General features: G+C 36.9%; 1 protein-coding gene across 7 annotated transcripts; it reads right to left on the reverse strand.

Annotated features, from left to right (window-relative positions):
* Positions 1 to 54,907: 54,907 nt before the first annotated feature.
* Positions 54,908 to 218,015, reverse strand: EPHA7 (EPH receptor A7). 7 transcript variants are annotated; one of them, XM_058835176.1, is made up of 17 exons: positions 217,700 to 218,015; positions 213,635 to 213,699; positions 208,732 to 209,401; positions 163,580 to 163,735; positions 162,379 to 162,714; positions 99,050 to 99,174; positions 95,320 to 95,488; positions 87,272 to 87,380; positions 86,520 to 86,575; positions 82,536 to 82,661; positions 78,196 to 78,381; positions 77,575 to 77,636; positions 76,320 to 76,529; positions 75,096 to 75,245; positions 70,446 to 70,639; positions 69,191 to 69,346; positions 54,908 to 55,771 (listed from the first exon to the last, which is right to left on the reverse strand). In XM_058835176.1, exons 1-17 carry the CDS (start codon positions 217,794 to 217,796, stop codon positions 55,576 to 55,578), a joined length of 3,063 nt encoding a protein of 1,020 aa, XP_058691159.1. In that variant the 5' UTR covers positions 217,797 to 218,015; the 3' UTR covers positions 54,908 to 55,575. The 7 variants fall into 7 exon arrangements, with proteins under 7 accessions (XP_058691159.1, XP_058691153.1, XP_058691152.1 ...); XM_058835170.1 differs by lacking the exon at positions 54,908 to 55,771 and adding an exon at positions 65,895 to 68,020 and having other exon boundaries at positions 82,536 to 82,649; XM_058835169.1 differs by lacking the exon at positions 54,908 to 55,771 and adding an exon at positions 65,895 to 68,020.
* Between the last annotated feature and the right edge of the window lie 70,343 nt (positions 218,016 to 288,358).

The raw sequence follows: 288,358 nt of genomic DNA on the forward strand, positions 1-288,358 counted from the left end.
AACAGTTACTTGACTCCATGTAACCATTGCTTCATTTCAGCACAACACAAAGAGCCGGGAGTTTTGTGCTGCCTCATTGCCAAGTGTCAATCATTGTATGTTTTAATCAGTGCTTTGTACACACTAGCACCAGTTGTAATAAACAGTCTCAGTCACCTATCTGAATATCTGTCTTTCAGAAACCACAAATCAGAATGCCATCTTCGCAGAGCCTTCATATGGTAAAATACTCATATACGTGTATCTGCACATACAGATATGCATGTGCAATTTTGAAAGCTCTATTTCCATATCTCTGAAGTATGGAAAAATGGAGAAGGTCTAAAGGAAACTTCCATGCTGGGGAGGAGAGAAACAGTAGAAAGTGGAAAAAAGAAGTAAAAGTGTATGGTGAAAAGATAACTATCAAGTGATCAGAACAGGAAAGGATAAAGAGATAAGTCACAGTATGTATGATTTACTAGGTTATCACCAGTCCTGAAGCCAGGCTTTCACTTCAATCAGCCTGTGCAACTGAGGTAATCAATTCAGACTGATAGCTTTTATTCAGACCAAACTTGTTCAAAATCTTAGACTCAGTGAAATATCTGTCTGGCATCCACATTATTGTTCATAAGGAGCATTTTGTTGGAAAGCAGTAGTGGTTTACTAAAAGATATACTCTTTTCCCTTAGAATTTTCTGAAGACACTTTACATTCTTTCTTTCAACAGGCTTCAATACGGAGACCTAGTAGAGAAGGATTATCATAGTTTAACATTCTGAAAAACTAATTGAATCATTAACTGACCATTCAGATTCAAATGTCCCCTTCTCACTTGCACTTGTGTTTATACTTCTGCTTTACTCCTGCCCATCTCTCTTTAGTTTGCCTTGTTTGTAAAACTCCTTAGTTTGTAGCTCTGTGCTGAAGAGGTCATGTGAAAATGAATATCAAAATTCTAGTGAAAGTCAAGGATTTCTATTTATTTATTTATTTATCTATTTATATTTTCTTTTTTTTTTTCAGTGAGACTTTTGTTCTTAATGATTAAAAACATACAAAAAAAAGTGCTTGAGATTTTATAGCTCTAATAATTTCTACAACTTTTTTAATACAGTTCTCAACTTCCCTATGAATAATAGACATCATTAAACATAATGTATGATGCATGATTAAATGTATGATTAAACACAATATTCCTAAGTACCAAGCAAATAATGATTATTATTTGCAAATTAAAAATGTTTCCTTTCACTGTAAATTAAATTCTTGTGTATCAGCTACCTTGGTTGTAGTGACAAATTGAAGAACAATTTTGTCCTTTTATTCCAAATCATTCCTTAACAACAGTAATAAAAATTTAAAAAATTATGTATATGACTAAGGAATCTTAGTGATGAAGTTCTAACATGTTTCTGCAAAGAGCTGCCTGAATTTAAGTGTCTGAAAACAATTTTTGTTTCAAATGTCAGCTCTCTTGCCTGAATATTCTGTTAAATCTCACCCTTTAAATCTCACTGTGGTCAAGGGATATTTTAGATTTCAAAGTAAAAATAAACTGGTTCTTTAATGTGACCATGGCTGAATGAATTAGCAGATGGTCAAACTTCATGGAAACTATTAACTCTAATTTTATTAATTGTAATAACATAGTTATGAGCCATAGGACATTTACCAGCTTAGGGTTAGCAGCAAACATTAGTGTAAGGTGGATGTTTGTTTGAGCATACTCACAAAGGCAGAAATTATGGTGCAGCTCCTCTCAGAAATGCAGTGTGATTTTCCTCCAGGAGTTATCAACATTACTAGGAGAACCAAACATTGATTGCATTTTTGTATTCGTCTGTATACAGAATGCATGTGTATATATATTTAAAATTTTTCTTTCCTGTTATTCCTGTGTGAAAGAAACAAAAACTATAGACATAAGATCAATGCCAGAACAGCATACCAGTTCCCACACAGAGATTCATATTTTAATCATGTTGACTCATTTTTATTTTTTTTTGTAACCTTTCTGGAATACCAAAGGCAAGCTGTAAGCATACAGGCTAAAATGTACCATACACTCAAACTTCACTTAGGAAAAAACCAAGCAAACAAAATTCAGACATATTTAAGTAAACCTTCAGTCTTTTTTTTCTTCCTTTTTTTGTAATAAGATCAACTCTCTACAAAAATGCTCTTTAAAAAATTCAAAAAAGAGCCCAGAAATCCAAGAAATTAATTAGAAGTGTGAGAAGAGGGAAAATCACAACCGCAGTATACATCTACTGCATATACTGAGTCTACTGCAGCCCCCCGAAAATTCACTCCCCCTTTGCTGAAGCCACCAATATCTCTTCAACTCTCCTTGTAAACCTGTCTAAAGAGTAACCAGCTTCACACAGATTACACATGATTTCTTGCTGCTGCTCCCACATACCCTTAGCCTCCTCTGACGCACTGACCACCCTCAGTACTTTAAAAGTCCTGCTGTTGTACTGTAATTTTGTATTACAGGAACCAGTACAGAACGGTAAAAAATACTTTAACTTAGCCAAAATGAAGTTTCATTAAAGGTGAAGGGCAGTTTGGTCACTCTTTCAAGTGTGATAATCTCCCTTTGACATAGAACAGGCCAACGAGAAGTGCCACAAGTGCCACTCAAGCAGATGAGGACAGTTTGGCTGAGCTGTCCCTACTCATTCCCAGCATGATGGGGGTGCCAGCTGTGACATTCGTATCTGCAGATCAAAGTCTTGTTGTTGACATCAAGGCTATGCTGGAATAGGTAGTTTTGCTGGGTAAAATCATTAATTATTCCTGATGGGACAGCAAAGAATGGCTCCCTTGCCACATCACTTCCCGTTTTCCTCCCTCACAGGAAATGTACCATCTGTGTGCAAAGTGCACACACACACTGGTGTACAAGCACAGTCTCTCTCTCTTACACTCCCCATGTGGACTCCATTTTCCCCAACCACACTTTGAACTTGTTGGCTCAGCACTAGGCTGGGTCAATGTAACAGCCACATGAAAAGCCAATGCCAAAACCTATCCTCTTGTAAGAATTTGGTTCTCACTGTCGACACCATGTCCATGGACATTTTGCCACACTGCACATATGTTCCAGCTACTGCTCATTACTGTAGTGAGGTAATAATAGATACAATCATGGGGATTTTTAGAGATCAATATATTAAAAGTTCAGGCAGCAAATTTGTATGGAAAATCTGTATCTACCCATTCCATCTATCTATCCATCCACCTCTCCATCATAAATTTCAGGTTTTAAGAACAAAAGAACAGGTATGAGAGCTGAAATTTTTACTTTCAGAGATTATTTTTTATACTTTTCATTTGATATTTTTTAAGCTCAAGATTTCTTAAAAAATATCAATGAGATTTAAAAAATCTCATTTTTAAACTCATGATTTTTTTAAATGAATCATGACAGATAAGAAATAAAAAGTAAGGTTTTATTTCATGAACTAATGAATATGATGTGAATGGCAGTTAAAAGGCTCTTATCAACTAATTATACAGGAGTTCCAAATTTCTTAAAAAATTAATTGGTATCAGAAGTAGGCAGCTCCTCTAACATGAGAAAAATGTCCTTTTTGCCAGTGAAAAATTAATCCTAAAATAAAATGAAAAGTTTGTGAAGTCTGAAAGAGCTTATTCATAATGCTGTTTAAAACTTTAAAAGTCTTTGTCACTTGATAACCTACAAGGTTTAAGTTTGCTGTATGGTTTTAAAATGCAGTCCTTCTGGCATTTACATATTGTTGATTTTTAATCCTCATGTACCATGTGGAGTGGGAAAACAAATTTTAAAAGGGAAATAATCTACATGTTAATTTGATACAGCAAAACAAGTGGGAACTATGACAGGACCAAAATAAGAAGTTACATGAAAACTGTAAGTTACTTGTCCTCCCTTTTCTTCAGGAGTGCTTTCAGGGCAATATTTAACTCTGCCTGAATTGATTCTCATTCACTACGTTTTGTGCTTGAGGAAGGGTAAGGACAGAAAATTTAGGAAGGAGATGAAAGAAACAGTCCAGTTCTTCCAAGTTTTATTTCCTTGCAGTTACTTCCACAATTGCAGTTAAAAACATCACAATTGCAGTTAAAAACATACAGGTTTAAAGAAACTAAATGAAGTAAAAATTTTCCAGAAAATCAAAATATTTATTCTTCAAGATGTCCTTAAGTCAAAACTCACCTTTTCATTACAGACCATCCTAAAAGAATAAAATCATCATAATATAAAAGGTCATCCTAACTGGCAAATTTGTTTTAAACCGACATAATCAATGTTTTAAGCTTCTCTTTAACTCACAGATTCATAGAATAGCTCAGACTGGAAGCTGTCTTCCAACCTAACAGCCATGCTCAAGATCACCTAGCTCCAACCTCCTTGCCATAGGCAGGGACACATTCCACCACACCAGATTGCTCAATGTCCCATCCAGCCTGGCCTTGAACACTTTCGGGAATAGGGCTTCCACAGCTTCTTTGGTCAACCTGCTCCAAAGCCTCACAACCCTCACAGTAAAGAATTTCTTCCCTATACCTAATCCAAACCTACTCTCTTTCTGTTTAAAACTATTCCATTCATTCTATCATTAAATGTTCTTTTAAAAAATCTCTCTCTCCATCTTTCCTATAGTTCCCTTCAGGTACATTGGGAAGCTGAAATTAGGTTACCCTGCAGCCTTCTCCAGGCTGAACAATCCCAATTCTCTTGCCCTTTCCTCATAGAAGTGGTAATCCCTCCTAATCAGTTCAATGTCATCCTCTGGACTCACTCCAATAAATCAATGTCCTTCCTATATTGTGGACCCCAGAGCTGGATGCAGGGTTCCAGATGGGGTCTCACAGAGCAGAGCAGAGGGGCAGAACCCCCTCCCCTTCCCTGCTGTCCACGCTGCTTTGGATGCAGCGCTGGACATGTTTGGCTTTCTGGGCTGAGAGCACGTTGCCAAGTCATGCTCAGACACTCATCCACCAGCACCACCAAATCCTTCTCAGCAGAGCTACTCTGATCTGTTCATCCCCCAGCCTGTGATGGTACTGGGCACCACCCTGACCCAGGTGCAGCAGTTTGTGCTTGGTCTTGTTAAATCATGTAAGAATCCCATGGACCCATCTCTTTGAGCTTCTCCTGATCCCTCGGGATGGCATCCTGTCCTTCAGGTATGTCAGTTGCACCACTGGTGCCATCTGCATACTTGCTGAGGGTGCACTCAACCCTTCATCTACATCATTACTGAAGATAGGAAATAACACTGGTTCCAACACAGAGCCCCGAGAGACACATTTAGCAGAAAAGAAAAAAATAATTTATTTCATTGTATCATCTGAGTAAACATCTGTTGCTCAGGCTCTGAAGTCAAAGAATTTTAAATGTTTTATTTGTGTACTAAATTTTCCTTTTTTCTAGAAAGTCCATGAACTTGAAAAGATCAGAAAAAAATATTTTAAAAGAAATGTTTTTCAAATAAATTTTTCCTAAAATAAATGCATCCTTAGTCATGTTACCACACCGATATTAAAATGACCGTCTGAATTTTTCCTGCAAACTGTTCTGAGTGGGGAAAAAAAAGTTATTTAGATCATTCTTACTACCATCATCTAAACCACAATAACACTTTGAATAAGCATCAAACCATTCTTCCTAACTGCATACAAACAAATAACAAGGAAATTCTCCCCACCACAAAGAACTTGCAATCTCATTATAAGACGATAGACACCAGATGGATGCAACAAACAGATGGAGGAAGAATAAGGTAGCAATGAGATGATTATAATCAGCATGATAAGCAGTGATGCATAGCAGCAAACCGGCTGCCTAGCTATTATCTGCGTGTGTGCGCACGCACGTAAAATTTACATAAATACCATTTACGTGATATTAACTAATTCAGAACGTCTGATATTGTCAGTTTATAACAACAAGAGATGCAGGCTCTGTCAGTGAGAGCTTGATACCCTCAGGTAACACTGGGAAAAAGTATTATACATGCCTGATGGTATTAACTAACGAAAGGGTGGACTGACTTTCAGTCAGCAACTGGTTTGCTGAACTTTATCAAAATGATCATTTCCATGTTACTGGGAATTATAAGGTAAGGAAGGGATTTCAGGTCAGGAAGATTCATTCTTCAAGGTTTTCTTTCCAAACCAAGGCAGAGACAATGTGTACTAGAGAGAAATGTGGTTTGGATAGGAAATGTGCTGCGTGAGGAAGCACAGTCTGGAAGGCTTTATTGATAAACATCTGAGGCCATTTTGTTCAATGTTAGAACGGAGTTTGAAACAGAATATTCTACTCATAATAGCAGAATTACTTTAGAAGACAGTCTAAGATCCCTGGTAAGTATGTGGTCAATATTTTCTCTTAGAAAAAGAAAAATTTTTTAAACTTCTTCCAATGCTTATGACCTATATTTCCACCAATATTTAGACTGCAAATACTAATGGAAGAATATGGTTGTATCTAATTCTCTTTTTTGCAAAGGAAGGTGTCTACAGGTGAAAATATAAATTTAAATGTAAATGTATATTTAAATGCAAAAGTATATGAAGCAGATAATTCTGCATACTCATTTGTTTTCTGTGTGTTACACAAATAACTGTGGAGAATATTGAGCTGCAGCCACCTCTGGCCTCATGGCAGCTTTTTTATCACAGGATGGCTGAGCTTGAAGGAACGTTATGAAAATGACAAAAGTTCTGCAAACTGCAGCACATATTTTTGTAATCAATTAAACAGTGAAAAACTACATCTAAAGTTCACTGCAGAAATTGTTTGCAAAAGATGTCCCATGCCCAAGTAAACCTCACCAGGTAAACACTTCCCAGTGTGGCATTCAAGAAATAACCTGAAGGGTGTTACTTTTACCTTTTTTTTTAAATACCTATACAAACACGAACAATATGCAGTAATGTGAATTGGAAACAGATCTTCAGGTGATGACAGTATTGCATTTGCATTTCCAAGAGGGATTGCAATGAATAGAGAAAAGTCTACTTTAAATTTTTCATGTAATTTTGGTTCTGACTGCTTAAACAAGTATATATTTCTCCTGGGTACTTCAGGACTCTGAGTGTTAATGCTGTTAAAATTCATTCTGTTTCTGAAATTAATTCAGGGTTTTTATTTAAAAAAATAATATGAGGAAATGGATTTCTAATCCATTGCAAACAAATTTAAAGCAAACTATTCAAACAGATTGTTATTAATATTCTGTTATTAATATCATTTATTGTTGAAAATATTGTACTTTTTCTTAAGAGACATTATTCAAAAATATTTTTTTTCACATAATCTTTTTTACTTATGTGTAGATTTAGGCATATTTGAGGTTTTAAATGCTGTAACTATAAAGAAATTATGACCTTCAAACAGAGACTCTTTAAAGATACATCACTTTATACTAAAGTCTTCACAGATTAACACGATGAGGACATGTGAACACCCACTAAAAGTACTTATGTATTAAGAAATTTTTCTTTTAAAAGGAAGTATCTATAGTAACTTTTTTTTCCATACACCTGACAGTTACTCAGTCATTCTGCCACTTTATTTGATTTCATTGAATTAAACAGATAATTGTCTTACCCTAGTAGCCAATAATCTGAAGGATGGCAAGCTGGAAATTGCAAAAGGTAGCCCATATTTACCTTAATGCTTTGAATGGTTCTTTGCCTACGGCAGAACTGTATCCATTGGAGTCTTTAAAAATGTCCATAGCACTTCTGTGGAGGAGTAGGTTAATTAGTGAGGAGCAGTTTCTTTAGTGATGCTCTCAGTTTCTTGTCTGATTCATTTACTAGATTATTATGTTAGTTGGCTTTCGATCCAAATGTTAGTCATAATTCAGGTAATGTTAAAAGATCATTAAGAAAATATTAAAAGTTAAGAAGGTATTAACAACAAAATTTTGTATTGTTCATGCAATTTCAATAAAATTAAAATTGCCTTATTTCTTTGATTTAGTGTATCCAGAATAATGGACTATATTAATAAACAGCATCTTGGATTCTATTTGAAAAATTAAAAAACTCCTACTGCTTCTTTGCTTTTAAATTTTACTTTCTTTCCATATGTCCTTTATAATGGTAAATATTATTATGTAAATGTCTCTTCCACCCTAAACTCAGAGAGAACAAACTAAGCACTAATAAAATAATAATAATAATAAAAAAAAACAGATAAAGATAAATAATGAAGAAATATAAACAGGAGAAGAAAGCAGAAAAATGAACAACAGTATGGACAAAAAAAAAAATACACTGGAATGACGGGGACAGAAATATTCCTGCACATTCGATTTTATAGAAATAATTTATAGCAGACTATTGTTATTTGCAGGTTTTTAATTCCAGCTGCTGTTAGGATTTGAATAGCATTTCTGACACAGGTGATTGTCTTCTCTGTGAAGGGAATACCATGCCATAAATCTTTCCACCATTCTCTGATTATGTTGAAGTAGGAAAGATATTCCTAGTTGAAGCAACACATCTTTCTACTCTTCAGGCTGTTGTAGGAAGTTGTGAGTTTTTCACCCTTCTCCGCCTATCTAGTTTGTGCCACCAGGTGAAATAAATCCAAAATAGTTCCAGTACAAGGAACTGAAGCAGTAAAGAGGCCTCTGTTCACAAGGTCGCTGGCATATCTTTATGGATGAAGACCTCAAGTTCATTTCTTTGGTACTTTGATGATAGATAGAGTAGAATCATCAGTGGCCTTTAGGATACCCACATAATTGCTGAGAGTATTCAGTTATAAATCCTCCATAGCTTTGCCTGTCAGATATTTCTTATGCTAAATTCAATAAATTAATCAAAATATTTCATTTATTCATAAAAGGCTGGTGTCAGTCGAAATTAATTCAAACTTTACTTTCAAATATCTTGTAGAATTTTCATCTTTTGTGTATCTGAAAAAAGATAGAAGAACATGAGACAATTGTCACGATTTTCTCACATTTCTCTTTCATGTTTTTAAACTTATTTTACAAATTACTGACATTTTTAAAATTCACCAGCTTTAACCAATACAAATTAACTCAACTGGAAATATTTGGTAGCTTACTGTTTTGCTGTCTACCTTTCTTATATGTCCAGTCTCTGACTGAAAAAAATCTGATAAAACTAGATCACCTAAAGTGTCTGTTAATTACCATGGCTAACATAGTGCAAAGATGAAAAAGTACTAAATGAAAGGGAGCAGTTGCAGGTATTCACGCATCAATGAAAAATGTCTCTCAATATTCAGCCAGGGCTACAGGGATTTAGTTTCCAAAGATAGAACTAAGACTGCTGTAAATTGTTAGTCTAATGCTGAACATCTGTTTTAGTGCAATAAACCACATTTATCGTAGAATTAGGATCCTAAGACAGTAAACCTTTTAATGGACACCTAGAATGGAATCTATAAACCCAGTTTCGATTCCTGTTTATTTAACTATGTTTTCCCTTTTTGTTTTTGTATTGTTCCTAATGACATACTCACAGTCTATGGTGTTCCATGGTGATTTTCCTTTCTATTTTTTAAATTTGAGAGTATTTTGCTTATTCTAGAATATTTTGAAATATCAGTCAAATTTGCCCATAAGAAAGTAGCACCATGAGTTTTCTTTTGCTCTTGTCTGTCAACAGTAAATGTCTGACTGCAATAAAAATGGAAGAACAGTTACCCAAACATCAAAATATAACCCGTCTGTTGTCAGGTCTGAATACTGACAGTCCAAAAATTGTTGGACATATAACAATTAAAAGCTTCAAATTATGAGCACTGATTTAGGGTTTCAAGCTGCCTATATGCCAGGTACCTGAGAGTGAAACATGCAGCTGATTAAGCAGGAAAAGGAACAAGTGAGACAAAAAAACCGCATCTATAACTGTCTTTTCTGGACTCTTCTGTAGCTGTAGCCTTCAATAAGACACCATTGGGAAACTGAAAAACCCTTCTGAAAATGCAGGTCTCGTCTCAGCTCAGACATTTAAATCATGCCCCTGAGCAGAATCGGCCAACACGTACTTCTTATGGAAAAACAGTATGAGAAAAGAAGGAGTGGCTGACTGACAACTACTGTCTTATAGGGAAATATAGAAAAAACTCTCAGTGAAAGCAGGGAGTTGCAATATTCCATGCTGCTTAGCCTGAGGATATGAAACCAGCTGCAGAAGGATAATTTAGCATATTCTACCTAGTTTGCCATACCCTGCACACTGCCAACTAAACTGTCCATTCAATGAAGGAGGGGTCACAGGAGAGAGCCAGGAGGACACAACTCTACATCCCATAACCAGGACTTTTACAATAGAGATGGGGAAACTCAGATTTGACAGAAGTATTGCTTCACCAATAAAGCCGGAGTGGAAAAAGCCATGTCTTATCTGTGCATGCGCTGTGCTGCAGGTATGGCAAGGCAAAGATACTAATGGGGCTGTCCCTTCCCACCCCATCTCGGGCTGGCCCACCTTACCCATGACCCAGGAGCCCATTCAGCCAGCCCTGGCCCTGAAATGTTGCAGCAGGACTGGTCTCTAGCTCCCCACAGCCTTGCCCTGCCCAGCCACAGGCCCTGCTGAGCCAGTCCCATCTTCAGTCCCTCAGCCCAGGCCATTCTCGACCCACCCTGACCTCAGGTAAATGGCTGGTGACCATGGCTGTGGCTGTTCAGGTGCCATCAGCTTCCTTGCTCTGGCTGGAGTGGTGGGGCAGGCTCTGGTTGGTGTTCCCTGGGGAGTGCCCAGGCTCTACATGCCCTGATGCACATCTGGACTACTTTAAAGGAAACATCTGTCAAACACAAGCTGGGCTTGGAATGTCTATAAAATTGGATATTGGTAACTCTTTTTAATGTCATTTTTACACTGTTTTGAGAGTGAAAGTTGAGAATTTGTAACCCCATGTGCCAAGGAAGGATCTGAATTATTCTTGCATTCCAGAGGATCACGTCAGACATATACCTAGACAGGTATACAGAATTCATACGCTGACAACAACTTCCTCCTGTGGGCTGGTCTTTTTTGCTGAAATTGACCATTGCAGCTGCATCTTGTATGTCTGGAGTGTGTTGGTTCTGCTAGGCTGAAGAACTTGTAGATCTTAGGCAGCTTAAGCAGCTAGTGAACACCTATGTACTCACATCAGATAAGAGGCAAATGCTTCAGGGTCTGATTTGTAGCAGAATCTTAATGCCTGAATACTTTGTGAGGCAAAAATACACCCCTGAACAGGATAAGTGTTGGTTTAACAGACTTAGAAATCTAAATCTTATTTTGAAACTTGCCTTCCATTCATACCTTTAAAACATTAAGAGGTCTGTATCCAGGATAGCTATTCTTCAAGAGCCACATCACTCCTGACAGCTATAATCCTCATGTCCTGAAAAAATCTCCAAAGAGAAAACTCTCCTCTCCTAGAGAGACATGACTTTAACAAAGCTGGCCATGTTAATCACTGTAATTATTCTTCAAAAAGAGTTTACTAGAACAACTTCCCATGAGAAAGAAAAACTTCTCCTTCAATCTTCTCTATCTTAACATAAATAATCAGAGTGATAATATACTTACTAAACAGGAAATGTGTTCCTACATATTTTTGTTTTGAGAGGCAAATAGTGAAACAATTTTTAACTGTGCTGTTAGAGAAGTTTCTCGGTTTTTGAACTAAGTCTGTATAGCTGCCTAGATAGGTTGCAAATATAAAAATTAATCCACACAGTGCAGTGTGATCTGATTCAAACGTATCTGGCAAATATATTTGCACATAGCCAAGTACAGGGATGTATAAGAATAGCTCTCTGGATTGGTCTGGCAGATTGGTGGAGTTAGGATCACAAGAGGATACTGGGTAATCTTTCTGAAAGTTAATTGTTTCAGCAGCTATTGAATCCTGAGAACACTTTTGGAAAATTTGTAGGTCTTAGATAATTTCATGTTTGAATAAGAGGATGAGACTTAGTCCACTCCATGTGGCAGTCAAAGAGAAACCTGTCAAAGCAATGTATAAGTCATGGAAACACAGAGAATGGAGCAGAGGAAGGAAATAGATCTCTACAGGATTTGTTTTTTTTGGAGTAAGATCCAAACTGTTATACAAAATGAAACTTCAAGCCTTTTAATACTTATTCATTGTTGTTATTGGTGACAGGATAGAGAGGCATGGAAGGAAAAGAGGAATCAGTAAAGGGAAACATTGTTAGCTGAAAAATTTGATTTAAAGATATGAAGATATGTCTAAATAAGAATTCTTTTTCATGTACACTCCACATAGTTTATATTTTTGCTAAAGATGAAAGATTTTCTTCAAGTAATCTTTCCTTAGTCATAACCATGCCTTATTTTTTAGAGACAATGTCAGCAAAAGAAAAGTTTTTGTCTGAAGCTCTTATAATTTTCTTTTTTCTTATTAAAACAAATAAGAAAATAACAAAACCTCCACCCACAAACCAAAAAAAGCCATTAGGAGCTGGAATTCTTAAAAACAATACAGAAGGATTTTGTTATAGTAATAACCTTCTGTAAATGTAGACTTGTGTGCAAGAAAACCCATTTAGAGGCTGAGTGTTTAGAAGATTTGTGATCAACTCCATTTACTTTTGAAGGATAGATGATCCTCCACAGAATACATTGGCCCCTTCTAGGCTCCAGAAGCTCATTCAGTGGTCTTATGTCTGTTTGGAAGTTCCTTCCCACCAATATAACTTAGGGGCTGAGGGGGAAAAGGCAAGGCATCTTTTTCTAAGGCTTCGATGCTCTTGGACTTACCACAATTATTTTCCTATTTAGTTTGTTCAGTTGTTAGATAGCTCAGTATGTAAAGCCATGGATTAAAAAGCAAGAAAGAAAATGAGACGTGGTCTGAGATAGGCTGAGCTGTAATCTAAACAAGGAGAGAGTGACTGTGCATTATCTTCATGTGAATGGAGATTCCTGGGATAATGCTTGTGGCTCTTTACTGCAAGAAAAAGACTTTACCAATAGCCACCCATTGTCCTGCTTTTGTCAAGACTGAAATAAGAGAAGACAGGCTTTTCAGGTCCAGTCTGTGAGGATGGCAGGGTGGAATGCAGTTGGATTCCAGCTGAGTGTTTGATGTCTTCATTTTTGAGGCCTCTTCTGAGAAAGAGCTGGCAGGAAAGTGTGGCCTTACATAGAAAAAGGGCAAGTCCTGGAGCAAGTCGCTTCCCTAGTAATGAGTAGACATCCAATTCTATTATAATAATGTTCTTTCATTGCCACAGTGGAGCTAATAGAGTTGTGGTGACTTCACACCTGCTGCAGCCTAGAAAAAAAGTCACCATGAAATCTCCCAGAAGGCTACTGCTGTCTACAGGCAAGAGTGCAAGTGACAGATAAAGTGTCTGACAATGACATATTGCTTTAGGACTGCCATGAAATTACTAGAATGCTGCTGTATAATTTCCAAATTCCCTGCCTCTGAATAATATGAGAAAGGCAAAGAAATTACATACAATTAAATGTTACCATCTCTTTTCCTGAATATCTGTGGAAGCACCAGTATTCCATCTGAGAAGTCTGAGATTTAAGCTCCCCAAGACCACATATGCCTATTCAATTCCATACTGCTTTTATTACTGTTAGAAAAGAACAGTTACCATCTTACTGTTTACATTCACTTTCAAACAACAACTTGTTTTAAAAAATGTCAAGATCAATGGAAATGTTTCCAATGGCACAGGACTGTGTTATTGCTTTTCTCCAGATTCCACTGATAAACACAAGCTTGGTTTTCTTAAACAGCAAGATGCCATCTTTTTGACAGATACAGTATGTAGTTATGTCACAGCATTATGATAAACCTTATAGGGAAGACACAGCAGGGTCAGAGAGTTTCTACATTCCCAGCACAGTTTCCATGAAAGGAATGTTTACATGACCTACAGCGCAAGGTTTAAATAGATGCAGCAGTTTTGCTGTTAACTCCCTGAACTCACTTGCTGAGCAGCCTGTGACCAGCAAAATTCTACCGGACTTGTTACAGTCTTAGTGTTAACATGTTCCTGTCTTCTCAGCTGTTTTGGACATCTGCTGTGCTCTATAAAATGACTGCAGAAGGGTGGTTGGGGGGTTTTGTTTGGTCTGTTTGATCCTCTGAGGAACGTAAATATTAGTCTGTCCTTTTGTTTATATTGGTTGAGAACAGATGAGAGAAGAGAAGGAAATCTTGGATATCAAGCCAATGAAAATGAGTAAGATTCTTGCTTGACAAGTGCTGTATTTGCTGTATTTGCTTTTTGTGACTCCTTTTCAAAGCTGCTTCATGTACATAGAGAAAGCACAGGCTACATATGACCTCATGTTTTTTTAACATGTTTTTTACAGGACTGATTCAGAACTCATTGTAATCATATAGGGTTTTCACATTTTTTTTGTTAATATATTTTGTCTGAGATGGGATTACTTTATACATGGGACACATTCTATACACTGGAGAAATTAAACTGTCTAAAATGCCTTGAATACTTAAAGAGCACTTTATGTTACTCTCAACAAGGCCTAATTAAAGCAAAAAGATCAGATAGGGTGCAAAAAAGTGACTGGTTGAAATTTGTGCACAGAACATAGGCTAGTTGTGTCCCTTGTGCTACAAAATATTATTTTCCCCTCAGTTGTTCTGAGAATATTCTGTCATAGTTTATACCCATAACATTTAAAGCAATTTTACAGCAGCTACAGTTGGTTCTAGACTAGAAAGTCATGGAGATTCATGGAGAAAAGCAGTTATTTCTCAAATCCCAGTGGTAGACCAAAGAGAATAATTCAAGACTAGATCTGAAGTGTTAGCCAATGTTACCGCTAGTAAGATCAAGTCCATATTCACTTACAAGTTTAAAACTGGTTAAAGCATTAGATGAGTGTGAGCTTGAGAACTGCCCGTAAATCATGACTGTAAGCTCACGATAAATTCTTTAATGCCATGGTTAAACTGCTAGACATGCCAGCCCTACCCTGTTTAAAGCTAACTTGATTATGCTTATAACATAATACCCTTGCTTTTTGTGACTGACATTCCAATTACTATCCACAAAAGAATGCTGCTTGCTTAGGAACTCTAATTAGTTTGCAAGTTTTGAAGGACTTTCTGAACAAAACTCAAAACTCTGGGGAACTGCTCATCACAGCCCTTGTTTTGTGTCATTGTTCAAAACTTTCAAAAGTTCTTTAAAAGAAAGACTGATTAAGATTGCAAATAGCTAACAGTGCATACTTGAAGATTAAAACATTATGGCTTTGATTTATTAGAAGTTACTCAGTTGAAGCATTTGACCTTGCTTAGAGGTTTTTTCTGGGTTTTTTTTTTTACTTATTGGCCTGCAGTTAAGTCCAAGTATGCTCCTTGCCTTTGCAAAGAATGATGTGATCAGTGTTGTATTCATAATGTGATGTCTAGTGTCTTAGATATATTAAAGAAGTGTTACCTCTTTAAAATATTTTGTTTTCAAATGTGAAGTAAATTCTTCTATTTATTTTTCCCTTGCATGAGCATATGTGACAACTATCTCAAATAAGACAGGCTACATGTATTTTTTCCCCTTTTGCAATGACTGTAATTGAAATGTCTTCAGTAGTTGCAAAGAAACTTCAAGTCAGCTATACAAACAAACTGTGTTGATCTTTCTCTCCAAATACACATTTAACTAGCATTGTATCTTTAGTTATTGGAAACTGTCTCTTTCATATTATTACTTCTTTGCAGACTTGAGATCTTCAACTACTTAAAAAAATTGTTCTATGGCTCACTTTTTAAAGCTTTCTGCAATAAATCAACCATATCTGAAGACAGGAAAATTAAACAAATATTTTTCCATCTGAATGTAAATTCTTAATGAATGTCAATGTACACTTTCTTCCCCACAGTAAGAATTCTAAGATAGCAACTCAGTCAAGCTGAGATATTGACAAATGGCTGAATGCTCAGGAGTCAGATATGAGGGTAAGGAGGCAAAAGATAAGTCTTAGTCTTAACTGTCCTGCCTGAATTTGCTTAGCAACAGTAGGGAGAGACTGGGTATGCTTTATGACAAAAATATCAGAGATGGTCAAAGGAATGCTGCCAAGGAGCATTCCTACGGATGGCGCAGCACAACAGCAGTGACACCGAGACAACTGCCTGGCCAGTTGTTAAAGGTGAATGGAAAGCACTACAGGAAAATTAACATATTTGACACTCACTTTTGAGAGAAAAGCATAAATATTCCTCTTGCCCTGCAATATTTCATGCCATACGCCTATCTCAGACCTGCCAAATTACCTGGATTCAACCTGTGCTCACTTAGATTTGTTCATTTAAATCTCTGGTGCTTCAGGGACTGTTAATCCTGGAAACTCACAAGGAAGCTCAGGTTTTGATCTCTCCACCCTTTCAGCATGTCCCACAGATGGATATGACAGCTGTTTGCATCTGACAGATTAAATCTGGTAAGTGAACTTGCTGTGTGTGCACTCAGCCAGTCCTTGAACTAGAACCCTGGGGATGTATAGAAAGCAGGTTTACCAAGGGAGTCAAAAGGGAGCCTGCCACTAATAGCTGTGCTAAGCTTCTCTCAGTTTGAAGTCAGTTATTTTCAAGTCTTACAGCAGTTCTTTAGCAGGGGAGATTTTTTTCCTGTGATGAAACAAGAAAAAGAGCTGATGCTAATAAGAAGAGAGATGCTATACGTTGCCACACTGAAATGATGTGTGTGGTTTATTGCAGCAGGCTCTTGGCTGTGAATTATGTCATTAGTGCCTCACCATAGATTTGTAACAAGACTTGAGAGGGAGAGAAGACGTTGAAGAGTTTCTTTTTTTCCTTCTATTTATTAAATGGACTCAGTCCTTATAGAATTTTAAAACATGACAAAGAGCGTCTTTGTCACCTGATAAAATCTGGCCAGGGCTGCATGAAGCCCAAACTATTGGTTACAGAGGTGAATCTATGTACCTTGATAGTAGAAACACTACGATTTAATAGTTTTTAAAAATAGATCCTAATGTTAATTTTCTGAAATTGTCCCTTCAATCAGGTTTCAACATCTCTGTCAGAGCATCAAAGGAAAATGTTTCCTCTGACCTTAGAAAAAATGTCAATGTTTTGTTCTAAAACCCTCAGTCATGAAATCTGTTGGGTTATCCATCCTATTCTCACATTTTAGGTACACTGAAAAGCATCTAAAAGATGACTGTGTTGCTTAAATTATTCCAAGAAAAATATATACTCAATTCCTGTTAAAGCCAAGTTCCCTTTTTTTTTTAAATCGTTGTACTCACCTCTCTGACTGGGAGGCCACATTTTTGAGAAAAATAGGGAACTTAACCCAAAAGATTTCTCCATTTTTGTTCTTCTGGCAGCTACTGCAAACTCAGAGCAGGCATATCTGAACCAGGCAGCTGTAGCAGTCATGGAGTCATGAGCCTCTCCTCTCCTTAAAGGACTTGCTCTGCCTCACAAAATCTGCAAGAACTAAACTTCTTCTAAACAGATTTCTGGCAAATAATAACTTTTGTAACTATTTCGATGTTTTCTACTTATCTGCTGAGGAAAATTTCATAGGGGTTTGAATTTTGTGTTGCATAAGGCCAAAACACTAAACTGGTGAATGGACAAGTATTTTTTAGAGGATTCTCTTTACTGATATAAAAAGTTGAAATAGAAAATGCAGCTCCCTATGGGTCAATAGCCACATTCAACTTTGGTAAGGCTGGTATTAGAAAAATGTGCAAAGTTTCAGTATTCACAATCTTGAAAGGGGGTTAAGAGTTGGAGATGAGATAGCTAAATCCATAGAAATTATTTGTTGGCTAGAAAAAATATCTTAGAGTGAGAGACATAAAGGTTTTCATGTGTTAACTTTTTCTTTTTAAATGGCTTTAAGCTTATCATTGTCATCATAGATGAAAGATAAAGGGTACTGAGGATTTTAAAATCTGGTAAAGAAAGCCATAACAAGATTTATAGCTGTAAAAAGAAGCCAGATTTCAGATTAGCAATAGAGCACTTTCTTAAAACAAGTGGGCCTGATTAATGAATGGAAAAGTCCAGCAAAAAATTAATTCTCTGTCTCTCAACATCTTCAAATCAAGACAGGATGCTTTTCTGAAAGCTCTGCTTTTCCTAAATACAAGGCCAATTTTAGTCAAACAAGGACTGTTGACCTCAGTACTTGGTGAAATTTTATGTCCTATAAATGAATAAGACTAGATAATCCAGTGTTCCCTCTAGCCTAGTTTTTATTCATCTCTTATTCACTTAAATATGTGTTCAACAAAAAGAAAATCTAAAGACTTACATCTGCATATGAAAATAATTCAATTCTTTCTTCTATTGTATCATCTTGGACTAGATGAACATATTTTTCTTGGGTCTTTTGAAAATATTCATGTGTACTTTATTTCAGTAGATTGAACAGAATAAAACTCAGTTTTTATTTCCTCAAACCAAAAAAAAATTCAGAAAATCCTTCAACTCTTTGCTGACACATACTGTCTTCATATGAAATTTATGGACATTTATTTTCTGTAACAATAAAGGAAAAAAAAAAAAAAAACACAAAAAAAACCAAAACAAGGCTGGGGGAATTTCTGTATTTAGTGAAATGTTGGGTGCTTGCTCTCTTTACTATTGCGCTAGTCTTCTAGTGCAGATGTGCATTCAATATCAGATTGTGGTCTGAGCTGACTTTCCTGTGCTGGTTTGAACCAGCAGGGGAAAATTAACTCCACACAAATACCTTGTGAGAGGTTTCAAGTTGGAGTTACAATAAGACAGGAAAATTACAATGAAGGCAATAGTAGAGAAACATTGGCTTAAGCTGACAGTCAGAGCACGACCTGGACCCTGTTGGTCAGGGATGAGGGTCACAGAGTGGTTGCAGTGCTTGTTGAAGTGGTGGTTGGGGCCTTGTTGAAAGTGGTGGTTCTGTGGAAGATGAGGTTCATCCCTGGATGTCCACTGGTGGTGGCTGTCCAAGTCCCCAAACCCCCAGAATACGTACCCCCAAAGTCCAGGCAAGAATGTTCGGTACCTCCCCCAGGGTGGGGAGTTTCAGGATGGAATGATGCCATCCTATGAGTCATAGGATATTCTAGGATAGTCATAGGGAGTCCTTGATGGCCCATTGTCAGAGATGACCCCTTTGGGCTGGGTGTAGCTGTCAGGTGAAGACCAAGAGAACAGTACACAGCTGTTACAAATGACCCACTGTTAACAGTTCATCAGAAATAATGTAGATGAGTGTGAAGCACATAGTTTGGCCACACCCATACTCGTACCTTTTCTTCCTATAACCACATCACTTGCCATGTCATTAGGTTTGCACAATCATGCAGAGGATTTAAAAATACGAAGGCATGATGGCCCGTTTCTTTTTTTTGAATTGCGTTTTGACATTGGCCTAAGCGTGGTTTGTTGGAAACCAATTAAAGTTGTGCTCTTCATTTCACAGGCAGTATCTTCAGGCTGATGTTGAATGTTTGTAATAATAATCTTAAACTGTAACTCTGCAGTATCCTTCTAATTTTTGAACTGTAGAGTATTAAATGACAACAAAGTATTAGAGGGAAACTATGAATAGTTGTAAATGAGAACATTTATTGGAAGGAACTAGAGACTACTGATATGTTGGCAAGCACATACGTAAACCTGTAACTCCACATTGTCTCTCTGAGCCTGAGACCTTATTTCAGAAGAGTCTAGAAGAGTGCTTCCCTTTCAACTGAGTTTTAAGTGGAGGGAGACTGAGAAATTAACATCATTAATTAAAAACTCCTTACTTTTTTCTTTCCTCTCTTTTGTTCTAATATGCAGTGAACAGGAGAGATAATAACATGGAAACGTCACCATGACAAGAAATCCAAATGCTTTTAGACAGTCAATACAAGTCAAGAGATGAACATCGTCCCATTCTTCTCAACTAGGTTAGAGATAACTTTTATTAGAAATTTACTATATCACACAGCTCTGGCTTTCACCTGTTTTCTAGGACAGACATTTTTCCTGTCCTCCTCTATTAATTTTATTATGTCCCAGTAAAATTCAGTTGATTCATCAGTCTTGCCAAATTTAAGAAGAAGCAATTATTAGCAATGGTAAAATTTGTTCTGTGTTGTGAGCATGCTTTTTGCTGCCCTCATTTTTCTAAATAAATGTTTCCCTTTTATGTCAGTTCTAATCCCAAGTAACACTGATGAGGACTGTGATATAAAAGTGAGAAATTTAAGAAGAAAATATATCTAAGACCTGTATCAACAACAGAAAAAATGCAACAACAAGAAGCAAAAAAAAAAAAAAAAAAAAAAAAAAAATTGAGCTACTCATATCTGTTTTTAAAGGGTAATGAAGGGTGAAATTTTAATGTTTTAATGTTTTACAGTTCACTTACACAAGTGGAGATATTCTGATCAACTATGGTTCAATAGGGCATAAAAGCATAAAAAGAAATTAGCCTGCAGAGAAATAGATAATATGCAATCTATTTAGGAAGAGAAATTAGTTGGGTAAGGTCTTGATCATTGGTTATGATTCAGCTAAAATCTAATTTCAGTATTTCATTTAAAGGCCAAAATTTTTTCTCTCAAGACTTTTCTGTGAAATAAAATTTTTAGAAATGCCCAAATCACCTATGAGCCTAAATCTCTTTGTGATGTTACTAAACAACCTCCAGGACTCTGAAAATATTATCCAGGGATATCCAGAGCCTTTTCTGTATTTGTTGTGCATTTCAATTCAGCTATATTTTCTTTACTATGTCCATGCTGACAGCCAAGTACTGGATTCTATAAGCCTTTTGTGATTGTCAGAGCAAATATAAGAGACATTTAATAGTACTTGGAAATAAAGTTTTTATAAATATGTGGCAGTATAAGAGACCTTTATTTTTTTTTCCCAGAAAAGACATATTTAAAATAAGAAGGAAATAATAAGAATATAGTATAATAAAATGTCTGGAAGGAAAGAGCTTTTCTTTTGAACAGTGTTTAGATGAGACTGAGCTCTGAATCACAAATAAAAATATCTGAATTGTTATTCTGTGTTCCTTTTTCACTGGAATCATGGGAAGATTTAAATATTTCAATCTCTTGTCAGCACTTCAGCTCAACACTTCTCTTGCATCTGCAAACAGAAAAGATAATAATCATTTGCTTACATGCCCTATCAAGAGAAAAAATATCAAACATTTCCCTGCATCTGGAGTAAGGGACACAAGGGAGCTATGTATGCTACTTTCTGTGATGTTGGGCTGGGATTAATGATAAATGATTAATGAACAGATTAGGTGAGCACCCATCGGGAATGGGGTAAATACATTTGGAGCAGAAAGATAGTGTAGGTGACTCCTCAAGGTTCTTTCCAGATCTGTCTTCTATTGTTCTGTGATAACACCTAAGCCCATCCTCTCTTGTTTCAGGCTTTTCTCTATGGGGATGTCTCTATTCAAGGTCACTTATTTAGTCTGATTTGTCCCATAATTAATTGCTCCAAAATAGTGCTAAGGTGGCTAAATGTGAAAATATGCAGGCAAAAATTTCTACTTCTAAGTAAAGTGCTTCTGGTCACTACTCCAGAGCTGTTACAGCTCACAGAAGATGAGTACATGGCTCCTTTCTTCAGCTTTCACCTTCAAAATTCAGTGAGCTCATTCTCAATATTTAAAGTACCATTGTGGATGAATTCCAACACTGGAAGCACATTTGAACTGGCAAACAGTAAATGGCTGCCATCAGGCATAAATACTTGTTATATCAAAGCTCTGGCACATTATTTATGGAAGACTTATTCTAATGAGTTCCATCCACACCTACCAGATGTGCAATCCAGGATTATGCCAGCTGTTTACCAGAATGCTTGGTGTCCAATAATGTCATGAGTATAACTTGACATTCAATTTTAATGTTGCTGAATAAGGAAACCTTGTCTTAAGAGCTTTGCTGAAAATGAATAAGCAATGTTCCCACATATCCTGATTCAAAATGTTGGTGGTCCAGCCCCTATGAAAACATGGGCACTTCTGTGCAAGTGGACAACCCCAACTGAATCTGCACAAGGCTCTCCAGTGTTCATAACAAATTAACCTCATACATAAAATCTGTGGAACAATAAAATAAACAATGAACACTGAAGGAATCTAAATAGGTAAATAGCACTCACCATTGTCTAAAAAGCACTATTTCTAATAATACTCTATCAGAAATCTCACTAAAATTACTTTGACAAATTCAGGTTTTAGCAAACATATATGAGGTCAGAAGTTAGTTCTGTTTTTTATTATGTTAGACTTACAGAAATATAATTGAAATGGTATTCCATCATGGAACATTGAAATAGTTTAATATTAATCATTCCACTTCTTGGGTAGGAGCATTTAATCTTCAGATTTATAACTTGTAATAAATACATTGTCTTTATGGTAATTGTATTTAAAAATACAATAATTTAACAGTCTAAAGAATAACTCATACTTTTAAGCAAGGAAGGCAACAAAGATTTCTTAACAACATTAGGCTTTCCAGGATGATTAATGTTTGTGATAACCTGCTTGGTTTTATAACCCATACCTCCCACCATAGGCTCACAACCTCCTCTCAAACATCCGCCATGCTCCAGCATGAATCTGTTCCACAGGCTGCAGGTGAACCTCTGCATCCCTGTGGCTCTCCTTGGGCTGCAGGGGTACAGCTGCCTCACCATGGTCTTTACCATGGGCTGCAGGGGAATCTCAGCTTCAGAACCTGTAGCACCTCCTCCCCCTCCTCCACTGACCTTGGTGTCTGCAGGATGGTTCCTCTCACTTGTTCTCACTCTGCTCTTCTCTGCTTGCAGTTAGATCTGCATAACAGGTATTTTTTTTAGCTTCTTCTGAAGTATGATGTCAGAGAAGCATTACCACAGTTTCTAAATGGCCAAACCTTGACCAGCAGTGGGTCCATCCTGTAGCCTTGGCTCTGCTGGACTTGGGGAAGCTTCTGGCAGCTTCTCACAGAAGCCACCCCTGAAGCTGCCCCCTGCTACCAAAACCTGTCCATGAAAACCCAATACACTACATAAGCCACTGACATATCAAATTAGGAAGAAATACAATGTGCTGATAGCAACACAAATGCACACAAATGTTAAAAATACACAACTTTTTTTTAAAAAAAGTTGTTTATAGATCTTTATCTAGATAATGAGAACTACAAACAGTTCACAAAATAACTGTTTCCACAGGAAAAAATAAGTGTGGCACTAGTTTAATGTACCTCTTTTATAAAAGAGATTTTATTTTTAAGCAACTATGAGGTCAGCCTTCTAAAACTTCTTTTTCCTTCAAATTACTCATCAAATTAGGACTTACTAGGTCTTGATCTTAGAAAATCATCACACAATTCTTTTTTTTTTTTCCTTTGGTCAAATAGTGCTATATGTGCAAACATTTCCTACACAGGTCTTTGATTTGTTAATTTACCTACTCTTCTGTACACATATTTCTAATCAGAAAGAGTTACTCTGCTGCTGATGTGACTGCATTAAAAAATCTTGTTTCTGACATCCCAGCTTGCTATTCCTACAATTAAAGCACCACAAAATGATGTAACAACATAGCCACATGCTGGGGATATGTGTACTGTGGTTGTTCAAAGATAGGGCATGAAGACAGTTATAAAATATCACTTTGTTTATCTTTTCCTGTAGAATAGTGGTATTACTTGTAATCTATTTTTCAAGTCTTCTTTATTTCCCTGTGGGCCTGATTCTATATCAAACCCATAGGTTGGTATATTGAAAACAACTTCAGATTAACATTTCCATGTTGTAATACACCATTCCTAGGCTTTTATCTCTAAAAGCACTGTTAGAATTCCTGCATTTCAATGGTGTTTGATAGATGGACAATACTTGAGAATGTGTATAAGCATCTTTTATTCTTCTGGTTGCAAATTTATGTAGGAAAAAAGTGAGAGATCTTGGCATGAAAAATATCTTTCACTGTTAGAACAGAATTTCCTCACCCAGTTCTGAATGAGCTTTATTCACTGGTCTTCTCCCATTGTTTCATTGACATCTCTGGCCTAAAACTAAAGTCACTAGGTTTTGAAATGATTCTTCATGTTCCAAAGTCATGGATATATTTTTTATTTTTGAATCTCATGAGAAAATGAATATTGTATGTTAAAATATACTTTAAACAGAACAAAAAAATTGGAGGTAAATGTAAAATCAGAAAATTTAGTTAAATCGTACTTAATGCTTCATTCTTCTCTGTTATCTACCTGGAAAAAGTAGTCAATTATATCACATTTTGTCAGTCAAGATTAAATAATAAAATCACAGAATGTTTGGGGGTGGAAGGAGCCTCTGGAGAACATCTGGTGCTATGCTCATGCTCAAGCAGGTTCACCCAGAGCAGGTTGCACCAGATTGTGTCCAGGAGTATTTTGAATATCTCCTGAGAGAGGCAGCCTTTTCCAGTGCTCAATTGCTCTTACACTAAAATCCTTTCTCATAATCAGCCTGAACTTGCTCTGTTCCCATTTCTGCCTGCTGCCTCTTTTCCTGTTGCTTGGCACAACCAAAAAGAGCCTGGCTCTATCCTCTTCAGATATTTGTAGACAGTGATAAAGTCTTCACTCAGTATTTTTTTCTCGATGCTGAGCAGTCCCAATTCATTAACCTCCCCTCCTAAGAGAGATGCTCCAGTCCCTTAATCAACTTTGCAGCCCTTTGCACTGGACTCACTGCTGGAGCTTCATGTCTCTCCTGTACTAGATATCCCAGAACTGGACACAGCACCCCATACATGGCCTCACTAGGGCTGAGTAGAGGAGTATGATCATTTCCCTTGATCTGCTGGCAGTGCTCTTCCTGATGCATATTTGGGTACCATTGGCCCTCTTGGTCACAAGGACACGCTGGCTCATGAACAGCTTGTTGTCTACCAGGACTCCCAGGTCCTTCTCTGCAGAGATTCTTTCCAGCAGGTCAGCCCCCAGCCTGGTACTTGGGATTATTCTTTGCTGAACTACATAAAGTTATTCTCTGTTCAATTCTCCAGTCAGTTCAGATCTCCACAAATGGCAGCACAGCTTTCATGGCAGCCACTCCTCCCCATTTTTTATCCTCAGCAAACTTGCTGAGGATACACTCTGTGTCTTCACCCAGGTCATTGGTGAACAAGCTGAACAAGACTTGGCCCAGACCTGATCCATGGGGAACACTACTGTCTGAAATTCACCAACAAGACTCTGTACCACTGATTACAATCACCCTTTCCTCATCTAACCCAAAATTCCTGACTTTACCTATGAGGATATTATGGGAGACAGTGCCAAAACTACTACAGTGCCAAAAGCCTTGCAGATTTCAAGACAGATGAAGGAGACAACATCCACTGCTCTTCTCTCATCTCTATGAGATAAGAGAACTAACTCAGCCAGTTACTTCATTGCAGAAGGCTATTGCACTGATGAAGCATGATTTCTGCTTGCTTAAGTCAGTGTTGACTACTCCTGGTAACCTACTTTTCTTTTACACGCTTGGTGATGACCTCCAGAATGATCTTACCAGGGATGAAGGTATGAATGATCTTACCAAGGATGAAGCTGACTGGCCAGTAGTTTCTTGGGCCCTACTTCTTGCACTTTTTGAAGACTGGAATGACACTTTCCCCCAATTCCTAGGCATCTCTCCTGTTCTACATGACCTTTCAAATATGACATCAAACCTTTCAGGCTATTGGAGCATTTTGATTGTTTGGTTTTCGGTTAACATAATTGGCCTTTTAAGAATAAGGTGAGGCCCAGGATAATTAAAATCTGAATAAAATCATGGGGAGAGGTTGCAAATCATCTTCCTGGTAGATTTGGAGAATAGAAAATGAATGAATGAATGAATGAATGAATGAATGAATGAATGAATGAATGAATGAATGAATTCACAGAGATGATAGCAGGGTTGGAGCAACTCTCCTGTGAAGATGAGCTAAAAGAGTTGGGACTGTTCAGCCAGGAGAAAAGAACACTCCAGGGAAACCTAATTGCAGTCTTTCAGTGCCGAAAGGCAGCCTAAAAGCAAACCAGAGAAGGCTCACAGCGATAGGACATGATGGAATGGCTTTAAACTGGAAGAGGGTAGGCTTAGATTAGATATTAGGAGGAAATTATTTTCTAGAAGGACAATGAGGCACTGGAACAGGTTTCCCAGACAAATTGTGGATGCCCCACCCTTGAAGTGTGGTCAAGATCTGGCTGGAAGGGGCTTTGAGCAACCTGGTCTGTTGAAGGGGAATGGAAACTAGATGATCTTAAAGGTCCCCTCCTGCCCAAATTATGCTATGATTCTGTAATTCTAATGACAGTTAGGGGGAATAGGCAGAGGGGAAGAGAATCTGGTTTGCAAGGTATTTCCTATTGCTATTACTAGTGTACTCTTCTGATGAGTTCCTGGTTGTCTCTATCCATTTCAGCATTTTGCCTGGAGAAAACTTCATCCATCCAAAAGATCTATATAGGATCTGTGTCCAAACACAAAAGCCTTAAACTCACTTCAAACTTTCCAGGAATGCTGGCAGACAGTCCTTTTTCACTAATCGTACCATATGTAGGTAAAAAGGTGCCAAGAGTCAGACCAGACCAGAAACATGTCCATTCAATTATTTGCTTGCACATAACTTTTAGAAGCCAAATTTTAATAAACAAATTATTTAGCCATTGGTCCCCATCATCTTTGCTCAGTCTTAACAATGCAAAAGCTATCCCTTTCCTAAAGCCTCTCTTTGGACACGTGTCCAAACCTATGATGCTTAATGGCAACTCATTACTCATTCTTGTTTCATTGGCAAGTACACCTGCTGACAACAGCCAGGCAAAACTGGAGCTTCCTGTACTCATAAACTTTCCAAGAGTCTCCTAGAAAGACAGTATACTCTCCCTCACTGAGATATTACAAATCATATCCAAGAACATGATAAAAAATACTTAGCATAACAACAAAAAAAAAGAAAGTGTTGAACATTATGTGACCACACTTAAAAATTGGTTTTCTTTCTTTTTGAAGGGGAATGCAATTTCATAGATTTGGAAATATTTTTTTTTGGTCACTTCATGGTGAAGACAAAGTTGACTTAATCAGGGAGGTGTATCATAGTGCATTCAACCTGACACAAAGTTGTTGTGATCAATAGAAATTCATCTACCCTTTTGACAGTAAGATACATAGTGTGGATATAAATTTAATGCACTTGAAATGTGAAAGCAGGCTCACGGTTTTATGGCACATCTATATGGATACAGGCAGTGCTTCTAGGAATTGTTACTAGTACCCTGTTTATACATACTTGTATCTTGCTTTTATCTTATATTTATAACATCTTTATCTTTGTATATACATGGATGTGTGTGGTATGTGTAGAGAGAGGAAGAGAGAAACAACATACTGTAAGGTTACAGTTACAGTGAATTCTCATAATCTTTTATTAATATTATGTGCATCTTTCACAAATATAGTTGTGTGCAAGATAAAACAGCACCAAAAAATGAAGCAAGCAGACACACTGTGACAAATTTAGAAAAACTTAGAGAAGAATTTATCTTCCATAAAAATGAAACAATAATTTTATAGAAAATGTGCATCTGTTGACACTGAACATTCCCAGGGAAGTATTTATTGTACAGTCTCTGGGAAAAAAACCCCTTCATTTGTATATTCATTTGCTCTGCTATGAAAGTGAGTTGAAGTTTACTGTAGAAAAGAAACATTGTCTAGCTGTTTATATAGATTGTATTATGCCTCCTTTGTATGAAATGTCACATAAATATCATAATGCTACAGTTAAAGTGTTGCCAATAATTATGGGTTGTGTCACTTCTAATGAAGAAGGTTAATCTTTCTTAGAAGAAGGAATGTACTCAGCCCTCCATGACAACAATTTTAAACACAATAAGCAAAGTAATATACTGAAAGTAGACTCCCAAGCATGGCAGTGGAACAGGACTAAGATGGTGCTCTTTCTAGACTTGACCAACACCCACTTACAAGTGGGATACATGTGGTCAAAAATTTAACATAGCATCCTCTTTACCATTTCTTTCCTTTTTTATTCACACGGAGGGAAAGAGTTATACACAATTTGTTCTGGTTTTTAAGTTCACAGCTGAGGAGGATTGCAGATTTTTTACTGCCATCTAAACTCTCATTACAATTCTCACCTCTTTCATTAAATGTGCAGCTGATTAGAGAAATGTGCAACTGATTTAGGAATGCATCAATAAGAAAATATTTATCTATTTTTTATTTTTGCTGTTGCCAGAGACAAAGTTTTGAAAAGAGAATCCTAAAAGAGATTCAAAAAGAAAAGTATTTCTCTTGTGTGATGAAATTTTAAGCTGTAAAAAATGTCCTTTATCATGCAGGTTGACACTCAGACTGCCTAATTCTCTCTAACCTGATACTCAGATAGAATTTAAATCATTTATGTCTCACACTGATCCTTTTCACCTGAGACGGTGGCATGAAAATCTGGACACCTTTGGTTTGGAAGATAAAGTTTGTAATATGCTTAAATCTAAGCTGTAACATATGTTTGAAAGTAGCACCTGGTTCCCACCTAAACCACTTTATGATTCACAGATGGGATGGGAAGCAACAACTCATTTGGAATTCCCAATATGTAAAATATGATCTTAACAAGACAATGCACTCAGACAGTCTAGAATTTTAATTAAAATCTACAGCCAGATGAAGAATCTTACCGCAGTTAATTCTGATAATTCAAATGCTTACACTGAGGGATGTGGATGCAGACACTAAAGCTTCAGCCCTGTAAGAGTTGTCAGAGATATGCATCCTGCAGCCAGGAGGGGAATTTAAGCACCAAATAACAAGCTGGACAAGAGCAGCTTGAGCTCCTCTGGGTTGAATTGGTGATTCAGAGAGCAAGAAAAAGTATGGCTGAACTCTCTCTAAACCTTAAGGTGATTTTTCCAGGTTAGGGATACCTGGTCATTTCTAAAGAACATTTATTTATTTTAAAGAATGAGCCATAATGCAAGAAAATAATGATTCCTTAAGTAATTATTTCTTTAAATTCCTTAAATTTTAGTCCTAATTTTCCTTCCTTATCCCACTAAAGTGGCCCCTTTAATGCTTTCACAGTCATGTCCAGATTTATACCTTGTCTACAGTGTAGATAAAGTTATTGCAAAAATGTTACCTCCTTGGTTTTCTCCTCCTGTGGCTGGGCTTTTGAAGGAAATGACAGCCACTTCTGTGGTCTCTGTAGTGCTGGTTGTCTAATATAAGTATACAGTGAACTAAATTGGAGTAAAAATTACTTTCTAGATTTTGATTGGGAGATTTAAAGCTGCTCTGGTGCATAAAAACAGAAGCTATACTGGGAATGCAGAGCCACCAGAGGAATGTTCATTTCAAGTGCTAACAAGTCTATATGGTTTGGCAATGCTACAATCAGGTATCAGTTAGATATGTATTTTCAGGGTCATAAATTTGAACCTAGACCCACAATTCCCACTTTATAGCCCTTTGTCTTACCTTGTGAAAATGTTGCCCACAGCTGAAAGGAAAGAATATGTATCTTCCTTTACATTTATATCAACGTATTATTAGGAATGTAGATTAAAGTGGGTTTTTTTTGGTTTGTACTTTAAACTCTTTCTTTTAATTAATTAAACACATTTACCTTTTTTATTTCAAGTTATATAATTGGTTTTTTCCTAGATAAATAGTATGCTGTCTTACATATTTATTTACAAAAAGATATTGTTGACCATCTCTGGTTTTGTTATTGAATGTTGTTATGTAGTTAAATCCACAAATAGTTGAATTACTTCAAACAAGTAGTCCAATTTTGTGTTTAATATCACATTGTGTTTAATTTCACTGCTGTGAAAATGTCTTTGATGAAAAGCATTTTGCTTTCTGAAAGAAAAATGCATAATCCCAAATCTTCAATCACTGAAAAATGCTACAATTCCATTTAATGCACTTAGTTTCAAAGATGAAAAAAATTAAAGAGATTCCTTTTGACACATTCTATTCTAAGTTAAAAGACTTATTCCAGTTTAGAAAACATGAGCATACCTTCAGAAGGAAAAAAAGAATTCATAGAAAAAGCCCAACATATGCTAGGCACCATTGTCTTAATACCATCAAAATAACACCAGAAGCCACTTGAGGATTCTCTGCTGAGCTGCAGAGGCTTGTTCACCAATCACTAGACATTCAAATGGAAGTAAGAAATCCCCTGTAAGACCAGCTAAAAGGCTGTGAATTATTCCTCCTTTCATCTGACAGATTTGTCTTGGCCATAGAATGCAGAAACTGATCTGCAAAATAACGAAAAGCTGCACCCTAGCTTCGAAAGTTACATATATACCCCCAGATATTATGTGTGTATGTATATGTGTATAGTGTATAGAGTTATATATATGGAACCTGGGTCAGGTATCACACTGAACTGCCCCTCTGCCTGCCTCACCTTAGCTGCTGAGTTAGAATAGATTTTGGTGAACTCCAATAGTGCTAAAGACTTGCTTAAAGATCTTGTTTGTGCAAATACAGAGAGAAAAGGATTTTTCAAAAATGTGATCTGAAAGCACACTGGTACTTTCACTGCAGACAAAACTTGGTCTCTGCTGCCAACCAGGTGAGAAGATTTGAAGCCAATATTTCAAGCAAATCAGTCAGCACACAGTGCCTCCCTCATCAGCCCACATGCCATCATTCTGCCCTTGGCTTTGTTTACCAGAGGGTGGGGGTTAGAGAAGCTGGAGATCTATAGCTTCTGCTTTCCAACCTGGAAGCAGTCAAATGGGGGTAAGTCTGTGGGGAAAAGTGCCATGGTTTCTCATTTCACTGGAAGACATGGTACAGCTATGCTGGACTTAAATTGTGTCACATGCATTTGTAAGGATCCCTTCACAACCCACTTGTCAAGTTAAAAGCTGCCTGACGCCCGTATATGGGGAGCCCTTTCTTCATTATTTGTGCCACTGGCCTTAATCCAGTTCCCTGCTGCTGACTTTCTTTTCCCTTCCTGCCTGTTGGACAGATATTTTCAGATAATGTCTTCTGATAACATACCATACCAGCTCTTGCAGTTCATTGTAAAGGCTGAGCTTATGAACCCCTGACCATACAAGCAGTAAAAACTGTGATAAGGGCAGAGAGTAGATACAGAACGTGGAAATACTTATGTTTACAATGCTACCTGATTGTTTTTGTGTTATGAAATTGCTTTTTACATTTTTTTTCCCCCCAGTAATTCTCTGGTGAACTTATAATGGAATAATATTCTTAAGTCCCTTCAGACTTGCAAATATTTGTCATCTGGAAGTTTTTTTAATGAAATTTAACCAGTCTAAAACTCTATGTTACTTGTTGAGATTTTTTTTCCCCCACAATCACATGTTTATGGGAGCTAAAACTTAGGAGCTGTGATAGAGAAAGCTTTTATTTTTTATGATAAGGGGAAGAAATGAATAAATTGATTGAATTAGCCTCGCAAACAGATCTCTGATTACAGTTGTTGCTCTGGGACTATAACTAGTGTTACAACCAATAAACAATTTGCTAATACTAAGCCAAGTTCTAATTCTCCAGCTGCTAATTTTAGGTAGAAAAATTGTTTTCATTCTTAATATGCTTTTATTTCACTTATGTATTTTTCATATCCTTTGCTGAATGAAGAGATAAAATTGTGCTCCATTTAAGTCTAAATAGGTAGTTTTATTGTATTTTTTCATACCTCACTAAGTATTTAGTGCCTAATTTTCACCTTAATTATCTTTTTCTCATATTTGAATAAGAGAAGAAGTGAGAAAAATCTCACATTAAGGCTTGAGTTGCCTTATATGATCCCAAAGGAAAAGGTTTTTTTTAGATCTCACATTTTTTTTACTATGTGTCCACCTGCTTTTTGACTGGAGGTTGATATTTTTTATTTTTATAATATATTTCAGTTAGTTGGATTTGTACTTTGGGGAAAAAAGACAAAAATAAGCACATTAACAACAGTCTTCCAATTTTTCTTCTTCAATTTTTCAATGCTTCTCATGAAATCTAAGTTATTTTTCAACATGTTGAGCTTCCCACTAACAAAGAAGCAAGTTTATAAATCTTTGCTGTGTTTCACCTTTAAAAAAATAGGAATAATGATATGAAAATTTAAAATAACCAAAAAAGAAAAGGTTCACTTGCAGTAACTAGAAAGTGTTGTTTATATTTAGAATAAGAAATACCCTTGTACTTAGGTTGTAAACTTCTCAATTATATCTCCACAGGGGTTTCAGGAAGGATGGTTAGCCGATAGGTGTAAAGCTCTGTGCAGTTGTAAGTTATTTAATTATTCCTAGTCATATAAATGAATTACTTGTTTTAAAAAAGTACAAAAGATTTATTAATGAGTCAGCTATCTATTCTAGCAGAGAGACTGGAAAGTAGACCTGTAGAAGAATGATGATCTGACATATTTTATATGGACTTGGAAGAACGACATATCTCTAAAAGGAAATGTGTAACCAGGAAAGGGGTTGTGGTGGAAAAAGAAAAGACAAAATCACAGAAGCTGTTTCTCATTACGTTGCCTCCATCAGCCTGCACTGCTTCCCCTCTTTGTGGGAACATCATTGTGCATGGTGACAGCTGCAAAATTAGAAAATGCAACAAGAGCCCACGATGCTTTCCTGCAGACAATCATCCAGAACCATTAGGCAATTCATATTTTTGCTTCTACCTGGCTTCCATTCATTGATGCAGGAATGCACATCTTCCATAGATCCTGTGTTGGTTCTGTCAGCTTATGTAAATGTCTCAGTTTTCAGAAAGTAACAGTGTACTACTCATCGAATGCATTTGCATCTGCTGGCAATTGTGTCATGAGACCTGTGGATTATCATCTACCTAGATGGATATTAGGTGTTCCAGCACTCCTAAAAGTGCCTCTGGACACCTGTGTTTAAATCATACCTAGAAATTTTATCTAAACTTAGAAGAACCATTCATCTCCACCTAGAGTACTGACAAGATGTGCAACGAGTGTCTACTAGTGATAGAGAGACCTTAAGATAGACACCCCAACTTAGGTGCCTTGGTCTCAAACTGAATCCCACCCAAGGCCGTTTTTTCTTGACTAAATAGTGGCACTGCACACCCAGCACACAGTACTCACAGGGATACAGATTGTTTGTCTTGTCTTCATTGTTGAATTGTGATAAAAGGAAAAGTGTTATTAATAGAGCTCCCCTATGCAGCTTTCCCTGCTGGCTGCTGGCAGAGCTGTCCTGCACAGCATTTTCTGTTTAGCTGACCACCTAAGGTTTCTGTGCAATCTCCAGATTTGCTGGGTAATAGAATTCTTGGCTGCCCTGTGTGAATATTTTCTTGGTTGTACACCAGGACACACATGAATTCAAGGGATCTCACAATGGGTTCCTGGGCACATGCCATGATAGCTTTATGGCTCAACATATTATTACTATTTTTCTAAATATTGTGTGAAAAATTATCAGTCGTGGCAACCTTTAGCAATAGTCAAATTGCTCTCAAAAATGCTGTTCATATTCTTATAGTATTTTTATAAATATTAAAAGTATTTCCAGAGGTTCCATTTATTTCCTGTTTTTTCCTGTTATTTCATAACATCTTACCTTGTGTATTGGGGCTGCTTTCAAGCTACTTTTATGATTCCAATACTCAGATAATATTTTATAGAAGTCTAGCTTCTAATTATTCTCAAGACATGCCAGAGCATGATGGCAATCTGGCTAATTCTAAAATTATATATCTAAAACTACTTGGGAGAATGCAGCTGACAGAATGTATAAGTCCTATATTATTCACTCGTGTCACATATTATAAGGGACTTTTTTGGCCACCCTCTGTCTGTTGCAAGAAAGAAAACTGGATATACAAGGCCTAAGTATGTTCTAAGCATGTCTTCAGAGACAAACAATCTGATCCTTCAGGAAAGTTTTCATGACTGTTCCCATAATGTGGAGATCAATGAAAATCTCAAATCCACCAGAAGGGCACAGAATAGTTATCTCTAATTGTTCAGATTTGCTGTGGAACATCACTTAAGTAATACTAACCTCTTCATGTCTCCAAGTTCAATTCAGAAATAGAGATAACAGCAAAAGCTTTCTCTTAGCTTCATGTTTTCTCTGTACTTTAACTGTTAGTATAAGGTTTTTGTGTTCAGAATAGTGTGTAGGTATATGTGGGTTTACATGTGCATGCATAGAGATAAAGAATGCTGCAGTAGACATTTTTAGAAACAGAACTAGAGAGAAATATTTGATATCAAAAGAAACAAATAATTTTTATCCAGTTGTATAAAATGCTTATGTACGGGCTGTTGCTACTCTGGCTACATTAGCTAGATCCATGTTAACAAGCTGAACAGGGCAGACATGAGTGCAGTGGTGCTCAATCATGCATATAGATTTCTAAAAGGCCTTGTAAAGGTTCATCTTTGCATGTTTGTAGAACCATATACTCTTCTAATGGTGCTCATCTTTGCTTTAGACAAAAACAGTAGAAAAAATATATCTTTTGAAGATTCTTTATTGTCGTTTGTTTTCTAAAGCATTTTTCCATACAACCATCACACTTAAAAATAATAAATTCCTGTATTCATACCACCTTCTAGACGTGTCAGACATAAGCATCACAGATACTTTTGCACCCCAGGTCAAATTGAGAATAAGAATTTTGGATCATCTTGGCTAATATTTGCATACCTGGCCAGTTCTACTGTCAGTGAAAAGAAAAACACTCAAAACCTAAGTTACACAAACAGCAAATAGCTTACTTTAGGACTCTAAATAACTTAAATACCACACTTGTTCTTTCTGTTGACTCCAAAGTCAGTAGATAAGCCAAGCTGAAAGATTTTATTTTCCTGGAAATCTATCATCATGATGCTTAACTGGAATACCTCTGGAAGACTAAATACCACCTATGACAATTTTTCTTCCTGCATAAGGTCTTTTTGAGTTTTGTTTGGACTTATCCTCACAGACAAAGCACCAATATGCACAAGAAATAACAGTACATTAGTTTTTTAATTTTTAGTAAAGCAAAAAATTTTATTCAATACAGCATAATTTGCATTTAACTAGACATGTTTAAAAATATGTAAATGCCACCAACATCTCTCTTCTTTTTTTTTTATGTAAAATCTCATTTTTAGCAGAATCATATAGTTCTTATGCCCTATTTTTTTAGAGTACACAATACTATTTGCTACTAAAAAAATTGTAACCTAAAAAAAGGTTGAATGTTTGATCCAGCTGTTAAATCATGTCTACAGTGTACATTAAACAGCCAAAAGATATAAAGCAAGAATTTAATTGACCAATACTTGGGTAGTGTGTGACATTATGTACCCGTTTTAGCTGGCTTTGTAACATCACACAAATCTATAACTTCATACTTCATGAGTCAGAATCAATAAACCTGCCATTACAGACTCCAAAATCAATCTTGCCTTACATGCTTCCCCGCCTTTACTTCTTCCTATTTTCCTTCTACTACCCAGCAAAACAAAACAAACTGCTCTGAGAATTTATAATCTTTTGAGCTAAGTAAAACAGATGAATCAGGATCATGGATTCTATGGGAAAAATCACTTACCATGCTCTTCAGGGTTGAGTGCACCCAAGGTGGTATTCCAATGTAGTCCCTTGCTCCTCTGCCATTATTTTAGATTATTGTGATTTAAATTTAACATAATCAGCCTTACAAAAATTAAGATCTTCAGTTAAATTGAGAATTAAAGCTCTAATTTATTCTTTAATGTCTGCAATTCCTCTATTGTTCTTTCTGAGAACTTGATTTACAGTCTTGATTTCCAATATTGTGATGATACCTTTTCCACCCTACTGTACTTTTTGCCTCCCGAGATGAGGACACCAGCACTGTAGGTGCTAAACTTCATCCACTTGTATACACTTAACCACACATTCAGATGTCTTAAAGCCTCCACCATACAAATATCATGGATCTCCCAGAAATTTCATAAGCTTAGTTATTGGAAAAGCAATGTAGCACACTCTCATCACTCTAAAAATTTTTCTGCAGCAATTGTGTCACAAGATTAATTTATATAATGACACTTTGACCTTTTAATACATGCTGGATCATTTGAAATCTTTATTCTGTCAAGGTGGAGGAACAAGATCCTTTAGATATCCTAGAGAGAAAGAGGATGTTCATGGAAGGAGTATCCCTATTTTTGAAAGTCCAAGAAATCACTTACCTTCATTTTAAGGTTACTATTATTTATCAGAGAAAAAGGGAAAGAAAATGAATGGGAATATTATTAACATTTGAATGACCAAAATAATTGCAGAAGCTGCCCCTACATTTCTTTTCTAAAGGGTTTTGTTGTTTATTCAGTAATATATATATTTATTCTGATGATAAAGTCTTGTCCTGATACATAAATTTCTGGACGACTCATTTCCAAAGCAGCATATGAATCATATATGGAAACATTTCAATAGGTTTAAGTACAGTAACACAAAAAAATTAACCTGCTTAGATAGGCTTGGCCAAAATCTTTAAAAGCAGACAAGAAGTGATATTATCTTTGATTTGGTTCATTTTTGTCCACCAAGGCAAGTCTGCTAACACATCTAAGATTTTATCTTACAAAAATGAGTATTCAAATACTATGTTTTGTATAGCATATACTCCTAGCAGTAATTGAACTCCAACAATCTGAATACTAATCTCTTCTGAGCACAGATTTCCTGTATTTTCCTCATTATTTATTTATATTTCCAAATAGCCCAGACACTGTTCAGGATGTGGTTTAATAACCCTGGCTCATACTGTTGAGCTATTAGTGCTCTTGTATAGAGAAGCTTTTGGCATGAATTTTGCTGTGTCAACCCACTGGAGCACTTAACAAAGGCTGGTAAATGAGAAGTTTGAGAAGGGAAGAACAGTTAGCAGGTGTCATGCATTTGCTTGCAGAACTGCACTTGTTACACTGAACATGTAATCTGGAAAAGATACTGTCTTGAAACGGCAGAGAAAATGGAAACAAAAAAAAAAAAAGAAAATATGTATTGCACAATTATTTTTCCTTATTATTTTTTTCATAGGTTCTGTCCTTCTGGCGCAAATTTTGCCCATTTATAGGAAGGGCAGTGCAGTTCCTCTAGACAAGATGCCATGTCATACTTAATTAGCTTCTCTGATCTTTCTGAAAAGGGGACATGGATTCTTTCCAAGATTAATAACTGTGCATCTGTTAGTATAACAGTGAGGCAGATTTGTGATCAATAGACCTACACATGTATCTGAAGAGATCAGTGGCTCTGAATGAATCTAATCGTGTAATTACAAAAATTAGGCCATTCTACAAGTCATCTGTGTCTCTTTATTTTGATGGTATCTGATTCTGCTATGATATTTTAAATTATTGAAGTATGAGCCTTCCCTTCCCGAAGAATGACGCTAGTCAGATTTAATTAAAAATCCCTAATTAATTGCAATAGAACATGGAGGAGAATTTTGACCAATCAGTACTCAGTAGACCAAGACCACATTCTCCTTTAACCTCTTAAGATGGTGTTCAAATTATAAAACTTTTTGGTACAGACCAAGTTTATTCTATTTTTGGTTGCACCATCAAATACTGGTAATACAAAAACAGAAATGGAAGAAAGAGTGTAAAAGTGTTTCTACATTTAAATGGCAGCATATGCACCAACACTAACTTTCAAAACTGACAAGAATGTTTGTTCTGCTATATATGATGCTATGGTCTCTGTGTGGATCAAATTGCCACTGAAGTACATGGCTTGAGAAAAAATTTCAGTGGAACCTCACAGCCAACTCACACCATATAGTATGAATCATTCCTTTCCTGCAGAGGAGAAGAAAGTGCTCTCAATAAAATATAATAAAATGTTCATTCCTAATTCTATAGGAATTAACTACTTGTTTCATTTGGAGAAGAAAATACAGAAGCTTGTTTATTTCAGTATTTATGCTTCACTACAATGTACAAACCATCATCAGTTATTATCAGCAAATTTCAGAAATTTTAAATTTTTTTCCTACTTCATTAGGAATCTGAAAGCAATTCTTCAACCTTGCATACATGTAGAAAAAGCAATGAACCAACACAGGCAACCAATAGGTATTTAATTTCTGAGAGGTTTTGTAAAAAATTATCATCCCCTCCTTTTACACAGAGGTAATTATGTTTTTCAGTCAATGAATGCAAGATAAACTGCATATGGATATGAATTCTGATGTTCCTTGTGAGTTATTTTGGCCATGGAAAAGTGTAAATTTTGGCTCAAATGAATGTGCTATGTCACTAACTGACTTATCTGCTTGCATAAAACAGTAGTTATTCAAAGGAGGTAAAGAACAAATCTAGCTAGGGTTTCTGAAGCTGTTATCACTAATTAAATAATTGAGCTTGAGAAATTTGTCAAATTAGAAAAAAACAGACAGACAACCAATAAAAATAGATATGAGATGACTAAAGTTGAATTACAAGGGAGTTGTTTGGGTTTTGCCACAGGACTGCACAGGGAGTCTTCACAGTAAAGTCTAATCTTTATAATCTTTTCACAACAGGAGAAATTTTTGTTTTTATGCCAACTCTACTGATACCTTGTGCCTTGATAAAGCTGTAACTACTTTCAGTAACAGCAAGTGTTTGGCCTCTGCACATTGGTTTTTTGACCTTTGTGGTGGCCTGCTTTTAATTTATAACCACGGTTCTTCAAAGCAACATATCAGCTCTCCTGTGTTTGGGGAAGAATCTTGATGAGAGTGAAGTTCCATCACGTCTCCCTGAGGATCTGGCTTCTTTTCCAAAATGTAAACTCTAACACTTCACATGCTGTCCCTGGCAGGACCTTTTCCAAGCAAAATGTGAAGATTTGCAATATGAAAACTATTTCCTACGTATTGAAATTGCAGTGGGGAAGACACAAAATTATTTCAGTTGTCACAGAAATCATATAGAGAGATTCTCTTTGCCAGTGGTAGATTCAGATTTGTAAGCAGAGGAGCAACTGCTGCTGACTTTTTCCAGTCTGCTCTAGCACTACAGGTCAGCATGGGTTTATGTGCTACATGATACAACTGACACCTACCATGGTAACTATAGCATCTTATTTTTCTACTTAATACTTACAACTTGCAGTTTCCATCTTCTTTTCTGTGTTTTTTTTTTTTTTTTTCCCCAAAACAGCATCCCTGAACAATGTTATCAATAGAGGAATAATCTCTCTGATTCTTATCTGGGAGGAGTTAATTTTTTTGCTCTTCCCCCCCATCATTTTTTCAATGAGCCATTAAAATGACATGCAAGAGCTTGAAGTTAGAAGTGCTCTAAATTATGTATTTCTAGTGCAGCACAGCTGCCTGGGAGATATGAGCTTGATTTCACATCCAAATCTCATATTCCTGCACATTTAAACAGAAAACCCATGAATAGTAACTGGTAATTAATAACCCTCTCCAAACTGTCATCTCCCTCAGTCCCTGAGAGTGATACTGCCTCCCCCATCAGCACAATAGAAAATGCAAGGAAATAGCAGTAGAGATGTGGATGGCACTGTTTTTTGTGTCATGTTCCTTAACAGCAAGTTACTGCTTGAAGTCCAAGAAATAGCTCTGATCATAAAATGAGCTAATATGTCTACCCCCTCACCTTGTTAGGACCCCCACTGTGTCTGAAGAATGATTACAGAACTCCAGATATTTTTCCCCAAGTAAGCAGCTTTTACAGACCATATATAAGAAGAAGAGACCAAGCCTTGATCTCACTGATCTGTCACTTAAGTTCTTAAGTTTCAGTATTGGTATTAATTAGCTCCAGTGGCTGTGGTATTCTGCAACCATGCAATTAGGTTATCATGGGAGAAACTGTATCCTAGAATTCAAAACAGGCCTGGAATAGACCCAACACTTCCCATCCCTCCAGAATGGAAAGACCAAAAACTGAACATATGTCGATGCCTGTCTTGCTTTTCTGAAGACAAAAAAATCCAAAGGAAATCTCAAATTGGTATTTCTAGTTCACTACCAAACCCTTTGTTATGTTGAATAATTATTCTTCCTAAATAGATATATTTGCACATTGAAATCTAACTATTTCTTTTGTTTTAAGGAAAATAAAAACTTTCTTTTACATAGAGAGGTTGTTAAATGTATTGGTTTTTAATACATAAGCATTAATTCTTGAGAATATAGGTCACAGGATGATGGTTTATGTTATTATCAGGATCATTCTTACTGTATTGTCCCCTAGCATCCAAATTTTGAATATATTTTTCTGCTGAACACTTTAAGCCATATACTGCTGGGTTTCTATATGTATACAGCAGTATACCATTGCACATGGAATTGCAGATTTTGGAATTTAATTAGGGCATAATGAAATTACAGGAAATATTAAATTAAAAACTAGTCTTTTCAGAGCTGTAACGTGCCCGATATATTTTATATTTTTAGGAGGAAAATGGTGATTTGCGTATGAAAATACAAAATGGTGTTATGTCTTTAAGAATTCTGACTGTGAAAAGAATATGAATAAAACAGATAATACTAAATTTAGCAATAACACAGATTTTTTGGCAAAAAACTGGAGCAAAGAAAGCAATAGTACCCTTAAGAATATTTATCACTTCTCTCTTATTTTTCATTACAAGGTCTCAAAGAGCTTTATAAACATCAATTAAATCGCACTTGTCTCCTCATCTACTTCAAATGGGTAAACGAGTAAACTGAAGTTCAGGGAGATTAAAGGGCTTCTCTATTATAAAATAGTAAATCAGTGGAAGAGCTGAAAACAGAATTTGAGGCTTGGATGAGACAACCATATTATGCAAAACATAATACAATAAAAAATCTTAAATATCATGGAGATCGTTAGAGAGCTATAACTGGATCTAACGTAGTGAAAACTACATTTATATTCTGGTGGAAACAAAATTTAGCTTTGTGACGGAAGTATTCAAATCACAATTGGGACTGTTTTCCAGTAAAAACATGCCTGTTTGTGAGTGAAAATAGATTTTTGAAAATTGTTTGTACATCAAAGAATGAGTGAGAATTTATGGTTTTATAGACCAGTATCTATGTATATGTATACAAATATGTTTAATTTAATATATACATATAGCAAATAAAATCATGCTATTAAAGCTACAAATGCAGGAAGAACAGTGGGACTGAATATGTTACCAGACCATGATAATTTTTAATGCAAAACTACACAAAATAAAACAGATTTAATCCGGTTGTAATCATAACCATGAACATAGAGACAGAAACCAATGTTACATTATTAACAGAAAACTTATTTCTGTTTTCAGATACATGAGAAATTTTTTAGTAATGTCTACGATTTCTTTTTTAGAATAAGCATTATTTCTGCAAGTAATGGCAAGTAACGGCCAAAGTTAAGACAATGAGATATATTTAGGATATTTATTGTTTCTATACTGACAACAGTAAGATCCACTGAAACCTTTGGTGAACTTAAAACAAAGTTTTCAGCTCTTCAAAAGTTCTATGATGGTTTTGTTCTTGGAGATTTATTTGATTATATTGTATCTGGCACTAGCTGGTGAACAACTAACAACATAACACAGTGGTGACTGCATGATGCTGTCTCTGTTCTCACTGTGATCTGGGCAAGGATTCCTATTTTATATACCCTTAACAATTTGTTCTAGTGGTGGAAAAAAAAAAATCTTCTGAACTTGTCACATACTGGCAACAACAAAAGTAGCATTCATCCAGGAATGTTTCTGTCTTGTTAGTTTTGGAAAGTTATCTGTGAAGTTGGATGTGTAAAGCACATGTCTCAGTGACTGCATGGGTTTATCTCATCGAGGCCTCCCAGAGCCAGCTCAGCACCCAAGTGTCACTGGCCTTAGCTGCAGATACTGGGGAAGGATTTCGGTGTGTTATATTGCAATCTCCCTTACACCTTGTCATTTCTATCTTTCACACATTTTGCTTGTTTCATAGCTCAGTAAAATTCCAGCTTCCCAGGCAACTGCCAGCTGCAGCTGCAATGTGGCTGGCACCTTCTCTCTGATCCCACTGCAGTCAGTGAAAAGTTTCTCACAGATTTCATCAAGAACTGGACGAAGAGTTTTGTGTGGAGAAAAGCTCCTTCGAGATTATAGTCTGTAATACTCCAAGTAAATTCCTTCCCCGTACTCTTGGCCAGATAGCATGCTTAAAATCCAATTCCTGCTTGCCAAACCCAAACATCTGAATAGGCCATTTCTGATCCACCTGCAAAACTCAGCAAAAGTCAGTAAAATTGCATTATTAGTAGAGGACAACTAACAGATGTGTTGTTTTTTCATTTTGTTTTTCTTTTCAGTTGGCTGCAAGTCTTTGCCTATTTAATCAGTATTATTATAGGTTATTTGATAATATCCAGAGGAAAAGATTGGTTTATTTAGGATTCTCAGGTGAGCCTTTTTCTACACGAGGCAGAAAATATGTTTATATACACACATATATAATACTTCTATGACAGTTCTTCCATTTGCAAAGAACAGGGAGGTAACTTCATAAGAATGTATTGGAAAACCTCATGGTTAAATTTCCTATTTATTTCGTTCATGTGGGTACAGTCTCATCTAAACCAAAACCAGCTGCAAGCTTAGCCATGCCACCTGGAGTTTATCTACAGCCAGGAGAAAGAACAGCAATTAATCTCATTCTAAAACAAGCAAGTCAGGTAAGAGGAATGACTCACTTTCTAATGAACCTTGTCTCTCTGCATTAATTATAGTATCTAAATAATTAATTTAGGTTAGCCATATATATTCTTTGTCCCACTATTAATTTTTTCCTCAGAAGTTAAATAAGACCTATTTTAAAGATAAACTCTAAGCAATCTGTGAATGCATAAATTTATGCATATGACTAAAATGTACATAACATGATATGCATAATACAAAATTACATATATAGATGTGCAAATTCACATAAATTTTCATATGGATAGATTTATACAGATATTACTGCCATGACTCTTGCCTCTATATACATATGATCAGGTTCCTCAGATGTCTTTCTAAAGTCAGTCATTTTTTTCTCTTAAATATCACTTCATAACCTAGTCACATCTTCCTGTGGCCTCCAAGGTGTTTCATTATAAAAATTACATCACTAATTAAGAAATAGTGTGACCAATCTGAATATCTTTCTTTTTTCCTTGATCTTTCTTAAAAAAAAGAAAACCAAAACAACCCAAACTACCACATTTAACACATTTGTTTGCCTGCCACTGCACTGTATTAAAAAATAAATTTTAGAAAGATCTCCTTTCAAATATCCATATTCAGTACATTTAAAAAATAATTAGTTGCATCTTTAATAGTGATTTTAATAGCTAAAATGTCATTTTTATGGCACCTGTGTTTTAAAACAGCCATAATGTTTTAAAATTCATCTTTTGTTGAAAAAAATCTCATGAGACTGGAAGAAACAGCTTAATAGTAGGAAGACAGAAGGACAGTAAATTCACTGAAAGATTGAAGTCATCTTTATTTTCAAATTTATGTTAATTTTGCACCAGAGAAATATGATTCAATTGAAAATTATTTTATTCAGTTATGTATTTGAGTTAGATTTGAATCTGACAAACCAAGGAGATGATGAGACACTACAGTTAAAATCTCCTATAAATGTATTTAGATTCAAAGTCTTATATCCTTTTTGGCTTGCACTTCTCCTCCAGATAAACGCTAACCTTTTAAGAGATTGTTATCATTACCAGTAATTGTTAACAATAATATTGTTAATACTAATTAGCAAAAATGCTGCTACACACAGAGAAAAAATAGGCATAGATAAAAATACAGAGGAGGTGCTTGTTAGGAAACTGATCAAACAAGCTTAATTATGACCCCCAGATAAAGGAACTGCCATTAAGCCATTAAATTATCACAGATAAGACAGACACTCAGGCACTGTCTGATGATAAATCACAGCTAAAAACAGCAAGAAAATCAGAGCTTGAACTGCTAATCCTTCTGAGGTTTGAGATGAGCACCAGTTCCCCTACTGTTTTGCATCTATTTATATTGCACTTCGAACCCCCAAATGGCCTCTGCTTATCTGCAGCTCTAGATAATTTATGCCTATTGGTGTGTCACCTCACAGCAGAGGCTGTTATCAGGAAAGACGAGTTTAGGAAATCTGATCCCTTGAAATGCTAATCCTCTGGAGATTACTGCACATAAACGAGTTTTCTGCCGTGATTTACTTTTGTTTATTAGTAACAGAGATTAGCACTTTAGGCTTGCCATTTCAGACTACTGCTTAGTTTGGGAATGAAGTGATCACTCAATGTGCAGGATTTTCACATATGAAGTTGTCCTGACTTTAGCAGTCAAAGACAAGATAGTAATTTTTCTTTATATGTCATCTCTTAAAAAGATTTGTAAATATTTTTTAGCACATGAAAGGCTGATCTTAAATGCCTCATTCCTTAGACCCTGATCCAGAAAAGCACCTACCTACAATTCTGTGCACTTATAAGCTTGCGAGTCATCACGTAGTAACTTTGTTGGGATATTCTTGTCCTTATATTCTAGCTGTACTTAAGCACTTTGCTGGATCACATCCCAGCAATGAGATAGTTCCATTCAGCTACAATGGGTACACTCTGTGCTGAAATGGTTAATGATAAGAAGGGATATGTGAGTAGGAATTTTATTTAAATGCTTTTTCCCTATCTTAATGCTGTTGAACTGCTAAGAAATCTTATCTTTCAGCATTTGATGGGGCTAATTTGGTTGGTAGTTAAATGCCATGGTCTTTAGTGCTACAGACTATTCCTATATGAATAACTCCCAAACCCATCAAATCCAAACATGTCCATTAGCGTAGTATAATGAAAGCTTGAACTGCAGGCATATAATGCTGCTGAAAATATGTGGACTAAACACATAGCTGCTAAGAGTTTTCAATTTCCTTTTTTGTTGTTGCACTCAGGTTCAATAGTGAGACTGGATGAGATCACACCAAGTGACATGACTGATTACCAATTAGCCAAGCACACTGATGGTAGCTGTTGGTGGCAGCTACTGAGATACAGTACTATGTGTCAAAGAGATAAGGAGATGCAGGAAATTAAGTTGACCTTGAGATTTCATTACATTTAATGTCACCTAATGGCACTTGATATTTTTAAATCCTGGTTGCATTCACCTCACCAACTCCATTCCATCTTGGTAATTATATCTATATATATATATATATTAAAAAAAAAAAAAAAAAGTTTCAGAACTTGTGCATTGTTTTTTCCCAGGGGAATACCTGACTACAAAATGCATGTGAGAGAAGTCTGGAGGGAATGAAGTGGTGAAACTAGTGCCTGCTATTTTCAAGGGTGACAGAGGGACTATTTCATTACTTAAGAGCACACATTGTATAATTTTGAGGTTACTTCTTAAGTCCCTTGTAGGAATGCAGTTAGTCAGCAGTTGCATTAACCTTCTCCAAAAGCATGGAAGTGAAGAGGTGGAAAATAAAGCCATCACCAAATTAAAAGCAAAGTATGGACACAAAAAACCAAGTAAGAATGCAGATTACATCTCTCAGTGTTTGTTTTTGTTGGATTTTCATAAAATTACATCTTTATACACAGGAAGGTTTCTGCGAAATTTTGATTCAGATATTGCTAAAAGGCAAAGGTTTGCTTAAATTATTTTATTCTTAACATATTCTCTAGTTTCTGAGACAGGAAATAAAGATAAGACCTTTTGACAGTCTTCTCTACATCTATTTGTGAATGTGTGCTTGAATATCTGTGTGTACCTGTGTGTAGACAGATAAAATTTCTGGTAAACTTAGAGGCAAAGCTTTTAGGCCTTTGCCCAAGAATTTTGCCTGGCTGTGCACAAGGAATTATGCCCAGCTGTGGTGATAATTAAAATGTGATTACATAAATATCCAAATCCATCATTTTCTATTCACCATCAAAATGAATGTACAGTTTTCATAACTGTACAGCTAAAATATAATTCTGAATGGAACAATGTGACAATTTCTACATTTTTATTTGGCTGAGATGAATAATATTATGTCTAACGAACTTTAAACTTAATTTTAGTCATCTACAAAAGCCTGTGCTTATCATTTTCAGTGAGCCTTGACTACTTTTTCTATATATTTTAGAAGCCAAAGCTATAAGTTGAGTTTTTAACATACATAAGAAAACATTAAAGCATGAAGTTTTCAGCAAGATCGTGTTCCATATATTTTTACCTATAAATTGACAAATTATTCACAATGTAAATAATGATAAATTTATAATAAGAAAACTCTATATCTTGAACTGCCTAAAGAAATTTATGCTGGATCTAGCAACCAAGACCTACAACAGTAGTGTTTGAAATATTCTTGTCCAAATTGGTATTAATTATGGTTGACAACAATGCATTTTCTAAGTTTCACTTAACTGAAATATTTAATGAAGCATATAACCAACTCCTTGTATTTATTAGAAAACCTGCCTCAAAACTGACCATCTCAATTTGTTTTCCTTGATACTTCAGCTTTGATTAGACTTGCTGTCCACTGGTTAAAAGTTGTAATATTAAAGCTGAGAGACTTCCCTGGCTATTCATCTACACCAATGCATGTAGCATGAGCAACAAACAGGAGCTGGAAGTCCTGGTGCAGCAGGAAAAATATGACATAGTTGCCATTGCAGAAATATGGTGGGGAGACCCACACAACTGGAGTGCTGAAATGGATGGCAAAAATCTCTTCAGGAGGGGTAGTAGACAAGGATTGGAGTATTTTGATCACCTAGAATTCAATGACAGTGATGTTAGGGTTGAGTGTTTACGAGTAAGGATTGGAAGAAAGGCCAACAAGGAATATGTCATGGGAATCTCTTAGAAACCACCCAGCCAGGATGAAGAGGTGGAAGAAGTAATTTGCAAGCAGCTAGAAGTCTCACATGGCTTTTGTTCTCATGAGGTACTTCAACTTACCAGATGTCTGCTGGAAATACACAAGAGAGAAGATGGTCTATGAGGTTACTGGAGTGTGTGGAAGGTTCTTTCCTGACACAACTTCTGAAGGACCCCAAAAGGGTCCTGTTGGACCTGTTTTTTGTGAACAGAGAAGAGCTTTAGGATGAAGAGATGGTCAGAGGGCTTCTTGGGCACAGCCATCATGATATATTAGAGTCTGCAATTCTTGCAGAAGTAAGGAGTGGGATCAGCAGACCTTGGCTTTCTGGAGGGCAGACTTTGGCCTTTTTAGGAGCCTAGCTGACAAAGTCCCTTGGGAGGCAGTCCTGAAGGAGAAAGAAATCCAGGAAGGTTGGATGCGCATTAAGAGGGAAATCTTAAAAGTACAGGAGCAGGCTGCTGCCACCTGCCACTTTTTTGAGGTGAGGGAGAAGATCACCCTTGATTAACAGAGAGCTTTGAGTGGAAGTCAGGGAAGAAAGAGAATTTATGTCCTTTAGAAAAAGGGGCAGGCCATTCAGGAAGACTACAAGGATGTCATGAGATTATGCAGGAGGACAACTTACAGGGCTGAAGCCCAACTAGAACTTTATCTGGCCACTGCTGTAAAAGATAATATAAAATGCTTCCATAAACACATCAGCAACAAAAAGGAGGCTGTGGAGAATTTCCATCCTTTAATGGACGCAAGTGGGAATATAGTAACAAAGGATGAGGAAAAGTCAGAGGCAGTGCCTCAGTCTTTAATAATAATAGTAGTTGTTAAGACACTGGGGGGTAAACAGCCCTCTGAGCTGAAAGAAAGGGATGGGGAGCAGAATGAAGCCCCCATAATAAATGGGGAATTTTTCAGTGACCTGCTACACCACTTGGTGAACACAAGTGTCACAGGGCCTGGATGGGATCCACCTGAGGGCACCAAGGGAGCTGCGATAAGGGTTCACTAAGCCATTTTCCATTATTTTCTAACAATCCTGGCTCACCAGGGGAATCCCCAATGACTGCAGATTAACAAATGGGACACCTGTCTACAAGAAGGGCTGACCTTAGTGCTGGGGAAGGTGTTGGAGCAGATCAACTTGAGTGAGATCATACAGCATGTGCAAAACAACCAATGGATCAGGCCCAGCCAGCAGGGGTTTAGGAAAGGCAGGTCTAGCTTGACCGAGCTGATTGCCTTCTATGATAGGGGTGGCCAGTTTAGTGGGTGAGGGAAAGGCTGTGGATGGTATCTACTGGGACTTTAGCAAAGCCTTTGGCAAAATTTCCCACAGGATTCTCTTGGGGCAACTGGCTGCTCATGGTGTGGATGGTGTATGCAGAGTAAAAATCGACTGGATGGCAGGCCCAGAAAGTGGTGGTGAATGGAGATAAATTCCATTGGCAGACAGTTACTGGTGACATTCCCTGGGGGCCAGAGTTGGGGCCAGTTCTGTTTAATCTTTATCAATGATCTCAATGAGGAAATTGAATGCACAATCAGTCACTTTGAAAAGCACACAAAGCTGGGCAGGATTGTTGATCAACTGGAGGGTAGAAAGGCTCTACCGAAGGATCTGGACAGAGTGGATCAATTGGCCAAAGCCAAATGCGTGAGGTTCAACAAGGCAAAGTGCTGCATTTCAGTCACAAAGCCATGCAGTGCTACAGGCTGGGGCAGAGTATCAGGTAAGGTGCCCAGCAGAAAAAGACAGGACGGTTTTGGTCAGTAGCCAGCTGGTCATGAACCAGCTGTGTGCCCAGGTGACCAAGAAGGCCAATGTCATCCTGGCTTTTATCAAACTAGTGTGGCCAGCAAGACTGCGGCAGTGATCGTCCCCCAGCACCTGTCACTTGTGAGGTGACACCTTGAGTACTTTGTCCAGCTCTGGGTGACTCAGCACAAGTACATGGAGGAGCTAAAGTGGATCCAGAGAAAGGCTGGTGAGGAGTTGACACAATTGAGCACAATTCTAATGAGGAGCAGCTGAGGGAGCTGGGGTTGCTTAGCCTGGGGAAAAGGAGGCTGAGGAGGACCTTATTTCTCTTTACAACTACCTGGAAAAACGTAGTGACAAGAGGCTGGTCTCTTCGAGGTAACGAATGGTAGGACAAGATTAAATGGTTTCTAGTTGTGCCAGAGGAGATTTATGTTGGGTACTGGGAAAGAATTTCTTGATGGAAAAGGTTCTCAAGCGTTTGAAAAGACTTCCTCAGGGAAGTGGTAGAGTCATCATCTCTGGAGGTATTAAAAGTTGTGTTGATGTGGTTCTTAAGGACATAATCTAGTGGTGGATGTGGCAGAACAAGGTTAAGGGTTGGACTCAATCTAACTCTTCTCCAATCTAGCTCATTCTCATTCTCATTCTATGATTCTTTTCTGTGAAAGTGTAAACATATGTGTATGTATTTATAAGAAAGAGAAAACTTGAGCATAAAATAAATCAAGGTCCTAAAATGTCAAAGAAAATTCACTAAGGCTTTTCCTTTTATTTTTAAAGATGCCTTTTTGTATTTCTTTAGTTTGTAATAAATTAAGAATTCTGGTATTTTAGAGGTTTGGAAATCAGTACTTTCAAAAAAGCTAGAGTCCCATAAATGGCTTCAAACTGAGATCCCAAACTTTTGGAAACCTTAGGTATGTTACAGGAAGTGTTTTTCTTCAGGAGAATTAGTAGAGGTTTATTTTTTATTTTTTTTTCCCCTGAAGAATCAGTCAGTCATTTATCACTTCCTAAATCTGGGTTTTGGAATAGGAAAAAAGATTGAAACTGGTCTTTCAATAATGTAGGTATAGTTTACAGTCAAAACACAGCTAAAAGGACATTTTTTCATGAGTAAGCCTGCAACCAACAACCAATGAAGTCTTCAATAGTGTACTACATGGAAGAAAAAGAGCTAGAAAGGCTGGTGACACGGGCTGTGAACAAGGAAGGGGAATTTTTCCAGGATCTGGTGTGAACACACAATGTCAGAACTGGCAAAAATTATCACTTAGATGTTTTTGGATAAGTTCGAAAACAGAACCTTCTACAATTTCCTTCATGTCTCTAAGTATATGAGGCCTAGAAAGAGATTTAGTGTTTTTTGGTGTCTGCATAAAAATCCACTTTGCCATTTTGGTATTATCTACAAAAAGCATTGTGCCTGCCCAGTACACACTAGAAAGGACAGGCTGACCTGGGATTTGTTATTAATTTTTCCTTAATCCAAATTTTCTGTTCACTGTCTTTTATTTTATTGATACCTGACATTCTTACTCAATTAATAACTATCAATTAAAACATAGAACACATTAATGTTAATAACAGCAAAACAAAAAATGCTGAAGCACTGGAGAGACTGTGCCAACATATAAATCTAACAAACTGAGAAAGTAAGAAAATAACTACAAATGTGTGAACTAGCCTGTATTAATATAGATACATAGATATAGATGACAGAGATAAAGATAGCAGTCATTCAGAGCTTGTCCTTTTTTAAAAAAATGCACAGATTGATTTGATAGTTTGCAGAGTCTCTTAATTTTTGGCTTATTAGTTCTCAAAGTTGTACTGATTCAGAGAAAGATTTACAGGCACCTGAGATGTAACAGAACAGATGGAAATTCGTCATCCCAAACGTCCTCTGACAGCTGGTTCACTTTTGTCACTGGCCAGATTGGTATAGTTATATATTTTATATAATTACTTTTATAACTACAGAAAAATAAGTACAGTATATAACTGTGGTGCGTTTTTTTGTTTGTTTGGTGTTTTGTGTTTTTTTTGGTAAGATCTTTTGTTTGTTTGTGTTTTTTGTTGACTTTTTGTTGTTGTTTGGGTTTTTTAGTTTTTTTATTTAATATGGGCAAGTGAAGATGATTTTAAAACATAAATAAATATATAAATATGGTCTCAGTTCTTTGTCTCAAATGTTCACCATGCAACTCAGCTTGAGAAACACTAAATGTCAGTCATGGTTCACTTATTTTGCTCACTCCTTTTCCCCACTATGTAAGATGGATGTTTGGTATGTACTGACTTATAACTCATAGGGTCTACTCACCTGTCTACATTTACATACCGTCAGTATTCACATGGCACAACACTTGTGTAGACTGAGTATAGATTTTGGAGAATTGCAAGAATACCATTTGAGTGAAGGTAAGTTATGGGTTATCTAGAGTGTGTCCTATCTACACAAGCAAATTTAACTGGTCTGCAAAGCTGGGATTTAAATTATTCACTGCTTTCTCTGCTGTTAGTTCTTAGAACTTAGACCCCAGCTTAGACTTGAACTAAGATAGAAGTGGCTAAACACAGCTTTGAGCGCTCATGCTGACAGGGTCAAGCATGAAAGTCCAAAGTCCACTCAGTTGTTGCCTAACCCTGAAAGTTCAACATCCACTGGGCTAGAGAGGAAGAGGGATTGTGACCTCAGGATTGTAGTTTGGTTCTAGAGCTCACTGCAGGAAATGGTGGGATCAACAAGAGAAACAGATGCTGTGGGAGAGACACTGCAAGTCTTACCTAACAGCACTTTACAGTCCCATGAGTAATGCAGTGTTGAAAATATACCAGTATCAGTACATCACTCCCTGGTTTAATTTACCCCATCTGGATGTTTCTTCTGATCACTCAGACTTGTTCCCTGCTCAGTATGAAAGAGTTGGTGGAGGTTGTTGCTTAACTTGCAGATTTTCTCTTTTAGTGTAGAGGGATATGACTAATATGGGTTTACAGCTTTTGCAAGGAGACAGGACATCTAACAGGCTAAAGGCATTCCAAGACGCAGTTTATAGATCTAGCCCTTAGCAATTTTTCACTCTGAAAGTTGTATAACCACTCTGTCAGAACCAGAAGGCAATAAGAAGGTCTAAAATCTACTTTTAAGGTTTCCAGTTAATAAAATATAAATGACAATAGTTTGAAGTCTTCCCTCCCCCAACCTTAAAAACATAGAAGTGAATTACAGTAATTGGGCACTTAAGTGTATGCAAAGATTCCTGGACTGAAGCATGAAATAAAACAAAGGATTTAAGCAAAAGTACTTTTATTAGTATTAAAGGGAAATGTGATATCTAAGAACTGTCAGATGAGAAAGTTTGATACAAAATGTTTTTATAAGTTAAATCAGTAAGGAACTGCCAGGAAAGAACTGCAAAATGATTTCACAATTTTCAATGCCCTTGGCCATGAAGGAGTGATGAAATCTGATAAAACAGAAAGAACTGAACAAGGGGTAAATAAGTCTAACTATACACACAGGCAGGGACTACAAATTAACTATTGCTTGAGAAGAAAAAAGTAAGGAATTAACATCAGACATCTCTCTGAAAACATCAAGTCAAGCACCCAGTATCAAGTAAAAATGTGAAACAGGATATTTGGATGATTAAGAAATAAATTGTAAACAAAATAGAAAACATATATATATATATATATCACTGTATAAATACACTGTATCGCTATATCACTGTATAAATACATCATACACTCTTATGTTGAATAATTCATGCGGCCCTGGTCATTCTACTTCAGGAGAAAGAAGGGCAAGACAGGGAGAGAAGATCAACAGAAGAAGGAAGTAAATTCACAGAATATAGGACAAATTCAGACTACTCATCATAGTGCACCGCCCTGATCTGGGAAGCATTTGAACTGTACATATTGGATGTAGCGCCCTGAAGATGTCTGGAAGTCAACAGCTGAAGGTGTCCCTAATCTGTAGGGATCAGTGGAGGCCTTAAAACAGGACTGTACTCCTAGCAAGGCACACAGCCAGCTACACACGGCTATGTGGGCGTCTGTGCAGCTACTCTTACTTTATGCACAACCAGGTGTCTTGTTGAAAAAGCTGACAGACAACATCAGGGAAGGATTGTGAGAAGTGTAGGCAAGGTTAGAAATTAATACATAGGCAAAATAACCATGCTGTCCTTCAGTCTCAGAATACATTATAATAGTTTGGGTTTTTTTCAATCTTTTTTCCTGTAACACCTTGTGGCTACTGAGGTAGCTGGTAGTAAATCCCTTCCCAAATCATGCATCCAGTTCAGTGTCTGAATGCAGAAGGTAGGTTAAACTTCATTTCCCAGAGGTTATGCCACTTTTCCCAGTGGAAATTTTATTAGTTTTTTGGTAGCAGAGGGTGGTAAGGTGCCACACAGCTGAATCCTCTCAGCACCATAAGGTAGGTATGGATAGCCTGCATATCTGCTATCATTCCAGAAGCAGTGGCAAAATTATGCAGAATATGGAGCTTGGCTGAATAAAATTACAAGAAGTATTACCTATGTTTTGATATTGCTTTATGCTGTGTCTCTTATTGCAAAAAGTTGTATGCAACTGAGTTAATGGATTTCTTTCAAATATGTAAAAATGATATGTAAAAACTCTGTATTGTGGGGTGATACTATGACACTACTTTGCAGTCCCATTTTTTAATGATAGGTGGATTATTATAAAACTTTGAACTACATTTAATTGAAGAATAATTTAGGCAGGGAAGATTTTGGTAAATTGACTCCATGGCTATGGGATTTAAACCCAGTATTATTTCAATAACAATGGAGAGAAATTACTGAGGTGGGAATCATTCTTCAAGCACTGCTGAGCATTGAGTTTACTGTCTATACTTTTTATGTTCTTTAGCAGCTGAAGTTTTTACATTGACAGAGAAAGTCTTGTAAACCTCATTGCTAAAATACTACCCTGAGATGACAAAGGCTTAATTAACTTAAGCAAAGTTCAAATTGAAGAAAATTAAAAGAAAGTGCTTGGCCATTGCTGGCATTTGAGAACCCAATAAGCCACCATTTACCAAAATCTTCAAGCAACTGACAGACAAATCCAACCAATTAGGGATTTTTGGTAATATCTCAGCTACGACTTTCAGTTGCCTCCTTCTCACTCAGACAAATTATTAGAATCTTATCCAGAGTCACCAGAGTCACCAAGATATTCTTAAACGAGGCCATTGTCTCCATGAGACAATATTTAAATCATTCGACTGCTACAAGAAATTAAAAATGGACGTCATATTGATAAAGTGTCACAACATCCAACTCGAAATCACTCTGGTGTACATTCAAGATGAATGAGCCATGAAAAGCTGTGTTACCCTGAAGGAGAAGAAAAATTTACCCAGTTCTGTCCTCTAAAACTTACAAAAAAATTATAATGCGCAAGTACTTATAATAGCCTAAACATCAACACTTTGCAGTCAGAAGTACCAAGTGAGAAGTGTCTATATATGCCAAGGTAATAGAATACTTCATTAACAGCAGTAGTCTCTCAAACTGTCATACCAGTACATCTGCTAAGCTATAACTATGTTCAGAAACAGTTTCACTGGAGACGGAAAGATCTGAGCCTTTCCAGCATGCTTTCTGATAAACCTTTCCAGGCAAAACGGAAGAGCTTTGAGGAGGATTTGAGTGGAGACATAGTCGGCAGCGAAAATGCGACTTCCTGTAAATAGATGCAGTTAAAAATTCTTAAAGTAGTTGGCAAAATGCCTTTTCTCAGGGAGACATAGAAACTGGCTTTGCTCTTTGAAGACTAATCATTAGACATGTCTGATCACAGAAGCAGAGGAGAAGGAAGTGAGGAAGAGATTAGACTGGCCACTTTTCAGCTTTCTTACTCCTGAAGAATTCTTACCTTGGAAATCAGGGTATTTTAAAACGTCTGACAGACCGAACATGGCAATTTTTCTGTTTCCTTTTAAAAATACTCATTTTCTAAAAAAAAAAACAAAACAAAACAAAAAAAAAACAACAGAAAAAACAGTCCTATGTAATTAAAATATTTCCCAATTTTATCAGAAATTTCATGAAAAGCTATAAAATGTATCTTTTTTACAATGAGTAAAATCCCCCTTACATTTTTCTGTAATACTGAAATTATTATTTTCAGCATTAAAAAAAAAAACTGTTAAAATATTCTTCTTTCCTGTTTCCATTTCACTGTGGGTGATATAATTTCTGCTTCTTTCTGTTCTGGAATGAAAGGACATTTTAAAATGTCCCAGATTGGCTGGAGTATTATGATTTTGCTGAGTATTTCTCAACATGGTCTATTTGTAGGCAGAGGCAAAGACTCACATACATTCATCTGCAGGAGTATGACTAACAGAATGCTCTCTGCCTCTTGCTACCACGAGCAGTATCATTAGGAGTAAATCTGTATCATCCCAGCTTAAACTTCTTCCCCAGCACGATCTTTGAAAAGTTTGTTTAGCTTCTCCTTCTCCTTTGCTCTTCTATATACATATTTTATGTATAAGAGGGGAGCTAGAAAGAAGATGGGGAAGCAGGGTTATATTAGCGTGAGGAGCTTCCAGGGCAGGCTTCCAGGGCAGCTTTGCTGGCTCTTCTCTCCCTAGCAGCATCGCCATGTCCTGCTTCGCCATCCTCCTGAAATCATCATGCTCTTCAGATGTGGTCTTTCATTCTTGTCATTAGTCATAATCCTCAGTTTGTCAGATGTGTGTTCTGGCCTCTCCCATACACCTCTGTTTACTCTTCCTCCTGTTGCCAGTCTGTTCCTCCCTTCTTCTCCATTCCTTTCCATGCTTCTTTTCTACATTTCCATTCTCTAATCCCAACTACAGTCCTTATGGGCTTTAAAAAAATGCCTCATAGCGTTCACTGTGCCTCCAAACCAATCTCATGATCTTATGGTTATAACTCTTGTTTTGCTTCCCCTTTCTGCTTCCTTTGTCTCCTGCCATTATGCCATTTCTATTCAGGCTGTCATCTCTTCTGGAAAGGGATTTTTCTTGTTCTCTGTTTTGCAAAGCACCTGGCATGTTTTTGATTCTGTCAAACAAATAATAACAACAGATATGAAATTTGCAGTGCAGCAGAATCCTGATATCAGGAAGTAATAGAGGCAAATTACACTATCATTTTCATTGCCATGTATACACCACTATTTGACAAAAATGCTCATTGACCAGCTAGGTAAACACCAATAAAATCAAAAATTCCCAAGCAAACACCTCTAATATGAAGGAAATGTAGTTGTGTTTCACGTTGGATCTCAATGAGCCACAGGGTTATACTTGACAATTTCAGTACTGGAAACAAAGGAAATGAATGAGGTGCAGTTTTTCAGATGGGGATTAGGGTATAAAATTAAGTACTGGGAGAAGATGTAAATAAGTGTTTAAAACAGAGAAGCAGGACAAGGGTGGAATGGGTGTGTTCAATTTAACTCTGCTTAATTAAAAAAGCGTACACAAGGTAGATAGATTCTAGGACATAAGCTAATGAAAGTAGACTCTCCCTTAACCCAATATTATCAGAAGCTCTCAGTATGGCTGAAGAATCTTATGAAACATTTTAACTGACTCATGTCAGTCATTATACGATATTAGGCACCTGAAGACAATATTTATGTTACTTGTGCTGCTAAAAAAGCCCCAACAAAACAAACCCAGAGCTTAGAAAAGGCAAGAATAAGATGTGGATTTTACTGTACATTTAGTGACAGACTAGTCATATGAAATCTCTGAACAATATAGCTTTAGCACTGATGGACATAGGCCAGGACTGAAGGGAAATTATTTTACATATGGCTAGAAATCTCTTAACTAAATTATCTGAAAATTCCTGGGAGAAAAGCAATTTGTTATAGACATTGAGATAAGCCAATGCAAGACTAATACTAAAGAAAAACAAACCAGCAGAGGAATGTCCCCCTGCTATACCAACCAATATTCTTACAGCTGATTCCAAAGTAGTATCTGTCATTACAGCACATGGAATAGATTATTTAACAGTGTGAATCAAAGGGAAGAGACTCATTCAAGAGACGTGCGATATTAACACATCATTGCATGCCATACATCTCTGTCACCAAACTGGAAAAAATGGGAGCAGATGTTTTATGATAAACTGAGAAGAGAATCTGATATTATTAATAGCCATAATATCTGAGGCTTACCAAACAAAAAGAAGAGCTAGAGGAAGCAATCTGATGGAATGGCAGAAAGCTTTCCTCTGTCTCTAGTAAAGTGTCCTAGGGACTAAATTTACATGAAGGGAAGGTATTAACTAAGCTAAATCTCATTTCTATTAGGCTTTTTTGCACCTGCCCTTTGAAGCCCTAGTAATGCATGGAATGCATGAGAAAGGAATTCATCAAAAAGGCACTCTGAGGACAGATCATTTCAAAAAGGAAGAACTTTTTTACTCTGGTAGGTCCTTTTAGTATTTTGAAGACAAGCCTTTGAATTAGTAAAAATGATTGACATGTGAATTTATTCAAAGCTAAAGGAAAATGGTAGTCAAAAATGGCACTTTGATGCATAGGTATTTAAAACCTCAAGTTATACTTGAATTGGCTCTCTCTCCTGATATTTTTTTGGTTAGCACCAGAACGAAGGTCTGCAGATAGAGATTCATGAGATAGGGTACAGGGCCACCCTGGACTGTGGCACAGCTTTACTCTTGGCTGCCACTAGTTCTCACTGCCCAGCTTCACCAGAGCAGAGCCCAGGAGCAAGCTAGCAAGTGGGAAACATCAACAAATGGGAGATGAAGATCCCTGTGCAACTCATGGCAATTCAGTGAGAAAATTTCCTTATCATAATGGTTCTTTTCTAGCTGCCATGCTGCCCCATCTCATTCCAGATTTGAATTAGACAGTCTATCTCCCTGGACAAAGATGGAAACTCAAAATGGTTTGGAGAAACTGAAGGTCAGTCAAAGACAGTAGATAAAGCCTCTGAAGTAAGGATCACTTCAGCTTTTGGTTGCTACATCTGTATGGTTGGCTTTAGTACTTATTTATCCAGTCTCTGGTACATGCCAAGGCCATTATCTGAAATCAATAATGAGAGCAAGAATGCAAAAGTTACTACCCACATTGTAACTTCCACATAAAGGAAACTCCATTGAGAGCTAGCTCTCCAAGTGTCCTGGGTAAGCCATCATGTATCCCAACAGTAAATCAGGATGTGTCAGGGATTCACAGACCCTAAACTTCTCTGAATTAGATGCCTAAATTCATCCTTTCAACAGGAGATACACGTAAAGAAGGATCAAACAGATCACATGCACTTCATCTAATAGCTGAGCAGAGTCAGAACGATATGGAAAAGTGTGCTGCCTACAGACTGAGACACTAGCTCTTCTGGGAAAAGAAGGCCACTCAATGTCTTCCAAGAAAAATCTCCATTTAACTCAGAACAACAGTCTCCTCATTCCCACAGAAGTGCCATAAACAAGATTTTCAGAGGGAGAAGGAAGGGATTTCTGACAAGGAAAGGTGCATCAGGAAGGGAAGGGATTGTACAGTGCAGGAAGTAATTTAAGAAGTAGTTTTGGACAAGGCTTACCCTAACCAGCCTTTACCCAGGCAAGCAGCTGCAGCTCAAAGTGTCTGGCAACATCTGAATACCAATATACGAGTCTCTCCTTTCCTACACAGAGGTTGAAAATATCATGTTGGCCTTTTTGTAACACCTTCCCACAGCCCAGTACTGTAGAGTCAGTCTTTCTATGCCTTTCTCACCCAAGAGATATATAACATTTCCAGAAGTTCCAGAAAAGTAGGCCTTTCATGAAATCACAAAAAAAGTAAGGTGAGCCATGTGCATAAGGATGCCAGACAGGTATTACATGTCCATCCATCAGCATCCTGAACCATGGATAGCCATGATTCAGCTATCAATAAGCATGAGTGGAGTCAGTCTGTTGTCTTGTTCTGGCATTTATACTGAAAATAGGAGAGAGAGTGAGCCAAGTAACAGCTGGATGTAACCTCTGTGAGATATCTCCCTACTTGCAGCAAATGGCTTCTACCAATTTACATCATATTCATCTGCTTACTAATGCTCCTTGACCTTAGCCAACAAGGATTCCACCACCAAAAGGCTTTAAATTAAAGACAATAGCAACAACACAACAGAACTTATGGTCTAAGCAATGCCAAATATAATATATTGTTTTGCAAAAGTATGCCGCAATGGCTCAGTGACACATTTGCAGATATGTAAGTCTTTGCTAAGGTATCTGGCTTCTGTTTCTGTGGTAGCCAAAGCAAAGGTCTCGTAACTTATACTTGAAAATTCAACCTTAAATATCATGCAACCACTTCAGAAAACATTATATATATATATATATATATATATTTAAATAACTTGACAGCATCTGATGTAAAAAAAAAAAAAATAAATTCAGCTTTGTGAAAGCCTATTAGAAATATACAAATGTAAAAATGGTATTAGCTACTTAAAGGCTTAATTTATACAGATTTTTCTTCCCTTTTCAATAATTATTAAGATACTTTGCTATACAGGAAGCAGGTAATATTTCTAAGGTATATCTTATTGCTTTTTCAGCAAATAATGCAGAAGCAGATGACACAGGTCAAGCATTAGTTTGCATATGATTTTCAACAATACAGCTATATTAATGTCAAAAAATCCATAAGAAATGTTTATAACAGTTCAAATGAATGTGAAGAGACCTTCCCCCCATTCATTATAAGGAGTGTAAAATCACAAAAAGTAACTCTTTTCTTCTGCTTCCCTGACATAATTCCTTCACCAGGTGGGTTTTGGTTTTTTTTCTGACATTCAGCTCCTTCTTAAGATTGCATTGCCAACAGAAAAATTTTAACATTATATAAAATATACTCCTTCAGCTTGTAACACTGGTGTTAACTGGGCAGTCCATGTAAGCCTGACATTCTGCTCTTCCGTATTCAACAACTCCCCCCACTGTAAATGCATATCTTTTTCTTGTTTTCATTTGTTTTGACCAACACTAACGACTTCTGCACTGAAGAGTGGTCTCCCTGACTCGTAGTTTGTTGATTGTAGATAGACATTGCTTTTGTTGTTGCTGGCATAGTAAATATTCCTTCCTCACAATCATCTTCTGCTTACCCTGTAGGGAAGCATGGGTGCTGCTGGGTAAGTATTAATGACTGATGCCAGCTGGGGAGAAACTGAAGTAGAGCATAGTGCTGCAAATAGCTTCCTGCCTCATGGCCAGGAAAGTATCCCTCAAAGGCAGCTCTGCACAAGGAAACAAACATGGGCAACTGGAGAGGGAATTTGGTGTTGGCATACTCAAGTAACTACTGCAAGAAAGGTACTCTCTGAGAGTCAGCCTGCTGTTAGGAAAGCAGTTTCATGGGATAGGAGGCAGCTTGTGGCTGACACTTGCAACAAAGAGCACACAGTCTAATTGGGATACTTTTGCCAGCAAGTAGAAGGCATAAAAGAGGATTCACCTCTTGCACAAATTTAGGTAATGTAGGCATTGAGACAATTATTTCTCTTGAAAAGAGCACTATAAAGAAATGCCTGAAAGCTATTTTTTTTTCCCATCCCTGCTCCCCTTCCTGCTATTGGCAGTGGATGAACTGAGGTGTAGGGAAGCTATGTAGTAAAGAGCAGATTTCCCTCCACAACAGCAATGAATCATTTCTCCACAGCACTAAGTGGGTAAGGCCCAAAAAGATTAAAGGAGAATCCTCATTAGGAATACCTCTCAGTGCCTTGCTGGCCCAATTTCTTCAGGTAGGCCTGGATTTGAATCTAACCCTGTCTTTTTCTCCAGCAGCCCATGAGGGTACAAGTATCATCTACTGGCAAAGGAGACACTGCTATTTTGTATAGATTAATATAAGGGATGGCTTAAGGGCTACTCTGGTAAACAAACCAGGAGAGAGAATGAAATGGCCTGAGGGCAAGAGCTCTGCAACTCTTTCACTTTCTGAACAAAATCCTAATCACCCAACCACTTAATGCCATTTCTGAGTGGCCTTCAGGAGGCATCTGGGTGATTTTAAGTTTCTTCCAGGCAAATCAGATTTCTCATGCAATGTACTATGTGAAACATCATGGGAATAACACATTTAATTTATGACTGTGACTAAAAAGAACATACTGGAGAGAACAAATCTGAGATTCCTGCACGTTCTTGCTGTTAAGCTACACACATGTTCTTGGCATAGGCTGTTTGTCCCTGAGAAAAGAAAATAAAGACTTTTTACAGAGGACATGTTAAAAATGGACATGCAGCCCTCAGGAAGCCAGTGGAAGTTGGCATAGTAACACAGGTTGAACAACAGTCAAGAAATTGCCTGAGTAATGTTTCTGCAGACATGAAATGAGAGGAATCAATGTGGATACATTCTGTCTATCTATCTATCTATCTATCTATCTATCTATCTATCTATCTATCTATCTATCTCTTGCAAGCCAGGTTTAAATAAAAATAATGGATGAGACAGTATCTTTGGATCAGAAAGTTTGTTCCTTAATGTAAATTCATGGTTTTCTTCATAATTCTAAGGAAGGAATCACAGAATGGGTCAGGTTGGAAGGGACCACACTGGGTCATCTGGTCCAACCTCACTTCTAAAGCGGGTTTGTCAGATCACAGAGAACAGGATTGTGTCCAGATGGTTCTTGAGTATCTCCAGTGAGAGAGACTACATCTCTGGGCAATATAATCACAAGATAATTTCTAGTGCACTTGATCAATCCTAGATGCTATCATCATTCCTTCTGTTTTGTTTTGACACAAAAGAGGAAGGCTTTAGTTATGGACTCAGGGCTATAATGTCTCCAGTTTATAAATGACTTCACATACTCAGAGTCATGGAGCTCTAATACCAGTAGTACACATAAGCCTTTGGGGATAGCTATGGCTCAAAGCACTGTGTTTTTCAGTGTTATCCATGTTATGATTCATCAGATGACCTCTAAGTTGTAGTTTTTAATTATCAATTATTATTAGCAGCACAGTTCTACAATTAGTTATTTGGTTCAATTAAATGCAGAAGCCTTGGTCCATGGATGAATAGATTTTCTATTCCTGATTTAGCTCCTCTGGCACCAGGCATTATGTCTTGTTTTGTCCAAGATTCATTTGGCTGGCTACACAAGTTTCGCCAGCCTGTATCACATCTTTTTTCATAGTGTATGAAGACATCAGTTATTTTTTAACTTGTGGTTCTTTTTTGGTCACTCTAATTAGACATTAATTTCACCCAATTTGTATGGTACAAGTGCTAAAATCTGCAATCATTATACAAGACTTAAAGAGAACTATTCTAAAATAATCTGAGAGTAAATATCATCATGGTTCATGTCTTATTTTCAGGCTTTTATTCTAAAATTCTCCTTTCATGTCTCGATTTCAAGTCTGCTTGAATGAGTTGTGTATTACCAGTTGCTTTCCCATCTGTCTCAATTTAGTCTCTTTGACAAATTCCAATCTGGCCTGAGGAAAAATCAGAGTACTGAAACCACTCCACATTACATTATTAGGTATATTATATTAACAGTGTCTCTTTACTTAAAAAATCTTCACACTCTTTAACTCCCCTGCCAGCAATATCTTGTGGAGCACTACAACTTAGACACTGTGAATGACTTCATGACTCTCTTTCTGCTCCCTCCCATCTTCTGACTTCTCACCACATACCAAATCAAGGGTTTTCATCCATAATTTCTAACCTTTCATAATCTTGTTGGATGTAACCTACAGGGTGTACACATCACTCCTTTTACTTTCAAACTGCCTAACCATTACCCACCCTGACAGTGCTCTGAGAATTTCATGGATATTATAGACACGCTAATTTTATCCCTTAGTCTGTCCCAACAGACTTGGCTCTAAAAGCATGTGTCAATTATTGTAACTTTAAAGTCTCAAAAAAACCAAATCCAGAGGAAAAACTCTCACAAAAGTAGCTTGCATTTTGCCACTACTCTTTCTATTCTTTTCTGGATATTATAGATTTTATAGCTATTGTTTAATCCTTTATATTTTTCAAATCCCTATATGGAATGTGAAACAAAAAATGGGAAGCCCTTTTATACTTTGGGTTTTACAGGCCATTTGTTGGATGAGTTTTTTCTTTCTTTTTTTCTTTTCCCCTAAATTGTTATATTACCTCCCCAATCCATTTTTGCAGGAACTTGAACTGCAGAACTGCGTATTTCCTAGTAAATACCCTCTATTTACTGTTTGTACTATGCAAACAATAAAGATCTCTGTTTAAAAGTAATTGTTGGCTACATTTAAAACCCTTAAGGGACTACCAGAAAAAAATATAGGCTGCAGACGAGGATTTCTTGTTTTACTAGAAATTTGTTTTAGACTAAGACTTTTGAGTAGTACTGCAAATCTCAAATCTACCATATGCTGGTCCATTACAAATTAGTGGGGAAAAAAAATTCACCCTTTTTTCATTTATCAGTTAACTGGTCATAAGTACAATCCTAACAGATCCTGAAGATGGAGAAAACCTGTTGTGATAGTTGCTTAGCATATGATAGCACCAACTCTCTGAATACTCCTGTAGCTCCTGCTGCCAGAATGGCTCTTGGGCAAGAATTTGTACTCTACTTTTCCAAAATAGCACTTGTCATTCTATATGTGATCTGTCCTCTTCTATGAGAACCTCAAATGTCACTTGTTTAAAATATAACAAATAAGAGAAACAGCCCAAACAACAAACAAAACCCACCGAAGACCAAATGCACATCATGAGCACATCAGTTTTAAACCACATGCAGGGAAGCAATGAATTAAGGATGTTTTAGCTCTAACATGTCACAAACATACTTTTAAAAGGTGAAATGAACATCTTTTGGCTGAGTTGACCTTCACTCCTTTCACACAGCCAGTGGACTGCTCCATGCCATTACTGGGCAACAGAATGTTGTCTGAACCTGCCCTTGTGGCAGGGTGTCTCTGTTCCGCCTGGCATTATGGCAATAGTGACACCATCACCCTCTCAGCAGCAACCCAAAAGTCACAGAATTTAAATCACTCTCATAATTTCTATATATGAATTACTTAGAAAGTTAAGGACAAATTATTATATTTTTTTTTATTTCAACTACTAACCAATAAATGTAAAAAAATACCAACAACAAAACAAAAATAAACCCCTTCATCCCCCACATTAAAGCAATAGTTTTTGTAACATTCAAAACAGTGGAAACTATTCATCGTATATTACTATTAGAGGAGAAAAGCAAATTTAATTTAAAATCACTTTTTCAAACTCCCTCAGTGGATGCCAGATAATTCAAGCTTAAACAAATATAAAAAAACCTCATTTTAAATTGAGAATAATACAGACAGAGCTCAATTATTGAGATATTAAGGGGAACATTCAATTTGAGATACATTTAAGCATCTTTGCCTCCTGGAGATTTTACATGACAAGGCTTTAGATAAACATGGTTTTGCAAACAGCAACTATCATATCTGATCACATAACCTCTGGACTAAAGCAGTATGTCAGCAAATATTTCTGATTATTTAAAATATTAAATAACTGTAATTTACTAGGCAGGTCTTCCTCAGAACAATCACAAAAATTTTCAAGAATTCATATCCACATACAAAAAGCATTTAGATGGCCTGTTACAAGTCTCTGAGTAATAATAATAATAATAAAATCACCTCTCTCTGTGATAAAGCCCAGTTTAAATACATTCTGGGGTATAGCAGTGGTGGAAGAGCTGCCTTTCTATGACACTCAGCTTACAAGGAAAACTGTAGCAGCCAAGGACAGATAGGGTAGGAATCATTTTACCTAACTTTAGCTATATAGATATTAGACACCTAATTTAAGCTAATCATCTGGCTTCCCTCTACATCTAATGGAGATAAGCATTCCCAGAGGGAGATTCATCCTGCTTTTTTTTAGGCATCTCTTTTCTAGATGCTTGCAGATGGATAAAGTCAAGAAAAATCAGTCTCACTGACAGCCTGATAACCTGTCATTAGCAATGCACAATGTCCAAATTCTTTTAAATGACCCCAGAACTGATTTTTTTTTTTTTTTTTCATCATTTAGCCTTTCATTTTCCCTGTGACCCAAGTTTTTCTTCAGCTCCTCCCATGAAGATCAACTTTCTCTGGTACTTTATTTTTCTTACCCTGGACCGTGTTTTCTGAAGCCTGGGGAACTGCAACCAATGTCAGTATGTTGCTGCTCTATCAGTTATAAATCCATTCACATGCATGTGCTCTAAATTGTAGTAATGATCTGAACACACAGATAAGTTATCTGGTTGATTGCAGTTGATCGCGATTGTGCTTTCTGGGTCTACTCTACCACTTTCAAATGTGTAAAAGTCTGTGGCAACATTAAGGCAGTCAAGGTATATAGATGAATGCTAAAATATATTTATATTCAAAGAAGATGGCTTAAAGCAAACCAGGAAAATTAAGGAAGAAATATCATTAGGGCCCTCACTTGTACATGCGTGAGCCCAAGTCACCACACATGCTTTGAGGCCTCTGTGCTTCAGAATATTGAACAAGTCCTAAAGGTGAAGCCTGGCCTCAATTCTTTTGCATTTAGGGTTTGTAGGTTCTCAGCAATACCGGCATTGCTGCATCACACCTTTTATGACCAAGCCCTTAGAAACAGTAGCCGAGATTTATAAGGAAGCAGGTGTCTGAACTTAAAGACTCCTAAATTCTTAGCTGGGTGCCCAAAGCAGCAACAAGACTGACAAGCACCCTGTCCAGCTGCCCACAGATGCTCACCCCAGTAGTGTGGCACCTAGCATTTGTTTTAACACAAAATGGATGTTTATTAATTGTGTATTTATTAATTGTGTTCTAATGGCTACTTGAAGTGCCTTGGCCGAGTGCTTGCGTGCACTAATTCCAATATTGGGCATGCAGTCTACTCTGTGTCTTACTCCTACAGATTTTTTAGAAAATTAATTTTAATATTAAAAAAACATCTCGAGCTGCATACGTGAAAATAACTCCATTACGACTGAATGACAATCTAATACGAAATAAGAATAGTCACCTTTTTTTTTTTTACTCTGCCCAAATCCAGGCAATAAATTAGGCTTCTCAGCATGACTGTAAAGTGCTGTGAATTGTATAAACAATCATATATGGACACTGAAAAATAACCCTTATGCACATTGCATTATAGTTCCAAAAATATATTTACAGTCTATTACAAAGATTACAAATGGAAGTGTCTATGTATCGGGATAATGCTAGTTAAAAGCTTTTTACAGATTTTCTTCAACAAAGGCGGGCGGGGACAAAAAAAATTAGTATAACCAAACTGATTTTTCTAGTGAAACAAATAAATAAAATGACAAATATAACACTGTACAGTGATCTAAAAAGGGGGAGAAAAAAGGAGGGGGGGGAAATGATGCATTTAAGTTTTTGATAACTATCTTTGGTCCTAAATGTGGGAAAACACATTATGTAGCACTGAATATACATGTTTGTTTGTGATGCTCTGCAAGTAAAATAGAAAAATATAGTGCATTTTCAATGTATTCAGAGCTCACTACACATAAATGTGTGTACAAAACAAGACAGTATAAATAAAATTTACAAGTTTTACAAAGGAACATTTACAAGGTTTTTCTTTTGTTTTTATTTTTTTTGTGTGGATGCCCACATTATCAAACCAGACCAATTTATGACTGATCCCTGGGATCTTTCTCTATCAAAATCAATAGAAGCAGCCCAATTCTCTTTGGAAGTACAGCATTTCATTGCTGGGGTAGTTCACAATTTTCAGATTTTTTTTTTTAAAGCATTTCTCTCTGGTTCATGTACATTCTTGCAGTATCTGTAAAGACTCTGTTCATTATTGCTTATGGTAATTAAATATTCTAATCAAACAAAATTTATATATAAGTAAATGGTGTAAAAAGATATTCCATGGAGCAACTACCTTTGCATCTCCGTTCCTGATGAATGACTGTTGCGTCTGTGTGACCACGCACACGCATGTTCGTTCAGAGCAGCAAAAGCTTGCACAAAAATTGAAAATTCTGAACTGCCCCTTGTCTCATGCTCTACAGTTCTTATATAAAAGCTATGTCCTTATTCTGACAGCTGGACTGCATACGGCTTAAACTCATAGAAAATATACACCAGCTATTTCTCTTAGATTTGCTAATGCAGAGTACGGAAAAAAATGTGATGTGCTCAGATTAATTGGTTTAGGTAACACTGGAGAACTGCACCCATACTCTGAGACACCCCTACAATCGCTTGTCCGTTCAATGCTGTGTCTCAGCAGGTTTACAGCTGTAGATCTACATCTTAGAATATATCTCAGTTTAACTCTAGTCCATTAAAATCATCTTGCAAACAATTTGCTAAAAGTGCCTAGAACTACTTAGGGGTCATTATTGCTTTTCTTTTTCTTTACTTTTTTTTTTTCTCTTTTATTTTCTTTTAAAAGATAGCATATGTATAACCTTAAAAAATTCTTTAAAAAATATCAGAGCTCTTGGCAACTTGCATTTTCCTGACTCCCTGCCAATTAGCTAGCCATGTCAATACGGTGTTGATTTAACAAAAGGAAATGGCACAAAGGGATACCAAAGTTCGGATAGATATACATTGCTTGGTCGTGCTTTTTAAATCCCTAGGAACTCAAATAATCCTTCAGAGGTACCCAGTGTAGTAATGTGTCATTGAATTAGCACTAAAAAGGTCCAAAGATATAAACATCATACTAAAAGAAAGTCTTTATGAAGAATAAACACAAATGATTAAAAAAAGATTCAGAAATCACAGATTTAAGGAAAATATTTTGTTGAATTCAACAATAATATCATGATTTTATCTGACAAATATATTCTTTTTTAAATTTTTATGTACATTTAAAAAGTCTATTAGATAAAAAGGAGGTTAGAGAGCTCAAGGTGTTTGTATGTTTATTCAGGTAGTACTTTGTTTATTGTCACTGCTGTTTTCCTTGCCACCACTGGTGGATCCTAATTCCCTTTTCATAAATTCTGGTGGCACTTAGGAGTTCAAGTCTGTAGGTGCTTCTTGTAGCTCTTCTATTCACTGCAGGAAGGACCCAGGAAATCAAGTGTCTTCTAGCAGCACTTCATATATACTGAAGGCCAGTGCTGTTCTCTCAGTCTGTCACCTCCCTCATAAGGGAGAAATGTCTATCACACTTGGATGCCAGTGCCGTGTAAATGTAGCATTTGTGCTCTCATAGTCTGAATGCTGCTCATGATTTTCTTTTGATGACCAACCAACGTGATCCCTAAACTCATCACATCCCTGGGGAAGATAAATGCGTACATTGTTAATTTTTCAACTTAGACTGCTACTGTATGGTATTTAACTGTGAGGCAAAGCTACGCAGTAGTTTGGACTACAGGGTTCTGACATTGAAGCTACGCCGTGACCTCAGCTCAGTACTGGGAAGTTCACATAGGCACTGTTCAACCTCTCAGCAACAAGTGCAATTACATGGCAAGTGTCATGTAATTACACTGTGTGGGTCTCCACATCTGAGAAGGAGGTCAGTAGGTTTTACATTATGATAATATTTTAGTGTAGCTTTTTAAGGACACCCGAAGACAAAGACACTTCTCTTGTAAAATGCTTCGAGTGGTTCTCAGGAAAAAGTTATGTATAAATACAAGATTTTGGGGATCATAGTCTGTTCCCTAAAGAGATGCCTAAATGTCTTTGCATAATGACACATACCCATCATGCAAATGAATGAGGAGCAGCAGTTTCAACTCAGCCCCTGCTAATGCTAGAAGCTTGTGGACTCTGATGACAGTTCCCAAGCTATAGGCTGAAACCCTTAGTGATATCAGGAAGGTAAGAATAGGATTGAAATCTTGAGAATATTAGGTTAGAAACTTGTTTAGAAACCCACTGCTCTCAAAGAGAAATTGCATGTGCTTGGCAACCACCAGGACAAGAAAGTTGTTTGCAGGGTACCAAGAAGACCTGTTTTAAGATGACAGTACTGATACAGGCCACGTTTGCCTTCAGAAAATTGTTTCTACAGACTTACACTGATGCAAAGTCCTGTCAAGCAGGACACAGACAGCCCCCAGCCAATTAGAAGAAAATTGCACATCTTTCCAGAAGACATTGGGAAAAAGGTACACATTAGGTGGTGGAGGCAAAAGCAGTTATTTTCCTATACATACATAAATACTTTGGAAGGGGCCACATTCTCCCTCAAATTCTAGTCCCTTGGTGTTAATTGGTCTGAAAAGCAGGGTAAAAAGTGATGCCACACAGAGGTAGCAGGGTATTTGTCCTTTCATGAGATGCTCTAATATAACACCATCAGCTGCTAAAATGTCTGGTTTGATCCCAAGTACCATATCTGTACTCAGGGTAAAGTTTTGGAGCATTTGAACATTGTGTATTATTGTACCTAGAAATTCCCTAAATGCAAGTTAAACATGCCCAGTACTAACTTACTCAATAGTCATCCTGGCAACTGATTCAAGAGAGTTGTAGCCTGCTGCTGTGAAATTATCCTTATATCTTTCCATCTTAATAGCTTGTAACCATTCGCCTACGGAGCAGAAAGTGGTAAAATCGGGAGTGTTCTGGTCCAGAAGAGGGCTAATTGGTCTATGGAGAAGGAAAAAGGAAAGTAAGTTGTTTCCAAAGAGAGTAAAACATCAGGGAGTATTTAGCAAGGTGAGAGTCAAATAAGTTTTGGGTATTAAAAATGTCGAGAGTAGAAAGTAATAGGCCTTTATACACAGTTTAGATTATTCTGTGAATAGTTCTTGACTGCTCTGTAGCTCACAATATGTGCTTCCTAAGCTTATTCACATAAAAGATGAAAGGTCAGAGTGAGCAAAATCAGCCTAATGGACTACTGTTACCAACAGAAAATCAACCTTATTACCTAGCATGACAGCAGCTGTCTCTGTGTTGCTGAGCAAAATATAGATGCTATTCTTTTATGCATCTTAGAAAATATAGTAGTAGCTATTCCCATTTTTTAATTGGATGGGACAAAACAAAGACAAGGGAAGAGCAGAGACACAAAGTCTTAAGGTCACACAGCAAATCGGTCAGTAGAAGAATCAGGAGCAGAACACAGGCCATTTGATTCCCTAGTACAGTGGTCTAGCTAGCAGATTAAAAGATTATCATGATTAAATAATTCACCTGAAATTTATGAAGAAGCCATTAAAAACTACATCATGAAATACAATGAGATGCAATCACTGAAAGGAGTTAAAGCCAGAAAATGAAAGATAAAAATCTAGAGTGTAGCATGTCAAAGTACATTGGCCAAGCATGAGTACTGTTAATTACTATCTCTACTGTAGCAGTTCCTAGGGCAAGGGATGCATCATATAAAACTACAATAGACAATGATCCTTGCCCTCCAGACTTTACGATTTTAAGAAACAAGGAAAACATAGACTAGTGGTGAGAGTACGGAAAGAGTGATGAGCAGGCAGTAGTTTACTGAGAAATGTGTTAGTTATTTACTTTATTTTTGTTGCTTTTCTTTTTTCTATGGAAGTCCTTTTTTGGCTTTGTTTAGCATGGTAAAAAAGAAGGGCAAATGAGGGAAGAGAACACAGAACAGAAAGAAGGAGGAACTGAAAGACAGATGAAGTAAGTGTGAACTGGAACCAGCCACCAAGCAGAACGTCCAGAGCCCAGCCATGTGCACCGTCATAAGAACACACACTAAACCTTTTCTTACCTGCTACAGGTTCCCAGTGGGGTTTTCAAGCTGTTTGGATTTCTAATCATTTTGTCCAGAATGCCAACTATCTGCTCAAACTTTGGCCTTTCACCACGTTCCTTCTGCCAACAATCCAGCATCAGCTGGTGCAGTCCTGCTGGGCAATCCATGGGTGCTGGCAAACGATAGCCTTCTTCGATTGCTTTTATAACCTAGTAGCCAACATAGTTAATCATTTTTCATCAACAGTAATTTAAACAAAATGTACTGCTACCCATTCCAAATATCTAAGAAAAAAAAAAATAAAAATAAAATAAAATAAAATAATCAATAAAATTTGTCATTGGTGTTGCAAAAATATCAGTCTGTTGTTTTGACACTAGCCTTCAGGTTTTCAAATAATTTCCCCAGCTTTATGTTTGGGCTTATTAAGCATATTGTTCTATATGTGCAGAACATAGCTGTATTACCTAGACAAGTGAGTAGCAGGGAACAACAATTAAATTCACCAAGGGAGCAACAGATAGATTGATAAATGGAGTTATTTCAGAAAGCATTATTACTAGCCCCAAGGTCTTTATGAAAGAGTGTGTGGTAGAAGCAACTGACTTTTAAATGGATGGATATCAGTGCATGCACATATAAAATACAAGAAGCCTGAAGGTATTATAAAAGGATCCAAGAAAAATGTTTAGCAGATAGAAATTGTTAGGGAAAAAAGTTGTATTCTATGTCTAGCCATGTTATATTAATGATAAAGCAGCAGAACTGTGCCGTGTAAGAGAGAGAGACCTGGGTAAATGCTATTTTAATATATCACAGAAAGTTAGATTTAATAAGAGATGCTGCTAGATGATGATATGATCAAAGGACAGCATAAATGTCTGAACCAAGAATTACACCCACCCGTTGACTTCCTTAGCCAAGTCCATTTGGATTTAAGTAAAAAATAAAAATGGATAAAGTAAAATCACAGCAAACTGCTGTAAACCTTGAGGGCAGAATGAAAAAAAGCACATCAGGAAGCAAGGCAGATAAGAAAAGCTAGTGAAAAAAGGCTAAAACACTGTTCATCGGGGATTTCAAGTATACTGACATTGACTGACACAGCAGCATTAGAATTGCTAAGGAAGGGTGCTTGTTCCTGAAGGGGAGTGCATAGGACTGTTTTCTCCCTCATTTTGTATAGAAAGCAAGATCAGAAGCTGTTCTAGATGTAGCTCTGGGAAGTAGATCTGGTATGATAAATAAAGCTGGTGAATATCCAAGTTTCAGTAAAATAACAACCTTAGAAAGAAAATATTCTGTAGGTCATGTGAGAAAACGCAAAAGGAGTAGACTGCAAAGTAGACAGAACTGCAGACAATACAGAACGACCTTCAAAAACCTGGCTGAAATCCAGCCAGGTTTTGTATCAAAACCTTTTGCATAAAAGAAATTTTGTGAAAAGAGAAGGCATAGACCAGTGGTAGGGCACTGACTGCAGTTTTGTGTTACAGAATGTCCTTCTGACCTCAGGGAAGTTGCCTCATCTCCCTAGGCCTCAGCTTTCTCTCTGAACATTTAGAATGACAGTACTGTCCTACAGCTCAAAAATGACTGAGAAATATTCAATTCCTGCAGAAACATCCACACCTTGAAGAAAGAGTGCAGTGACCTTTTACAAACGTTGAAGTTTTCTGTCAGAGAGGGTATGGAGAGAGGTTTTCTGCAGAAGAACAGGGAAATTGGAAGAACAGAGCTACATAGTAAAGAAAACGTTAAAAGAAAAATGTAAGATCTTTTAGAACTATATCAAGAGGAAAGAGAAAAGAACAGCACCTTATGTTTAGAAGTAGTAGTAGAATCAAAGTGAAAAATAATCTACAGTGTGTACAGGACAATTGCTGCGCTGTGAAAAGTAATGCAGACATTTCTGATCCTCTAAATGGCAAAAGGTATTAAACACTTTGAGCATGCTACATATGATTTACCACAAATGAAGTAGCTCCTTAAGAGGTCAGAAGACAGAAATCACCAATGAGAAATGAAAAAGTAGGTGCCAACAACAACAGTACAACCACTGAAATATGTAATAGCCTTATAACTGGCAAACTGTCAACATAAGAATATATCCAAGAATGTAAGGGAGAGTGAAAACATGAATGAAGGGATCAGAACAGGAGTTTTCCCCATTCACTACAAACTGCAGAGAAATCTGAAGAGAACTGGGAATCAAGATAATACTGTTTTTGAAAGGCTTTGGTGATACTTCAGAATCAGCTTCTCTGATGTGTACTCTGAGCAAGAAGGGTGAAACTGAGAAATATAAAATAATGAGTCAGCTAGAGATGGATAGAATTGCTGTGAATATCCAAAACATTGAAAAAAATATTTTAAAATATTGGTAAGTAAAGTACAACAAGTGTCCACTCTGAAAAGAAAGGATGAGGCGTGGTTCAAAACATCAGTACTCAAAGAAAATGAAATAGATGCAGAATTTTTTGGTTTTTTTAAATAAGCAAATCTACAAAGAGAAAACAGCTGGAGTTCTTACTAATGGAATTGATTTATATTATCTACACTTCCCACAAATTGTTTTTGTAGTTCTATTTTTGCAACAAAAAGAGTAAAAGGGAATATTGTTAAGACTATGCTTTTATCATAACCAGGCTGAGGATGTAAAGCAGGATAGAAGAGGACTGGTCTGTTCACTTTATATGCTGGATGCCAACAAGGAATTATTAAATATGGGTAACTGGACAAAGTCATGTTGTAACTGACTGTGGTCATATAATATTAAGAACACAAACTAATGATTATAATAGTGGTAAGAAATCCAGAATTATAGCCTTGCCCTTTTCTGAAGAACTAATCTGCACTGGGGTCAGAAACCAAATGAGAGAAAGAACATCAGCAGTCTAGCAGGGGAATGGGGGTTTGAGGGCTCTGTTACTAGCAAGGATTAAGCTGAGACAAGCCCACTGCTCAGGGAAGTTGGGACAACTCTGCCTATCATCTGTGCTCAGCCTGCTGTGCCTTTGCAGGGAGTTTGTAGGATGAGTGTTCTTTTGGTGCAGCCTAGCTCCAGGTCATTGCTAAAAGCATGGTTTTGCTTGAAAAGAGTTCACAATGCAAATATGTATCCTCCATCAGTCTAAAGCAATGACTTAAAGGAGGAAGGGAATGAAAGAAATGCAATCTTAAACATCCGAAGTCAGGGAGGGCCATTATTTAGGAGATCTGTTCTGCTCTATGACAACACCCACATCCACTTTTAGGCAAAATGATACACTTAAAATATAAAAACTGAGTGCAAAATTAGAAGAACACATTTAGAATTTTTCATTCCTGTTAAATACTCCAACTGGTGACCTTGAAGGAGAATAGATAAGAAATCATTAGGTGATTCTAAATTTTTGCATCAGAGATTATCTATGGGATCAGTAGGATGCATTCATGGTGTGGGAGAACATGCCTGAAGATCATACAAGAATACAATACAACATACAAGAATATTTGGAATTATTTTACCAAGCAATTGATGCATCTTTTAACTATGTGGTATTGAAGATTATCATGAAAGATGCTAAAAAGGGATAAAATTAGCTATTTTTGAAAGAGGATCACTTACGTGCTTTACATATAGTTTTCAATAGAAGGAATACTTTTCCAAATCTAATAAGAAGCATAAAGATATCAAAATTTCTCCTCTATTTGAAAGTTTTTCCTTATTGTTCCCTGAAAGATAGGTAAGGTTTGCCTTTGAGGCATCTTATATTCCTGTCAGACTTCTTTTATGTTTGAATCTAGTACAGAAGGAAGGTGTCAAAAGAAATGAAACTCTACTGGGTGTCTGGGGAATGTAAATATTTCTCTTTCTCTGCCCCAAGGACTTGTTTGCCCATATTTTGACAGTCCATGAAATCTTTGACACTGAGACCTGTCAAATATTAACAACTTTGCACTGTGCCAAACTGACTCATCATCTACACTTTTATCTTTTTTTTTCAGCTTTGATGTTGATCATTCAATCAAAAATTAAAATAACAATTAAAAAACCTACTCAAGCACCCATTTGAAGAACTTTAAATGAGACTCTTTCTGACATCTTTCACACCTGTATGGCTTTTTCCTGTGTAATTTCTATTTTAATAGATACTCCTGTCAGAAGTCAAGATTAACACCCATCTGTTCTATTACTGCTGACCTGTTGCTCTGGATCGTATTTTATGCAAACAAGGGTACTGTTAAATCAGCATAATTAACTTGAAAAAGCCAAAGTAGGTCATTAACTGCCACTCAGACTTTTTAACAACTTTTTTCAAATTATTAATCATTGCTCTAAGGTCAGAAACCTCAGAATTATTTTTTATTGGAAAAACATTATTTCTTTCCATGCTTAAGCATAGTGAAGAGCCCATATTACTATTTTTGATGTTCCAGTTTTAATTGATACTTAGGAAAGAAATCTACAATATACATGTGGCAAAAAAAAATATTTTGATTTTAGTAATAAGTGAAAGCTCTGTAACTTTTTCATTTTGTAACAACCACACAGTACTTTGATAACTCTTATTTCTAAACCAACATTTTATGCATTTGTAGTGAAATAAGTATGTATGTGTTTACAATATGTAATTGTTGTTTTACTGACACACACCCACACTCACAAACAGACAAACCTACATCTTGATTTGACATGTCCCAGTAAGGCCGTTCTCCATAAGACATTACTTCCCACATAACTATTCCATAACTCCACACATCACTTGCTGATGTAAATTTGCGGTACTGAATGGCCTCTGGAGCTGTCCATCTCACTGGAATTTTTCCACCCTATAGGGAAAAAAAAAAAAAAAAAAAAAAGGGAAGAAAGTTCTCTTTTTCACCCATGGAATTTTCGAATAATTTTCCATAGAATGCATTTATAGTTATTTCTAACAACATCAAGAGCAGCAGACCAGCACTTACACAATCTGCTATGGTTGACCAATTGAAGAATTTTCAGAGGTGCCCAAGGAAGTATCTTAAAACACTTGGAATATTAATACTTAGACACTTGTATAAGCTAAGTTGGATGAATTTCTCTGAAGTGCTTATCCCTCCACTGATTTTAAAGGGCTGCTTAGATGTCTGATGTACACTAGCCATTAAACTCCTGGCTGCCTGAAGCTTGGTGAGGGGAATCCCAGCCTGGGCACATACATCCCATTGACTTGTCATGTGTGTCCTCTGAAATCTTGGTCTGACATTTTTAAACCAGGATCCCACTTAGAGCCCAAAGGCAGGAGTGACAGCTGTGAACACCGGTGTGGTTTCCTGGATCCCTGTGCCTGTCGGAGCAGATTCCAGGGGCCCCTCCTTCCCTCAGCATGGGAGAATAGGTACAGGGAGGCCCCATGGGTGGGAATGTGGAGATGGCTCAACAAAAGAATAAAGAGCACAGTGTGCTTGATGAATGCATATTTAAGAAAAGCGTCCCACCCAAAAGCAAGGGAAAATATAGGAGGTGAGCTTTGTCACAGATTTGCCTCAAGCTAGTCAACCCTTTGGTGAGATAAAATCTAGCCTGCAAAATAGTCTACAAATATTTTAATTGACTCATAGCAAATTAGATGTTTAAAATTTTTGTGGGTAAAACTTCCTTATTTGTTCAATCAGAAAAGCATGAGGAATGGAATAATGAAGATACTGTACAAAACTTTTAGTACTTTGTCGAATACAAATGTATGTTCTTACAAAAATATTATCTCCTAATTAGAGACAGATTTCTGCAGAGACTCTTCCTTTTGACTGGTTACCCCCCCCACCCCCAATCAATTAATGTATTTTCCATATCTAAACTGTCCAGAAGATACACTTCTAAATAACCAGATCTCAAAACTGTTAAAACCCATTGATTTATCTTACGGTTGTAGTGTAGACAGCTTCTGGATCATCTTCTATAACTCTGGAAAGGCCAAAGTCTGATACTTTGCAAACAAGGTTGCTGTTGACAAGAATATTGCGTGCTGCAAGATCCCTGTGTACATATCCCATATCGGCCAAATATCTCATTCCAGCAGCAATTCCTCTCAACATTCCCACTAGCTGAATGACAGTAAATTGCCCATCATGTTTCTGGAGAGAAGAAAGGAGCAGCAATTCTTGTTAGTAATGCTGAGAAGTAAGAATTAGTTTTACGGTTTCAGCTTTCCACTTATTTTACGCCTTCTGTGGCAAAGAAACTCAATTCAAACACACCTTCTTCAGAGATAAAGCAGTGTATCCAGTTAAGAAATGTGTGCATAATTAATGCACTGATAGTAACAGAACTTGCTAAACACCATCTATTTCTCACTAACTTGTGGCAAGTCACTTCTAAGAGAGATTATCTAATGAAGATCTACTAATGTTCTTATAGCTTGCTTCTATGCTCTTCATCTCTCAGAACAATTATTTGTATGAAGAAAATAAAAATATCTCCTTTTTCTAACCCCAGCTACTTAAAATTTTCATTCCCAGCTTGGAACGTATTTAAAAAAAAAAAAATCTGTTCATGCATACCTGGTAAGGAGTCAGAACCGGCGAGTTCAGAACATGCTTAAAAAACATTAAATTGTTCTGAATTCACATTTATTCTTTATTTGTTCATCTCTTAAACAGAATCATAATTCATTTAGGGATTCTTTTATGCTGATTTCCACCATGCTGCCACAATAAAATTCTGCTCCCAAAAGGCAGAAGATCTGGCTTCAGGTATCAGGGGTTTTAATTTCAACTGGTGGCTATAATAACACCCACCATATCTAGGCTACATTAAATCACATAAATTCCTAGAATGTTCCCACATGTTCCTGTCTCATCCTCTAATTTCTGATCTGGTTTTGCTGAAATAGCATAGAGAACCTGCTAGCATTTGTCAAAACTCCATTTCAAACTGAAAAACATTTTAATTATATTTAAGTAAATATAATAAACATAATATAATAATATTTTATTAATAATAAATAAAACCACAATACAAATATAATATATATTTTAATTATATTTAATTAGATAGGCATGTATGCATATATATATGCATAGATATAGACATATATAAAATAAGACATTTTTAAAAGTGTCAACATATAATATATGCCACTTTAAATATGCTTATATATGTTTTCATTTTGGTACTCACCCTAAGAAATGCATCTAAGGCCCCATTCTCCATGTATTCTATTACAATCATGACTGGTTTCCCTGAAAGAAAAGAAAGCAGATATTTGAGAACTGTAAAACAAATGGAGTGCCTTTTTTTGATAAAGCACACACTATTCCTTTGAAGGACTGAATCATTCAGACATTGAACATTTCTGAGCCCTCAAGCACTGTTACAGAGCTCTAATTTCTTAAATATCTGCATGGAAAGTGGTCATGATTCATAAAATCGAACCATACAAATCAAAAAGTCAGTGTGTTCTCCTAACTCCTGCTGTGTGAACAGGACTCTGGAATAATGACACTTCAGATAATATGAAAGGACATGAGAAACTTTATCTCTCTGCATGGTCTTTGAGGCTAAATGAAACTAGAGAAATAATACGTTTCAAAGTACTTCATCTTTTAATCATGCGTGCATCTAAATTTTTTTCCTCAGGTTGTAGCATAAAGTAAGTATTGTTTTAGTTAGTTACGCATCAGGAGAAAATCCATTAGGAGTGTGCAGTCTGTTTATAATTTGAATCTTTGACCATGAATAAGGCAGAGTAATTTCTGCCATCGTGTTGTTATCTGACTGACAGACCGAGCTGCTGCTTACCTCTGGTAACGACTCCTTCCAGGTGAACCACGTTGGGATGGTCAAACTGCCCCATGATGCTTGCTTCACACAGGAAATCTCTCCTCTGCTTTTCAGTGTAGCCAACTTTCAGAGTTTTTATGGCTACTGCAACGTCTCTCTTGCCAGGAAGCTTCAGACGCCCACTGCACACTTCACCAAACTCTCCTGAAATGAAGTAGATCAGTGCTGAATTACTCTGAACACCAGTATTTTTTTTAGGCCTTGATTCAAATAGCCACCTAAGTGTGTGTTTAAATTTAATGTGTTCATATTTGAAATGGATTACTTTGGCATGCACCTTAAATGAATTGCTGACCCTCATGGAATAAACACTTCAGCTAAGCCAACTGACAGGACTGTTATTTGAATATTTTAAAAGACTTGTTAGTAATTTCTTGCATTTTTTCAAAAACAGAAAAAAAAAAAAAAAAAAAAAGAAGTGGCTTTCATAAGAAAACACTATTATTGAAATAGTAATACCATTCCTAAGAAAAAATGTCATTCTGCTCTATGTGGTTTCCTTGCTATCTTTAGTTTCAAGGGGATTTTTTCCTTCAAAAGGCAGCTCTTGCAGAGCTGCTTTTAATTTAGCATCCTTATGGTGTTAAATGAAGCACTACATTATTACCTTCAAGCCAGGATAATTTACTTTACAGATTATGAAATTAAAGGTGTGACTTATAACAATTTTGTTACATTAAACAAACACAATCAAATGCTGCAAGTTTGTAAAAGGTTCTAAATTAACAGACAATTGGAATTTGAAGAAGCCTGTGATAAAAAAGACCAAACAGCCAGCAAGAATATAAAAAAAATGCCCCAACAACCACATCTGGAAGAGAAGTAACTGGATTCCATCAGACAGGAAAGAGGATGGAAACATGTGAGATGTGGAGCTGAATGGCAATATATCTACCTCACTATTAACAAGATTATGAAAGATTTAAGAATTGTTCCTTGCCTCACAGCTGTGTCAGCAGACAGCAAAAGTGAGATCTCCAATTCTGCAGACAGGAAGAGAAATCTCCTTGTATACATAGAAGAAGAGGGTAGTAATATATGTTACTGGATAAAAGTCAACATCTCTTTAAAAAGAAAGATTAACCACGAAAGTATTTAATAAACTGGTACTTCACAAAATCATCTGGATTTTGAGGGATGTGGTTCCAAGTCTCTCCTCCAAATTAAATCAAGTCAGAAATTTATCTCCTGCATACCTGTGGAGTGTCTTAACATTAAGCTGTTACGTATACACAGGTATGCAGACACACCTATATCGAAGACATGTTTTAGGATGAGCGCTGAAAAAAATGACTGAACTAGACAACACCTACACAGAGAGTTTGATTAGAGAATCCTTTTGGGAGAAACCTTGTGGGATTAGGACTTAAGTGGGCATGCACACTGGCAAAGTATCTGGCTCTCAGTGGGGGGGGAGTATGCTCAGAAGTTGGGCTGAGTGCCTGAAGAGATAGATGCTGGGGTGCTTTAATGGATAGGCTGCAAAAAGTCCTGTTTATGATACCATCAGTACTTGAACACTACTGTTCTCCTATCAGCCCCAAACTGAGCTTTGGGAAAGCAAAAAGCAGTACCTGGATCTTGGCTTCACAATTCATCTAGAAGGGTAGAACTTTGACCATGCCTTTGTCCATACTTAACTGACTTGTTTGAGCAAATCTCCACTCAGTGTTGCTCTTTTCATGAACCTTCTAGGAGATGACTGCATATAGAATCATTCTTAGCTAGCTAAACCAAGGCTAGCTCAAATCAAGTCCATATACCTCTGCTCTTACCATCCTGTACCTAAGCTAATTGACCACACAAGTGTTCCTGCTTGCATATTATCCTCAACCATCCTTGGGCACTGAGCTAAGAATGCCACGAGGTACAGCTGTTATAAGCACAGCAACTAGCTGCTCATGTCCCTAGCTTGGTGCCTTAGCCTCCCTCCTGCACTTCATTAGCAACATGGATGACTATTAATGAATTCACCACTCACCTCACTCACAACCCCTAGCTGCAAGAGCTACCTAAAGGGTAACCATTTTCTCTAGCAGTACTTTCCGAAATTGCTTCATTCTGTGTCGAAAACAAGACGTGAGTATAGGAGTGTGTCTGTGTGCCTGTGATATTTCAGAGCCAGGTAATTAGGATACTTGGAACAGGAGACACTAAGGCTTAACTCCTTTCCAGCTCTCTGCGATCTGATTTTGATTGATTTCCAAAGGCAGATCACACACACTTGGGCAAACCAGAAACTTCAGCTTGTATGTTATGCATTTCAGGCCAGGATGCTAGCCAACGAACTACTTTTATTCCCAAGAAAATAGTATATTCAGCTGAAATGATGCCCAAAAATAAACCAGAAAATATGACAACAAGAGAGGGAATACTGCACAGCCGCACAGCCACTAGAGCTCAGCATGTCAACAAAGCAGAGGCTAAAACAAAGGATGTGTGGTATGAACAACTTAACTTAGTGGACACCATATTCTGTATCTGACAGGTGGCCACAGCAGGATGGTAATGAAAATGTTGGCAAGGAAAGCACATATCCCTCATGCAAATTGAGCACAAGCATACTTGCACCCTGTTTGTGTCTGAGAGATGTGGCACTACTCAATAGCTGATGTGGCCAGCATTGCTGATGCGTACTGAGATTGCTAAGTGGCTTTTCTGGTGCTGTCAATAGCAGAAATTCCATATTCTTCTTTGATGCATGAGTTTCAGCTGCTGCTTTGGGTTTGTTTGCTTCTGTTGTTCCTGGACTGCATTTCATTTCACTCCTGTTTGCTATTTACATCAACAGGTTAAAGCCATAGCTAAACACGATACACAATATGCTTTCACCACTGCACTCCCAATTATCTTTCTTCAGATTGACTACTGACACACGTTAGTTGTTTTTGCTATCAATTATACTCATTAAAATCAAGAATAAATTCATCTGCAGTCAAGAAAATTAACACTCTGGAATTTTTCATAACACTGAAAATGCATTTAAAACTGTATACTCTGAAGCTCAAGTGTTTTCAGCATTTTTCTCAGAAGGCATTAGCAAAACCCAACTGAATATATCTTTGTGCTCTGAACTGTTGCTATGCTGGTAGCTTTTTAACTCAAAGCAAAATATAGAGCTCAGCAATTTTTCTATGCTAATCTTGCATATTGTGTATTTATTAGAAAAGATGCTGCCATTCTGGCATCACAAAAATGACTAGTTATCAAGGGCTGGATTCTTATGTTCTTACTCATAGAAGGAATAATTTGCTCAGCAGTGTGGTTAATTTCAATGGTACTACTCCTTGATTAAGACATGATTCAACATGACTGAAGTTACTTTAAAAAGGCATTGTGAATTCTAAACGTAAAAATTTTTTTGCAAGTAAAACAACTTATTCTAGAGATATTTCTTCTTCTGTTTTTAAATAATACCGCAATATGTAATTTACAGTACCAAACTACAGGGTGATTTAAAAAGTATTCTACTAATACTTATATAAAACAACAGGAAAGCAAAAGAACATTTCCTCCAGGAATCCAAAGTATTTGATATTTTTCTTACTCATGGAAACTTAATTTCACTACATGGAGTAGTGCAATAAAAATGTCACGTATCTTATTAATGCAAACAAATGAAACTGCCTTTTTAGAGCATGAACACCATGGCTTAAGTAGGTGGCAGACAGTTCAATAGAAAAAAAAAAAGCAATGTAGTGCTGGTGCAATTACAATCAGTCATAAGAAGTTAAACAATAACTTTTTGTATTCATAAAATATCAAAAAGAAAAATGGTAGAAGAAAAAACAGCCGGAGGGAAGATTTTGTTATACAGAAACAAGACCTTCCTACTCTCCATTTAAGATTTATTAAATAATGGCTGCAGCCAGTTTTCCTCACTCACATGAACCAAGCTGCAGAGGTCAAAAAGTCCCCTTGCAAAAGGCAAGTGAGCAGAATTTGCACAAATGACTAACGCCTTTATTCTAACAGTAAATAACAAGCAGCACAACTAGCCCACTCCCCCAAGTTCCAATTTTAACAGCAGATACTTGATTAAAAACCCATAAGCTCTCAATGTCAAGCAAGACTTTTAATTTACTCATTTATTTGGCTTTTTTCAGTTGTTGTTGGGCTCTTCCCCTGTTTGTTTTTACATTTCAGAAGCTAGCGCAGCTTCATTGCTCTTAACCACTCTGGCAAATGCAAAAAGTTCTTCTATACCTGAGGTATAATTATTTGCCTGTCATTATGATGTATGAGTTTCGATCCCGGCTAAATGGAACAGTTGAATCAGGAAGCCACGGCAGCCTTACCTGCGCCAATCACACGCTCAATTTTAATACAAGAGGCATCTAGCTCCTTGGCGAATTGATGGACAGCTCTATTTGGGTCCTCGTAGGTTTCAGGGTCAATGTAGGTTTTGGTGCCTGGAAATTTAACTGTAATGATGTAAGAAAGCATGACTGTGATGAAGCAAAAGCACTTATTGTGCAGTCAGCCCAGGAATTTCATTATGCAGAGTGCTCCTTGGAAGACTGAACCTGTTTCCATGCTGCCTGAGCCAGAGCTGCTCTGAGAGTGAACCTCAGTTTTAGGCATCATCTGCAAGCATGCTGACACAAGTATACACAATCCCATCTCTAAAAAACGACTAACATTAGCATCTGCTTCTCCTCTTGAACTGTAAGAAATAATAAATATTAAATAGTGCTTAATGGAATAAAATGCAAGGGTTGAGTGGGAGTAAAAACAAAGCGGGGAAAGGGTGTAACACCAGCAGAGGAAGTGAAAGTTTCTTTTCTGCGTAAGGACATCTTATCCTCTTCACCCAGGATGTGTAAACAGCATTTCTTTGTGTTACTTCTCTCCTCTAGTGGGATTTGAAAGGTTTCTCCAACCCCTTGAATTTGCTCAATCTACTGAATATTATATTGTTTGTAGAGTGTGGCAATAGTCAAACTACTCACAGCACTCAGAAATTGCATCCTTTGGTGTATTTCTTGCACTATAATATGAACATGAGAAAACACCTGTAGTCAACTTGTAAAGGCACAGGAAGGGAAAGTGGCCTCTGTGGCACAATTATCTCCCCTCTCAAGGACCTAAGTGAATATGCAGCAACTTGTTTTTGCTCATTCTTTCTCTACGCTTAGTGCAGCTCAGGCAGCATAGTGCTCTGGCCAGCATGCAGTTTTCTTCCTTAATTTGCTGATGATTCAGGTAAATTATTTTTTGCTATTCTGGTCAAAGTACGAAGTCCTGGTGATAGCAGGACCACCCTGGAAATCTATTAATCAAGCAATATTTATGAAATAAATTTGCTCACAAGGATTACACTCTTGAGCTTTAATTAAATCAGTGAATTAAAACTCAGTATAAAAATGCAAAAATGTTCCTTTGTTAATTGATATACTCATATACAAGAACAGGATCAAAAGTCAATACAAAACATAAATAGTTTTCAGTTGCTTTGTATTCTTTTAATTTAACATAAAATATATTAAATTTGAAAATATATTGAAAAACAGCTTAGTAATCATGTGTATTTTTGTTTTATATTACTGTTTATGTTTTATATATATATATCTGTATTTATGTTTTAGATGGTATTAATGACCTAAATCCACAAACCATAAGAAAAAAACCAAAAACAAGCCTAGAGAAATTGTTTCAGTAATATAAAGAATTTATAGCCAGGGAAATCATTTGAAATGTTGCCCAGATGCTGTTATCTGTCACATGATGTATTTAAATGGATGTTCTTTAGTTGTATTGGAAATTTGTATGCTGAATTTTTTTTTTAATTATAAATATTTATTTCTTAAAACCAAAAGAGACAGGACAAAATGAGGATTAAACAGTAGGTTGACCTCTGGTAGTAGAGCTTTAAGGCAAGGAGATGGAGACATCCCCTTGTGCTTGTGATAAAGGGCCTGGATTGGAAGTAACCTTGCAAATCTCAAGTGGGCCTCTCTGATGGTTCTTTGTTCAAGCTGTCATAAAACATTTTGACAGGCCAAGGCCATCCTGGCATAGTAACATGAAATAATGCTGGGCTGCATTTGCAGACATTGTTAGATGAAAAAGGGAGGAGGAAACCAAATATAAATCTGAATTACTTGACTAAACTCCCCCATTGTACTTGTATCTTCAAGTGTAGCACTTGAGGTCAAAGAGAGATGACGGGAACTGAAATGAAATATATGATGGTCCATTAAATGCACTGCTTTAAAATCCGCTTTCAAAAATGTTTGCTTGTATGTTTTTGTTCTGCGTAAGTGCTTGTAATTTACATGTTTGAAAACCCAGTCTGGTACCTCAGTGCAGAAGAATGTTGTGTAGCTATTACAGAGCAAAAGGCCATCAAACTGGTGTTCGCAGCTCTGTGACCAAGCTGGTGACCACAGCATTGGGTTCCATTTCACTCTGTACATGGCTATCAAATGAAATTAAATGCTACACCTACAATCAACAGATGAAGGAAAACTACTTTGGCAAGAAGTAACTTTTATCTGGTGCCATGATTTAAGGAAGACTGTGTATGCTCAATATTCAGGCTAAATTGCTAGATAAGCAGATTTCTTGAAAGTAAAGTAAGGGAAAGGAACACTTATAAAATCTCACCATTTCTGAATAAACCATCAATTATTAAGTTTTCAAATTAATTAATTTACACTTTTACTGAAATAAAAAAAAAGTAATCAATAATGGAGGTAAAATTTATTTAATTAGCATATCCCTTTTGTTTATATACTGACATACAAGAATACATAGTTGATCTTTTCCTTCAAGGACATAATGGGGACTTTAAAAGTAAAAGTAGTAGCTCTTCAGGAGATGTGAAAAGCTTATAATGCATTATGAGAATCAAATTTCAAATCCATCACTCCCAGTAGAGTAGCATTTAAGTGAAATGAGATTTTTGACAAATTCCTTAAAATCAGCTGCACTGCAAATTGCGTAATAGATAATTCTTATTTCATTATTATTTTCCACCTTTCTGGCACAGTTTACAAACTGATTGACTAAAGCTGCAATGATGTCACTACTTAGTCTGACACTCACTGCATTTAAACAACTTAGATAGCCATACACCCAGACATGGGAAATGCGATCAATTTCCAGCTGATTTTTTCAGGAAAGAAAGGTAAAACAGAATCTTTTGAGTGGAGCTTTAGCTAGAACTATTCATTTAAAGAGGAATGCATTGAGAAAATGCTTAGAATTTATGACTAGTGGCTACTTCCTTTTCCATGTGGCATTACTTTTAGATAATAGCTCATGATTTTAACAAATCCAAAACAAACCCTATTGCTTTCATAAAAAAACCATAATAATCAGATGGATTTAAGCTACAACTGCAATTACTGGTAGACAACAAAGGCTAAATACAGCACAGCACAACTAAACAGCATGTACTAATATGAGAGTGATCGGGTATGGGAGAAGACTGCAAAGACTGGCATTCTTCTGTATCAGAACTTATGTTCAGTTTAATTCTGTGTTTTTTTCAATTACGGTTGCTCAAAATAATTTTGCAACTTAGTTTAACACACTTCCGGAGTTAATGACTAATTCTGAAACAGATTAAAACATCCCTCTCCCCTTCCATTTTCAATTGTCATTAACCCAAGAAAGATGTGTTTTATTGAGTTTTCCCAGGGTTCTAGTTTAAGTTGAGATGGTAGATGTGATTTTAGCAAGAGAGGCTTTAGGTACTATTCTTAGCCAGGCAAGTGAGTCTAGATCACACAATAGTAATGAAGTGGCTGACCTTTCTTTTCATATTATATATTCTAATTTTAAGGACATTATGTTTTATAAATATTGATGGTGCTACTGTATTCACAGTAGCAGAACACAGCTTTTGAGCAGAACAGCTTCATTTTAGGGTGATGCAGTGACTCACTTTCTTAATCTGTAGTTTGCCTGAGGTAAAAAGATCAAAAAGTCACTTAGGCAAAGGTCTCTTGAATACTGCACCCCAGAGGGATCATTAGGACAATGTGAAATATGTATTCAAAGCAACCAAAAGAAAACAAAAAATGAAGAATGAAAACAACAGTATATCATAGACATATATAGAAATAAAACCATCTGTGTGACCAATGTTGACTTTAATCTGCATTCTTTTTGTGTAGGTCACATTTTTACAGTGTTTAACTTCCCACTTACTATTTACACAGCATTTTTGAATTTCCTATGGCAGTATCTTTTATGGAGTCTTGGTTTAGTATTGTCTACATTATTGCAACTGGGATTTTTTGAAAGGGGGGAAAAAAAAGCAATACACTTACAATGAAAGTAAAGTTCTTCATCCCCTTCTTGATCTGCTTTGCTATAGCCACAATGCCTGAAAAGAAAGGAAAACACCAGTTTTACTAGTAAATAATTATTTACTTCTCACATCTAAAGTCCTGACAAAATCAGTTCTGCAGGCTGGAATTTTCAGGCACTGAGTACCTAACTTCTGTAGGCCCTTTGAAACTTTCACCTATAATTCTATTGACAGCAGAGTTTTAAATAAATCATGAACAGTTGCAATCAAAAGGCTTTTGTATCAAATACCAGTCAGGACAGGTCCTAGAGAAAAAAATTCTAGTTCTGGTAAAAGGCTTCTACAGATAAAACAGAGGATTAAAGAACTTGAAAGTAGAGCACTGTTTTACATGAGGTTATTCTTAAACTTACTGCTGTGTCTCTTTTTCTTGAATGTAAAGTCATTTAAAAGCTGATCAGATAAAGTGTCAGACTTCTCCATGTGAGAAAACTGAACAGAAAGAGAGACTTTGAGCAGTACAGGTAAAGAACCTGCTAGGGGTTCCTTTTAAAGCACATTTACATAGGACGAAAAGAACATCTTGATACAAGTATTGTGCCAAAGTAAAAGGACAAACCATATAATTGATAACAGGATTTAAATGAAAACTGTTCCTACTAAGAATTATTTCTGTTTCAGTTTTACAAATTACTATCTCAGGTTCGACTGTGTCTCAAGAGTTCACAAGAGTGGTGTCAGATGTGCTTACGTCCATCAAAGATGCAATACCTTCGTCCGATGATGAATCCAAACACCATGAAGACCAGGATGATAGTTCCCGCCACAGCAACCACAGCTATGATAATAACAGGATTCTGTTCACTGGAAACAGCTGTGGCTACAAACAGAGCACAGAGCTGAGATTAGTTAAAAACTAATCCTTACTAAGTGACCTCAAAAATTTAAGTCAATCATCATGAATTGTTGACTGTCTACTGTTGTAGACTGCCTTTGTCTGAAACAATTCCATTGATAAAGTTAGTCTAAAGAAGGGCCTCTATTGGAAATTCAACTAAATGCTGTATGAGTTAATGATTGTCTACACTGAATAAAAAGAAGCCAAGATGGAATTTCCTTGACCAAATTGGTACAGCCATTAGCTGAAAGCCAGCACCACTAGCATCAGGCATTCCCACTCCCTACTACTACTTTGCTGCATGTGTTTTGACTCCTTCCTTAAAGGGGAGTCCTGGATATCCCTGTAAGGAGGGACAGTAGGAGGGCAATCCCTAACTCTGCTCCTAGCCTCCCCTCTAAAACTCATTGATATGACTTTGAGGGTTTCCAAGGAAATAGTGTCTTTAAGAAAAATGTTTGAGCTGAAAAACTATTAACACAGTTTTCCTAGGTAGCATACTTCAATCTCCTACTGCTATTAATCATTGTAAATGGCTATTATTACTTACCACTTGTTTCTGTTGGCAACAAAAAGGTGCTTCCACATTAACACAAAATGGAATTCTCCATGCTTCAGAGAATTTACATGCTAAAATATCCACACTATTGCTCTTTTTATTCAGATATGCCAATTCTATTAATATATGCAAATGTGTACATGTCACATTAATGTAAACTGAGGATGTAAATACTTAGCCTGAGAAACCCTGAGTTAAAAACATCGTTTGCCTGACATCTAATAAGGGTGGCCATGTACTCAGACACATTAAATAAGCACAGGTCTCCTGAACTCTGTGGAGATGCTCTGGTTTCTAACAGTGAGGATCTGAACCAGGAGATGAATAGAGGATGAGACATGAGGGACTGCGTAAGTGAGAGTCAGCAGGAATCACAGAATCACAAAATCATAGAATCATTTAGGTTGTAGAAAACCTCCAAGATCATCAAGTCCAAGCTTTGACTGAACACTACCATATCAACTAAACCACAGCAGTAAATGCCACTCAGAGTGGCACTTGGAACAACTCTCTGGGTGGCCCTTTCCAATGCCTAATCACTATGGATGCTAACTATGAAGCAAAGCAGGGAGCACGGTGCCTGTGGAATAGCAGGCTGCATAACTTTCTCAGTCTCGCCTGAGAAAGTGGCCTGGGAAATCATAAGGAAGAATTAAAACAATCCTCACAGATAGAAGACAGCCTTGCAGGTGCTGTTTGTCTGTTCCTTGTTTCCTTGCAAGAGAAGGTCGACGGGTGGTGTACCCCACTGATCAATGATGGTGATGTGTTACTTTACTAACCAATAAGAGTTTTACTTTTCTATACTTTCACGTATCGGTCTATAAAAGAAGATCTGAGGTAATAAACCTTAAGAGAAAAAACTCTCCTGTTCAACACACAAGAGAGTCTGTGTCGTTCTCACCGTTCCCAATAGAACGACAAATCACTTGTTCAGTGACAAAATTCTTCCTGACATCCCCTGGTGCATCTTGAGGCTCTGTCTTCTTGTCCTGTCACTAGCTGCTTGGGAGAAGAGACTGAGCCCCACCTTACAAAGAGCTCCACTCAGGCGCCTTTAGAGTGGCTCCTCCCTGAGCCTCCATTTCTCCATGCTAAACAACCCCAGCTCCCTCAGCTTCTCCTCACCAGACTTGTGCTGCTGCAAGCTCTGTCACCCTTCTCTGGAAACGCTGCAGAAATTCAGCGTTCTTTTCAAAGTGAGGGGCCCCGAAGTGGATACAGGACCTATGGTGTGGCCTCACCAGCACCAAATACAGAGGCATGACCACTATCCAAATCCCACTGGTCACAGTATTTGTGAAACAAGCGAGGATGCCACTGGCCTTCTTGGCCACCTGGGAACACACTTCATGTTCAGCCTGCTGTTGATCAGCATCCCCAGATCCTTTTTCACTGAGCCACTTTCCAGCTACTCTTCCCCTGGCCTGTAGTGTTGCATGAGGCTGTTGTGACCCAAGCGCAGGACTCAACACTTTGCCTTACAAACCTCATACAGCTGTCTTTGGCCCATCAATTCAGACTGCCCAGATCCTGCTACAGGAATTTCCTATCCTCCAGTGGACCAACACTCCAGTCCAACTTTGTGTTATCTGAGAGCTTAATGAGGGAGTCCAAATCATCAACTATAATATTATAATAATACAATAAATATATTATCTTATAATATAGATAATTATTATATATTATGTATTATATATAATATTATAATATTATAAATATATCATAATAAATATAATATAACAGGACTAGCCCCATTACTGAGTTTAGGGGAGCCCCACTAGTGACCATCCACCAGCTGGATGTAGCACCATTCACCACCACCCTCTGGCCTGGCCATCCAGCTATTTTTTAACCAGTAAAGAGTGCTCCTCTCTGACCCATGGGCTGCCAGTCCTCTCTGACCCATGGACTGCCAGAAGAATGCTGCGGGAGTCAGTATTGAAGGCTTTATTGAAGTCCAGGTGGGCTACATCCCCTAAGCAGGTAACTTAGTAATAAAAGGAGATCAGGCTGGACAAGCAAGACCTGCCTTTCCTAAGGCCAAGGTGGCTCCAAGGTGGCTGTACCTGATCCATTTGTTGTCTTGTATGCACTGTGTGATCGCACTCAAGCTGATCTGAATCACGTCCTTCCCTGGCACCAAGATCCGGCTAACCTCAGCCTGTAGTTCTCCAGACCCTCCTTCCAACCCTTCTTGTAGATGAGTGTCACATTGGCCAGCCTCCAGTTGTCTGGGACCTCAGCCTTTTCCTCATCCTTAGTTACACTCCTCCACATCAAGAAAAGGATGGATATTTTCCTTGACCCTCTTTTTGTTGGTAATTTATTTATAAAAACACTTATTATCTTTCACAACAGTGGCCAAATTGAGTTCTGGTTAAGATTTCACCTTCCTAGTTTTCACTCCACATGACCTAATAACATCCTTATTTGCTTCCTGAGTTGCATGGCTCTTTCTTCCAAAGGTCATAAACTCTTTTTTCCCCTGAGTTCCAGTGAAAGGTCCCTACTCAGACATGCCAGATTTCTTCCCCACTGTCTCACCTTTCAGCACACAGGGACGGCCTGTTTCTGTGCCTATAAGATTTCCTTCCATCTCCCCCTGTTTGTTACCCATACTGCATGCACTCGTGTAGATGCACTTCAGTTGTGCTGATTTCACCCCCAACACTGGCATGCCACCCCCAGACTCACCTCTAGAGAGCCTGGTCTTACCCCCTTCCCCTTTCAAACCTAGTTTAAAGCCCTGTCAATCAGCCCTGCAAACTCATCAATCCTTTTCCCCTTTTTAGACTGGTGAACTCCATCTGTCTCCAGAAGACACTCCCACGACTGAAATGGAGCCAACAGGTTAAAGAGAAGGAAAAAAGGAAACCAAAACTGATAGCTGATTAACTAAATGAATGGTATGATAATATGGTTTACTGCTGGTACTGGTAACGGAACAGGAACGTCTACACCAGTATTTATGAACTCTACAGAACTGAGTTCCTGTTACAGACTTCAGAGATTCCCATAGAAACAAATAACCCAGACTTTTCTTGGGAGAAGTGAGCCAATCAAGATGATTTATTTTGTCACTGACACTGACCTGTACCAACTGTTTCCCCCCAGAATAACAAACCCCTTGTTATATACTACACTGATTTAGAATACTCTTCACTGGAGGGAAATTACACACACATGCATATGCGCACCCCTCTAATTTTATTTCCTGAAGAAACTTGTAATTTTTCTATATTCTCTCTAATGCAAATGAGGAAGTTCACACTATTCCTCTAACTCTTTAACTAAAAAAGAATGCTTATCTTTAAGTAACTATAACTTTCTGTGATACACAGGTCAGTAGGATGCTACTGTAGACTTGCCTACATTCCACTCATCCAACTTTTAAGAAATCAGTGGTGACTGTCTTGTGCAAGAGCATAGGGGCATAAATCATACAATTCAGTTCCTGTAACTTATCTAGGCCATCAAAACAGACAATCCCAAGGAATGTCAATTTTCTGTAAAATACAGAAAAAATTTCCTTAAAAGGTTCCCGTCTCTCTGAACTTCACTGCAAACCTCACTTGGAAGTGAAGAAGAGGCAGCATCATAATGGCCAGGGTGTGAAGCTTCCTCCATCCAAAAAAGTTTGGAAAAATGCCCAGCCTGTCACCTAGTCCAGTAGCCAAGATAAGTGCATAGAGGCTGACATATGTGAGTGGGCTGCTCTATGTAAGTGCCTCACAGATTTTGGGTACTGGCACATTGTGGAAGCAAGCAGACAATGTTTTTTGGGCTCTGGAAAATACTGGGGACATGGTACACTGTCAAACTGGTAAGACAGGTGGGATGCAATGTATGATTTATTTTAATATCTTTAAAAAAAGAGGGGAGGGGGCTGATTGTGGGCATGGTCTGGTATAAATTCAGTGACAAGATTCAGTGTAAGATATCTGCCTCTGTTCAGGTACTCTGCTGCTTCTCCTGTGTGATGAAGTCAGTCTGTTGGTGTAAGGGTGAATCAGAACACAACTTCTGGAATGATCCCTGTGGCTTGGCAGAAACAAAGATGCTACAGTGCTCTTAGAGGAATGATTTTAGGATGCAGAAGGTCTTTTCAGGGGGTGCATGTATGGCTACCTGTCACTGGCAATGCCACAACAGTGATGATAGGGAATCAGCATCAGGACAGGAAAGTCCTTACCTCTTCTTAAACTGTGCTCAGGCTCAGAGGGTGACACAGGGAGCTGGTACTTGGGCATTCAGCAACAGCTGACACCTGATCCGAGCTATGAGATGTGCACATCCAATGCACAATGTTTAATTTAAAGGAGTTAAATCAGCTTTTAAATACATGGTTGTAGGGATGGGGAATACATATCTAAAGACCCCAGAGGATTTAAAAAAGGATAACAGCTGAAAATGCTGTGCTACTGCTCCTGCAACCTCTTCTCATGAAATCAACTTCAAGAGCATGATTTCTGGAAAATAATTCATTTTCACCATGAAAGCTCCAATGATAACTGGATCCATGTATGCCAAATACTACTTTCTTAAGCATTGTGCTTTATGCCTTCTATAAAAATTTGTAGTATTGGTATTTCAGACTTTAGAGATCAATTTTACATATGCATAATGCTTCAATCTTGTTCGATTTAGTCTGATTCAAGGAAAAAGGAAAAAGCAAATGCTTTATGCCAGAATTTGTCAAGTGCTTCTACTTTAACAGTGAGAGCTGTACAGAAGTCAAAGATTGCACTCGATGACCTCAGAGGTCTTTTCCAACCTAATTGATTCTGTGATTCTGTAAGTGAAAAAAATCTGCTTCCATTACAAAAAGCAGAGGATCATCTTTAGGTCCACTGGCTACAAACCACTTAACTTGACTTTTAAATACTTCAGTGAACCAAGAGATAGAATTTCCACTTAAGTGGTACTTTATATGTTTGTATGTTTTTCCAGAGGGATTTCTGTTTCTAATAATCAGCCAACAAAAAAATACGACTAAAGCCATTGATTGATCTGTGGCAAACACAGTGTAGAATAGAAATAGTCTGCCTTTATAAAGCATGTTTACTTCATAATTTTGAAATTTTTCCATAAATATCTATGCAATATCCAACATCTATGATATGATCCAATACAGGTTTAATATATGTATATTTTACATCTCAGATAATATTAATATAGTGGATATAATTCTTCAGATATTGAAAAGTGGCTATACAGTTTCTATCACAATTCAGAAAATAGCACAATTCAAAAATCTTCTTAACTAACAGCACCAACCAAGCAGTGCCAACCAGTGGAAGTGCCAGGACAAATCCAGGTAGGCAACATGACTAACTGAATGTGACGGTCATTATATGTATTCTTACATAAATATGTGTCTGTGTACTTTTTTTCTTAAAATACTTTGACATTTTTAAAAGCTTCATTCAGAAATCCACTGGAATAATGAGAAGCCAAAGCCTCTAAACTGTAGCATAACACCGTTTAGTGTTCACTTGCATGGTACTTCCCTTGAGGGATATTTCCCAAGAACAATCCAATAAAGGTGTTCCTTTAAAATGCTAATAATGAATTTGATGAGTCTGTAAGTTCTGATAAAACTATAAATAAAACATAAGAAATGAATACTTTCATATAAAACAATTTTAGAAGAGTTTAATGGAATTTTCTATTTTTTACCAACATTTTCATTATTTCTGAAAACTGCATATGGGAAATTTTTGATGTTTATCTTTGCTAGGAATTATATTTTATAATGTTGTCTCTAGATAATGGAAAATATGCTACTTTTAGAATTTTCTTTAATGAAAACACAGGACATTTTTCATGGCAACTCAAAGTGTATAGCTGGCCTGTGACAAAAGAAACCTGCTGTGCATCCTGTCCAAGAATCTTGGTGGTTTATATGCATTTTTTTCATTATCTGAGTCAGAAAAGGAGTACAGGAAAGTGGTCAGTGATGCATTTATTATAGGATTTCCTAATCTCCCATATGTTGACCAAACTCCAGTCAAAATGGTTTATCTTTGAAATCATCTTTGCTAAGCTTAGCAGCTACCAGTCTGCTTACATTCAGTATGTAAAAAATACTCAGATAATTAAGGAAATGTTGGGGAAATATTTTGATGTACTAATTTTTAACCACTATGGACAATAAATTATCTAATTAGCAGAAACTTATTAGCAGAAACTTATTATGACAGGCTTCTAATTTGTTTTCCAGAAAACTATTCAAAATAAGAAATTAATTCTGGCTGTACCTCAGGTTCCCATTTTGCAAAATGGGGATTCTGCTACCAACTCTTTCTACAGATGGGAAGTATGCTATTAGACACAGAGCTAATAATATTAGTAATAACAGCTTACTGCTGCTATTATGATAATTACTGTTTCAATTATGTCTATTAGATATGTGGTATTATTCATTATTTATAGTTTTTATATTCTGTGTGGAACTAAGGTGGAATCAAGACCTAACTACTGTATATTAAGAATAACCACAGGGTGTTCAGGCGACACCTGGCTGCAATTAATAGGACACAATAATGTGTGTCTGCACTGTCTTAGCTAGACTGCTGCACAAAGAGGGTATGGCATCCATATCCTTGGAACTCATAGGCTATGTATTCCTATATTCCCAGCTCCAAATCCAGCTGACCTGATGTCAAGGCCAACCTGAAGCAAATTCTCTAAACCAGGGTAACCAAATTTAGGTCTGCAGCATGTTGGAGCTGCCAGGGACACAGTTCCTGTGAAGGGGCTCAGGGCTGCCGGGTCTCACTGATGGGAGAAATTTTTTTGTTACACAGCTCACAACTTATTATATAAGCCTGAAAGGAACTTAGTATCTTTGATATTCACATTTCTTTACTAAACTGAATTGCCAATGAATTCAAAATACACTAAAGATGGACTTACTGAAGACACACACATAAACAAAACTACCAAGGTGCTGTCTTTTGTTTTTTTTCAGAAAATCAAATGGAAAAAAATACCCTGGAGAAGTCTCTCTGTGTTGAAATCTCCTCTTTCCTTCTCTCCCCAGCTACAGAAGAATACTCTAGTTGAGTTATTCAGCTCACCACTACTCACTTCTCTTGTGGGGAAAAATAAGTGTGTGTTTGAATTAGAAAGAAAAAAAAAAGGCTTGTGTATTAGAAGGACAGCAAAGGAGAAGAACCTAATGTAACAAATATAAGTCTGCTTCAGCCAATTATAGGACTAATTTTCATTTTATGGTAAAATAAATTATGGAAGATCATCCTTCAAAACACAATGACAAAAATCCACCTTCTTGTACAACTAAATTCTTTCTAATTGTAATTATATTGCTTATGACTGTTCCTTTTCTTGCTTTACCTGTGGCTTCTTCCAGTGTGGCAACATCCAGTCTGGGGCTGTAATTTCCATAACCAGCAGCAGTAAAAGCACGAATCTGGAAAACATACACTGTTCCAGGCTTTAGGTTATTAATAGAAGCTGAAGTGGACTTGGTTTTCACTGTTGAATAGGTCCTCTCCCTTTGATCCTGGAAACAGTAAGACAAAAGATTAAATGACATGTACAGATCCAATTTTACCATGATTGCCCAACAGCAACTGACAGCCAGACTGGGTAGTTTATTTCAATTTGCTGAATGCTCTTTTCCCCCAACAACAAAAATAAAGCATACTCTGTGGAGTATTACAAAACATTGTCAATGCAATGAAGAGCTCTAAATGTAACATAAAATTCAAATGGGATGCTCATGTTGTTACTCAGAAAACATCCAAACAATAAATGATCACTTTTTTTGCTTTGATCAAATTCTGTGAAATTTTGATGAGAACTAACTCAACCACAGCTTTCCAGGGGAATCTGTGAGGTCAAAACAGTTCAAGGACAGGGAAATTTTTCTTTCCTGGTCAGAACATGACAATCAGAGAGCTACACAACCTGCCTTCATTCTGCATTAATTTAGTTTATAGCTGTTAGAATTTTTCTTATTTCTAGAGTACTTCAAAGTTATGGGGAATGAAGTCCTAGATATTGTGAAATAAATGGAAAAACTCTGACTGACATCATTACTTTGACATTTTACCCTTCCATCACCTCTAAAAAATACAATATTGCCAATGTATAATTGGCTGGATTTTGCATAATTTCTGAGGTCCTTAACTCAGTTTTCACTTCAGATTTTTATCTCTGGCTTTTAGTCTTTTCTCAGTTTTAGACTCTAAGGCATAAAGAGGAACCCAGGGAAAGAAGCTCAGTATGACACTCCACAAATTTGAAGCTGAAAGATTACAAACCCTATGAGTAATAACTCACTTTCAAATAGTACAAAAGCTGTATCACAGATCATTAGAGTATTCAAAAAGCTCTACTTATTCATCACATTTACTGACACAGATTATGTTTCAGCACAGATATGTGAAGCCCTGTTGATTTTTGGTGGCAGATGCAACCCTGATTTGAAGGGCAGAAGAGATGAATTAACCAACCATCTGAATGCACCACATGACCAGAGAAGCATGAGCCGTACGCAGCAGTGCTAATGAGACGGATACAGAGGGAAGGAATAAATCTGTAACTCATTTCAGTAATACTTCACCAGCTAAAAGTGATGGAGAGCTGTCCCTGTCACAGTCAGTAAAGCAACAAAGGCTTTTGCTGAAATACAGGGCTATACAAAACATACATTATTTCTTCTCTCAGATTCAGTAAGGGCTTCTCCTGGTTCTTGCCCAGTCTGTTACTTGAGCAAGCCCACAGTCTTGGCTAGCAACAATTTTCCATATCTAGAATTTTCCATATCTCTCCATGAGAATTTAAATCATCTCTAAGTGAGGACCATGGCGGAATGTACACTGGTATATGAGAAAGAACAGGAATGCTTGGGAGATGAGAAACAAGAGTAAGGAAATCATAAATAGTCAGGTTCAGGACTGTAAGCCGCAGTGGAATTTAATTTTGGGTTTAGATGCATAAATGAGGCTTATTTGAATTGCCAAAATCCTTGTATTCAAAAATAAATAAATAACAAAAAAATAAAAATAACCTGCGCTAGAAATCTCACAGGACAGGCTTACTTTGGAGATTTCAAGCAGCTTCCGTTCCAGCCCTAGCCAGAAGTGAGAGGTGAAAAACACACTTATCAGAGTATTTCAGAATGACAAAAATGTTTGATTTAATTTGGCTTTAAAAGGAGCTGAAAGTTCAAATCCTTTTTTTTTTTTTTTTTAAACTACTGGAACGAAACTTAAACGGCCTCTCTTGTTCTGAGCAAGAAGATTATGAAGTAATTTTAAAGCTGAAATGCAATTTTTTGGAAGGAAAACAACCATTTCAGTATTTGTGCAAAAATTGCCTCAGTTAAAGTTCTATAGTCCAGTTTATCTGTGACTGTTAGAATGAGCTTTTTATTCTCTTGTATCAATTTCACTGTATAAGTATAATACTGGAAGATGTCCTTCCATTAAAAAAAAAATCTTTAATGTAATTTTTTCTCTTTCTAAACATAGGAAACTGGCAATGGAATTCTGATTGTTATTTAAAATGAGTATATAGGGAAAATAATAAAAGCCACATTCTAAAAGCTATTATTATATAAGAAGTTTGGCATCTTGGCAATTTTTCTGTCATTTTACACTACCCATTTAAATTATTTATTTTATTTGAACAGGTTAGAAACTGCTCTGCACATGAAAAAAATCCAAGATTTTTGGTTCTCAATTTTTATTTTTTTTTTTGGTTCAGAGGACAGTTTTGCCCTTGCTAAATATGTAAAGTTTTAAAAATACTTGGATTTTATTTGCATGTGTATGTACACACACATGCTGGAGGAACAAAAATTATCTGCTAAATTAGTAACATTTCTTCCAAGAAATCATTAAGTGATTAATACCTATCTGCTAGATTTTGTTATAAGAATCATTAGAATGAACAACTTAACTGGAAGTTAACATCAACAAATAAAAATGTTATTCCTTTCCCAAATTGTATAAAGATGTTTTGATAAGTATATTTGTGTAATTCAGCACTGAAAATGAAATATGACACTTGACAGTACATCCAATCTGGGCTGAATTTACGTAATTCTGTGTTACCTAGTAAGCTGACATGCTTTTTTTGATATAGGGGTACTGTTACCTTGCTGGCAGAAAAGTCTTCATGACTGACTACAAAGGAGCCCCTTTATTTTTTTATTTTTTTTTCATTTTAATTTGTTTTCTTTTTTTTCCACAGAATGTTTTATAAAAATTAGGAGTATGTTACGTTATGCAGTCAATTTCCCAGGGAATCTGGAGGAGCTAAACTTAGTCTGGGTCCCATGACAAACGTAGAGCTGCACAACCTGCCTTCGCTCTGCTTCCATCCAGTTTACGCTTGTCAGAATTTTTTCATTCTGCAGTACTTCAAAGTTATCATGAATGAAGCCCTAGACATGCTGAAATGAATGGCAAAACTCCGACTGACATCAGTAAGATTGCAATTTCACTCTATCAGAAATAGAGATCACTTCATCTACTATTGAAAAGCAGCCTTCAATTCATTATTGTGTTGAGAGAACAAGTGAAAAAAAAATTTCACAGTCTGGTCCTTTTTAAAAGGACAAATAAGGAATATTTATTTCCTAAAAGCCTAGGAAATGTTTTGAAAGTTTTCAGACATCAAGTAGAAACAGGCCAGCTCATAAGGAAATACAAAATGCAGTCCGGAGTTGTACCTGATACATCATTTCAAGACTAGAATTACATTGATACAGAAGGAAATGAAACAGGCTTCAAGCACAATGTAGAATAGATGTGAAAACAGCAATATAATGATAAAAATATCCAAGTACAACTTAACAATTAAAAAAAAATGTAAAGAAAAACAGATTTCAAGTGTATGTTTCATTTTTAGTGTGCTAAAATACAATATATGAGACATATGATAGCAATAATAATTGCAGGATTTAGCTAGTTATTAAAAACAAGCAGAATCACTGACTTTGGAGAAACAGGGTAGTTGATAGCTGATGACTTTAACACTGTTCCACAACGCAGCAAGCCAGCATAAAGCAAACAACACATTGTTGCACATTACAGATAATCTTAGCACTTACTTTCTCATAATACTTGATTTCATATTCAGTAATGACTCCATTGGGATGTTCTGGTTCCTGCCAGGAAAGCTCCACGCTCCTCTGCAGCACTCTTTCTTTCATTACGCCACTAACTTGCGAGGGAGCTGTTTGGACAAGATGTGTCAATAAATAAAAAGCAAATTCGTTGGATGCCTAAAATCAAATGTCATTACTGATCCACCCCATGCTGAGCCACCTTCATTAAGGTAAAAGAAAGCACCTTTTCATAGCTCACAATTCAAAGCTAATGAATATTCTAGCAGATCCCTAATACTATTCATAAACTTAGAACAGAAATCGAACTAAAGTACAAACAGCAAAAGGTGTCAATGTTCCTGTTAGTGCAAAACTGAGATTGATGGGATAGGAAAAACAATTAAGCAAATTAATTCTGATGATGATAGCAAATCAAATTTTTAGATTGATGTGTAGTAAATTAAGAGTCTAAATATTTATTGCATATGTTTCTGAAATGCACATAAAAACAGAAATAATCTTTTAGAAACAAAATCACATTTTAGGCTGATTTGATATGACTAATTCCAGTTCTGCTTAGAAATAATCTCTCACATTATCTGATTATGACATGACGGTAATGAAAACGACTTTATTAAGAGACTAAGCCCACTCTTTTTTGTTAGTTCAAACCTTTCCAGGACATTTTCTCTTCAGAGCTAAGTTTCCATATTTGGTCTTAGCATTTTTGAAAGTGCAAGACAATTTAAGGAGTAGATTTCATGGAACAAAGGGGACACTGTCTTTCTCCGCCTCACTCTACGGAGATATAAATAAATGTACACTTTGTGCATGCACATATACACACACTGAGTTTCCTAATAAATATCGCCCACAAACAAGGACCTTTTGAAATTAAAAAACCCCACAAACCTAATATAAAAGCATTATAGAGACACTGACTCTCATATAAAAATGTGTAAGAGAATGTAATAAACTGTGAGAGACTGAAAAAATAACTCACTTTCTCAACTTATTTTTAATGAGAAAGACAGCAGATATTTTGCTTATGTGCAGCTCAAAGGAGGCCAACCATCACAGTCTTCCTCAAACATACACATTGAATTTAGAACAGAAGTCCTGTAAAAATACAGCACTTTGAAAAACAGCTATGGTACTGGAACCATGCAGAACTTGATCTTGTTCTCATCCAGTTTAATGGAAATCAATTTTGCTCATGCAAAAGATAGAGAAGACCTGACCCTCAGCCCCCTACAGTTAAAAGCTAAATGCCATTTACATGGATAAGGCAGAGGCAGACACAGGAAAGGTGTCTGAGATAAATTTATTATAAATAATATACTAGAGATATTAAATTAGAGATAAATTTCTATCTTTTTCTAACACAGAATCTAATATTGATTCTTTATTGAAATTTTTGTTTAAAAACCCTGAAAATTTAAAATATTTTAGGTAAAAAACACACCACTTTATTTCAGAACTCTGTATAAAGCTTTCACCATGTAAAATTATGTAGTCTTCAGAAAAAACACAATTCTTATCCCAAGCAACAAGGTGATCTTCACTTTCTGTAGTTTTTTAAAATAACATAAAACCTCTCAAATGCACACTCCTGTATCATTAAGTACAAAAACAGAATGATAAAATTAAAACACCTACAGCACAATCAAGAAAATAATTCTCAAAAAAATTAAATTGCATTGTTAACTTCCTACTGCAATTTTGAAGTTTCTAGGATTTTTTTAAAATTTTAACATGTATGTTCATGTAGGTTTTAAAGATTTGTTTACATTTCATTGGAGGCTCAAAGAATACATGAAAATTAGGGACAGAAGTCATGCATGATAATTTTCATTATAAACTATTATGTTGTATATAATCAATATAATCAAAGCTGAAGATCTCTTACTCTAGGTTGCCTAACTGATAAAATCATAAAATTGTATCAGACAAACACCCTGGGCTGCTGCACAAAGCCAGGAGCAGTCTCACTCTCCTTGCATTCTCTTTCTAAAAGCTTAGAGTATTTTCACTCTTTAATTAGTGAAATATATTCTTTTTCATAGCTAGGACTCCAGAATGCAGCAAACTAATTTACTGTCTAGTTTTCTTTGACATGATTAACTAGTTGTCATCTTTGCCTAAATAAGTACCCCTGCATCCTGAATGTATTTCAGAGAGGTCATTATATTTCATGTGTAATTTTCTATCTCATACAGATAAATGTTTCTCAAATTGCTAATCTTACATTCTCAGATGTCTGAAATTGTTAATGTTGGTACTTAGCATTGAACAATTTTGTACTACCTAGGTCACTGGAATTTGTTCTCCATGTTTCCTGCTTTTTGTTTTTGCTTATCAAATTTTTTCATTCCGTTGGCCACAGCATTCATTTTTCTTAAAGCAGTGAAGCAAAATAAACTTGGTATTAGTTAACTCTCTGTATGTGGGGAAGGAACAGGAATGTGAAGGAGGAGAGACTGAGAGAGGGGGAAGATTTTAATCAAGGAAATGAAATACACTGTGTGACATTCCTACTTAACACCTGCACAAAGTACAACAAAAGCAGGCATATTCCATTCTTAAATAATTTCCATTCAAAATAAAACCCCAGTGATATATCCGCATTGCAAGACAGAATTCAAATTGGTTTGGTTTGGGGTTTGTGTGTGGGGTTTTTGGTAATTTGTTTTTGTTTTGGGTTTTTTGCAACCAAAACTAAAAAAAAAAACAGTTGTGCTACCTTTCATTCTTAGAATGAGGAAAAAGAAGATCCAAACCTGCAGCCCAGCCTTGCATATGTTGGTAGCTCTGAAGAGAAATATGTCACATGTAATTCCCATACCACGTGAGATTCCTAAAATGCAGCATGCTACCTAAGCTTATTTTGAGTCCCTGTGTTTTTCAGGAGAAGAAGGGAATCATTAAATTGACTGAAGCCAGAGTATCCTCCTCTGGCAAGGAACACCAGTTTGTTTTCTCTGCACAGAAAGCTCTTCGAACAAGAGCAGCCACATAAGCCAACCCATCGACATGAGAGGGCAGCTATCTTTATCCTGCCTTTTGGGCTGCAATTTTTGATCTCTGCTTAATGAGAGTGTACAGGTCAGAAGCATTTTGTTCTTTATTCTAGGATAATAATTTCCTCTTTATTCTCTTTGTGCCTTTCTTAAAGATGGTTTTACATTCATGTTTTATTTGTTATGGCTTCCTGACACCTCTTTTCAAACCTTTAGCCAACTTCTTATTGCCTATCCATGCTAATTAATTGACAACTTTTTATGGTTTTGAAACAACTATATTTAAGCAAGCTTGAAAATTAGTTAAAGAATACAATTCATCCTTAAATACAATAAGGAATAATAAGTTAGGGAATTAAATTTCCCTCCCCCCCCAAAAAAAATAAGAAAAGATAACTGCATAAAAACAGGATTAAAGATAACATATTTTCTCTCATTTCTAGCTAAACCAATAGCGATAATTACAATAATAATAAACTACTTCAGGGTGTTTTTCTTCTAGTAATCTACTTCTTGCCACTGCATCTCTAATGAAGTCTCTCATGGCAAAGACACTTCTTTCAGCATTTCTAGACAACTATATACCCAGTCCTGAATGACTTGAGCATGCATAATCCCTACTGTATCACCACAGGTTACAAAGAAGCATCACTTGACAGAATCATTATTTCCATAATATATTACACGGGGGGATACAGGCTGTTCAAAACACCATTTGCTATCAACTTTCTTTCAGATATCCTCATCTCTTCTTTTTCTCCTTCCTGCTGACACAACATCCAATGCATCAAACACACACAGCCTCTCAGGGCTAACAGGCAGATGTACCTACACACGCAGCATAAGAAAGTACTTTGAGAATGACAGGCCCTCAGCACACTCATTCACCTCTTTTAAATGCTTCAAATATACCATTCAGCAAAAGAAAAAATTGATTTTCCCCAGGTTTCAACATCACAGCCACTGAGAAATATAACTGTGCTGGGTTTTACTGATAAAGCCTTCAAGTTATATAGATTTCAAGCTGGTCATCATTTTCAGATCAAGTTATAGGAAAAGTTAAAACTGAGGTGACAAAAAGAGCAGGATATTCCAAGGATATATTCTTCCAGAGAGAATATTGCATCTGGTAGACTGATGGGTTCCCTCCATACTGCTAAGCCAAGTATATGGTACATTATTAATATGTGCAAATATTAAGGTATAGAAAACTGCAGCAACTGTTTTGGAAAGAGCTACTTTTAGTCCAGAGTAATTTGAAAATTTTATAATATAATATTGCTCATGCTTTTAATCTCCGTCCTTAGCTATTCTCCGGTTCTCAGGACTAACATTTTCCTTGAGCTATAGTGTGCTTTCCAAAAGGCAAAAAGAGGTGTATCAGAACACATCACCACCAAAACACCAAAGCAAAACCACAAAAACCCCCAAACAAACAAAACCCAAAACCAATCAAACAAAAATGACAAGCAAACAAAACAAAACAAAAAACAAAACAAAACCAATAAAAAATGAAAAAATAAAATATGTGAAGCTGGACTTTAACATACAAGAGGAATCAGGCATAATGTGCCAATTGCTAGCACAACATCAGCTGTAAACATCTTTTTACTGAAAAAATATAAGTCAGCAAAAGGAACATACCTATCCATTTCTCAGTGATTTCCTAAAGTCCTGAATATTGAGTGTCTCAATTCCATCAACAGCATCACTCATGGAGACTTTTAATTTGATACTTTTAAAAACGTGTCTCTAGAAGCAGCATCTTGTGTATTTAGTAGTTCATGTATATGAAACAAAATACTTAAAATTCTTAGAAATAAGGGTTTGCAATCCTGCAGTCGCACTTCACAGAGAAAATTTCATAAATGAACAGGAATAAGTTCTCCTCGTGCAGGACTAAACCCTACATTAACAAATGCTACCAAATCTATGCTTGCAACTCCAGTTTCATGACTTGCCATATAAATTCTAAAGAATGAATGGGCTATCAGACTTCCTTCACCTTTTTTTTTTTTTTTTGGTTTATTATTTCTTTATTTTACAACAGCAATAATGTGCTGAAGTCAATCTGAGCTTCCTCTTGTACTTGCTGAGGTCAAACAATAATACTGCCACTTTGGCAGCACCCTTACAGCACTTCCTAAAGGACAAAAACTTGGCTTCGGCCATCTTTTATTTTCATACCATGAAGATACGCAAGAATCATTCAAAACCACCGGCTTTTCCTACAGCAGCAATGAGATCAATTTTACATCCCTGTAAAACTGTATCTTAGGGCCCAATATATGTTTTATGTGACATAAACCATTTTTCTGCAGCAGTATTCTACAACAGTTGAGGGGTGTTTTGAGTATTGAGCCTGAAGGGGACATTACTAACAGATGCAAAATACAGAAAAACAGGGATATTGGCATCCCAATGGTTATAACCTATTCTGTTATTTCTTTTTAACATGTCTTTGCTGTGTTCTTTATCAGCAGAAATCTTTGGATAACATAGTTTGTTTTGCCTCTGCATCTATTTTAAGCGTGACTGTAATTTGGCTTTTTACCAAAAACAAATGCAAAATGAACCCGTGTGTATATATCTATATATCTATATATATAGATAGATGATATAGATATAGATGATATAGATAGATACAGATAGATATATATGTGCATATGAAAATAGTAGCGGAAAATTATACTGTTGTTAGCTCTTAAATGGCTTTTCAGGAAGAGAATACAAAACTCCCCACACTCCATTACAGTCCTGCACCCAGATTACCCAAATGGAACCTTTCTGCACTGGCTTTTGCTCTGATTTGCTCCCAAGAGAAAGAGTGTAAGTGAAGTCACAACCTGGCCTCCAACCATGTTCTGGTTTGCTCTCAAGGGCAACAAGCATCAGAATTGCCAAAATTACTAAATAAGAGTGGAAGGCAAACAGATTATACACCTTGAAGAACTGCAGCTGCCGCTGTCAGGGATCTGGGGGTCAGCATGTGGCACAACACTGGTTTTTGTGCTGGTCTGAAACAGGATACCACAGGATACATGCCCTGCCATGCTTCATGACACATGCCCTTGATTACTTCTAAGGAGCTGTCTGATGTAAAAAGAGTCTAGACAAGTTTTGCCAGTACCGGGCAAACTTTAACACTTTATTGTATAGCTGTTTTCCTTACTTACATATCCTGTTTCTTTTGTAGAAAGATAAAAGAGCTTTTTTGTGTGAAAGGAAAAAAAAATTAAGTTGTTTGTTATATTAATTATTTAAATTATTAAAAACTTTACAGTACTGTAATACAGCACTCACTTGAGAGCTAGCAAAGCCATGAGAGAAAACTGACACAGCTTGTCCTTGAAATGCTTGGAAAAAAAATGCTTATTTCTCACTTCATGTTTACACTAAAATGCACAATAATTTTCATGTTATTCTATAACTATATTCTATTATATTTCTATATTCTATAACTATGATATCATAGTTCATGCAAAAAGATAACAAGAGAACATAATAGCTATTAAATTGAGAATTATTAAATGTATTGATAGAAATTCACAAGATTTTCTGTTTTGTTACAGTGTATTTCTCTCCCCACAGTTAAACCTCCACATGACAAAGCAGCCCATGATAAAAGGTTATTGAGTACCACTGTATTATGCCATTAGTACCCATTGCTTTGGATCAATGGCAGAGAAATTCCCCACTGTGTTTACAAGCTGCAGCATTCAAAAAAAGACCCAAATAAATCAGATATTTTACACTAACAATATCCTACAGAGAAACCATTTTAACTTCCTCACCGGCACACTTTACTTTCCAGCTCATAAATATAACACAGTGTGCTTACAGTGCTGGGTAAGCCATCAGCAGAGGCACACACAGTTGCTCTGTGCCACTTGGGGATGTCATGAGTACATGGGAACAGGCAAGGCAGTCAAGTAATACTTGACTGCATTACTCCATCACATGCTTTGCCATTACTTTTATGGCTGAGAAACTCTCAGAACACTTGCTGATCCACAGAGAGGAACAGAAGCAGTAGTGGCCCAAACACTACACTGTCAAATACCAATTAAATATAGAATCATAAAAAATGCTGAGTTGGAAGGGACCCATGAGGAAAAAAACAATAAATACATTCTGATCTCCCCTAATAGCACTAGCAAATTTCTAAGAAAACTTATGCTCAAATAGCATTATTACCAAATACCAAGTGACTTACTAAGTGCCCATACCTTTTAAACATCTGATACATTTGAAATAAATAATGGTTTGGTAATTCCTTCATCAAACTCAAAACTTAGCAGCTGGATCAGTTCTGTATGCTGTCTACTCTGGCAGAATTCTGAGGAGGGAAACCAATAGAAAGAAAGAAAAAGAATCTACCAGAAAGAAATGAAACAGTTTAGAAAGATCGGGCTGACAGCTTGTCTATCATGTTTTGATTTTTTTTTTCTGGTCACAGTCTACATCTAGACCCATTCTATGAACTCCCCTGTTTCTTCTGCCTGACATTTGGTACAAATATTACTGTTATGTCTGCATCTCATTTCTTTGAAAACTGGCAACTTGGGCATCAATCAGGGCTGAATTGATGCTGAGTTGCGTAACAAGTGACAACGTCGTTTCCCAAGATATCCACAACTCTTGTTTTGTGAATAAGTTTTGACATGTCAGGCACAAACCTGATTCTTACAAATGTGTTAGAGTAACAAACCAGCCTTACAAATAACAGAGAGGGGGTTTTGTTCTCCTGAAGCATTTGTTTCTCTTTGCAGAAGAAATATTTCTATGTTAATTAGCTTTTTCTTTTGTCCTGTGTTATTTTGTGTTTCATCTTTCATAACTTTTTCTATTCTTTTTTATTTTTATTTTTTTTAGAGAAACATCTGCCACCAGCCTTGCAGTAAATCCTTGGCACACAGATATTATTCTTCATTAAAGAAAACAAAACACCACAAAACTCTCCAAAGATGAGAATACTCTTTTCCCTGGTGGGATACTCAGACACATAATGTTCTCCTTCTGTCTCCAGTCATCTCTGCTGGCAAGTGTCAATTACAGACATAGGTTTCAGGGAACAGAAGGATAAAAAACAATTTACAAATACTTTTCTCTGGAAGCAGACAGGTGTAATGACTGAGACTGTTTGCTGTAATTGAATTTCATGCTGTCATCTATTCAGTCACAAATAGATGTCAGCTTCAAGGATGCTACACATGGGGAAAAAAATAACAACAAAACCCTCTTTAATACATTCTTATTACCGTATAGCTAAGTTTGCCACTCTAGTTTGGCTTCAGCAAAAGAAATTTTTACTTTCAGAGAAGTGTATGAGGTGATTTACAGTAGTGGCTTGGGAGGCCTGTGGACTAGTTAGATTATGTTTATTTAGTGTAAGATGTCCAAGACACAATTGAGCGAATTCCAGCCCCATAACAAAGCGTTTTGTTTCAGACAGCCATCCAAAATCTGGAAACAAAGTGCCATGCAAAAAGAATTAAAAACAGTTGATCAAATATTAACAGAAAAGCATATAAATATTCTATAAAGATGTCAGCACAAAACAATAATTATGTGCCAGAGGTTTGATCAAACTGATGCTTCCAAAGATTTAATTGTTCTGCGGGGAAAAAAATATTACTCTACTAACATTCCTCAAATGTGTAACAACTTCTGTTACAGGCTTACAAATTCCTGTGAAATGTATCATAATGGCACAGCTAACAATGGGCATATTTCTGAAAGCAGCATTGGTAGGATTCACAGGGAATACAGGAAGAACTTGATGCACGAACAGTTTGCATTTTCTCTCATATTATGAGATGTTTTTCTCCCAAAGAGCAATAAATCTCTAGAATTTAAGAAGATGGATAAATATCCATCTGGGAATCTCTGCTACAGTGATAAATATCAGAAGCAGTAAGGCTGAAGTTATTGACTATGCACAGGAGGGAAAGTCATGTCCATGGGGAGAAGGTCAGGCACAGCAGACTGCCCATGATCCCCTAGGTCAGGACTTGTAGAGGAACCAGTTTCACTGGCCAGAGTGAGGTCACCACTGGAGGACTGCCACTGACATAAACAAAATATTCAAAATTTCTCCTGATGTACAAAAATTCACGTACATTCTGTCAGCTGAGAAAAAAAAAAATCCATTTGATACAATGAAGACTGTCCAGATGAAGTCACTTTGGAAGTTTGCACGAGCTGTTAGAAAAATACTCTTGTGCAAAATCAGAAGAAAAACCCCTTATCTTTGGAGGAATGTATTTTGCATAGTAAAGCTATTTTATTGATTTGAATATACAACAAAAATTAACATCTCAGTATTCAACAGCAAAAACTACGTTAGACATAATGTGCATATCTACTTAAAAATAAAGCTAACCAATTTTGTATTAAAATATTTTTATTTTTTCTTATTTTTTTTTACATTAAAAATATTTAAACTTGTAACACTTTTATAGGGCTTATGCAACTGCATATGATAAAAAACATGATTTTTAAAAAATGTATCCCTACCATCTATTACACAAAGAGTAAACCCTATACATAACTTCAAAATTATCTTAAATATTGTTCCTTTTGAGTAGATATTAGTTCCTAAAACTCCTTACTGCTTAAAGTAACTTTGCATTTGGGGGAATTTTTTTCTTTTTTCTTTTTTTTTTTTGTTATTTGAGAACATGCCATGGTTTAATGCTTCTCTAGGTTCTGCTCACCAGAAAACTTTGCTCAAAGTTTTGCTCTGATGCAGAAATGTATTAAGCTGGAAACACATCAATCATATAATGAAAGAATTTACTACATGGTTTTAAAAGTTGTACAGAACCATTTTTTTTTTTTTTTTACAGGCTTTCTAGTGGCTTCACTTCCCTGAATACTATGAGACTCTAAAGGAAAGTGAAGTTCTGTATCCAAAGGTTAACTTCTTGGAGATTTAGATTACGAAAATGTCAATTGCACAAATTATAAACCCATTTAGCTTTCTGATTAGTTCCACTTTTAGCATACCATTTAGGGCTCAATTCTGACCTCTCATCAATTATATTTTAGTTTAGCTGCATTGATTTTATCCAAGTTATCCTTGCTTTATACCAATGGAAACAAGATCAGAATCAGGTCCTAAGGGTAAAGTAATTAAAAATGTAATTACCACAACTGATTATGCAACATAGCTACATCATTAATTGGCTACAATTTTTTATATATTTTTTAACAAAAAGATTACAATTACTTGGCCAATTTCACAGAGACTGCTCTTTACTTTTTTATTTCAGAAGTAATTCTAGATGAGATAACGACAATCTAACTTAGGCACCTGGGTGCACCTCCCCTTCAGGCGACTACAGCACACATAAATTAAGTGCTTAAGTTCACCCAAACAAGTTTGCTCCCTATGACAGAAAGGTAAGTGCAGTGGAAAGATCCAGAAAGAGAGCCTGCCTATTTAATCAGAGACCCCTAAATTTTAAAACATCACTTTAAGACCTTTGGAAAACTTTCTTCACTGACTACACAGTGAATTTAGGCACTGATTTTAGAAGAAACAGATAACCTAGTAAAGCGAATAAAACTGATACATAACATTTACGAACTTTTTAGGTGAGGTAGATCCTATTTTCTCACATACTATCTACAATTTCTTCCTTCCTCCTAATTTTTCCTTTGCATTTAAGGAGGTATTCCATTATCCTTAAAGCTCTTGAAGGTAATTAGCCAGGAGTTTGCTCTGACTTACCTCTCATGCAGATCTTGTAGGATCCAGGTTTCCACTTACAATAGTGTAAGTCTAATTCCTGGTGAGCCTAGAGGCATTTTAGCAAACTTCTATTTAAATACTGTGACTACTTATATAACTCCAGCTTCACAACTGCAGAGAATCAATTTTATGATGAAAATATTCCTATGAAGTATTGAAGTCTGAACCAGTATTTTATAAGGGGAAAAAAAATCCACAAAACAACAAGACCAGAACAGCTTCTGGGTTGGATTCTATTTCAATTTTTAATGGTGTGAATAAGTAGTGACTGCACTGACTCCTTTCATCCTGAATGTTGAACTTCAATCAATATCCAGGATGAAGGAGATGAAAATGGAGCTCTTTTCAGTAACACAAAACCATGCAACAATACGTCAGAAAGGCTAAACTAAAAAAAAACAAACCAACCAAACAAAGCTGGTTCTGTTTTATTGCACATTTACTCAATATATTGGAAAAATAAGCAAAATTGTTTAAGTATCTTGAATAGTTTATTACAATTTTATCTATCTTAAATAACAAACTTTAGATCTGATTCTCCATTCCCTCACTCATAGTTAGGGCACTGGGAGAGAGCTGGGTTGGTCTGTCTTTCAGACTGCATCCAAAGTAAGCTGTTCTGCTAAATGAAAGTAAGGAAAATGGTATCTACATATCTAACAAGTCCTTCCAGATTGTAAAGGAGACAGCAAAAGGCCATAAAACTGGAATATCACAAAAGCAATTAAACTTGAGTCTTAACAACAGCACAATCCTGTTTTTTCATGAAAATTACTGTTTTCCTACACAGACTGTGCAGATCATTTTTCAATTATTATTTTCCTAGGAGAGCCTCCAGGTCTTCAGTAGAAATTACTGCTACCCACAGGTATGTATAGCACAAAAGTTGCACTTGCCACCAACAGCAAGAGACCCAAATTTAGTGATTCCAAGGCCCATCACTAGCACAGCAACTGAAATGACATGAGTGAGCACAGTGTATAATATGGGTCATATTTAGATCAGTCAAACTACAACATAGCTTAGACCAAAAGTGTATTAAATAAATATGTGAAATGTTTCAACAATAAGAAATGTGAAAGGTTGCACAATATGTAAACAGAAATAAAAGTAGGACTATATCCTCTGAACAACAGTCTAATATCATATTCATTTGAAAAAGCTCCAGTGTAATTATTTATATCCATGAATGCATTATAATACATATATTAAGATGGATATACGTCAGAATCATAAACATCTATAGCTGGTTTCCTTAATGAGTATGTCTCAGCACTACCTACTGTATGAAATGAAAAAAACAAATTATTGGTATTGGAATTTCCCACGATAATAAATATACTGAATGTTCATTACTCTCCCTTATATGTGCAAGTAAAAAACCCTGACTTCAAAAATAACTGTGCTAAACCACTTAGAACCTCCTCTTATGATCATTCAATGATAAAAGTAGTCAATCTACTCATTACCGAGCTATGAGTTTATGTGAGCACTGCTAGAAAAAGGGAAATAGTAGAGATTACTTGATTTAAAGATTACTTAACTAATCCAAGCTGTACTGCACACATGCTCAGGCATAATAAAAATAGCAAATAAAAAATTCCTCATTTTTTCTGTCTAACCAACAATGGTTGAATTAGTCATAAAAAAAAAAAAAAGCTGGCAATGATACGCCCAAGTTTTATTTTAAATCTCTATTTGAAAGCTTGTGGTTTTTTTAACCTTGTAATTTCTCTAATCCAAACTAAAGGTTTATGAAATATACATATAAAGTCAGATAATACAGAGATTCATGGAACTTTTTTTAATAACATCTGTATCCACAGGAACCAATTAGGTCCTTATACATGCAGTATGTATGCATATTAAACAGAATAACTATCTTCAAAAGGGCATGACTGCAAACTTATTTTAAAAGTGGAACACACAACTGGCTTATTTTTATTAAAAAAACTGTTACTGCATATACTACAGTCTTTAAGGTAATGTACAATTCACCATTAAATATAATTTTCCTTATCTTGACGCAAATTTCACACCCCAGTGTGCAATACCTGCCTGGACTGATCTGATTTTTCACCAGACATATTAAAATACATGTCCAGTGTCATTAAGGTCCTTCGAGTTAGTGGAGAAGGAGATCCTGCTGGTCATTCAGATCTCAGGCAAGCAAGTCTTAGGTGCGACTTTAAGCTTAATTTTTTCCACAGGTGTGTCCTGAGATGGAACCTACATCACTTGACTGGTAGAACTATTTTCTCATTCTACATATTTCATAAGGTTTGCGGTTTCTTATAATTTCATTATCTTTATTAATTTTTAAATCATTCACCTAATATTTGTTTTCTCTGATAGAAATACAGAGATGCTAATTTCTGGTATTTGTCTCAATTTATTACCCACAGCTGAGAACTAGCCTTTCTAATTTAAATCTCTGAGTCTATTTTGTAAAACCTTTCCCAAGAAGAAATCTAATCGAGGAAAGGGGTTGCCCTGAAAGGCCTACAGAGAAGCATCCTCTCTGGTACAGCTCAGGCACCCAGCTAAGGAGGCTGGACTCCCCTCTGAGCGATGGTGGAAACATCTGCCACTCTTCAAGAGGTAAATGAGGCATATCCTGTAAAGAGTCTGGCTTACTCAGAGTTTAAAATTTGTGTCGATATGCAACACACAGCCAAGTTTGGCAGACGGAGTCTACCACCTACCCACCTTTCTGCTGCAGTCATTAACTTTTCTCCAGAGTGCCTAGAAACCACTCTCACCCCCTAGATACAAAGAGACTTTTGAGTTTTCGCAAGTAATTTCCACAAGATTGTATTCTATGAAACAAGCGTTAAAAAATACACAAAAATGCACGATAAATTAGGATTGTGACTAATGCAGATTTGTGAGGTTTAACGTGAGCAGCTGGCCAGCTGACCTAGAGCACAACAGCCACATGAATGTGTGTTAAGTGACTCAGCATGGCCTGAAGTTACAGGATCATCCCAAATTCTGTTTGAACTCTACACTTTACTGTACAGCCAGGCCACCCAGATTACATACTCTAGTGTTAAGCATGTATTTCTCCCCTTTTCAACTCCATGGTAAACTGCTTGCCAAAGAATTTAAAGGAATAAAATAGATCATCAATTTGGTTTTGAAAATACTTAGAATGTATTTTTATATTTGCATTTCATTAATATATATATGTGATATCAAGGTATATCTCAAACCATCCCACTCCCCACCCCCACCGCCTCCCCAAAAAACCAAAGCAGGAAAGAAATTCCATATCTGCAACACTTTTGAACTAGATGGATTAGATTATTGTGAAATTATCCATTTTATCCTTTCCTTTAGTTTTCATATTAGCCCATAGCTCAGGCATATGGTTCAAGAAGGGGAAGGGGAAAGGGAAAGGGAAGGGGCAGGGGAAGGGGAAGGGGAAGGGAAAGGGAAAGGGGAAGGGAAAGGGGAAGGGAAAGGGGAGGGGAAAGGGGAGGGGAAAGGGGAGGGGAAAGGGGCAGGGGAAGGTTGTGTCTTTTTTCATCAGTGCATTCTTTCTAAAAAATCAGATGCCTACATCTCTTTCATTAAATTTAACATGAAGAAAGCAAAATCTGGAAAACTTTTGGCCCAGTCCAGACTGTGTAGGTGAGGTGCCATGATTGCTCTCAAGTGCTGGCTCAGAAGTTCCAGAAGGCCAGGAATGCAAGCAGCTGGCTGGAGTTTAAAGGAAGCTTAACTGTTGTGGGAGAAAGCCATTTTAATGACTTACCAGAGGCTTACAGAAGGTTAAGCTGTCTGAATAAATACAAACAATGACAATAAAAATGTTAGACAAAAGAAATTCTCCTTACCTATAGAATATCAATGTTTATCAGAGGAGCTTTATCTTGTTCTTAACAAGTTGAATCGTGCAAAAACCAAGATCAATAAGAGAGGATGCCTTTAAAGCTCCACTGTTGCATAATGAAAATTACTTTGAAGAGCTGGCTGTGTGTTCATGGAGAGTTAGCAAACTGTCCCTGCAGGCGCTGGTGACATTAGGCAGCTCAAAAAACAGTATTTCACTTGAAGCACATCTGACTCATTCTATTGGCATAAACATCACATGTTTAGCATTAACTGCTTTTACAACCAGCTTTATAAATATAGTTTGCTTCCCCTTCTAACGGCTGTCTTCTCCTTTCTTTTGTTGCAAATATTTTTGCTTGTTACTTTTGCCTCTGACAGCTTGACAGTTATTACCTTAAGACATTGCAGGTGTTCTTTAGTTCTTTCCAAAGAATCATCTAGGTACCCAAAGCCTTCAGCACATTAACTGGTGACTAATTTTTAATGGTACACCTAAAAGAATAAAGCTCAAAGGCAGGAAATACAAATAAACATAAAAGGATGACAGGAGTACTTCATGCTTTTTAAAAATCCAGTGGTATTATTTTTATGGCAAAATGAAGAAGAATGTAACCACTAGCACTTTATAACATGGCACTGTAACACTCAGGTTATAAAAAATGGAACATACTACACTCTTAATTAGGCTATTAATCAGTAGAGTGAAAGGTGGATCGACACTGTTGCCATTTCCTCAAGATACAGATTTCCAGATTGTCAGTGGTTATCCAGATAGTGGCAGTTTTGCTGGAATTCTGGTTTTGCTTAAACAGTACCCTTTGCCCCAGTCATTCAGGTACTGAAAGTAAATCTCCCTTATTTCCTCTGTTTCCACAGTCCCTTTGCCAGGAATCAGGATGCAGGAAGACAATCCAGAAATGTCCCCTTGCCTGTATCAGCTTTTCCCAGACAGAGCCATAGGCTTCTCTCAGTAGAAGCTGATACGGGCAAAACTGTTTCTCCTCCCAGAATAAAGCAGACAAGGAGAAGAAAGGTCAACCTTCCTTCTATATATCTGTTATACTATTATTTCCTTCTTATAAATGTATGATGAGACTAATTTGGACTTTTTTTCTCTGTAGAATCTTCCTTCCTCATTCTCATTTTGTTTGTATTGAAATGCAAAACCAAAGTCCTTCAAGTTCTTGATTCAAGTATGATTTATGTTGTTTCATGTATTGAAATGCTCTCAAAGTTTTCAAATTAAGTTGTGATGTTTAAATAACAAAATGGTAGAGCCTATTGAAGACTTTAAGTGTCTCTACTGTAGAAGAAACAAAGAGAAAGGAAAAGACATGCTTCTTAAATATAACAAAATAAAGATATTGTAAGGAGGGCTTTATCCAGTCATCAAAAGGATGGATAAGAGAGGTGAACCAAATTTACATATAGTTTAGAGCAACCTCAGGAAGTTGTACTTCTAGGTCTCCTCTAATATTATTACAGAAAACCTTTGCTTAAATGTAATTTAACTGAAACTTATGTAACTTAAACTTTCACTTAAAACAGAGAATCTCACTACAGCAGACCGTAATGTTTGGTGTGGTGTTTGCTCATGGCAGATGAAGAGGAGGATTAAAAGTTACGTATGCAAATCAGGGATGTACTAGCATTGAGTGGTTTGTTTAAGAGACAATTATGTTTGAACAGAGATTGTTGAAATTGGGCTCCTTTGTACATCCTACAATTATCTTCCATCATTTTAATTGAAAATGGTAAATTGTCTTCAAAATAATAAACAGGATATGGTACCCCTTTCCATCCCTCTTTGTTTTGGAACAATGATCTAAATCTAGTCAGTAGAAAGCATCCATACCTCTAGCCTGCATCCCCCAAAGGACTGGAAGGGATGTGATGCAGTTTGTAACACTTGAGAAAGAGGCCCCAAGAGTAAAATGCTGCTAAGGGCTGGAAAAACAAATTATGTCTTTGCATCATTGGAATCATCCAGCCTTGTGTTAAATCACAGATATAATTAAAAAAAAAAAAAGAAAATTATTTGAGCAGAATAAAGAAGCGATCTTTCCTTCCTCCTGACTATTTTCTCACGGTATTCAAACACTGTTTTCTTCTAACTAAAATTAACATGTCTGTTTTCAAATTCTCAAAAGATTTGTTTTTTCAAGGCAGCTATTTTGAAATTGCAGTCTTAAAAATGGTTTATTTAATGCACTTTATAAAACTACTACTCTCTTAGACATATACTTTTATGTACTTAATTAGTGCTTCCATCTTTCTTTTTAACTTTCTAAGTTTATTTTATTACTTGCATTTTTTACAGCTTTGAGGTAAACAACAGCCTCACCTATGTACATCAGGATATGGCTCTTTAACTCAAACTCCCTGCACAATGAAGGCTGCACTATGTCTTTCATTCAAGATATATCACCTGGCACTCTTTTCGTTTGGTTGGTTTATGCATTTTCTGGTCTACCTAACTCACTGGAGTATCAGTAGTGAATAGAAGCTAATACACCTGCTTTGTTTTCACTGCTTACAAGTTAAGTCTGCTCACCAGAAATAATCAACACTTCAAATGACTTGTGCATTAATGACATAAATAAAATAAGTGTTAAACTGATGACCTTCTAATTATCACATCTCTATTGAAGCACTGTCTGCATATTTATAAATGCTGTTGGACTTTTATACTGCCAGGACATTGATTTTTGCCAATTAATGAATCTCTGTATCCTGAAAGAATACTGTTCTTTCTTGAGCTAGATACAGGTTTCTGATTACACAGAGATGTTCTTGGGAAAACACTGTAATTTTTCATTTTAATGTTCTTTTACTTGAGAGAAACAGCAAACTGAATTTGCTGGGATAATTATCATGCACAAACCAACCAGTAATAAATATCATAAAATAAACAAACCAAAAAAAAATCTAACAAAGTGATGCAAAAAATGAAACAAATCACTACATTTCCCTGCCAAAAAAAACAAACAAACAAACAAAAAAAACTCAGGATTGCCCATGCAAAGGCAATCCTGAGTTTTGCAAGACAGGTTTTATAGCAACCAGGTGCTACCGTAGCACATATTTACTTATTTTTAATAGGTTTTCTTATTTCACTTAAAACATGTATTGTTTATTAGCATTTACTAAGCAACATCGGGGAAACACCACTTCTGAAGCATGTTGATTAAAAAGTACAGAAAATGAGGAATTTCATTACCAGAGATGCAGCTGCCTTAGGTGTTAGAAATTTTCATGTAAAATGAAGTTGGGGAACTAAAGCACCTTAAGTATCAGCATCTGGTGCAGTGACTGGAAAGTGTCTGGATGCCTCATGAAGTAATGCTGATTTCAGACCAGAAAACCCAGGTTCACCATCATGCAGCTTTAGGCACTAAGTGGCACACCAAAGTTAATAATAAAATCTCCAAGACTCAGAGCAAAGTCACCTTCTGATTTAACATCCCTGTGTCTTGCTGTTGGATTCATGAGAGTCTTAAAAAAATCCCCCAACTTTATCACTAAAATACAGTCTTCTGGGTAGGTGCTAAACTTGATAAGGATTAAAATTAGGCCTGTATCCTTATCTAGTATGTGACTGAACTTACACAGATATATTGTCCCAGGGGAGTCTGGAAAAACAGGGTTTTTTTGTCAAAATATGATCTACTGTGCAAATACAATCCCAATTGGCCAAAGCCTGCCCAAAAGGTCAGCAAAGCTAGCACAAGGGATAAAAACACAGCATGACAAAACACTAAACAACAGCCTTAAAAAAGGATGTTTCAACTGAAATTAACAGCATTTACTACCTCACTATTTTTTAAAATTTTCATCCTCCTTTATTCTTAATTGTGGAAATGGTGGTATCTCTTTGTAAAGAAAGGTGAGAGAGAATTCAGGGCACCCAGTTCACAGTGAATTTCCTGCTTTAAAAGCTGCATCTGTTCAAGTGTAAACATCAATCTAGTGATCTATGCTAACAAAATGCAGGAAAACAGAATCATGAGCTCACTATGTCTCAAATAGGGTTTCCCTGTGGAAAGAGACTTGGCCACAGCTCAAGGAGAAAATGCTCCTGCCACTCAGAGGAAGTTGTCTCAGAAATGCCATTCAAACATTTCTGCTTGTACAACTTTAGATTACATAATGCTAAATATTAAACACTCAGCTTTTACTTATTAATTACACCCATGTGTTCTTGCTCTTTCTTTTTACAGGTTAAAGTCAATTTATAGAAAAGTCGCTACAAGTCCTCCATTGCAAAGAAAATTTAGGACATATATATCTGTACAACTACTAGTACTGCCAGTGAGAACTGGGCTGGAAAAGAACTAGTGTAAGGAGCTGGAGTATCTCAGGACTGAGTGAGTGCGTGAGCGAGATGCCCTGATACTTCTTTATCACAGATGTGTATGACATACCTTCCCTTAACTACAGTCATTACAACCCTTTTTATTCACCACAATGAATTTTGCTCTTAAGATCTGGCCACCTGAGAAGAGGCTCTCAAAGGAAGAAGTAAAATTGGGTGCCATAATTTTATTTTAAGAATGATGGCTTAAGGGATACTTTTTGTGCTCTTCTTAAATTTTCTTATTTTTAGAATACAGACATTTTCATGGGGCTATAACGTTAGGTTTTTAGCTGAAACAAATCAGTAAAGTGCTAGAGAATGTTATAATTTAATTTCTATTTATGTATTATACAAGTAAATTGTTTTGGTTTTGTGCATAGAGAACAAAATTAAACTAACTGTTACTCAACCTAACAATTCTGACCAAATTTAAGTTCACATGTTCTGATATCACACGTCAGATTTTTCTTCACTACAACAGAATTTTTTGTTAAGTTGGTTTGGGTTTTTGGGTTTTCTCGTTGTGTATGTTTCTGTTATTAATAGAGTAGCTTATAGTTATCTAGAAGTAACTTGGTGTTTGGTTCATAAGACACATATCTTTTACACATGTACACATTAAAATATTAGGATGTTCATTGAAAAGAAATTTCTTCACTAATGTAAGCCATATGGTTCATAATACTAAGATTAAAATATGAGCACTATAGAATATAATTATACAGCAATGATTATTCTAACATATTGTCTCAATGTAATATATAATATATATAATATATGTAATAAATAATAAATCTTTAGAATACAGGAATGAAAAAGCTAGTTGAAAATACTTTGACAAAAATATTTATCAATAATTAGATATTAGATCTAATTAGATAAATAAAGTTTCATTTACCTACTCATTTGGATTTATCCCCCTCCCCACCAAAATAACACCAAACACAAAAACAAACAAAAGCACCAATACAATTCAATATTTTGTAATATCTGAATTCAGCAAAGTTCTCATTGTCAAAAGAATTTTCCCTGGTAATTATATATATTCTTTCAATATTAAAACAATTTCTAATATTAGAATGTTCTTTAAAAAAACATATGAGAATCAAAAATGACTAGCATAATTATTAATTTTAAAAAGCACAAATAAATTTTGCTGGGTTTTACTGTGAGTTTTTTAACTTGAAGTCTGGCTAAATGTGTATTTCATCAGCCTTTAAAAGAAGTGGTATTTTAAACACTCTGGAGCACGAACTTTTCCAAGTGCAAAAATTTGCAGACTCTCACTAACTTCTGACTTAATGCAAACTCTCACTAACTTTTGACTTAATTTCCTAATCTAAAGTTCAAAAGCTATGCAATGTTTTTTCTGTCATGTCTAATAAAAAAAAAAAAAAAATCCATGTCAGAGAGTCAGGAAAGAAGACATGGGAAATGTGTGTCTAACCAGCAGATAAAGATTTTAATCTAAAATGGTGGAAAGAAATTTGAGGAATCTGTATTGTTATCTAGACAGAACCATTGTAAATTGGCATAATAAATGAGCATGTCTTAATTACTCAGGAAGTTCCTGAAATTAGAATCATAAAGCTGTCCTTCAGAGTAAGGACTTTTATCCATTTCAGCATGAAGACCGTTGGAAGGAGGTAAACAGGACATTAGCATTTCACCTTGTCCTTGGCATAGCATGCCATTGATGCTTAGAGTAAAAAGCCTTTTTGGTTAGAGAATGCATTTTTATATGTGGATCTAATGACTAATGTAGCCAGCCTGAAGACTGATGGGAGCCTTTTCATGCTATTCCAAAAGAAATGAAAAACAGTAGGCAGAAAAAAACCCCCAAAAAACAAGTCACTGTCTTTCAGCTAATTTGGTAGCAGAGTTTGTATGACTCTGCAGATGAGCGAGAATTTTAAGTATACTTCAAAAATAAGGCAAAAAGTACAGTGATTTCATGGAATAAGACATATTCATAGCAGAAAAGTAACTGAATTATGTCTATTTTCCCTTACTTATACGTAACTCGCTGACATGCTCTTCCTTTATCAGAAATACCTGCATGAAACAAGATAGGATACCTCTATTTCTATTTTGCTTAGGAAGGCTCAGTCCTGCAGGAAAACCATAAAGTTGATTTCTGACATCACAAATAATGTTCCATGTAACAGTTCTTATCAGATTTTGGAGTAAATAATCTTTGAATGCTAAATCAGAAAAAGATGGGTCATCAGCAGAAAAAGTTTAAAAATATCTGGAAAAATATAAAAATGGAGCATCAAATGGGATAAAGAATTATTTAAAGCTAGTTTCAGTAAAGGCCTGTTTCCCAAAACTGGGAAATATGCACCAAAAATATGCAAAGAGAATGCATATTCCATTTCTCTGAATATTTATAATGCACTGGCAGAATTCCCCTTCTTATTCCACCATTAATAATCGATAATACTAATAGTATATCCAGACAGCAATAATACCAGTAGGGCATGGTAATGGCAATAGTGGAGGAATAAATCTTTTAATATTACAGTAATGATTGTTTCCAGTGGCTCCTAAAGTGTGTTTAATACTATATAAAAATATAAAGAGATGGTAACGTATGTGCAAAATTTAAAACTTTCCATTATCCCACATTTGCTGGAATTCATGAAGAGGAATGTTTATGAGCATCTCCACAACACTCAGTAAGGCATAAGTCCACAAAAGGTGCATTCAAAGTGTGTACTATTCAAAGATGGGTAATTATGCAGATCAAACAGGAATTTCATAAAAAAATATTAAAAAGGAAAAATAATAATAATCAATAATTGCTATTCACTTGCCAGAATTTCAACTTGGTTATTCTTCTGCAAGTGTAGCTCAAAAAAATATGCCTATATGAATAAGTCATAAAATCCCTCACATTCCACCCTTTCTCTTTTCACTTAACATGAAAGATGAGTATTTTATCTCAGAAGTCCAGTACTCTTCTCCCGCAAACTACTAAGTAGAAAAACCACAAAACTCATCAGTCTGAAAAATTTTTGTCAAAAATTAAGAGCTTGATTCTATCCATAACCACATTTAGGCTAGGATTATCACAAAAGCATATGTGTTTAAGGAAGCTCTGACTTCATACAACCAGTTTTATTAGGAGATATTTGGCACTGATCCTGCAGCAACGACTAGTTTAAACTTTTGTCATTTGAGAAGTATACACGTCCATGGTCAAACCTAACTGTAAACACAGTTTTGAGGTACAGAAAGAAAACTTTTCTTTTTAGTACAGAGAATGTAGAAAAACAAACAAAAAAATTATCAGTACTTATTTAAAGAGAGATATTAAAAATAGACGGCAATTTTCATAAACCCTATCTAGTTATACTTGACAAAGAGTCAAGTGTATGTAAAATTACACAAAACCATGTAAATCTGAAGTAAAAGGGATAGCGTTTGTTAGCTAATGAGCTTTACTTTTTAATCTGCAGAGCTGTTGAAAGGAGAGGCATTTCAGAGCAAAGAAAAGTCCACCATATGGTGCAAGGAAAGACGCATAATAATTAACCCTTAACAAGGGAAGCGCTGCATGCAATCAGCTTATGAATTCTCTCCACATTAGCTAGATTTCAAATGGTGACATAGTCTTAAACAAAGAGAAATCTGGAGGCTCCCCAGCAGCCCTCCTCAGGAGTGCTGTGGCTCAGACACCTCTCTCTACATCTTTCCTTCCAGGCTTTAAGGCTGGGGCAGAAGTTTCTTATTTTTACACCTCCAAAACTTCTGCGTAAATATTTTGTTTTGATTCTATAGCATAGATGGGTGAAAAAGAGGAGCACAATGTAGAAGCAGAATGCTAAATGGGCCTTTTGGAGCGTGCTGCAGTTCAATGAATCCACATGTAAACAGAGGGGAAGGAACAGGAGCCCAGATCCTGGGCTGCCAAGTGGGCCACACGTTCTGCTAGTGCTCTTATTGAAGATATGTACCCTTAAAGCAAAATACAGTTGTTTGCATGGGAATACAGAGGGGATTAAATGATAGCTCTACTCCTTATCTCAGGATGACATCTAGGGTAAAATACAAAAGAAGGGGGGAAAAAATCCTGAAGAGCTTTTCACAATACAAATGCATTACTGCATCCTCACTTCACTCAAACACTTCAAGTATGCCAAATTATCAGGACTTCTCTGAGCTTTCAATATTGCAAGTAAGACCTTAAGAGAAGGAAATTTGCATGTGCCATGGTATCAAAATTAAAACATCTGCAGTAACATTAGATGCTTAAATTTTATTAAGTTTTTCTAGGCACGTCTGGATTGTAAGTGCAAATGAAATGTCATGCTAGTCAGCTCTACCAAACACTGTAAAATTATTGCTATTAAAAGAGACACATAGTTTTTTTACTTGTTTTCTGGTGCCCACCATCAGGGATATGATTTCTGGAAAGCAGGTTTATGCACTTTGACAGATGGGAAGGATAAAACTTCTTTTTTTTTTTTTTTTCCTTTTTTAGAGGATAAAAATTCTTTGTATTCATATGAAAATGTTGAAAACCAGTTTGCAGCTCTTAAATTTCAGCATATTTCCTTATGAAAATTGAAGAGGATTTGGGGGGAGAAGTAGGATCTTATTTCAGGCCGCATAAATAGACAAAGTGCAAGAGAAGCTTTCTAAAGATATTTTCTTTTAAAGAGACAAAAAAACAGGATTGAAGCACAAAGAAAGTTAAAGGGATGCAAGCATACAATATATTCTTTATCTTGTATGAAATGGTCACTGTTTTGAAGCCTTTGAGCCTTAATCACTAACGAGTGATGTGCCATATGATAACTCAAAGCTTGATCTCAGGATCTACCCATCCCAAACCTTTATTACTCCTGGAAACTACATCCTATTTCTCAATGTCTCAATGAACTCACTGTATGAACTCACATACACTCTGCTCTGGCAAGTGGGAGAGCTTTGAATAAACCCAAAGACAGAGCTGTCCAAGTACTGCCCTTCATCAGCAGGAAGCTTTAGAAAGAAAAATGTGACTTCGATTACCCCTTCAAACTAAATCAGAATTAATCTAATTTGTTTTGAAGATGAAGAGGAAAAAAACCAAACACATATGGGGGGAAGAGGAAGTGAAAAGGGGAAATGGAAGATTGTGAGAGATTTGTGAGTGAAAGATGAAAGAAGAGAGAGGTGGAATCAACAAACTTGTAGCTGTGAAATCCTGGCCTGCAGATTAACATTGACCAATCTGCAATAAATTCAGGATATGATTTGCTCCAGCCTCAACAATTAAATCAGTCTGAATGCTACTTTATAAATCATTCAGTCCTTTTTTAATAAGATGAGCTTCTGGCAAGATGCTTTCCCTCACTGCCTCCTGGAAGAGATTACATTTTAAAAATCTTTAATTTCTGGAAGTATTCAATATGCTAAAGTATGGGCTGCTCCAAAAAGCAGCTTTAGTTCTGTATTTCAACAAATGAATTGAGACTGAATACACAAAGAGAAAGATGATTTATGCTCACTGTCTCTCACAGATTAGTGTGGGAATAAAAAAAACCTAAACACACCAAATAAATAAATAAACACCAAACCACTCTTCTTCTACATAAGCCTTGTTACTTTGCTGAAAGGCTGCCTCTAATACAAACTATCAGAGAGATTGTTTGTTGAATCAATGCTTTTTTACTCATGCTTCCAGGAATGGGTGATACTTTAAAGCCAAATTCACCCTGATACAACTGGGTCATACGAGATTAGATTCTGAGCTACCCTGAATCAATCATTTACCTGAAATGAGTCACAAAGCCACAGAAAGGGTTTTTTGCCTTTGATTTTTTTCCTTGTCATTCTCCTCCTGAAAGATAGCACTGATAGAAAATAAATCATATATTTAGAAGTTATGCCATTCTAAACAAATAATTCCATTTTCTGACTCTGAAATTGTTTAATCTGATGCAAGAAAATGGTAATAGAAATAAATATATTTTTAATTTACTAGTAAATAAGTTCAGCTCTGTAAATTGTGAAAACTTGTGCTTAAACCTTCATTCAAGTGAAGTCAGAGATATTTAAGAACATTCTGATTTTTGGTTATTTATTTTGTTAAAAATGGTTGTTTTGTGGGATCAAGTCTGAATTAATTAACCCATCTACAGCCAACTGCCTGTTTAAATCTGAACTACTACATTCCCATACACTAACTATATTTAAGAAGAACACGAAGTAGATATATTTGCCCTTTGTATTTGAAACATTTCAGGCAAATGATTAAAATCTCCACGGAACTACGTGTAATAAACATTAGGCCGACCTTGCTCAGCAAATTGCTAAACTAAGTTAGTCGGGGTTGCAACATGGATGCCAGTGCACTTGGTGCAAAGATCTCTCAAGCATTTCTAGATTCTACTGCATTCTTCCTTTCAGAATCCACTTCTTGCAGTTTTCTTCATGTCCCATCAATCTCATACCAGCTGCAGAGGGAACAGTACAGAGGGAATCCATCTAGAAATGAATACACCTGTTGCACATTAACTTCAAGGTGAATTTTATTATGGTTTGTCCTTTCTTAGCTCTCCCTTTTAAGCCTCTGCCTTTGGACAGAAAGAGTGAAGCCTTGAAGGCATGAGCCTTTGTATGTTTACATACAAATTCTTAGCAAGAAAGGATTAGGCTAAAGCAGAAATTCTACAAGCATGGTTATGAACTTTTAATTAAGTAGTTTCACGTTTATAAATCCTACCTAAAAAATGAATGATGTGTAATTTTCTTTATAGCCTGGGCACACTACCCTTCTTTTGCCAAGATCTATTCTGTAGACAAAAGCAGTAAACTCTACAAGACTCCTATATATTATCAAGGACTCACAGATAAAACACACATTAACCCATTTCAGGTCCTAATATCTGTCTGAGCTCCAAGACGCTTCAAATTATATATATATCAAGTTAGTGGACTGCTCTTGTTTTTCAGTTGGCTTTTAAATTATTTGGAAAACCTAATCTCTGCATGTTCTCAAGGTGTCTCAATTTATTTAAAGACACAACATTTTGTGTTGTCCACAAAAATCGGATTCATCGCCCAGTGTGCAAAAAACCAAAAATCAGACACTCAGGAGAGACATCAATTACTTATTTCAGAGTTGCACAAGCCTGGCTGCTTGGTGGTATTCCCCAAATCAAGCACATGCACTGTCAAAACTTTTTACTACTCATAACTTGAGCAAACAAAAGAATTAGTGTACACTAGCTACAAGTTAGGTTGTTTTCTTATTAATTAGTATTTTATTTTTATTGATTAATGGATCTCTCGTTTCTCATGCTAATTAGTTCACATGCTCTGTCCTTCTCCTCTTTTTGAGTCAGTGGGTTTCTTGGGTCAGTGGTCCATGACTCAGTGGTCACAATCTCCCCCTGCAAGAATTACGTCTCACCCAGTTGGAGCTGATTCCAGCACAGCTGCTGAGTTGACCTTGATAGTTTCTTCCTTATCTTGGGAGTTCTGCCAAACGTCCTTGTGGCCCGAAAATTCTGTATTCTTTGTGTCCACTATCAGTGGGCATCCTTCTTCCCAAGCTTGTTTAACCTCCCCCTAGGTCTGAGATCATAGAACACATCAAGCCCTAAACCTTAACAAGGCTATTTTACCAGCAAGTAATTAGTTTTTCTAACACCTGGACATCACTTACAGCTTGTTAACTGCTATTTAACAGATTACATCTCCCTTCTTGTTGATTAGGCTTGAGAGTATACAAAGATCAAACACTAAAGAATACCCTTTCATAAGAAAATTTTACATATTCCACATTTTGGAACAATATGACCTATATGTTTGAGGGTTTTAGACTCTTTTTTAAGCTCTAATCCTGCAGAGGCTGACTTCTCTGCTGTGACACAGCCAATGGATTCCAGCAGCATGACAGGAAGCCCCCAACAAGATATGCAACAAAGTCCTGAGACCCTAACAAGGCCCCCATGATTGTTACTATCAGTAATATTTCAAGATTAATTCAACAGTTAGAATATTGTACCCAGATAGTTTTATTAAGCCAATGCTACGAATTTTTCTAATGTGAAACTGCCCTTCTGCGGTCATCATCTTACAGGTTTTTTATTCTGAATAACCTGACCAAAATTCCTAACTGACATTCAGACTCAGAAGGGAGTAAGTACAGACACTGGAACATTCCTGAAGCAGTAGGCTATAATTTTATTAATTCATTATATGTGGCATATAAGAAGACCCTGTCTTAGAGACAACAGGGCTACCACCCCTGAGAACGGCTTGACTGAATTAATTGAAAGATTCAGACCAATCTTTAAATTCTCTCATCCTTCTTCTTGAGGGGAATAAAAGATATTCAAGAAGGAATTCAATTGTCAAAATCCTTTCCTCTGTGCTTTCCAAAGGAAAAAGCTCAACTATTAAAATACCAGGTCTCCTTGCACAAGATGAGTCTTCAATTGTTTGCCCACAGAAGATAATGAGTCAGAAGCTAAACTAGCTAAATGCTTACACATACTTGGTTATTCACTTCTAATTAACTGTTCTTCATCCCTCCTCCTCAATGTCCCCAGAACATTATGAAGAATGAAATAAAAATTTGCTAAAGTTCTCTTGATTATCATTCCCTCTTTAGTTTCAGGAAACGGAGATTGGTCATAGCTGTGATATCCCAAACAAAATTTCTGCATTACAAGAAGTGTAAATGGGACAAAGAAGAGACACAGATACATTTAAAAACTTTGTATTACTGAATAGGGAAAGTGACACTCATATGTCAGCTCCCTGTGGCACTCCATGAAACATACAACTCCTTTGCAGCTGAAACTGCATGTTCCTTGTCTTCCTCCACCAAGCTTTTCTACACTCAGCCTCCCTTCTCATTATGCAAGCCCAGACACTATACCAAACCCAAAATTGTTAAAAAATTTCTACACTGTTAGTTCAAAAAGCTACATACAATTGCAAACATTTTACAAGGCAATCATATTGTTCCATCCCTTAAATTGCTGTATTTGTATAGGAAGAATGGATAGTTGCATATCAGAAGAACTATGTTGTTACTATGACTGGAACCCTCTGATATTTGAGCATAATGTTCTCAGGATGTTATTTAGAATGAAATTATTTTGCCGTGATGGACAAAAAAAATTATCTGTGGATTAAATAGATTTTTAAATGAATACAAATATTAGAAAGCACAAAAAATACTATTAAATAAACTACTCTGATGCTGGGAAGTGGATAAAACCCACAAAAAACAAACATTTGAGACCATCCCTGTAAGAACATAGACATATTGAGTTTATTTTAGTCTGGGATTAGATGAAATAGAATTTTTTCACAGAGTTAAAACTTGTATTGTATTAATATCCTTAAACCTGTATTTTCTATTATGTCATACCAAATGTAAACTGATGGTGTTATCCAGAGCTTAAATGTATGTGAAAGTGACCCCTGAGACCCAGAGCAAGCAAGGACAATGAAGCTGGTAAAAGGCCTAGGGAGTAGGTCATATGAGGAATGGCTGAGGGAGCTGGGCTTGTTTAGCCTGGAGGAACGCAGGCTCAGGGGATGATGACAGGATGAGAGGACAGCCTCAAGGTGTGCCCAAGGGAGGTTCAGGATGGACATCAGGAAGAATTTCTTCAGGGAAAGGGTTGTAAAGCACTGTAATGGGCTTCCCACGGTGGTGGTAGAGTCACCACCCTTGGAGGCATTCAAGAAATGACTGCACATGTTAGTGCTACAGTTTAGATGACAAGGTAGAGATCAGTCAAAAAGGTTGGACGATGAACTTGGAAGTCTTTTCCAACCGAAATGGTTCTGTGATGCCTGCACAAAAGATGTTGAACCAGTCACTGCTTCAAAACAACCAAAACTGCATTGTCTCCCGATTGCTGCTGCTTACAAGAGTTTAACACCCTGGGACTTTCTCCACCCACTCTTTTACTTCTTGAGAAACCATCAATGTTCAAAAAGAAGCTTCAGAAACTTCCATTGCAAGCATATACTATCTATGGAGTGGGTATTTAACCTTTTTTTTGAAAGAAGGCACGAGTTTGCCTTCCTTGCTATCAAGTTCACATAGCCTGACCAATAACGTGATTATCAATCTTTGCTTAGTTCTTAATCACCAGCTATTTCCTTTGAAATGCTGAAAATATGATTTAAAATAGATTTATTTTACTCTTTTATTTTGTTTGGTTTTAGTCCTCTAAAATCCAGGGAATATTGACATTTCTGAACACAATGGATAAACATTTTAAGAAATGCCACTTCCATTGAGTGACAGCTTGATTCACATATTCTGATTCGGGAAGTTCTCCATCTCTAATGGAACAGGCTAAAATAATCTGGAAATATGTCTGCTTGGCTGACACTTTCTAGATACTCCCTCTATTTGGTAATACATTGTTTAATTTCTGAAATTTCTTGGAATCAGTATATAAACCCTGACAAATCATAAAACTTCTAAGACTGGAAAGGGATATCTGTGTCACAAAATTTAATTCTCTGTTAACTACATTGCAGACAATATTATGTGGTCAAGATATGAAGATTAAAAATACTTTGAGGTTGCTGCTTTTTTGGCTGGAAGATAGCTCTAGAATGAGATGCATGCATTTTTAACTGACGAAGCATTTCCTATCTGACTTTCTCTTGCTAAACAAGCTAGGTACTTTAATTTCTTCTCACTTCAGGAAGGCAAAACACATACATCTAACTCTGCTAAAGTGTTTGGGAGGAGTCACTAAACAATCTCTTAGGTAGGAGAGAAATTTGAGTGGGAGAGAACTGTTGCCTAGGAAGCCTGATGCCAAAAGTGCTGCAGTAAAGGGGTAGGAGGTAGAAGTGACAATAGGAGGGGGAAGGAAGTGAAGGAAGCAGTATAATGCAAACTCCAATCTCTCTCTCTCCCTCACTAGACTCAAACCCCTGTGGTGTATGATGAAACTCAAAGATAAGTGTTTTTATAATGCTGCTTTCTGGACAGCACACTGATAGATGTAGTTTTGCTGAAAACAACTTTAGCGTAGTACATCACAAAGAGGTGAATTAGGTATTATCCCTTTTGTCTTCTTACTGCTTTGGACTATTGCAGACCAGGCTTTTCAAACAGTGCAGAGAGGTGGAATATATCCAGGCAAATTACAATTCCCTTTTTCTGCACAGGCTGCCAGCTGCAGAGCAGAAGTGCCAGGATGCTCCTGAAGTGCGATCAAGCCCTGAGAGCTCCCCTTGGAGAATCTGCCCTATGAGAAGAACTTACATCTGCCAACATCAATGCAGTGATAGAGGGGATAATGCTGCTTTGGCTTTGCATGCAGTTTTTCCCCCTCTGGTTTTGACCTGGTCTTGGCTGCCATGTGACTCTTGATGCACTTTTTGAAGGATAAAATATACAGATTATATAAAACAGGTGATAAAAAGAGAGAAGAAAGAAAATTAGAAGGGATAATAGAATTAGAGATGGAGGGAATTTTGCTGAAAGATAATGTATGGCATTTCCAGGTGTCTATCCAAAATATGAACTAGATTGTCTCCAATTTCTACTACTTTAGGCAAATGCAGTCTATGTGTGTAGCTTAACCAGACCATTCTGTAAGAAATAATTGCATTATGAATTACCCAAAAAAGCTCACATCAAGTAGTCAGTCTGATTAAATGATTAAGGAACAAAACTTGGAATTGAGATATTTGGTTTCTTTCCTACAGTCTGCCAATGATTTCCTTTCATATCTTCAGCAATACTTGATATCTTTCCATCAGAAATTTCCAGTGCAACACTGGATAATAATTCTTACCCTTATTTGTGATGGATGCGAAGATTGGAAAATAATCAGCACATCAAACTTTCCTAGGGATTTTCCTATACTTAGGACATGAACCCTAAAAGGCATATCTCTGTAAAAACATAATGTAATTGCTGCATTAAACAAAGAGGTCATTGACTGATCCTACTGTGTGTATTTAATAAGAACATTTCTGAAAGGTAAGACCATTACTACTGTTTGTATTTAGCAACAGAGTGTGACACAGTGAGATTATCCTTGCTTTTCTACACCCACCCGCAGTTTTTCTTTTCCCACATATGAAAACCATGAAAAATACTTGCTTTCTTATACAAAGCATTCTTCTTATTTAAATTGTTGTTGTTGTTGTTGTTATTATTATTATTATTATTATTATTATTATTATTATTATTATTATGTGTTTGGAAAAATGTGCTAGCTATACATTCTACTATGACTAGTAGAGACTAAATACATAAATCTGAAAACATGAGATTTATCAAGTTTATTTTATCTTTACAGACTGATTTTCTAATTGCAGCAGCAGCACACAGGAGCAGCTGGTTCTAGAATCTGTAAATGAATGAAGCCACGATTGAGAGGTTGTGAAAAGGCTGTTTAGTATTATAAAAAAATCTTTGGTTATCAAAACAAAGCAAATTATGCTAATCAGGGTGAAGATGAAGTGTTCTTCAATTTTGTCCCAACTTACTCAAACTACTAAGCTTTTATTTTATGTAAATAGTAATACTTTACAACTGAATGTGCTGACACATTCAAAAAAATAAACACAACAAAGACTTTCCATTTTTAAGTTACCTATACCTATTTCTTCTTCAAAATATCTAAAACAAGATAAACAAGTTGATTTGATTTGGCAAACAGAGAGAACAATGGGGAATGAAAAAAAAACCCTCTAATCCACAAAGTGGCAATATAAAAGATCGAATTTACTAAAACTATCCATGAGTTTGGCTTCCTGAAACACAAAGAAACACACAGCCTTGACTTTATAAGCGAGTCAAAATGTGAAGGCAGCCGTACACAGCAACTCTAAATCAGGACTCTATCTCCTGCCTTCTAAGAAGTATATTCAAACTCTTGTTGCCTTGAAGAAAGCAAACAATAAGGAGCCAATCATGTCTCAGGGGTCAAGCAACAGGAGAAAAATGTGCAATTTCTGTTTCAGTTGCAACATGTTCAAATACACTTTAAGACTCTTTATTCAGCAGACTGGTTTACTTTATCCATTGACTTCCATTGTTTTTTTTCCAGGTATAGCCCAGTAATGTCCCCATATCAAAGGCAAGTCAAATGTATCAGGATATGTTTGGAAAATTAAAATAAATTGATGCTTTGAGAGGGCAACAACACCCCTGGCAACAGTATTCTTAAAGAAAAGCACTTTTTGCTCAGAACATAACCATACTAATTTCTTTATGGTTTGCTGTATTAAGTTTTAATTTTCAGCTCCTAATTGTAACAAACAGATAATGTAAGGACTTTTATTATTTCTCTGTTTGTAGCAGCTGAACTGTCATCCAATATTTCTGCCTCTTTATACAGCTTAAATATGACCATTTTCCTAATTTAGATAAATATACAGCTTAAATATGACCATTTTCCTAATTTAGATAATTCCTATTATCTCTGTTGCCAACTATTTTGGAATACACTTCTGATTTCAACACCTTTCTGAGAAGCCTAAATCCTTCTGGCACACTTTATAGAAAAACTTGTAGCAAGATACAGTGTGAAGCCACATATATATACTTTCTTATCTATTTATACTTTAATATTCACCACCAGTTGTCAGTAAAAACTGTACCTGAATTTAGCGCAAAGTCCACCTGCTAAATTTTGCCATGAAAATAAAGAAATGCAGCTGAGATCAGACAACTCCCTTCTTTTCACACCTGCCCTTAAAAACTAATAATATATTAAATGCTGGGTTTCACTAGAAATTAAGACCAAATATGCTTTTAATATAGCGAAATTTTAGTAAAATTATGTATTAATTTTAGAGAAAATTATGTTATAATTTTAGAGAAAAGTATGTTATAATTTTCTCCACTAAAAAAGGAGCTTCAAAATATGAGCTTTGTATTTCTTTGCTACACTCCGGGGAAGAACAGTGATATTTGCTTTTTTAAAAGTAGTGCAGCCATTAGTGTACAAAGTATTTTTGTCAAAGTCCATTGCACAAAGTAAGAACATATCCTCTAAATTTTCATTCTAATTGGATGTCATGGAATATAATTTTCATAATTAGGTGATAAAATGGCTACATGCTCTTGAAAAAATCAACATAGAGCTCAAATTGAAAAATAATAAAAAAGAAAAAAAAGTGGCATATTCTTTCTGGTTATCAGGTTTATCTATAATACACTAAATTACATAAATGCCAGTGTAAAAATATTTTTGGACAAAAAGTTCTGTATTAGTGGTAATAAAACTTAGTGCTCTGGTGGCAGTATGGTCCAGCACAATCAGTAAAGCCCTGAGACAGCATTAAAATATAAAAGGTGAGCTAAGAATAAACTTACTGCCTCCTAGGTCCCCAAAAGAATCTGGACACAGCTAGGAGAAAATCCCATTTGTAAAAGGCTCCCTCCATCCCTCACACCTACTACAGAAACTGTCCTCTGTCCCATGGAATTGGCATGAGGTAAATACGTGTAACAAACCCACTCCCTTATAAAACATCATGGCTCTTTATCTCTCATGCCATTGTTTCACCATCATTAAGTTTGCATAATTATGCCATTGCCCCGTCGGCAGGGAATGCATTGGAGTGCATAAACGCATATGTGCTTTAAAAAATGGACATGGCTGTGATAGAAAAAGGGACATCAGCAATTTGAATGTTTATGTAATTTTTATTTACAGGTAAAGTCTATGATTGCAACATCTTTAAATGCTGCCACTTAATAATTTTCTTATGCAACTCTCCTACAAGGAAGAAACATGGCACTTGAATTCTCTACAAGCTTATATTTTGAGGAAGCCTAGTTCAGTGAAATGCAGGATTAGGACGCCTTTCTGGCACTTTTTCATGTTTCCCAGGCTGGATTATGATGGAAATTGGAACAGTCCCCAGGAGATGACAGTCGAGGGGGGGGGCTTTCTGTATTATAGCAAACTCCAAGGATGCCCTAAGGTAAGCAGAATTGGTCAGAGTTTGCACAATGCCACATGCTGTTATTCTGTTATTGAAGGCACCATTACATTTCAGTACGCTGTACATTCACAACCCACCGGCAAAAAGGTGACAGGCATCACTGGTCATCTAGCAAAGCAGTTTGGTTCCCCTTAGACTGTCATTTATAATGCAGCCATTTTATATGCCTGGAGAGATACTTTTCTCTGCTACCTGTGCAATGACAACAAACAAAAAGTCTGCTTCAGAATATCACATGCCAAGAATGAGGGAAAAAGTCTTTGCTGCCTACAGGATAGTAATGTGCATGAATAAATCTCACTTCCCTGTATGTTACCCCATTTGTACAGGAATGCCATTGGAACAGATCTCTGCTATGCCAGTGTTATCAAATGCTGTGTATTATGGAAAAGGAAGAAAGATGTTCCACTTTTCTTTATAGCCCAAGGTGCATCTACAACATTTGGGAAAAACTTGCACAGGAAGAACAATTGTTCTGAGAAAAATAATAATATGGTGAAGAAAAAAAGTAATTATGAAACTGTTTATGCTTTTAAAAATCTAGTTCTAGAAATAACACTGAACTCAAATTAATCCCTGGTATAAATGTATGGCATACTATTAACGTAAAATGAGTAATATCCCACACTGTCATAAGACTGCTTCATGGCCAGTACCACAGAAAGAGTGTACTTCTTCCCCTTGCTCATATTAAGCTTGTTCTAAGGAGATTTAATCTGAAATGCTTGCTTGAAGTGAAGATTTTGGTCTCTGAATTCATATTCCTCCTTTAAGACTCCCTGGCAGTGGGACTCTCTCCCACTGTTTGCACAGTGCCTGGCACAACGGGACATCAAACCTCATTGTGTGCATTAGACACAACTGTAAAATCCTTACTGTCCACACATATCTGTTCCATCTTGGTTCCTCACTACCATTCATATGCCCTCTCCTCTCTCAAACCTCCAACTGAATGTTCTCATGTGTGAAACAAGAGACTACATTGGTAAATATGAACTATACAGATTCTGAAATCTGCCAGCAAAGCATACATGGTAATTAAACATCAGCAGATGCTTGTTATTTGCTAACTAGGCCTTAAACATCAATACGTTCTGGGTTATGTTCTGCACTCCTCAGGCTATTTATTAAAGCACAGTAATAGCAAATGTTTACTTGTTTTCACTTTTTTTTTATTTAGATTTATTTTTAATCCTTTAACTTCCTGCTGGACTTAATTTATTCTTACACGGCCAAAGTAGTGAAAATTAAAGAAATTTGCTGCTTGATGATCTGATGAAGCACCCTCTCCACTTCCAGTCATTCCCACTTTTTAGCATCTTCAAGCCTGACATCAGTTTTGGATGCAGCTAAATGCCAACTATCCCGATAAACATGTACACTACCAGCTGTGGCTCCATCTGCTCAACTAAACATTTTCACACCAAATCTGTCGGGGAAAAAAAATATTGGTTTTGGAGTTGGTATGTAACAACTGAAATATTAAAATCTTAACTCCAGGTGGCCCTTCACTTTTCTATTTCCTCTGATGAATATATTTAGAAGAAACACAACTATCTATTTATAGTCTGTCTCAAACCCACAAAATCCAATGGAACGAACTTGGTGCAAAAAGCACAGATAAATAAAATGTGAATCCAGAGCTGATAAACCCTCCCATTGCCTTTTGCAGAGCCCTTGCAAATGCCTCTGTGACTGTGTGACCTGACCAATGTGCAGCAGCAGCTATAAACAGCTCCTTGTCCCTCTGCCCCAGCCTGGAGGCAGGCAAGGCTGGTGTCTTTGTCATTTTGTCAGCTTGCTCCCAAAGCACTGCTTTGCAAACCCAGAGTGGCAATTGTCATTTCAGTACGTTGGGATGATAGCTGTAGTTTTTTCAAAGCCTTTCATGAAAATGAAAGATGCCCTCCCTCCTCCCCTTTTTTCTTTTTTTTTTTTTTTTTTTTTTTTTTTTTTTTTTTTTTTTTTTGAGGAGGAGGAGGAGGAGGAATAGGAGAAATACCTGTAGGACCAGTACAGACAACATGCTACCAGAATCCTGGATGTGCTACCAGTGTGCACTGACTTCCACCTGTACAGCACGCTCTCAAGTCACAGCTGTGTATTTCCCTTTGTATCAGGCAGAGATCTAGCTCCTCATCTGTTAAACTCTTCATGCCTTTGAACAGCCATATCTTCTTAAATAAAGAAATAAAAGTCCTCAAGAAATGGCAGAGAAACACAGTGAACGTGGCTCTTGCTTGAACTGTCAAAATGATTTTAGAAGGTTCATGTGGTAATGAGAAGGCACCAGGAACAGCACCTGCCACTGTGCAATAAGCAATATAATGTATGAAGTCTGGAATAGGAACAAGGTTTGAACTGCACAAAGCCAGTGCTTATCACTTTCCCTCCTCCACTGGGAACCTGACAGAAGGTGCAGGGCAGTCCAGTTCTGTCACCATGAAAGCCTGAGTGGCTGTTGTGAAACACGGACAGCTCAATGGCTGAGCCAGGAGAGAAGAATAACCCCAGACACAAGTTTGTGTTTCCTGCTATACCTGCTAGGGCCAGTACACTGCTCCTTCTGAGAGTCCTCAAATGCACATGCCAGAGTCCTGAGGTAATCTTACACCTTCAGGAACAACAGTTTGAAAATGGATATGAATCCATTTAACTCGAAAGACCAGTTGATTCAGTCCATCAGCTGGTTTGTTCAGTGTCATCTTCAAGGCAAGACCAGAACAACTCCCCACCCCAGTTAAGGCTTTTAAACAGTTGCAGAACATAAGAAATCAGAAAACAGCAAAATAATCAGTGAATAGACTGTGGTTTCAAATTCAAAGAAATCCTATCAGAAACTCAAGAAGGATGAAAAGGTATGATGCTTCTCTTAATTTTTTTTTGAAATCCCAAGACTAATTTTATTGAAGTGAATGGAGTAATGGAAAAATTTTCATACCAAAGAGACATCAGACCCATTTAGTTGCAAAGTACCTCTTCACAACTAAATACCTTTCTGTTCAAGAAAGTTAGATTTTATTTTTGATATTACACCTTCTTCTTTTCTGTTACATATATTCCTTACAGAAATGAAAAAAAAATCCCACAAAATCCTGCTACATCTAATAATTTCTACTAATTAAAAAGAATGTCACCCAGGAATGAGCTTTAAGTAAATGTGGCAAGCAATTAACAGCTTAGACACCACATCAGAGACTTCTGAGCTTTTTTGATACAGCTTCCTCATGATTTTGGTCTGAATTGATTCTTCTTGTTAAAGCCTAGTACAGAGGAAAGCCACAAAGTTTATTCAGATAGAGAAATTTTAAAAAACACAAAATAGTCATGAGAAAGGTATCCAGATTCTGCATAAAGATGTAGGTTTGTATATTCTATTTTTTCTGTTTCAGTTAGCAATGCCTTGTCTATCTGCAGGAATACAAATGTGTCAGTGGAAGATGTATCTATCAACCAAATTAATCACCTAACAGTTCTTACTAGAGATTACACATTGCAATCTAGTACTTACTGTTGCTGTATCTAACAAGTTAATATACTTAAGCTGTGAAAATAACTGCCTTTCTTTCCCTTCACATTTTTGACTGAAGAAACATTACACAAAACCTCAGTAATAAAACGAATTGTGAGAGACATGAGTGCCAGAAATAAACCAAGTATTATAAAATTACATGCAGAGGCACACTTTACTACCTTCTGTAGTTTCAGTTTCTCCAAAAGAAGTACTACTAACATCAGTCAAAGAATAATGAAGAAACATGTTTTTGTAAAACAACACCAACACAAAAAAAATTATGAAGAATTGTAAAACTGAGATCAATATCCATCACTGTACACAAATAAATTTTCTGTTGTTTAGTAGCCAGAATCTCTGCCTGCTGGCTAACCGTATGGAATAATACTTAAAAAAAAAAAATAATATTCATTTAATTTGTTTACAGTATTTAACTTTTGTGTGGATGTTGCACTATTATCTATGTGCCTTAGAAAAAAAAAACTATTCCAGCAGCTTCTTTAGAAGTAAATACTTTAGAAGTATGATATATCAAGTATGATATATCAAGTTCTCATAATAGTGATTTCCTATCTATATAGTAATTTGTTAAAATTTGGCCTATATTCACTGGACTTCTTTGAACTCTACTAGTTTATAAGCCAAGAATATTTACAAACAAAAGCATATAAATATAATATTCCTCATCCTTTCTCAAGGAGGAGGGGAATGAGTAACTGAACACCTAAGCTTCAAAATGCTTTTTTGTTCTGCTTATGGCTGTTTCTGTGCAACTATCAAGATAGAAGCAAGTCCAAGAAATTTGCATCACACAGAGAAATAAAGCAATATTTCGATAGTCATCAGATTCCTTGGGAATTAACTCAGAGACTTTGATGCAAACTGTACTGCTGCATGCTCTCTCCTACAGATAAGCCTTATATTTTCTGTGAAGAAATCTACTGAAGAACTTCCAGCAGTGAAACTATCAAGCAGTGAGACTTCAGATAGCCTTTTAGATATCTGGGCCCAGGCCAGAGAGTCCGGAAGATAAGAGTGGAGACTGCAGTTAAGCCTAATTCTCTGAAAAACCAATGTAAGGCAGTCTCATGTATTCCTGGTGGTCTGAGCTGTTGCAACCTTTTGTACCAGATAACTTTCCCTAGCCAGCAGGAGCTTTATGCTCATGTATACGGTGCTCCTATCATCCAAGGGAGAAGAAGAAATGCAAGAATAACTACATACAGTGCAGCATCCAGCAGGACGAGATCAAGTCTCTTATGCAAAGAGGGAAGATGGAGCTTTATTTACTAGATGCCACTCAGTAGCAGCTTTAATGTCAGCACAGAATACAGAAGTAGTTCTAAATTATGGAATGCATTGATGAAAAAACAATATATAACTTTCACCAGAAGCTCCTACACTGGGCCTGAAATCTCACTGACTTGTCACTTTACTCTGTCTTCCTCATTTAGGTTCAGTTTCAAGCAACTATTTATTTCTGTGCTGGTTTTTGCAATCTTTTGCCACTACAGTGAAACTGGAATGGTTACAGGCCTCAAAGGACAAAAGGAAACGTATGTGATCTGCATATTTCTCAAGAATACCATCTGACCTGTTCACACAGTAGCTGAACATAAACGCCAAAAAGAGTTAGCAATAAAACTGATTCTTGAAAGACACTGGAAGAACAGAAAGGCAGTCTGCCCTGACTGCTGGCTGGGTGTGTTTGTCTGGGAATAATGCCAACCATTTTAGTGTATTACTTTGGATCCTGCCACCTCTCTCAAGCAAAAAAGTACTATCTCATGATCAACTGTGTTAAATGATTCAGATATGTCTAAAGGGATGAGAACAGATCACTGTACTGTCTCCACTGACATGAGCAGATTACATATGCCACTAAAACCATTTCAAGTCCTGCTTTAAATTCAGATTGTGCTGGATCTGGAATTTTATCTTAATTTAGTTAATGCAGTTGGCCTTTGGCTAGCTTCTCTATGAGCCTGCAAAGAGTTTCACAATTATTCTGCATCTGTATATGGGGACAGACAAAGAAAGACGATTACAGTTTGCTCTAGGGTGAAATGCGGAACCTCTTATAGAGCACATGCTACACAAAGATTTGGGACAGGAAACGAATAGCTAATCCAACTGAAGCTACAGGGGGAGTGACATGGATGTGAGACGTAATTATTCAAACTGGAATTTGCTTAGGACACTGAGGTTAACGCCTTTCCTCTTGAAAATTGTGTCAAGGCTACATCTGACAGGACTTCAGGGGTTTTAGTTCATTTGAAAAGTAACAAATCCAATTGCAAAAGTCTTTTTCCCCCACAAGGGACAATGGGTTCAGCATAATAGAGTGAGGAAGAACTATCTTTTCAATCATCCCTAGCACTTCTTTTAACATTTGGATTCACACTGCAGGTATCCAGTTCCAGTAACAATACTCTCCATAATAACTCAGTATGATAGGTGAAAAGAAACAGCTTAAAGAAGTGTAGCAACAGTTACTATGAGTCAAATACTTGTGTAATTTAACATTGCCTGCTAACTAACAGACAAAATAACAACACACAGCAAACTAAGCACTGGGAAATGTATACTGGAAAATTTCAAGGTTATTAAAGCACACACACACACACACACACACACACACACACACACACATATATATATATATATATGCACTCACACATACAGAAGAATTAATTTCATGATGTTCAAAGTCATACAAAAAACTACTACATCTTTGTGGGATTTTGCTGATCTTTCAAGAATGACAGATCAATTTGTTAAAGGAAGAAAAATGGATTCGAAACCCACAATGTTTTAAAAGCAATTCCTTTCAGAGCTCTACTTTTTTGATAAATTAACTATGATCAGCAATGAAGAAATCCATTTTCCTTTCTATCTAAGCTTCAAGTAATGATATATAATAATAATAAAAAAGAATGCATATGAGCAATTCATGCCAATGCCCAAATCTCTAGAAGTAGCCTCTAATTTTCAATTACTTGGTTTTTTAACTCACATCATGATTTTCACAGATGTCAATTGCCTACAAGTCCAGTGGCATTTCAGTTATGCAGTAAAATAATTTTGATGGGAAGTCTAGTAGGTGTCCCTTTGTTGTGCCCCTGAAACCTGAGTAACTTGGTGCAACATGAACTCGTGTCCTATCACCACAACTTCTTTCCTGACCCTTTGACAGAAACAGCTCCTCACAATAATCACTGCTGGACATCAGACCATGGCCATCAATTAGTGGGCATCCAGCACCTAATGCATTTAGCGAAAGCACATTTTAAAACCTTGATCATATTTCTATACAATCAGGAAATTATGTCATTACTTATAATCTGTAATCTTAAAGACCCTCCTCCAGAGGTTTCATTCCATAGAGCAAGTTAATGACCCACTGCAAAGTACCTCCTTAGAATACGATTCCAAACTTCATTTTCACACCTTGATTATGACTACCATCTTCTTGTTTCACTTCCAGGAAGCTGCTGAGTACACAATATGCAGTACACAATATGAGACAGAAATTTTAACATTAACAGCCAGGATAAACACAATCTTCCAAAGAGTATCTTGAACTTAGACACTACATAAGACTATACTACCATTATCTGTAGCAGAAAAACCTTTGAGCAACTAGTTTTTGTGCAACACAAAGGTAAAAATTGTTTAAAATGCATTGTAAGACAAGTTACTAGTAAGGATCATAAATTTACCTTCTGGATTTGAACCACTGATGGCATATTACAAAAAAAAAAAAATCTAATTTGAACTCATTTAACTGTTACCAATGTAAAGCAGTATTTCCAAGTACTTGTTTTACTGAGTACATGATTTGTCCTCCCACAAATATCAAAGAAGTGTTTTGATAAAAAATGAAGTCAGAATACAGTCAAATGGATTTCTAGAACCAATCATGCAGAACTTACAGATTCTAAAACGTTAACAAATGCAGCATTCATTTAAAAGTAAACAAACTGGGGATAAGTCTTTGCTTGCCTTCTAAATTTACGCTATCCAATGAAACAACACTTAGTTTATGCTTTATCAGTCTTGACATTGATATTAAAACAGATATTACAAAGTGCCATAATTGTTTATACATCCCTTCCAGCCATTTCAATGTGAACAGTGTCCTCCTTGTTTCACTACCCTACACACAGTGATTTCATCATCTCCAGTTCACATATCAATTACTAGACTTGAGCAATCTAAACAAATTTTTTTCCTTTTCTATGTCCAGCCTCTCTTAAGCAATAAAAAAATACCACCATCAAATTACAGGTGAAATGTTTCTGAGAAACCAGAGAACATAAAAAAATATATTTTCCCAATTAAGAAGGTAGGAGTGGAAGGGTACTTTGGGATCACTGTGTCCAGTCTCCTGTCATCTAAGGCAACCATGTGATGTCATTCCTTCCAAAAGAATGTCCACACTCCATCTTAAAATCAGACCATGTCTCCCACTACTTCCATCAAAAGGCTATTTCAGAATCTCACTGGTCTGATGGCTAGAAAAGTTAGAATTTCAGCCCAAATATCACATGGTAAAAAGCCAATCATTTGTTTTAACATATGTACTAGTCATTTCATTAAGTTGGAATGTCACTCCTGATTGCTCCCCAACATTCAATCCCAGCGTTATTTCTGAATACTAGTAAAATCTGAGGCAGTATGGACTCTCTCTGTGATTCCTGCTGAATTCTACCAAGTGAATTAAAGGCAACAGAAGAAGAAAATTAGGCACTATACATAAACATGGTTCTGTGGACTAAAAATAAGGATATTCCTAGAGATGTGGAAGTAGCACAGTAAACTCAACACTCAAAGACAGGACCTGACTCTCCTATTTCACAGGTTACGGTAGTGCTGGAACAGCATTTCTGAGTCAGCACCCTATTTTAACAGAAGGCTTAGCCTGCTCTTTTCTCAAAAAAAAAAAAAAAAATCATGAACACTGGCACACTCACCTCAGAACAGGTTTTCTGGCTCTCAAACCCACGTACACTCCACTGCCAAATTAAAGGCAAATGAAAGGAGCTATGTTTTCAGCTAAGCAGGTCAAACAACTTTTCTTCCAGCATGTTTCTCCTGAAACCTTCTGAGTCACCTGACTTTCTAGAAGCAGAGGGTAAAATTTCATACTCTTCTTGATCCCCTCCTAATAAGGGCCTACTGATAGAATATTCCAGTTCCCCTCCCTGCTCAAAAACACACTACCCCATCATTTCCTTTACATGAGATCTTTGGAACAAGACCTGAGTGAAAGAGGAAAATGTTCTCTTGCCTCCTTCCCACTGGAGTCATGAGTACTAATGCAGGACCTAGCACTCAGAACATCAGCCTCTTCAAGCACTTTGTTCCTTTTTCAACTGTGAAACCGAGCTAATTATCACTCCTTAATGTAGCATTAAACTACCAGTTTTTCCATGCTCACAGAGGTGATCACAGTGCAGATGCAAAAAAAAGAGGGTCAGGTCTGATGAAGTCCATGTTGAACTCACACTGAAGAATAAGTTATGTTTTACAAGTGGTCACTCTTGGACTTTTCAGAAAGAAATAAATTTGTCAAACCCCAAAATATAAATTACTTCACACTAGTTAAAAAGTTAAAAAAAAAATCTATTTCTTTTACTAAATCTAAAGTATAGATGGTTTCATGACTATTTTTAAAACCTGATCTGCAGTTCATTGTCATTAATCATACAGCCATTACCAAGCTTCTGCTTTCAAACTGTTTTTTTTTATTTTTTAAGATCAGTTGAAGACAAAAAAGCAATAACAACAATACAGCACCTAATGTCATGAAAGTGAAGAATTTGCTTTCAACTCTTATAGGAGTCCAAGCCTCATCTGTTTCATTTTTCATCACAGTTAATCTCTGCAGATATTACACTATATTAAATCTGTACCACAGCCATATATATCTTCAGTTCTTCTGCTGTATGTATGTACATGACAAAAACAAACAAAAAAAAAAACCCAAATCAAATTCCCCGAGATCTCTTATGTGATGAGGATATCTGAATAGATTTCTTCTAATTTATAACTAGTTACCAAAATCTAAATACTGTTACATTTTGCAGTATTAGATCTGCCTGGCTGTATTTTAATTTATAAACTCTAACAAAAAAAATTTAATTATTTTACCCACTGTAATGCTTGTAATCATCTTACATTACTACTTTCTTTTTTCCCTTCATATGCCTTCCCTGAAATGGATTTAATAATACAATTAGTGTTGATTACCTAAAAGGTTAATTTCCAGAAAGGTTAAAATGTATTTTAGAACTGCATTTTCAGCTGTTCCTAGTATGAATTTACACTTGAGACAATTCAATGCAATAATCTATAAATCTGTGTAACAGTTCTGTGGCCATATTTTCCAACATTGGCTTACATTTCAGTGATATTTGTAGGCAACAAAAACTGAGAGCTATAGGATACAATAAAAAAATTAGTATTTTAACTCAAAATGGATGTAAGTTACAAGCAACAACAACAAAAAAAAAAACAACAAAAAAAACACAAACCAAAATAAACAAACAAAAAACCTAACAAAAACCCAAAACAAAACAAACCCACACAAACCTTAGAAAATTCCCTTGGGCAAAAGAAAAATAACAATGTGTAACACAAGCTTCTCTGAGATTTTTAATATTTTGAGTATGTTCAAATAATAATTACTGATGTCTATGCAGTCATTAATAACACAGTCAAAGAAAATTATTGTTTGCAGTTGAACAGATTTTTCTTTAAAAAATTAAAAAAATTATATCACCTACTCATTTCAAGGTCAACAGAATAATGCAAATTCATATGGGTCCCTGATGATCAAGGTAGGATTAACATATTTTCACTTTCTCTAATAGAACTGCTTTGGTACAAAATACATTGTTCTGCACTGTCATGATGTATGGCTCATATTTAGAAATCTGACAGTTTAGGAGTGCATTATGGCATTCCATTAAACTGAATACATTTTTGTGCTGCACAGGAAAAGATAAAGAGTGCACAATTCCTGTCTCCTTTTTAAAGAATAATGACTTTTCTCACTACTGTAGAGAAAATTTTAGAAAATATAGTATTTAGTGGACTGCTAAATTCTACTCTCTGCATCTCAAAAACCATGAGGATATCTCTTTATTTCATATAAATCCTAATTTTTTACAAGAACATGAACCATAACAATTGATAGAGATGTCAGCTAAAACCCTCATTTACAACTGCTATAACAGTAATTCTGAAAAACTTTGGAATTCACCCTGTAAGTGGACTGTGATGTTTCATCTTCTGAGTGATATTCATGACTTCTGTAACTGTAAAGTTCCACAAACACTGCTGATGCACTGTTATTTCACTAAACAATGCTGTCACTGACATAAGAAAGAAAGGAAAGAAAAGAGGACTAGAAAAACACATGGAATTTCAGGTTAAAACAGATATGTGCAAGGACAGCTTATTCCCACAGTGACAGGACAGTGCTAAGTTGTCTACAACACCCTGAAATGTAGACAAGGCGTTAAAGAGATTTATCTACCCTTAATATATTTGGGGTTGTACCACTACAAAGCCAGCTATATCATAAATGTTATTAACCAATTGTTCAAATGCAAAACATTACCTCAAAAAGAATCTAAAGGATGTTTTAAAAATGGTTTGTTGATTTTTTTCTTCGGCAGTATGCACTTTACCTCCCCTTCAGTCTTTTACCCAAAGTTTTTAAAATCAAGATTAAGAAAGAAACTGCTTTCAGAAGATCCCTGTTCCCCCTAGTGAGAAACATCATTTAGTCGATCATTAAGAAAAGAAAATATTTGTGCATGGTCAGAAGAGGGGAATATACCACTGGGTGGAAGTCCTCTCATCACAGGACCCAAATAAGTAGAAGTCCCAAAGCTTCAGCTGAGCATCTGAGTTTCCTTCTTCCCCTTATGGCTAAGTCAACAGAAGGTGGCAAAGCAATCACAGCTTCACACCGCAAATGTGTGAGGAAGAATGGTGGCTTTAAGAAAGTGTTGATGGAGGAACCAGGAGGCCAAGGCTTGATGCTTCTGCCTTTGCTCATCCTCAGCTGGAGATATGGGAAATTGTCCTCTGTGTTTGCACCTAAAATTTACTCTGTGATTACCTCCTAACATTAGTGGTTTGGATTTCCTGACTATACATGATGTTATCTATATTTCAAAAAAACGTAAAAATAACAAAATTAATCCCCAAAGTTTAGTATCCTCTGCTGTTCTTTACACCTACTTTTGTGTCATCTTAGAGACAATCAGATTTAAAATCACCTGCCCTGCAGCCATTGGAACAGAAGCTTATGCCCATATGGCTGAATAAACTCTTGAGCTTTAACGATGTTGCAATGTGGCAGAAAGGTGACACCTAAGCTTTATACTTCCAATATAAAACAAACCAAAGATCTTTCCACATGAAAGATACAAAAGCAATGGTGCTGTCTCCATAAAATTATTCCTCCCATTTGGAGTAGTGGAGTGAGAAAAAAATATTAGGCATGAAAATGCAGTTTAATGTGACCAATCTTGTTATTTTAGAGTACTGGGTGAACAGCTTATTAACTGCAACCATGTCCAGATCTTCCCAGGTGCAATTAGGGAATCAAGGAATGCATCAGTGTTACAGTTTAAAAACTGCAGTATTAAAGTCCTCGTTTTATCCAATGGAAGACTTTCCTAGATAATGCATAAAGATTCACAAGGGTAAGGTTGCCAACAAAAGTCACAGTTATTAGTTATTAAAAGCAAAGTTTCAGAAAGAACAAACTATTTCAGAAAGCTCAAAATCTCAGGATTTTTTTTTTTTTTTAATAAACTAATGTATTAATAAAATATCCTTAAGGGTTTGCTACCTGCTCTATCTGTCTGAAAGCTTCAAGATTCCTGGTGAGATTTCTTTCCTTCATATGCAACACTGGCAGCTACCCAGCCCATCCAGCAGAGCTGCAGGAGATGTAAGCTTTCTCAAAAAGCTGGTGACACACTGGACTAGTCCTGTTTAAAATCTCTGTTTAAAATGTAGAAGGACTTAGATATAGAGGGATGAAAAAGTCTGTTTAGGGAGGTTTAGAAGAATTCCACCCAAAAAGAATTTCACTATTACTGGAAAAAAACACCAATACCTCTAGATTTACATGAAAACAAGGGCTTAATTCTATTTTACATTTTAACAAGAAAAGGATAAAACCCCAGAAAAAACAAATCATGGAAGATAGATAACTTTAACCTATCTTTGTATTTATAAAGCCACTAGCAAAATAGTATCTGAACGCCTCACAGTCATTAATGGATTTTTCCTCACAATGCTTCTTTGATGCAAAGAAGTTCTATTATCCTTATTCTTCTGGTGAAGAACAGTGTCATGGAGAGATTAAGTCATTTATCCCAAGTAACACAAGATGCCTATGGGAATGACTATGTAATTTATCATGGATCTCAAGAGCTGCAGTCCACTGCCTGAACCAGTAGACCATTCTCCTCTTAACAGACAAGAGCTGTTGTACAGTACCTTAAATGACCTTTCAAAATGGCTATTTTGTGCATGGCTTTTGCTCTATCACCATTCTGAAGAAAGCTGTTAAAGCAACATACTTTCAGAGAGCTTAATTAAGCACCCTGTATCTTGTCTCAACACCAGCTGTGAAACCTGAGAACACATACACTTTCAGACCAAATATTATATATCCCTTGGAAGTCAGCAGCAAAGCTAAAGCACAGCAGCTTGGCAGCTGGAAAAGATCCTTCATGCTCTGCAAATGACCATACTTTATTCAAGTCCTTTAAACTTTTTTTTTAAGGCTTTTTATATTCCTGTGACTGAAAAGAGCTACTATACTCGCAATATATGTCTGAGTATAAGGCAGGAGCCATTTGGTAACTACCAAAATATGTTCTTTCCTGGCACACTGGAGAACTCTGTTTATCATTTTGCGAAGCTGCTTAAAAAGAAAAGGCAGTCAATTGTTTTCTCTTTATATTCAACAAACGGTTTAGGTTTGAATGTAATTCAAGCTACAGGAGCACCCATGAGACTGGTAGTCTAAAACACTGGGTCAGTATCTGCCTCTGAAGACACAAGTTAATTAAAATATGCTATTTAAAGAAAAAACCTACTAAAGTTTTGTCTTTATCCAAAGAATAAGTACAATGCACATCAGCAACCAAAAACTCTCCAGTCACTATGTTCACCTGAAGGGATCATGACCAGGAGTGAAAAGTTTACTGGGTCATGCTCCTTTAATCTTACCGTCTCTGTTGAGTGACTGCCAAAAGCCTTGCTTATGATGAAGTTTATGAAGAAGAAAATGAACTGAGATCATAATTTAAATTCCACACAGTTCACAAACAACTTTCATATGGTAACAATTTTTGGTCACTGGTTTACTGAATTTGAATTGGTGACCTAAAGGTGAAAGATTCTGCATTCCAGTATCAATCTCCATGCTGTTTATTGTTCCAATGCTCTGAAGTTCAAAGTGGTAGAAGCGAGAGTTACATGGTTAAACACAGTTGTCTCCACTTTACATCCACTTAAATATTTTCAGATTTTTTCCCTTAAAATAATTCTAAGCATACACCACAGTTATACAAGATTTTCCTGTGTAATGAGAACTTTTGGTTAAAAAAAAATGTACCTCCATTAAATAAGAAAATAACCTGTCACATAATAAAATTATTATATTTAAGAAGTCCTGTTATAAAAAAACCTGTTACAGGTTCAATTGTGCCTTTGTAAAAGTGTCTCCTTCTTTCAAGGGCTTTTAGTTATAAGCATCATAAAGATTGCTTTGGATAACTTAAAAATAATAACAACAAAAAAAATCTTATGATTTTAAGTTTTCATAGTTTCCCTCTCAAATCCCCATATTTTATTAATTCCATTATTTATTCTTTCCAACCCATCAATTCTGTTCTGTACTTAAAACATGAAATTTAGAACTAACATACTACTTTATCAGATTCAGTGAAATACTGAGTAAATTTATTTTCAGGAAATGGACTTGTGAAAATTTTCAAGGAATTCTCAGCTGCATCTGAAGCTTTTTTCTGTTGAAACGTTGGAAAAAAATAAACTTTTTTTTTTTTTTCCTGATAGGGAATGGGAAAGAAACTGAGAGGAAACAGAGAAGGAAAAAACCACTTTCAGAAAAATTAGAAAGTAATTTCCAAAATACTCACTGTGTCTAAACTGTAGGCAACCAAATTAAAGATTTGCACCACGCAATTATTAATTTTTAACCACTGGGGCAATTTTTTTTTCAGTTTTACAAATACCTTAGCTCTTCACCATTTTTTAATGAGACAGACATAAGAAAAAAAGAATAACCTCACCTAAAAATTTATGATCGTCTTATTTAATCTTCTGCTTCAATAGTACATTTTTTAAAGGTCTATCTTTTACCCACAGAACAATGAAACACAAATCTGAACACAATTTGAAATCCTTAATCTGATATTGGGAGGGGGACTTCTAATTTATCCTGGGAATGCACCAGTTCTACAAAGTAACTTCGGCATACAGAGCTCATATTGAGAGTGTTATACATTATTCAAGAGCAAAAAAAATATTAATTTTGGTACCTAGTTTCACAACCTGACAACTATTTCTTCAGAGACTGATTGACTTTTATGATCTGTGCTTTTAATTATTTTTTTTTATCAGCAACCATTTTCTACCATTGCCCTTTCCTGCTTTACTTTATGCAAATCTCAACTATGTCAACAAAAGCAACTAGACCACAACATCTGTACGAACCCATTAAGCTAAGGGGAAAAAAAAAAAAAAAAAAAAAAAAAAAAAGACAGAAAAAAAGAAAGGACCCAAAATTTGTTTCATGGCCTATTTGGTTTAACAACAGACCCAATGCCCATTCAAGCACATATAATTCAGAAGGCCTGCCTGCCAGCAATAAAGACTGAAATTGGATACTTTGTGAGATTAATTACCTAGATAGGGCATGATAATGCTAGTCAAATGGGAAGGTAATTAAAGTGCACCTTCCATGAAAATTATTCATTGCTGATGGATCAGGTGACAGATAAATCAAAAGGCACTTAAAAAAGCTACAGGTTAACTTGTGGAGGGCCAGTCCTCCCTGGAAGTCCCTGTAACCATGCTCCTATTGTAGGACAAAAGGAGGGTAAGGCGGCCTCTGAGAAAGAGGAGCCCAGGGAAAAGCTACCAGCATTGTGCCTGCACACAAAGGGGCAGCTAGAGTGGAACCAGTCGGCTGGCAGCCTTCAGATTCCAGGATCTCTCTGCTTGTACACCATAAAGGGCTATTGCACCATGAAAGGCAGCAAGTGATGAATTAATAAGTTGACTGGTCCCCCGGGTGCAATCCTTACAGGCGGAGGACATGCCGCGGTAATCAAACAGGGCTATAAATTGTGTACATTGAATAGCACAAAACGCATCTCACTTCATCACCGTTAAGTCAAGACTTCCTGAATTTGTCATTAACTCTTTGGCTTCAATATATTTATTTAAACAGTAAAAGTAAGAGAAAGAGCTTACAATAACAAAAGGGCAACCGATACTACCCAGCGGGATATACAGTCTAATGGAGATCACTGACTTTTACTTTCTACAACTCCATGGGTCAAAATCCACTCCTTTTACACCAAAACTCCCCCTGAGATGCACCGATGAAGTTCAAAACATTACACTACATGCACTTCTGAACACAGAAAAAAACCCAAAACCACAGGATCAAGTCATTTTTTACAGTTAGTTTATGCAAATTCCTAAATATTCATTCCGTATTTGAAGAAAATGGAGCATTTACATGGATAAACATTTTCCAAATCCCAAGTTTTTACAGAAAATGTCTAAATAACCTTATATTAGATGCAAAATCTGAGACTATTAAAATACATGAAAAAGGATCAATGTATGAAAAAAAAATCAGTAATTACCACCTTCTCCTTATGCCTTTTTTTAAATTTTAATGTGTGCTAGCTCTCTAGGTTATGATACTGAATAATACCGACTGTTCAGAGGCAGTTCAATGGAAAGCAATTTTGTGCCACCCTATTTGTCCTTAGCAGTCATTTTAAATGGCTTAGATACCTATGAGAGTTAAAGAGAAACTTACCACTGACTGAATCACAGCATAAATAGGTAAGAGAATGTTTAAAAAACATTCTTTACTTAATTTCTTCTATCAAAAATATACTTGAGGTCTTCCTACATTTTGAAACAACAGTTCTGTGTGTTTCATCAATAGCTTCAAAACTATTTTATACATTCTCTGAATATTTCTGCCTTCCGTACATTTGATTATGAGTAGAGGAAAGGAAAATTTAAGTCAGTATTGAAACATAATGCAAACGTTAAAGTAAGAACTACAAACTGAAGCACTTTCTGTGGGTCCAATGGAAAGCAAAATCCTTTTTCAAAACAGGATTTATGAAACAAGCTATAATTGTTCCCAGGAGCGTTCTACATTCACAGAATGTATGACCATGCAACCAAGAGAGGCATGGTACCAGTTTACCAAACTCACTGCAGTTGGCAGCTGTGGAATTTCCTCCAGAAAAGGAGCTGTGCTGATTTTATGAATAGGTTTATCACTTTGAGATTAGCCCATTACAGTGTTTTGCAAGAAGTCAAATTTTATAGACCTCCTGATCTATAAATTTACCTCAGGAGACTAGGTAAACTTAATCTAGTAAAGTAAATGGTGCTAGAGTTGAGAATGGCGTATGAACACATGCTTGTCCATACTGTTAAGTCCGTTAGCATGCTTAGCTAGTTGGCAGAATTCTGGCAATCTCAACATGGGAACACTATTTTGAGCGAAAAATAAGTTAACTTTGCGAGCATGAGCCCTGACATGCCAGGAACAGCAGATGAATCCTGATCTCTTTTGAGCAGGCTTAGCTTAGGCAAACAGGGAACACACATTAATTTCTTTAAGAGTCCCACAGCCTTTCTGCTGGTATCTCAGTGGAGTTTGAGCTATCAATTTAGATCTATAGATTGCTAAATGGGATGGGACATGCCTGCCTGAGAGATCACCACCACCATCTCAGTACAGGTCTGAAAGGTAGTCTCTCTGGCATACAGAATTTACCCTCCAAAGCACTGCGAATGTGACAATATTCTGAGAGCCAGGGGTACCTGCTAGGGAGAACACTGAGAAACAGCTCCTAAGAGCTTGGTGAAGGAGTTCACTTTCTCTACTTATTGCTCATTGAAGGTTATCTGACTGTAATTGTTCTGTGCCACTGCATGGCTGATCAAATTCATTTTTTTACGTGGATGGAAGGTTGTAACACTGACGGGTGGCCATCACTGCATTACTGTAGGCAAAATAAGCTCTAAGGCACCTGCTGCCCTCCTAATGGGAACTCTTAACTAGCATTACAATAAAAATAAACCACATAACAAGTATTTTATAATTTTAAAACATTTTTAACATTAAAGCTATAAACTGCAATCAAGTGAAATATCCCTGTTTTTAGGACACACCTGTATATGAATATCCTCACTAAGCACCTTGGTTAATTCGGTCCCTGGTAAACAGCTTCAAAGAGTCTTAATAACATGAATTACTAATAAGACAAGCAAATTATTTTTTAGAGTTTTAATATTCAACAGACAAACTATTTTAAAGTTTGCTTGCTTAGTGTTTTCTTGAAAATAAATAAAATCATGTCAATATTTAATGTTAACATTGTGGCAGAAATTAACATTGGTGCATGTGAAGGGTAGGAGGAAGAGGGCATTCAAGCCATCAACTTTTGCTAGTTAATTTAGGTGGCTAAATAGGGAAGGTAATCTAACGCTTCCTCTGTAATTAAGGACGAGTCGATGCACAATTCCTAAACTTGGCTCCTGTTCCAAATCACTCCCTAAAGAAACCTATCAATCTCCACTGACTACAACAATGTAAATATCCACCAAAGATTAAAACGCTAATGTTTAATGCCAACATCAAAGAGCAGAACGTTTAGCCCTAAAATACTTCATGTGATTAACTCTACACAATGTAAAGTGCAATGACACTTTTCCCTCTTCATTATCAGTTAAGCTGCAATACAAAAAATTAGAACTAAGGGTGAAATTTTGATCTCAGCTACACAAGGGAATATTTGGAATAATTCCACAGGAGGTCCACAGAGACACATCATTACTGTACTGGCTCTGAAATATCAGCATCCAATTCCACATTTCACAGCCATGATTAGAGGCTGTATGAACTTAAATAGGCTCTTTAGCAAAATAAATGGCGTTTCTCTACATAAGCATCAGAGTCTACTAGCTTTGAATCTGCTCTGCTGACTCAGCCACTACTGCCTGATAGGAGCTTGGGTGCTATGGAAAATATGAGCTCTCCATGATGCATTAGGAAATGGTATTCTCTGAAAAATAAAAAAAGAAACGTTTAGGCAACAGACAGACAGAAAAGGTCAAAATTAGAGATGGCAAATAGATCCATCAGCAGACATGAGATTGGCAGATACAGAAACCAAAGGGTCTGATGCTGTAAATACACACGTATGAAAGAAAACACCAGATTCAATGGATAATTTTGTACAAGCTGTTGAAACGCAGGTAAGAGTTTAGGAAGGGTCATACAAAGCAAAGCTAAGAATCGCAGTGACAGAACCTCATCCCTAATCTTAAACTTACTTAAAAGGAAGTGAAATCTGTCTTAAAAATTCTGAAAAATACATTAACAGGACAGAGGAAAGAGTGATTAAAAAGAGATTGAGGTACATGTAGGTGTGTGCGTGAATGTAAACATATGTATCTGTCTCTCCCTCTCTTTTTCTTATATAGCAGAAACAAGTTGGAAGTAAGATATGAAACATCCCATTCTGCACTTCTAAGATTTCTTGTATTAACACTGGAAAAATTCGAGCAGTTCTGCGAATATTTTTTCTTAAGATTTTCTGTGTTTCTGCACACGATTCTCTTGTCTCTCACACATGATTTACCTCATTCAGTAAGGAATGAGGTCTTTATCGACCCACTGACTACAGGTAAGATCTTAAGATTTCTACCTCTCTATCAAACATAGTTAAAAATGGTCAAAAATTGTTGACAGAGGATAAAGGAGGTGAAGGAAAATTTTCCGAAGAGGTATGGATTTAGCATGCTCACAGAATCTTCGATGTTTAGAAAACTGAGCTAGAAATTACCTTTTCTTAATTAGCATTAATATTAAAATGGTCTAAATCATACAACTTACAACACTTGCTGTGAAAATTTAAATGTACAAATGAAAAACAGCAAGTCAGGGAGTTTAAAACTACAGCTATCACTAAAGTCTTATTTATTTTGCAGGCTGCCAATACAAAGAAACGACCTTATGGAAATATAAAAAGCAGCTTGTTATAAGCTCGAATTTAGGACATTTATATTGGTCCCTCAATAAGAAGATTTCTGTGTCATTACCATGAGCATGATTTAGTTGTATTATGTTCACATGTAGACACCATTATGTAACACTTAGCTCAGACAAATGGCTCTGTTCTTGATCTTTCTTATTCTACTGTAGTTAATGACCAAATATTGTTAAAAATTGGGACACTAATTATCTGATGTCGACATGTTATGGATAATTAAGAATTGCTCACTCTGAAGCCATGCTAATTGTTTTTCACATGTCTCCTTCTCTCGTCCTTGTGTCCTCAACAAGGCAAGTAGCTACAGGTTTATACGTACATCTCTGTCACGTACTTTGTCACAGAACATACATCATCCTTTCTGGCTCATCCCCGATTAATTTTGCTGGCTTGCAGCAATTATCTCTCCCTTTGTGACTGACCTCCTGGTAAATGGAGTGCATGATCACTGGGCAATTTTTTCCTGCGTATTTTACCACTTAATTGATCCTTGTTATGTGACCACAATAAGATATACTAAATTTAAGTCATAAAATGGTTGAAGTTGAGAGGAAGTGGCAACCATGTTTTAGCAATTTTAGTTGACAGCTGTAAAAATCAGATCTTGATAATGTTCTCTCATTTACCCTATTACTTGGATCAGTTGGTTAAAGCTGTTAATGATCCTCTTGGATCAATGTCGTTTGCTTGTAGCTATAATTTACAGCATTGGTGGATTAGTACAGATGTTTTCATAGATAGCTCTGCATCATTCCACCAGATTGCTGTCTGCATCAAATTTGCTTCCATTCATCACTAACGAAGCAAAGAAAAAGATAATCAGCATCTCCTATCTTAACTTTAACTATTGAACTTGGGATAACACTTTTATTGTCGTCAATTCACAGCCTTCAACCATGGCTTCCTCGGTAAATTGCCCTGGGAGTTCTCTCTAGAAATAGAAGCAATTAGGTATTTTGACTGTTACAGGGGAAGACTACAGAAATGCTTAACTGAACAAAACAATACATATACTGAAGAGTAGTAGATAAAACTGTTCTGTTATGAATATGCCCTATGGATTCAGGGCTGGTTCTATCTATACAAAGCAGAAGAAACTACATAGGGCAGCAACGTGTCAAAGTTGGCAAAAATCGTCCGGACTATTAATTGCTGAGACTATTCCAGTACCTGAAAAATCTGCTGACACCCATGGGTTGTCAAAGTGAGTAAGTCAGCAATGCTCTAATAAGGGAGATGTCTCCCCTTCCTATTATTCCACTAGAATCAGAAAGATCATACCCAGCTCTTCACAGAATTTGTCTATCTTCACCCTTTCCTGAAAGAGGTGAAACAGTTATTCTTGAGCCATTAGTACTGCCAGAAGGCCATGAGCCAGAAGAGGAAGACTTGTATTTTTCCACTGAGGGCCCATTTAGCCAAATCTGGTTTTCCTTCTAAAAAAGGAGGCTTATTGGCACACACAACAAATATAAAATAAGTAACTGAATAAAATATGATGTGCTCCAAAAGAGAAGCAGCACAATCTCTGGCTCTGTTTCTAAAGAGAATACATATGAAAAAAGGGAAATACACTGCCTTACATTGCTGGACAATTCTACATGGCATCATTTAAGCTTAATGAAGAGACTTTTTGAGCTCTCCCTATACAAGCTACCTTCTCTCTTCTAAAGATTTCCACAGGAGTCTAATATTTCAGAATGTTGGCTCCATGCCTTGCTGCCATCAAATGCTTCACTATATAGATGTTACAGTCTAAGACTTTTGTAATTCACTACATTCAACCTTAATTAGGATTTCACATTTGGTAGCACTTATGCACTTGCATAGTGCCTTTCAACAGTGATGTTCATTTCTCACTGAAAAAGCACCTGAGCACATAAAGGGTTTTGTTTGTTCTAATAACAATGGCACTTGAATTCTTCAAAAGGTCTGAAACAAACAAACAACACTGAGTTCAGAGTTCCTACTGATGATGTCCTACACCTCTTTATATCCTACATCCAGTTGCCATACCACAGTTCACAGGAAGCGGTAAAAGGAAGATCTGGAGATGTTGTTCTGCTCTGAAAATCAAAGGCCTGTGGAGTTGTATCCTCCTTGCACATAAGTTAATTAGCTGCTCTAGAATGTGTATCACCAAGCATAAATACATCAAGTGATTTTTTTTGTCTTTTTAGTGCAGCTATCTTGAAAGTCTTTGACACTAGCTGGGTCATAACAGAACTATGCATTGAAGTTCCCAAAAAGTATAATAAAGTGCAAAGAGTTTCTGCTCTGTTGAAAAGAACCTGTGCCCATGAGAAAAAAAATATAACTATGGATGAAGTGAAAAAAGAAGCCAGGCATATTTATAAGGGTTTAAAAATTTACCCAGCAGGTGTCACAAGTAGAGCTCTTTAATTTCACAGATCTTTCAGAGACTGGTCATAGACAGTGTGATGTTAAAACATACACTTGCTTTTTCAGATCAGGATTAATTTTTCACCACTATCTTTATGAACACAATTGTATTAACTTATAAATATTGAGGAGATAGCTGGTCCATGTTTTTAAAAGAGAAAAGGGGCTCCTAGGCTTTAGTGCAACATCAGTAAAGTAATCCCTCTATTCTGTGGCTACATTGTACTTTATGTTGCTCATTTTCTTCCTCAAGTATATAGTTTTTTATTGTGCAGCTGGTGAAATTATTCTTGAGTAGTGTACATTAGACCATGGTGACATAACCTGCTTTTTCAATAGCTCAGTGCACAGGAAAGTCAATAGCCCTGCGGCTGTCATGCTTCTCTGAGCAGGTTGCCACCAAACATTCAACATACATAGCTTAATCAGACCATTTCTAATTTGGAGCTCTGTTTCTGTGAAGCTGAAGCTTTACTTTATCTTTGTGTAGTTACACTAGAGTGTAGCTTCCCATTCTTTTCACTTCTAACTATTGTAAAACTCACATAGTCCTTATAGAAAAAAAAAAAGTTTCTTAGCAAAAATTATATCTCTTCCAAAAAAATCTTTTATGATACAGCTGGACAGGCAAGAGTTCTTATATCCATTTAAGGAAAAAAATAAAACAAAACAAAAAAAACCCCAAAACAACAAAAACCCCAACAACACATTTTTAGTATCCTGTACAAAAAAAATCCAAATTACATTCAGGCACAAACTGATGTGCAAAACCCTGACATAGTCAGACTCAAAATGTGATATGAAGTTAAAATTTCCTTTCAGGATGACAGAGAGCCCATTGTTTTTGTTCCTGTGTGTTCTGATAGAGCATGAGGTTCAAATCCTGCTCCTATTGAAGTCAATGACAAAGCTTCCACTGACTTCAGCGGTGCAGGATCAGACCCTAAGCAACACAGTTAGCATCTGCTTGCTTTTTATCTCTCTTATCTTTCCGTGAAAAATATTGGAACTAATTAGAACTAAATAATAGGAAAAAAAAGGGAATTAATATCAATTAACTACTCTGTGGTACATTTCTTATAAAACATACTGCTTGTCATTCCAAATCTTTTGTGAATATACATGTTCAGTGTATGTATATGTCATCGAAACACTCAAATATATGTATCGTACCATACCATATTATATCCTAGACAGATGTTTCCTTCTTTGTGAAACTTCTGAAGAAAAATCTGACATTTAATAACCTAATAATAATGCCCCAACCTTGCAATTCTATAGTATCTCTGTAACCTTGTGGATGTCACAGTATTAAATATGACCTGATACAATCACTGAATGAACAAACTGCTTTCCCTGATCTGATGGTATTTGCTATACAGAGACTAAAATTCGTATCAAGTTTTTATCCATCAGTTTTATTCAGGTGTAAACTCAGTTATCACCTCCTGTAAAAAATTCTGCGATATTAGTTCAGGGTAATGTGATTGCAGATCAATAGGCAGTCTTAACTCCACAGAAATAACCTAATCCATTCTTTTAATGAACTGAAAAGACATCTAAAGAAGTAGAATAGTAACTATCACATGCAACTAATTTCTACTCTCATTTTTCCCTTTATAGTTGATGACCATGGAGTGCAGAATATTTACAGAGATATGCTCTCTGCCTACTGGTCTAGGAAAAAAAAATAAAATATTAAAATATATCTTAAATATTATTAAGAATAAGCACAGATATCCATATAGCTCCCATTAAAAAAATAAGCAAAAAGGTAACCCAAAATACCATCACCATCACATATATGTTTCTAAAAACCTCAGTTTAATGAAAGCATTTAGTGACTATTACATTTGGAAAGTGACCTTCTGTAAAATAATTCCCCCAGCTCAACAGGTGGAACACATTTGGTAAAAAGAAAACATTATTTTTTATAATCTGAATTCTTTTTACATGAGGCATTGCTTTCAAAAAAAGAAGTACTGATGATGTAGTCGTATCAATGTGTGAAAACTGACCTACAGTTGGACGTTTGGAGATGAAGCATAGCTTGAAAAGTAAAGTCATTAGCAGGAAATAGCCAAGGAAACCTATAGCTAAAGGAAGTCCACTGAAATGGGAAAACATTGAAGAAACGTTAAGTTGAACACTGAAGCTATTTGTAATAAGCTGTCATGTAGCACCAGAAGTGAACATTGGATGGAAGATGCAGATGAAGGTAGATTAAAACAACTTGGTGGCAGTATGGGAAGAAACCAAAATGGCCTGGGGAAAGGAGGGAAGTGAGAATAGACTAGCACACCGAGGTCATAGTGACTGGGAAAGCCGCAGGCATCAATCTTCTTGATTGCTGCCTCTGCTGGGGGACAGTTCATTGCTGAAGAAAAGTCAGGCTTAACTGAGACTGACAGGGAACAGGAAACAAATAGATGGTGAGTAGTAGAGGATATGAAGGAAGAGACTTTAAAAAATGAGTAGGGATAATTGAGAGCTGGGGAAAAAGTGTAAAGAGACAAAGAAAAGAAAAATTTTAAGCAGCAAGAATGAAAGGAGACTGTAACATGAGAGAATGTGAAGTGTCCCTCTCATTTAGAAAGACTGCAGAATTACCTAAGAAAGGCAGAAACCATCCCATAGATTTGCATTTATGCATTCAGCCATTTCTTCTTGTCATGTAAATCAACGGTGCTGCTGCTAGTAGTCATGATTTAAAGCATGTAATGGTTTTTACAGTTCAAGTTGCTGGGATAATGCCAATTTGAAGAATTCAGCTTCTTTATTTTTTTTTAACTGTGAAATTTGGGATCTGCTTTTTTTTTGTAGGAAAAAGGTCTTAAAATTGAACTCTAAGATGTAAAAATGGAATAGCAGCAAATCAACATATACAAAGGAAATTGTTACTAAAAGAATGTTTTTCAAGAGTAAGCCTTGATTAGGGAACTGAATCAGGGTTTTTTAACCACTTGAAGTTGTCAGCATTAAGTGCATCTGAAGGCACAGCATGACCTAAGAGTGCTATGGGGCACCTTTCTCTTGCTGTGAAGAAGCAGCAAGCATTAGCAAGTGCTCCCTGCACAAGAGCAATGAGTACATTTAGGGACAGTTATTGGCATTACATTTTAACTTCTGTTTGTCTTACTTATGGTAATAAGGCATGATGAGTGTCCCCTTGGATATGATTTTTTTCTTTTCAATGACTATAAAGACAATTTAAAGTGGCTCAGGACACAATCTTAAATTTTCTCAAACCCTGATAAATTTTGGTATTCACTCAAAATATCCTAAGCTTTATCAAGGCAAGGGTAGGTTGGGTGTATATAATCCTTTACCAGAGGTAAGTCCATTGTTCATTCAGGTAAGTTCTAGAGGAAAGGATGCAGAAACACAGTTTTAAAGACATACTATCTTTGCAAAAATGTCAACAGAAAAAATTATAAAATTGTTATTGAAGCATATTTTGTAAAATGAAAATGCATGAATGCTGAAATACAACAAATATTCATCAGCAGTGAAAGCTACCCAATTTCCATTCATCTTCTGGGTGTTGTATGAAAAAAAAGTAAAACTTGGGAAGGAATTTGATGCATCAAAAGGAATGACCAGTACAACTGAAAGGGGAATATCTTACTAGGGAAGTGGTCAATTTTATCTTTGGTAAAAACCCATTCAATAAGCTTGCATAGGCAGTGTTTGTTGGCTGTTCACCAAGTGCAGCTCTTTAGCACATTTGTTTATTGTAATGAGAGCTTAGTCCCATTCAAATCTGAATTCTACAAGGATGCAGAGGTTCTCATAGATCAGCCTGTAGTACTGGGATGACATCCTGTATTCTTTATATGATGCTGGATAGGCAAGATATGAAACAAGATGGTTTACTCCTGGGGGACTTAGTGTACTTAATCTTGTCAAAAAAAAGAAAACAAAGGAAAACCAAAAGCCTCATGGTTCTTGGCTGAGGCATGAAAATATGCCATATGACAACTGATAGCCTAGTCAAAAAGTATTTTTAAAACAAGGAATGAATAGCAATGTGTCATACATATATATATATATATATATATATATAAGCGATGTGAAATGATACCTATCCACTTGCAATCATTTTATTGTGATATTTCTACAAATATAAATAGTTTTTTATCCACCACCTGGCTCTTTTATGTGGCATGATCTCTTTGTCTCATCAGAAGCTTGTTACATGTGGGTGAAGAAACACTGAATATATTCTATAACCTCATTCTTTTATCAATAATTTCCTGTTATCATTACACAATGATTTGAATTTTGTGACTACAGCCACAAAGGAGCAATTCAATTAAACCAAAACTACAAAGGGAAAACCTCATTGCAATCCTCTGTGCAACTGGTGAACCCAGTAATTATATATAGCCACCTATTGTGTTAGCATAATAACATGTGAAGAAGGTTTAGTTAGACACATTTACACACACAAAAAGCAATATGGGCATAGAAAAAGTCAGTTTTGCCAGAAGTATAGAACAGTCACACAGGAACAAATGAGAGCTGCATGAATCCTAGTTTACTTGCCTATAAATAAATCCAACATTTTCTTTCTCTCCATGGTAAAATAAAAGAGAAACACAGAAGCATAACAGTCTCCTTTGAGCAACCAGTCTCTTTCTGTTCAATTATAGTCATCAATCTGTTCCACCTAAAATATTTTCCTCCTTGAGAAACCAAAGAAATCAGTATTAGGATCCAAAACATGCTGTTGCAAAAATAAAGTAGAAGAGGTCTTTCCTTTTGCTAAATGCATTTTTTTCTGAATGTCTGTATTTTCTTTAACGCAAATTTTGTAATTCTGTGAAAAAAAAAAAAAAAAGATCTGCCTCTATGTGGCACTTCTAATCAAAAAATCTTGAAGAGTTTAGTAAGGAAAAGTGAAGGTTACCTTCATTTTACAGAGAAAACTACAACAAAGAGCTTAAAGCCTTTTTTTTTTTTTTTTTCCCAGATCTGTCCCTTACGTATATTCCTTTTAGATGCCAAATTGGAATCCTTTAAATCTTTATATTCAGAAGTGCTAAACAGGCAAAGCTTCAGTTGTACCCTTTCTGTAAGCAGTGTCAAATCCTGGGAAATGCTGGTTTGTGCATAATCCCACAGTAAACTGGAGAGTAGGGAAGGAACAGAGTCAAATCTCCTGCTTCATGGTTTTACAAAGCTTGTCTATGAGGTTGAAGATTTTTTGATTAATTTAAATCTTTAGTACAGTCTAGATTTGTCTGTAATATAGTTACATTAGAGCTATAGAAACTACAGAGCAAGCTATAGTTTCACTAACATCTCTGGGCTTGATGTGAGGATCATTTCATCAAATCACATAGCTTGTGCTACTTATAAGACAGCACAGGATAACCACATTTTATCTTCTGGCCTAATAAAAGCCCTGTAAATCCATGACTATGAAAACATAAATAATGAGCTATAATATGTTATCTTGGGAAAAACACAACAAACTTCTGATTAAGGCTTTTTCATCTTCCTAAGATGTGATACTAGCCACTAAATTGCACTTTCTTCCTTTATCTTTTGTGCCACTGAACCATCAAAGCACATAAAGTAAAGCCAATTTGATTCCACTAAACAGGAAAATGTCCAAATCCTCTTCTTCATGTGATAGTACTGCACAGCCATCTACAGAGAGCAGAACACTGTCCACCTGTGCATGTTTGGAGAATTATTCTGAAGATGAAAAATCAAGGTGCCAAAGTAATATCATCTGTGGTGCAAAAATAGTTTCAGGGTAAGTTTTCTGTGCTGAAAATCTCATCATAAACTTCAAGAACTGAATGAACACAGAGACCAATCCTTTCAGCCACAGAGATGGCTCCAAAATAATATTAAATGTGCATTTGGAATCCATGAAAGCACTATAGGGAGATTAGATATCCCATAAATACTGCAGCCTAACTTTAACAACCATATCAACTGTCCTAAACTAGGCAGGAGGGAAGAAAGGTTTTGAACTAAATATCTTTTTATTTTTTTTTTTTTTCCTCAGATGACTATCCTTAAAGTACAAAATAACTACAGTTTTTCCTGTTTGTTTGTTTAACCTATTTGGTGAGTTTGTTCTTAGTTCAAAACATTATTTTAGGGGGACCATTTCTACTGCACTAAAAAAAAAACCCAGCATGATTCACAGTCACTGAAATTTCCTCCAAGATATAAGTATGAAGTATCTTTTAAAATATTAGTCAGCTGTTGTTACAGGAAGCATCACATCAGTTATTGAGTTTATACTTATTTGACTTTATTACTTTTACAGCATTTCTTCAAAAGCCAGATCTTGCAAATAATATTCAGTTTAAGATTATCCAAATTGCAAAAGGTTAGCTTTACTACCCTGTCTTTAAGACCACAGCACACCATTGCCTGTAATTTTATCAACAAGCAACTCACCAGTTCAGTAACCTAAATCTGAGAATTCTTTTTTTTTCATTCAGCTGCAGACAACTAAAGCCCTTTTTTTCCCTGGGGTGATATGCTGGTTTGATTTTATTTCCCCTGACATTTCACCTGTCAGATTATGATAAATAGAAGAAACAAAGAATAATCATCACATTCTCATTGCATCTCATAATCAAATATCTGGAAATATAAGATAAATCAGAAATATTGTCCTGAGGGAAAACATTAACACTGAAAACACTATCAGAAATCCGAATCATCTTCCAGTGACCTAGGACTCCCATACGTGTTTAAAAAATTTGAAAAAGAAGTCTACATAGAACTGTCACATCTATTTTTTTACCTTCAAATACTTGGGAATTAACTATAATGAAGTAAGAACAACAACAGCAAAAAAAGTTCCTAAGTTTGAAAATTCTATTTAATAGCAAAGCTGCGCATCTTCTTTAAGTCTTTTGTGAATGCTTTCCAAAAGCAATCCTGAGGCCAAGAAACAGGACAGGTTATCCTGGAATAGTATAACCTCAAATTAAATAGCTGGCAAGGTGAAAAGATTAATGAGCCAGAACACACCAAACATGCTCCTGATTTATTGCATCTATAGTTTGCATGTTCCAAATTTCTCTCAGTCTCACAGTGTTGAGATTCATAAGTGATGAAAACTTACCTGCTTGGCCGGTAGTAATACTGACAGCTGCAAAAAGCCTCTGGGAACGACTCAAGTCAGAAACCCCATTCACAGCTTCAACTTCAAACGTGTAGTTAGCATGAGCTAGCAGGTCCATGACAGTGACATAGTTATCTACTAATCCAGTTTGCTGGGGCATATATCCAATGTTACTCCCACAGGGAACACACTCGCCCTGCTCCCAGCTGCACCTCTTGCACAAAATGCGGTAGGTCACATCACTTCTTCCCCCGTTGTCAGCAGGAGGACTCCACTCCAAACTTACAGTAGTCTGGTTGATATTGAAAATTAGATTCTGTGGTGCAGATGGAGGTCCTACATAAAACACAAAGAAGTCCAGGGTAATTACACAAAACCACAGTGGGACACACAGGTAGCATTTTAATTACTGAGACAGAAAACAGTTGAAGCATTTTTCTTCACATAAACATTTCATTGTTTTTAGTACAGGCTGCATAAAAGCTTTCTTGAACTCATTTGGTAAAAGCTTTCTTTATTTTACATTAAGACATCAGAATAACAATTGTCTGTATATTTACTGCAACTGATTTTAGCTGTTTCTCTTCTGTGTAATTAAAAGGAATGGTTAATATACCTTAAAAGTTCTCTTTTACAGGTTTTCCAAATATGGGATTTGTTCATCTCTACTAAATGCACAAGATGCATCTATTATTTTGTTATAAGCTCTAATATGATTTACAGATTTTTACTGATGTTTCAGACTTAGGAGACTCCACTGTTTGAACCACCAATCTGTGTAGGCCAATCTATTTGCAGTTAGAAGGTTAAGTCAGATCCAATTACTGTTCAATCAAAGTGCAGCTCCACAGAGGTTACTTTTAATTTTTTACATTACTAATTTTGGTATTATATCACATAATGCACATTGTCTACAAGAAAATTTCGGGAGAACTGGGCCTGTACTGTATCTATTACAGTGAGTTATGCACTTATGCAACATGCAATGTTTTCCAGTCCTGTATCAAGCAAACTTGAAAATTATATTTATGCTGATTCTGTATTCACTGTCAACCCTTTTTCCCTCTGCCTTTCAATTTCTTTTACCATTGCAAATGTACTTTTCAAACACACAAAAAGCCAGACAAAACTACTCGCTGCAAGTGGCTGCACCTGGTTGGTTAAGCAACGTCCTTTACTATTAAATTCATGACTCACTCACTTGTGCATGCGACATATGGTGGATCAGAAGGTGCTCTATAATAGCTATCTTCACAGTCGCATCTGGAGGATCCTTCCTTGTCAGAGAAGCTGTGAGTAGGGCAGCGGGAGCACTGCAGGTCTTGTGAGGAGGATTTGTAGAACCCACGGCCACACGCTAAAGCAGAACAAAACAAATAAAGATTTAGATTTGCATGGACTTCTATCCTGATCTCTTTTTGTTTCTGTCACATGAGGTACACATTTCTGTAAACATCTAAACTGCCCATTCTGCTATGCTGGCTCAAGCAAAATAAGTTCACAATTTCTTTTTCTTCATATGATGCTGTTAATGATTTTGTGGCATTTTTATGAGTTCAAGTGTATATGGTATGTACCTCAGCAGCTGGCAGTACAATATTTTAAAACAGTGGGCCACATAAATACAAGGAGCATCTGTTTTTCACCAAAGAAAAGTACAATAATGGTGTGAAATATCTGGATGCCTGCAATATGCCTAAACAAAAGGAAAACTCTGTCGAGATCTGCTCTAAGGCCACTGAAGTGTTTATGGTATCTGAACAAGTTGGTTTGGAGCAAAATTTATTCTTCCCTGATCTCAGAAACCCAAAGAAGCTGTAACCCAGAAATAAACCCTGATCCTAAGGAAAGAATGAGGCATGAACATTTGTTTAAAAGATGGCTCTCGCAGGAACACAAAGAAAGAGGAGGAGAGCAGACAGCATAAATTGCTCAATTGTTTGCCCTGTTTCACATAAAGAGATAAGTAGATTGAAATTAACTTATTGAAACTTTCAAGAAAAAGACAAAAGGTAGACAATAGAAAATATGCATATAAGAGAATTTCTTACTTTGGTATGCCCACTGTGAACCCATGAAATCAAAAAATGTGTTGGGTTACAACACCGATGTTTAGAAATACTTCTTGAATCTACTGCCATGGTTCCCAAGGCAGAAATACACACAAAACAAACCTGCCATTAGACTTGCAAGCAGAGCACTGCAACCTAGACAGCCAGCTTAAGAACGTATAAACTATGAGAACTCAGGGAATGAGGAAGAGGGAAGTGCGTATCAGACAACACTAAAACTGAAAACAGATTAAGACTCAGTTTCAGCACTGCGGTTACAGGCAAACCTACAAACACTGTCAACATGCAAAACAAAACACAAAAGTCCTCCAGAACCTTCTAATAAAGCAGAGGTATTTTCAACCAGACTATTTAACGCCTTTTTTTTTGCCTTCCAACCCTAACATACAGTCTAACCTTCTTAAGCCACCACCTGTATGCAAAAGAAAGGGACAGCGGGGGAAAATTTGTACTGGGTATCAAAATATTAAAGCTAGTTAAATAGTCATTCTGTATTCAGAAGGAGAGAATTTACTTTGGTTACACTCATATTTGCTTGGATATTTTCTCAGAACAGAAACGCAAAGTATCAAAAGACACTGATATTTGGAACAGTTATTTCAGTTGTCTGATACTGCATTGATGGAAAGAGCATGAAAACAATGAACTTTATCCAAAGCTCACTAAGTCAATGAGGAGTACCTTTGACTTTAACACCCTTTGGACTGGACCCATGGTGCTGCTAAAGCAACACAAGTCATATTAGTCTGATTATTTTATGCAACAGAGAAAAAAATAAATGCAGCAATACTTAAGACAATAGTAGATTAAAGCTGATGAATTATGTAAATCAACAGTGGATCACACCAATAGGAAATTCAGGCTTTCTATTATTCTATCAATATATTAAGTTTTTTTAAGAAAAATATGCTTAAAATTGCTGTAACATTTAGAGTTTGTTGTGCTGAAAAAAAAAACAAACAGTGGATGGAAGCTGAATTATTTGGCAGAGACAATTAGCATGCAAAGCTTGTAGCCTTTGATTCTGACAAAGGGGCACAAGTTTGCATTAGAAGAAAATCTAGTCCTGCTTATAAAATGTGCTATAGCATGATTGTGCCACAGTAGCTATTATACAAGCTATTTAGAAAAGACAACAAAAAGAATTTTGGAGAAGCACTGTAGATAAACATGACCTGTGAATTCATAGCTGTGGCAAATTAAACTCAAAATTATCCTTTTATACCTTCATCTGAGGTTGTTTCAGAATTTTCTGACCAAAGCACAGAAAAGCTGAATGGATTTGTATGCATGTACCTTAAGACATTTAAACTTCTGTCCTCTTTTTTAGTACTTGCAATAGAAACGCAGCTAAAATTACCAAATAATAGTTTCCTGCCTTTCTTAAATTGTCATGTTCCTCTTATACCAAACAAAATACTGGACAAATACACCGGAACTTCCAACATGTAGTCCTCTGCAAAGCAAAGAGCAACTTAAAAGGCAAAGATCCCTACTGTGTTTCCAGTCTGTCCTTCTCAGCGGGGAACTTAACACGGCAAAGATGCAGAGAGTAAAATAAAGATTTCAGACAGAAATAACAAAATGTAAACAGAAAACTCCTTTTCAGTTTTGTTTGTTTTTTTTTTTTTCCCAATGACTTGATCAAGACATTTATATGCTTAGTCACTCGCTATTTAAAGTAAGTGTGCATTTCTTATTAGAGTTCAAAGGGTCTGAGTGTCTGTGACTAGTTTACATGACTGAAAGCCAATTATTCTCCCGCACAGCATAACACAGGAGGCAGGTTCAGGCATTCATATCATGCTACCATTCCATTAGCTTTTTGTCCACTAAGAAGCTTGTGACGACATTTAATAACCATCCCTTTAACTTATAAATCCCAGAGATATAAGGGGCAGAATATTCCAGAACTGAATTTTGTAACAGTACAAGAACACCACATTTAGAGAGGATTTAAAAAACTTTGTAGTTCTTCAGAAAGGAGGGTATGCAGGGCTGTACACTGCAATTGAAGGTACTCATTGGAGGAATACAACTAAATTATTCACCCAACTTTCTTCATAAAATTAAATTTCTCACAATTTTTTTTTTCAGGCTAGCAGTAGAACACTTCTATTGCTTAAAAACTGGGGACCTGTGGGTCCTTATCTGTTCTTAACACATATCATTGTCCTTGAAAAGAAAATTACAACTGAAAACTCTACTAACACAGTGTTGCACAAACCACTTATGAAGGTGTGAGAACCTGCCAGTCAGCTACATAGATAACAGATGGGAAAGAATCATTCAAAAATAGCAGTTTGATTCTTTTTGTCCCTCCCTTTTCTCCTTCCTTGCCAAATTGCCACAGTGGACTTTTTTATTTATGAGTAATTTAGTTTTGTTCTACACTATTTTAATTCTACATATTTTGATTCAATTTAGTTATTCATGTAATATTTTAAGGATTACAGGGACAGGTGGTATAAAAACCTCAGTGCTGCTACCTCCATAAGGAACATTAAAAAATGTTAATTGTAAAAAAACAAAAACAAACACATTAGCCAAACAACACTCAGAGTACATGCAAATCTAATGGTGATAAATAAAGATACTATTTCACAAAAGTATCTCATGGCAAAGCTTAAAGCAACTCAAATGACATTTGATCACATCCATTTTAATATTTCATTTCATTAGTACAGGAAAGCACTCATTAGCTGCACTTCTTCCCTATAAAGGGAGCCTAAATTATAAGTCAAGGCACAGAACTCAAGCAATGACAGAAGATATGCAGGGGCATATGACTGGTGAGACGGCACTCTGATGTTGTAGCTCTAATCCTCATCATTGCTGATCTGATTAAAACGTGAACTCAATTTGATGTTCCTCAAGCAAGTTAAAATCCAGCAGTAGTTTTGCAACTGAAGGGCTTCTGGGGCATTATAAGAGGCAGCACAGGGGTAGGGAGAAAGGCAAGAAAGGCAGCACAAAATACAATTCTCTTCCATTCACTCCGTTGTGTCATTTACAGCTGTTAATTTAATGGACTAGCTCTTCCCAGATGAAGCTCCTATTTTGTTCAAATAGCTACTCTGAAGTCTTACATGTAACTGACAGCACAAAGACAGAATAGCACCTACCTGCCTGACCTCAAGCAGCTTAAAGCAACACAATTAGGTTTTAATTTTTTCCCCATATACTACAAAATCAACAATAAATCAGAACAAAGTCTTGCTTCAGCCAAGGCACAATTCTTTGCTTAGTATCTTAGCCTCTAAACCATTAGGGACTGTCCATCACTGACCAGTTCCTTGGACTTGTTCACTTGTCTGCAATAGCCATGGCTGCTCCTCAGAGAAATCTTCTCACTTCCTCCAAGAAACAGAGGTTTTTCTTGTTGGGAAGCTGGCAGAGCTCCAGTGTGAGCTACAAAGACAGTGCGAACAAAATCTCTGGGATGAGAGAGCTTTCCTGGAGTTGGGGGTTTGAGACTGAGGAAACACTAGGGAAAGCAGTACGCTATTCTGGCTGTACACAATGAAAGACCCTCCAGAAAACCATACCAGCAGTCTTCCTGGGTTTGGACTAAGTTGCTTTCTTCTGGTACATCCAGTAGCACTTGGCTGTAACAAGGCTGTATCATGACAGTAGGGCCTGGCACAGGGCTGGGCTGCAGCATCAGCACGCAGTGCCACTTGGAAACATGTTTAACATATGCCGCTGCAGTCAGGGCATTCGCAAACATTTTCACCCAGTATGTTTGCTATCCCTTAAGGGACTACACAAATACTGTAAAGAATGGAATTTTGCAAAGCCAAAAGTAAATAATGAGGAATTAACACATACTAACAAGAACTGTGATGCCACATCTGTGGCATAAGCTGCTGACTGTACCTAATGGAGAAAAAAAGCAGCTTCTCTGCTGTGAGCTCACCACATGCTTTAGTGGCCTGCTAGAGATCAAATAATGTATATGTTTCTTTTCATATTTTTATAAAAAAAAAAGTCAAAGGACCTCTAGAGAAGGGAATGAAGGCAGATGTAGAGGGCAACAAACACTACCCTAGAGCACCACTTGAGGGACAGGAGAAAGGAGAACAAGGATGTGTTAAATACTATTAATTTTTATGTGGCCTTTTCACTATAAACACTATGAGATTTATTTTGTGTCTAGGATAGCTAGGGAATTTAAATTGGGAGCAATGATGGAAATACAGTGAGGGCTATGAGTGACATATGTAACAATTGATGTTTATATAAGCAAAGGAGAAAGAATAAACAGTTATAGGGTACTGACACATTAATCAAGAAAATTATTTGCTAGTACAATAAACAATCAAAAAAAAAACCCCAAAAAACCTCAATTTTTCAAACTGCAAGGCTTCCTGGTGGCTTAAAGGCCATACAATTGTTTTAGCATGTTAGACACTTGATTGAACATGGCTTTTGAAAATAACTTTTGAGTTTATATGAAAATAATTAAAGAGTTGGATGCACTAATTACTGCTTGATTCCATTCTAAAAAGTAGACTGGTGTAAGAGGATAAGAATAAAGATGACATGCTGTGCTAGCATAGCAAGAGAGCTTGTCTATTTACTCTGGTTTGCCCGCCATTCCCTGAGCTTGCCATCACTAGTAAGCTTTTGTGGTGTCACAGTTTTTTGCACCCTAAGATGAAGCTAATGGTTAAAAAACAACACTTTTCCAGAGTCTGTCAAAGGATGACAAAAGAGTAATTACAGAGTTTCAACAACATCAGTATTACCTACGAACTCGGGGTACCAGGCTGTTCCCACTGAGAACCATGGCAAAGTGGCTGCTCATCTTGGAAGGGCTCAGGTTTCCCCCCAGGTTCCCTTCTCTCTTCACTTGAATAAGTTATAATAAGACCATATTAAAAGTGATCCTATACATTGCATTCTTCCTACATGCAGGGAGTAGAATTTGTTTTATATCTGCGTGGGCATAACTCACCATTCTTGTGATTTGTTTTCCATTATCTTAATCAACTCCCTACCTTTCTACCTTCTCCAAGCCTGAGAAAATTAAAGAGAATTCAGCTAACCTTCTCTTCACAGAAATGATGTATACACACAGAGTGCATGCAGATGTTTCCTGGATGAAGTTATGCAGCTGCAAAGACTTTATTAATTATAAAATGCAAAATGGATTGTTCTGTAATTGAAACTCTCTGGGGCTTGGATACATTTGAAAATTAACATACATATATGTATGGCCAGGACATAGATGGATACTGTTAGACTATTTATTACAGATGGATATTTTAGCTAATGCAGAAAAAAAAAAAGACCTGGTCTTTCTCCACTGGAGCTTTCAAATATTTGCTTCATATTAATGTCTATGGTTCCACAACTCAGGACTAAAAGCACAGCTTGCAGGAACAGTACTCCCACAGCTAGTGCTGCTGACCTCATCTACGATGGACAGGTCTAGAATCTTTATTTTAATCCTATTGACAGTGCCTCAGTGGGAGTAATTATAACAGTCAGCCACAAATCCAGACCTCCTGTCACTGATATATTAGGGTTTTTCACAACCAAAATGAGCAGCAGACGAGGATAAAAGCAACATGGGGTAGTGATTATAGCAAGATTTGTCAACCCCCTTCTGTATTAACCTGCTACAAACACATGACAATTTGGCATGGGAGACATTAGAAAAGCAAAGGGTTTAACCTTTCACAGTGTCAAAAATTAAAATTTTCGAAACATTTAGGGGGCATTGTTCTCTTATGAGATACTTGGCTGGTAGATCACATCAGCCAAAGGCACTTCTTAGCTGAAGTCTCTGAAAAGTTTAGATAAGCTGAAAGAAGACCATTATAAAACAATTCCCAACTGCAGATTTCAATGTGAAATATTAGACATAAGAAATATAGTAACAAAAAGAGACTTTATAACCTCTGATCCCCTTTTCCAATAATTTGTGTATGTTCCAGTCATGGTTATGTTTGAAACTGTAAATTACTTTTATAGTGAGAGATGGCATCTGTTATGCCTTCTCTGGCACCTAATATATATTGTTTTATAAGGAGCTTAGACTGTAGTATTTTGTCTAACTACTATGCAATGCTAAATGTCTAACTGAAAAAGAAGTTTATTTTAGCTTGATTTTTAAACTGCAATAACATCTAAAGATTATTCATGTTTCAACAAAGGAACTATGTTGTATGTTTTAGTCAGAGTAAACCCAGGACTTTTAATGGTGCCTAAGCTATAGTGTGAATGACATATCTAAATAGGGTTGTCCCCTGGCTGCAAACCATCATTCACTGAATGTTTGTTGTTGCCTGTCAGGAATCTCTCAGACCTCATATTCATTCTTCAAGCCTACTATGCCCTTGTTTTCCAAAATCCTGCTAATGTCTTTTGAGAGATGTTCACATACTGCTGGTCATAGAAACAGAGACCCAGAAAGAATGCTTGCTCGGTAATAGTAACTTGCACTGGTTTTTCTACTGAATAAAGCAAAAGCTTCACCTCTCTACAAATCTGCTTAAAAAAAAAACCCAGAACCAAACAAAACAAAGCCCCAAAAGTAAGCATGTCAGTATACGTCTTTTTTATAGTGTCTTTTTAACTTATCTAGCTGCAAAGAAACATAGGCACCAAATAGTACTCTGCTGTTTTCATGGCTAACTTATAGACAAGGACAAGGTAATCAGATTGAAGAACATATCCTACAAATCAAAGAATACCCAATGTCACTATACTGTAACGGCAAAATTACTTTGAATCTAATCATTCCAAATCAGTACATAAAAGACTACATCTAAATGGCAATTAAAGACACGCTAGCATATTCTGAGGAGAATTAATTAACTGGATGAGTTAAAAGTTTTGCATTGAGGCTATGACATGTTTCTCTAAATTTTCAGTTTACAAGGATAAGGCATGTGCATCTCATTAACATTCTTCAAAATGACAAATATAAAGCCACCAAGAAAATTGTGGGAAATTAACATGTGAGAGATAGAAAAACACTAAAAATGCAAAGGTATGTAACTCTGTTACCCTGTTGCAGAGCTCTAAACTGAAATGTGAGCTAGAAAATTAAGAAGAGATATTCTGGCTTTCTTGTTCATTCTTTTCCTATTTCTCCCCTTTTGTTCAGCCATGCCCTTCCCTCAAGATTAGGTTTGCAAGGTGCTTGAGTAGCTTCTGCTCAGAGTTGAGTGACAGCTCAACTCATTAGCCAGTTTGGGAGCAAATGCACCACACTTTGCTGGATGTGGTATAGGTTCATTACAAAAAAAAAAAAAAAGAATACATGCCTGAAGTATTGTCAGCAGTAGAAATTTTATCTGTCTTCCTCAGAAGGTTCTCAACCAGTCAGAAAATTAATGAAGAAATGCACTTGATTTGCTCACAGCTTCTGCATCTTTAGGTTTTGGTTATTGTTCCTTCCTCTTTTATTAAAATGGTAATATTCAGTTATAAACTTTATGAAATTTTTACTAAAAAAGAATCTGTTAAAACTACAGTGACTAAGAATTCAGCAAATCTAAAATCACAAACCAACTTATGTTGTGAAAGTTATGATGGTCTGATAGGGAATTTGTATGATTATCTAACTGAGCAGAAGAACACATCGCTGGATGCATCAGCAGACAACAGAGAACTGCCGCAACAGAAAGAAATTGGCTGTGCAAACTTGGATGTAAGTGGTCCTTTTTTTCTATACAGATATATGAAAAATTCATGCTAAATTTATCACATTCCTGTAATGATTTTTTGGTTGGGTTTTTGGTTTTTTTGTTTGGTTTTTCCACTTATATAAAATTCAATTGTAACAGCTGTAAGAAAATTAAAGAAAAAAACAAAAACAAACAAACAAACAAACAAAAAACCAACCCAGTGGTGATCAAATGAATACAATAGTTTTCATGAGATTTTGTTTTAAACTTTTTTGCTTCCCTGTTCTGGGGGTCATAGCTCAAACAATGAAGCTTACATAATACTGCCACTTAAATAATACACAACTCACTGAGCTCATCAGGGACTTTTGACAGTGGTGATTCTGTGACTAAACTCTGATTTCACACAGGTTCTGAACAGCCATGCCTTGTCTGGCCATACACAAATAAACATTTTGAGATGTCTAATGCACACTTGGGCTTTGGTATTGCCAGTGTGCCTTAGGTAAGGTTTCCCATTGTTTTGTAAAGAGAATTAAAAACATCAGAACAGTAATGAAAATAATGGAATTTGGGAAGGGGAAGGGCACGTAGTTTGGGTTTGCTTGTTTTCTAAGTAAAAATACAGTAAAATCTGATCACTGACAAACCATTTGGAAAATAGTTTTAAAACAATTTGAAAAAAATATCTTTGAATTTCAAGCCAAAAAGATTTCCATGGTGTTCTGAGTCCTTTTACCTGACTTTCCAATGCAACAAAGGCCGTTGGACTTAACAAAAAAAACTTTAACCTCTAGTACTGTGTTCAATTCTGGGTCCCTCACTACAAGAACATTGAGGTGCTGATGCAGATCCAGAGAAAAGCAACAGAGTTGGTGAAGGATCTGGAGCACAAGAAGCATTTGAGGGAACTGCAGTTGTTTACCCTGGAGAAAAGGAGGTTCAGGGAAGACTTTATTGCTCTCTACAACTGCCTGAAAGAGGTTATAAGGAGGTGGGGGTCAGGCTCTTCTCCTAAATAAAAATCAACAGGGCAAGAGGAAATGGCCTCAAGGTGCGCTAGCGGAGGTTTAATTTGGCTATAAGAAAAAAATTCTTCACTGAAAAGGCTGCAAGCTTTGGAATAGGATGCCCAGGGAAGTGGTTGAGTCATCGTCCCCAGAGGTATTAAAGATGTGTAGATGTGGCACTTAGGGACATGGTTAAGTGGTAGATTTGGCCGTGTTGGGGTACTGGTTTAGAGTTGATGATCAAGGCTCTTTTCCAACCTAAATAATTATATGATTGTAGGACATTAAATATAAAAATGTACAGTAGAATCCAAAAGTACTGAGTACTAGGTAGGACTGGGTTTTTTCACTCTCTTATTGATTTTTTTAAGAAACTCCATTATTTTAGAACCTTTTGGCCTCATTACCTCAAATCAAACAAACAAAGAGCGACGGTCACACTCTAAATAGCAACCTTATTACACAGCACCACTCCAGCACAACTAAGATATGACAACCTTTTATACAGAGCAGTGAACACGTCCCCTGACATGAGCATCTCTAATGCCTAGTAAGCCCCCCAAAGGCTCTCATTTCCCTTGCCAAATGAACATCCACAGTCTTGCCAGTACGGCTGTCAGAATCTTCTAATCAGAAAGTCACTGTGTTCTTTCACCAAAAGAACCTCACAAAACAGTTTACAAATATCTGAAAAACCCTCTCACTCCCTGGCTATCCTTATTCTCCCTTCCTGGGAGTAGCATTGAGAAACTTCTAGAAGAAACATGAACTGGTGAAGGGAAGATGCAATGACAGCTTTTCTGACAGAGTTGCTTCTAAATTACCACCAGAGGGATGCCAGAAAGAGGGGTAAGTTTTGGTCTATCATTGAAATACATCTACCACACAAGGAGATATGAGTGTGCAGTATCAAGGTTTCCAACTTGCCTTTCATCCTTCGGAGTTGTCCCTCAATGGACAAGTCCAGTGGTTGCAGGGGACAGATGGCTTGTGCTGCCCCGGGAACTGCAGATGCCTGCAGGTAGGTGTTTCTCAGGCTGTCTACTGACTGGATCTGCCCCTCTGCTACCTTCCAGGAGAATCCATACCTTGACCTGCCTGCCTGGCCCCACCCATGGACAGATATGGGTGGGGCAGTGTTGGTTCAAGCCAGCTGGAGGATATTAGGCCAAGTTTTCCTCCCCAGGACACCATGAAGGTCACCCAACACCTGCCTCTAAAAGCCTGACCACTTGGACAGTCACTTTTGTTAAAATGCTCAAGGCTGATGTCCAAAATACAATGTAAACACATCTATGCTGACAAAGGAGTTCCCCAACAGTAACCTACTTCTGCAAAACATAAAAATGTATTATATGGGCAAGATAAATCATATGTCACTAAAGCCTTACGTACAAAACCTTGTGAAAAACTACTGTAAAACTGAAGTATGCTGCTTTATTGGTTCCTCAGTTCAGTTTACTCTACAGCCATTGAGTGCCAGTGAAGGCACAAACACAGGAGCACAGGGCTGCAAAATGGAGTGAAAAGTGGAAAAGGAGTAGAAACATTCCCTTCAGCAACAATGTCTAATCATTAATAAAATGTAAAGTTAGTAAAAATATAACCTGAGTAGCTTCTTGTACTTCTGTGGAGAGAAAAGCACTAAGCTTAATATTTTGTCTATCTTTATGCCAGGTTTCCTCTTCACACAGATGATTCCCTCCAAAAACCCCCAAAACCCCAAAAACCCTGCCCTACAGCTCTCCAGATACAAATAAAACGGAAGAGTTTCCTATGAAAGGCTCATATAATCTGAAAACTTCTCATTAAATTATTTTGGGTCCTGTGAAATAATGAAGGTCTTTTTGGGGAGTCTCAGATTTCTCTCAGATCTCCTGGTTCCACGATAAAGTTCTCTGTAAAGTAAGTGGTGCAAATGGATCTGTTCCGTTTCTTCCTGAAGCTTTGAGACAATCAAGTTGTTGTGGATGTTTAACTTAATTATAATGGTGCTTAATAATTGGCTGGCAAGAAATAAATCTGGAGGGCTTTCTTGTGAAATAGAATAGAAGCAGGCATGTCTATAAGCTTTCCAATTGAAATGAAGTTAAAATAACTTAATAACACAGTTTTGTTTCCTTTGGACAATGACCTACTATTACCATTCCAGGCCTGAATCCAGAAAAAAAATTTCACAGGTTTCTGTAACACATTCCTTAAGGCCATCATTATACAGCAGGCAAATCCATCCAAACAAAAGACCAACTTCTAAGAATCCACAAGAGAGAAATTACTCCACTTCAGAACAACAGTGCTATAGAATCTAAAAATAACTTTACTTGCATATCCTGGTCTCAAATATTTCTACATTTAATGCTGATTGTCCTACTTACTCAGAAAAAATATGCTAATGCCTTTGAATCTTTGTGGTGCTTTTGAAGGAACTTTAATGCAAAAAAGCAACTGTTCTCCACAGTTACATTTGGCTTGGAATGGGAAAAAACAGAAATGCTGCCAGAAAGGAAACAAAAAATACACTCTAATTTCTTTAAGGAAGGATTCCCTTCCAGGTTCACAGAAGACAATAAAAATTTATCAGTGCATAGACTGGAAATTTCACTGTCTTTGTAAGAATTTAACTATAATCCTTTAAAATATAAATGGATTTAACCTCTTTATCAAAAGATTAGAGTGTCAGTTTATTAAGAGATTACAAACACATAACTCCCCTTTAATTAAAAAAAAAAAGTAAAAAAGGGAAAGCATTACTATAGTAATTCACTGACATGACTGAATTGGAACAAAATATGAAGAAAACTTTGGGGTTTCAGTAAGCATGTGGTAAGAAAAAACATTACTAATTCTGACAGATTTATCTGTATCAGTTTTTATGATAAAACTCCTTGGATTCACACAATGCTTTAATTCCAAATAGTACAGCATGAGTTGTGATACTGTGAAATGAAGTTGTCTTTACTAATTGCATAGTCTGAACAGAAGTGTGTCTTATAGCAGAGAGCATATCAAATCTGCCTGGCTGATCCTTATGATTTGAAAATGTCACTTTCTACTAAGCACAGAGAAAATAGGGAGGGGCAATAAAGTCGCTCAAAGATAGCAGCCATCCAAAAAGATAAAGAACACGCTGAGGAAATGCAGACAACAGATTGCAGAGACAGAACAATCACAGATGGAGGCCAGGTGGGTGGGTCAAACAATTTTTTTATAAAAGGTTTATTTTCATATTTAAACAGTACCCCGTTGTGTAAATGTTCAGCAAAGAACTGATAAGAAAATGGATTTGTAAGTGCATTTGAACAAACAACATGTCTTACAGTCAAGAGGGGCTTAGTCGTATATAATTAAGGGATAATGTGCATGGCTGAAGAGTGTATGATACTGCAAAGTGATTAAACACCACTGCAAAACAAAGGAGCTAGATATCCAAGGAAGCTTTATGGAACCAGCACGAAGCAATCTCAAAACATGAACTTTATTTTTGTTAAAGAAGACAAGAAGATATTTATCTAACCAGACAAAAGGTTTTTTCACTGAAAATGCTGTGCACTTCCAAGCTGCTTCTGCCACGTAAGCAGGCTAGCTAAGATTATCACACTTTCTGTTTCAGTGTACATTACTATTACATTTAATCCTTTAAACCCCCAAAGAGAACAGCTCTGTGTACATGCAAGGCCCAGGTTCTCTGGAACTGTGCAATCATAGTTCTCTGCAGATTTCCAAAAACTTACTGGCATTAGTCAGCTGAGTAATTAGAGCCCTGAGGGCTTGAACCAAACCCACTGAAGTAATAGGTGTCTTGGACAATGGATGACCTGAATCATGCAATAAAGACAAGACAAACAAGGAAGATCAAAGGTGCACTGAGACCACTGGCATTTCATACAAAGACTGCAATACAGACACATGGCCAATCTCCATTGTATCTACCCAGCTGGCAGGTATATTTTTAAAGATACCAATACTCTAAAACATTTACAAAACTTTTAAGGGTTTGGAAACTTAGAATTTCTATTTTTGGGGTTTCTTTATTATAATTTCTTATTTGTGTCTTGGGTTTCAACTTGTGAAAACTGAAAATAAATAGAAAGAATGCCAATATAACACTAATGCATCCACATTCACATTTTTGTTTGGATGCAGAGTGGACTTTTGAAGGGATTTCTCAGTCATCCATGCTTACTGTGTTTTGGGTCCTATCACATAAAATGCACATAAAAGAGCAAGTGAACAGGTCTGTTTTCAAAGGAAAATAACTAGATGTGCTCCAAGAGTGAAACTTTTGTGTTCCAGCTACAATTGGATCAGATTAGACCTACCACAAATAATATCTCCCTGAAATTTATTTAGTGTGAACATCAAGTCCTCAGGACAAACTGTTTTGCTCTACAGTTCACTCCTATTGCTCTATTCTCCTTGATAGTGACACTATCATGAGGGGAAAACATAAATTCTTTATTTAGAGAAGCCTTAATTGTTGGTTTTGATTGACAAATCACTACTAAAAATATCTAATAGATGTAGAGGTGACTCAGCATCCTAATTGTGAACAATTTGTATCTCAAATGATTTTTTGTGCAAGCAATTCTTCAAACATCCCCGCGTAGTTTGTTAGAAAGGCAAATTTATAGATGTTGGTTCCTCAGCGTTCAAGAAACTGCACAATTCTTTGAAAAAAGAGCAAGACACTGAAAGAAAATAAATGAAGGAAGCAAGTTGTTAACGTGACAAACAAAAAGAAAACAGGAAAAGAAAGAAAATAAAAGCTGGTTTATGTAATTGAGGGGGGCTAAAAACTAAATTTTTTGAAGTTCAGTAACAGGCAAGGAGGCCCAGTTCATCCTCGCCTAACACGTTTGCAGCTCCCAATAGAAACTGTGCATGTTACAGCAGTGCCCTCACAGCCCATGGCAAAACTCAGTTATCCACTTAAGGCGGAATTTAGGGCTTTTAATTAGGCACCTCTATTCAAAAATCATTCATTCATTCTCAAAAGGATGGACTGCCAGGTAAGAAATAAAACATATCCCACAAAGGCATGAAAGTCATGGCAATGGCCCAGGGGACAGAAGATACTGTCACTGATAAAAAGCATTCCCTGGTATCTCCCTGGCCTCTAATGCATTTCCATCTTCATTTCTGCTACACTACCCTAAAGCATAGGGTTGTGCATAGCATAGCTCCCTATTATTGCTCTACTTCTTCCTCAGTCTTGAAATTTTCTGCATTAAATCTTTAAATAGAGTTTTGGTTTGGTTTTGTTTTTTTTCTGAATGATAAAAGATACAAGTAAGCTTTAAGTGAAGTTAATTTAATAAGAAAAAGAAGATGAAACAAATTCAGAGAATAGAGCGGCTGTAGAGGTCCACTAGAAACCAAGGAATAGGGCTGAGCAATGGTAAACAGAACAGGCATGCAGTCCTCATGCAGGGTGCTCAGTTCCTCCCCTTCCCAACTTTTTCTAATCACTCAGCCAGACACATTTCCATTACACAACCCACCTCCTTATCACCAGCAAGCACACCAGTCCAGCAGACCCACTGATCTCAAATGGGTCTCCTCTGAGACAGTGACAGGAAAGCTACACAAAGGAAAATGGTTAGCCAACTCTGACACGGGATTTAAATACAAAGTCAGACTGGGACCTGGGTATCCTGAGTCTGCCCAGAGGGCTTCTGCAGGAAAAAAAGGGCTGCTGGGAGGGAAACATCAACAGAAACTGCAGCAATGTGATAGAGTGTAAATATTTTTAGTGAAGTTGTCTAAATTAATCCCTTGATCTCGACTGCCCAGCTGACAACAGGCCACAGACTAAACAATTGGAATGTGAATTCTCCCAAGATTTTACAACACCTTATTTTCAGTTAGTGCTTACACATGTAATGTGCAGCTCAGTTCTCACTGTAGTCTGTGGAGACCCAAGACTCAGTTCCCAGTTGCCAAAGGCTATCCTGACAGGTGCTCAAGCTAATGGTCCAAAAGAATATGGGTCTTCTGTGACTCCTGTATCACGCTGGTCAACCCACATACTGCACACTATACCCCACCTCAAACAGGAGCAGACAAACAATGTTTACAAACCCAACCCAAGCCTCTGGCAAATGGTGGAACTGCTCTCCAGGCGACAGCTTCAAATAAATCCTTCTCTCACTTGCTTATCCTGGCATGCCAACATAAAGTATCCAGTCATAAGAATTACCAGTAATCCTCAAATGGCACCCAGCTGCATAGCCTCATAAAATATCTCCTGTTTTCATATGCATGAAGTACATCTAGCCTCCTATGAGGCTGGGTAGTGATGAGAAATTAGAACAGCAGATTGTCCAAAATTCTTTAATAATAGCTGGATCCACCTAGATCCATACACATATGGTTGTAGAGCTTTTTATTGCTTGTCACACAAAATCTTGGTGACGGAGCTGAAGTGAGAAATGTATGCCTACAGGGAATGAGATACCAAGCTGATGTTGGCATATTTGAGCTTCTGAGTAAAGAATTGGTGTACTATAACTAGTTCTCTAAATTCAAAACAAAATACTGGTGCAGTCAAGTTGTTTATGACTGTATTAGGCTATTACGACATTTATGTGGATGGTGATGAAAACTAATTTGATATGAATACAAATGCTAGCTGGCAATTTCCTGCATTACAGCAGCAGTACAGACAGGACACACGTTTGAAGAATCTTAATTTGTGGGCATGTGTGTACACATGTACATGCTTCAAGACCATTCATATTTCAGTGAAACAACCCTCTCTACTGGCCTGTCATGCAGCCAAAGATGAATGGTATGAGCAGCAAATAGCTTGGGTGAACCAAAGAACAAGTAAACATACTCAGTTATTAGTGACTGCAGAAAATTGCACTGTTAAAGACTTTAACAAGCACACATTCTTTATGAGAAATTTAAAAAACCCTCTGTTTTTCTTTCCATGTCTCATCTTTCTTCTTTCTTTGGAACAAACTAACCTATGACATCACTGAAATAGCAGATGCAGAAACCATTTATTAGGGTTTTTGCCAATATATCTTTGAAGCTACAGCAATTATTAATGATGGACTTTTCTGAGGGATCTGGGAATCCCTGATAAACATGCTACATCCTGCACTACAAAGTGCGCCAACCCCTTTGCTCAGCCACTAACTCTCATGTTGAGTTAATAAAGCACCTTTGTGCACTTTTGTGCCCTTTTTGTTTCATTGTCCTATAAGGCCCGTAAGCGCTTGAAACTTCAATCTGCATTTAAGTCATGTGATAATAACTAGGAACTTTGTGAAAACAAAATGTCATTCAGAATGAGGAGTTAAAAGATGCAAAAGGAATGCAAAGCTCACTGGAATCTCTTTCAAATTCTGTGAGAGGTTCTGACTATGTGTGCAAGCACATTTGATGTAAGAGTGACTTTACTGGACATATTTGCAAGAATGAGCCCAAATGTACATGAGCACTAAAGGAATACTGGTTTTCAACCAGCAACATTCCCAACAAGAACCTTTGGATGGACTTAAGCCAATATATCCTCCAATCTGTGCTTTGCACTTATGTTTATCCAGTAGTTCCAAATATCTTAAACAGCCCATACTTTGTGCTGGATTTCCACTCATCCTCCTTCAGTCCTGAACATATCACATACTGTGGATTAGAAGACAAAAAAAAGCTGTTTCATCAAAGTCTTATAATGGGAGCTTGTGAAAAAGAAATGGAATTTAATGTGAAAATACGTATTGCTAGGGTTGCTGTACTGATTGCTTTTTTCTTTCCTTTTTTTTTTTTTTTTTTAAACTGAATTCACTTAAAGCATCTGCTTTGTGTTTGCCATGAAGCTGCTATAAAATTTTCCCCCAGTCATAACTGGTCTGCAGAACTAAGGGTTTCTGCTGTACAATTTAGAAATACAGACACTTGACCTTTTCCGTGATTATGTTTCTACAACATCCTTTGGCAGCAAGGCTCACAGTCTAATCAATCGTATAGTAATTGTCCTAAAAATTAATATAAATTATTCCTGACACTATGTAAGTACATAGCACTTTTATTTACATCCACTGGCATATAGAAGTAAAATGCTCCTTTTTTCTTTGTAGTATTTGTAACAGGTTGTAAGAGTTAAGATTTTATGTGCAAATAAAAGAGTTTGTGTGCACTGACCTGCTTAAAAAAACCCCAAATCAACAGAGCCCAAAAAATATCCCCAAAAAACATCACAATCTTACAAATGAAGACAACAAATGTCAATTCATATGGATAGATGAGTAGTTTCCACATAAAGTAGCACTCTCAGATGAGAAAGTCAGAAGAGAACAGGGGACAAAGCAAAACCTCAGACAGATCCAGAATGCAGGAAGATTAGGGGGGTTTATGTGGTTTTACCAGTAAATCAAATCCAAGAACACAAAACTTTAGGAAGGGATTGACTTGAGATATTATCTCAGTCTATATTGTTCAGCTAAAGTTTCGACAGGTATATAGCCCATTTACATGCAGCTCTTTGCATATGCAACAAAATTTATGTCTCCTCCTCAAATTTTATATCATTTCTGTTAAACTGCAAAGATTGACTACACTGCTGTTCTTATGAAGGTTAAACAGGTAATGCAAACTTCTGCTGCTTTTAGTTCCTAATCTTCTGTAGAGTAACCTTAATTGTGTAGGGCTTAGGTTTACTTTATTAAGGCTGTAGCCATGCTTAAATATGTCAGTGGAATGGGAAAATGCAATTTTTCTGTATAAAAGAATAACATAACATTTGTCAATCCATACATCTGCATTATCTCCTTTATTTTTTCTTTTTGCATCAGAAGCATGTTAAAGCTGCAGTCATTTTCTTTATTCTCAATTTCTCTAAATAAAATCATTTTATATTTCAACAAACTTGGGCAAACATTACCTTGAAGTTACTATTTCTTGAAAGAATAATGGAATTACAGAATGGTTTGGGTTGGAAGGGACCTTAAAGACCATCTAGTTCCAAACTTCCATCCCCAACCCCCACAATGGGCAGGGACACCTTCCACTGGACCAGGTTGCTCAAGGTGCCATCCAGCCTGGACTTGAACAATTCCAGGGATTGGAATTCTCTGGGCAACAGATATGTTGAAGATATATAGAAGAAGAAGAGCACAGTAACACATGATCATGGTAACTCAGCTCTTCTTGCTTGCTATTTTTATATAGGAGAATGTGTATACTATTCTTCCAGGCACGTTGACACCTTACTGCCTTGTCTTCTTCATCTTGAATTCCTGACACTAAGTACACCAAACCTGTCAATTTTGAATTCCTATTCCCTCATTAGGCAACATAACATACTTTTTCACTGAGTCTTGTCTTCATAGGTCCTCACTCTGAAGTGACCAAGTCAACAACAATATATGCACAATGTCCTTATGTCACATCATGAGAAGTGTTTAAAATGAGAAGTTTAGGCTTTTTTTTAGCCATTGTTCCAGTTGGTTGCAATAGAGAAAAATTCAAAATACTGTTTATTCTTCAAAATTATTTTATTAATTTATACAAGCCTAATGTATATTTTTTGTATAGTTTTGTATCCTTCTCTTTGTGGTAATAGCCATTAAACTAGATTTCATATGAAGAGCTGCAGAAAGATGGTTACCCTGCTCTGTTTCAAGTTCCACTAGTCATGAAAAGGTATAGTACAGCCTGAAAATTTAGGATTTATGGCCTCTATTCTGTTTTAAGCAGAAGTGAAACAAACCCACACTTGGTTTTATTTCATTTTGAGATTTCATCCTACTTCTCTGTTACCTACAGTAGGTATTTGTCCAGTATTTCAGGCTAAGCAGTCTTCTTCATAGGAGAAAATTATGTAGAAGGATGCTCAGTAATAAGAGTCCTAAGTCAAAATTTGTGTTTGGGATCTATTCCCCACACAGAGACTTAATATTGTTACCAGACCAAACTCTATTTTCTCTGGTTAAATAATGAAAAATAAGAGCAAAAAAGGGATATATTCCCATTAACTAGATGGAGAGGAGCACCCCAGAATCAACTGATTCTTCTTGAGTCTGCCAGAAACATGTAGGCATTGATAAACTAAACAGCAACAACAGCCTTCAGTAAAATCTGTGCCATTTCAGAAGAATTTAAACTGCTCAAAGGAAAGTATCAGAATAGGGAATACTTTCTAACAGCTGATAGAATTAAACAGAATAACTGACTCTCCTCCACCAAAACAAGAATGAAATGATAAAGTCGAAAAGAGCCTTGCTGTCAGCCACAGGACGTACCTAACAGACAGGCACATTGAAGATAAATGCTTTATTCCTGCATCTTTTTTTCTTGTGGGTTTCAGGAATGGGCTGTGGAGGTAAGGAGGGGTAGACAAGGGGCTTTTATTGATTTTCTCTGCTATACTTGCTCTTGCTACTTATTAAGAGCTGTGGAAATTGCCCGTAGCTATCTTTTCCCATTTTTTTTTTTTTTCTAGCTGCAATACTGTCACTCCTCTCTTTGTTCATGTCCTGGAAAAGTAGTTCCTCTAAGGACCACTGCTACAACAGCAGCAAACACCTAAGTCATATAAATGAAGACAGTAAGAGATGTGCAAACACCTCACAATATTTCAAATTCTCCTATTAACACCACAGTTAAAGAGGTGAAGACCTTCAAACTACAGTTAAGACCATCCAAAAGCAAAAGATGGATGTCTCTTGATGGCAAGAGACACCCCACAAGATCAGGCTGTAAAAGACGATCTTGTTTTTAACTGTGGGTCTTCTTTTTCAACTAGAGTAAGACTCTTTGCAACCTTCCTTTAAGAATTTGCAATGGTGTCAACAACAGTGGCAGTAGGGACAGCAGCTTTCCAAGCATCTGTCATGTCAGTGCTCGGGCCATCAGCAGAAACAGATTGTGCTAGAGACAGTCGTCCCATGTGAACCAGTAAGACTCAGCCAAGTCTCTCCATTCTGCACTGATCACTGATGAAAAAGATTTTCTATGAATTGAAGGATAAGTAAGTTCCTTGCAAAAGAAAAAAAAAACAAAAACAAAACCAACCACACACACACAAAAAAACCCCCCAAAAAAAACAAACCCAATAAAACCACACAAAAAGCCCTCAGCATGTTTTATGACTTACTTTCCCTGAATCTCTTCCAATAAATGCACACTCCAATCTGATAAATATTCCCTGAGAAGCACCATGCACTCTGCTGTCCAGACATGGGGAGAAGGGAGGAATTTAAAAAATCACCCTATGGATGACTAAATATTGATGAATATGCTGTGAATTCTGAGGCGGGTTGTCCCCCCCTCTGTCTCCCACTTACTAATTTACAAAATCTGCAGTATTTAGAGTCACAATGTCAACCAAAGTCAGAAGAAATAGAATTCTAGAAAGCATTACAACCATCATTAGCACTCTCTATCCTGAGTACTTATCAGACACGTATAAATCTTGATGCCTATGTGACTCACTATGATGAAATTAAATGAGAGCAAGCAGAGCAAATGCATGTCTACTGCTTTTATCTCTAACCCAGTCAGACAGTCATCAATATATTTGAGCTACTGCAATATATTCTGTAATATTTCAGAATATTGTTATCATTTTATTAACCCAAGTATTTTTAGTATTTTTTTCTATATCTCCACAGTTTTGTAACGGATAACCCTTCTCCAGCCCTGACTGCATTATCCAGCATTTCATACAACATGCTCCTTGTTCTAAAAAAACCAAAACTATTTAATTTATGACTAATATAGTGAAAAGAGAACTAAAAACAGCATGTGCAAAGGCAAGGAAGCAAAGCAGTTAAGAGTCCATAAGGACATTAAAGCATGCGGTATCCCTGTTCATAACTGCATGTATTGCGAAAGCACAGAAGCTGTACATTCACACCAAATCAATCCTCTGTTTACCCCCAGACATTTTAATATGTTTCCTTAAAAGGACAGGTGCTGATAAAGATTTGAAACAGAGACCAAATTAAGAAAATGACAGGGAAAAAGTAACCCTGCTGCTACAAAACAGCATCCTCACCAGGACTGCATTTCTTGAATACTCTCCTTCAAGGAAAGGAGTGCATCATTTTTCATATTTAGCCAGGGAAGGTGACAGACTGAAATCAGAGTTGCTAAAACCAAAGCAGGTAGTGTGAAATCTAAGTACAGAACTGGGAACCTAAAATGAGGAAAGGGATTAATTTATTTTTTTTTTTTCATCATTAGAAAATCAGCACATTATTCCAACTGAGCTAACATGCTCAACTGTACTGCAGGATTACAAGGAAGCTGAAGACAAAGGTTTCATTCACAAGTCTACTCTTTTACAAGGGACAACCTCCTGCACAGATGTAAAGTCAAGTCACGTCTGATGAAGTTCACTTCTGCTGTGACAGTAGACAACACTTTTGGAATCAAAACAGAAAGAGAAACCTTGATCCGGTGTCCTGCACATCATTAAGATGAAAATTAAGAATAGGAAGCAGCGCATGTAGATAGTCATTACAACTATGCTAAAAATCAGAAAGAAGTTGTAACCTTCCGTTCCATTTTCACCACTACACAATAAAAACATCAACTCTTTTTAACAGCAAGGTTGAAATATCTTTAATCATCACTGATCCTCCACCACTTATTTTCTCTTACTACAGGTCATTTAAAATAAAATATTGTGTATGAGGCTTAGAAATCTACCTCCTCTAGATGTCTGTTTTACCCATGATGTCTCTGCTTTGTGGCATCACAAATAGCTGTCATGATAATGAAGATAAGATAATAAGCAAAACACTTCGGGTCAGTTCCTGGTCCAATTAAACTAAGAGTCACACCATTCACATCACCATGGCCAAAATTAAACCTATCCAGTGAAAACCCAGTGGGAATAGCTGAACAGAAAATAGCATCCAGTTTTTTAAGCAAAGCTTAATAAATAAATTCAGCAGGAGGTTTACCATTTGTTTTCATGGAAACATGGATGAACCTATCTCATGCAAATAAGCTGTGGTGGCAGAAAAACATGCATAAATTGGAATATTTTGTAGAAAGTGATATTTTCAATACAAAGCTTATGATTTTTCAGAACTTATTAGTTGTACCAGTGGCCAAATTAAAAGAGATCATTTTACAAATAGGCAGAAAATTATTTTGCTTGTCCATGACTTACCCATAGTCTTGTTTTGTTCTAAATTTCTACCAGTGTACTGCGAGATTCTATTAATTCTTTGTGCTTACTGATGCAGCAAGGAAGAGGATGAGACTCTTGATCATGTTAGAGAATTACATTTTACTACATCATTTTGTAAGTTTGTCAAACTATGTTTAATCATTGTTTCAAACTGAAAACAATAATGTAAAATTATCCATATGATATACTAATTAGGACCTACTTCAGAACTGTAAGAACATGAAAAAATGTGAAATGCAAGACAGCTGACACTAGAAATATTTTAAATCTGTTTCTGGCCTAATACGTTAATATTTCTCATTTATCATAAAAAAGTAGGGTGTGTCTTGACCCACCATTGCAACTTTTTACAAATGCACAGTAGCCAGATAGTAATGTCTTTGAATGTTATTAGTGCACTGTGGTGAGAATAAAAGTATCAGTGAGTTCTTAATGACTTTAAATGAGTGCCTCTGTGACATAAGCAAAGACAGGCACCAACATAATACACTGTGTTTTATTAATAAAAGAGCCATAATTTTTAACTCTGTTGAGATGATCCCCTTCAGGCCTCAGGTGCAGCATAGGTGATAGCTTTGTGGCAAAAATAGAACGGCATTCTCTTAGTCCTACAATAATACTGCCTAGAAGGCATTTCTTTCTTCCTTTGAAGCAGATTATTTTGGACTTTCATACAGCCCTAAATAGCCCGTAACTGGAAAACGTATCTCAAGAAAAAACTTTAAACTCCCTAGCTAATGAATGATATGCATACAGAAGGGTTAACTACAGGAGGGTCACCTCTACTTACTTGCATTGGAGACTTTAAAATATGAGCATTTCCATTTTTCTTTTTTGATTACCCCTTATCACTTACTATCTCCTTTTGATATCCTTAACTACTCAACATTTGTCAAACATCAGAAGTGCTTGACAGCTGACCCTTAAAAAATTCAAGAATAGAAACTGAACTATGTTTCTGCAGGAGCTGGAACTGTACAGCAGCAAATTGCCATAAAGCCTGTGACAACACTAGAAGAGCTGGCACTTCATGCAATGAGGAAAATTCAAACTTAATTTATTGTCCAACCAAATTCCTGCACTTTATTTTTAGCACAGGATTAAGAGTTACCTCTCAGTGGTGCAAAGAAACTCCATGAATGATGGGGTATTTCAGTTAATTTACCAGAGCAGAAGTTGATCATTCCAGGAATGTAGATGTCATAACATAAATGAGCGGCAGCAAGGCTGTAAACTTCTAGGGGCATATACCGAGAGAACTGTGCATTACTTAAGTGGAAGTAAAAAACACGTGCAAAGTAGAAAAATTAAGAGGAATACAGTTCTCAAATATTCAGACTGGTACTGTATATCCAGTAGTTTCTCCCCATTTAGCATTCAGTGTTAAAGAAACTAGACACTGGAACTCACAGCTAAACATCTGATTTACAAACTGAGGATCACTGCGGTCTTCACAGCCAGTTGTTCCTGATTATAACCATGCAAACAGAGTAAGACTTGTTCCTGTTTAGTTTAAACCACTTTAAAACCTGGATTCCCCTTGACATGCTTGTTCTGCACCAACAATTCCTGTTTTATCCTGCACTCTTCAGCACAGAAGAACAGGTGTGCCCTGACTAGAAACCTTCTGCTGCTCAGTGTAGAAGGATATTTCCTCACTTTTAACCTAAATTTTACCCATAAGGGAGACTAATTACACAGACATTGGAATGTAAGTCCTGGGCTCCCTGATGCATTAGAGAGGCTATGAAAGAGTCAGATCTCATGTGCTCAAAGTCCTCCGCAGTCTGGCTGTAAAGAGTATTTTACACATGCAGGCTGTAGCAAAGATTTGACTCCACAAGGGCCTGTACAGCCATATGGGAGAGTGAGAACCACTCATGCTTAAGGTCTGCTTGGTGAATTCTGCTGGAAACATGCTTAGTTTGCAAGAAAAAGGATGATTTTGCTATTCATCAGGAATACAAACCCAATTTTTACTTTGGATCTTTCAAAGCCCCCAAGAGGTTTCTCTCATCCCCATTACTCACCAGTGATAACAGTGTTTCCACAAGTTAAAATACACCTCCTTTACATCTGTGAAACAAATAAATATTCTCCCATGCTTGGAGACACTTTGACCATAATCATTTTATAGAGCTAAAAGCTGCTTGAATTTATTATGATTAGGCTGTCACTTCCTAAGCCATCCTGTCACTGGAATTAAGATCCCTGGTTTAGTCCTTCAAAATACACTGGCTCATCATAAATAAAAAAATATTTTTTAAAAAAGAAAAAAAAAAAAAAAGAAACAGAAAAATAATCCCAAACTGACCAAATATAAAAAAAACCCAACTTTGCAGTTATTTTAAAATGTGTTTCAAAATCTAAGTATGCTTGAGCATGTCAAGTTGTTAATTTCTTACTTTTTTTTAACTCATAATTCTAAAGCAATTGGTAATCCATTTTATATTCCAGTGCCAAGAATCCCATGGTTTTGTTGTTGTTATTGTTTCTGAATGACCATCTAAACTCTAGCTTGAGGAAAAAATGGCTTCTTGTCCTTCCAGTTGTAGAAAATATTTTGAAAAGATGACCCAATTACCTTCAGACACTGAACAGATGCATACAGAGGGATTAAAGAATAATTTTTCTTTCAGATATTCCTGATATTGTGGGGACTCAATTAATTTCAGCTACATGAGCTATGTGTGTCTGTCTAAAGCTAAAGAAGTTAAAATAAAAAACCAAACAATAAATTCTTAGCTTCAGAGCCATTCTTCTTTTACTCAACTCATCTTTAATTTCCAGTTTTGCAGACACTTGGGGATGGTGCATAAAGAGACATTCCAACTTGCTTAATGAAAAGCACGGAGCCCAATCACCTTAGGTTGAGATCACAAATTCAAATTGCATCTCTTTTTTATTTTTTTTTTTTTAAATTATATTGTTCCTGTCTCTCTTGCCATGTGGATACAACACGAAGTGAAGTCTTTTGCATGCATAGTACAAAAATCTAACTTTTGTCAAACCCTCTGCCATTTGAGGAGAAAGAGGAGCAGCAGAGAAGAATGTATCCTATTCTCCTCCACTAAGAATATGGCTGCACTTACAAATGAGCCCTTCTTTTTTTTATTATTTATGAAAGGTATTTCCACAATATTTACCATTGATATTTCATCTATTAAAACAGATATTTAATCTATTTTAAAAATTACGTTTTCTGTGTGTGTGAAAGGCACTTTGAAAACTGTTACCACAAAAAAAAAAACCAAACCCAAAAAACAAAAGAGAGGCAGCAAATACACCTTAGTGCATATGAAAGGTAAAAACAATCTCCCAGTCATTTCAAAAGGGCAGCATCAGACCTCACCTTTATTCTCTGCAGTTCCTTCTTCTCTCCCCCCAGCGATATATTCCCAGGCTTCAATCTGACAGCAGGTACTTTGCACCATTAATTTCTTTTTTTTCCTCCCATATGGCGAATTTTGTTTGTTGTAAAATCATGTATTTCATTACTGGTAGGTTATTTACAGTATTTTTGATCTCCTCAACAAAATGGTACATGGTTTAACTGTTCTCTTTGAGGTGATTCTTTATTAGTCCTATAATCCATTTTTCTACTGATTAGGGAAGATGAGTCAGTACTAAATATTCTATCTCCTCATACAATTGATTTTTCTGTGCCTTTTTCTTCCACTATTATTTTCTCCAACAGAGTTTTGCTGACTATTTTTTATTAGTACAAATCATTTGCAGATGCGCTAGAGATTTCACACTAGAGCTTCAAAGATGTTTTCTAGAAACTCTGGAGAACAAAGCAATTTTTCATATCTAATTCCATTCTTCTCTTCCTAGCTGATGTAACTGTCAAAGAAAATCACAGCCATGCTAATAATGCAATACAAATGAACTCAGATCCATACAGACTGTTTCTGCAGAGGCCCAGAGTCCACAGGTTAAAATTACATACTGTCCTAAACAATAGAAACGGCAAAAAAAATCTGCTGCTAAAGACATCACCACTTACAGATTAAATTAATCAGGAGCAAAACCAATCCAGTTCCAAGCAAGAGCACTGGATTCACAGTCCCTGACAGGTTTCCTCCATCAGAACTACCAGACACAGCACCAATGTCACCAGCAAACCCACTGCTGGTAGTGCCTTCCATCAGCAGGAGAGACCCCAGCCACCACCCCACGCCCCCACACCTCACAGCTAGCTGTGTCCCTACCCCCTAATGAATCTTCTGCTGACATTTACTCCAAAGCATTTCTTGTTTCGTTCTGTTTTGTTTAAGGAAAAAAAAAAAATTAAAAAACCCCACAAACAAACAGAAAAGTACATTAAACCAAACACTTTCAATTTATATTATTTTTGGATCACTTCCTCAGCAGCCTGTCCATGGAAAGCTAGCATTTTGCAAACTTTCAACTAAAATAAGAACAATATTCAATACCAACAGGATGAAATGAATCAATCTGTCCATGGGTTAATTCACAAAGGCAAATTTCTCTTTCACAGTCTCCTTCCAGAAATAGGAAATAAACTTCTGTAGTTCAGTATCCATTTCTGCTGGAGGAGAGGGCAGAATTGGGTCAGTTTGATGTTTCTTTTGGCATTCTACACTTTTCATAGGATAAAGCCTAACAAAGGGACAGACTAACAAAACTGAGCCAGAAATGAACCCATTTACAGCAGAGTAGTAAAACGAAAATGTGGCTCAATCTGGTTATTACTCTATATAACTTACGGAAGAAATGCGTCTTTGTAAAGTCTTAAACAAATTAATTTGCTTGCTTAGCAGACTTAGGGCTTGTTAAAGGCCCACTAAAGTGCCTCATTGCTTTCAGTGCTCTCTGGCTCATTGCTCTTTCTACACTGTTCAGTAGCTGGCTATAATTCTGTACTTCAGAAATTTTCATCTAACTTCAAGTATTTTCAGACTGATTGTAGAATAAACTGAATATAGGACAGGGGCAGGCAGGGAGGGGGGATCTGAGTTAGTATATCTGGATTAATTAGTCCTATCAGATACCCCGTTAAAATCAGTTCTAAACTAAAATTAGCCTTTTAATCATCTGAGCTATATGACTGAGCCATCATATGTCACAGACAGCACACAAATAACCAAAAGCTAATGAAGTACAGTGCTGCACTTCAAACAAAATCAATCACCAATTCCTTAAAATTTCATCCAGGAACCTAGTGAACTTATTTCTCTCTTTGTTAATTCCCACCTGATGTGAGTTAATATCGAGCAAAGACATAGAGAGAAATCTCTAGCTGATGAGTTTCTAAGGAAATCTGTTACTACAGGAAACATGTTCACTTCTCTAACAGGTACAAACAAACATAACTGATGGGAAGAACACAATCAATAACACAGTTTCCAAAAATACTAGGACTGTTTATCTTAAGATCAGATTTGAATGATTTCAATTAGATGCAGATCTGTTCTGGTATTTCTCATCTTTGCCAGCTTGTCAGATAATTGCCTCCCGAGCAACTGTGATTATCAGGCTTTCTCAGTTCAACTATTAACTCATTCTTTGACCAAAAAAAAAAAAAAAAAAAAAAAAAAGTCATGCTATTTTGAGTTCTTTTTCAAAAGGACAGGAATACATCATAGCCTGAAAGGTGCTAACCATATAATCATTATTCAAACATATTTTTAATGCCAATACTATATGGCATAATAGAGAATTTTCTAGATTTCTGTTACCTGCTGCTGCATTTTGTATACCGAGGGGAAAAACATGGTTGTGCAAAGTTCATTGGTTAATACAGCTGGTTTTTTTTATTAATAATGACTACTCATCCTGCATCTGCATTTTATCACCATATGACATTCATCTCACATCAGATAAGCATGCATGAGCCAGAATTACAGCTAATTTACAAGAAAAATAAACCAAACCAAATACTTTTCACCTCCCATGTGTGGTACACGTTTGTAACTTTCCTCGAATCAGAAGCACAGGCTACTGAGAAATAGCACTGTGCTTTAAAAAGAACCATAATGTTTCACCCTAGAGTTACAACATATGTTTGACACTGGCTTTTACACAAGAGGAGCGTGGATGTGTTCTGTTTCTAGAAGTCTGCAGAAGGTTTGGGGATCTGTCTGGATGAAATGCACTGTACAAATACGCAGATACCACCAGCATGCTGCTGTCTTACAAAAATTTCTGGCAAAGTGGAACCTATAAGAATTATTTAACTTTCTGTAAATAAAACATTAGAACAATCATGTTTCACCATGACAGAATATTACAGGAGACAAAGGAAGACATTAACAGTTGCTTGCATGCCCATGGAAAGCTAGCATTTTATTTATTTTAAAATAAAAGCTGTCTGTATCTCTGAATGCAGTATCTTTTATTTTACTTCTGTTATACATTTTCTTTCATGGAGCTATGTTGCAAAATAAAATGGTATTCTTCATTTTTCTCTGCTTCAAACTATTTAAACTATTTTAATTACTCCCTGTTTTATCAGCATAAATAAATTTTGCTCACTGACCCATATATTTCTTATCAAACTGAACCAAGCTACTTCTCCCTGACCACTTAGTGCAGGTTAGCCAGGCTTTGTGAGCAGCATATAATGATATGCAAACTAAAACCATAACTATGTCAATTTAAGGTCAAAAAGGCCTATTTGCGGTTATTATGGAAATCAGTTTAAATGCGAGGTGCCTAAACAATGCGTCTTTGCGTACTGGCTCAGCAAAAAACCACAAACAACCTGCCAACATCTGCTTTTTGAAGTGTCAGATAACATTATTTCCAGGATGACATCAAGGGCCTTCATTGGCTATGCATAAGGTCAGTGAATATTAACTTCATTTACACTTGGCTGAGAATTGGCTGGTGCCAACAATAGGGGTTTAGATCCTCTGCTGAGCAGGGTTAAAAACTGACAGAAAGCTGCCATTGAGGAAGATGGATGATCGTACTGGCTGACCCTATTCCTCCCCAAGTGTCACAGCTTCGGCCTCTTTCTATCTCCGCAACAAAAGACCCTCTCTGAGCTTCCCAGTGGCCTTCAGCTTTATTGGTGCTAACAGGCCCAGACATTTTCATCAATTGGATTCTCTACCTCTTAAACACAAGAGCTTGCCCTCCCTGGCTAGCCAAACCTTGGCACAGATGTCTTTTTTTGTAATTGCTTCACTGCTGTCTGTTGGGAAGGATGCAATCGGACAGGCGAACATCATGTCAACACAGAAAATGCTTCACCATTTATCTCGGTTTCCCAATGGCATTTTAAGGAAAGTGATACCCTGCTTGCCTGAAGGGGAAGAGGGGGGGTTAACCCTTCAATGGCTCAAAGTGTCTATAAATACAGAAAAATAAGTTGTTGCAATGTTCCTGTAATAAAATTCTACTGTATTTGTCCTACTCATCATTTAAAAATTATGAATTTCATTTTCCCAATCGAACTGTTAAAAATCTACATCTCTGTGCAGAAATCAATTTAGTGTTGTTACTGTGTACGCTCCTACAGCAGATTCTCGAGGGCCTTTTCAGTCAAGTTCAAAGTATAAATTTAAGGCTTGAGTAGTTAATAATGCAAACATCTGTAGAATTTCCAGTCTATTTAAATCTGAGGGCACAAACTTAAGAAAAATCAAAAAAATACTCTAGGAGCTTATATGGAACACATCTATAACATGAAATGAAAATAGACAAACAATTATTCTAACATTTGAATGACAAAATTACTGGAGAAAGGATATAAAGGAGATAAACAGAGCTGTAGAGAATGTTTTTAGGCTGAAGAAAAGCAAAACTGATGTTCCTTCATCATTTTTTTTCCCAAACATCTGCTACTGGACGTTTGCTGGCAAAAGAGTAATGGATTTGACAAGCCACTTGTTTGATCCAATACAGCAATTCCTGTCTTTCTGCATACGCCATGGAAACACGCAGCCTCCTATCATAATTTATATATTTTCCCAGATTCTGGGCTGTGCTGCATGTGCTCTGTGCCAGACCGATTGTTCAAAGCCACCCTTAAAGGCACTACAGCCTGCCAGGGGACTGGCCTGCCACTGAGGTGCAATCAACAGGATTACAGCAACCCGTGTTCTGCCTAACAGATTTATAGCCAGAAGTGAAGGAGCATGGATTAAATGTTCCTATTAACACTCACGGCTCATGTTACTTTGCAGGGACTGGCACAACTCTCAGAACTAGAGAGGAACTGATGGAAAAACAAATGGGCAGGAAGACATCAAGCTGATCCTTTACAGAGATACAGGGTTTGCATTAAATAGTATGGAATAATTCTCTTAACTATGAAGGTAGAAATACAAAACACGGGGGAGGTCACAAAGTTGAGAGGAAAAATGCAATCCAACCTAGCAGTTCATCCTCCAGGTGAATGGAAGTAACAGCCACCAAAACTACCTCTCTTCCATGACGTGGCATGGCAAGATGGATTAAATCATTTCAGTTCTCCAGTAATGCTTGTAGTAATAATTGAGGGAGGGGATTGGAGAGTGTGTGTGTCTGGGGCAGGGGAGTCATCAAGTAAAACGTCAAACATTTTCTGCTGGAGGAGAGGGAAAAACGGCACCCTTTTCAAACTAGCTTCTATAAAAAATAAAAAAATAAAATAATAATAATAAAAAAGGTTTACCTCAGTCATAAAAACAGTAGAAAAGAAAACCCAGCCATAATTCAGCCATAAAATAAAAAGATGTACTATGAAAAAAATATGCGTGAAAGTAGCTGAAGTGATTTGTGAAAATACTGCAATACATATATTTCTTGGAATGAGATGTTTATTGCGTACAGCCTACCGCAATATAAAATAATGCAATTGTGTGAGTGTACACCAAGATTCATGATGACATTTTTTTTTCACTACTGGAAGGGAATATTGTCACAGTAATGAGGAAAACACACATTTTTCATATTTGTAGTAATTCCTGTTAAACAAACTGCTTTTAGCAAGGGCTGCAAAACTGGGCCCTTGCTCTTTGTGTTAATAACAGATGGTTATGACATGGGGCCAATTCCTGTTTTCCTTACTTTCACAAGCAGTCCCAAGGGACTCATTATTTTTTTTTTATTTTTTTTTTTTTTATGAATAAAGCAAGCTAGATTTTACCCAAGGGAAAATAAGCAGTTTTGCAACAGAAACATTTGTGGTGCCCTTTTCCACTGGGTAAAAGCAGGGAGCTCTGCCTCACTGCAGGAATACCTTGCCAGCCCTGAAGAAGCATTAAGGAACTCCAGTAGCAGGTACTTGGAAGAAACAGGGAAAGAGAAAACTGGCACACAAGTATGAAATTATAACAGCTCTCAACAGATTTCCCCAATATGCTTCAGAAAATGTTATCAGGGACAGAAATTGGCAAGGGATTCCCAGCAGCACACTTCTTCCATCTGGAGTGGGTGGAACCTGCAATGTCTCCCAAAGCTGAAAGTCATGGGGATTTTAAGGAAGACAAGACAGATACAATTTTTAACCTACAGAGTCATATAATAAAGCACAGGAGTTTTGCCCCCATGGATAATCGCAGGAAAAGGGCTCAAGTCATATGCTCTCCTTTTCAATCATCTTAATGAGCAGTGCTCTCTCTTAGTTAATAAATCCAAGTAAACCATGATATATTTGAAAGCATATCCAAAAAAATTAAAATTGAGAAAAATGATGGGAAGTTATAATCTGTGAAGCAGGTGCCTATCATATGTTGATGACCAGGCTGTTCACATACACAGGAAAGTGTTATCTCCCTGAAAGTCTCTACAGCCCATAAACAACCATACTGTTTCTTTAGCTAGGTACTGCCACCGTTGTACGAACAGGTGCCCACCACAAGAAGCAGGAGGAGTTCAGACACTCTTCCCACAGCACACAGGCTGCTCAGCCTAGGGTAAGTGGAATTGGTATCTAACACACTGAAAGCTTGCTTATGTCCTTTAAAAGGAGTTGTAAGGGTGCCATAAGGGTGTCTTCATTTCACTGAATCTAAATTCCAGGAGATTCCAGGAGATGCATGAAACTGGTATCACGTCAGATATTTAAAATTCACTTCTGAAGAGACCCATAGAGATGACAAGATTGAAGGACCTCTTCCATCTCTGTATTTCAAAGTAATATAAATTAGGGGTTGGGATTTTCTTCTGCCTAAAGAAAAAATTGCATTAGTATATATCCATTAGGTAAGTACATACAGCACTCCAAAAAGCAATATAAAAAATACTCCTTCAAGCTGAATGACTTAGCACCTCACTCACAAACAGCTAGAAACAGAACACTGGCACGTTATCCGTATTTACCACACTAAACTGAACTTTTTTTAACTGGTGACCACAGTGCAGGAAAGCGAAGGCTTGACTTACAAATCAAGTGAGTCTAGGATACCTGGAAGGATATCCTCCCTTCAGGAAGAAGGCCAGCCTGAGCTTTTTGTGTATGGGGAGCTGAACTGTAACGTTTATATGTATTCAGATGACCTGGGCAGGTTGTTTGTGCATAGTCCCAGAACATGTCCATCAATCAATGTCAACATTCTTCCAAGCTCCACTCTGACTGGCAACTGACAGTCAGTTATCTGCTGAATGTTAATTAATAATGAATACCTTTGTCACTGCTTAAACACACAAAATGTCTTTAAATGGTGGAATTTAAATAGTGGGGCTTGTTTTGCAAGAACAGGTATTGCATTTTCATTTAGTCCTTGTATTAAGGAGGGATATAAAATTCCTTATTCAGTTATTGCACATCATTTGTGCTATCAGCCTATGCTTTATTTTCTAAAAACCATTCATCTCTACTTGTCATGGAATTTAGAATCTTATCATCTTGGATACATGATTTTTTACAACAATAATACACAATACAATGACTGTAGCTCTAAATATGACAGAAAATCTTTAAGATAAAAGATCAAAAGTAGGTATGTCATTGTCTCCTCCTATGTCACATTTGCCCAGGGAAATGAAAAACTGCTTTAAAAAGATGTTATTTCTCTCCTTTGTTTACCAGTATTATTCACTAGCAATTCCACTGACAAGACTTTTTCAATAATAAGACAAGTAGAGACTTATTTTAACTGACAAACAAAGCAAACAGACAAACGTATACATCATAAAGACAAAAAAATTGTGTCTTTTAATCAGAAAATTAAGTGATATGCAACTAATTATAAGTGTTAAGCAAAGAGAAGAGACAGTCAGAGATCACAGATTGAAAATTCTATTCCATCTGCACAGGGGGACATGATTTTCAACCCTGCTTATGATTTTAAGCACATGATACTTTCACACTTCCCAGCATCAGACTGCAGATGAAATCTGGATGAGATGTCCATAGATGAGATAATTAGGTGACAATGTGGAGCCTTGGGATTTGCAGCAGTTAAAACAACTTCTATTTCCTTTAGTTATCATTTGGAAGGACTTTATCACTACTTTTTTTTTCTAGTTAGCGCCAGTCAAACTGACCACACTTTGAAAGCTGTCCATTTGTCTGTATAACAGAAAAATGTGTCCTTGCACAATCAGCACAGAACAATGTCACAATTATAATATACTCAGTAAATAATATCATTAATGTTATTTTTTCCTGAAGAGCTACTGATATAGAACAAACCTTTTCAAGAAATTGAACAAAAGAAATAAAATTAAAAGTTGTTTAATTTCTTTACAGTGCAAATAAATCTATCAAGAAAAAATATGTTGACATTTTAAAACATGAGAAATCAAACATCCAAGATTCAATGCTTGATTTCAGCTAAGAGGCTATATCACGGACCTGATCTAAGACAATAAAATCAAGTAAGAATACCCTCTCTTTGAAAGTATTCCAGTCATATCCCAAAACTATCTCTATGTAGCAATTAAAAACAAAATACCATGTATTCGCTTTAAAAAAAAATCTGTTCTTTCTAGTTACATTTTCGTACTTGATGTTCTAAGACTTCAAGCAAAACTATACATTCTAACAGAAACAAGGGAAAAGATCAATACATGTCCATGTCCTTTGACACAGAAACACATCACTCTTATAAGGAAAAAAAAAATCAGTAGAACTTTTTCTCCAGTTCTACCATTCACCTAATAAATACATACATATATACACAATACAAATAATTAATCAAAACAAAATTATATCAACATTTGAAAACACTAGAACTCAAATAGTCAAGATTAAATGGTTTGTACTTTATATGCATGTCTGTGTGTTTCATATATTATATATATATTCATATAAATAAATATATTTATATAAAATATAAAGCTCATAACCTAAAGGACTGGAATCTGTCACACCGTATGAATGGTTCCAACTGCTACACTATGGGAAGAACAAGTTTCAGCAGTAGATAATAAAACCTTCTACTGCAAGCTCAAGCTCTCCACAGCAAGAAAAATAATTGACCTAAGCCTGGATAACATGAGTTGAGTAGATCTTGTAATTATGGCCAGTGATCACAGCCAAATGTTGCCCACTCAGACCATGTCCCACAGACAAATTTTTGAACATGCAATTTGTTCCAGCATTAACAGAGTTGAGCTGTTTGGCACACAAACTGCCCAACTTTTAGGAATACAATAAGCTTTACTTATAAAGCTTCAATTGCCAACATTCTTTAAGAATTTTCATGGTAATTAAGCAAGGGTTCCAATATTTTATATTAGATATTTTATGAGTTTTTCAACATCAGCTATATCCCTCTGTGGATACAAATTGATTGATTCAAATAGGTACCCCACACATTTTCATTAAATGTATCATTTCTCTTCTCAAAATCTACCCATATAAGAGTTTAGTGTAAAGAAAGAAAAAAAAAAAAAAAAAAAGATGGTACACTGAGGATATTACAAAAATACTACGTTTACTACCCACAAATTAGCATTAGCTCGTAAACTGAGAAACTGAGGGATTTGGAGGGTTGGAGGCCCCATGCCATTCTAACTTTTCAGGTCAAGTGGATCAGGTCATTAATACAAGCTCCATACAACTCCTGAGTTTTGTTCTGATGGGCCATCACAAGTGGTTGAAGGATGCCCTGCCCCCTCCTACACATGGGTTTAGATTTCCATCGGAAAATATGCACACGTACACTATGTTATAAGACTGGAAATAAAGCAAATACATGGTCATTTGAGAAAAATTAGCTCTAGCAACTAACTTGCTGTTTAGTCACATTATGAGGACATATCCAGTAAGACAAGAAAGGGAATGTACAGCAAGTCTCATGCATATGGCCACATGAGGCCACCACCTTAGTCACCTTCCAGAAAACCTCCAAATACCACTTGACCCTCCCCCACAAGTTTAATCCACTGTGTTCCATCCACTGTAAAATGAACACTAGTCATCTACACTGTATGATATGTCATATTCACCACATGAAAGAAAAAAATAATAAGCTATAGCCACTAATTATGCTAGAGATTTTACCAGAGCTTACCAGTGGAAGATGGAACATAAGTGGAATTTTAGGGTCCTGTTTATATTCACTTTTCTGCATAAATTTATCGCAGCACATTACAATTCTGAAAATTTTAATAAAGCATGCATTTAGATATGTTTCATCAACGTGGAAGTTTCAAGTTTATGTATATGCTTACACTTACCTAAAACTTTAGCACTTTCCTCAGTAGGAAAAGATCAACACATGATGTTACTCCCATTAAGTTAATGGGATTCTTGCCATTAAGTTCTGGGGATGGTGCCTCAGCCTGCAGTTCTACATAGTTTCCTGCATTAGCCATTACTTCCTTAAAATACTTGTAACTTGTTTAGTGAAAAGTAGAAATCTCATTTTTACACTTTCTCAGTGTACTTGTTTATGATAATACATATTATCAGAATTTTTTTTGTTAAAGAAAAAAAAAATCAGCATCCAGCCTGCTGTAGACTTACTCCAGTCTCTCTAAAGCCTTAGTGTATTTCACAATTACAACAAGATGAAATTTTTGCATTTATGTATACTAAATACATTGCAAAACATTATCAGTTATTATGTTTCTCCATCATGTACTTCCTTTTCTTTCCCATCAATCACACACACTTGAGGTCTGCACTGATATCAGATGATTTTAACAATTCGAGTTAATTAAACTTTTATTAAAAAAAAAATGCTTGATACTATTACTGCAGGAGAGCCATGTCTTGCCAAGAGACACATGCAACTAATCTAAATCATAAAAAATAAGAGGTTAAAGTATCAAATTACCCTGGGTAAAAAACCCTGATATTTGTTAAAGGTGTGAGCAAATTATCCTCCTTAAGACAAGCAGTGCGGCCACCCAGCTAAATAAAAATGCACAGGTACACACACTGACAGGATCTTAACTCAAGAAATACAATATTTGAGCACAGTTATTATTGCATGCAAGTTTTATTCTTGGTTGCCTTTGCTACTCTGAATTAGACTTATAAATTAGCTTCACATTAAGCAAAATTTTCCAAGGAGCATATACATTCAAAGAGATAACTTTTCCTAAATGGAAAATCTCTTCTTAATAAAGGAAAATAAGAGGAAAAAAGTGTTAAATACTTAACAGACACTTTCATTTTTGTTGGTGTGTTGTGTTTATTAGGGAGACTGTGTAGTCAGAAATCGTCATTAAAGGAAAATACGTATATAAAGTATATAAAAATACTTTCACCAGTGCCACCAGGCACACACTGCTGATGTGTCTGAGAGCAAGAAATGAAACACACTTTCTGCCGTGAACTATTAACTGAATACTATTCGCTTTCACATATAACATAAACTTTTCATTAATATTAGGGACAAGAGAACTCACTGTGACAGGCAGCAGCAGCACAAAAGATTAGGAACTGCATGGGGATAAAAGCTTCTCTAAGTAAGAAGTGTGTTCCTAAAAATGTCATAAATACATTTGCTACTGCTGCCGTTTTCACAGTAGCACAACATTATAAAAGAAATTAGACACACCGTTCTGTAAAGAGGGGTTTCTTTTTATGAAATTAAAGACAGGTAATGCTGACTTAAATAGTGAACCTGCTCTTTTTTTGGTTCTCTTTGATGCCACAACACTCTGTGAAGGATTACAGTAGAAATCTACATATTTCTCCTGTCAAGCACTTGGCTTTTAATAAGCTCCCTGAATATACTTTTCTAATTCTTTGAAGGAAACTCCCACAAACTTTTTTACTCTCAATTTTTATAAAAATAATATAAAAAGAAGAAGCTTTATAAAGCTTTATTTTTTTATAAAAAATAATATTTACAGTACCTCTAGGAGAGGCAACAAACAACACAATTAAGTTATAAGTATGTAATTTATATAACTTACTGTAAAACTTCAAAAGATCCATTTTGACTTTGCAGATATTAATTTGAACATGTTTTATTTGTTTTCAATCTAGAAAGTGTTAATCCACAATAAACTGTGTATGGATTATTGTTAATAATAACTAAATTAGCATTGCAGACAGAGCTTGAACAATATAGGGTAAGCCAGCTGAGACGTCAAGAAGCAAGAATTAATTTTTACTCTATAGTTCAAGTAATAATAAGCATGGTATTAACTGAAAACCTGCACTAAAACCATCTCCACAGTTTCCCAAATGAAAACAGAAAGATATTCCTAAGGATTTAATACTGCTTAATATATAGGAACTGTTATTGAGGAGCAAATATTTTCACAATAACAGAGGAAGTTTGTGATGCATCAAAATTCAAAAGCTAATCTAGTTAACCAAACATTTTGCCCACATAATTTCATAATTTCCTTTTTTTTTTTTCAGCTTCAGTACCAAACATAGATCTCACCATATGGTTGTCTCACTTCTTAAATAAAAACCTCAAATTCAGTCCTTTACTTATGGTTCCTTATTTTCAGAGAATAATTTATACTTTGAACTGCAGCTTTCTTGAACAACTTTCAACGGTATTTCACCGTACAGATAATAGATGTTTTACAGATACACGAAGGAGATTAAGTAAATAGTTATTAACATGTTCTTCTGTTTTCTGTGATTGGTTCTTCCATTAATTGATCCCTACTGTCAGTTTCTCTGTAACCTACTAATTCTCTTTTTTTCAGTTCCTGAAACCTTGTTTTGTGGATGGGATTTGTTTTGCTTTTCTTAAAAAGCTCATAGTCATATTTAATGGAATGCATGTACACTTATGATACTCCTAATGGGGATTATATGTAACTTCCCCCATTTGTACGCAGAAATGAAAGAATAAATTTATTTTTAGTGGCCTAATTCTGAGAGGTTAGCAGAAACCCTGGACAAAAATAAAAAACTCCTACCAAAACAAACAAACAAACAAACAAACAATCTCAGAATTTCCAAGTAAGCAGCTTCTTTTTCATGCAGGAAAACTTTTTTACACTTAGAAACATAGCAAACTCAGAAAATGATTGCAAAACCATTAGATGCCTATTGCATCCTCCACAAAAGATTCTGGGAAGAAAAGTTTGTTTCAGAAGGAAAACGTATGGTTTTGGGCAACAGACTTGACAGGATGAGATTCCATTTCTAAATACCAGCTAAAGCTTCATTTAGAACAAACAGCAGATAGACTTTATGGCTAAGGAGTTAATGGCCCAGCTGTTGAGCAACCGTAGCTAATTCAGTAGTGGCATCCCAGACCCGTAAAACAGACAGTTTTAGTGCTTCCTCTGTAACTAAAGGAGGTATTACTAAAATTCTCTTAGATTTCATTGCTGGTTTTGTTTTCATTTCAGAATCTGTGCACAGCAGTGGATCTGACCAAAAAAAAAAAACCCAAAAAAAACCACAACCAACCACCATGCAGAAAATTTCGTTAAAGAAATTGGTATTCAACAAACCTCAAGTAAAATGCAAAACTAAAATTAATTCCTGGAGACAGCAGAAGCTGAGAAGACTGGCAGGAGGGAGGGCAGAGGAGGAGAAGAGAGGCTGGAGAGGGAAAGAGATCGACATTCAACTACATTATACAACAACCCCACTTCTAGGATCTGGGCTCCTGATTGCTCGTTTGCATGTGCAACTTCACCTCTTTCCGCTCTTCTGAAGCAAAACTAAATCTGTTTGCTGGGAACTACATCTGTCAGTAGCTCTGCAGTTAATTCATTTTAGGGATCACTCTGATGGCATTATCAGTGAAAAGGAGATGGTTTTGACTGCTTTCATTACTTATCAGTTTGACTTCTCATCATTTTACTCCTCTCATACCTTTATGTCACATTTGGGAGAGGATGCTGTATCACCAAACTATGACAGTCTATAATCATACTTATCAAACTAATTCAGATATTCCTGGCAGAGCAACACTACAAAAATTCAATTGTATCTTAGGGCCAAAAGACAAGAAGAGACCTGAAACAGATTTTATGAAGCATGAAGGCATCAGTTTGTTTCAGGGAATAGCTCGCCCTGATCACTGAGAACACCAGCTATTTTGTCTTACTTCATTTTGAAACCACCTGGACACAGCTCCTTTCCCTGTCTGTTCTCTGTGCTTTCGCATCCAGAAAGCTGAAAAGCATCAACAAAGTAAGTCAAAGAAATCCAAATTACTTAGACAGACTAATAAATGTGTAAAAATAATCATCTTTATGAACACTAGACTATTTTGAAAGGAAGATATAGCAAGAAAATATATCTTTCTGTGACACCTCCCTGACAAGAAGGGAAGTCAGAAGACTACAGGGTGAATGATAGCCAAAAACATTCCACTTTTACAAATCCCAAAGGGAGCTTGAAGCAGAAATCAAAGCTCTCCATTTCATGGTAGAAATACCTTCAGTAATTCTTGACCATGTAGCCAGAAGGTCTTACGTTCACTTTAAAGTATCTAGTTTATTTTCCTGAAACGTGCTAGGATCCTTTGCAAAGATACCTACCTTTTAATTTTTATTTTTTTTTTTTTAATCAAATAGTTTGTATTCAGCTGTATGTGGTGCCTGATATCACGTCCCACTGACCTTTCTTTAAAAAGGAAGAGAAAAGTTATTTAATATGTTAGGGAATAAAAAGAGAAGGAGATAGATGCTCTGCTGTTGAACTTCTGCTTCTGAGAAAATGACAAGACTCAGTGACACAGAGATACCCTCATTCTCTGCTCAGGTTCAATTAGCTGAAACTAATTACATTATCTTCCCTAGAGTAATTCTGGAAGCAAATGGAAGAAAGGTAACTCTTCTTCAAAAAAAGAAATATTTAAAGTCTTGATGATATAAATGCCATTGAAAAGTTTTCTACCATTTTCCCTATCTCCACAAAACAAAAAAAATTCACATTGAAAATCCAGGAATGCCAGCATAGGTTACTCAAGTTGCAGGTCACCCACAACTTCTGTGACACTCCATAATTCACAATATGTGCAACTTGGGATTTTGGGAAGTGTAGTAATATTTGTTTTAATGACAACTTATTCACATTCCCATCTTAAATTCATTGTCCTCTATTAACAAACGTGTGGCACATCAGCTCCCAAATAGAGTAACATTAAAAAAAAACACACACAAGAAAAAAATCAAAAAACAACCGAACAAAAAAAACACAACCACACATACTTTACCACAAATGTGCTGCACATAAGGCAAATTCAGTTTCTGGATCTGTTATCAAGTAGTAGCTCACAAAGTGAAGAGATAAAAAGTTTGTCCCAAGAACAAAAAAAGAGAAGGAACAGATGCAGCTTGCTCTTTGGCACAGTGTATAACACTTGACAAAGTCTGGAAAGAAAAGCCTGTAGCTCCCTTTTTACCTCACCAAGACAAAATGTGCAAGTAGCTATAATCCCCTCCTCATTTGGAGGCCAATAAAACAACTGTTAATGCATACAGTACTATAATACATTTAACAATAAAATGCACCCATTTGGCTTTTCCTAGGAATTAGAATTTTTGGACATGGTGCCCAATGATCTATGAAATTTCTCAGTTCATTAATATTAAGAGAAGCTTCCTACCTTCTGAAATATCACTCTATTCTCTGATTGAATAAATTTAATTCTCTCCCTCTCTACCCCCAACTAACATGAAACAGATGGAAAATACATTATACTAGAAGGTCTCATAGAATTATTTTCACCTTCAAATATCAATCACTGATCACAGTGTACTCCTTTACATGCATAACATATCAAATGAACTCCACTGTGAGAAAAGTCCAAGTTAGACCTATTGGGAGTCCACTGCAGTTCCTGAGAAGTCCATTGGGTTTTGTGGTTGGGGTTTTTTTGGTTGCTTGGATGGGGGTTTTTTGGTTGGTTGGATGGGTTTTTTTCCCCAGAACAGATGCAATACATACTGTTAAAAGAACTGAATATGTTTAAGTACCTTTCTAGTACTGCTCCTAGGTACCCTTCAAGATAATCCTTTAAAATTACAATTTCCACACCTAAGCCTAGTGCTACACACCAGCAGAACTAAGATCAACACTGAGGATATAGTCTCCTTGTACACATTGCAGAACAATCTGCAAATAGAAGTTCAGAGACTCACCTAGTTTTCTCATGCCTGTTTCACACAGCTTTAAGATTTTGCTTTAAACTGCATTTGTGAGCTCTCTGAAATTTGGCTCTCTTATGTATGTGTTAGACCACTGAGGTCACAAGGATTCTTTGGCACTCATATAGTGAGAAGTAATCAGTGTACATCCAAAAGCAAAAAAAAAAAAACCAACAAAAACTAACTCAGTTTTAAAGATCAATGAAGAGGGCACATGGGACCTTATTTTCCAGGTTATGTGTTTCACCACTCATGATTGTTTTCTTCCTTATCCTTTCCAGCACTACAAGTTACTTACATTCATTAAAAAAAAAAAAAGTAAAAATAAAAAAATAAATGCATCCAGTGCAGAGTTGTGTATAAATCAAAATTCAATTGTTTTAGTATCTGAACTCAATAAATTTCACAAACAGGAGAGGAGCTGTATGCAAAAGGGACACATTATTCAATCACAGACAGCCAATCAAGCTAGAGTAACACAAATGAAAATCCCTGCTGAGTTACAGGCGGAAGAGCTATTTGGAACTACAATGTGGCCATCTACTCCTACGTTTGCTACAACACAGCCAGATAAGGTATTATTCTGTATCTTTAAAAGACCATTCTATCCTGTTAAGTTAATTCAGTGGAGCTTTAGCAAGTGCGAGAGAAGAATCACAGACTTCTGCCCATCCTGACAGAGCACAATACTTTCTGCCCCGAGTAGTCCCAAAGAAGTCACGCAGTGTGCCAGGTACAAAGTATTTGCAGAAGTGAGCCCTCAGACCGGGCTATAAAAGCTCTGGCTTAAGGAAGCGCACACCAACTTGCTTCCACTTGATCTGTTACACAGCTTGACAGTAACAGATAGCCAGCTGCATTAGTGTCAATGTTCAGATAAGTTTCTCTCAGTATCTGTCACAAAAAACAGACCCTATATCAGTGTGCCAGCTGTATTATCGGTCTACTACGTAGTTGATCATACTTAATAACATCCTCGAGCCCAGACAGGACACACACACAGCAATTACAAGCATGTGCCACAGTCACCCACATCGTTCTGACTCGGAGCTGCCGACTCGGCGCGCACTCAACAAGTTCCTGCCTACCACCTTTTCCCTCTCAAACACATTAACTTGCCTCAATATGGGGCCAGAGTTTGTTTTGAAACTCTTAACAGGATCACTGAAAGAAAAGAAGAAAAATACCATAAATGATCCTCTGGACTGCTTCCAGAGTACCGTGTTCTCCTAGCGATTGCTTTGGACGCAAGCCAAAAATGGGAAGTGTTCTTGCAAATGAGCACGCCACCAGGCTCAAGTACAAGTTATCATTTAATTCTTTTGTCAACATCAGCACAGTCAGAAATTAAGAAGCCAGTTTAATAAACAGGTTACTTGAATTCCAGTCACCAAACATCAATTTCTTCTCTATCCATCCCTGCCATGCTCACTCAGCTCACATCCCCCACCCCCTTCTAACATACACTGGGGTTTTTTTTTGGATATTTTCTGTCTCTTACTGAAAGTCAAATAAAATTAGTATATTAATTACATCAATGATAACTAGGTCTGTAATTAAGAGCAAGTTAACTAAAAAATAGAAAAAAATCAGTCACTCAGAAACAAAAAAATCTAAAACCTCAACACAGACTTCAATGGGACACAGCACTTAATATTTTTAACAGACCTCTAATACAGTCTACCAAACGGTTTTGTCAGGGCAGTTTTTCACATTACAATTACCCCTAATGAGATCACCCTCTGCAGTGTTTAAGACTTCATCCCTTCCCAACAGAACAATGAAAGATTTGTGTGGAGTTACAAAGGCCTCAGATCAACTCCATTCACTTCACCTTCTACTGAATTTCCTCATAAAAACTCATCAAAAGCAGAACTGTGTTTTTTCATAAGGACAAACTATTAATAAAGAGACTAATTTACTTTGTTTTAGGATGTCCCAAATCCTCTACAGGTTTGAAGTCCTCATCAGACCAAGGCACCTGAGACACAGTGAGTCCTGCCAGCTTTGTTTTGGATATTATGCACATTTCTCCTCTTCATAGATTTGTGGAGGCTTTTTCACTTTTTCACTTACAATACTTCTCACCAACAAATGTCTGCCTATCTTGCAATAAACATATGGTGATATATAACTCCTTGTGTTATCTTGTGATAAAAATTATAGTCCTTGTATTAAATGTCTGTTTTCAAACAAACTACAGATTCTCTTATTCTTACTGGAAGGAAAAACAAAAAACCTTTCTCATGCTAAGCAGAAATGTCTTATGTCTGTAGCCCCAGTGACAGCAATGCTAAGGGTAAGTGTAATTTTAAGAACATGATTAACTGAATCAGTCTTGAATCAGGAAGTGCAACTCAACAGTCTCTGATCTGCTGGTATTTTAAAATAATCACAATAACCCAACTGCAAGCCAAAAGTTTGGAGTTAGTTTTGTGCAAAAAAAAAAAGCCATTATAGAAAGGATATCACACTTTATTCTGAAAATCTGATACTCTGTTTGAAATATCCATCTTGCATTTAGAATTCTTACACACTTGACACAAATCTCTAGTTTGGTTTTGATTTTGTGTGTATTCTTTCCGCACCCCATGCTATTTACTACATCTATTTTAGTTTCCTTATAATTCGGTCAGAGATCATGTGAAAGAACAAACTGTTTACCTACTCATACCTGACATTATTGACACAATGTTCTGTGATAGGCATGACTTACTGAGTCTTACCAAAAGGTACAATACCACATTAATCAGTTCATAATGTTAGTCCTTAACCTATATTTATACTTCTTACGACTTCAACTTTTTTTTTTTTTTAATTTAAAAATGCATTGTGCAACCACTGATTTTCATAATCAGACAGACTGACTGATTTAGATTAACCAGTGTGAACTTCACAGATTGAGGATCTGAAAACTTTAAAAGCAGACTAATAATGATTTCTCTTTAAAAAAAGCGAAAAAAAAGAAAGGAAAAAAAAAAAAGAAAAATCTGGTAGAATATGACCTAGAATTTACAGCAAGTTTTGTATTTACTTACGTTCACACGTGTCTCCTTTCTGCTGGTATCCTGCTTTGCAGATACATTTTCCAATAGGCACTAACCATTCTCCCTCTGCGCTACAGTGCATCTTCGGCGAGTTCTCCGCCTCCTCCTCCGCACTGCTGACACAAGTTCCTCGCACTTCAACTAAAGAGGAAAACTCTGAGCCAGTCACTGTGTCAGGAAAAATAGCTAAGTTCTCAATGATGGACCAGCACTTCTTGTAGTAGACTTTGACAGAGACCAAAGCAATGCAGGCCCCTACGTCCTGAAACGCAAGATAGAATCCTTTTTTGGACAAAGGTCCAATTTCTCTCACCTCTGTGTTAAGTTTCATTTTTCTCTCCCCAAGATCACCCTGGGTAAAACTTTCATCTGCTGCAATAGTGTCTATTTTTACATATTGGTTTTCTCGGATATTCCTGCCAGTGTCGTAGTCTGTTTCATAATAATACAAGTTAAAAGTTTCTTTACAAGTCCCCAGAACTCCAGGAAGACTGTTACAATCCCTCAGAGTGAATTTCAGTTCTACAAAAATCCTTTGTGCATTGCTTTTTGCAATCCAGTTAGTCCGAAGCCAGTTGTTTTGGTTTGATTCCATCACCTGGCATACCTGGTATGTTCGTATAGGAGTGTAGTTTTCATCCAGTCCACTAATTTCTTCCCACTAAAATGATAACAAACAGTTAGTAATAAACAAGAAGTATGTCACCAGATGTAACTACTGAGTATTTTAAAAAGCTTTGCACAACTCATGTCTCCCTTGTTTTTAAGAGTAAGTTATTAAAAATATTGTTAAGCACCTAAATGAAGAAAATACATATTAATGCAGGAGTATGCTCTCTCTCTCTCCTTCATGTCAGTACCACATAAAAGCTCTAAAAATTACTGTTGTATCATGGGCACAGTTGCAAAGGGGCAGCTTCAGAAAAGGCTGTTTAGCACACCAGGTTCAGATTTCACCCTGAGCTCACACACATTTTTTTAAGGTCACAATGGCTTATGGTTTTGAGTGAGAGCAAAGACCAAAAGGAAGGAGGCAGCTTCTCTTCCAAAGAAACCTAACGTCAGTGAAGCCTTAGAAACTGAAATTGCTTAGCATTACAGTACGTAACACCTGTGCATGTAAAACTTCCAATGAAGCTTGTATAGAAATTCCAATGAAGTTGTATAGAAGGCATGAGATCAGGTCCTAAAACTCACGAATCAGATGATTCTTATCCCTGTTATCAAAGTGGCATAGTGAGAGGACAAGAGAAAATGGACAGAATTAAAAATCTGAAAGCAAGAAAATATTTTATTTGTCTCCCTTTCAGTCTACCTTCAGTTATATTTAGACTGAAAGGTTAAGCAACAGCTCCTTCTCACCTCGCCTTTTGTCCAGTGGCTACACCCACATTAGAAGGGGCAAACTTCGTTTACCTGGGAGTTCAAATGAACCATGAGGCTACATACAGAATTAAAAACAACCCATATGACTGAAAGCTTGCTGGTTCAAAGCCTGAGCGTTGTTGATGCTCTCTCTTTAGGTTACCAACTGTGTAATGATCTGGTAAGCCTTTAACAATCCCAGAGTCTTTAACAGCCTTTGGTAGCGTGGGAATTTGCACCTCCAGCAATGGCAAACCTTCCACTGAAATCAACCAGGCAGATCTTACAACCATCCAGGTGTAACCAAAACAGCACTTGTCTCTCACCTCTTTTCACATTTCTTGTAACATTTCAGTGCCTGCAGAAACTGCAGCTGTAATAAATTAGAGGAGGGGGGCGAGCTATCGTCACCCCAGGATACAGGCAACTATGACTTCTCTGGATGGCACTTAGCCCTCTGGCCCTGTGTCAATAATGCACTTAAGCTCATGCTTAAGATCAGTGACTGTACTCATGAGCTTAATGGTAAGCACATGCTTAAGTGCTTTGTGGGGCTCCTCCTCTGCAGGATATAGCATCCACTGACATTTCTCACACCGGCAACCAAGCATGGAAGGCACTGGTTTCCCAGATCAGGAGCCACTCAGTGTACATTACTCTGCAAGCCTATTTGACAGCAAATGAGACCATTTTAGTGCTGTTGTCTGTTTCAGGAAAAAACAGATGTGGCTGAATTGATGCTGGAAGTTATCACCACAAAATAGATCACAGCTGCAGATGCTGAAATGCACAGAAGTTGTAAATATCAAAGCGCATTTCAAGGACCTACAGTTAATATAGATGAGATATATACAGTATTATATATTACATGCATATGGTATTAAATTATTGAAATAGATTATTAAATGCTCATGGAGTTAACTGAAGTGATTGCATATGGAACTGTATTAACCTCTGAACAAAAAAAGAAAGTCTATCTTCATAACAGATTTATTAGAGCTGAATGAATAAATTCTTTTTTCACCTCTGTAAGAGCTAGAAAAAAACAAGAAAAATTAAAAAGGGGGCCTGGACTGAGATGGTTTTGGTTATACCACAATAATAAAAAAATCTCCCCATTAAAAACATAATCCGATCAAGCTGACAATTTTGCCAGGTAATGCTCTGTCCTTTGGGGTTTCTCTGAGATGGTCTGGCGGGGGGGCTGAGTCGTTTTATCTTGTGTAAGCACTCTTCCCTTAAGACACCAAGCCAGGTTCTGCAAGAAGATATTCATTAAGACAATGCATTGCATCTTTGACATGAAAGTAACTCTCATGCACCACACGACAGAATCTGTCTCCTGGAGTTTTGATGAGGATTGCTCCACCAAAACAAATCACCATTCCTCCTCAAAAAAAAACAACAAAACAAACTGAAACAAACAAAAAAATGCAACAAACAAAACATATTTTACAAAATCAACCTACACATCACAATACAATACAAATGAGTTTTCTCAGAGTCAAAATCTCACTACATGACAGTAGCTAGCATCAAAGAGATTATTATGTTACAGTCAAGGAAAATAATTCACACAAGAAGCACTACATTTTGTGATCCCTAGCATTAAGTACTGGAGCTATTGTTCCATATTTTGCCGAAGCAAAAAAATTAAGGAAATGTGATTTATGATGCAATTACGTAATCAGAGTGTCTGCAAGGAAATAAAATAGATAAAATAGTACTTCAAGATGTTTTTACCTATGGCAGCTAAGGTCACCATTCATTGAAGTCTTCTTATAGTGAGCAATTTCACAGAAAGAAAACTCCACTTTTCTTTGTCCTACTGCAAAATCTGGTGCTATACATGCAAATCTGTTTAAATATGCCCTGTTCTATTGGTTTCAATTTATGGCATTTTAACTTCTTAGTTATCTTAACAGTGTTAAACGTAGCATTCGCAGTTGAATGAGGCATTTAACGAGTGTCTGACTGATATATTCTGTACTGTGATAATGCAGTAGTTTCTCTCTAAATTTTCTGTGTTCATTCCCATGAAGTCTTTATTGCATAGTAAATAATTAATTAAAATTAGAAAATAATTTCTTTTCAAAATTTTATTAAAATGGTGCTTTTACGTTAATTTATAGGCAACTTCTTCTGAACACTTTCACACATACAAATCTAGCCATTAGCTTTGATTCATTTTTAATTTGTGATTGAAATTCGCTACCTCTGAAACTCGCCTTTCACTCTTTGTTGAATTTGACTCTCATCTTTCAGTATGCCGATGTGCAACACATGTTGACATGTCTTTCATCATCTACAGGTTAGCTTAATATAAGTGCCACCAAGCTAATCTTTCAAACACCTCTGGTGAAGGCTTCAATCAGTGCAAAATGCTAATGCTGAGGTTATTGGCCATCATACAAACTGAGCTCACACTGCATTCCCTCTGAAGTACTTAGATTAAGTTTCCAGTTTATGCTAGTATTGATACTACAATCTTGCTTTTAAAGAAAGACACTTCCACATTTTCATTCTTCTTATTTAAAGGATTTGTTACACTTTTATATCCCTGCTCACACTTCACGCTCTTCTGGCTCCAGATTTCTTAATGAACTGAAGATTAAGGGGCTGATCCCCCAAGTTCTTGTTCGTGCAAGGCGTCACAATAGATTCAGCAAGACTGTTTCCATGCAATAACTGTCCATATAATTTATGATTTGTCAGACTAAGTTCATGTAGGACTGAGTTAAGGTAGGACAATACATTCATTATATCTTTCTGAAAATGTCCTTCCTCAAGGATTGAGGAAGAAGTGGTTTTGTAACACTTCTAATTCAGACTGAAAGCAGCATTTCTCAACTTTGCTTATATAATAAATAAGACAATAACACTGGTTTTTCTAAGCATCTCATTTTTTATAATGATGTATTTCACAATGGTACATTTCATAGAATGCCATGACATTAATTTGTACGCAAGCTGGAGGTGGCCTTAACCACATAATTCATGCCTAGTTCCAGATATCAAACTCTTCAAGGCTTGGGGATGTTTCAAGTTTGGAATGTCATTTCAAACACATCTGCAATATAAATGTTTTTATTTTAGAGCACTTCAATCTGTGCTATTCAATTACAAAGAAAACATCATAAACAAATTTATGATCACCCATTATACAGAAAATGAAAAACATATTTTTAGTTTCCACACAGAAGCAGATCTGTTGTTTCTAAAGGAAGGAAAAGAAGTGATTTAAAATACTGTGTTATAAATATAGAGTGTAATCCTTTGTACAGCACCAAGAAATACACTACAAAACATAAAGGTACCAAAAGTTTCCAAAGAGCCACTTGCTTTTAATTAGCATGTACATTTGTACACTGTAACCTGAGGTTTCATTCTAAAAATGAAGAAGCCATAAACACTCTGTATCATTACTGAGAGAAATATGAGGGGGAACTAGTTTAAAGCAGGTCTTTCAACTGCTTCGATAAAATAACTACTCATCTTTAGGAACTTAAGCTTTGCCTGCAGTACTTACCCCATTGGGAGGAGAGGAAATCCATTCCAACTCTGTCTGTTGTGCTTTAGAGTCCAGCAATATTACTAAAAAAAAGAAAAAAAAAATAAATTCCACAGCTTGTTACACATAACAAGGAGGGGATTTAAATCTAAGAAACAAATTTAAAAATTTGAAAAGTAATAGAATTAATATAATTTTTGTACAGATTAAAATTTCTTCTTCATATTATTAAAAAATTACCTGCAATTACAACTAGGTATTTATTTGTAAACAGACAAATTATTATGCACCACTCACATACAAGCAGATATACATAAATCTTTACAATTTCATTGCTTAAAACAAAGTGAGGGGTTTTTTAGTGCTCTGAAGTGCTATTAATCAGTCATTAAGATGCAAGCTCCCTCCCTCTCCTTTTTCATAGGGACATTTTCCATATGCTGGTTATTACAATCAGCTTAAAGCACACAGACACACAAACATTTCAACACATTTCCAAACTGATTTACACAGTCTATACCTTGCCGAGAGTCACACTGAAAAAGCAACGATCTTTTTTGAGTGTCAAAGTGAAAAATACTTCCCTTTGGTGATAAAGCAGTAATTCTGCAAATAAATGACGACCAGGAATACAGAAAATGAAAGACTCTGCAATTACCTCACACCTCACATACACAAAATCAGACTAATTCACTTTATGGTAATAGCTTCCTAAAATCTTCACGTCATGGTGACATTTATGAAAGACATCAGTTCTAGCAGCGCCACAATTATTTTCAGTTAAATGTAACCCTACCTCTGAAAGTGGTTAATCATAACCTAATACACCAACTCTTCAGGAGCATTCCTAATTTGAACCTATTCCATATAGCTTTAGCTATAAAGCTATTTATAACTTTAAACACAGCATTTCTGTGCTAAGATATTTAGATGTGTGACTTAAGGTTGTAACTTGAAGAAACTTTTGTCAGGTCTATCAAAACAGTTTTAATTCTAGCTTTTCCCCTTTCTCCAAGGAGAATTTAACACCAAATTTCAGTGAATTACTAAAAAGATGTCTAATAAGTTAATTCATACAGTAATATATGGAATGCTAGCTGAACACAAAACGGTAGCTTCCAGGCCTGTATTTCAGTAATGAAGTGGAACTACTCATTAAGGAAGTCTGATAGTCTCCCTCTAGAAGGATTACCTGCTTCTGTCATTAAGGTTGGATTCAAGGGCCTTTACTTTGTAACACTTTCTACAGAAAAGCAGGTGGTGTATGCGGCGGCTTGTTAAACAAGAACATTTATAATGGTCCTGGAAAAAAAAAAAAGGTACCACCAAAAATTTAACCGTTTCAGCACCAGCACAACACACTACGGCTGCAATTCATTATACTTTTTATTTGGCAGTAATTCTCCATCATGTAGCAACGGGTGAGCACATCAGAGAAAGAAAAGATAACAAGCAAACAAAACAAACAAAAAGAAACCCCACAAAGAAACAAACTAACAAAAAAAACCCCAACACAGCAACCCCTGCTCTGTAAATACCCCTTGCAAAGAAATCGTGCCGTTCCCTCTGGCATCCGAAGTCACCGGGGAAGAGCTCTCCAAGCCAGCGGCCCCTGCCCTGCTCACAGCGCGGGGAGACTCGCGGCCGTCACGGCTCGTTCAGCAACGCGGGTAAGAGATGCTGGGGGCCGGCGCCGCGCCCCGCGCACCCCGCCGGCAGCCTCCGGCTCCGCAGCCTCCCGCTGCGCAGCGCACCGGGGCTCCAGCGCGGTCCCTCCGCGGGGCAGCTGCGGACCGCGCTCCGCCGCGCAGCGCGACCGAGAGCAAAAGGAGGCGGAGAGGCGGCGGGCGAAGCGCGGGGGCGCGGCCGCTGGAAACGGGTTCTGCGGGGCTCCGCGCAGGCGGGGAGCAGTGGCCTCTCGCCTTCGCGGGGAGCCGCGGGGGCGCTCCGGGCGCTGCGCGGAGCTGCGCGCAGGCGGCCGCGCCCCCGCGCCGAAGAGCGGGGTTCGGCGGCCGAGCCGCAGCGGAGCGCCGGTCCCGCGGCCGCCCCCGCCACACCCCCAACAGCCGCGGTTTTGGGAGGAAGCGCCCGGGACAGCGGCCCCAGAACGGAGCCCCGAGTTTTGGCGGCCACGGGGCGAAGGATAGCCCGCCGCCCGTGTCTGCGCAGGACCCGAGGGTCCTAGCCGCGGGCAAACGGCTCCGGAGGTAACGCGGTCACTTCCTCGCTTAGATAGACAGGCGGACCCTGCCCCGCTCCTCTCCAGCATCTAACCGCGGCTTGTATTGAGCTACAGAAAAGAAACTCGGAAAACTTTCCAGCCTTTTACCCCTCCCATCTCTCTTCCGTACCCAGTGGGTAGGGATAGGAAACCACGCGGGGTTGGTGCTGCCACCGGCCCTTCGGCGGGGCCGGCGATGAAGCTGCAAAGTTACTTTTTTTTTTTTTTTCTTTCCTTTCCTATTTTTTTTTTTTCTCTTTTTAACTCGCTTTTTCTTCCGCGAGAGTTTTCTGCGCTTGTAGCAGGTATCTGCTATCAATTCCTGTCTGCCGCTCGCCCCCTCCTGACCCTCCTTTGGTTAGGTGATTTTCCCCGAATATACAGATATTATACAAGCACAACCATCGGTATAGATGACTATACAACCACCCACAGACGTATAACACAGAAAAAAACGGGACAGGCTACCGCTGGGAAGCACCGGAGTAGCTCCGATCCCGGAGCAATCGGTAGGGCAGAGCGGGGCAGGCAGTCCGCACCCTCCCCGCCTGCCTCCCAGCCCGACTGCCCGGCCCTTCTCCTCTCCCCCCCAGCCACGGCTACGCGTTAGTGCTCCCCGCGTGAGGCTTTCTGTGCTTTACAGCCCCTCCAAATAAACTTTCGAAATGCTCCTAAGGAAAGGCTGCTTCTTCTTTCCCTCTCTAATCTCGCCATCGACTTCGGCTTTTAAGGGCAGAGTACATTTTAATTGAGGAATTTTTTAAAGCTCCAAATGATATTTTATTGCATGCCAGAGGTTTGATGGAAAATACTGACGCATCCAGCTGAGGCGGGGGGAAAACCCCAAACGCATACATATGCAGTGGCACCGAAAATGCCCTGACTCCCCCTTCCCTGTCATGTAGTGTGTGTCTTCCTCCCCCACCCCCGAAGATGGAGACGGACCTTCGCCTTCGGCTGTCAAGCGCGAGCAGGGAGCTCCTTTAAATCATTTCGGATTTTCTCCGCGTGAAAAAAGAGATTCCCAGATGGGCTCTGTGAATTGATTTTAAACACCTCCATCGGTCTCTGATCCAAAACTGCCTGGTTTGTCTCCTCGCGCGGGGGAAACAAATGTGCGGGGTGCGCCTTACAGAGATATCAGTATTGGACTGATGAGGACGGGGGAGCTCCGCTGTGATACGCAGGCGGTGTAAAAACCCTAAACCTCTCTCCAGCGGTGCCGGGGGAGAGCACACACGTTGCAGGCACACGACGCCAGGCCGTATGGTACCCTCTGAATACGTGTCCAGCCTGCACAGCTGGGACGTGCAAAACTGCACCCCGATGCTCCTTCCCGTGGTCTGTGCCCGGCCCCGCTGGGCCGGAGCGCTGCAGGCCCCCGGCGGGGAGCGCCCCGCAGCCCCAGCCCCGAGCCGTGCCTCGCCTCCCACCAAATGTCCCGAGCCCTAAAACTCGGCCCTCAGCCCCTGCCCGGGGAGCAGCGAGGTAACCCGCCCTCCCTGCACCTTCTCGGGAGAGCGACGCTGCCCTGCACGGACACCCGGCCCGGGGGCTCTCCCAGCCCCATTCCTCCTCATCACGTGCGAATGCCTCGCAAACCTCATTCCTGGGAGCAAAGGCAGTTGTCCCGGTCCCTCACACATACATACGCACAACCCCCACTGAATGCTGTGCTTTTTCCTCCCTCCCGCCTCAACTAAAAAGTCTTTTTTTTTTTTTTTTTTTTTTTTTTTTTTTCCTGAGAGGGGGGCTGACAAGCGGCTGGCAGGGGCAGGAAGGTTCCCTACTAAGCCACCAAACAGACTTCGTGGGTAAAAGCAATAAATAAGCTCAAACTTTTGTTTTCCGCATCACCTTACCTTCTTTTGCAGCCTGTGCCTCCCCCGTGTGTGCAAAGCGGAACAGCCAGACGGAGCACAAAATAATCCAAGAAGGGAGCCTACTTTGGAAAGCCATGGTGCAGGAGCGGGGTGATTTTATATTTCTAGCTCTCTATTCCTAGACACTGCCACTGCCGCCGCTTGGTGGGTGCTAGAGGACGGTGGAGAATTTGCTGTGCTAGTCAGTGGCTCGGCGCTCCCTCCCTCCAGGCTGCCTTTCTCTTTCGCCTCCGCCTCCGCGCCGCTGCCCGGCTCCCGCACCGGGCCGGCCGCCCGCCAGCCCCGACTGCAGCCCGGCCGCCCGCGCCGCGCGCCGATAATATCAATGAGGGCGGGGGGGCGGGGCCTCGGCGGCCGGGCGGCCCGTCCCTCAACGTGACTGACAGCACCCCCTGACCAATCGGCAGCAGCTATCAGCGGCCGGCGGGCCGAGCCGCCCCCTGAGTCGCCGCGGCCGGGGGGGCGGTGCCGGCGGCGCTGGCCAATGAGCGCGCGGCGGTGTCGGGTGTCTGCCGGTGCCGGGGAGCCGCGGGCTGCGCGCGGGGCGCAGCGCCGGGACGGAGGGGCCGAGCCGCGAGCGGGGCACCGAGCCCAGGCGGCTCCCGGCGCTGTCCCGCACGCCTGGAGAGCACTGCCCGGATCGTCCTGCGAGCGAGGGAGCGGATATCCATGCGTCCCTCCCCCAGGGTTCCTTGTGCTCTCCCCGTGTCGCAGCCGCCGGGGTAGCGAGAGAGAGGGGTCCCGGCCAGGGTCCGGCCTCAGCCCGAAGCCGAGCCGCCGCCGGCGGGTCCCGGCGGTGACCCCGCGCGGTGCCCGCCCGTGGCCGGGCTGAGCGCGCACCTGGGTTGCTGCCACCGAAAGGGAAACTTCGACAGAAGCTGCGGGATGGCTCCCCAAGACAGCCGTGCCCCAGCAGTCAAGTTCCTCGGGGCGGACATCACTTGGGATCGCTTCCCTCTGTTGCGTTCGCATTTTCCGCCCCGCGTCTCCGGTTTGCCCCAGATATGAAGAACAGGTTAATGGCAATATAGATTCTATGTGGAGAGGAAGGAGCGGCTGCTTCTCCCCTGCCCTCTCCGGGTGTAACCTGAAGCGCGTGTAATCCTCTAACAATGAGACAATTTAAATAGGAGGGGGAGGAAAAAAAAAAAAAGTGAAACCCGAGGGAGAGAGGAACTTGCCAAATCTCTCTTGTCAGCGCTCACCCTGCGGTCCGTGAGAGCTTTTCCCGGGGATCCATCACGCCCCCACCCCTCCGCTTTCCTTTCTCCAAACCCACCCCTCGCTCCTCCAATGAGTGAAACAACTGTGGGACGGACACAAAAACTTATCGCTCCCCGGATGAGGAGCGGAGCGGAGCGTGCTGCGCGGGGCACGGTGGCTCGGTGGGAGCGCTCCTCTCCCGGGCCGCGCCGGGGCCGGGGCCGCGCAGCCCCCGCAGCGAGAGGCGGCGGCCCCTGCTCCGCGCCCCCTGCGCACCCCCTGCTCGGCCCCCGCCTCCTCCGCCTCTGTCCCGCGCAGCCTTCCCGGGGCCGATACCGACCGTGTGAACCGGGCTTTGTGCTGCTCCGCTAAAAGTGCGTCGCCGTGTCCTTTCGAAGGATAGATACCGCGATGTAAACAGAATAAGTGACTATCGTCTCGGAAGCAAGCGAAGGCAGCGAAGAGCGAGGGGTGTAATTGCAATTCGGTGGCAAGATTGTGTGAGGATCTGAAACGCGCCTTGCGCAGATGCGGATCCTGATATAGAAAATGTTGTGCCATAAATGGGAATTTATACTGGGGGGAGGTTTGTTTATTGAACCTCTAGGTAGGTAAGACAAGATTAGAATTACTAGTAGTAATAATTGCAATAATACAGTGCTCAGCATTGACGAATAAACGGCTACCATACTCTGGGCTTTGAGCACTTTCCCTGTGGGCTCCTTGTTACTTCCGAGAAGGGTGTAGAGAGAGGCTCCAAAATGCGCTGTATTTCTTGCACTTGCTGAATAACTAATATGGCTTAGAATATGACAGTTTTTATGCTTCATTCAGAATGCTCTGTTGATACTTTGGATACCATGACAAGTGTAGGCATAGTACAGACTCCTGATTTTCTCATCCTCTGTCGTCTGTCATTCCATCCTCATGCATGTGTACTTAGAAAGGGGAGCTGTGCAGAACAATGAGTAGGCTTACCTTCTTTTAAAAAGGCTGTTTTAAATACACGCAGGAATTTTGTGACTTCTTGGCAAATTTTCATGGATGAAGTTAGTTTTCACATTGCATATATTTTAACAGTGATTAACGACGATGTAGGAAGTCTTCAAACTAGTTAGTCCTCCACAATTTCCTAGCATGAAGTGCTAGCATTTTACTATGTCACTAAGCCAAAAAGACATCTTTTACCCTGAAGAATGTACTAAAGAAATTGTATTGAGGTTTTGAATGACTATGTTTATAAAAATGTAGAAACTTGCTAAATGGAAACATTTATAGGAGAAAGACTTAAATGGTAACGAGGTGTATTCCAGTCCTGCGTATAGTATTAGGCCAGACACTTATTTTTATCATCATCTGCATTTATATAGATTATACTGTACTATTTTATACAATCTAATATTGTATGTGTATGATGTATGTATCATATCATACATACAAGGATTCCCAAAGTTACATGTGTTAACCACACAAAGGGTATGTGTGTACATGAGTGAGTGTATAAAGAAATTAAATAAGAGATTTTAAAAAAGTGTATATTATTCTTCCTGATCAACTCATTTTAAATGACCTGTCTTCCTGATAATTGTAAATTAAGATAAAATTGACATATTATATGTACTGCTTTGTTAATTCAGTCGTGGATGTACTCAGTGTTACACCAAAATGTTCCATATACATTGAGAGAGTCTATTAGTGTTGGGGGTGTTTTTTGTGCTTCTTACACATTAAATCTTTGCAAAATTGATGAAGAATTTGAAACATTTTTTTTAGTGAATTTGATTTTTTCCATTTCCTCTGTTTATATGTAGTGTTTTCTAATACTTCCTTGTATTCTGTAGGATGCACATCCTGGATTGCATCTCATCCAGTTGTGTTCAGTCTTTTGCAAAGAAAAACAGAAAAGCAATATAATACCACTGAACAAGAATACTCAAGCTAAATGGACTACAATCCTCAGATTTGGTAACAAAGCCTCTGAGAGAAGAAAAAAGAAAAAAGGGAGGGGAAAAATGGAACTGGGAATTTCATTCATATCAATGCGGTACTGTTCAGGCACCACCAAAAGAAATGGTTAATGAGAAAAGAACAATGTGATCTGAGATTGTCTCTGTGTCCTATTTTGTCTTTTTTCTCCTAACTCAAAGTCTGAGGGCCGGATTCTGTCTTTTGTTTTTACTGTAGTTACAATGATTTTCTTGGCAGTACCAAGCATCCCTACCAAGTTACTAACTTCATCCTAGCTGAACTTCTCTACATTGAATTGCAAAGTTCTAACCAGACTTTTGAGAAATACTTAAATAATTTAATTCTCCTTAAAATTGACTAAATCTATCTTCACCACAACTCAATCTGAAATTGTGGCACAAGAAATAGGGGATGAATTCTAGGGCTACAGTATATGTAAGGAAATGAGCATAATTTGAAAGTTGTGAAAAAGTTCTATTTTCACAAATTTTCTTCTTGCAGAATTCACCCATTCTTTCTTTCTGACTTTGTGCAGGGCTGAAGTGAAATTTCAAGTTTCAAAAAGCTGTTGAAGGTTAGCCTCAGACACAGTTTCTGTAAATGATGTTGAGCCTTGATTCTGTCCACAGAGCGATCCTTAAAACTGGTTTTGAAAAAAACCCAAAGCTTTCAACTTTGTTTTACAGTAGGAAAAGAAGAAATTAGGTTTAAATAACAAAAGAACATCTTCTAAACCCTGAATTTTTGGTCTAACTCTAAGCAATCCCTAAGTAGTTTTTATCCATGCACAAGATTTTCTCTGAAATACGTAGTATACATTTTTGTGCCATTTTTTTCAATTTTTTTGTATACTTTTAAATATAAAATTCATTGGCTTTGTAACATTTCACTTGTAAGTCATGTATGTGTAATAAATCATTGTATCAGACTTAGCATTTAGTTTTACAGATGTAATGGCACTTACATTCCAAATCTGGACCAGAGGTGAATTTTCCATACACTGTCAATTTCAGATAATCTGGTGGATTTATAAGTTAGAGTATCAGTATCATAGTAAAGAAGGCAATTTATTAAATAAATATTATTGTTTCATAAAGGAAATTGTAGAGAATTGGGACTGGCTTGTTTGAAAAGCATGCTCATATAAAAATTCTTTTTCTAGTTAAAATGCCTGCTTGGTTTTGGGTTTTTAAAAACTATTTTAGTTAACACAAATCAAAAATAGTGCCATAAAGCTTCACACTTTAAAGTCTTTACTTATATCAGAATGGTAATAAAAATTCACTGTCATGTTTTCTCTAGGGAGATTTAAAGTTGTACTGTGCTAAATAGATACATAGATCATATTTTCCAAATCTATGACTTTTCAATACACTTTGAGAAACACTGTACGGAAATAGAGGTAGGACGGTGTGTCATCTTGCATTTAATGGAAATGAAATGCATTCAATAGAACAGCACAAATTAAATTCACTTTAAATATACAGTGAATCTAAAATGCCTTTGCCTTTCCTGAGAAACAGCAGCAGAGTTGTAGAGGGTCAAAAAGCATGCTGCATTTGGGTCCTGTGAGATTGCTTCCCCTGATAAACCTGAATTTGGAAACTGCTTTACTGAGGAACAAGAGCCGTTGGAGAGCATGCTGTCTCTTTGTTGATTGTTCTTCAGAGTCTGTTAGTATATCACACTGTGCTGTGGACCTTCCCCTGGGAAGCTGGAGCAGGACAAGCCAGTGCCATCATCCTGTGATAGCATCTGGAGATATTCTGAAAGGAGATAATTTGCCTTTCTCACCTATGAATTAAAGGAGTGTCTTTGAGTTCGGGTGCAAAAACAAGTATCTACATATATAAGCTCCTTGTTGCCTTCAATTCTTTGTAAGATTTAAAGCTTCAATTTTCCTAGAATATTTGTCATACTAAAAAATGTGCACAGAAGAGCCTGACCATAAGGGCAGCTAATTTGTATTTTAGTTAATTAGTTGTAAGTGACAGATAAACTCTAGCAATATGCTCCAGTGAGGTTAGTATCTTCCTGTTCTTATTCAGCACAAGTGACATCCAATCACTTCCATCTGTGACAGTCCTAGATTCTTCTTTCAGCCCAGCTGAGGTGAAAAATCAGACCCAGTAGATTTCCTGTTTCCATATATTACCTCCTCTTACAGTCAGTCGCAATCTCTCAATTTCCTTCTGTGAAAGAGCATGAAAGCATCTCTTCTCTCAATCTCCCTTCTGTGTTAGGAGGTAGGAGGGGAAAGGATAAAAGAACAGATGCAATAACCCTTATTTAGTTCTGAAAGAGAAACTACAGATTGCAATGGCAGGAGTTCCAGTGCTTTCACCTCTAGATCCAGGAAGTGTAGTGATGTGGAGCATCACTACTGACAGGAAAGTTGCCAAAGTGTATGGGAGAAGGTGTTCCTTGAAGTAGAATAATTTTAAGAATTGCATCTCTCAGGAGTACAACTCTCTGCAGATTTCCCTCTGTCATTTTTCATGTATTCTCATACTCTGTCAAGTTTCTATGCAGATATACTGCCACTTCTGTCCTGTCTGTGGATTTACCTCTCCCCAAAACTGATCTCTCATTATCAAGTAATTATTAGTAAGTATTAAAATAAAACAGATTTCTGACAAGTAATACACATACTAGTTTGTGGAAGCTTGTTTTGTCCTGAGATACTTGATGCTTGCCAGATACACTAAATCACAAGACCTTGCATATTTTATCTCCTTTAAATATGAAAGTACATGTGATAGTGTGTTTCATGGGTAAGTAATGCTTTATTCAGAATGTGTTTCCTTTTGGTTTGAATTTGCCAACTGTAGTTTCAGGATGTGATTTCTTTAGTATTTACCATAATGTGACAAAGGTTAATAGAAGTACCTAATAAACTGTCTTTATACAGTCAATTCTGGTTTGTCTAGAGTAATAATCTTCTAATACAAATGCAGGGATGATGTAAATCCTCTGTAAAATTAAGCTACATGGTTGTATAATGAAGAAAAAAAGCTTTGCTGTAGTAGACCCTAAAGGGCAAGCTAACTCCTGCCTGGATCAGTAAGTACAACAAATATAAACCACAGTATTTCAATATTGCCTCTAGTCCCCTTTTGTCCTTCATCCAACCAGATTAGCTATCTCTATCCCATGCACCATAAACAGATAATTACACCCACACACCACTGTTTAGGTTTATTTTTTTCTTTTAATTAATATAATTTTACATGCATTTGCCAAGCAAATTCTTAGTTGTTTCCCATCTAAGCCCTCAGTTCAGGTAATGTTTTCCTCGTGTAAGTGGTTCCATTGATCTAGATGAAAGCTAGGTGATACTCCAGCTGAATGAGAGAGACACTTAACACTAAGTATCATTCAGACTCTTTCAGGTGAAAAGCACCTAATTTCAAGAAATACTTTATTTTTCCTTTTACACATGTTTTTTCTTGAGAAGCTGATTTGAACTGTAGTGTTAAAAAGAGCTAAATGATGCAGTGGGGTGTGGTTTCTTATACATCAATTTTTTGTGTGTTCCTTCTTTCTCATGAATAATACGGCGGCTGTCTACTGTCTACTGTCATTGTGTTGCCCAGTTCCTTAGAGTTAGGGTTTCTAATCCAGTCATAACCTTTCTTAATTCTGGCTACCCTGAATAATCTTTTGCTACATTGTTGTCTACAACTTAATCTGATAGGTAACACATATATATCCTACTCATAGTGCATATCTTGTAGCACCCTATATTTTTCTTTGGTTTATGATTAAATTGACCATTTATTTTCTAATACACTGTTTTCTATCTCATAGCTGGACTGCAATTTTAGACAGGTGTCTACATTGCACACAGTAATTATTTTTGTTTTAACCATCTTCTTTGGATAGACTAAAAAGACTAGCTTGTATCAATTTTTTTTAAACTTTATTTTTTCCCTTCTAATAGTACAATTCAAAACATTACAGTAATCTGTGATACATGAATTAATAACATCTTCTATTGTGATACATGAATTAACATTCTATTTCCCTTCACTTCTAAATTTTGTTCTTTATTTGATTTTCAAATATAACCAAATATTCAAATAATGTTACAGGAAAGGAAATTAATTAATGTATCTGGCAGATTTAACCTTAACAGCAAAGAATTCAGATTTATGCTGTCTGTGAGGTAATATGATTTCATATTTCTTTCACTTACTTCACCTGTACAGTACCAGAAAAATTGCTATAACAGGTGTATTACTGTAGTAAGCCCCACAGAAAGAAATCAATTTACCTAAGTGAACTTACAGTATAAAGATTATGAAAAAAAAAAAGAAAAAAGAAAAGGTAGTCTACCAGACCCAGGGCATCGGCCAAGGATATTTTAGAATAAATCTGCCTCCTGAATTCCAGCAGAAAAGATCTATGCTTCTTTTTGTTTCTTCATTGTTAACATATATCTTCCTAATTATCCCATATGGGTAGTGGGAGTTTGTTTTTCCCCCAAATGGTCACAGGCTTGTCAATGAATGTTGCTACACAACAAACAAACAAACAAACAAACAGGCATACCAAAACAAAACCACCCAAAAAAATTTGCCATTGTGTGTCTCTTAAAATTTACAGTCAAAGGACTTGGCAGGCTGAAAGAGTATTAAGTCACCTTTGTGTCCTTCTCATTTGGTAAACTGAATATGCCTGCAATGTACTCTGAAATGCTCTGAGGTCCTGTAAAATTATGGTACACTTCTAAAGCTGGCTGGTGCACTGCAGGACCAGTTTCAGCCTTTGCTGTCTTGAGCCCTGTCCCAAACCACTCTTCCTTCCCCCAGCCTGCCCTTAGCTTTGCCCTGCACTGTGATTTGCAAGTCAGAAGGTTTCCTTGTGGCATGCCTATGCAAAGGCTTTCCCCTCGAAGAGAAAAAAAGGGAGGCTTTACTACTATTCCAGCCTCTTTGTCCTGCCATATAATGTGCCTTGCATATAACCAGCTGTAGCACAATTAAGCTAGATTTTAGGTGCTTAATCAGGCTAAGCAAAATACCCTAGTTTGTCACATTCTTTCCTGCTGAAATCAGTACATAGCTTTAAGTCTGCACTGCCTCTACTGTACCTGTTAGTAACTGCTGGCAGCTGGTGAGAGCTTCATCTGAATTTGGATTCACTAGGAGATTATTTAAGATACTTTTCTTTCAAAACAAGTACTGTACCGTATCTGTTCATACTGAGACTTTTCAGTACATTTATTTGTCAAATATGCATATGTATGTGACTACATGCATAATTTCCTCATAAATTCAGAAGTCTTAGATAAATGGAATGTAGGGGTAATACAGCTTCATGCACGAAACACTGTTTACAGAGGGCCAGTCTCTTATCTCCTGTGAATTGACATAATTGCAACAACATTATGCTAGTTGGGGCTTTTTGGCAAGAATTCATGACAGTTACATAATTCATTACAGCCTATTCTAACCTACTGAAATCTATGCATATTTTTAGGCATAGCTTGTACATTCTCACTGATTTCTGCTGTGAATTCCCTTTTGATGTGCCCTCAGGCTCCCCCCGGGTATGTCACTGTGTCGCTTCGAGAGTCACTGTTGCAATTCTTCCACCTGTACAATTATCCTAGAAGTCAGTGCAGTGTTTAGATGCACATATGTAATAGGGCTGGATGTTGGTCAAAGCACAGTAGGTCCTGAGCTCTCTTAACAGTCCTCCACACACGCTTCCAATGACCAGGTGTCGTGAGCCTGAGCCTTACCTGATGTGGGGCCCTGGACTTGGTGCTTTTATGCACCTGCTAAGATTTCTATATACTAGGCTATCTAACTTATGACAAGTTATACCACTTAAAGCTTTCAAAAGTTGTTTATCTGGATATTATAAAAAATTTATCAAGTATCTGGATAATATTAAATTTTAAAAGGATCAAAAATTCTGCATTCTTTTGTGAGGAGGGAGAGGTCTTTCTCCACCTCTTCCCCTATGAGCTTTCCACCTGATTTTTCTAGGAAGCTGGGAGTTGTGCCTGAGGAAGTTTGACTTAGAGTTGAGACAGTAACCTACAATCAGATAGGAGATTTTTGAACTGTCTTCTTCTGCACATCCTCGCTGAGCTATGCCTGTCCTTAGCAAGCATCCTCTCTCACCTGAGGGCACAGCTGATCTACCTGACAGCTCTCCCACTGTTCTGGTACTGTTTCAAGACTGCTGGAGGAATGAGAGGAGTGAGGGAAGATTAAGTGTACAGCTTGCCTCCTCCTCTGCCCTGCTGAACTAGGGAGAGGGGCAGCTCAGGGAAGCGGAGTAGCAGAAGACACAAAAAGGGGAGAGTGCTGTGCTGCGCAGGGGATGTACTGGGTTATCACTGTGAGGACTGTCATAGTCACTTAACAGTTTTGTTGCTGTTCGGTGCAATTACTGATGATGCCATCGGGTATGCTGTATTATCTTTTTTCCTCACCTTCAGTTTTGCTGTTCATAGGGAATTATACAGTTCTCAGAAAGATGTTGCTTTGATTTCAAAAGGTGTCTGTCTGTATCCAAATGATGAAAAGCCAGAGGAGTTCACATAGGGGCTAAAATAACAAGATTGTTTGAAAACTACCATTTGATTATGGGTTTTTTTTTTGCTGTTACATCTCTCTAGCATGCAGATACGTGTGATAACCCTGCTTCACTGACAGATCACATTAATCAGGCTGATTCTATAACTGCTTCTCTTTACCTTCAACTACATATTGTCCAAAGGAATTCCACATAATTCTGACCAGTGAGGAGACAGCTTTGCTTGGCTACATTTTGTTTTGCAATATGGAAAGAATTTAGTTAGTTTACATCAAAGTTACACCTAACTTCAGTGACAGGTAAGATTGGTGTGTAGCAGTGTGAACTGATATAAAACTCTGGAACCTGGCTCTTAACACAGCTCAGAAAAGCAAATCTCATCATAGTATAGCTCACAGAATTGCTACAAAGGAAATAAATGAATGAAAACTGCATGATTAAATGCTTTCATCTGGAAATTTTGGTGCAATATTCAGAAACTCTACAAATTCTTCTAATTCATCATACTCTTTGTTTATTACTAATAAATTATTGTGCTGATGGAAGGAATTCATTACCCTTTCTACACACTTCACTAGTTGCAGGTCATTTATTAATCTGTGTTATCTGGTAAGACTAAAACCAGCTGTAATTACATTGTTAAACATTGATTAATAAGCAGCCCACATCACTAATATACGCAAGAAGCAAGATAAAAAATCTTTTTAAAGATTTAGAGTAAAATTTGAACATTCCTTTGGGAATAAGGAAATCTGGATCTTCATAAATATTCATTTTTGTAAAATTCCATTTGCTTGCACAGCTGTATTTTTGAACACCTTTTGGAAACAGATTAACAAGCAAATTCAATTACACTAGAGTAAACGAACTGCATTCACAAAGTGGTATTAATGCACTAAGTGAAACATTTAGAATGAAACATTTTTTTTAAACAGTCTTCAGCTAACCATACTTTTTTATCATTCTTAATTTAATCATATCATTAGGCATGCATTTGTTTTAAATCCATTTGTATTTCACAGGTTCTAAAACAATATTGCAATTAGAAATGCATTATTAAAAACACTGCAGATCCCTAGACCTTGCTTTTGTAGGTTTTCAATAAAATCACTTTGATTGAAGTGACACAGATGAAATTATTACTTGTCAGAAGCTTGGATTATCATTAAGGGTAAATAAGCAGAATGTCTCTGGCACTTGATAAAATTGGGGAACTGATTTTTATGATATAGCTTTATGGGGAATGAATCCAATGGAAAGAAGATGCTTTTAGAAAAGATGTTTTAAGACTATCCTCAATTAATCATAAATGACAAATCTCATTATAGCAGCACTATTGTTAAGGGTCTGTCAGTATTTCCATTACAAACCTGTATTTCAAAGATTTATAAATGTGCTACAGAAATTAACTCTGGGATGAAATTTGCTGTTAACACTGTTCACTATAGGATTATACTTTCCTCACAAAACTTTAGGAAAATCTGTTTTACCTTTTTCAGTTGGTCAGCTTCAAAAGAAACAGAAATGAGAAGTTCTGTTGATGACTATTTTTGTTCGCATAATTTTTAAAAAGGACATAAATTAATAGATCAGGAGAACTATAATTCTATAGTGTAAAGGATTGATCTTGCCTTTTTTCCCTTTTTGTCCCTGAAAGAATCACCCATTTTAGTGTGAGTTCACCTTGTAATAGGGCTGCAATAAGACTGCTGAAATTCTTGCTCAGTCTTCTGATCCTTTTAGGTTAGGTCATTAAATTTCATTACTAATCAGCATTGAGACCTGTTTTCTAGCTCATTCAAATTTGTGCTAGTCCAGAACATGTTTGACCACTGGGATTTCATAGGACTTTGAAGCAGAGCTACTATTTCTGCAGAACTGATTCACTTAGGTGCAAAAATAAGTATTGCTAGAAAGTCCAACCAGTGTAAAGGTCAGTAGTGCTGTGGTTCTTCAGTATTATGACTTAGGATTATGACTCAGTACTATACTTCAGTATTATACTTCAGTATTATGACTCTACCTTCTACTCAGGAAGGTAGATGTCCTGTCAGGCTTTTGAAGCCTCTGAGAGGGATGGGGTGAATTCCTTAAGGACATTTTGAAGAGGACCAGAACCATGTTTTGAGATCTCTAAGTACTTTCTCTGTACTCAAGGATGTTAGAGGTGATGCAGTTGTTCTTTTGTACTGTTCCGTACTTGGGAGAGATGACTACACACATACATATGTCCAGAAAGGTGGAAAGTGTCGCATTCCTAGCAATATTCAATTCCATGTTGGATAAGGCTCTGAGCAACCTGGTTTAGTTAAAGATGTTTAGCGAGGGGTTTGACTAGATGGCCTTTAAATGTCACTTCCAACCCAAACTCTTGTATGATTTTATGATATTGAGACGATGATAAGAAGATCCTGTTTCCTGGCATCTGGCAGTGGTTTTTTACCTACTTTGGCCAAATCTGTCTTGGTAAGCCATGTCTGTGCATGTTGTCTCACACTGGTGGCCTGGTAGAGGAGTTTCTGTATCCCACTCCTCAACTGTTTGAGCCACCAAATCAGGTACCCACTTCCAGGCTCCCCATGGGGAATTTCATCTTCCCATGCCTAGGAATCATTTAGGAAAGTATTAGCCGACCTGGCCACGTTCTGCTCTAACAACACAAATAGTTGATGTTTGGCAACATTGCACACTGTTCTTTTATTTACTAGTGCAGATAGAGATTTTGAGGTTATTCAAACTGACAAGACAGCTAGAGGTTGGTTTGGACAGAACTAAAATATGTAATCAAGGTGAAGTTTGCCAGTTCCAAATGGGGGAATCCAGCTTGAGAGAGCCAAACCTGCAAGCTGACAAAGATGGTGTTACCTCTAGAGCTGGTGGCCTTGAATGACCAGTGTATAGATGTATGCTGATACCTGCACATCATATATGTAAAAATTCCTGGTCTATAAGGGGGCAAAGGCTGTGTTCCTGAAGAGGCATGGTATTTGGTTGGCTGTCCTGGGTGTGCTCTTTCATAAGATAAAAATAAGGTACTCTTTTATCCACTATTGCTGAAAAGTTGTTTTCTTAATAGTAGCCTTGGAATAGGCACACACTGAAATTCCTGCTACCTGGCAAATCAACCTGTAAATGAACCTGCCAATTGCCACAGGGGAGCCTTGCAGTGACTGAACAAGAGACTGGCATGTGTCATCTATGTGTACAACCAGACAACAAGTGTCTCCATTAACCACAACTCTCAATTCATCTTAGATGGTGAACTTGACTACAGGCAAAACTCAAGCTGAATTTCCAAGAAACTAGATTTGAATAAGTAGATTGAAAAAGAAAACAAAGTTCATGGAAGGAAGATATTCAATATACAGTGGCAAGTTTATTGATGACATGGTTATTGTGCTGAAAATGACAAATCTGTTGTTTGTGTAGAAGACAGAATTTATGAACAACAAATTGCATGATCTTTTGTTTTACTCTATTTAGAAAACAGCATTTATGATAGTTTAAATCTAGGCTGATGGCTTGATTAATTTAGACAGTTGATGCTTAAGGTATTGTGGAGAAAAAAACCTTTCTGTTTTATTCAGGAATAAGTTACCTCATATTTCAGGTGGAGAGTAATTATGTTGTGTCACTTTCTACCCATTTGCTGTTTGTCTTTATACAATGTTTGCCATGCTGAGGACAGTAGAAGCTTGCTAAAATATGGTGTGATCTTCTAAGTATATAAAAACAAATTTCTAAGCTTTCTAACTTTCTTCTAAGTATATAAAACCAAAGCAAATGATAATAAAGGGAAGTGCATGGAGTGAACAGACAAATAAGTATTTAACGAAACTTTTTTAAAAAATATTTTCTTTTCCAGGTATTTAATCAGTGGTATTTTATTTAAAAAATAAACTAACTGAACATCTGTAAATGTTAGAATGTGGTACAGGCCTCTCTGCAGTATGCAGTGGGTCACTTCTGCATTTTGGTGTGGTATAACCAGAATTAATGTGGCCAAACAGTAAATTTTCACAAAGATTCATGGGTAAGTGTATGCTAACTTGTGATTGCTGATGATTTTTGAGACTGAAAGATGTGATATGTGAAAAATGTAAAGGTTATTTGTGCAGATAGACTGTTTTAAAAAGTTCCGTATTTTTTAACACATATAAGTATTTCTAAAAAAAGATTATTATTTCCATTTATTCCATTATATCTGTGTCTGTTATGGACTAGAATCTCTATTGTAGAACTTAAAAAGACACCCACTTACTGACAATAGAAATAAGTTCATAACATGCATGAGGATCACAGACATCACTTCTGGCCTAAAATATATTGATCTATCCAGACTTTAACAAAAGCAGTCAGTGATTCATTACTCAAAACATATCTAAATGTTTGAGAACTATTGTTAACCAATAGCCTAATCAACAAAAAATGAAGAGGAGTTACTGAGCAATGTTCATTCTGAGCATTGCATCTGCTTAATGATTCACATGCAAATGTTATCAAAAAGGTCCTTTAGCTCGCTCTTTCTCTGCAGAGTTCATTTGAATATGCTGCATTTGAATTATTCTTTTTTGATTAGCCTAGCTTGACTGAAGGTGTTTATTGCACAGTGGTAGCATGTGAGTGCTCAGGGCTGGCCCAGTGCTTGGTGTACGCAGCAGGAAGTCTTTGGGGCCAGAAGCATAAGCACAGACAAAATATTGATGGAAAAATTCCTTCTTTCTTGTGGATATACAGAAAAAATTACAAGACCCTGGAGACTGAGCAGAGAACCACATCTGACTATGTTGTCCCTAGCCTGCTTGTATGAGTAGCTGCTGAGCTGCGTTTCTTTAAATCTTTACCTGTGTTATCTCTCATGCTCACCCACCTAAAACTGAAAGCCTCCATGTAGGCATGTTAAAGGATTTCTTGCTGTGAGTAGGACAGAAGTTAGGAGAAGAACTGGAATGGAAGCAGCCCCATAGCATACCTCGGGATGATTGGAAAGCATGTTATCACCTTACGGGAATGTGTGGTGTGAGCTGATTTTGATGTGCAATCAGCAGGCGTGCATGCCTTGCCACTCTTCTTCCACATGCACACTTGTGCCTTCTGTGGGTACAGTGCTGTACCATGCAGGCTGAAGGCAGTTTAGTCAAGAGAGAAGCTCTGATGTGCCTTTGAGGAAAATACAGAAGATTCTCCAATTGTGCCTTCTGTTGTATATTTTGAACAAGCATGTTGAAATCGCCACAGCTTTTAGGTGAGTTTCACCAGCCAAGTGATGTAACTGGAAATGTTATGGTATAAATTCTGCCAGTTTAGTTGTCTCGCTCTGTTTCTTTCTACTAAAATCATAGCCTACCCTCTGTAACAGATCATGAGACCTAAGCACAAACATGTGTTTTGCATCTTACAGTGGTATATTTGTAAGGAACCTGGTAGTCTGCAGGATTTTCTGTGTCCAAAGGCACCTGACTGATAGTTGTGCAATAAAATGAAGATTGTACTTAAAGTATAAAAAAAAAAAAGTAGATTGTACTGAAAAATCTGTATTTTTTGTTTTCCTGTAAGAAAATCCCAAAAGAAAAATGAAAATACTTTTCTATTTGAAGGTTTTTGGTGGAGGTGGAATTTTATTTCCTTTCAAAGAGAAATTAGAAAAATTAAGGCAAATTTCTGTTTTCAGAGAAATACCTTATTAGAAACTGTTTATCTGCTTATTCATTAATTTAAATAAAGAGGGTTTGTTTAAAAAAAATCCTCCAACGAACTGTAATTATATATTGAACATTATTATGAGGAATATACTGCAAAAACCTGCTAAACGGCTATGAAGATGATTTAAAGAGTGAGACAACATCACGAAATATAAATGTAGCTTTTAGATGAGGCAGAAAGCAAACAAAAAACTATATCCACACCAATAAATAAAAGAGGCCATATGCTTGGTGTATGCAAACTCCTGTTTGCTTTTCCTCCCTTCTAAAACAGATACTGCTCCTGCAACCAGTCCTGCTGCCTTGTCCCCCATCTGAGCTAGTGCTGGCCCCTCCAGGCAGTTCCCTCTCTGAGCCTCTGCTTGCAATTACAAGTGTGGGCAGCATAGACTATAGATGGTCACAGGTCCCTGTTTTGAGCCATGCCCTGCTCCTGCTTAGTTCCTTAGTGAAAATGTAACAAAGAGAGTAGTTTTCTGCAAAGATTTTGGCAGCAGTTTAGCGTACCTGCTGGGCTTGATCCTCAAGGACTACAGAGTTTTTCACATGTGGGAGAGCCTTATAACAGATGAGCAAAGCACAAAGAAAATCTTTTGGCCTGAAATAAGAGTGGACTTCTATGTTTTAGATGATAATTTTTAGTAGAGTATGAATCACCACCAGGTGAATCATCATCAGGAATATAGCAAAAACGCATGAGAAAACTGTCAATAAAATGCTATTTCCATGGACTATTTTGTATGATTGCAAATTCCATTTGCTGTAATAAGTTGCAAATGTAATTTATTACAAGTTAAAATCGGGACTGAGACGAGTCATTAAAAATGTATAATATACAAAATTTTGTTTCTCCTTATGAGTGTGAACTTTCTGAGCTCAACTCTTCTCATTAGTATGTGACAGTGCCAGGAGATACTTTGATCCAGAAGGCTAGATATACATGCTGTATGCCATAAACACATTTTAGTTTTAATAACAATCCAAGAGGTTCAGCATATTGCTTAATAAAAGATCAATGCAGTAATATGATTAACCACTCTGTGTTGTATCCTTTCCATTTGTGAGAAAAGATAGTTCAGGGGCTGCAATGCAGTGAATAGCAAAATGACTAATTGACAGGCAAGATGAAGGTTTTCCTAAGGGTTTTTTCTTCCTCCCCACCCTCAAGGCTTTCTTTGTTGTTAGAATGCTGTTAACTCTTTTGTTTAGGGTCTCTTACCTTTAAACAGGCTTGTGGAAGAGCTTTTCATATTTTTAGCAGTAGATTTACTTGCTGAGTAAATATAGCTGATGAAAGAAAAGCTGGTGATCCATAAAGGACCAGGCTGCAGGGATCCTCATTAATCTTCCAATAGTTTTTGCTGTCATTCCTCTTTAAAGTTCCTCCTTGCCTTGTAAAGTGTTTGTGGAAAATGTAGGAGCCTTCTACTAAGCAGTGATTTCCAGCCAGATCCCAACAAAAGCTCCCACTCCCTTTCAACTGGTTTTAACTTCAAATGTGTCATTGGGAAAGGTTCTCAGTTGTGAAAAGGGAAACATTGTTTAACTGAGTTTTACAAAAGGAAGACAAAGAAAAAGCCAATTTTCTGGTTATCTGATGTTATCTGACCACATCACTAAAGGTATAAGTAGGATACAATGGTAAAATAAACTTTAAAAAATAAAATATATTCAAATTTAAAGAAGAGACTGTCCTTTGGAAATCTTGACTTCTCTTGCAGAGACAATGAAGCATATGGCATGAAATTGAGAAAGTTAATATAAGTAGCTGTGATGGATTATGGTAAAATCATGAGAATACAAGGATGGAGGCCTACAGTTTAGAAGCTGTAGAATTCAAATTTTTTTTAGAAAATTTCATATTTGGGATTGCTGAGCTGATAGTCTCTCAGCAGGGCTCAAAGCATGGTCTGCTTCTCCTGAGGGTTGTTAAACTGACTCATGTTCAGATTACCTCTCCCATCCCCTCCAGCATTTTAGTGCATTCATCAGCTATGCTACCAGTAAGTCTCTAGCTCAGGGAGTTACTGAGTCAAGGTTTGGGGTGGAAGGGACCTTAAAGATCATTGATTTGCAACCCTCTTCCCAAGGACAAGGGAGCCTTCCATTAGACCATTTTGCTCAAAGACCCTTCCAACCTGGCCTGAAACACTTCCAATGATGGGGCATCCACAGCTTCCCTGGGAAACCTGTTCAAGTGTCTCATCACCCTCACAGTAAAGAATTTCTTCCAGATATCTAATTTAAATCTACCCACTTTCAATTTAAATCCATTCTCTCCTTGTTTCATCACTATTTAAAAGACATTTAAAAAATGCTTCTCCAGCTTGCTTGTAGGTCTCTTTTACTTACTGGAAAGCTGGTATAAGGTCTCTCTGGAGTCTTTTCTCCAAGCTAAATAGCTCCAAACCAGCTCCTTCTCTCGGCCTTCATAGGAGAGAGAGGTGCTTCATCCCTCTGAACATCTTTGTGGCCTTCCTCTGGACTCACTCCCACAGGTCCATGTCTTCTTCTTTGTGGGTCCCAGAGCTGGTCACAGCACTGCAGGAGGATTCTTACAAGAGCAGAGTAGAGGGGCAGGATCCCCTCCCTCACCCTGCTGGCCACACTGCTTTGGATGCAGCCCAGGACACAACTGGCCTTCTGGGCTGCAAAATGCAGATTGCTGCATCATGTTGGTCCTGTCATCCACCAGCACCCCTAGTCCTACTCAGGAGAACTGTCCTCAGAAGAAGTTATATAGAATAATTCAAACTCTTTCATGGGCAAGAGAGAAGGGAATCAGATGGCTTAAACGCTCCTTTGATTTAAAAGGTAAGAAAAAGTACAAAACACCAAAATTCTACTGGTTTGCATCAGACTAAGGGGAAACAATTTTTTTTGCTCAAGGTAGGGGAAGTGAGATACAACCGTAGATAGTATCTCCAAATTTTCACTAGGATGATGAAAAGGCTTTGAGAGAGAACATATTTCTGGTCCTCTTTCAACTGTATTTTGCACACTTATTTTCAGAGCTGTGTGAAAGTATTTTAGTGGATCAATTTTTCTAACAAAATTTAAAGCCTTAGGGAACTGGAAAATATTTGATCTTGGATTACGTTTAGTAAATATTCTTTTGTGAAGCAAAAAAAAAATTAAAAAAAGAAAAAAGAGAATGGGAAACACTAAAATATTCTGATTAAACATCCCTGACAATCTTTTCTTTTGATGTAAGCATCACTGAGAAAATCAAGAGAATCCCCTTACGGTAGAAGTGGGGATTCTTGTTTCTGGTAACCCTACTCCTGAAGCCTTCTCTGGTACCATGAAGGCCAAATTTTTGACTTGTTTTCTTTTTGAATTGAAGCAGAAACACAATTTTGTGAATATTGTCAGTCAATCACTGTTTCTCCAATCTCCCATGTTACAGCTTTTCTGGTTTTTTGTGTAGTGCTGAGATTATCATCAAAAAACAATCTAAAATTTAAGAAGCAGTTTTTATGTGGCTTAGATTTATACCATTAAATGACAGTAATTTTGTGTAAACCATCATCTAGAATCTGTCTATAGTTAATGTCAGGTCAGCAAAGCAGTCTTAAGACCTATCTAAGGATTAGTTTGAGCTCTGAATCGTTCTCTGCTCATGGTAAAGGGAATTAAGATTATTACCTAAAACTTTGTGTCTTTATGGAAGTGGGCCAAGGTTGAGTGATTGAATCCCTGATGGGGCATCTGCTTTTCTAGCAAATCCCAGACTTACTTTCATTTTTATTCTGTGACCTAGTGAATAGTTATTTATTTATTTATACAATTTTCAATAATTTAAAAAAAACATAAAACACAGCTTTAAATGAAGAACTTACATTCTTCTAGGAGAATGAAGATGTTAAGAGGAAAAAACTCCCAAATACCCTGAAGGAAATATTTGTTCTTCTAGAAAAAACTCTGTGTTAATTTGTCTCTGAAATTTAATTTTAGTATCATTGAATTATCTGTACAAGCTATCTATCATTATCCCCAATGCTATAAAATGAGATTATATAATAAACACGCTAAGATAGTAATGTGTTCAAGAAATGCTTAATAGATGTATCTATCTTTGGTAATATAAAATAATGATTTTCTATTATTTGGCCTTAAAGTGATCTGGAAATCTGGATATTTTCCTATAGAAAATAAGTCATATCAGTTAGATGCAGCAAATATTTGGGGTTTTACAAGTAAGCAAGCCCTCAACAGCTACAGAAATGGCTCTGTGGCTTATTCAGTGTATAGGTCAGCCTTAGACAGATGGCTAGTCCCTGGGAAAGCCTTCTACAGTGAGTTACAGGACTGCCTGGGGCAAGCTCTCTTCATGGAAATGAGCTCACCTATTCTTCCATTCCCAGATTCCTCATTTTTGGAAACACCTGTTCCTTAACCTGGGGCTTCTTAGCTCGAGAGAGTTACTTCAGCTACTTCCTTTGTAGCCTTGACTTTGTATATATATCTTTGCCTGCTGGGTAGAGACGGAGGGACCTTTCCACCAGGGAAGAAGGCATTCACTCTCTGTGGTGAGGTTTGGGGCGGTTTGTGAAGAACAAAACACACAAGCCCTGATTGTAATTGAAGCTTGTTCCCACTGCCAGCAGAATAAACAAGACCAGATACATCAGCTGTTATTTGCAACAACCATCAGTATTATGGTGCAGGACCTCCATGGTACGGCAATTATGATCTTAAGTGGAAATTTGTGCCTCAAAGACCTGTAATCTATAGACTAGAACCAAGGAATGGCAAATAATACCCCCTGGTAGAACTTTAAAGGGATGTATGGGCTCAAAAATCAGGAATGTTAACATAATCCAGTCACTAGGGAGCAAGTAATGTTTGGGAAAGACCTAAAACAGTCTTGATTCACATTTTAAAAATCATCAGCTCCATAAGGCCATTTTATCTTCTGGCCCTCTGAGACAGAAAACAACACAAAACAAAACCAAAACATCCAAACAATAAAAAGTGAGCCGACGCCACACAAAACGAAAGAAGAATATAATGGCCTTTTTCACTCTTTAGTTCCAAGTTATAAAAAAATAAGATCTACGAAAAATTCAGGCTGAGTGTTATATTCTGTGAACAAGACCAGTCCACTCTAGAGGAAGCTACCTTTGAGCTGGGTGGACATGAGGCACCTGGCATGACTCGGCTTGCAGGTCACCAATTGCTCTCTGAGGTGAATATCTTCAGCAAGTTCGCTGTAGCCTCATTCCCTCATGGTGCAAAACACAGCACTACCTCTGCTGGTGAATGCTGAGATAATCAGCATGCTAAGTCCTATTTTCTTGTTTCAAAAATACACAAGTGAAAATAGAACTGTAAAAGCTGGGTGACATAGCTTCTAGAGGTTTTCAGGAGAATGAGTCAGTACCACAGCTTCTGTTCTGTGCTCTCACTAGATACTCTGGGATGTTGTGTGACTGATCCGACCAGGTCCATCCCCTTCACTGCTCTTGCTGAGTCTAGGCTGAACCATCTGGGCTGTTCTGCTTTCGCTGCCATTGTGATTGCTCTCAGGATTTAAAAACAGAAAGGAAGAGAGCAAGAAAAGGAGTGACAGCAACAAGAATCCGAGGAAAACACAGAAATGTGCTGAAGGAATGAAAGAGGATAAAGATCTCTTTTTCTGTGTTTGTACCTCTGTGGACTAGTGATCAGGTGTCCTTTGTGGGCACATCCTGCTGATCACGAGCGCTTAATGGAAGTGTTTTGATGACAGTAGTGATAACAATAACAGCAGAACAGAAACAGTAACAGCACCTTTTTTATTTTTTCTTTTTTCCTCAGACTCACTAGTGAGGCCATTTGAGAGGAAAAGATTTTCCTTTAAAGCTTTGAGAAGTAAGGTTACAGATGAAATATAATATCCAAGACTCAAAATTTAGCTCCTTTTCTCTAATACTGATTTTGGTTCATTGTCTTTTTTCAGTCTAGCCCAATCTTCACATAGGTGTTGAGCTTTATTAAGATTCTTGTCATGTGAAAGTTATTTTTTTTCCCATTTTCATACCACTTTCCTCAAACAGTGGGTGTATTGTTCTCTGAATTTTTGACTACTTTGAACAACTGAATTCAGCATTAGGCAAAGTGTTCAAGCTCAGACTTTCACAATAGGAAAATAAGGAAAAATAAGGCACATTGGTCAGCATTGCAGGCAGTTGGCTCAGCACTTGCAGCCAGACAGTAGAGAAGTATTTTGAAGGCATCAGGGAAAAGGAGAGGTTGAAAGGAAGACAGTGAGTTAGGTTTGCAGATGTTTACAAGGATACCTTTCCAAATGTGAATAAAAAAAAAAAAAAAAGACAAAAAAAAAGACAAGGATAAAAAGAACATAAGGGCCTGACATAAAAATTAAAGAACGGCATTAACAGAATGAAAATGGCTAAGATAAGCCATGAAATGCTCTTCCTTGAATGTGAGAGCAGGAATCAGGGTTCTGTGAAAGAAAGTGGGAAAGAAAATCTAGTAGAAAAACAGAGAGGGATGGATTGAATTGGTCAAAGTGCCAAACTATGAAAAAGATCTTTACACTTTACAGAACCATTTTGAATGTATTGAAAGAGGAAGATTAATTGTCTTAGGTCCTGTGAGAAGGATGTTTTGCTAACTGAAATGACCAATGACAGGAACCAGATGAAATAGATAAAAACATAGAAAAGGCTTCAACCAAGAGATATTTCACAATATTTAGACAAATGCTGGAAATAAATATCTAGGGAAAAGTCTAAATAGGCCTAAAACTATCTATTAATCTTCATTAACCATTAAGCAAGTCTAAATGACCGTTTAGCTTTAATTATTCACACTGATTTCTGTGATGGCTAGGTGGTAGATGTGATTGACAGATAGGTCTTTGCTTTTTTCAACAGGAAGGAAAAAATGGAGGAAGTCTTTAAGAAAAAGAACAAGATTCTATTTTAGCCACATGAAATCTGAGCCAACAGCTAGATGTATTCAGGAATGTATGAGAGATGAAACAATATTTTGATTTGTACAGGAAAAAACAGGTTTAGCCAAAATAGAAGTATGATTTGTCATACCAGAGGAAGAATAAAATCAGTTTGCATCTGAAGATAAAATTACCTGTAGAGAATGAAAAGGAAGACAGTAATCTAGAACACAGTTTGTAGTTCCGCCACACTGAGGTTTCTCCTTTGATGAATGCACTGAAAGGTCAGATGTTAGAAGCAAGAGATGATCCAGGAAAGTATCACAGAAACTAACTGAGACAAGAGATAAGGAGAGGTCAGTAATATCAAACACAGCTGATAGATTAAGATGAAATAGTGTCTGGCAAAAAAGTAATTAGAAACTGTAGTAAGAATAGTTTCACTGTACGTACAAGGATATGCTGGAAAATAGTTCACCTTAGAGAAAAAAAATAAGGAATATTTTATAAACAATTATAAATTAGCTCTAAAGTAGAAAGAAGTGAGGGTTTTTTTCAGTGTCAAGGTTAATGTTTCTGTCATTGGGAGAAAAACAGCATTAGCATGAGAGCTTGTGGATAATAGAAAGAAATAAAATTAACAATAGGTTTATGGGATTAGAGGGTACCTAAGATTCAAAAGGAGGAAGAAGAAAGGGAGAAGAAATTCTGAAACAGTAGAAAAGCATGATTTTTATCAAATCATTTTTTTTTTATGAGTATTGGTTCAAAATTATATATACATTTTATCAAACACAGATTATCGTAAAATACTCCAGTGGATTGTAACAATTTTATTGTATGGTGCCATGAATTATTCTGGAGAAATTCTACAAAAGTTAAAAACCCCAAACAAACCAGGTTTTACTTCCCACTCATTATGTATAACACATAACAAGGTAATTCTTTAGAAAAAGATCTATTAATAGCAAAAGGGCTTAAACATTCCTCAGCATGCTATGATGGCACTGAGAATGTATGGCAGTGACACAAAAATAGTTGGAAATATTAGAGTATATAACATTTCTTAAAATCATCTCTTTAATTTTTAACCATAACTTCACTGAGTTTAGATTTACATAATAGAAAACAGTCAGGCACAGCAATGGTTCAAAGGATTCTTTACCAGCCAGGCGCTCCCCATGACAAGCAATCTGCACACCTATATTTCTGGGCTGCATTCTCAATCACTTTTGGAGGGAGTAAAGTATAGCAAAGTACTCCTCAGGACTGGGAATGAATCCTACCTCACCATCTGTTACTAATTTTGGAGCTGAAGACCCCATGCATTCTTAAATCACTGAGTAAAAAAAGTTGAATATAACTGGTGTTAACCTGCTACAGCTAGAAATGTTACTGTTGCCTAGATTTGGGGCAGGATGTCACTGATGAATAGATTCCTAAACATATTCCTAAACACCTGACCCGGATTTCTTTGGGGCAGAAAATGATATATTTTATAAAGAATTGTTTCACACTGTGGTGACTGAGTACTGACATGGTCCTGAATAGTAATATATTATAATCAGTCTTTGCTGTAAGACCATGAAGCAGCTAAACACTGAGTTATGAGTTAAGGGTATGCTCTCATCTGTGTCTGATATATGGTGCTATCTGATCTGTGTCCTCACAATGTGATGGCTTTAAAAGGCCATCCATTGCGTTACAAAGGTCAGCTTTTTTGGCCCTGCACTACTCTCTTCATCTATTTTGTAAGCAGCTCAACAGGACTGCAGAGACAACAGAACAGGAGATGATAACTTCAGCTTCATTTGGTGCAGAGTTCCATAGTACGGCAATAGTCCAGAGCATTGCTTGGGTCTGAGTCCTTCATTCTAAAGTTCTCTAACTTAGTAAAAATGGAGCTATGCTTTCAGTCTGAGTAATTTGTAAGTTTACCTCCCTTTTCTGCAGGATTTCCCAGGAGGAATTCATCCACAAAGCACTGGGCTTGCTGCACCTGAGCTGTACAGATGGTCTGCATGTGCACATAAAATCAGATGGATTGACCTGCCCATATGCAGTCTATATGGCTCTGCTGCTCCTCCAACTGAGCTGCCAGGCATCTGGAATTCTCAAAAAAAAAATCTCCAAAATACTCAAATTCCACCTGGACACCATTTCCAGGAGGAAAAAGAGGACATATCAGGAAAAACCTGGACATATGGCAGCCCTAGTACAATCAGAATAGTTAACTAAGAAAGTAGCCAAATAAAATAAATTGTGTGTTCTGTATTCTCTGTCTTATGCTGAAAATGTAGCATACCTGTCAATGTGATTTTAGGGTGATTATTTATTTTTTTATCTCTTTTATCATGGAAATTAGAAAAAGAAAAAAGACACTCTAAAAGATATTCTACAGTGCATTGGGTTTGCAGTCTTATTCAATGTCTATATTTTCTATAATATGAAGTTACATTTTTCCTGTTCTTCCCAAGGGTCACTATCACATGTAGTATGAATGTGTATGCACAATAATTTAAAATAGCTACAGGGGATCTGCAGCTCCTACTGCAGTTACAAAGCAAGCTCACTGAACGCTTTTTCAATATCTTTATGTTTTATATATGTCAAACACAGTCACTACTTTTGGTGCTTTACAGCATTAAGGTAATGACTCCTTAAACATGGAAACATTGTTGTAATAATAGTACAGATTGCATATTATGAACATGAAGCACTCAGTGCAGAGCAAATATCCCAATGGCAAGTAAGTATTAAGAGTGTGCAATATTTGCTTTAAAACTACAACATATTGCCCAATTTAAATTACTTAAACTGATTATTCTACATTCCAGGCTAATTGCCTGCAAAATTTCATTATAAAAATCACAGCTGTTTTCTTGTGCATGTGTGCATGGGATTTTGTTTGTTTGGTTGGGTTTATTCATTTGAGAAAAGAAAAATATGTGTCTGAAACAAATCTTTTGTGCCATGTTCAGGGCAACATTTATTATAAAATGTTTAACACAGAATCAGTTTAAGCCTATTAAGCCTTAATGCCTAAGCTTCCATCCACACCATCTCTGTACATAGACACCAACATGTTGCTAAGGAGGATGCACCAGTGCATCAATGCCTAAAGATGCATATGGCTTCCAAGCCATATTGACTTAATCTGGGCATAACTTCTATTAAAAAATGGACAATGCCTATCCTTATTTGCATATAAAAAGCCACAGACATCTACAGATGTGAATCAGAAAATCCATTTGGCATCAGTGGAGGCACATGATCTAAAACTAGCATATGGCCAACAGTTTGTGGAAACCAAGTGTTCTGGTCACACCTTTCTTAAAAGATACACGCATAAAGCTCACGTGTTGTACATTCGCTGAGTGCCAAATGGAATATATTTAATTATCAAATACTTTTTTATATTCTTTATTTTGGTCTGTATCTCTATCCAGAAATATTGTGTTTTAACTGGGCATTTAGCAAGACTAACAACTAATGTTTTGCATAGAATAAACCACTCTTACAGAACTAAATTTATGAGATCAAAATATGGCTGGTGACTTAAAAGTCTACTTCTGTTACCTGTAGAGACAAGGGTAAAAGTTGCTGCCTTACAAGAATAGATGCAATAGTAACACTAGTGATCATGGTATGTGAGCAAGATAAGACTGGGAGTCGTGCCTTATACAGTAATTACAATCAATTAATCACTTATTTCTGTGCCATCTCTCCAACTGCAGGCAGTGTCAGATCCCTCCATAAAAGGCTGAGAGTATTCACACTGTAACTACAGCTACTACTCACCCACTGACTGGAGAGGGTTTTCTGGTAGACACTATTTAGTGACTTTTCAAAAACACCTGCGTGACTCAGAAGTTTGAAAGTGGCTTAGACACTTAGGAAAGTCAATAGAAATTATGCACCTCAGGGCCAGATTTTTAAAGGCTACTATCTTCCATTGATTACAGGAATTAGGAACCTAAATACCTTTACAAATCTGGCACAAGAGGCTAAATCACATTTGAAAGTCAATAGGAATTAAACTTCTAAGTGCCTAAATCAAATGAAAAAAAGACGTGTTTTAGGAGTGAGACTCTTTATAATTGTATTCCCGCTAGTGTAACTGCAAATTATGGGTTCAATTATTCCACTTAGGCACAGCTCAGAGGAAGAAAGTGGTATGAAGTTGAAATACCCCAGAGGAAAGCAGCCATTCCTAAACTCTTTCAGGAGATGCAGAATACTGCTTCATGAATTTTAGGCTTGTGAGAGAAAGAAATCATGGTTTTGGTTTAGGCTGTTCTCCTTAAACAATCAAGATAAGTACTAATGATACTATTAGTCTTTATTTCTATTTATAAGATGTTGTAATTTAAAAAAAATATACTGTATGTTATTTCCTACAGTTCTGAAAACTGATATAGTACTTAACAAAAATAAAACAAGACTAAAACAAGGTTAGTTTGAGTCCAAGAGCTTATAGGGACTAAATGACATCATTACTTGAATGCTGATATGTGTGCTCAAATGAGGTAAATCAGCAGGATTAAGAAGTAACATTTTACTCAAGTACTCATTGTGAACATATGTAGAAAAATATCACCATAAGTAAATAGAGACAAATAATATATAAAACAAGAGTACGGAGAAGTGAACCAAAGAAAGGAAAATAGCAATAAGAAGGTAAAAATATTTTTTCTAATGCATTGAAAGACAAATAAGTGTGTAGTGGTGACAGAGAATTATTTTGTTTATAATTTTATCATAATTGCAGAGGAGAGATAACCTACCACTACCAATAGGGCAGTGATTATATGCAAAGGTCATCTCTCTTCACATTAATCAAGGAGTTAACAGTGATTGAGATGATTCAAGAAAATCCTAGAATGAGAAGGGGATAATTATTCATAGAAAAGAAGAAAATAAACAGGAAATATCATGTATTGAAAAAATTAATTATGAGACTCCAAAATGAATGCCACAATAATTTTTAACATCACCTCACTTTGGGAAAAAAAAAAAAAAGGTTTCATTTGTGCTATCAGTGTCACATGCAATAATCCAAATATTTTTTAATTCCTCATTTGGATGACTAATAATGGGAGCTGAGGATGGCATATAAAGAAAATTATAGAAAGGAGGCCTATAAAATTACATACCATATAGCAAAAGCAAATTTGGAACAGTTATTCACAAAGTCAAAAGCAAATTTGGAACTGTTATTCACCAAGTCTCACCACACACCAGTTATGGGCAATCCAATGAAATTAACAATTAGCAAGTATAAAACAAAGAAAAGGAAGATCAATTGTTTTTCACACAAAATATTGTTACACTTCATTAATTTTTTATATATACTGTTGTAGACCTGAAGCATAAGATTGGTCAAAATGAAGAAGAGGGCAACAGACAATTTTAATCCTGGTAGCATAGAGATTAAGTCTGAGAATTTCTAACTTTGATGACTTCTAGAATCCAAGTAGCAGGTAGAGGAGGAAGCTTTTGGAGAAAAGAGGAAAATATGAGCACCAGAAGAAAAACTATGTGTTTCCTATTACTACATTCTTCCCTTAACATACATTAGCTGCTGGTGCTCCTCTTGGTTCTTTTCCTTGTGAACAGATTCACTCCTGGCTGAAACATCTTTGCCTGAGATCTCATTTGGAGAAGACAGATAGGGAGAGAAAACCCACTCTGGAGCAAGCAAAAGCTGATTGTGGGAGAAATGATAAAGAGAAAAGGGAGGAATGTAATAATTTTAGGGTCACAAACATAAGAACTGGTAAACAGCAGGAGACAGACAGCAAGCAGAGCGCCCCAAAAGCACTCATCATTTCTTGAAAGTGTCATCCAAGGACAGGTAGGCACTGCCTGCTTCTGTGATGTATGGAAATGTGAGAGGATGAGGCAACAGTTACAGAGTCTGCAGTTGCCCCTGTCTCCATGCAGCTTCCTTTTCCTCATTCATTTCAGGAATGACCAGGGCCAGCAGCAAGGTAATGAGATGCTAGGACATGGTGGGTTCTCAAGCACCACAGATATAAAGAAAAGGATATGGAGAAAACAAAAAACATCAAAAAGGGGTTCTTGAGGAGACAGAAGGGCAATTGCAGGTGGTGTTCATGATTTACATGTTTACCTGGATGTGACACTTGCTGCAAGAATCATGAGGACACTAAGACCCGCTCCATGTCCATGAACATACCCACACGTGGACAATTTTCCAATAATTGACAGTCAAATGTAGAGTGTGCTGCTCCAAGTCATATTTTACCAGCTTGATAATTATAGAACCTATCAATTAGTCTAGATGGAGTGCAAATGCTAGGAAACAGAGTAAAAGAATTATATGTGTGTGAGGAGCTGTTTTCACAGAGCAGTTAAGAGTCAGATGTGAGGCAATAGGGGCCCACACATACCCATGGACTTTAGTCCAGTCAGTCTCCAGCCTCGCTGACCCCCCTCCTCCACACACCAAGAGGATCTCTACCACCTACATAGCTGTAGTGAACGGTTCAGCAAGATTCTCCTTTTTGGATGGCAACAGAGGGCATAGTTACTACATAGGACCTATAGGCCCTATTGGCGTATGATGTTGGGAACAATGATGTTAGACAAAGCTTTGCTCTAAGCCTAGCAGCCCTTATATTTACTTTAAGTTCTCACCCTTTTATGCAATAAACTCTCGCAAGTCCAAGCTCCCTTTATAGTCAGTGTAGAGAGAGATACCTTCAAATAGTGATTTATTTAATTCTGGAAATAGCTTTCATGCTAGGATGATTAACCTGGGTGTCTGGAAAAATATTTTGTAGGAGGAAGCAGTTCATATATATTGAATATTGAAGGAAAAAGTTCTTGTTGCCTAATTTGGTGCTGATCTGATGTGAGGTGGGTAGCTTTCATAATGCCAATCTAACTGTCAGATTGTAATCATAAAAATAAATTTTCCTCAGCATTTGGTATAAAGAAACATTTAGAACCCTTTCAGGATCATTTTTTCAGGGTATGGAACAATAAACGTTTTAACTTTTTTTGCACTGCTCTATTAATACAATAAAGCCACCCTCTGAGAATTTCCAGTATTGCAACACTTCCACAGCAAGTGCTTCATTTCCCATACAAAATAAATCAGAAGTCATATAATGCTGCAACAGGGCCCTGTCAATACCAGTTAAGAATACAAGGGGATTTATGAGGTGACAGCCTTTTGATTCCTCAACACAAGGTAACTCAAATTGCTCCAAGGTTTGATTTAAAATCAGTGACCCTTGAAGTTTACTCCTTAAATATTATAAAAACTTGCTGCTAATTATCAGGGCCATTACTGTCAACAAATCATGACTTAGAAAACTGAACCTGAGACTGTCTACTATCCTATTCATATATAGAAGATTTATAACTGCAATTCACATCCTGTCAAATCCTTTCATCTGTAAAATGACAGGTGTGATTTATACACATCACTTATCTATTAAGTTCAGTGAATTTCCAGGGCTGAATTCCTTCATATTTCTTTTAGCAAGAAAAAGTAATTTCAAATAGTTTTTTTCCAGTGAAATGCGCTATCCACATTAATTGAGAAAACATCGCTTGTGAATTCCACGGTTGTAAATAGAAAAGTAATTAGTGTTTGAAAATCATATGGCTACAGTTCTTGTCATTTTGAATACTTAATTGAGTGTTGATCTTGAAAATATTTGTGTATGTGAGAACTACGATTAAGGTTGACAATGCATCTACAGCTTGGTAGTTTGGATCTTCTCGTGATTTATCCTAGCATTTCTTTTTGTAAATTATGGAATACATAAAATAAGAAAAAGGATAGTTTGTAAAATCAATTGCTTTCAGTTGCTGCTCATTAAATGATCTCAAAGTATAAACAGTGATGAGAGGACTTTTTTCCTTTCATAAATCTCTAAGAGAAGATTTGTAAATTTTATTCCTTAATCTCAAAGTATTTTCCTCTATTCAGATGGCTCATGGAAGTTCTGTTAGACATCTGAACCTACTAGTTATTAAACATATTCATGTTTCTGATTATTTTTCAATCTCTAACAAAGCAACCATAAAAAGTATGAGAATTTTTTTGCTTTGGGAATTTCAACATTTCCCTCCAACTAAATGCTCACATATCACTGAAGAGCTAAACTGCACCTTACAATTCATCTCTTATGTTTCTTACAATTATATTTTTTTTCCATTATTATTTCGCTTTCCTACGTAGGGCAAACAAGATTTCAGATGGTGTGGTAGAACTAATTATTCCTATCTGTTAGTCCATGTTACGCAAGACTGCCATTGTATTCAGAATATGCTAATATTTCTGTCAACTTGCTTTTGTCTCCTTCTCCCATATCATGGCCTTTAAGTACTATAAGCTATAGATAGTTTCTGATTACAATAAACAAGAGTCATAAAAATGCTAATGGAGTACAAGAATTTTTCATGTACATGTTTATTCACTTTATAAATTGAGCTTTTCCATGGCTTTTTAAAATGGATCTAGAAAACTAATTCATCATTTTCTAAGAAATGCAAAAATAAAACCTGAAACAGAATCCCTTTCCTCCTCACAGAATCACTACATTACCACTTTGGATTAGGGACTATAACCAAGAGGTAAAATTTGTTAACATTAAAGGAAAACATCCCTTCCTTTTGTTCTTGAAATAGTTCATTTGTTTTAATAGAAGTTCAGTAACCTTCCTGCCTTGCATGAAGCAGACTTCCAAAAGTATGTGGTATTTATAAATGTAATTCCCTTTAGTACTAATTAAAACACATAATTATGTGTTCAGGATTTTCCCATGTGCCACCTGCTGAACTGTCTCTGATAGCAAGTTTCCCGTCTAGGGAGAATGTTGTATGCAGAGGACAGCATGGAAAAAATCCAAAACAACAGAGAAAATGTAATGAAGCTATTAGAAAAGAAAAGTGAATGGGCTTTTCTGGTTAAACAGGAGAGAGTATAGTGGGGTATGTCATGTTTTTGAGAGGTATTCACTAAGCATTTAAAGAAAACAGTAATGGCTTTTTCTTGGTGGTGTCATTAGCTTCTGCTGGGTAGCTATCAGTGAACCCTTGACAGCTCCACACTACTGACAGATACATACCCATTTATTTTCACTTCTCACTCAGCAACTGCACACAGCTATGGCATTCACCAGATTCTTCTACAGCCAGATTTAGTACACAAAGTCTGCAGAAAATGATCCCAAAAAGGAAACACAGAAAGGTATAATGAAAGAAAACAAACAAACAAAACAGAGAAAAACAGTAAAGGGAGAAGGAAAATAGAAAGAAAAAAGAGAATAAGAAAGGAAGGGCCTCTGAGAATATGTATTCCTTTGCTGACTAGAGAGATATCTAAATTATTGATTAATAATAGATTGGTAGACTACTAAAAATATGAGAAAAAAATCAATCTTAGTGAAATAGTGTTCAAACCAGGTGTAAGATAAAAGAAGTGAGCTTACATCAATTGTTTTGCATTGCAATAGACCACATGACCATTTGTTCTCGGACAGCTTGTTCTGTATAGTGAGATAAAGAGATGTGTAATGCAATGGACACATAGCCCTGTAGAAAGATAAGACACAGGCACACTATTTGAATCCTTCCCCACATCCTGACTCAAAGTATCTTTGTCAGCTGACAACCTTGCACTCAGCATCTTTATGGAAAAATATTTTTCCATACTAGGCATGGAATACTAGGAGCACTAGAGTGCTCCCCCTCTGCTACATTGTCTCTTCCCTTCTCCATAGCCCCCATTCCTAAAACTCACCTCTGTGGGACTTCCCACAGGACTTGTACTCAGGCACTTCTCTCAAACTTCCTCTTATCCCTATTTATCATCTACCCTCCTTCTCCTCCTCCTCCTCCTCCTCCTCCTCCTCCTCCTCCTCCTCCTCCTCCTCCTCCTCCTCCTCATTATTATTATTATTATTATTATTATTACTATTATTATTATTATTATTATCTATTTTGCAATACTTGGGATTGCTCTACCTCTCTTACACCTTTTACCCTATTGATGTAAAGCCTTTCTCTACATGTCTCTACATGTTGAAGCTCAAAAACACTTACAGGATATGAGTTAATGCACTTCCTCCGAGAGCACTTCCAGTAGCAGTGGTTAGCTCTGTTTCTAGCCTTTCTGCCAGGAATGGCTGTGGTTTCTTCACAAAAGACAAATATCTGGTTTATGGTCCCAGGATTTCCAAACTATGTAGGAAAGGAATAATCTTCCTATTAACCCAACATAAAGTGCCTATTTTGTTACACTCTTGTTTCAACTGGCAGCTCTTTTCATTGCCAGCTTGAAGTCAAAGCTTTACAAAATATCCATGATCAGGTTTCTATTTTAATCCTTAAATTTAATCCTATAACATTATGCTTATTTCTAGTTAATATGCAAGGATAGTTGAGTCACGTAGTATTTACAGAATCAATTTATTTAACATTTATTAAATCTGCATATTTTACTGTTTTTAAAACTCATCCACTTGAGAGTTTCTTGCAAATTTGATTAAATTTTTGCTAAAGAAAAGTGTTTCAATTATTCTTTTTTTCTGCATTTCTTTCAGGAGTAACTGGAACTGAAAATAGTACTCTAAAGTGCACTGATGTACTGCTAAGCAGTGCAGCATAATTGCCTAGCTTGTTTAACATGACACTCCTAATAATGCAACCTAGATAGCATTTATGGTATTTGAAATATGTCATGTTGTTGACTCATTTAATTCATCATCTCCTCAAGTACCTAGATCTTTTTCTCTAACTGCAAAGTTACCAATTCTCGTATTTTATGTGTATGCATTTAGTTGTTTTTATCAGGAACAGTTTGCCTAATCTCATTGGATTATGTATTCCTTTTCAGGAATTATATCCTATTTATCGTTGTGACAGTTATTTTATATTATTGGTGGGAAAACCATATCCATAATCCCTGGTCGTGGTTACCAGAGTTCTATGATATTGTTTATTGCTGAGGTAGACATAGGCTCAGCCATTACCAATCTGTCTTGTACCACCACAATATTTTGATTACTTTCAGCCCTGTATTCATCTACAAATGCAATTAACATATTCCCAACTTTAGTCTCCAAGTCATTATTGAAAATATTGAATGATACTAAAGCCAGAATGGATCCCTGAGAGACCCAACTTAGTATCTGCCAAGCTGATGTTGAGTCATTAATAGTAGAGTGGAAGAATAATTCATCCTGACTAATTTACTGGATGAGCCTTATTCTTTCATGTTCTTCTCGCTAGCAAACAGTAAACATTCATTTAAATGAAAAATCTCATTTTCATTAAAAGCCTACTGTAGAAATCTGTGATTGCCACTTTTCAAATACAAGAAATTGCACGGCAATGTGTGCTTTAAACTCTGTACAGCAATATCAGTATTTGGGATCTCTATACACAGAAGAGTCACAGAGCAAGAATCAAGCTCTTCATTAATTCCTATTATGGATGTGCATGATGATTCCTCTGCCAGGGAGCAGCTCTCCACTGTCCAAGATGGTGTAGCTACTACAGACAACATTATTCAAAGCTGTCACTAATGCTGTATATGTGCTAGTGGACTTATATATGTACATGAGAACACTTTTGGGTGCTGAGGCCGACTGGCATGATGTTGCTGCTCACCTCTGTGGCAGCAATCTCTCCTAGCTCCACTTCAGACTATATCATGTTAGATGTTTATTGGGAATGAGCTGGTCTGTACAGGCTCTGTCTCCAGGCACGGTCAGGGCTGTGCTAGTTGGCATGAGCCGGGTTAGTGCCAAGGAACATTTAAGTGTTTATTCACATAGACAACTGTGTTCCAGCATCTGGAAACATTCCCAGACATGACTGAATTTACTGTGATAGGTACAGTTTAAAAGTCCATGCTGAATGTTTGTGTGGTAGGGTGATCCGTTTCAAATTAATATCCCATTGTGCTTTTAATTATTTCTCTTATATTCTCTGTCTATGTCTATGTGTTGCTACTACATGTAGTAACTACTCACAACTGTTTCCCAGCACAGCTTTCAGCATTAGTTTTGCCTTGGATCTTGTTCCTTGAGGATAATCAGGTCATTCAGTAACCAATGGCTCCCTGCTTTTCAGCCCATTTTGTTGCCTTTCCTGTTGAGATCTTTTGCTAAGACTGGAGGGGAAGGAGGTCAACTACTATTAAAAGTGTAAAAAAACGGAGTAAATAACCAATACTTGATGCTGAATCTAGAAAGCAATTACGTCTCTTCCTCTAAAGAGGTGGAGAGTGCTGTTAGTGATTCATAGGAGTATCCAAACCTGTAACACCTTCAGTGTTTATCCTCACAATACTGAAAAGACTGGTTCCTTCTTAATTTTCATGACATTCCATATTTTAACCTGATGTTTTCATCCAACAAACCATGACAGATTCAAACATGTTAAAATCATGTTTCAGTATCTCCATGAATGTCATCCCAAACCTCAGTCATTTGCATCTCTAATACTGTGCAATTTAACGTTTTAAGAACTTTCCACAATTCATAGCAAAATTCACACATAAAAAAGCTTCTTATCTTGTACATCTTATTTGATGTTTGTTCTTTAGTAGCTTTTAAACACAAACTACTTCTCCTTACAAAAAGAGAGAAACAAAAAAAAGGAGAGATGAAAGATGAAGATGGGATTTAACAGCAAAAAAAGTTTTGAAGGAAAAGGATATTCAAAAAATAATGAAAACAGTATAGCCTTATTTCATTTGAATTTTGTTCTATAAATTTTATCCTTTCTTCTTGCCAGAGACACTGTTTCCTTCTTCCTCAACATAATGTAGATTTTTTTAATACTTGCTCTAGGTAGTTTGTTGTTTTGTTTGTGATGATTTCTTGCCAATATACAATTGCTGAATGACCAGATGTCTGATTACTCTCAAAGGAGGTAAAGGCATAAGTTGTATTTTCTTTTCCCTCAGGGGAGACAATAATTTTGGGGTCTTTTCTATATCCTGATTCCAATTATCATATGAACTTTGAAAAGTTAAATTCTTTATTAAATTGGTGGAAATTGGTGTGTGACTCCAGAAGTTATTTGTAAGATAGACAGCATAGTAGCATGAACCTTACCACAGCAAGAAACCAGACTAAAATGATACATCTGGAATAGATATCAGAACTTCTGCTTATATATTCTTGTTATATTTATATAGATTTCAGCAACATTCAGTTCATACAGTTTTCAATAATTTCCAATTAATCAACCTTAAATTTCTCAGTTTTATGCGACATGACATACAGATCTTGTTATATGATTGTTTTAATATTTTCCAGGATCTTTTACATTATTAGATCTTGACCAAGAAATATTTATGTGAAATGGCTCTAAGCCAATAATATGCCTCTTGTTTAATAAAAATGCAGTATGAACAGTTTAAGAGATGTCTGTGTTTAATGATGAATAAAACACTGAGTGTTCCTTCCTATGGCCAAGTTGCTGTCTAGCTTGAGGTGCTAACAAAGAGTAAATTTTGTGGTCTCTGCTAAGTCTGGAACTGGAAACACCAGAGAAATTGCATGTGCAAGGAGTTTCAGAGCTGGACATAGAAAAGTGTGTAAAGGCTTAGTGTATAAATGAAGTAATAAGAGCAAAAGATCCAAAGAATATTCAGGGTGACCAAGGGTATTGACTCACAGGATGATTAAATTGAGGTTACTGTGCTGTCTTGGTCCTCTGTGCCTTACCCTTTTTCCTGGGGGTGAATTCCCCATGCATAGGACAACCGGCTCCATGTGAGGCAGCTCCTGGATGGCATCATTTTAGAGCTGGCCTTTTTCCTTACTATGGCAGTGGTAAGCTGTACAAGAAATAGCCTACAAGTTGATACAGTTTTCCCAGCTGCAAGTGGCCATGTCAGCAAGAAGCAAGGTAAATAATAGCAGGAAATAGCTGCTTCATCCAGACAAGTTAAATCCACTTGTGCTCATATGTCAGTGACAAGACAGAGTGAGGTGAGAGTCAAGGTAAAATTTAAGGTGAAATGTTGTGCAGCTTTCACTCTAGCTTTTACCTCGCTTGAATTTTGGAAGTGCAACCCATTCAATCACAAAAAAATTCTTTCTCGAATCTCCCCTGCTTAACTTTTCCAGTTCAAAAATTACAAAGTTCTAGATCCTGCCAGCCTCAGGGACAAACCTCTTCACATCTCAGGGCTCTTCTATCACAAAAGTAATTTCTGAGGCAGTGGGACTTCTTCAGCGATCAATGAATATTCGTTTACACAGTTTTTTCAGAGAGAAGATGTTTATATATATTTGTCTAGTAGCATTAGTGGCTTGCTTGGCAAAGTTTTGGTAGTGGGGGTCTACAGGAGTGGCTTCTCTGAGAAGATGACAGAAGCTTTCCTGATGTCTGGCAGAGCCAATGACATCTGGCCCCAAGATGGACAAGCTGCCAGCTAAGGCTAAGCCCTCAGAGATGGTGGTAGCACCGCTGGGATAACCTCTTTAAGAAGGGGAAAAAGTTACTGTGGAAGAGCAAATCTCACCCAAAGAGAGGAGTGAAAACATGTGAGAGAAAGAGCTCTGCAGACGCCAAGGTCAGTGAAGAGGGAGGAGGAGGAGGTGCTCAAGAAATCTCACTTACAGATTTCAGGCTAGTATTACACTCTTAAAGCTGTATGATTCCAAACAGAAGGGGAAGAAGATTCTAGCTTGATTTCTACTTGATTCCTACATGCACTGAGTATACTTTCAATACATAAAACACAATAGATAACGAACACGAGATCCAATCAGATCCGTAGCTTAAAGTTTTAAAATCTGAGCCTCTATAGGTTTGGGTTAAACACACACACACACACACACACACACATACACACACACAGAAGCACCACTTAAACAACTGACCAATGTTTTCTCAGCTGGGAACTGTCTAGGGCATGTGGGACAGATATTCAGCCAGCAGGAGAAGGCAGGGGGTAAGAAGAATGAAACACACATCATTCCTTCTTTCTTGAAGCATGCTTCCTCCCCCATGCTTGGGCTGGGGGCCAGGGCAAAAATCTGGGTGGTAATCAGGAGTGTAGATGGGAAAACCATCTCTCTGTACTTCTACTAGGTGAGAGGGAAAAGAAAAAGCTTTTTGGAGTGAGACAAAAGAAATGAGAGACATAAAGAGTCTCAGACATGGAATGCCTCTTAAGGGTGACTCTTTCCCGAGCAGGAAATACAGAGATATTTGAGGGGATAAGGTTGATAGGAGAGAAAGGGACAAGTAAAGAGTGCTTGAGCTTTAACAAGTTGGCTACTGACATCAGTCTTTCCAGCAAAGAATCACAGTCCTCACTGCCTACTCTATTTTTCTGTATTTTACTGTATCTTTTCACAACAGTGTCCAAATCTCCTTGGGGTTTTCTTTTCTCAACATTTTTATTTGTAACTAAGGTGTTCTGACAAGAGTTGTTTCTGAAGGACTTGTAGCTTGGCCAGATGTCCCCTATTTCATGTCAGAGGAGAGCTGATTGCCTCAAATCTTTCCAGACCTCACTTCTAAGACTGCATTTGCAATGTCTGAAAATGAGCTAAAATGAGGCTTGGTGCTCCTGGATACCTTTTCACGCTATATATTTACATATATGTAACATATGTAACATATATGAAAAGCTGTTTTCTGTCAAAAACTCAGATAAAGATGATCCCATGATCTGCATCCTACTAAATCCTCCAGTGTTATCTTTCTGAACACTTATTTTTCACAGGAACAGTAGGGAGCTCTGCCTCAATTTAAGATTTTAGAGCACTTGAAAGGACACTTAATCAGAGACTCATTTGTAATTTAATTTTATTATACTTAAAGATACTATAAATACAAATTTAGGGACTGAGGCTGCAAGTCTTTATTCATGCAAATAGCCCCATTGCACTCAGAAAGACTATTTCTGTGATTACAGAATGAGCTCTTAGGTTATTGGGAAGCTACACAGCTGTTAATGAGACAATATAATTTTCATAATAGTTATTCAGAAAAGGGATCTATAGCCATGTCAATAGGAAATGAAAGAATATTCAAATGGAAGTATGTATGAGAAAAATTACAATCACATAATAAAAGCATTTATTATGTTACAGTCTATAAATAAACTCTGGTGTATGTCAAGTCCTTCACATGCAAATTTACCTTAGAATTTATTTTTATTTAAAAAAAAATAAAAATATTCCATTTCAAACAGTCTACTTCTGTTTAATCATCTATAAGAGGAACTCTCTTAATTTTGTCCAGGATATAGAAATTTATTTTTAGTTCTTGCCTGTCAGTAAAACTAGGTCTATGTTAAAAAGTTACTGTGGCACCAGTGACAATCTTTGTATCTGGCATGATTACAGCACCAGATTTGATAACTGGCACAGTTACAGCAGCAGAGGCTGTTCTGGTATAGACAGTACTCAGAGATGTAGCTTTTGGATGAATGTTCTGTAAGTGGTGTTTTTAGCAAAGTGGGTGAATTGGTTAGTGATGTTTCAGTAATTCCTTTTTTTACACATAAAAAAAATAAATTGTTTCATTTACCACAATTTTGTCTTTTAATAGAATACATTCAAGACTAGAATGTATATTAATTTCATTTATTTTTAGCTATATGTAGATGTACTTAACCACTTATAGGGGGAAACTACAGAAGACAGAAGGTGGGTCTTACCACCGGAGTGCACTCTCAGGATCACAGAAGGGCTTGGGTTGGAAGAAACCCACAAGGATCATCGAGTCCAACTGCTAAATGAACGGCCCGTACAGGAATCAAACTCACATCCTTGGTGTTACTAGGACCATGCTCCAACCAGCTGAGCTAATCTCAGGCTCATGTGTCCAGCTCCCAGACAATATCCATGTTAGGCTGCTGGGGAACAGCCTAAGCCAGGTATCATTCCAGAAGTTTAGGTGCAGCTCCCCTGCTTTGGCTCAGGCCACAAAACTGTCTATTTTTTATACTGATATGCATGCAGCCTTAGCCTTTCTCATCTCAATAGAGAGACACAGGCATTGCCTGCAGTTTCAAACTGACTTAATATCTTAATTGGAACAATTACATGACCCATGGACTTCAGAAGGATCTGTATTGATTAAGTTAGAGCAGATGTTACCTTAGTCAAAGTTCAGTGAGCTAAATCTTAGACTGAATACCTCACGGAGGCAACCAAGAACGAAGAGCATTTTCCAGCTGAAATCTCAGTAACAGCAACCTAGAAACTGCAGAACAAATGTGAAAAAAAGGGCCAAAGACATTCATGTTACAGTGTGCTGCAGAGAGACTGCAAGGTTTCACAGGAAGCTGTGAGGTATTTGAAATCTGAGAGGTAATAAATAGGCTTGGAGGAAATCAAAATAAGTAACTACATATGCGAAGATAATTGTATATTATTAAGGCATTCTCTTACAGAGTAAGTGGTCTATTTAAAATATTATTTGGACATTTTTTTGTGAGGTTTTATCACCAACTCACTTGCTCTGTTCTTAGACATAAATGATATTATGTGCTAGGTGAGGAATAGCTTTTGAAAAAGTAAAATGTCATATATCATTTCAGTCTCTTGTCATTTTGCAGCGTTTGAAGTGGACTGTTGTGTGACTGTAAGAGGTGGAAATGTTCATTTTTCCAATGGGATATTGAAGTTGCTTCCTACTTTTAAGTGCCCCAAATATCAGACTACTGAGGCACTGAACCCAACAGAGCACACTTCATCTGCACTACATTATCTTTAAGATATCCATGCATGACTCCAGCACTACAAGCCCACATCCAGAGGACTCCATCCACATGTGATTCCTGTTCTTTGTATGCTCTCTACAGGGCTATTCCCTTCTGTATCCATATTTCATGTGTCAGACTTAAAGGACAGACTTCTCAAATCACCTGACAACAGTGAATGACTGCTATGTAAGCATACAGCTTGTAATTCATGCAAAAGTGTCTTTGTGGTGACAGCAAATCTTTATGTGTCCTTCCTGAAGGAGTGTTGTTGACATGGGACCATCAAGATTTATGGACGACTCTGTGTGCAGTGACTGACAAAGTGCTTGTGCTGTTATTAGTATACGTAGCTCCTCAATGGCTGCACAGGTACTATCAGAGATGCATTAATTCCCTGACATATTGCTGTCCGCTCTTAAAGCTGTGATGAGCCTGACAGTTGTAGGATGGCAACCGAGCTCTTTCCCCCAGATAATATATTTAAGAGTTGCTCCTCATAAATGTCACCCAACCCCAAGTAAGGGTAGCAAGAGGATATCTTGCATAATGTGGAAAGTGGTCATAATGTCTTGGTTTCACCACACAACTCGCACGCCTTGGACAGGAGTCCAAAGATGTACAATGCTTGATATCCGTGTATTTAACTGGGTAATGGAGCCTTCAGCCAGCTTTAAGGCTGTGAAACCACAGTGCATTTATCCAAGAGGCAACTTCTTCCATAAGATACTTATCTGAAGGAGTCTGTAGCAGTCACAGTTCTGTATCTTCATAGAAGCTGAAAAGAACCTGAGGTCGTTTAAAAATGCTTTATAGTAAGAAAAATAGTAAGAGTTCTACACAAATTACCCATGTACTCAGCAGAAATAAAGATGGCAGATACTCTGTTGGAACACCTGAATTCACTCCTTTGAGCTATAAGGAATTGTGCGTAGCTGATTGCTACATTTAACATAATTATGAATTACTAGGGCGCTTAACCAATGGTTCGAAGTTTAAACCATGTGGATTTACACTAGAAAGCAGACAAAGTTTTTAACAGTGACAGTGGGAGAATAATAAATCAATGAAGTAACTTACTGCTGCACGAACTTCTCAATTTGCTAGTTGATGCTGCATGACTGAATTTTCAAAGGAAGGCTTTTTTTTTTTTTTTTAACTGTGATTCAGAAGTTACTGAGCTTTTATAGCCAAATAACAGGTTTCTTTTTTGCAGTAGATTGCTATATATAGATTTATGTTTCTGCAAATACTATATATGGTCTGAAAATCATCTTTAAACAGCCTGATTTATCCTTGCTGACTACTAGCACTTTTTAGACTGCAGTTACTACCTGCTGTCCTAGCTCTAAAATTAGTTAATAGAAGATGCCAATCTTAAGGCCAGTTTGGCTAATCTCAATGATTCTTTATGATATCATACTCTGGGAATATCAGTGTTGAGGACAGAAAGACTAGAATAAAGTTCAAGAGTATAACCAAAGAGCAGTTGCCAAAGAGCCTTTCCAAGAAAACCGGGTCCTATGTATTGATACCTTTGTGTAAATGGTAACAAACTTTCTTATCCCTGAGCAAATGGATTCGATCTACTGGAAAGATGGATGAACAACTATGAAAAGGATGTCTGAACATACAGAACATAAAAAACTCCCTACAGACTTGGAAAATGGATCAGTTGGAAAGGAAATTAATTTGGACAAGTGAACAGGGGATCCTGATGATTACGATGAAAATTAGATAGACATTCTTTAGGGTGAGAAAGCTACTTTCATTCTTGAAGAGTTCCCATGCAGGATCAGTGCAAAGTAGAAATCATGCTGTAAACAGGAATAAAAATTGTCAGTTTTCTTTTAGTCTGCAGCTCAAACTCTATTTATTTCCTGAGGAATATTTTATATGTAATTACTTTTTCTCAGAAATCTTGTGGGATTTTTTTTAAAATGCTGTTGTAGGAATAATTTCATGTAAATATTCTCCAAAAAATAGAGAGACAAATAAATCTTTAGGAGAAATAATGATTTTTTTTAAAAAATTTGTTAGTTTCATATTATTCTTGGCTTCAGGTCAGGGCTATAAGTGAAGGTGTGAATTACATCGTTGACAGATGAGAACCTAAAAGACAAATGTGGGTGGTTACAAGACCAAGCTCATGATTGTAAAAATAGTTTCATGACTAGTATCTTGATTGCCTGTACAACAGTGGGTGGACAGACACACACCGTTCCAGATCCACCATTACATCATGCATATCAGTTAACTATGTTTTCCATTTGTTTGGGTTTGAGATCTAAGCATTTCTTCTGAAATATAAAGCCTCCTTCTAAAAATCTGTACATATGTTTATCAGCTTTGAGCTGAAGAGTCTAAATTCTGCCTTCATTTGATGTTCTGAACACCCACTATAATTTATATTTTAAAAAGGTTATTATGTATGTAGTTTTCTCTGTATTTTGTGCCAGAAGCATAAGACAATATCCCCATACATAAATAAAAGAAACTTCACTGATATAACAGCAGGCAGGGCAAGCATATGAATCTTTCTATAAATCATAGTATCTCAAAGCACTTTACAAATGCCAATTAAGCCTTGTAGAGCATATCAGAAATTTGCAATTTACCATCTCATTTTACAAATATGAAGATGGACAGTTGTGACTCATGAGCTGTAGCACATTTAAATGCAGCAGCTGAGGATACTCACCTGTGGTTTGTCCTGATACACAATCAGAAGTGAATACAAACAGTGAGTACTGGTGACCATGGGACTGATGCTTCTGCCTGGTGCCTGCACGAAATGACAGCAACAGAAACCATGCACATGGATGAGAGCTGGGGAAGCTAGAGGAACCTCCAGCAGATCACCTCGTATGGAAAATTGAGCTGGGACTGTTTTTTATATTATGCAAGGTACCCCAATAAATTTTGCTCCAGGCTGTCAATACAAATAATTCTTCCTCTTTCTCCTAACTGGGGGTGAAGTCCAGATTATATGACAATCATTTGCCTATTCCTTGATCACATCATCTTCCTGAGAACAGTACAAATTTCAGTTATATTGATATGAAACAGACAAAAGTAGTACATTCTAATGATTAACTCAGATTCTAAGACAACTATGACCAAAACTCCTTCATATCAGGAGTTTCATCATAACATTCAACAGCAAGTGTGTTGTCCTACACTTTGACACCATTGATTTTGTACTCTGAAATATATTTTAATTTACCTGTTTAGGGAATTGTGTCATGTTTCTTTACCAGTGAGCATTAAGAATTTGTGGGAAAAGACAAATAGCCTTTTAATGTAATGTTTTTGTTGTTGTTTTGTTTTGTTTTGTTTTTCCTGAAAAGGAAAACAACGTCTGAAGCATGAAGGCTCTCTAAAGATTATTCCATCATGACAAGTATTTATAATGGTGGTTTGACTTGTATGTACTGAGAAAATAGGTACACCAAAATAGTTAATTTCTAACTACTTTATTAGTGACATGGGGTAAGCAACTAAGAAAATTCAGACATTAAAACAAAAATGCTTTTAAAGAATCATACCAAGTGATTGTACAGTGCTAGAATTGCCTAAGTGAAGAAGCAACAGGAAAACAAAATCCCAGAAGTAGTTTTGTGTTAGAAGTCACAGATTACAATCTTTAGAGCAAAGTAGTTCAGGTTTAAATCAATTTTTTTTCTTTTTAATCAGGCCTTTCTAATTTCATTTATGGTCATTTTCTGACAATTTCTCCTAATTCTGTATTCTGTTTACATATTTAGTTAGATGAAAAATATATCTTGCCCTAAACTGCTGAGCAGCATTGTTTTATGACAGAGAACAGATGGGTTCTTCAGTCTTCACTTCCCTCTTTCACTGAGTTATTATGACCTAAGTTAACTAATATTTCTAAGGCAGTACAGGATAATTTCAGGAGAGTTACATAGCTAGCACAGAAATAAAACACTGGATCTGGATCCATCACATTTGCTGAAGTTCAGAACAATGTTGTGGGTGGGATGAGCACAGTTTGTGACTAGCAACAGCGATGAGCATTTCCAAAGGACAATTTATCCTCCATATCTCAGAGACCAAGTTTAGGACAGGATGTGTCATAAGATTACCTCCTCATTTCAACCTACTTCTTATCATTTATTGTAGCAGTAACATATGAAAACATCTTAGAGTAGCTTGAATTTCTCAATAGCTAACATTAGATGAGAGAATATGAAGCTATGGTCTAGATCTCCATCCTTAGAGTGATTTTAATGGAGGACCACAGAACTGTTGAATCTAAAGCTTTTATCTAGGAGGAGAAAAAGTTTAAACAATAAATGGAAATTCACTTGAAAATTACAAGTTACAGTTTAAGAGAAATCTAAAGGAAGATAATAATACTTTGAATCAGTGCATTAACATAAGAGGAATTGACCAGTTAGCCATCAGGTTGGAAAGCTACTAAGAAACAAGCACTGAGAATAGCAGAACTGTCACTGCCTTTTGTACTCTTTACTCTCTTTTAGAGTTAAACTGTTGGATATGACTTATAATTGGCATCAATCATATTTATTATAGAAAAAAATTAAAATCCTTAAAATCTTAGATAAGTTAGAGATTTAATTGACTTTGCCTTTAGGGAATTAGCTGAAATAATTTCAGACTAGTTAATAGTTATTTTCAGTAAAAGAAGGACAACTGAATCATCAGAAAACTGGAAAAAGATGTAGTGACTAATGTCAGGTGGCAAGATGAAATGTATATACTGAATTTCAGGCTTTGGAATAAAAATAAAAGGATCTATTTGTAAGTATTTAGAAGATAATAATGCAGTAAGTAACAGCCAACACAGATTTATTAAGAACAATCATGTGGAATTAATACAATTTCCAGCTGTTCCTTGGGGAAGACACATAAGCGAAATATTTTTAACCAACAAGAAAAGTTTTTCTTGGCTGTTAAACAGTTGTGGGTGACAACATGATCATAATCAAAGTAGCTTAAATATGGTGTAGGTAAAACTATTTAAATTGGGTGGACAGAATAGTAGAAAAGAAAGTATGGTTTTGAGCAGTTTGCTATCAAAGAATTCAAGAAAATAGGTTGGGTAGATATCTGTTCTGAGTCTGACAGCACTTCTTTTTTGACAATAATTGGGAGTACATCTATTTAATGATAATAAGCTGAAAAGATAGAAGTACTTTGGAGACCAGGGATATAATTCAAAATGGCCAAGCAAGCTTCATAAATATTTGAAAAATAGGAAAAACTTATTAAGAAAGAGAACAAGGTCCTACATCTAGTAAGAATAGTCTGCACCTGCAACACATGGAATGATTGTCCAGATAGTTCTGCAGAATACAGTCTGGGAGATAATTTAATTCTTTAACTGATCATAAGTCAACAGTGTCACATAGTTGTAAACCCCAATATTTTTCTGTGATACAGAAATAAGTAACTTAGGCATATAAAATAAAATAATCCTGTTCATGTCCCACATTGTTTTAATTAGGCATGATCCAGAGAACTGTGAGAATTATGAGAAGCTGACATAATAGAAATACAGACACAATACAGAAAAGGAGTGGATCGTAAGTCTTGCAACAGACAACTAAGCATAAAATTGCCTAGGGAAATCTGTTGTCTGTACCCACAGGGATTGAAAGGTGACAAATTGATTTGAGTAGCAAGAGGACTTTAGCTTATGAGTCTAAAAGGATGGAAAGTCCCAAACCTCATCTCTGGACATTCTGTTCTCATCTTTTGTCACCTGGTCACCTGAAGAACAAAAAATGTTTTGTTTGTTTGTTTGTTTTTTCTTTTAAGTGGTATTTCCTGTATTTCAGTTTGTGCACTTTGACCTTCTCCTAGATTCTTAATGTCCTTTCACTTAATGTTTAAGTCTATATTTTCTCCATCAGTTATAATATTTTTGAAGGAAATGCAGTCTGTAGCTCCTGAGACATTGCAGGTAAGCAACCAAGGAAAGACAGTAGACAGAAATACATGCCTTTATAATATCTATCAGAATATCTATCAGAAATCCTATTCCACATAGTAAAATTATTTTTTGTTATTTTTGTCCCATCTTTCCAATTAAAGTCATTGACAACCCAATAGTTTTTCACTGTTTACCAAATTTATACTTTAATATTCATTTTATTTATGTGTATGAAAACTTTGTAATACCTCAAATTGAAAGTAAAGTTATAATTTTTCATTAAGAAATAATCTCTATCTTAATGTCATTTAAAGACTCTTGAAAGGTGCATTATTTACCCCTTGATAATAAAGTTTATATTTTCTTCTTCTGAAATAATTTTCAACCAAAAAATCCATTAAGAGCTGTATTTTAGACTGAAGTAAAAGGTGAGCATATGCAAAAATAATTGCTGTTATCACTCTCATCCTTCCTTTAAAATGAATCAAAACTTTAAAAGGGTAAAACTTCATATGTACAATACTTTGCTTAAAAATTAAATAAATATTGAAACTTGTTTTAAATGAATGAATGAATGGTCTGTAAAATTTATACATTTTAGAATATATTGATGAGCTTACTTGTTTAAATACTGAAAATTTTACGATGAATTTTTATTATGGGACCAATAGACTAAAAAGACATTCAATGTATTCATTTTTACTGCCAATGGGTATCTGATTTTAATCAAACTGAAATTGAAATATTAAATATCTGTATTTTAAGATGTTCCCAAGATAAGTGATAAATTAATGTAACTGAACTTTAGGGCAGGACCACATGAATGAATTCTCTTCCTTGTAAATTGAAAACAATTCAGGGGTCCTTTTACACCTCTTTTTTACTTGTTCCTCAAGATGCAACCCTTCAGCTATCCCTCTTTTCATTGAAAAGTAGATTCTCCCTTTTTCTTTTTAAAAACCTGTTTAGTAAACAGAAGGATTTGATTCTTAGAGGGAACTTGGCAATAAATTTCCTGCTTACACTTTACTTTTTTACTTTCTGATTAAACCTCCTTGAACAAACTGCTAGCATACTCTTAACATGGGCTGTTAATTCAGAATGCAAATCATTTCCACACTCGTTATCTTTGCCACATACTTCTACCCCCTTCAGAAAAATTTCCATTCATTTCTGTATGGGGGATTTTTTCACAATTATTAAGCTAAATGATGGATTCTGTCACAACTAGTAGTAACACCTTGCCTATTTGAATACATTTTTTTCATCTGATGAAGAGGGGCCAATTAGGCAAGATTTGGTGCCTCAGAGCTTTGTTGGATCTAATCCATGTGAATGTTAATGATTTATAAAATAATATACTGTCTTGCATACAGAAGGCCTGCCTAAGGTTTAAGCTGTCCAAAGATTTAGACAGGTTTAAGCGGTTTACGTACTGGTTTTTTTTACAGGAGTCCTTTGCCTCACTTGGATGTATAGTCATGTACCTTAAGTCGTGATGTTTAAGATGTGAGTCATAGTTTTACCGTTGAAGTACAGAGTTATTAGACTGTGAACTTCTTAAAAAGGGGAAAAGAATAAAATTTATCGAACACTTGTACCTGAAATTAGATCTGTTCATCTAATGCATCCTTGAATAATTTATTTTGCAAAAAATGGTGAAATTCATCAGATAATCTTATCTGCAATGAATAACTCAATTACCTTGACATGGCGTTACATGCAGCTCCAGTTCCTAAAGTAAGGCTACAGGAGAAAAAATGCATAACTACCCACTTGCCTGATCTGCAGGACAGAATGGATTTTGAATTTTGCCTTCAGGAAAGGTGGTTACATGTCTGGAACAATTGCTTTGTACATCAGAGTAATAAAGTTTTCAGATTATTTCGTCCCATTTGACTTCTGCATACTACTACAGTAAAGACAACTTCTCTGATGAGAAAGCTGACACCTCTTATCACCAGTGGGCGTCTAACTCAGCAGCAGAAACAGATGGAGTCAGGGAAATCACAGCATCTGTCACATAGACAGCTATGAAATGCATAAACACTTACTGTGAAGGTGAAAATTGGCAGATTAGTCTTCTGGTTGTAGTATAAAACCATGAGGTCTGGGCTCCAAAACTAGCTCCTGGATGGATCATCCTCACAGGTAAAAGTCACCAGTTTTCACACCTACGTGTGTGCTCATCCTGCTCTAGGCTGGGCTAAGCACAAGACAGCCAATTAGCTGTGGTGAGAGTAGGGAGCTGTTGGGGAGGTGGGCAGATAATGCTGACAAGTGTAAAGCACAGCAGGGGAGATGGTCTGGTGTGCTGGGAGATGGAGACTCTTCAGAAACTGCTTTTTTGGAAATTAGCAACACTAAGGGCTTTTGGTCATGCTACTGTTAATGCAATTTCTAGGCTTTTCCAGAACCCAGAGATGTTGAGAAAGGAACAGATACTGTAGGATTCATATCACAGTGGACCACATGGCAGGAAAAAATGATGCCTACATCTGGCTTAAAGTGCATAAACATTCTGCCAAGATCAGTGAATGAGATAACTGTCAAACAAGATATGAGTTTGTTTGTAAAATGCTCCTGATGCATACTATTTCATGAGCTGACCAAACTCATGAATTTCAGTGTTTTGATGCACCAGGATACAATTCTTTCCACCGAGATGAGAAAGCAAAAACTTTTAAAAGCCCCAAAACCACACACAAAACAGCAAACCAACTATAACAAAAAACCCCAAAAAACAAACAAAAATAAGAAAAACAAAAACAAACCCCCCAAAAACCCAACAACCAAAAAAAAAAAAAAAAAAAAGAAAACCCACAGACCCAGTTGCCCTTTTCTCTTTGCCCCCAAAAATGTATTAGAAGGATGTTTGAAATCACAATCACTCCAGGGCCTTTTCTGCAAATAAGCCAAGCTCTATAGGAAAGTCACTCGGTTTGGCTGAGGTGAGAGAATTAACTTCCAGGTGTCCATATCAGTAAGCCAGATATAAAAACTGGAGAATGTCTAGGGATTCAGCTGAATCATTTCACGTAGGTAATGGGTAACCTATTTGCTTGAGTAGTAAAAGGAAACTGGGAACTTGATGATAAACAAAATGTTAACTGTCAAGTGCTGTACAGAATTAAACTTTATAATTTTTAGACATTTGCACATCATTCGCCGTCATTGAAAAACAGTGTCTTTCTCATAAAGAGCTAGGGTACTGAAACCAGTGTGATTTTTGTCATGGCAGAACCTACAATGTCCATTTCTACAGCCAACTGTCATGTTGTGAGGTAAAGAGTGTGGTATGATAAAAACCGTAAGTATTTAATAGCCTTTTGTCCATTGCTCAGCTCAAAAATGACTTTCAGCTGTGTGTACGGCAGCATAAACCCTGGACTCAGACAGTTTTCTGCCTATTTGGCACATTGCAAAAAAAAAAAAAAAAAAAAAGAAAATAAAATACTTCTAAAGGAAAAAATCAGGAAGATCTTGGTGAGTTTTCTCTGCTTTAAACCATTGGAATAAATGGAACTGTAGTATTTATAGATAATTTAGGGTAAAAAAGTAAGGAATCAAATATCTGACAGTCACTACCACACTACCACACTCTACAGTTATTTTTCATGGAATTGTATGAGGTATTAGATCCATTTAAAATGGGAAATGGGCATCACTGGCCTTCTTCTATGATTCCATAATGTCAGATCTGTAAAATAATTGAGTTTATAGCTTGTTGGCATCCAATCTGACACTCCATCAATCGCTATTTAGTCTCTTCTTTAAGTAATATTTTTCATATTTTTATTTCTGTAAGCTGAGACTGAGGATAGGTATACTCTGGTGAAGTAACCCAAAATAGGGAATATCAAGCCAAAAGATTGGAGATAAAGCCTCAGGGCAACAATGCACAAATGAAAGACTATTCTGCAAAGAGATTACCTTGCCTCAGAACTGAATTCCCTCGCACAGAAATGAAGTAAAGTTTCTTGTTTTGAGGCAGATTTTTCTCAGCTCTGTTGTCTTCATTATGTAACTAGGACTGCTCCTTTAAATTAGCTGGGATTTCTCCGTACCTTCCTATTTATATGCTTATGCCCTTATTTTACAAATTATAGTTTTCTTTCCAAAGATAGTCTGTTATTTAATTAGTAATTTTGTATCCACTTTTAAAGTGTCAGTCTGAAGTTACATAAAAGGCAATTCTCTGTACTTAGTATTTAACTATGCTTAAACAAAATATGTTATCAATTTTCACTGTGAATGTTATTTCTGCATTAATGACAGTGTGAAAATTACCATTTTTTGCTTTTAACAAATTAGATTTTTATTCAAAATATTTATTTTGATATGTGTTTTATATTTTGATAATACCAAATTCTGGTCATTCGTTCTTCACTCGCAAATACAATGGGATACAGAGGTGAAGCCTGTATTACTTGAAATTATGTTTTGTTTAGATGATCTTTCTAGACTGAAAAATCATTAAATTTAAGTACTGCTGATTGTCCTTTACAGAATTTTGATAATGAACTGCTGATGAAAAATTGTGTGAAACCTAAACCATCTGAAATATTGACTGCTGAAAGAGCTGATACAGTTTTCTTGGAACAAGTGTCCTCTGCTTGTAAGTCTGCCAGAATGTGAAACAATTAAGTAGAAATATAGTGCCTTTACTAAAAGATGAACTATAATTGAGTAAAGATCTGTTAGGAGATGCTAAAAATATTGATATAGCTTTACATTTAAACCTGACAATTTTTTCATGATATCTAAAAATTATGAAAGCTGTGTAAGACTACTAAGAGCACTGGTCACATATAAGAACTCTTACTGAGCATTGTGGTTGTCTTACAGCAACCCTTACCCATTGAGTTTTGCTTTTGTACTTGGTAGAATTACTTAGCGCACCTTAAAATGCACTCAGTGGCAATATGACAGGTTAAATCCCCCAGAAGGGTAGTTAAGAGATGTATTGCATTAAGAAACATGGTATAACCCTGAGATATACCCTCTGAGCTGCAGAGTGTTAGTTCCTTCCCCTGACTCCTCCTTTGTGATGTTTTCCTACTGGTTAGAATATGTAACTCTTCCCCCCTCCCTCACTTCAAAAAGCAGCGTGGGATCAGTCTCTTCCCCTCTTCTGCACTGGATCCCCCTGATTAAAGCCGGGACCTCATCCCACAAGGAAAGAGCCTCATTTTATCTCTAATCCTTGCTATAGATCTAACTCCCCCCTCCTCTGGGCCATGGCTGGGTGGAATACGGCCTCAGGGGAGCAGGGGGACCTTCAAATAGCAAAGAGAGGTTTTTTTTCCTATTAATTAACTGTATGATCTTCCTTCTGATCCATCACGTCTTCTGACTTGGCACTATAGTGCTAAAAGCACTTAGTCCAGGTTTTGGCTGAAATAGAATTGTTGTTCTTCTTCCTAATAGCTGGGGTAGTGCCATGTTTGGAATTTAATATGAAAATAAGGTTGATAAAACTCAGGTATTTTAGTTGTTGCTAAGCAGTGCTTACTCTAAGTCAAGGACTTCCCAGCGTCTCATGCTTTGTCAGTGAGGAGGTGCACAAGAAGCTGGAGGGAAAATGGCCAGGACAGCTGACCCAAACTGGCCAAAGGGACATTCTGTACCACAGAAGGTCACATTCAGTGTATAAACTGTGTGGAATTGGCTGGGAGGGACCAACTGCTGCTCAGGGAAGGGCTGGGAATCGGTCAGTGGGTAGTGAACAATTGTGTCATCATCATTTTCCTGACTTGGGTTAGGACATCTTTATCATCATCGTCATCATTATTGTCATCGTCATCATCATGATGTTATAATAAGTGGTTTAGATTTGTCTTTGTTTCAATATTTCAACTGTTCTTATCTAAAACCACAAATTTAACTTTTCTTCTGATTCTCCTCCCCACTAAATGGGGAAAGGAGGAAGCATGAGTAAGTGGTTGCATGGAATGTAGTTGCTGGCTGGTGCTAAACCACAAAACATTGGCATTATCTAAAGACTCTGGTGCTTTTACATTCCACTTTAGATCTTCTGTGTTAGTTGTTAAGTCCAGTTCCCTTTTTGTAATATCACAGCATACTCAGGTGTGGCAGAACGTGGAAAAGTTCCTCAAGCTAGGAAAGCAAAGGATGTGTAGCCAGGTATTTGCAACAAAATGGGACTCTATGAGTCATTTGGCACACTGAAAACAACTTAAACTTCTAAAATACCCCCAAGTCCATAATTGTGGCCCTCAGTCCCTTCTGCAGAAACACAGAATGGTTGAGGCAGTAAGGGACATTTGGAGAATGCTGGAGATTAGCTTCTTTCCTGGGCAAAGGAATCCTTTCCTAACCATTCAGTTATCTCTCTAAACTCATGGTGCTTCCTTGTGTGATCTGAGATTTCTGACATTTGTTTTCTTTGATATAGTGGATAATTCATTACTGTAAATGTATACTTGTTGTTGCCTGTGCCTGATTGAGACTAGAGACTAAAGAGGGTGATGAAGATGTGCTATCAGAGCCCATTTGAGAAGGCCAGGTCCTTTCAAAAAATTTTTGTTTTTATGGGAGTGACTGGCATCTTCGGTATAGTAGACTGGGAAGGGAATTAGAACATTTAAGATGTATACTCTCTTTTCACTGACAAATTTACTGTAGTTAAAATACTTAAATTATCGAAAACAAAATTAAAATTATTAGCAATTTTCTCATGTTTTCATCTGACTGGTAAGAATTTATATTTACATTAGTATCATCACCTCTTCCTCTTTCCCTGTTCTTGCCCAATTTGAGGTTTTTCTCGAAGTTGGAGAACTTTGCTGGGTTGCATACATTTTCCCAGTTGAATGACAGTAAGCGGAGCACACTGAATAACACTCTTCCATTTTATTGTCAATATGTCTGTTTGTGTCAGAATACTTTAAAAATGAAACAGAATTTCAAAAGATGAAAATTTCCACCTCCACTGAGAGAGAGCAAATGTAAAACTTTTATAATTGGTTAATTCTATATTCTGATAATATGCTTTATTTAAAAAAATAAAACAAAACAAAAAAAAACCCAACAAAAAAAAACCCCAAACAAAATCAAACCAAAACCAAACAAAAACTAACCCTAAAAAGGAAAATATTTCCCTATTATTGTTTTTAAATTGGACTTCTGGTTTTGTAATTGAACAAAAAAAATAAACTATAATTGTGTCTAGGTAGAAGCTAAAATGCTGCATCAGGAAATGGCTACTCTCAGCCTGCCTAATTCTCCTGCTCTTTCCCAGAACACCAATTACTGAACATTACTTGAAACAGCTTTCTGAGTTATATACCCTTTTCATTTGACCAGCTTAGCAATTATTGATTCCTATTTATTTTCTGTTAATATGAGATTTTTGCACATACCTAGAATGCAATGCAGCCTTCAGACTATTTGCTGAAGGAAATTATACTATTGCAAATGTATTTAGGATGACAATAAAGGTATTTTAAGCTGGTGATACTTTGCACATATAGCTCTTGCTAACAGAGCAGAAATTAACAGAGAGAAGATAAGCCAATTTGTAAACCTCACCCTCATGCATGTGAGCCATTACTCACATGAATGATCACTGAGTTTTCACTCTCACTGCATCAGAGAATTGCTTGTGAAAACTCATTATTTTGTAATCAGAAGACAGGGGCACAGGGTAAACTTATGCTATAAGCATACCCTTGCTGTGAGATTCATCATATGCCAATATATGGAAATCCTCATACAATCTTACCTCAGTACAGAATTATTTTCAGATGGCATTTAGCCACAATGAACAGAGTGTTTGACTTACTTGAGGCATTAAGGATCATATTGTAATTCCAGCTGAGTATTTCTGTGAATCTCTAAACATATGGCTTTGTGGTTGTGTTGGAAATTTTCAAGAAATGTGGAGGTGTGTATTTTAAGTAGGAAGCTGACCCATAACACTGTGTAGTACAGTAATAGGGTTCTATGTGTTTTTCTGTAATGTGCAGGCAGATGAATAGTTTTATCTTTTTGTTCTGGCTAACTGATTAGAAAATGTGTCTCAGAGAAATTTTCTCTGCCAGATATCTGTTAACCCCCTCTCCCTTCAAATTCTCTCTTAATGACATTTACAATGATATTTGTGGAACAAAATGTAGCACATGTATTTTTCATTTTGGGGGTTGGGGGTGGGAAATACAGTTCATTGCAACAAATATATTTTTTGTCCTCTTAATCTCAGACAGTGTGATCTTAAATGGCTCCAAAACAGACGTTTTGTGCTGGGGTGAAGGTCAAGAGAAGAATGCCAGTGAGCAGGGGAAATAAGGAGGGACAGAATATTTCTGGATAAGCTGAGGGAGCAGGGCCTGCTAAATGTAAAAGATCTATGGGAAATCAAGGCCTGATTGTAGGATAACTGTGAAAGGATTAGTTCCCATCCTTCCTTTACTCCTGGCAGGAGAAACTCAAGAGCTTTGCTGCTAATGGCTTCTCCAGCATTTAACTTAAATTTGACTGTCTCTAGGCTCACTCCTTCTTCAAGCTGACAGCCTCTCAACCTGCTTAGTTCCAGCCATGCTGCATTCATGAGGAGACACTCCTGGGGCCTTGTAACCTGCTATGTAAGCTCTGTTCCTATTCCTGCAGTTCTCAGGGCCTCACTGCTTCCTTCTCTGTTCCTACATTTCCCTCCAAGCAATGCAGCAGAAAGAGCTTTTGACTAATTTCATTAAAGCTATTGAAATAACATAGAGAAATTCAAATAAAAGTAGGCAAGTCACAGTGAAAATGGTTCTCCTCCCTTAAAGACAGTATGCTATTTTTAATAATAGACTTAGCATATTTTGTCTAGAAACAGCGATGATATTCAAATAGAGAAAGAATAGAATTACCTAGATTCAAAGAAAAGAACATACATTTATTAATAAGCAACCACTGGGTGCTTTAAAATAGTGCAGTCTCAGACGAGGTCAATTTACACTAACACAACAGCTAATTGTGTGTTTAGTCTCTGTCCTGGAAAGAGCTTGGTAGCCCTTATATTGGATTGTAATGCCAGAACTTCTTTTCTTCCAGTATGCTAAAAAAGGACTTTTTAAATTCATGAATCATTCACATTACAGAGCAATTATTAATGTAAGTCAGTTCATTATCTTCTGTGCTTACACTAAGTCAGAAAGGTATATTTAATTTTTCCTGTGACCTCTTCAGTTCTGTCCTTACAGAGTTCAGCCTTACGGCACATCTTGTTCATTTGGACCTTTCAGTATCTTGGCCTTTAGCATTCAAATAGTTTTTCCCTGAGCTTTCCACTTTAAGGGGACCCTAGGAATGCCCTGCATTTTGGTTGTAAGCTCACTTTACATTCTGATTATAGCTGTTGTCTTAATTTTGTTTTTTTGCCAAATTGATCTGGACTACTTCCACACAAGTTCCTGTCATTTTCATGCACTTTTGCTTCTTTCTGAAATGCCTCTAACAGCATCTTGCAACTCATACTCCTTCTTTCCCTTTGTCCTCCCTGCTGTCTTTCAACATTCTTGCTCAGTCTTGTCTTGAACTGGATGTCCTTCCCATATTTTTAACTCATTTGTCTTTTGGCTGAATGTCTATAAGCATTTCTTTATTATTTGTTTCTGTGGACTACTTTTTTCATAATGCATTGCATTCTCCAAACATCCTACTCATTGCCAGATTTTTTTTTTCATTTTTTTGGGGGGTGGGAGGCAGGGTGATCTCAAGTAATGATAATGTTAAGAAGACTTCCCATTTTTATCCTGAATACTTGTAGTTCACATTTTTTGGCTTTTGTGTCTCATCTTCTGTTCAAGATTGCATGAATTTAATCACATGGATTTAATTTTAAAATTTTTAATTTCAAAATCTGTGTTCTTCTGCTTTAGCAGTTTCCCATTCTTACTGACATCAACACTATCATTCTGCAGTTGTTACCTACAACAGCAAGGTTGTTTGGTCACTTTGTCTCTCTCTTAACCATGACCCATGCTTGTAATTTTTGCCAGCTGAGCTATCACAATTAAAATATATGGAAAAAAATGTCATACTTCACAAAACTGTTCATAAGTTCATACATTCATAAGATGATTAAAACAGCCAGAGTGACTATGAAGTGAAGCAAAATTCTGGTCTGTGCTGGCTGGGTGTGTTTGACATGATAGCTCTACTGTTATATATTTAGTAACAAATTTGGTGCAAAACAAAAACCAAAAAATTTGCATTTTGTGTTAATATTTCTTACATTTTTTTTCACATTCCACCGGTCCAAAAGTTCTTGTTCAGGCTATCGTGTCCCGTGTAGAGCTCTCTTATTGGTTCCTGCAAAATTATAATTTTCCATGGTGGCTCTGTTTTCAATGTTATTCTTCAGATTTTGCTTCTGTTGAAACAAATTCAATAATATTGTAGAAAGTGTTTATTTAGTGGACCAGTGTACTTAAAATTGTGACTGTTAAAAAAGTCAATTCAACACAAAGCAGTAACCCAACACAGCACTGCTATTGCTCCACCCTCCCATGCTTTATGTGGTCTTGTCTTGTCTCCCTTGCCAACCACCATGTATAAAATTAGTCAAAGAAGAAAATACAAACTCAACAACACACACAAGAAAAGGACATGCCAAGACAGAAGAATCACAAAGAAAATATTAATGGGACAAATGCTGTGGAGGAGATCAAGTTTTTTTTTACAGGCTCATCATCCAACCACAAGTTCAAAGGTTGCTGCTCTTGTACCCATCCTCACAGGGATGTTGGTCATCAAACAAACACTCTGGTAAGATCACATTAGTGTAAATAGCAGTGGGCAATCTGAGGATGAGCAGTCCCTCTGCTCAGTAAGTTGCACGTTCTTCTACCTGAGAAATCTGACCAAAGAATTAAGTTGTCTGAAAAGGTGCTAGAAAATGTGCTTTGCAATCTGATTTTGGGGATTTTTTAATGATTTCTACAATAGAACTAACACTGAAATACAAATCAAACTTGATGGTAATTACTGTGAACCAGATTTACTACATATTCTAAAAAAGCTTGCATTAAGCTGCACTGTTGTGTTTTTATTCGTTATTTTCTTTTATCAGAAGTAATACAAAACATTCCTTCTATGAAAAAAACAAACAACCCCACCACTGTTTCTATTTCTTTTGATTTGTGAGAATAGAAGGCATATGCCATATAAGAAACATCCAGTAAAAAACTTCCAGTGAAAAGATTCCCATCTATTTCATTATGTCCAAAATAAAGGTCAGGTTCAGAGAAACATTCTTGAGAAGGAGAAATACCTAAATTCAGGTAATGCTCCTAAAACTGTAAATTCAATTTACAGAGTAGAACTCTGATGTATGAACTAAGTATTTATATTACATCATAGATTTACTTTTGAAGTAAAGTAACCTAATGTCAAATGCTTCACCACAGGACACAAGAGCTATGTCAATACACTAACAGAGCCAGGCACTTCAGTGCTATTCTGGGAACATCAGTTCCTCTTAAAAACATGCCATGCTCCTTGGATCACCTTCTGCTACACACCAACAAACCCTGGCAGTGCTTGACCACTGTCTGGGAATTAGCATGGTCCATGGATCTTTCTGGGCAGCTGGTAGAGACTGGCTGATAAGACAGCTTAGCTGTGGGGATGTGCTCTGCTCCATGGCACTCCTGCTTAGGGACAGGAAATAGACCTCAGACATTTTATTAACTAACATATTTGGAACTGAATTTCTAACTTTGATATTTTAGTTTTGGCTCTTAGGTGACTTTGCATGGAAAAATTCACTTGTTTAACCCTCTGTTTGGTTTCCTAAGGCTCACAAGTAATACTGGTACATCAAGATCTCCAGATAACAATCACAGGAAAAAAAAAAAAAGGTAAAAAGTGGATTCATTTAAACACGACTAATGAAATTAGAAAATCTTTTGCTTTTTATCACCAAAGGAATTTTTTTTTACTCTACTTGCTTTCACTTTAAAATTGTATTTCAAAATGCTGTTTGAAATTGTCTCTTCTCCAGGGTTATTTTATTTATTTTAATGCATGAGAGACAACAGCTCTGGATTTTGGTTTAAAAGGGGAAGGAAGAGTATTTGATAAGTAGCAGTAAAGTCACGAGATCAGCTTCTGGTTTCCCTTATCCATTTTTGTATTTTTGAAGTTCTTGCTGTCAGCATTTCCATAACTAAAGAAAAACATTTAATAATAGTGAAAAAAAATAAGTGATGATGCTTCGACCGTAATTTACATGTTGTAAATTTTACAGCTTCATCTGCTGGTCATATTTGAGAGAAGAATCTTTCTCCAAAATAAATGGCAAAATGCTTTGCTTCTGGAGTGAGATCATCTCCTTAAGATCTACTCAGCCACTGGGAATTCAAAAGAGTCACAGATGTAGTATTTAGGTGACATTAAAGGTCCCTAATTAGAGAAACAAAAGTTGGATGGAGAAACATGCACCCAACAGCCTTCCCTTTGCTCTCCTCTGAGAAGACATAAAAAAGAAAATGCCTAATCTCTACTAACTCACATGAATCCATCCATGAAAAAAATGCTAAGCCTCATTGGATGACTGAGACACCAGGCTACAGAGGGAAGAATAATATCTTCTTAATCAGTGCAAAGAATTGCATGAAAAACAACATGGTATGCACAAACATCTTTTATTGAAAAGGTTCATTAAACTTGATATATACAAGAGCTGATGTATTTCATACTCATCCTTTAAAAAAAACTAAGTAATTGCATTCTAAATTTGTGACTGTCTGAATTTCATGCTATTAACTATTTTATGTCACAAAATAATAGAGGTGGAACATAATGATTTCTTCAGCTGAAATCTTGAGCGGCCAGGTATGTTTTTAGCTGGCCCTTGCCATGGAAGGACTCCTCAGGAACATGCTCCACTGTGCATACCTTTGTGTCTCTTCCCAGAAACTTTTAATGAAAAGTCTAGTTGTCAGTTGACAATCATAATATCTGTTGAATTTTACCTGAATTTGAGACAGGACTAGGGTCTCAGGAACAATAAATTTACAGCTCAAAGGAAGAAGCAGAAATGAAAAAAATATGTTGGGGATGGAGCAAAATGTGGAAAAATTCAGATTTTGAGGAAAAATAAAAAAATTGCCTGATTTTATTGACAGCTGATACATCAGATAACAGTCAGAATTCTGCAGCTTCTCAAACTTGAAGTATCTACACTTGATCTACATAATCATACTTGTAGAAATGTAATATCCTTGTACTTTGTTCTCACTCCCTCTTTTATAGTATGTATAGTGTATTAAAAATTTGTTAGTTTACTGACCTTTTTAATTTGTATTGACACATATTTTAAGGCTCAAAACTTAACTTTAGATTTGATAAACTTAATTCTATTTTTACACAGAAATTCTTTTATTTCTGAACATATTAATTTTTCTATTCCAAATATTTTTTAAAATATTTTTGATGGAAAGATGTACAGGACACTCTAACAATATATATTTTGTTTGGTTTGTTTTGTTAATTTTCAGATAACAGCAAGCCATTCATTTTTCATTTCTGAAATGAAAATTTAATCCTAATAAGTGATTAATATTGCTACGAAAAAAAAAAAAAAAGCATCAAAACAGCCACACATCTGGTAGCAATAGAAAATAGAGGGCACATCTAACTCCAGGCTTAAGGAGGTTTCTATGCTCAATAGAAGTGGGAGCCTTAAGAAACTCTATTTAATTTCCTCCCCAAGAGTTGAATGATTAAGCCTATGTCAATCTGGCATATGTTTGCCCTACTTTTATTTTTTTTTTTAAATGGTCAGTAATGGAGACTTAATAATGTCACCAGACAGTCTATTTTGTTATTAACAGCATGACTATTTTTTTACTTATTACTTGATTTTTTTTCTTGCTGCATGACTTTTGTTCTGTTGGGTTGTGAAGGCAGAAGACAGATTTTTCATTTCTTTTTGCAGTGTCCTGCATCTCTGCATATATACACAAGTATTCTCATATATAAGTAAATATAAGTGTATATAAAGATGCATATATGCTTCCATCCTCCCTCCTTCATTCACTTCCCAAGCTTTTCTTTTGGCTGAAGATAAGACAGGTCATTCAATATTTCCTTTCAAAGTAGTCCTGATTTTTAGATTTATGATTTTTTTTTTTGTTTGTCTCCTCTGTCCAATATTTTGCTTGACATAAATACCCAATATTCTGCTCAGCATTCCATCTGGAGCACTGCCAACTCCAAAGAGGACTGTTTTGTACTTTTACTTGCTTGTCACATTCTGAAACAATGTCTGCATTTTTTGGCACAGACTAATATTCTTGGCACGTGTTCAGATCAGGATCCCCTATAGCCTTCAATTCTTTTCTATTGTCTATTTTATTTCTATTATTAACTATTATTAACTGTTCTATTACTAATGATTTTGTTTTATTCTTTATTTCCACAGATGATTACCAATGCTCTATTTGTTGTCTTATACACCTGTGCATACAGTTCCTCCCTCACACTCCTTATTTCTTCCTCAAATTATTTCTATTATTTCAAAATAATTTCGTCCACAAATGTACTTGTGAACATTTTGAAATTGAATCTTTCCCTCCAAAATACTATCATCACCTATCACTATATCTATATCACCTATATCACCATACTATCACCTGAAAATATGATCAAATATTAAGGAAAGCATTGATAAGCATTAGGCTGAGGACAAAACTTGCACAGCCTCACTCAATATATTTTTCTATTTCAAAGTGAATTTATAGCTGCTTTTCAAGCAGGACAACCCGGAAATTCTGGTACAAATTTTAATTTAATTCCATACGGTGCATGTGCCTCTATTTGGCTAATGAGAAGGGTACATGGAGAGCTTAAAATAAAAATGTCTGCTGCTTCTCTCTTGTTATGAAGGAGCTCCTGGCAGTTTTTCAATTTCTTCTAGTGCCCTGTTCCAGTGGTCTCACACACATGCAGATATCTCACTTTTCTCAGTAGAACCTAATCTCTCTTTTTTGTTTCCTTGGATATGTTCCTTCCTCCCAGCTACTCATATTAACTGTCCCAACTCTCAGCTCATTGTTGGTCTTTTCTCATTAAGCAACTCAGCCCACTGAGAGTTGTGTCTTGACCATTGCCAGGATATGGGTGGGCCAGTGGCAGGAATCACATGAAATCATAGAACAACAGGGAATTGTATGTGGCAAGGCTGAAAATGCTTAATTCCTCCTCCTTCTGTTTAGGAAAAGATAGATGATCTTGAAAACGTGTGTTTTCACAGACTAGGTAACAAGTTAATGTAGCTGGAGTGGCATTTTTGAATAGTGGTGGATGCAGAAATATTTGCCTGACTGTTCATGCATCCTGAAGTAATTAATGAGATGTGAACTTCCCTGCTTCTATTTAGCTGATTGGAATATCAGCTTTGCAGCCCAGTGATGGCATGTTGCTGTTGGCATTTACTATTTAGACACTGTTCATGGAATGAAGGCCAAAAATGGAATTTAAATCTCTTTGGTTGGAAAATAAGGACTTTAAATGTGAAAAAGAGCAAAGGAAATTGTAAAAAAAAAGGTTTGAGACAAAAACGAAGGAAAGATTTAAAACATCAGTGGGCAGAGGAGGTTAATTTTTTTTTTTTTTTTTTTTTTTTCAGAGAGTATCAAATGTGACAAGAAAACATTTGGACAATTAAATAAAAGTCTGTCTGGGATCATTACCCCAGCTCTCTACTGACGTCAGTGGGTATTGTGGCCCCTGAACCGCAGACAGTATATAGCCCTGAATTTATATCTCCTGCTACAAATAATCATATTTTGATACTGCCAAAGCCAGTAAGTGTGTAAAACTTGTAAACCAGTCATGTAACAGAACTAGGGAAACTGACTTTTAAATTGAGAGGATCAAAATCAAATGGCCTTTGTCCTCACCTGCCGCTTTTAAGCCTGGAGGGTCAGCCTGGGTCGTGCTCTCAGGCTGCGCTCTGAGTGTTTTTTGATTGAAGCTGAAATTCCCGCATGGACACTTGACTCCAGAAGGGGGAGCTTCAGCAGGCACAATTACAGTAAAGTCAATTTGCAATGAAATATTTAAATAGTCTCTTTCTTACAAATAGTTTTGAAGGTTTTGTTCAGGGCGGCAGCAGAATTTGATCAGATCGGAATATGGGTGTATGTTTTAAATGTTTTCTGTCACCAAGCTCTATTAATAACAGTTATTATTATTTTTCTTTAAATAAAAACAATGGCAAATAAATACTAAATCGTATTGAAAACAAATGCCTTTAAAAGTAGACTCATGTTTATGTGAATTGTATCTAAAACTGAAATTTCTTACATTCTAATAGCTTTCAGTGTGAGTGCCTGAAAATAAACAGTCTGCTGTCCATTCACACCAGGTAAGGAAAAAATGCACACTTTTTCATTTATTGATAGCTTAAATAATGAATAAGGACTAGAACTCGAGATAGCTGCTAGGTCATTTTATTAATTCGGGGTTCTTGAAAAGCCAGTGTAAATGCATAGTTGTTAGGAATAAACTAACAATACACCTGCAGGGGTATTTACGTGTTTTTATGTGCTGAATTGTGTTAAATCTGAAAGAAAAGAGTCTGAAGACAGAAGAGAGAAAAGTTACACTTATAATTAAGCCCTTGGTGAAATCCAGTAACAGGTTTCTGAGGGAAGAATGCTGATTAAAAATACGAGAGTGAAGAAAACAAATAGCAAATCACTTGTGCCGAGACCAAAACATTTTGAGTTCCTACTTGTTTGCCTTAGGGTATGGATTGTCCAATAGCTTTCAGAGTAACAAGACAACTCAAATGTACAGAACTCTGTTCTTAGATATTTTGCAGAGATCCTCTAACTTCCTCAGAGAGCTTGAAAATCTGGCAACAGGTACCTGCAGACCTATGTTCCTCTGAAACCATGACAACGACGTAGTATGTTCTGGATGTGTCCCGCTCAGTTTGGATGGTTTAAAAATTTACTACCTCAGTTAACAGAATTTTGAATATTTTATCATATAAAGCCTTAAAAAACAGGAAATCCAGACATTTATCTTAAGTTTCATCTGTTCTGGCCACTAGCTCATAACAGTTTAATAGGTAATACTTCAGTTATCAAATATAATTGAGCATTTTGTAGGGCTGACCAGTTAGGCTGCAACATTTTTTTTCTTTTTCATGCCAAGTAAATAAAGCAAAAAAGAATATAAAAAATATTGATAGAGAATATTTAGAAGAAGGTTTTAGTATCATACAAACAGTGATCTGTTTCAAGGTTTTCAGTCTTTTAAGCTTGTGATGGACTGTAATACCCAGAAAGTATTCACTTACAAACTCAGGCACTGATACAATTTCCCCTATACACAATGATTCAATTTACAATTCTTTCAATTCTATTTTCATGGGTATTGAAAATTGGCAATAGGTAAAAGAGTGTCACTTTCCAAGGTATTACTTCAAATCATATAGGTTAATTTTGGTTTATACTATGAAAAATTAGAAAATTATAACTACATAAAGTAGAATTTAGTGAAGAAATCACAGCTTCAGGGGCCAAAAACTCCTTTATAAACTAGATAGGGTACAGTTATAACTCTGGAAAAGATAATTCTTGTCAAAGGTAAACATGAAATTGTTTTGGTTTTAGATTTCTTTCAATCCTCATTGTACCTTTTCATTATATATCCAACATAAAGGCCATCAAAGTTGGTGTTTTCTTTTTCTGTTGGTTTGAATTGACTTTGGAACACATTTTTCTTTCTACTTCCAACGTATAACTACATCTGTATTTTATTTGCTGTTATGATATAAAACATATCTTTAACTTTCTGCTTCAGTTTCCAGATTTTTCACACTTTTTGCATAATGAATTTAAGCCTCTGGGAAACAAACTATTTTTTTCTACCTATTTTTACATGGACTGCTTCTATAAATTCATTATCCCTTAGGGTTCCCAGTTTGCACATTTTATATTCACCTGCATATTAAGAGACCATTAATATTATCTATTTGCTCCAAGTGAAATGAGTAGCTGATGTTTGGGTTTCAGTAAGTGATCCACTCAAAGGCATCAGAGAACAGTGTAAGTTGTGACTTTCCTTCTAGTTTGTTCTGTTAGTACAACATGGACATTAAAAATGTGCCTACCTTCCATGCCTCTTACTGTGATGGCATGAAGTACCTAAATAGGCACTCTCCACCTTTCAGGAAAAAAATATTCTGGGAATAGAAGATCGGGAATTGAGTGAGTAATCCAAAGATCTACCTAAGAATCATTGCTCAGACATACATCACAATTTCAGAGTTCTTCAGATTCTCTGTAGTATATCCCTGGGTTTCATGCAACAGCAATGCTAATGCTTAATAGAATGTAACAAAATAAGAATTTTATTAATCATCCCCTATTAAAGGTATAATTTTTGACAGAGTTGTGCCCCTTTTTCAATGTGTGATTATTTTAAAAATCCAAGTTAGGTATTTTACTTATTTGAGGAAATTCATGGAAATATAGATTAAAAGTGGGAAAAAGGGTAACACTCTTTTAAGCACCTAAGTTAATTAATTTAGTGTGATTCAGAATTCACACTTACAGACAACTGTGTATTCAATTCCTAGTATTTGTATTATTGAAAAATATTACATTTATTGTCAATGTGAAACAAATCTGTCTATATTTCAATTGATTAATTTGAAAAAAAAGTCATCTATGAAAATGATCAAAAATATAAACAACAAGTTTTGATGACACTGTTTTCTCATCACTGATGCATTCCACCAACCATTTCAAGTTGTCAAATTGAAAATAAAGTGGAAAAGAAAGGATGGTATTTGGAAAAGAGACGGCAGAATTGTTTATCAGGCTTAGAATATAAATTTGATTGCCTGTTATGTCAAAGACTGTAAAATTATTCTGTGATACATGCATCAGAAGCATGTGACAAATATACTTCCATCGATCTTCAGATCATACCAAAAATCAGTAATCATCAAGTATTCTTCCAAACTCATTTTCCAAAATCAAAAAGCTGGTATTTTAAGCACAACTCACACAGGCGCAATGTGCAGGCTCACCCGCACTGCCTCTTTCTCCTCCTTTTGACTTGAAGAGTTATTTGGTTTTCAAATTACTTTTTGTCTACTTTATTTTTTGCACAATGGTGAAGTTAAATTAGGTACTTCAGAAACATGTATGAAATACACCTTTTCCCAGAATATATATTTCTGGATACCTATACAAAAATTGCAAACTTTGTCCTACTTTCTTTGTCCACACTCTGCTCCGAGTGAAACATTCACAGTTTGTGATGACAAGACCCTGCTCAGCACCTAAGAAACTTAAAATGCAGGAATTTTGTACTCTGTCAGCCCATGTGAGATCAGAAATCTGGGAATAATCCTATGTTGGGATTGTTTGCCTGATTTAGTCATGTGACATTGCCACAGGGGAGCAAGATTTTAAACATAGTGAATTACTCCCACCTATACTACTAGGAATAATAATCTTTGACCTGTATTAAGGGATAGCCTTTTCTCAAAGGGTGTGTAGACTGAGCACACATCCAAAATCTTGAATTTTCTGGAAGTTTTGTCCCAGGAAAAATACTGATCCCTCTCCCTAATACAGGGTGACTCAATGAAACAATGAAAAAAAGGAGGCCCGGACGGTTTAAGGTTTTTGATGATGACCAACTGGCAAAAAATGAATGTTTGCATGTGAGATCCTACTCCCTATAATTAATCTGAAATAGCTATCTTAAAATCACCTTAATATCCTGAAAAATATAGTATCCTGTATCATGAGTGCTTAGCCAAAGAGTTTATAAAAACCTTAGAAAAATATGCTGAAAGCATGAAGAGTTATGCATTGTTACAAGTTTGCTAATGAAGAGCTCCCAGTACAGTTCTAGTCCTTTGTATCAATACTACTCAGGATAATTCAGGCAACCCTCACTCAAAACTTTTTGGACAACCTGTTTTACAGAAAATAGGTTGAAAAAAAAGCAACAGAAATTTTTCAGTATATGACATAATTTTCACTCCCAACGTATCCTACCTCTCAAAATCTTGCACCAATTGCCTGAAATTGAACAGTATTTCTGCCCCCTGAAAACTGTTCACAAAGCCTTTGAAATTGAAATGAAGTTTTCTGGAAGGACAGTTTAGGTAAAAAGGCACAAAACTGGCTAATAAATAACAGAAAGCAGAAAGTTGGATAAAGGTGGAACACCAAGGATCTTAGACTTACTTGAAGACAGTAGAAAGTGAGCATAAAAGGCATGAAAATGTCAGCCTTTTACAGCCATTTATATTTTCTGAAAATGTCAGCCTTTTACAGCCACTTTACATTTTCTTTGCACTGTTGCAAAATAACTGATTTATTACAGGACAACAGTAAGTTGAACTTATAAAACAATACGGAAACCAACCCTGAAAATTGGTTGGACCTAATTCACTTTTCCTAATTTTGATTTTTTTTTATATTTGCTGAAACAGTTAAAAATCCTTTAGAGAATTACTTAATTTTCAGGTATTTAGAAACACTTAGACAACATACACTTCAATATTTCTAGAGCGGAGCACTTTTTATCTTTTCATTGAGAAATAAAATGTTAAGCTTACTTGTTGTAAAAAAGACCTACATTGTGTCTAAAAGCTGATTTTATGAAAATGAAACTTTCAATAAAACTGAATCTAATTAAAATAATATGATAAAAACATGTTATGCAGATTCATAGCTGAACAAGGCACAGCAATTTTCCTGTAATTTTATTTTCACTAGAAAAGGGCAGGGTGGGGTGGGGCAGGGCGGGGAAGGGAAGGGAAGGGAAGGGAAGGGAAGGGAAGGGAAGGGAAGGGAAGGGAAGGGAAGGGAAGGGAAGGGAAGGGAAGGGAAGGGAAGGGAAGGGAAGGGAAGGGAAGGGAAGGGAAGGGAAGGGAAGGGAAGGGAAGGGAAGGGAAGGGAAGGGAAGGGAAGGGAAGGGAAGGGAAGGGAAGGGAAGGGAAGGGAAGGGAAGGGAAGGGAAGGGAAGGGAAGGGAAGGGAAGGGAAGGGAAGGGAAGGGAAGGGAAGGGAAGGGAAGGGAAGGGAAGGGAAGGGAAGGGAAAGATAAAAACCACCTTGGTTCTGCCGTATGACAAGAAATGATCTTGAACACCCTTACTTTGCTATTGCTGAGCTCCACTGGATATGCAACAGTTACAGCAATGTTACTCAACCCCACAGGAACCAGGAGTATCAATTTACTGTTTCTACAGCTTCAGAGTATGAAGTGCTGACTGCACCCATTTCTGTGGTCATCACACTGTGTTTAGCTATACATCAAGTCAGGTGTCAGATCTACCACTGACAAAGGGCTACTTTTTCCTCTAGGTTGTTGGATGCTGATCCTCTCGCTCACATCCTCTTGCTCTGCTGTCTGCCCATCAACCATAAGTTCCTCTCACTGACCATCACTAGTCCCTCTTAGGCTTCTTTCTCTCATTCACACCTAAACACAGTCACACATACATGAAAGGTAATTTCCTATTGGGAGACCTTACTAAGCTTTCCTTTTCTAGTTTTTTCCTAAAGGCTCTTTTTTTCTGAAACCTTCCAAATTTTGATCAGCAGTGAGGACAAAGGAAAATGCTTAGGTAGAAATCCTGAGCTCAAAATAGGCATTAATGAATAATGGAGGAAGGGATTGATATACGTTCTTAACCATTCTGTCTGACTGAGAAATTGCTGAAAAGTTATTCTGAGTTTTAGGTTTCCTCTTCCTTCATTGCAAATTGCTGGAAGGGCCAAAAGCTATCCCTTCAGTTATTAGCAAAAATTAAGGTTGTTAATTTGATACCAGATTACTGTGCTACCCAGGAAACCCTATTCATTGTGTGCAGTTCAGTGTGAAAACCTGACAAAAATAAAAAGAAAAGTTGAGATTGTTGTTATCCAGCAGTTTTTCAGACTTTGTAGTACCATGTGAATATACCTTCAGCACTAGGGTTAGGGCTCAATATTCACAGTTTGCCTTCTTCTGTGTTCCTTAATGTGTTAATAAGGAAGCATAGAGCCAGCATATAGTATGGAGCTCACTTTTTCCAGTTAATGGTTTGCCTTACATGATTTCATCAATTCCCATGATCCTTCCCTTTACGAATTTCTGGGGAACAGCACGGAGGATATTGGGGCACTTTCGTGGCTTGTTAATGCATGTCACCAGACTAGTGGAACTACAGAGTAAATTGACCAATCTGAAATTATTACAAAAGACAGACCTGTTACACAATTTCAGTTACTCTTTAAAAACCTGAGACCATGGACAAGAAACATTTCTTTTCCACTTCATTTTCTATTTCATTATCAACCTTTATTTTAATCTATAAAACCAAAAACTCAGTCTTTAGAACAGAAACACAGCAAGAATTACCCACAAAGGGAATTCCTGTCAGTCTTTTTACTTAGGAAGTCCTATTCATGTTTTATGGTCCTGATAGAAGGTATTTGTCCAAATGAAGAAATACATTCTAGCATGAGAAAAGAACTGAAATGAAGGGCATCTGTATTTGTCAAATAAAATTCCTAAGTGTTTTGGGAAGTACCCATATCACAAAATATTAGTGCCTATTGAAGCTGCTGCAATTGTCAGTATTGTGACACCTGCCTCACAGATGAAGGATGGTAAATGAGTGTTTAATCATAGCCATCATCCAACTATGTGAGCAATATTTGCACTAGGAAAAATGACCATTTTGAACAAATTTGTTGGCAAAAAAGAAATTTTCTTGGGGTAAGATGGGCATAAAAGAATGTAGCTAAGTGAAATAACGGCAAGTTTTGACAGAAATGAGGAGGATAGCACCATACTGTGCTTTCAGAAGAACAGTCTAATTTGACTGCGAGACAAGCCAAATAAAACATTGTCTTGTAAAGCTGCATAGTAGTGTCCATGCCATGTTGTGAAGATGAGTCAACATATGTGAAAATGGAAATAATAAGTTATAACTTCCTGACTCTCTAGATTAAACAAAACAGTCTAGAACTTAAGGAAGGAGTTAGTGAAAAATTTATTTTAAATTAGTATTTTACCCATGCATTATTTTTTAGTTTAGGTAAAATCACATAAGTTGAGACTTTCCTGTGGCGCATGTTTATGAGGAATTTTGGCTGTCATTTGGCCTTGGGTATTCAGATAGAATTCTCATAAGGGTGAAGTTCTGGGAAAGTTTTCTTTACCTTATTTGGAGGCTTGAGTAAAAAGGTAATGCTGTGCTTGGCAGGGGTGTCTCAGATGGTAAGGTTACAGCTCCTTTTCTACACAAGCCTGATAGACATTCTGCCCACAGAATGGGTGTTGTAGCAAGCAGGATCACCTGAGACACAGTAAAGGCACAGCCATACATACAGTGCTGATGGCTACAGATTTTATTCTGCCTGTGTCCTGAAAAGTGTGTCTTACTTATAGCTCACTAGGAAAAAGAAAGGCTTAGAAATTGCATAGAAAGGAATAGAAATTGGTGAAAGAGATGAATAAAATGTTGATGGCTCTTGAAGAGGCTGGGTTGATAAGATATGATATCAGACATAGAGATTTAAATGGCATGGAAGGTTTAGAAATATTCCCTATTCAACTCACAGAATGGCTGCCAGGGCCTTTTTGGGGTTGCCTTCCTCTGGATCTCTGTATATTGCATAACAGGCTCCTAGGCTGATAACCTATGTATCAAATGTTCCAGTATTCCCAGTTTCATCAATCAAGAGTTCATAATCTGGATGACTAGTCAGACAAGGCAATGAGCTTTTCCTCAAGAAGAATTTAAGAAATAAATCCTCACAATGCCCTTTGAATAACTGGAAGTTATGTCTGCTCTTCCTGGATGAGGAAGAACTCTTGGGAAGACCTTTGCAACTTTGTAGGAGTCTCTGTTAAGTGAGTTCGATTCACCTGTGGGGTTGGATTTCCCCTCATTTGAAACGCAATGAAGGGTTGAGGTCAATTCTCAACAGTGTTGGCTCAGATTTCCCTAGGAAAAGGGAAGAAAGGACCATTTGAATCAATAGCTATGTCTGCATACATGTTAATGGAAGAGCCATTTATATGTGCCAGGAAGCCATTTCTGCCACTCAATTTTGATCACTTAGAGAGGTAGATAGCCAGAATTGTCCCCAGCAACCCTTTGGCCCACATCATGCATTGCTTCTGCAGGCAGTGTTTGGGCACAGTACAGAGAGTTAAGACAGCTGGGAGCAGCAACAGTATTCTAGAGGACAGGAAAATTTAAAAGTATGGACATGGGGCATTTCATGTCAGCTAACATCAATGCTAAAGATTGTTCCTGGCCTTGTTAGAGTTCTTACCCTGTTACATATGTGGTCTAAATTCACTCAATTCACTCCCTCTTTTTTTTTTTTTTTTTTTTTTTTTTAAGAACAGGTAAGACCACCCCCCCAACAAAATGCCATCACCCAATGAAACAAAGCCTGATTGATGCAGGATTTTTCAAATTAGCATTATTTAACAATTTTTGCTTCAGCTGTCCTTTCACAGCTATCCCAAGAGGAAAAGAAAATAAGACTTGTGAAATTGTTATTCTGTATGGAGGGATGATCAGAACAGAGCTGATCAAACCAGCACTTCTGGTTTCTCTCAGAATATAACTGCAGCGATGCTTATTTTAAAACGGG

The sequence above is a fragment of the Poecile atricapillus genome, chromosome 3 (assembly GCF_030490865.1).
Source record: "Poecile atricapillus isolate bPoeAtr1 chromosome 3, bPoeAtr1.hap1, whole genome shotgun sequence".
Classification (NCBI taxonomy): Eukaryota; Metazoa; Chordata; class Aves; order Passeriformes; family Paridae; genus Poecile; species Poecile atricapillus.

Bases quoted from the DNA above. Each gene is read 5' to 3' on its own strand.
- EPHA7 (XM_058835176.1), bottom strand. From the start codon at position 217,796: ATGGCTTTCCAAAGTAGGCTCCCTTCTTGGATTATTTTGTGCTCCGTC. The intron at 87,381-95,319 runs GTAAAGCAAGAA...CTCTGTTTGTAG, and splicing joins CACACTGGAAGAAGCCACAG to CCACAGCTGTTTCCAGTGAA. The intron at 86,576-87,271 runs GTATTGCATCTT...CTTTCTTTTCAG, and splicing joins GGATTCATCATCGGACGAAG to GCATTGTGGCTATAGCAAAG.